At 34.9% G+C, this 270608-nt stretch overlaps 1 protein-coding gene across 3 annotated transcripts; it reads left to right on the forward strand.

The window, feature by feature from the left end:
• The first annotated feature begins 15418 nt into the window (after positions 1–15418).
• Positions 15419–220762, forward strand: KLHL1 (kelch like family member 1). 3 transcript variants are annotated; one of them, XM_051780456.1, is made up of 12 exons: positions 19928–20021; positions 69573–69677; positions 76211–76393; positions 88538–88674; positions 104737–104933; positions 139936–140148; positions 162369–162555; positions 183084–183308; positions 197818–197980; positions 213056–213268; positions 217202–217373; positions 218395–220762. In XM_051780456.1, the coding sequence occupies exons 3-12, from the start codon at positions 76251–76253 to the stop codon at positions 218452–218454; spliced, it is 1710 nt and encodes a 569-aa protein (XP_051636416.1). In that variant the 5' UTR covers positions 19928–20021; positions 69573–69677; positions 76211–76250; the 3' UTR covers positions 218455–220762. The 3 variants fall into 3 exon arrangements, with proteins under 3 accessions (XP_051636415.1, XP_051636414.1, XP_051636416.1); XM_051780454.1 differs by lacking the exon at positions 69573–69677 and having other exon boundaries at positions 15422–20021; XM_051780455.1 differs by lacking the exons at positions 69573–69677; positions 183084–183308 and having other exon boundaries at positions 15419–20021.
• The last annotated feature ends 49846 nt before the right edge of the window (positions 220763–270608 follow it).

Genomic DNA, 270608 nt, shown 5'->3' on the forward strand with positions numbered 1-270608 from the left:
ATTGCCTGAAATCAAAAGGGTTGTGGGAGAAGCTCTGGCACATGCATAAATAAACAAATACAAAACACCTCACACAATGAATCACAATAATTTCTTTCAAAAACACATGATATTTTGTCTAAATATCTACTGGATATAGGATATCTGGATTGCAGAGTAAACCTTGATAATTTTTAAATATATCCTTATGAGTAGACAGAGAACTACATTTTTATAACTCTTATACCAAATAAATTAAGATGCTACAAAGGAAAGAATGAATTGATATGTAGATAGATAAAATCATTCAGTAACTTATTGATGCTTTCCTCTTTTTATCAAGACAAAGAAATACTTTTAATCTTGCTTTTCAAACTGCAGCTTTATTCCACAGTAACCTATAGACTGGAAGACAGCGCACATGCAAAAGAAATAAACAACACAAACCAACAACAACAACAAAACAAACAAAGCCAAGAAAACACAAAACCAACTCAGAAAGAAAAAGTAGGTTTAAATCTGCAAAGAGAGGAAGAAATCCGAATCTACATCAACTATATCCTATAAGCTTCTATCTGAAATGGAAACAAAACTCTACTTGCCATTCTTTGTATCCTGAGAAGAAGGACTGTTAATCATGCCTGGAGAAAACAGCCTCCTTGGGGATTGGTATTGTCTGAAGAGTAATGGCAATGAGCAGGTATTTCTCACTACTGGCTAACTACTAGCTCATCATTCAGCACTCTAGTCTTCTAGTCAGTCTCAAATATATCAATTTGTTTAGGAAGCTAATAGTCTACCAAAAGTGACTGGGATGTCAGTATACAATGAACACATCAGAAAAATAAACTTAAAAATGAGGTACTGCAACAATATACTGCAGTGTCTAAATTCCTTTCCCGATCTAGACTCATATTAATTTCATACAACATTTACACTGTTTGTTTTTATTTGTTAATGGAGTATGTTAATCATACTGGAAACATGTTTATTATAGCTATACTTTGTGAATAGTATTTTTTACTGTTTCAAAATGAGCTATTCAAAAAAAAGGATATTGAAAGCAATTATGTGAAACAATAAATTCTGGAACTACAATAGAAGAGATTTTGCTTTTAACATAATTGAACTAATTTATGTTATGAAATTGGATTGACATATTTTGGAGTACACAACCGTAATTGCTTCTGCAAAAGTAAACAAACAAACAAACAAACCAAACAATCAATCAAAAATAACTCCTAATCTACCCAAGCAGTCTGGTGAAAGAGAGAAGAGAGACCTAACAAATATGACAACTGAATGAGAACAAGAAAAGGGATTTGAGCTCTTAGAGAACTCAGAAAGCAGTCCTGAGTTCTCTGGACTATACAACTCTGGATCAATTATCTTTGAGAATCATAATGAGAAATGTTTGTATGACAGAAAAATATATTATTAATATTATATATTATATTATTAATTCAAATTTCTACACAGGTAAAGTAAATATTGAGTCAGTTCAAATAATTTTTAAAAAATAGAATTGTGTGCTTTTTTATGATTCTGGGTCATCTTATTAAATACCAGGCTAACATATTGCAAACCATTATCCTCTGTTTTTAATGAAAAAGAAATCCTGTAAAATACTTCTGAAATCTTATGCCTAGATTTTTTAAATGAAGGTTAAACAATACACTTCAAATTAAATCAAAATAGGAGGAAGAGACATTCTATAAATCTTCATCAGTTAACTCATGCCCAAGTCTAACAAAAGACATATATTTTGTGAAAAAGTTTCTTCTCTCTCTCTCATGTCTTTGGACTACTCCATTTCTTCCACTTTCTTCCATCACATTGCCAGAATACTATTCCCAGAAACTGCATGAAGGTCATAAAGAACCTTTAGAGCAAGAGAAGAAACAGAACAATTGCTAAATCAAGTGTAGGTTTATTTTTGTTGTTGTTGTTGTTGTTTTGATTTGCTTTTAATTTCCCTTTTCAACTATTTCTGTAATTGGTTTTCAGTCTTATAGGGCTCTTCCTACTTAATTTCACTTGGCCAAAACTAGTCCATACATGATGCTCTGTGGGGTACATTACCAAGTTAGATTTCTATCCATCTAGATAGCTTTCTATCAAGAAGAAATAATATGACATGGAAGTCTAATGATATTGGTCTGTGCTTCAATAATTTCTGTTGGACATAAATTTCACTGAATTTTAAAGTAAGTGTATCTGACTTGTTTGACCAATTATTCTTTCTAGCATCTATATAAATCCAAATAGATAGATTAACAAATGACACGTAAGGAAGTACTGACAAGGGAACTCAGTGTTTGCAGTACTATGCAACTTTCAAAGGCACGTGAGACTCAGACATCGTATTTCTATCTGTCCGTACAATACACTTAGTTCAATTATGACCTAACACAACACTGAAGAATTTATATTGTGTAAACACACAAAGAGAACGCACAGGCAAATCAGAGACCTCTATAGGATTTGAATACACTATAGCAAGAATAAATTAAAACAGTACATAAAAAAAATTCCTAACAAATAGGCACTAGCTAATGAAATATGTCAAATATTTAAAAAAAAAAAGTATCAGTAGAAGACAGGCATCTTTAGGTATCTCATGCAGCTGTCACTTGAGAAGGACACAGGGACTGTGTTATATCTGCCATGCCTGCCATATAACTTTGAATGCCAAGGTAACCGGATGGTGCCAAATATTACCATTGACTATAATGTAAAGCACAGATTTAGCTTTCAAAACCACATGTAATATCTAAGTGCATTCAATTTTTAACATGTGCATTCTGGAGCTCATTCCCACCTTGCATGATGCTACACCTACTCTATTGTATGTTCTTACCAACTTCTTTCTTCTGGCCACAGAACTATCCTTTAAAATCTGCCTTAATATCTAAATGACATTTGAAAAAGGACCTGAAGACAGTAAAGGGGAACTAGAGATTATACAGACTATGCATTTGCTCTGCTTGTTAGCAGCAAACCCAAAGAATTTAACAGTGAGAAACATTCAGAGGAGAGTAAAGTTCTGGACAATATGTGTACAGAAAACCAGATCCACTGAAGTGCTACTTTCACGCTTTTAATATATACAATTATCTTTTGGAGTTTGGTGTACATATTTATAATAGTTAAATTAACAAGTATGTTTCAGCTATGTTTTCTTTCATAGAATAAATAATAAAAGGTAACATACCTAAATTAAAGATAATAATTTTAAATTCTCAACTTAAAACTCCAGCAACTGGAGCTTTTCTTTGTAGTTAAAATGAAGGACACAGAAGGAATAATCAATACCTCCGAAAGCAGAATTGACTCTGAGTGCACTTTTTTAATTAACTTCTTTAATCACAGTTTGCTCTTAATAACATTTTAACATAATGAAATCTTTTGTTTGCAGTGTTCACAAATGTAGAGATTTTTTTAATTAGTTAAAATCTTTCATTCTCCTACTTGATGACAAATCTTCATACAGAAAACATAAATACAATGGACTGCAAAATTGTCAGCCACAACTTTGTAACTAACTTTTTTTCCTTACTCGAACTTTATAAGGGTCATTTAAATGAAATCTAGAAGTCTAACAAAATCTGAAAAGAGAATTTAAATTTTTTTTCTAGTAAGAGAGATGTTAAAGTATATTTTTGCAGTATGGATAATTTTCAGTGAGAAGATAATGTCAAGGCTCACAAAGAAAAAGAAACAAGTAAAACATGACACATAATGACGATGCACTAAATATGAGAACAGTATAGAAGTAAATTTTTATTTAGGGCTAGAGCATTTGAGAAAAGGAATCAAAACCAGAAGGTTCTAATAGTTATTTGACATCTCTCAATGCCAAATACTATTAGTGGTGCTATTGGAAAAGTTAGCTGACTACAGACATGTTAGGAAGGGGGGCACAAGAGTGATGGGTACTTTTTGCTCTTGGTGCTACAATCAACCTTTTATCATTGTCATTTTGGTCACCTTAGTTACCTGTGCTAAAAGCATAATAAAAAGACTGTACTTAAAGTTTCCATAGACATGAAGATTGGCTTTAAATAGCTGTGAACTTACATAAAAGGTGGAATCTTGTTAGGGCTGGAAGACCAGGACTATGCTGCTGGCTATACCCTGCCCTGAGATAAAGTTAACTGAGCAGGACATGGCATGGCATGGGAAATGGCTGGATGTGACAGATGAGAAGCTGAAATAAATTACAAAGAGCACCACGAGGCATGGCATGGGGTGCAGAGTTGGTTAAGGCAGAATTATCCAAGAAATGATTGAACTCCACAGGTAATTGGAGGGATAACTGGGGACCTTCAGGATGGCAGTATCTCACAGGCAAGCAGTGACAAGGCAACCACATCAGCAATGACCTACAAGGCTAAGGCTACATAAGGAACAGTCAAAGAAATACTCGATTTGGATAAGGATGTAGCAAAATCAGGATCAATAAGGAAGAATTAATTGAGGTCAGTTAGGAGGAGATTGGGGCATAGAAAAGGAAGTGGCAAAAAGAGAGTCAAGATACATGAAAAGCAGTAATAAGACATGTTACTGTTGAAATTTGTGCTGTCTGGGTGTACTTTCTGGGCAGCCCTGTACTTGATCACTGTAGCCTAAATCAGGACTGTAGACAAAGCCTGTAGCTCCGAGCATAACGCAGGAGTCAGCCCTGCAGGTAAGACACCTTAGGTCAATTCTCTCCCTGGTTAACAGGAGCACACCTGGACAAGTAAATCAACAGTATCTCCAGATGATGTCTCGTTCCTGACAGCATCCACATCTTCCCATCAGCTCTAACAAGTATAAAATTTTGATACAAACATTTCCATACAATTCATGCAACTCAGATATCAGTTTTTTAGCTGCAGATGAACTTCTAAATAAGAAAAAGGCATTCACTGGAAAAGTAATATCAACATTTACTGATTTGGAGAGGTCAAAGCAAGACTTTTCTTGTTTTTTAAAATTTCTACTATTCATTGATTAGGTTTTCTCCAAGCACTTGAGTATATTCAGTGAAAAAGTAAATTTATCAAAACATAGAACATGGAATATTTCAAATTTCATGTAGTAGAGGACAGAGGAGAAAAGGGCTATGTGACCAAAGTACAGGATAATATTTAATTATTTTAAGAGATGAAGAAGGAAGAGTTAATATGCAGGCAGATTAAAAAAAAAAATGCTGTATAATCTAGTATAGTCTCAAGATAATGAATAACAGTTTTAAACATGTGGGCAAAGAACTCAGTTTTTTTCCAAGTGAGTATGAGTCATATCCATTAAAACTGTCATATTTCACCAACTCTGTCATTCAGAGATAGTTTTCAAATGTATCTTTGAAATAGACCCTTCTGTTGTCAAGATGCCATGAAAGTTACAGCCTAAACATCACTCTACAGTCAACTGCTGGAGATATGGATGAGTTCATAAATAGTGGCAGTGACTTTGGAACTCATAAGCAGACAGTGCTTCACAAACTAATTCCTCGCCTTGCAGAAGTGCCTTGCTGCAACAGTCTAGCCTACATTTCTTGACAGAAAAAAAACCATGTGGGAAAACCCAGAAACCAATAAAATCCCCATGGATTTACATGTAGATAATGGCTTCTTTTTTCCCCCCCCCAGCATATTCCATCAAATTTTGAGCTCTGCATTTGTATTTTATCAAAAGAAACATCCTAAATAGTTTATGATCCATTTAAAAAAAATACAACAGTTATATTCCACTGCAATTTGGTCAAAACCTCATGATGGGGCTTTCAGCTCTGAAACTCTTTCATGAAGATGCCTAACTCATATCTATATTGATCTACCTCAAATCCTGTAGACAACACTTTCAGTTAAATCCTTTTCTTAGCTGTATTTTATATTTCTATTCTCTTTAGGCTTTCTGGTCCATCAGGATTCTTTGTGGGTGTGAGTCCTTATTTTCAAGTATATGATATACTTAGGTACACTGCAGATGGAAGTAAGATGTTCATTTCACCTTAAAACTTATTTAATCTGGATACCAAATATAGGTACAATACTAAGGATTATAAAATTTCTTTTCTATGTCTTCACTGCTTTGCTTATCAGTTGTGTTGAAATGGAAAACATGAGGCAAATACAACATATTATTACTTTCCATACAATTTATGTTAATAAAAATGGATGCTTGGGATGTTTTCCAAGACTTGTATATTGCCAAATGCTAATAAATACTAATAAATACTAATTTAAATTTAATCAGGACAGTATTTCAGGTAAATCCCAATTAATAGGAATATTTTTTTCTATTGCCAAGAGATAAGTGGTGTTCAACAAAGTTCAAAGTATATCTAAAATTCAAATTTGATTTTGATGCACATTTCACTAAATAAGTATTAGGAGGTATATGAGCCAGTTTATTCAAGAATGGCATACAGTCTACTTAGCAATTAATTAATGATTAAATGTTAGGTGCTTTGTGAGTCAGAACACCTGTAATTCCAAATTCCTTGGTGGTAATATCAGTGGACAGCTATCTTTAAAGGTACAAAGATAAATATTCACAAAGAAAAAAAAATATATTTAACACTGAGGAAGTTATTTCCATTTTAAGCTTTAGAAGACGAGTTATTTCTTTCAAAAATTAGAAATTATACTAATGTTAAGAATCTGAAGACAAATTTAAGATACATATTGAACCTGAAATCCACATAGAATCATAGAATAGTTTGAGTTGGAAGGAACTTTAAGACCATCTAGATCTTACCTGCCTGCCATGGGCAGGCAACCTTTCACTAAACCAAGTTGCTCAGAGCCCCATCAAACCTGGCCTTGAACACTTCCAAGGATGGAGCATCCACATCATCTCTGGGCAACCTGTTCCTGTGCCTCACCACCCTCATATTTGAGGTGGGGTCTCATCAGAGTAGAATCACCTTCCTCAACCTGTTGGCCACCTGCTGCTTTTGATGCAGTCCAGGATGCAATTGCCTTTCTGCACTACAAGAGCACATTGCTGGGTCATGTCCAGCCTCTCATCCACCAGCACCCCCAAGTCCTTCCTGGCAGGGCTGCTCTTGGTCTGTTCATCCCCCAGCCTGGATTGATACTGGAGGCTGCCTGAACCCAGGAGCAGCACCTTGCACTTGGCCTTGTTGAACTGCAAGAAATTCCCAAAGGCCCCCTTCTTGGGCCTGTCCAGGTCTCTCTGGATGGTATCCCATCCTTCAGGTGGGTCAACCACACTCAGTTTGGTGTCATCTGCAAACTTGCCGAGGGTGAACTTGATCTCACTGTCTGTGTTGTTGATGAAGATATTAAATAACACTGGTCCCACTACGGACTCCTGAGGGACACCACTCATCACTAACAGTCCACCCATCAAATCCATTTAGAGAGAAGGGTGTTGTGGGGGACTGTGTCAAAGGCTTTAAAGAAGTCCAGACAAATGACATCTGCAGCACTTCCCTTGTCCACTCTACTATAGAATGCCCTAGCTTGGTTAAACAGGGCTTGCCCTTGGTGATGTCAAGGGCATGTTTTATTGGACTTGAATGTGTTCTCTCTAAATGTTTTAATTACTTTAGCTGGTAATTATTATAATTTTACTAAAATAAAAGTGATGCTCCCTATGGAAATGTACACACAACAAATTACAGTTCAGTAGTGTAACCCTTGATCAACAGGTTCTCCTGTTTGTAATCTAGAGCTTAGTTTCCTGTAGCACAGCTGTGTGACTTTAGCACCATTTTGCTGAGAAATTTATTTTAATTTTGAGAAAGTAAGTGGTCTAAAGTCATTAAAAAGTGTGGGGGAGACAGAGGTATTGGTGTTGAGACAGTGACAATCATCAGCAGGGCAGAGATTCAGTAAGAAAAATGCTGACATCATAAAGCATAAAAAAATTCAACAACAGCAAGAAGAACAAGGAGGCTTTTCCACATCTGACTACTAACTGACTCTAACTCCTCAGAGATCAGTATTAGAGGTAGTGAGCATATTAATGCTTTGCATAGCAGTTTCCTGGTTGCAGCCATCTACCACATGTATTAGCCAACAAAAAAAATTGATTTTCACTGCTAATTTGTTCAAATCTTACTGACAATATTTTCCTTTTTAATAAAAGAAGCTCAAATGAAATGACCCAGAAAAGAAGGGTTACCCTTGGTACAGTAAGGCCAACAAAGCCTTCTCAATATTTATGCTAAGAACAACTGAAAGCAATCTACAAACAAGCATGAAAACTGATTAAGATGTTCTATTTGTGATAATTGCAGTTTAAGATAATTTCAACTACAGAAAATATTTTGATTGAAGTATTATTACAATGTGATTTGGCACTGAAAAGAGTTTTAAGTTCTTGAATATAGGTTAGTGTCATGGTAACAGATTTTAATTTGGAGTAATTTTGAGTATGCTTCTGTTTTGTTTTAGATCTGCAGTTTGTTTAGATGTATCCTAAAGGAATTTAAAATTAAATCATACTGGTATAATTGATTTTATTTGAATTGTGGCTTTATATCTCACTAAACTACATTTCATAAACTTAATTGCTACTGTGTTATGAAGAAAAGACAAAACAAATTTACTAAATACAACTCACTAGCGCTTTCTAAAGAATACTATGTATCTTTCTGCGGCTTTCTTACTTGTAAGGGTCAAAAATGTTGGTTTTTTTTATTTTTTAAATTACTCAGAATGTCTATAGTATACTCAATGTCAATCACAATACTGTTAAAATAGGGATATCTGAGTGTGGTTACTTTTCATTCACTTTCCCTTTTCACACTCATATATGTCAGCATTATGTATTGACATTGAGGTATTGCAAAAATACATACTGATAGCCTAGGCAAAGTTTGCACAGTAACCCCCTCACCGTTTTTCACTTATTCACATAAATTCATATACTAATATGGTTTAAAAGAATAGTGTCTCTTCAAATAGATAAAACAGAAATTTCTTTGCAGCCATCTCTATCCATTTCTGTCTGTCATTCATATGACTGTAGACCATATCTTTCTATGAGGACAATCAGTCCTCATAGAAAGTCCAAAGTAATACTAAGAAAAAGATAAAAAGAGCACCCAGACTTCCAGGATAAATAAATGAGTTATGAGCTAACAAAATATAACTTCAAAACCTTTTCTCCAAATTTAAAATTTTATTCAGATTTTGTACACTGTAAACATTAAACTCAGAATACTACCTAAAACAATACCTTGAACATTATCAGAGACTCATGTAGCATTAAATCTACATGAGAGCAATATGAACAAAATAATTAAGTTGTTTTCATAGTAAGCAAAACAGCTGAGGAATGTAAATTTTAAAATTAAGAAAAAAATACCTTGATTAAAGTTAAACATTGAAACTCTAAGAAAACAATGCCACTGTTCACCCAAAAATTATTCTGTTGTTTTGAAATGAATGCAAAGCAAAAAAACCAACCCCCAAAACCAAACATGTTTTGTTCTAGCAAAGTCAGCAATACTGCTTAAGTAATCATATTTGTCTGTGAATTTTTAGAATTTTAACATCAAGTAAAATAGATTAGAACTGCCTGTTATTTCTTCTACCTAATTACTTTCAGTGTACAACTGAACAAAAGTATTATCCTTCAGTTACATGAAATGAAAAAAAAATAAAATCATAGAGTGGAAACTTTGGATACAATTACTCTACCTCTGACACGTGCACTTTAGATGTTTCACTAACAGCTCCTCACTTTTGTCTCCTATCACAATTAACATTGATAAGATTGGTTAACATCACCTCAGACAAATGTCTGAGATAGCTACCCTTTGGAGATGCCATCTTCCTCCCACTCATTATGAAGAAAACTCATAGTGATCAGTACAGGTGCGATCAGAATGTTACCAACTGCATAGCTGAACAATAATAAAGAAGAAAAGCCCTTCCTTACGGAAAAGTCAGGGGGCTCAATTACACTCATGGATAAAAGAGAACAATCGAAAGGGTTTTACTCCTGAATGTTTGAAATGCTTCACTGCTAAATTACTACTGGGTCCTTTTTGCACAACTGTCACTAGTTATCCCCAAGACTAATCTGTCATTAAAATGGTTAAGCAGCCTTTTTTCCATTTAGTCACTGGGTTAGTATTCATTTCCTTGCCTTCAGTAAGTTAAAAGGATAGGCAAGAAAGAGCTGAGTCATTACTTAAGGGGCACCAAACACTACTAATTCTAGGAAGGATGAAGTGTTTACACTTCTCTTGCTTTAGTTTTCATTAAGGAGGTTATGGATTAATGGACATCACACCAAGACAGAATAAGTAAAAAAGTCACCTAGATATAGGTCTCACGAAATTTCATCAAGTTGATGAAATTTTCTGCAGAGGACCTAGAAAAATGGCTGAGGAAATCTCATGTTAGCATTACATTTGAAAACACAAGGAGAATAAATGAAGAATATGCTAGAACAAAGATACGGAAAATCAAAAGATGTTTATTGTCAGCCAATAAATTACACCATAACAAATTTCATTCAACCAGGTACCTCATCTCATTAGTATGTTTGAAATATTAAGGTATGTCAGATAGTGCCTGGTACTATTTTCTTAAATGACCTAGAAAATTACACCCAAGAAAAATCTGCTGCAAGGAGAGTATATAAATGGTTGGAAAACTGTACTCTGCTGCTATTCATTGCACACAGAAGCACAAGAAAAAATGTTGAGTATGTTTACATATGTATTTGTCTTCACTACTGTTCAATACATTTATCATTTCATAACAGAAAATACAGTGCACCATTCAATTTGCAGATCACTTCAGACTGGACTAGGCTTTGGAGACCACATTAAAATTCGAACAGTCTCGAGAAACTGAAGTTGTTTATCTTCCAAAAAAACTGCAAACCGAATGGTTGCTGACAGTAATGCACTTTTAGCTTAAAAGAATATGACAGATTGTTGTTGCCTTCACTTGAAAACTACATCCTGATAGTCGAATGAATATTTGGGGCAAATAAGAAAATTGTCCAAAAGTTTACCATAATGATTCTATCAACCTGTGTTATAGATTAGGACTGTATTTTCTTTAGTCCCCTCCTTTAGATCATCAAAATTAATAAGCTTTCTCTTTTCAGGTTTTGTAGGTAGCAGTACTTTGTACTGCTCATATAACTCCTACTGGACAGGTAACACGTGTTCTGGCCATCACAGCATTCTAATTACTGACCTTCTTTGTTAATTATGCCTCCTTATGAGTTATATGCTGCAGCAATCCAACTGCAAAACACAAGTTATACCAAAAAACCGAAAATTATTTCAGTCATTACTTATACACCTGCAGCTACAAATGAAGTATTGTGTCTCAATTTAATTCTAAATTAATCTATATGGAATCTTATGTAACTGCTAAAACATACTGGAATAGATTGGGAAAAAATATAGACTTCCCATCACAAGCATTTTTTACAAAAACAGAAAAATATGTCAGCTATAATTAATTCAATTTTGAGGAGAAAAATTTGGATTAAATTTTTTTTTAGTCAATCTCTACTTTTTAGATTCTAACTACGCAGTGAAATTTATGCCTAGGCTTTTCTTGACAAAGTGACTATGTCAAAACATGAAGTTAGAACATACTTGCTAGAAGTTATGGTCTTAGGACACTGAAATCTACGACATTCTACCACCATAAAAAACTGTGGCCAAGGGATTAAAAATACAGTATAGTTTTTTATGTAAAATCAGAGAAAACACAGCAAGAAAACAATTCTGCAAACAAAAATAATTATAAATATGTGAAACCTCATATATATAGTAATATAAAACATTTTTACTGCTTAATTAATTCTGTGTGAATGAGAGAAATTTTTAGATTATTTGATTTTATCTTGGCTCAGCTTAATTACAGAATTTTGTTTATACTTTTCAATGGCAAAGAAAAAATACAAGTTCATTTTTAACATTAATAGAAGTTTATTGCTCTTCTGTACTTCAAAATATTTTACTTTAATTGCAGGCTGCAAGAGGAAAATGTTCATTCAGAAATACATATAACAATAATGCTGTTGGATGGTAGTATTTTTCTCTTCACTTTATTTCTGAAATAGCAAAAACTTTAATATAAAATTATATGATGATTACCCTTGATATTACAAATGTTACTCTGAGCAACTACATTATATTCATCTATGCATTCCTCAAATTAAAACTGTCTATATATATACATATAATGTAGTGCAGTTGGTATTTACTAGTCCGTATTTATCTTTCTACTCAGATTACAAAGATTGCAATTTAGATGGTAAATAATATTATCAGAGAAAATTCTTTAAAATCATCCAATATCCTGTTATTTAGACAAAGCATTTTGCTATTTAAAGTTAAATTTTATAGGGATATGAAGTTTTCCTATAAAATAAAACAATGAAGAAAATAATATCAGGTTCATAAAAAAAGGAAAATTTCTTTTAAAACAACCTACCCACAGAGGAACATCACAAAATATCTCCTAAAAGTTCTTCAAGGGTGAAATCCCTAGTTGTTGTTTTTTTTTTTAACTTCAAAAGAAACCGTAAGATGAAATATAAGCATCATAAGGTCATCTCTAGAACAGTAAACAAAATCTCCCCGTGCCTGTTCTCTGCTCTGTTCAGCCTCTGGGACTGAGGCCAAATGGCATGGCACAATTTGCCTCCATATGGCTAAATGCTTCTATTCTCCAAAATGCTGGCTATATCCAAAGTGCCTATTGAATATGTTTCCTAACTCTGAATGAGTTTGTGACATGTTAGTCTGTGCAATCCAAAACCATTTCAAGACTGTGATGCCTTATCGGTATTGACCATCTTATGCCAGCTACATTGGCTCTGTTTAATTTAATTAAGTCTACTATAATTTACTACTACATGTGTAGTGGTAAAATCCTAGCAATTTCTTTTTTATATAGCCTGTTTTGCTAACCATCACTGTCTCTATTACTGTGATTTCCTAACTTGAAGGAAGTTTTTAATTCAGATTGAAAAACAAACATTGAATAAAATATCAGCAGGAAACTGCATATTTTTTGAACCGAACATGAAAGAAAATCAGTTCTAAGAAGATTCTGAGTCACAAAAAAATGACAGCAACTATTATTGAACCCAGCTAAGAAAAAACACCCTATTTTCTTTGCATCACCAGAATTTCCACAGAGATTGATGTCATTCATAGAAGCACTGTTAAAAGTGTTGGTTCTAGATCAAAGGAAAACAACATAGTGAGTTTAATAAGAAATTCTACCACTTGAAATAGATAGTGATAGCGTCTATGTGAATGAACATGTGGTACAGATGAGTGGCTTTCAAATGCTAAGGTCTCAGGATATTATGTGGAGTACAGCATAGGAGGAGAAAGGTCTGCCAAACCTGTACGAGATGGATTTCAGCTGTTTCTCTTGACCATAACATGTGAGAGAAGACGTGGCACTTTTTTTCAAATAAGGCTGATCTATGGACAACTTGGGAATTGCAGGTAATAACTATGTATTTCTCAAGAGAACTGACAACTGTTATAAATAGCCAAAGTTTTTGAAAAAACTATTTCTCTGGTGGTATAATTTCATGTTTCGCAGAATCATAGAATATGCTGAGTTGGAAGGGACCCACAAGAATCGTCAAGACCAACTCCTAGCCCTGCACTGGACCATCCCCAAGAGTCACACCAGGTGCCTGAGAGCATCATCCAAGCACTTCTTGAACTCTGTCAGGCTTGCTGCTGTGACCACTGCCCTGGGTAGCCTGTTCCAGAACCCACCCACCCTCTGGGTAAAGAACCTTTTTCTAACCTAAACCTCCCCTGACACAACTTCAGGTCATTCCCTCAGGTCCTGTCACTGGTCACCACAGAGGAGAAATCAGTGCGGGTCCCTCTTCTTTCCCACACAAAGGAGTTGTAGACTTTGATAAGGTCTCTTCTCAGTCTCCTCTTCTCCAGGCTGAACAAAATTGCTCACCCACCACATGGTGTGTTTATCCAGTTGTGTGCTGCATAGACATTTCTCTAGCCTTAGTTTATTTGTGAATCTTTATTCATAACAAATAATGTAGCATTTATACTTCTTAATTGAAATTTCCTGACCATTTAAAAACTCCTTTAAGGTGTGTTTATAGAACGGGTTGTGATCATAATGAAATGGATTAAGAAATGACCATCCCCCAGGCTAATATAAGTGACTGTGCTATTCTAGGCTCCTGTAACAGAGAGTAAAATGTATCTGTTCAAGTCACCACTAGGGGCAACTCATATATCATTACTTTACCCAGCATTACTAAGGAGGCATTCAACAACAACTATGGAGAAGTAATTTTTGTTACCAGCTGAAATAAATGTAGCTGGTTATGTCACCACATTTTCAGAAACCTAGCCTTGCTGTGCTAGCTCACTTTTAATTTTAAGAAATAACATCATTTAACCTTTTAACTTATCAAAGGCAAAATCATTCTCAAAAGTTCAATTTCAGTTGAAAACTCACTACAAAAAACCATACATAAGCACTGACAGGTGAATCAGGTCCAATTTACTGTTTGCCTGGTTTTGTTATTCCTTTCTTGCCATTAGAAAACAATCACAGTCAATAAGTGTGGGTATATTTATAGTATTTTAAATATGTTATTATGGGAGTAAAATCAGTTTAACGAGTTGAAACTCCCTGACTCACAGCAATGCCACAGCATTATATGTATACATTATAAGCAACATAACTGTTTAATTTCCCCCTACCACCATCTATTCCCAGTGTTTCTCAGTTTATTTATCAAAACAGAATATATCTACGTCATAAAGCTTGTTCAAAGGCTTTGTATATACCAAAAGTTTAAAGTATAATTCTAAAGCATTATTTGTTTATCATTTAGCACACTGACACTTTCTGCACTAAGTTTTGAGGTCAATGGATGTCCAGTCCCATCAATTTATTTCTCTACTTACTTTAGCTTAAGTATTCTGTAGTTCTTTTTAATATCTTTTAAGCAGATCTTTTAAGTTTCTTGTAGTTCTTTTAAGCATCTTTTAAACACCCTCCGATTCTAGCTTCTGAATGTATAAATAATCACCCCAAAAATAAGCATCTTTATAGCTGAAGTGCATGTTCATTCATTCGTGTGAGAATTCCCACATTCAAGTAACAACTGTTTTAGAACCGTTTTAAAATCATTCATTCTACTACCATCTTTATCCAAAACTCAGTGCTGTCTCATTTTTTGTGTTCTCATCCAAACGTAGTGTCTTCTGGATTAAAAATACATAACAGAATAAAATTCAGTAACAAAACCACCCCTTATCCTTTTAATTTGCTGAGAGGTATAACCTCTTATTGATAACTATTGTTCCACAGTAAGCACAAATGCTCATCACCCTCAGACTCGCTGTATATCTTTTGACTTTATTAATATGTAGATTCACATAGACCAGGACTACTTGGGTTTCTTTGCATGATGGTTCCTCTGTCGCTTGTTTTATCAATCAATAGCTGCAACTACGACTTAACCTTATTCCTGATCCACCAGTTCTCCTTAGGGTACAACATGTAAACAGCTTGATGTAAAACATTTGTCTAAAAATAAACAGTACTCCAAAGTTTTGCAATGGAAAGGAGGAAAAAAGAGGGTTAATAAAATCTGACTAGTTTGGATATATACTTCAAGGTTCTTCTCTTTGCAAGTTCTCCTTACTATTTAAAGATTTACTAAAGGATATATACCCCTAGGCCATTTTTCCTACAAAACATGAGCATGAGACTTCCTTAGGGACATGACTATGTGAATTTATTTCATTTGAAGAGCATTAGAAAGACAAAAAAACAAAGAGAAAGTGTCGGGAATCTGACTCATAACGGGGACATAAAGATTAACCACTTTCACCTGTTTGCCTGACTAACAGAAGAAGAAAAAAGAGCCATGAATACTTTCGAGCAAAGTCTGTAAAGTTATTCAATATTTGAGTGGCAATGAGTAATCTGGGGAAATTACATCAGGTGAGGAAGTTCAGAAATATGCTATTTAATAACCAAAAATAAAATGTGATACACAGTGCGCAACCAACAGACACGACAAAGTTTACCTATGATTATTATCATTTCGGCTGTAGTTCATGGAAAATATAAGGTATGGATGGAAGGCTGTTTGTTAGACATCAAAGTATTTCCCTTTGACAGCTTGAAAGACACTTGTAATTTCATAGTTTTGTTCATATGTTTATGTCAACCCCATATGAGTAGACTAAGACATAGCCCACCAGTAAAATAATTATTTTATTTAATTCCTATGAGTAAAGTCCCTAGAATTCCAGTAGAGAACCATTTTTTCTTCTCCTGGATGGAGAAGCAAGTCTAGACAATGTACAAAGTTAACCTTTTTATGAACAAGAAGTTTCAATTAAAACTCAAAGACATTTTGTGTTCTTCTTATCATGCAATAATCTAGAATATGTTCTTTGCCTCACTGACATATATCAAAAGTGCCCACAAGGAAACATGAAGATAAGAAGCTGTGAGAGCCTAACTAAATCAAACTGTTTAATTCTTTTACTTCAAGCTCAGGAAACCAATTTATTAATTAACTATATATACTGACAACGGCTACTTCTTCGGTGTAGCTTTTTTTAGGGGTAACTTTTGTTTACTGTACATTGACAAAATAATTATGAATGTGATAAGAACTAAGATAATCAAGACAGTTTTCCAGATTTCATTTTATAATACTGAAGTGTTCATACACCTTCATGCAGGAAAAATCCATGTATAGATAGCAAATATGTATATCTCTTACTGCAAAAAATATTTATGTACTACAATAAGAAAGGATCAAGTAATGTTAAAAAGTACGTCAATGACTACACAATATATTTAAGAACTGAGATTTTAATTATTAAAAAGAATTCAAGACTTTATTTCAGTGACCGACATAACTGAAATAAAAACATATGAGTAGCAAATAACCTAAAGTATTCTTTACCTTTCTTCCTCATAATTGCTTGATAGGTTGTACTGGATGGAAAGGTGATAAAAAACCTGAATCAATTTCTTGGGTGATACTTGTCCTATGTAGTTACTGAGTGACCTCTGAAGTAGGTTTTGTTGGAATGTACTTTCATTTATATCTATCTATGTAGCTGAAGAAAAGATAGAGCATCTAAACTATCAATTGTTCACATCAAATGATCAATTTAAATATTAATGCAGATTTTAAAATTACTAAGATTTATAATATGGCAAGGAAATGATGCAATTTTCTTCAAATTAGGTTATATACCTAATTTGTCTTAATCAATCAAGAGGTATTAAATGAAGAAGAGATAGCATACTGTCTATGTATTCATTGATTAAAACTATTTTATATGTACATATCCTCATCTTTTAGAGCTTGTAACTAGACATTAAGCAGCCAGTATTCACTATTAATGATTTCATATATATTGCCATAAGAGATGCATTTCTAGAGTCTCAGAAACGATGGAAGTTTCATCTGTCCTATTCTACATGAAGATTCTTAGGCTTTTCTTCCTGCTGCCCTTCTCAGCTGATCAGTTCCTGGATAAAAATGAGTTGTCTCTTCTGTTTGCTTTAGAATGGTTTTTGTCTTTTTTTATCACTGAATACTGAGAGCAAAGTTGAGGCACCAAAGAGTTTTCAGTCCAGCTGTTGTGGAATAAATCAATATTTAAAATGCACAGTAGTGTTTTTTTTTCCTTTGAAAGTAGGACTTGGTGCCCTGAATTCTTGTAGTGTTAAAGCCAGAACTTTATCAACGTTGAACACAAACCCTAATATTAGTTTATACTCAGAAGCACTATTTCACAGAAAAACTAAACAAAACAGTAATATACTTCACTCATAAAGTAAATATAACAGTAATAAAATTGTTAATTAATGTTTGAGTTTTCTGTTTCTCTGGAGAAATTTTCAAGCTTGAGGGAAATGATTCCTACAATCTTGTTTCTTGATTTCACAAAGAGTTAGTATACCAAACTTTTGATAGCTCATGACTACATGGGTAAAGCTGGCCAATGCAAACATTACTGGGGGAAAATACAATCTTTCTCATCATTTTCCTAGGGATAAATCTTCTTCTAAAATATTACTTTCTAAGGTACAGGTGATTTGCAGGTATTCTGTTTAGTGCCAACATTTCATGCATGGGGATTCATGAGCTAGCCATGATACGTAGTTTTGCCCCCATATCCCTCTCCCACACTTCAGCATAAAGGTTTTAATTCGGTAATTATGTCCCAGATGCAGTGTACTGTGACACCCCTCCCAAGTGGGCAGATGTTCCTAAGCAGATTTTTTTCTGTCGAGAAAGGAACCTCCCTTGGGTTTAGCACTGTCAGACTGCATTAAAAGCAGATATAAAAGGTAAGAAGCAGATGTGTAGTGCTATTTCTGCTTGACACACTGTCCCTCTAGCCAATGTTTTCTACTGGTACAGCAACACTAAGCCAACAGGCTAATGAACGGAGCCTGCAGAATAAATCGTTAACCTGTAACCTTATCCAGTCTGCATGCAGTCTATTACGTCTCTACTCCTATGATTCGCATTTTTGCATTTACTGCTGCTGATCCATTTGTCGTTTCACTTTGTTTTGCTCCCAGTAATACAGAGTGATCTCAGAACCAAAATACCAAGGTGAAGAGACCTGCACCGGAGAGAGGAGAAGGAGACTGTGAGGGATAGTTCGTGACCTGCCGACTTACTTGCACGAGGAAGCATGAAGCATCTCTTTTCCTCTCTGCCTCTTCACACTGATGGCCCCAGCGCACAACTGCGTCACATGCAGGGGAGGGGGCGGCTTGGTGAGAGGAGCCGAGATAGACAGAAATTTGTACATACTGAGGACCTTGACAGCCTCACGGGCGGGATTTTTTTTTTTCTTCCCTCCTACGTAGTGTATATAAAAGAGCCCCGATTTCTCCCTGTGCCAGCTCTCAGGCTTTGCCATCCCAGATAACGGCAGGCATGGGACTCCCCAGAGAAATGGGATGGGAAGGTGGGAGGTAAAGAGAGGCTTCCAAGTGACTTTTTCCTCTCTGGCTGCACTCGGTCACGGAGATCTCGGAGACTGAGGAAGTGCCACCTGCCTCCCGCTGTTGCTGCCGCCGCCGCCGCTCCTCTCCGGGCTGTAGCTCGCTCTCCCGTTAATCAGACTAGAGCGCTGTCGCAGCCTCCCTCACCCACACTTCCCTCGCAAGTGCCCGTCTCCCCTGAGAGGTGTCTCTCATGTCTGCCTCTTTCTCCTCCCCTTTCCACTGATCTCTGTGCAATTCTCGTCAGCTCTGGACATCTCTCCCTCTCTCTCTTTCTCCCTTCCCTGCTGGGTGTCACTACCTCCTCTCGGCTCTATCCATCCATCCTCCCTCTCTCTCTGTACGGGTGTGTGCGCGCATCTCTCTCCTCCCGGCGGCTGCCACCCCTCGCCCTACAAGCGCAGCGCTGCCCGGAGGAGCCGTCGCCGCCGCCGCAGCCGGGAGCGGGGCCGCCCCGCCATCCCGCCACCGCCGCCGCCTGGCCCTGCTTGGCCGCCGTGAGTCCCGCCTCAGCCCGCGCCCGTCCCCCGCCCGCCGCGGCACCATGTCCGGCTCCGGCAGGAAAGACTTCGACGTGAAGCACATCCTGCGCCTCCGCTGGAAACTGTTCAGCCACCCCTCGCCGGCGGGAGGCCCGGCGGGGGGCGGCTGCTTGCCGCCCGACAGCAGCTTCGAGCACTGGGGACCGAGCCAGAGCCGGCTGCTGAAGAGCCAGGAGAGAGGCAACGGCGTCTTCTGGAAGAAATCCGCCTCCTCCTCCTCGGCGGCCACCACGGCCAGCCCGCCCAACGGGACTCTGCTGCCCGCCGGCGGCCGGCCGGCCACGGGGCACGGGCCGGGACCGCCGCCGCCTCGCACCGTCTTCTACGTGGAGTCCCTGGAGGAGGAGGAGGCGGAGGCGGTGCCCGGCGGGATGGAGGTGGCCTGCGAGCCCGAGAAGCCCCTGGTGCCGCCGGAGCGCGAGGAGGCACCGGGGGGCTGCGCGGATGGAGGCGGCCGAGCAACAGGTGACGGATGCGGACACAGGTAGGACCGCGGCGGCTCCAGCGCCACCTGCGCGGTCGGTCCGCGGGGGGTCATCGCCCTCCGGCCGTGGGGGCGGGCCCGCGGCCGCGGGGGCATTGACGGGGCGGGGGCGCGGTCGGGCCGGGGTGCCGGCGTTGGTGCGGAGGGTGCGGGGAGGTTGGGGGGCGGAAGGGAAGTTCCTCCGTTTGAACTGGCAGGGTTTAGGGCTGGACGGGCGCCCTGCGGCGCGGGAAGGGCAGCTGGGGGGCTGCCCGAAGGTCCCGGGAGAGACCGGCCAGCCTCATGGCCAAGGTGCCGCGGTCCAGGGATGCTGTCCCTGGCCTTGCCCCTGCCCCGGCTTGCGACTGCCCCTGACCTGCCCCTGTCTCCGTCCCGGCTCCTGGGCTGTCCCTGCCCGCGAGGTGGCCCGAGAGCCTCTCAAAGCCGGCGCCCCGCGCTGGGGATCGTCGCTACTCAACTTTCTCAGAAGTTCATTAAAAGGCTAGCGGGGAGGTGATATTGTTCAGAGTATTGGGGGATGCCAGATGAAAGCTCAGAAGTAAAAACGTTCACTTTCCTGGAACTCGGTGACTAAACCGTGTTACAGCCTACATCAGAGAAAAATAAGAATTAGTTTTACGAATCATCAACCGAGTGACACCTGAGAAGATGTAAGAGCAAGCAAGACACATACAGATTCTTGTGTTTCATACGAATCTGTTAATGTTGAATTGCTTTTCTTTGTCAATCCTGCCCTCCTCGCCCCCAGCTGAAAAAGAAATTAAAATCATTAGAAGAAGGAAATGTAGCTAACATAGAGTTTTCAGAAACACTCTGATTCAGATAGTCCTGAGGGTAAAATGATTCATTACTTCAACTCTGCTTGCCCCCACTTCCCCATGGTTAAAATTGCTTCAATTTAATTTCCCTTGACTTTTTTTTCTTTTAAACTATAGAAAAAAAATGTACAGTTCTGTTTCTAAACAGAATTGAAGAAAAGTTATTTGTATTCTTCATATTGAAAGTAAAACATAAAGTATTAAATTTATTAGATGGAGAGACAGCACTGTGCATATGTTTGGATTAATACGGTTGTAGATAAATGTACATCTACATGTAAATTTGAGTATTTTAAGCTTTTTCAGAGACCTTCCAAAGCATATATTCTCTCCTTGAATCTCTTTATTGTTTTGTTAGTTAGCATAGTTTATTTCATAGGAGCTACCTAACTTAAACATGTGGAATAGCTGATAAGTGACTTAGGGTATATTTTTAAAGGAAAAGCAATACTGAAGTTTTTATGAACATTGAAAATTATTTTGAGCAACAAGAAGGATTCAATACAAATTGTTATCGAGATACACTATAAAGACATTAAAAAAAAAATCCCTAAAATATCCCTTCAAGATTTTTGAACTGAATAGAAGAGGTTAAAACCTAGTACAAATATAATTTCATTATATGGACTTTATATCAGGTGTGTCACTGATCTGAGAATCTGTAGACATCTGCATACTGGCAGAAGCTTACTGAGTTTTGATGGCACTACTTGATTTGTCAATAAAAGTTGACTTGCTAGCATGTGTGTACTCTGTGACGATATGTATCTGATTATTGCTCTTACTGCTTTTGATTTTAATAATCAATTTATTCCATGTTCTTCATTCATTGCTACTGAAACAACACGTCTAGACATCATAGTTCTTTTGAAGGAACATGCTAAAATTTGTTCAGATTTAAAATAACTAAGTCAGGAGAGACAATTTTGTTGTTAATGAAAGTGCCTCCTTTCAAGATACGGAAATGTTTAGGATAGTTTTAGAGTCTAAGGCTTGCTTTTCTGTTTCTCCATTTCTGTACAAACTTTGAATGCTGTGACAAGAAGTAGTCAGGTGCTGCAAAAGCAGTGCTGTGCTTGAAAGTTCTGTGGGCCAACAATTTTCTACTGCCCTTCAGGTTATGTCTCACTCCTTCTGTAGAGATTAGTCTTTTTATCAATGGTGCCAACTTCTTTATTTCACTGTGACTATAGAACATGTAAACTACTGTTCAGTCCTGGATGAAAGATACTATCATATACATAAACAGATGAGTAGGCATATACCTGGATTTTTGGCACAGAGAGTGTAAAATTGATAACTCCTAAATTTCCATAGTATTTTGTCCTGCACATATTTAACAACTACTTTAATATTTTGGGACTGTTTGGAAAACAATATTTTTGTTATGTGAAAATGTTGAGAATTCAACATTTGATTATGATCCAATATAGACCATGTCGACATTATTTCAGATGTTGTGAATAGGAGGTCTCTGGGCAATATTAGCTAGGTTCCCAGTGGTAGGTCAACCTGAGGAGCAGGTTGACAAATTGGCTTTGATTTTATGCTTACGATTAATAATTTTTTTGTTATATCTACTATTGATATGTATGCACAGGAGAAAACTACTTTTTTTTTTTGTTTTATTGTCTACTTGGGATCTTGATATCCTTCTACCCCAAAAGAGTTTTGGTTGTTTTTTTGCTTGTCTGTTTTGTTTCTGTTTATTTTTGTTCTGTTTTGGTTTCTCTTTAATGTTTTGTTTGTTTGTTTTTATTTTTCCCAGCTGCTCCCCTCAGCTTGAATTTTGTACTGGAATCCTTTTTCAGCTCATCTTATGTGCAGAATTCCTGGTTTGTGCGGGTTTTTTGCATTTTTAGTTATTGTTTTCACATTTAAGTTAAACACTAAGCTGAATGATCTTGAAATCTTAATTTTAATTTTAATATTCTATTAGATATTGTGGGATTTATTTAATGAGAGGTTGTGGCTGCATAATAATAAGCACATTCTACTTTATTGATTTGGAGTTTTTGCATGCTTCTGAAGAACATCCTATCATGTCAATTGTGCAGGTACATATATGCTTAAGGTTATGTGGATAGTCCCATTGGCATTAAGAAGACTGAAGGGTTAGACCATGCACATTACAAAGTACTTTCCTAATTGTTCTATATTCCATATTGTATCCATAAAAACAAAAAAAATATTTTAGAGTTAGCAATTAGTGTTTAAACACTGTTTGATTGTTTGAAATTGCTTGAAAACATGCATATCAAATTCGTTAGAGGTGGTCTGAGAAAATTGTCAATAGCTGCAGTGGATAATTAAACAGATTCTGTTTTGATCTTCATTTTCTAAGACAAAGCTGTTAGGAAAAAAATCTGTAAAATGAATTTATAATTAAGACTTATAAATCATCCACAAAATGCTTGTAAAACACCTGTTTGAAGATTTGCTATATAGCCATCAGCTATCCTCTCAGTTTATAATGGAGACCTTACATGATCACAATAGCTTTTTTTACGTGACGTGTCAATTAACCCTCAACATGAATGGTATTCACCTAATAAGCAAAGAGTCAGTATTTTAATCCCTCCCTCCTCAGTGAATGGTAGCATGTTTTGCTTGATTTACATTGTCCAAATCCTGTGAAGATGTAATTACTCAGGAGCCCTCAGCACTGTTCACCACTACACTCAGTATGTGCTTCACAGACTACTAACAGGTTTATCTTTACAACAGCCCTATTTTACAATAGGGGGTAAACCAGAAAGAGAGATAAAAGTAAGAAAGAATTAATTGACTGGTTTCAGAGCATATAGCATTTTTCTTCTACTGCTTTCTATGTTCTCTGTTGTACCCATAAATTATGAGCCCTTCTGCAAACCAGTCCCAGACTCCTCTGGTTGTGTGCAGAAAGAATGGGGAACATGGGATTCAATTAACATTTTCTTTAAGAGACAGCTCCAAGAGGGGTGTGCTAAGATATGCTTAAGCCACATAAAGCAAGTACTGACGATGCAGAATTCTTTCATAAAACATACAAGAATTTGAAAGTACAGCTTCTGAAAGAAGATGGCAAATCCTTCCACCATTAGCAACCGTAAAGGAAGAAGTGAAAGGGCTGAGTACTGTGCCCTCCTCACACACCAGAGTCTCATACTCAAATTTTGCTTCACTAGAAAAAATCATGAGGAAAGCATCTTACACTGTTTCTCTTGAGTTTGTCACCGTGAAGTAAAAAATTCAGTATTAGTGGGAATCCAGAAGGTTAATAAGTGAGGGCATGATTTTGTAATTCAAACATTAACTGAGAAATTTAGTTTACAAGTCTCCATGGTCAAAACTATTTATTTAAATTAGTCATTATTTGATAAGAAATAATAACGATCAGGGTAGAGTCAGAAACATAAAAATTTGCATGTGTAAAATATAGTATCAAAGCTTTTGTATAAGCAGTTCTTTTGTATCTTTCTGTTCTGAGAGCACAAATCCTGTTTTGATGGTTTCTGCCCATTAGTCTTTCCCACTTTCATGTCTTCCTTCTTTTCTCCTAGCAACCTACAACTTTGTGGTTAGCATACTGCTGTACAAAGTTACGAATTTGAAACCTGTCAGGATAAGCAACAATCTCAATGCAGCTTTCTAATTTAATGAGAAAATATTTTGGTCAATTCAGAAAATGTAGATAAAATTATCATCAAAATTTGCAACTTAAGTACTTAATGTACTGTTGCATATGTATCTAGACTCAAGAGAGGGTTTCGGTCTCTGGTTTCTAAGTAAGTGGGGCTTCCCATTTACAGCTTTGATCTTGGTACCTGAGCTTACAAAAAGAGAGGAATCAAGATACTTTCCTTATGTCTTAATCTATCCTGTGAGCTCTCACATATTTAAATATTTTCACCAATGATCATGGCTATGGCCTTTCTGAGGTGCTATCCAAATTGGAACCATGGCTTCTGCTGTGATAGCCAGATCCTAAAATTAAGTACTAAAGAAGTAAAATTTATAGCTGCTTATGCTTTCCATTGACTTGGCTATTTCATATAGAAGGCTTTGTAAAGAATGTAATTTAATGCTCAGGGTGGAATATAGATCACACAACTCCACATTTCTAGGTTATGGAATCAGAAGAGAATAATTAATTTCTTTTTTGACTTGATTATGAAACTTTTAACAATGGTTATATAACTTTTGTGCTTTTATATTTTTAACTTTCACAACAAAAGAGGCAAGGTTCCTACATGACACAGGCCACAGACCTGTCTCCTCCGAAGTTCTTGTTCATTCTCAGAGGATCTGTGATCTGTGCATGGGATGCAAAATAATATGGTCATAAAAATAGTGCAAGATCACATAGCTAGAGACTGTATATATATATGTGGATGGCATTAACTAAATTACAAGGAAAATCTAGGTCTAGAATTTCCTCGCTGTAAAGTCTGGCTTTGCTACTCCGAGAACAACATTTCTAAATCTGGGTGTTTAGCGCCTTTGTTTGTTGTTTTATTTGGGTTTTTTTTTCTAACAAAAGAACCAGAAGAACACACAAGTAACTTTATGCACTGTCATTTCTTTTGTCCACCACGTGGATGCAGGACTGAAACGTGAGGATTCACTGTATACCCCATTGCCACTTAACTGATAGAATAATTGATAGCAATTTTTATGTGGACAATTACAGTGATGATTGCATTCTCTCTCTGAAGAAAGACTAAGGAATTCAACAGCTGAAGGGATGGCAAGTCTTCAGAGTCTTCTGCTGCATTTGGGATTCTAGTGACAAGCAATGAGTCATATATTTTCTACTTAGTGTTACCAAACTTTCTTTTGTTACATCCTCTTTACGCTCTTTTTGTATTGAGTTTGTGTCCTCCTTCTGGATCTTATTGTAGCTTTTTTTTCTCCTTTCCATAGTCTCAGAGGATTCCTGACTGCCTTATTCAAATTCTGGGTACCTCACCCAGTGTTACTCGATTTTACTGACTTCTCTTACTATCTGCCTTGTTGATTTACTCAGTAGGTTATTTACTGTCCATTCCTTCCCATATCGTGTCCTAGATCCTACCAAAAATAAAGTCAAATTTCTCCTAGTTCATTAACAGCTTCTTGGACTGCTCATTCTGTTTCTATTTCCTAATCTTTGAATTTCACTATCATTTACACCTTCCTGTAGCTCCTTTGTCAGTTTTAACAGAATGACCTCAGCTCCCAGTTTTACTTTGTTCTCTGACCTGTTTCATCAGCTGCTGCCAAGTTGATGGTACTATTTGCTATATTTAATGGGTCAGCAAGACACTAGTATGAGTAATTTGTTCAGTCCTTGATGGGGATTTATCTCATCTCCTTTCTTTCTTAGATGCAGAATAAGGTGAATTATCTTCCAGGCGTGCCTATTTTTCTTCATTGAGTGTAACAGTAATCTAAAGTGGCTAGTTGAGGTTTAAATGTTCAATTTAAATGTTTAATATTCGATTAAACTTGAGAAAATGAACATCATTTGAAGTCTACATTGCAAATTTAAACCGTTCTAAAAGGGTAGAATAAAAGGATAGCATTAATTGAGTCTTGGTACATTTTCATAGTGTAGTAAAGGTCATATCTATCTTAGTAAAGATCATATCTATTATCTCAGTAAAAGTATGGATGCTGCTCCAGAACATGGGCCCATTAAATGCACTAGAAAGCAAGACTTGACAGGTTTTTTGGTTGTTGTTATCCGTGTACTTTAAACATTGACAAAAACAATGTTTTTTTTTCTTCTGGACTTATTTTCAGAAATACTTACACTGTTTTGCAGTAGTATTTCCAAAAAATTCAACATGAAGAAAAGATTTGGCAGTGGAAATATCAGCTGCACAGAGAGTGATTAGATCAGTAAAATACCTCTAAAAGTATGGTTCTCTTAAGGGTTACATCAAAGACCATTAGAAAAGGGAAATGCTGTTCGTCCTTTTCATAGTAAAAGTGAAAGCAAGTAGAGAGAAGAATAGCTATCTTTGGAAAATCCAATTGATACTATATCTTTATAGATAAGCCTCCAAAAATACTGTCGGCTTGAATATATTTTTTTTCCCCCCCCTCGATAAAACCAGTTCTGGAATAATAATACTAGGGACATATGTAGGTCTATATGTGCACAAATAAATATGTATTATCTGCATTTCTCTCTTTATATAAGCATCATTGTATATATATATATATATATATATATAAAGTGCATATATGTATATAATATTTATACACAGATACATACTTTTAATCTGTAGATTTCTACACAGTTATAATAAATCCTGTATAATATTTTTGAGAGCAGTGATGGTGGAGTCATGGTCCCTGGAGGTGTTTAAGGAAAGAACAGCTGTGCCACTTGGTGCTATGGTCTAATTGACAAGGTGGAGTTAGGTCATAGGTTGGACTCAGAGGTCTTTCCCAACCTAGTTGACTCTGTGATTCTGTGAAGTTCACTTAAATATTATACATGGAGAAAAGTTATAGCATGTTGTTGGAATTAACATGAATTCTTATGTTAAATTCATAAGAATGGTGCTGATACATGTAGGTTAACATATTCTTTGCAGTGATCATTGCTTTCTAGCAGCTACTTCTTATCCTTGTGACAAGTATTTTTTTTATATCCTGTTGCAAGTGGTTTAAGAGTTTACTCTTTCTTTTTATATCTCAAGCTTGCATTTTTTAGGTGAAAACTGCTCCTTAAATATTATTCTATGATGTTTCGGCAGAATTTCCTAGTGAAAAAGTTTCCTGGTGTTATTTGAACAATTTTTTTAGAATACAGGATTAATGACCTAAAATAAACTATTTACACTAGGGAAATAACTAGGTGTTATTAAAAGTTTCATAAAGGAAATTTATCCTGTAAAAAGTTGAGAACTGCTGCAACTTCCACAGAAAGATAAGTAACTGTGTAGTCATCCCTAGTAATATGGATAAAAGATCCCCATAATCCCCAAAACTAAACTTTACCAAAAATATAATTTCAGCAGTACCTAAAATTTCTGATTTTTATTTCAAAAAATTATAACTTAATGATAATTTAAGACAAACACAAATCTAAAATATTATTATTTTTTGGTAACAGTTTTACTAAAGCTCATAATTTTGTTTAGATGTTTTCCATTGGTATTTTAAATATTTTATTTCAAAATTTTTGAAAATGTTAATTTTAACTGTAATAATAAGTTAAAACATTATTATAATTTACACTCTGAAAATACTCTTTTAACTTATTACAAAATAAGTGAAAACATTTTGCTGCATAATAAACAAAACAAAGTAAGTTTCTCCAAAATTCATGTTAAAATTTACCTGGAAGTTTCAATACGTATTTTAGGTTTATATCAAGTTGTTCACTCCATATCTCCTATTTACAAATGAAGTCTGGAATTGAAGTACTAGCAATGGTGAGGATTACTGTAAGTTTAGACCATTGTAATCATACCTCCTACTTCTTCACTCTTCAGTCCTTTACTGCATATTTCATTGCCAGATTTTGGCTGTCACAAACACCTTTTCTTGCAGTTAGGGTCCAGAATCCATTCTTTCACTCACCTAGGCACATCTCGTCTCTAGATTTCCATTTTGACTGAATTTTCATCTGTTCTACTTGACCCATGAAAGATATAAATTTTAATTAATGAAATAAAATGGAAAATAAAGGATGAGGGTGAGTAATTAATTCTCAGAAACAAACCGACAGAAAAACATAGAGAGAATTAAGACTTGGTTCAATGTGGTATGTGTTCCAAAGTTTGCACTGATTTGCTTCAACTTATTATGTTAAAATTTAATGTTAGAAGTGAAACATGTAAGATTAGATCTGGTTGAAAATAGGAGATTTTATATTTTGGCCTTTACCATTATCTCAAAATAAATTTGAAGGAGAGAAATGTCTTTTTCAAAACTTAGAAATTGTTTTTTGAATCTGAACTAACACTCTCTGTCAAACTGAATTGATTGTCTGAGTTTAATAAGTCACTGATGTTCTTATTGTCTAATAAAGGCTTAATTCATGGAATGCATAACCTACCATTCTTTCTTTTTCTAACTATATCAGTCAGGTTTTCTGGTTTACTATGTCTTATCAACATTAAAATATTCAACCTTTTGTAACATGTTTATTTGTCTGTCATGGGTTTTTTCCTCCCTCTCACTCTAACCATATGGAAAAAGCGTCATTGTTTTGACCTTGGTATCTTTTTGCTGCTATTTAGTGTTGCTTTGTGCAAAACTCATAGAGGAACACAAAACCAAATCAAATAAGGGATCACAAAAGATCCTTTCATCATGCACGCCCTCTTTGCAGAATGTAGTCCTAGCCCTATTTGGGCTCTTAATTCTTTCTAGTGATTCTTCAGTGGTGTGATTCATACCTATAAATAGAATGTAGAAATATGTAAAGAGACTTTCTGTTCTTAGATAGACTTCTGACTGCCTATGGAGATCTAAGTTCTTTTTATATTCTAGACCAGTCAGGTGCATCACTAACCAGCTTTCAGACTGATCTGGTTCACCACTTTTTCTCATATTCCTTGTTATTTCTCTACTTACAAATTGGAATCTGTAAAATTAGTATAAATCCATCCACTACTAATCTCCACATGCATTGCTATATTTTTATTCATGCAATCAAATTATGATAGTTTGCGAATGTCTGAAAGACTATTTTTACAAAATTATTTATACTGTAGAATTTTATAGTACTAATCATGCTAAATGTAAACCTTCTGTATGTAGTGTCTCGTGGCTCTGTTTATGCAAGCTGAATTATCTTCTGCCGGTTGTTTTGTCATAATTTTCATTATTAACTTGTCCACAAAGATAACCTACTTTTTTATCAATTATTTGAAGTTCAGAACAAAAATACCCCAAAACAAATACCACCTCCACTCCAAAGTAGCAATAGTAAGGACAACTCCAAAATATATGAGAAATTGAAAATAGAGAGGGAGAGAAGAGAAGGAAGGGGAGAAAGAAAGTAAACAATATGAAATAAACAAAAGAAAGTAAACAATATGAAATAAACAACCCAATATTTTCAGCTAGTGAGAACAATTTTTTTTGTCTTCTGTTGATAGACAATGAGAACTTCAAACTACTGTACTATTCAAAAAAAATTTTTAATGGAAAAAGCTTCAATAAATTATTGTTAATCAACAATGCCTTCACCAACATATTTGATGAATTAATCCTCCTGAATTAAGTTTTTGTATATCTTGACCCTCTTATTTTAATTTGAAGATTAATGACTTTTTTTGGAAAATATAATAGTTTTTGAGAGGATTGAAATGTAGATGAAAGTGAATGCTTCTGTATACTGTTCGTCTGGTATGGAAATGGAATTTATGAAAACTGCTATGAAAGGGATTGAAGAAGAAAGCCTCGTTCACATGCAAAATTGAGAACAGGAGTTGTATCAGTTGGAATGCGTCATATGTTTCTTTTACCCCCAGTACTTTCATTCTAGTCAATAAGGACTAAAGAATGAAATAAGGCATATGCTTTGTAAAAATAAAGATGAAAAAAGTCTTAGATGATTCACCCATATGTTACAGAAGGTAATTAGAATGCACAATAATCTTGGGGAAAAAAAATCCTCTGGAAAAATGAATATGGAATAGTATAACTTGATATCCTGTCATAAGAATAATCAGCAAAGGTATCAAGTAGGATCAAATGTCTAGATAGCATTCTGCAGAAGTGTTACGCTTAGTACAAAGCAAGTAAAATATGAATGAACTATTCCATACTGCTACTAAAATTTAATCACAGGAGTAGGTGAACAGATACATAGCCTACAAAACAAGATTCCTATTCTCTATTCAGTTTTGGCAGAGCCTCAGCTTCATTATATTGTCTAGGACAATCAAGAAACATATGGATTGTTTCAAGAAATTCTGAGTAAAAAAAATCACTATCATTTTAGGAAACATGTTGTACCAAGAAAAGATTGTCATAGGAAAGAAACTTTATTTTATTTTACAAATACTGATATACAGGAACAGATTTCCTGGGAGGGGTATGGACTATTTGATATCTGGGATTATGAGAATAAGCTAGTCAAATATCTGTCAACCCTAACATGTTTAAACATGACAATCCTTTTGCCTTGAAGAAAGAAGCACATCAAATAGTCTCTCACAAAGTGTCAGTCAGTATCTTTCTGTGAAAAGGTTGCCCATGTGCATGCTGACAAAGATTAAAAAAATATCTAACCTTTCATATGGCATGAAAAATTTTTAAAACAATCTTTGAATATATCTATTAGAATTTAAGTATCTCCTCTCTTTACATTTTATGGCTTCATCTTGCTCTTCCATTGGAGTACTGTGGTGTGCCAGATCTCATGACTATTCATAAACAAAATCAGTCCCCATCATGTTAGGCATTTAACATAATGCACATATTCCTATCTTAAAAAGCTTAGCATTTAAAGAAATTATGCTAATTGAAAGTAAATGCCAATACTATTACTTGTGGGGGTTTTGTTTTTGGTGGTGGGGTTTTTGGGGGATTTGTTTGTTTATTTTTATTTGTTTCTTTTGTTTTTAAAGACAGAAGCAAAATAACTGAGTTACATGGGCAAATTTATAAACTGAAACTGGCTATTTCGAATCTGAGTCCTTAAAGGCATGACCCTATATCTTCATCAAATAACTGTTAGAGTAAAATATATTTATCCATAGTGCTCATAAAAAAAATGAAGTTTAAGTGCATAATGAAAACTCGTGTGTTTAGTTCCTCAAACTCTTTCTAATTTTGTAAAATTTAGTGTGTTCCTTTTTGTGCACAAACTTCATTGTTATGTCCCCAGTTATCCCACTAAGTGTCATATTTCTCATTACATTATCTTAAAAAGATTGTGGAAATACAATGAAGTTTGTTGCTTCCAGATAGTGAATAAGATACAAAATAAAGACTTAAAAGTAGTTGTGTATAGTTTCCTAATAGCACTAAGTAATCTCTTGTGCCATCTCTCTCACCACCATGTAAGTTGTCAGGTTGATTTCTCTTCAGGTGATACTGTTTTCGTGACAGGCTTCAAACATTACTAAAACTGAGAGTTGAAATAAGATCTTTTTATGTACTAGACAATCCTCATAAGAAGAGAGCACACAGCATTGAGAGTGTAACTCACAGGATCAAACCTGGTTGTCTAATCAAGGAAATTGCTGTCTGAAATGTCCTGCTTCCTTTATAGTGGTGATTGGGAATTATGTAGCAAAAAGGAGGCGGAGAGTAATTAAGAAAGGAAGGAATGTACCTTGCTTTATGAACTCTGATCCAAGAAGCTCACTTCAGAAGGAGAAAATCATTGGAAGGTTTCTTTCCAAATTTCGGTGATTAAGAACTCATACAGATGTTTCTTAAGTCTTTGGTTTGGTGTTGAAATTAATTCCTTTGTGCCTGACAAGAACATTTGGAAAGTTTCAGTCCAAAAAAATCAAGATACAGAAAACTGAAAAATAGTGAGTTTAATTGCTCTCAAAAATAGAACTTGGAAAGAACTTCTTTTTTTTTTTTTTTCTCCTGCAGTCTAAGTGTTCTATTACAACAGAGATGTATCTAGGCATATGTTATTTTGCAAGGTGAAGTCAAATAACTTCTCTCTTCCCTTTTCATGTAGTCTAAACAGAGCCACTCTGTAATTCCTACAGATTACTGTACTGTAGGAAAAGCTCATTATACTTCAGGATTTGTATTTTGTTTTGCTTTTATATTAGCATATGAAAACAGCAGTTGAAAAAACAAACCCATCCAACAGATGGCTTGTGCATTCTGCTACAAGCAGATGATAGGTTCTCTGTCTAGTTTATGCAGATAACATTGTCTGCTAAAAGTTTTGAGGAAAGTACTATTATGGAAGCAAAATGTCAATATATCTTTTCTCTTTTTTACATTAAATGATGCAAGAATCTCCAACATATGCACAATTGTATGTTTCTGTATATATAAATCTAGATAGACAAACATGAAACAATAATAATTTCTGGAAGTGTTGCTGCCTCTCTTTTCAAATGTCATGTTTTGATTATATGTCGCAAACTTTGCTGTTGGGGCCACAACACTGTAATAAAACTTATATGTCTGCATGTTTGAGCATATTGAAATGACAAGTAGATGGGTCTGACTTTCCTCACTGATTTGTACATACTTTTTAAAAAATATTTTTCATTATTTATTGCAATTTTTTCATGGAAAACCCCTATGAATAATTATATTGCCTTTTTTACCTTTCAATAAAAACACCACATTGGAGGAGACTCTGGTGGAGCTCAGAAAAGTACAGTTCCCCTTTGAGTGCAGGTGAAATTTAATTTTTCTAAGATTCTTTACTGTTACCATAACAGGCAATCCTTCTGTCAGAAATTGAATTCCAGCATCATATCAGAGTAAACAGCAGTTGTAATTACTCCTTAACCACTTTTGTAGAGATTTTTCTCTTCAGGAACAGAACACTGTCTGAAAACATATGTTAAAAAATGCACCAAACTTCTTGTCATGTACAGTAAACAAGTTTCAGACTATCAAAACTCAGTCTAAAGTTGATCTAACTTAAAGATTATTGATTTCTCAAGAACAGATGTTGTTCCTGATGACTATTTCTGTAAATGTGTTGCATGCCTTGTCTTTGCTGTACAGTATTTCAGAAAATTTTGTAAGGTTATGTGCATTTTTGCCATAACCTTTGTTTCCCAATCCTTGATTTGCTTTATCTCATGCTAATTCATGTAATAATGTCTGATTTTTAAGTTTTTTAAATGAGTCCTTGCAGCAAATTTCTTTAGTCTTGTTTGAAAACTAATGAAAACCAAAATGTGTTAAAAGTAGTAAAAAGTAATCCTAGTGTATACAATTTGATCATTCTGTTCTAATTCAATGTGCTATGGGTCATTCAAAAAACGTCTGAAGTTTCCTTTCTGTACACAAAGCAGAGATAAACATCAATTTTCCATGAAAATATCTTTTGTAAGAAAATAATGTTTTATTAAAAAATAGTGAAAAGAAGTGATTCCACTGCTGCCATTTACTGATTTAAAATTAATAATTAAGATTTTCAAAAGTACTGAAGCATCCTCTACGGCATATGAACAAAATCCTACAGTCTCATTTTAAAAAAAAAGTGTGTTTCATAGAACATAATTAGATAGTTAAAAGGCCTGAAGAGGGTTACAAAAACTAGTACTAAGTGATTCAAATGAATGTGTTGATTTGAGCTGAGTAGGACTTTTTATTTAGCAATTTGTAAACTTGTTCATGAAATCATTCAGGTTCTGACTGCATTATTAGAACTTTGGAAAATTATTACAGAATCACAGAATATGCTGAGTTGGAAGGGACCCACAAGGATCATGGTGTCCAACTCCTGGCTCTGCACAGGGCCATCCCCAAGAGTCACACCAGATGCCCAAAAGTATCATCCAAACACTTCTTGAACTCTGTCAGGCTTGGTGCTGTGACCACTTCCCTGGGGAACCTGTTCCAGCACCCAACCCTCCTCTAGGTAAAGAAACACTGTTTTGTTAAATGTTTAATAGGGGCAAAAAAGCAGTATTATTCTTCTGCTAAACTTTTTGTTACATGCTGTGTATTGTCCCTGCTCTATGACCTTTTAAAATGGCATTTAATTTTAAATCTCTAAATTGCATTAGAAATTAATTTCTGAGATTAAAACAGCAATACTTAGAACGACAATAAATAGTAAATTTAGGAAAAATAGCATGCAAGCAAGAGGAAGACTACTAGATTTTTAATAAACCTCTTCAGACTACTGTAACTTTTCTTACTATTACTTTTGTGTATTGGATTATCAGGCCCCAAATGATTCAACAACTTTTCCAAATTTTCTGTGCTAAACCTGCAGGCAGTTGATTCCTTATGCATTCCCCATTAAACTGTATTTATCTCAACCCACAAGTTTTCTACATTTTGTGCTTCTGATTCTCTCCCTGATCCTGCTGCTAGGGGAGTGAGCGAGTTGCTGCGTGGGGCTTGGTTGGTGGCTGAGTTTAAAACATGACAATGTAAAAAAAAAAATTATTTGTTAGGATAAGTATCCAAAACAATATGTTCACACAAGTTTTGTAAATCATTTTTGAAAATGACAACCTATATACCCCCACTAAAGTAATTTGTGGAAGGATAACAAAAGTCTCTGAAGAGATAACAGGAAATCTTGTTCTAATTTGACACAAAGAAGAAAAATTTTGTTTTTAAGGAATCAAGCCTCACTAGTTCTGGAATTATTTGTTTGATTTTATTACATTTTTATGTTTCATGTATGCAGGAGAATTTTAACTTCTAATTAAAATGTTAACAGTCAAGTAATGCTTAAAAACTAACTTCCTGCTGTTGATTGTTGGAACTCTAATAGTTTAATTTGTAATAGACCATAAATTACTGTATAATGGGTTTTTTTATCTGAAAGAATAGATTTGAGAAAATATAAAACAAAACAAATGGAAAAGATAGTTGTGAGAAGAATGTGAACTGCTACTGTCATCATGGCAGTTTAATTCATTTTGCTTTATAGCTACATCAGTTTAGGAGCATTTGCAGGGAGAGTTATTGTATGTCAGAAGAGAAACAGTAATATTTTAAGATAGGTCAACTTTTTAACTTGCTACCATGTGCTCATATCCAAAGACTAAAAGCTGTAAATCTTAAGAGTTTCACTTTATTCAATAAAATAGAAAAATGAAAGATGTTAGTTGTCTTATAGTATCCAATATTCTTGATATACATCTAGGTTAGAATCCACAGACCTGAAAAGCTATCTGAAAGAAGCTGTGCTTGGAAGGGATTCACTTTGTTCCAAGACTTGGTCTGGAATGAAACCTGAATTGTCCACAGTTGTTTATTATTTTGTTGCTTAGAAGATTTTCAAGTATGAAGCAGAATATTCATTTTGGTAAAAGAAACTGAAACTTCAGTAATGTGTAAAGAAAAGGCATTTTGAGGTTCTCATGCTACAAGGGAAGCAAGATCAGAATTCTTGAGTGAGATCTTCATTGAGGCAGAGTATCTCAATTCATTTTAGCCATTTACATTTAGATTACCAATTTCAGCATGTCTTCCTATGCTCTATAGTCAATGAAGAGAAATACGTGCTTGAAGCCATGGCTCAGCTAGCATATATCAGATGGCTACAGTAGTATGGATTGGATCGTCCTTAAGAAGTGCTTAGATTTCTCTGCTGCCCATTCTGTGTTTCCATAAAGATTCTCTATGAATAGAAAAATGGAGACTACACTGGGGCAAGGCAGATTCTGAATTCTGCCCTTCTAATTTGCTTTCATTACCGAGAAGGAAGCCCAAGCCTCATCATCTTATCTGAAATGATAGAAGGAATGAATTAAAAGAAAATAAACATTCTTTTAAAGGTAGAAGAATAATTTTTAGCTGTCTTTCATATATAGGTGGTGTTACTTCAAATTACAACTACTACTACATAAAAGAACACATTGGAATAAAAATGTAACTCAGAAAGTTCTATGCAGAAGATAGAAAACAAGAATTAAACAGTACATATAAAGAAAATTATATAAGCTACTTTACAATGAAAATTCTATACAGTAAAAAAACTTATATGAAATGAAAATTTCAGAAGCTAAATACAATTTTTAAAGCTACTCTTGCAATTGGAAGTGTTATTTGCAGTCCAATGCACATTTTTTTACCTATGGAGAAGTAAAAAAACCTCAAAAGTTTTTAACATTGCAGCATTGCTGAAACATCTACATTCATGAATTTGAATTATTTTTAAGTGTGCTTAAGAGCTGGATTAAGAATTTCATATAGAGATACTGTTTAGAGATACTGGACAAACATTTCTGAGTTCAAACAGAACGTATTCGGATTGAGGCCCAACCTTAGAGGGCCTAAAGCTATTGACAGTTCTGCTACCAGTATTGACTAAAATGCATTTCATCTCTTGTGACCAGTAGTGCCTAATAAAATTTTGAGATTGACCAAGTCTAACTAATTGAAAGTTTTGAAAGAAAGTTTGTAAAAATTTCATTTCATTGGAACTCAAAAGTTTTTTTCTTTTTTCTTCCTCTTATTCATTGACCAGAAATAAATTTATCATAAATAAATGAGAGAAAAAAAAAAGCATCAGAAAAGCATCCCTGTAAAGCACTAAAGCAATAAAATGTGTATTTCTTTCCTTTCTGGTAAATACACTTACTCTCTTTTAAACAGAACTTATCACAAGCTCAACTCTTGTCTTAATATTTTATAACCTTAAACCTTATAAAACTTTAACTCTGATATAAAAGTTTAATACATGGCAGAGGATAGTTGCTGAATAAGAATGTTTTGAAAGGAGTTCTTTAGCACAAAGAAAAAAGCACTGAAGTAATTTGTGAATATTTCATGTTATAAGAACCAGCTTCAATGTCAACCTTCATTTTTTTGACAAAAAAATACCATGAAAAGGTTAGTTCTAACCTTTGGAAAAGGTTACTTCAGTAATACCAAGCAGGGAAGCATATGAAATGTTTGCAAGCCTTTGTGTTTTTAGTTTGCATGTTTCTGATGTCAATTAAAAATATCATCCCTCAGGGATAAGTGCATTTCGGAATAAGCATCGTTAAAACCTTTATCCTCCAGAAAGTATTTTAAAGGAAAACAAATAGGGGAAAAACGATTAATATGTATTTCAGACTGAAGTCTGCAAACCCCGTTTTATTGTGGGAGTTAAGTAGTAGCAGTTCAACTAGTTTTCAGTTAATTCTGACTGACTATACCATTTTGCTTGGCTTCAGTGGTCCCACTAAAAATAAAACCCAAAGTCATGAATGAAAACAACAAATTTTACATCCACTTAGAGAATCATGCCTGAGACCAAGAGTATTTGATCACAGCTGGATGAGGTAATCCATTTATGCCAAGTTCTGCCAGCTGCAAGTAGGCTGCTTAAAGCTGTGTTTGGTCGTCCTATATTAAAAATTTCCTGCTCAGCTAGTGTGATTGATGGCTATCCAATGTTTTTGTGTCCAGTCCTCAACTCAGAAATAGCTTCAAGGTCTGAAATGAGGAACATTTTGTTTTGGTCTGTCATTTCTTTGCTTCCTGTCCATGCCCAGTTTCTCTGTAGTTTACAGCACTGTCATATGCAGGTCACCTTACCTTACAAGGTGTGGCAAGCATCAATGTAAAGGAGAGTTGTATTCCGAATAAAGGAAACATCTTCACAAATGATCTTCCCTTCTTCTTTCCTTTCTCTCTCCCTTTTTTCTCCCTTTTTTCTTCTCATTCCACAGCACTGAGCTGCATTGCTGTCATAGCCTTGTGAAAATAGTACTTTATAAACTGCAAACATAATAAAATTGCTGGTCATGACAAATGTCTGAAGTCAGTCTTTCCTATTAAGTCGATGTAATGGCTGCAGTATGTACTGTGCTGTACTGAGGAATAAGACTATAGCTTTTGCAAGAGCTATACTACCAGTTTTTCCCACAAGTAAATCAGACAACGACAAATTTTCTTCTTCTTTAGGAGTATTCATAAAGTCTCTACTGTGCATTTTTATGGAGGTAGAATTTGCCCAGATTGCTGGAACTTTGCACAGATTCTGTGTACTAGTTTTTCTGTTATTAAGGTCTGTTTCTAATTTCATTGCATACAAATATTCCTGGTGACTTGGAGAAAGTTTGATTCAATAAAATGATATAAAACTGCCTCTTTATTTTGCATCTGTAAAGTGTGGAGTTGGAGGACATTACCAATAACTGACTTACTAAAGGAATACACAATACAGGAAAGACAGAAGGAGGGGTAAGATGCTCCCAAGGTCTGTTCTGCGTCATCTTAAATCTATGGCATGTGGTTCAGTAGATGATTATATTTGTATATTGTGGATAATTATAAAATTATCCACAATGAATCCAGAGTTTTCTTCTAAGTGGTAATAGCCAATTTTTAGTCAATTTAGAACGTATTATTTCCCATGCTTGGTGATTCTTCCCTACTCTCTTTGATTCTGCATTTATCAACACTGAATTTAATCTACTTTTGATAACATTCAAATTTATTACTCTATCATTCAGAAGCATGAGATCTTTCTTATACTGCTATGATCAGGTTAGATTTGATTATCATTAATAATTTAAATAAAATATTTTTCATACTCATTTTTCTTGGGTAAATAATTAACAACAAACCCAGCACACAGGTCAGAGATGCCTCTGTGGAGATCTCTTCATTATGAAAAATGACCATACATTTCAATCCTTTTCCATTCCAATCTTTCAGCTGATTAATAATTTATTAAAGATCTTCCTCTTCTTTTAAAACAGAATGGGTTCTTTCAGAGGCTCTGAGGGGAGAACTTAACAAAAGTATTTTTGAAAACAAAGTGCATATCTTATATCATATTCACGTAGTTCGTGATCCCTTTACATTACTAAAACTTGTAATCTCTGATTTCCTCCATAGAAGCCAGTTTGAGACTTCCAGATCTAACTTATGTGTTCATTTGCCTATGAATCATGTTCTTATTTTGTTTTTATGCCAAGTTCCTTTAACGGAGGTAAGACAATGACTAGTCCTCTTTTTAAAGTTGATGTTACACCTGTAGCTTCTGTCCATTGTTCTCATACCAAAGGTGATTTAAGTTACATCTTATACCAAAGCAGATTGCTGTATATTTCATAGAAAATTAGTGGATGAATACAAAATTATCTAGGAAATTTATTGTTTTCTATTTCAAAAATTTATTCCAGCACATTTTCTGTTAGCAATTTCATTTTGTGACTACCTGTCAGATTTTGTTTCCAGTGAAAAGAAGACATCTAGTCAGAGAACTTACATGTGTACCTCTGTGACTTAATTCTGTTGTAAATAGAAAATGAGATAGAATAGATAAAAAAACAAAACAAACCCAAACCGAATGAAACATGGAATTTTCCCATATTTTTTAAACCTTGATAAATGGCATATTTTTATGCAGTTTCTTTCCAGATATGATACATTCTTTCAGTCTGTGGTACTACAATATTTCTGCTATCAATTTCTTGTTCTTTGCTAGAACTATCATCTTTATTTCAAGGGAATCTCAAAAAAATGGAACAGGCTTCCAAGCACACAAAACTAAAAGATTATTCTTTTTTAAAACCTTCATTCTGTCAGGCTTTTTTAACATGCATCAAAAAATACCACTTCATAATAATAATAGAAAAATAGAATGGGAAGGAAGTTTTTTTTTCATTTTTTGCCATCATAGTCAGTATACAAGGCAAAGTGAGAGTTATGATAAAAACTTAATTTTTAGTAAGAAAATCCAAAGACTCATTTTTTTTAGAAATGCATACTTATGGAATTAATTATATTTACTTTCTGTTATCAGATGGCTAGAAGTGACTGTTAAAATCTCAACAAATACCCTTCTGCCTTTGTAAGTACAAGGAGATAATGTGCCATCTCAAACATAGATCATTTGATGCTCAGTGAAGCTCATTTAAGCTACGAAAGTTTTACCATTTATTTAGAAAAAGGAAAGGATTATCTTCCTCATAATTTTACATTACTTCTACAAAACAAAGTATCTTTTGGGAAGGAAGAGAAGAAGGGAGGAAAACAGGAGTAATTTAAATGCCATTTAAATGATCTCAGTATTTGATTATCCTCCACATGAAAGGTCTACTGAAGTATACTGTCTCTGAAGATAAAGACCAAAGTTCAGGAGACAGTCCAAGCCCAGGACATGAGTCAGAAAATAAGCATGCCTGTTACTGAGTAGGTTGATTGTCTAAACTCTCTGGGTTTGGGGATTTTTTTTTTATTTATTTTTTTTTTTAATTTCTAAATTACTCGGCAGAATAAAATCTGCTTTAATGCCAGAATTCTGATAAATACTACTATTGAACTACATTGCCTCTTGAGTATTCTGGAAGCTTCTAATTTTTCTTAAAAATGAAGAAAAGTAGTACAAGAAAGAGTTTCTCACTTTGAAGATATCACTTCAACTAGTTTGTTTATTAATCTTTCAATGTCTATTTTTGTACAATAACTGATAAATAATTGCAGAAATACAAGAACTTGCAATATGATGATCAGTTAAACTGATAATGAATTCTGCGCCCAAGATTTTCTTGTGATAATTTTAGCCAAATTAAACTTAAAAATAAATCTTCAATAAAAAGCAATCACCTACATTGGAATTTTATTTCTCATTTTAGGAAAGCTTGAATGTATCTCTGAATTACTTGTGAAAGATTGTCTTTATTCTTGAAAGGGTTTTTTTAATATTATTTGTGCTGACTAGAGGATTATAAAGGTCTTCATAAACATAATAGACTGGATTAAAAGCATAGTTGGGAATTATATAATCACATCTCATTTCTTGCTCACTTCTAAATACACCTGCTAGGAAAAATTCAGAGTAACTTAAAGCATGTGGCTAACATGAAGCACAGGCAATCTCATTAATATAAATGTTTTTTTAGGTTAGTTATATACATATATGTGTGTATACATATATACATTTACATATATATATGTATGGCCAAATTATACCTTTTTGTTATGTGGGAGCTCTGTATGGGAAATAGGCTTGGATGTTGTTACAGTAAACATTCACATCTGCCCACCACTGATCATCTCTCCACTGGAATGGAGGGCTGGAAGACTGCTGAAGAGGATGTTGAATAACCCCGTCTGGTCCTGTGGAGAATACCTGAAAGTGCGAACACATGCATGACCCACTAACTTGAAAAAAATGAATCAGTTATAGTAAAAAATATTTTTGAAAACTATGCAATAAAATAATACTGTTCTATAACTGATATAAAGACTCCTACATTCAATGCAAAAAAGTCCCACAAGCCTTGTAAAGTTTTGAATTAAGAATTCATCTCTAAAATAGAGTATATGTGTTGTTATTTAAAAGTAAATGTAATATATTAAAAGTTTGTTTAAAAAGAGTGAGATATATATATACATAAAATATGAGATAATATTCTGTTTCTTTTTTTCTTGTTATGTAGTACTTGTTTTACTAATATATCAAAATACTTAAAATATTTATATCAATAATATAAAATCTGTGGCACTTTTAATAATTCTTATTTAAATTAATTAATAAATTAGAATATATGGAAATAACATGCCAATTGTTATGACTCTCAAAAAGATATTATTTTATGAATTTATGCCAGCCAAGCAATGCTATTAAGAGTACCATCTTGACTTCAATCTAAGAAACACTATGTTACCTCTACAATAGTTCTAATTTTTATTTTTTAAAAAATTATATTATTTATACTATATTAACTGGAGAAATCTACTGCCACTTTTAAGAAAACAAAGGTGGAATGGAGATCCGTGGCTGTACCCAGGAGAACAGTGCTCTATGTGAAACAGTGTTTTGACTGATGTAGATCTCAAGGGTCAAGGGTATATTTATTCCCACCCAAATATTCAATGATTTCTCAGCCTACTCACTGTTTCTTAGCTTAAAAGCATGTGAATTGTTCATAGTGACTTGAACAATATTAATTTGGACAAGTCTGCACCACACTGCTCTGCACTGCATAACCAAACACACTTCGGATTGCTGAAGTGGATATAATTGGACTTTGTTTCTCAACATGTTTAAAAAAAGGACAATAACTTTTCTAATTGTCTGTAGTCTGGAGATGTTCATGTGTTTTGGACAGGCTCAGAAGCTGCAAGTAAAACCCACATTTCTTCTCTCTCCTAAAGAATATTTGCTTGGTATTAATATTAACTACATATACCTTTCAAATCCATCACTGAAAATAAATCAGAAACCAGAAAAGTGCTCTATTTACCTCTTTCTGAAATCTGTGTCTACATCTAGGAAATATCTTCCGGAAAACTTAATGTTTAAGTCCCACCAATTTAAATAAGAATATATTTGCTTTCCTTAATAAGATCTTAAATTAATAGTATCTTCATTTTGGTTTCTCTTCAGTACACAGGAAAAAACTAACACCTATCCATGATTTCTTCTAAATGAGATTCTTACAAAGTAGCAGTAACGTTTTTATTTTTGCAACTAAAGTAGCAAGTAAAATTTTACTTGCAACTTCTGACTGCTGAACCAAACAGTATTCAAAAAGCCAGTCATCTTCCTTCATGAAAGCTCTATAGAACAGTAGTGTAAAAAAGGGAACAAATAATTGATAGTTTAACTTTTTTTAATAGATACTAATGTTCAGAATGCTCTCTAAACAAAATAAGGATTCATTGGAGAGGCCTCATGAATATACAGGTTGGAGTCCTTATTCTAAAAACGACTAAGCTATTAAAAGTTACCAGTAGTTTTCAGTGTTGTCAATGAGTAAGATAAAATGTTTGTGTGAGTTTGAGGACCAAAAGCATGGTTGATGTTCCTTATTCTGCTAAACAGGGAAATGAAGGCAAAAGATTTTTCCCTCCCATGTGTCTTCCCGCTGTGTTCACAAAGGAGCCTTCGCAAAGGCTCTTAGCCTTGACTAAGCACACACCTAGCTTTAGGCATCTAATTGAGGCATAAAAGTGAGTAATACGAGAACTGCCTGTAATGGTAGTAGAAAAATGAAAAGTATTCCAGGTAATCTAGTGCATTTGATGTCCATTAGAAGCAGCTAACTCAGTGCGATAAGTTAAGCCTTTCCCCATTAGCACCTTTAGCTTTGTGACTTCTTGAAAGAAGGGCAAGAGAAAAGTAGGGGAGCATATGGTAGCATTATAAAAGAGTCAACCTCCATTTATGGAGGTCGGGGAAGACTGAGAAGTTGCTCCCAGCAGACACTTCTTAGTTTATTCACTCTAAGCAATTGCTCTCAGATCCATATTAGGCCATGAAATGTGGAGTTTGACATTAGGGAAACACACTTGCATAGTTCCATGAGTCCAAGATTAACCTAGAAAATTAGATTTGCTGTAGTAATAAATATCTTGTAGGCCTCTCTTGTCATCTTCCCTTTGTTCTGCCTTCAGATGAACCTATGAATACTAAAGGAAGATGCAAGTAGAATTCAATATCAGGCAAATTAAATGACATTTGGAAAGAGCTTTATTTTTATTCTGGACAAAAATCCAAATAGCTATGGATTTTTAAGTTCTAATTTAAGAACATAAGTCTACTAACCTTTAATGAGACTGTTACTGTAACTGACTGTTGAGATTTCAAATACTCTTTTGAAAAATGTGTGAGGTTTAAGAAACTCAGGAACGATCATGTATTTTTCTAATAATTAAACTGAACAAATTTGGTGTGTCAGCCACATTTAACTGTGTGTCACACACGAGCATACATAAAGTGTTCCAAGGATTGACGCTCTAAAAAGGTATTTTTGGATATGTACTAAAATGTTGCATTGGTTATTTCTTGTATAAACACAGACTGGCAAAAAAAAAAGTATTTTTAAAGCAAAGAGCAGGTCTGTGGAAACTTAAATGTTACTGAGCTAATAAATCTAAACTAAGTGAATCTAAACTGCCACATATTGGAAATCCTTGAACAAGAGCTATCCATTAGTGTCTTAAAATTTCCTATTCATGGGTTGAGGCAAATGAACTCTCCCTTCCCTTCTACTGTTTTGTTTGCCTTAAGGATTGTTGATTGATCTATCAATCCACAAGTATTGCAGATACCTCCTTAGAATGAAATTTGTAAGTAAGCTTGTTATCCTTCATCATTAAATGAGAATTGCACACTGTTGTACTTAGCCAGCTAAATGTCAACATGATTCGTTGGTAAGGCATTGATCCATCTAAGTCTCTTCCAGCATCTCTACTAAGAGACTTTAAAAATAACGTCACTAATATTTCATTCAACAGCACAAACTTTTATTGCTGTTCTTTCATTTCATGTGATTTTTTTTAAGCAAGAGAATCTGCTTTACCATTCTGATACAGAGATTATACTTTAGAAATCCTCATTTATGTATCACTCCCATGAAATGATGAATGGGGAATCATAATATTGTCATGTGCTTGTTATATAAGACAGCCGTGTCAGCGTCTACCAACTATATACAAATAACTGTTGAGGATGACAGTTGTGGTACTCCCACTTAGCAGCTTTGGTGGGACCCTCTCAGCTTTAGCAGAATGTCTTAAAGAACATTTGTGAGATGTGAGCAGTTAGGAGAATATTTACCCACTGACTACCCTATATATATGGCTTTTTGAACCCTATACTCAGCAGTTTCCTTAGTTGATGAAATGGGGAATTCCCTTTTTCGGGCTTTACAGAAATCCAAATCTCAAGCTTATATTTAATTATTTATAACTCCTATTGCATAGCCGAGTGCATGTACTGATCTACTTCAATGCTGTTGGGTTTTGTTAATTCTATTAAATGTATAATTAAGAGTGAGCTGTAGCAATGTAACTATTAAACTCAAGAAATGTAAAAAAAAAAAAATTTTTTTCATTTAACAGTCAAAACAATACCTGCTGGAGTTCCTTCTTTATGCAATTTTAATTCTTACTACTGGCTTTTCAGGAGCAGACTTTAAACTGGGGTTTGTTTTACTTTACTTCAGTTCCTGTAATGTATACATTTGAATGTGGTCGAGCAATTGAAGCACATGTTATTAGAAGAGAAACCAAATAAGGTGTCCAGAGAGCTGGTCATCTCATCACTAAAGTGAATGCCTGTAAATGTCCAGATGAATACCTCTCTAGGCTCCAATAACAGCTTAGTTCAGTTCCTCATGCATAGATATCTAATGTCATATGGCATGCCCTAAGATGTCTAAGATATGTTCCATGGGGTTGACAGATGCTACGCTGGATCTAGATAAAACCAGGCTTTATATAATGCCATCTGAAGACTGGACAAGATACTTGAGAGCATCTTAATAAAGAATACCATAGAGTGATACCTTTATGTTCAAGGCATAAAGACTTTTGTCAATTACGACTAATTTTAAATGTACAGATATATCTTGTGTTTACTTGGTGAACGTAGACTGTGCTGTAATTTGGTTTTGTCTACTGTAATTTCCTTTTTAGAAAAAAACTCCACAGTTATGGGCCATGTTATATTATGATTTATGCACACATAGCAGAACTATAGTAATGAAAGTCCATGCTAATTACCAGTGTTAGGTACAATGTTTCAACAGAGAAAGACAAGTTGTTAATGGTGATGGTGAGAAAAAAAAATCCTGAAAATATTTAAGATTCAAATAACACACCTATTTCCATTTCTCATGTTCTTGCCTATCTTCTGAAATGTAGAGTAGATAAATGAATTAATGTTTTCTGTGGTTCTTTACATGTTCTAAGTTCTTCATCTTAAATTGGTTACTGCAATCAGACTGAAGTAATTCATTCTATATATTCGTTTAAGATGCTTTGAGATTGCAAATCTAAGAAACAATTTTCGTAGGATCCTTTCACTTTCAAGAGACACTGTACAAAGGTTTATTTAATGAGATATTCATTGAAAGGAGTACTGCCTCTTGAAGGGAGTACTGCCTCTTGAAAGGAAAACTGCCTCTTTGAGAGTTTGAAAGCAGTGAAGAAGTGATAGATTTATAACAGTTAAATCAAGAAGGGACCATTACATTGGATTAAGACACATAGAACACATACACAGAATTTCATTCGGGTACCTTTATGCTCAATAAATGAACACTGATCTTATAAGATTGGGATCAAGAGATAAAACCTATCCTCCTATCACCAGTATTTGAAGAATAAATCATGTCTAACCAATCTCTTTGTTAGATTTACTTTCCCAATGAATTAAAACCCAGGAAAGATTTTGGTACTTAAGCAATACTGATAAATGAACTAATGATATATGATGGAGGTATAATCAGCCTCTGTAAGTGTTCAGCTGCTTAAAATCAATCATAGAATAGTTTCTTAAAGGCTTGTTGTAAGTTGAAAGGACATTTATTACAGTTATGTCCTGAAGCCAGTTTGATTCACTTACTTGAATAGTAAAATTTAAAAAAAAAAAAAAAAAGCATACAAACTGCAGGTGAAAGTCAAAAGTGATTACAAAAATGATTGTAAATATAAGTCTGATCTCCCATTGATTTTGAACCATTTGGAAGGAAAAAGGAAAAAAAAATTGAAATCTTGATGTTGAAACACAAGGCTCAGACACTCAAGCAAATTACCCATGGGTACTGCTTTAATAATCACAGATGTTTATATCCCACAGCAAATGCGAGGTAATTTGAATTAACTTATTTCTCTTGTAACAAAGGGTAAGCTATTTCAGATATCTGGTTTCTGTGGTTAAGAATAGAATTTTTGGTCAGCTGATGTGTACTGTCTTTTGGGAACCTGTTTAGCTAGAGAGAGAAACACTTATGATATCTCTGAATCTCATTCACTGAAAAGTTTTGAGTTTTGAGAATTAGGCAGACATCTTTCAGTAATTGTCTATATGTGCTTAATTCTTACTAGGCAGATGGGTAAATAATTTTTCTAGATTTATTTAATTTTAATATTTACATCACTCTTAGCCTTCTTACTCCAGCTGCAGGAGGCATTGTGGTTGCAGACTTTGCAGCCTGCTGGGGGAATGAAGCCACCCTGACATCTGCTGGAAAAGCAGCACAGTGAGCTTTAGGCAGTCCAAGAGACTCCTGGAATGCATGGAGGATAACTTCTTAAGCCAGGTAGACAGCTCTGCCAGGGAAGATGCAATACTGGACCTGATGGTCACCATTGCAATTGCACTAATCAGTGATGTGAAGAATGGAGACAGCCTGGACTGCAGTGTTCATACACTGGTGGAGTTTGGAGTCTTAAGGGATATGGGTCATGCAAAGAGCAAAGTCAAGACTCTTAGGAAAGCAAACTTCCATCTATTCAAGGAGTTAATCAATAGGACCCCTTGGGAAAGTGTCTTCAGGGGCAAGGGAACAGAACAGACCTGCCAGATCTTCAAGGACACTTTCTATGGAGCCTGAGTGTGGGATCCTCAGGCACAAGAAATTGGGCAAGGAAAGCAAGAGACTGTCATGGCTGAATCAAAATCTGCTGGTAAACTAGGGGGCAAGAAGCAAATGCACAGGCAGTGAAATCAGGGAAGAGTATAGGGATGTTGCTTGGTTGTGCAGGGATGGAGTCAGGAAGATAAGGCCCAGCTGGGGCTGAACTTGTCAAGGGATTCAAAGAATAATAAGAAGGGCTTTTACAGATATGTCAACCAGAAAAGGAAGACTGGAGAAAGCATACCCATCCTGATAAACAAGGCTGGCAAACTGGTAACAACTCAACAACTTTTTTGCCTAAATCCTCACTGGCAACATCTTTTCCCACACCTCTCATGTGGATTAATAGCAGGATGGGGACTGGGGGAGCAAAGTCCCTCACACTGTAAGAGAAGATCAGGTTTGTGAACAGTTGAGGAACATAAACATAGTAAGTGTATGATGAGATGCATCCCAGAGTCCTGAGGGAATTGGCTGATGTAGTTGCCAAGCACCATAATATTCAAAAAGTCATGCCAGTCAGGTGAAATTTCCAGGAACAAGTGAAACATTGCATCTCTTAAACAGGGTAGAACAGAAGAGTCTAGGAACTGCTGAGCTATCAGCCTCACCTTTGTGCCTGGAAAAATCATGGAACAGATCCTCCTAGAAGCTATGCTAAGGGACATGGAGGACAAGACAGCCAGCATGACTTCACCAAGGGCAAGTCCTCCCTGACCAACCTAGTGGTCTTCTATGATGGAGTCACTACATCAGTGGACACAGGAAGAGCTGTGGATGTGATTTATGTGGAATTGGCTGTCAGGCTTTTGACACGGTCCCCCATAACATCCTTCTCTCTGAATTGGAGAAATATGGATTTGATGTGTGGACCATTTGGTGAATGAGGAATTGGTTGGATGATCAAATCCAGAGGGTGGTGGTCAGCAGCTCAGTGTCCAGATGGACATACTGACAACTGATGTCCTCTGGGGGTCCGTACTGGAACCAGTACTGTTTAATATCTTCATCAACAACAGTGAGCTTAAGTGTGCCTTCAGCAAGGTTGGTGGTGCAGTTAACATGCGTGAGGGTTGGGATGCCATCCAGAGGAACCTGGACAAGCTTGAGAAGTAGGAATGGGAATCTCATGAAGTTCAACAAGGTCAAGTGCAAGGTGCTGCAGCTGGGTCAGGGCACCCCTGGTATCAATAGAGGCTGGGGGCTGAACAGATCAAGTTTGAAATCATTTGGTCGTTGCTAAAATTCATGGGGGAACAAACATATCCAGAAAGTTGTCTCGATCTCACACTTGAAATAGTCATGATGGTAGCTTCTGAGATTTGCTATGGTTTTGGCACTTAGGCTATCTCAGGAGAACAGCAGGTCACCAAGCTGTCACCACACTGCTCGAGAAGTTGTGACTGGATCTGTTTCTATACTTTCACCTTGACTCCATTTTTGGTAACTAGTGTCTCACTAATTAAGGGATGGGATGAATGGAGATGGCAGTATGAATTAGGACAGCTCTTTGTTTTGTTATCAGTAAAATGACACTGAATGATTGTCGTTGGCTTTTCTGGCTCAAGATGCTTTTCAGCTGTACTAACATTTATATATTATGTATTCACATCTTTCAAATGCTAATAGAAAGGAATATTCAAACAATCCCCTAATAAGCATATTGTTTCTCCCTTCTAAGTTAGGATTAGATACAGTTGTAGCTAGACTGCCTAGACCTTTACATTGTCAGTGCGAGGATTTGGGGAAATAAGCAGCAGGAAGAAGAAAACTAATATATCTTCATAATATCTTTTAGGAAGAAAAGCAAATGGAAGAATTATTTACAGTTTAGCTCCTCATCTGCTATATCAGAATCATATATCTTCCCAGTACAGTTAGTATAATGAACATTTCTCACGTTCCTTGCTTGGCCAAATGCATCCAAATGATTAGCACTTGTAGTGTTCACCAGAACCCCTCTGACTCACCCTGAAAATGCTCCCTCCCACCCTCATGTAATTTACAGTCACAAAGTTCACCAGGAAGACCAGGAATATGAGTGTCACCCCTGTCACCCGTTTTCTGAATTTGTCAGACTACTTAGTGTGCAGTTAAACTAATCTGCCTAAGTGACATCTGTGTACAAATACTGTCTTGATACCAATGCTGTTTGAGAGATATAAAGTCCTCAGCTTCCTCCAGCAAGCTGATGCCAGGTCTCCTAAGCAAGCTGCTATGACTCATTTACTCTACCCTCACCTTCCATTAGCCTTGACGACCTGCTGTCCAAGGACATTGCGAGTGGTGTATTTCTAAAGTGGTCCCTCCTAGTGCACAGCTAATGTGCGTATATGTTTCCTTAGTAATCTCAGGTCAATTTAGAATTGTTCTGCTTGCTGATAGTATCATTGCACAAAGAAATGGGCTTCAGCAATACCATGTGTGAGAAAATAAGGAAACAAGATTGGCAAAACAAATTAGTATCTTACTGTAGCTTCTTTTGGGATCACAATAGCAGCCTCCCTCTGTTCCATGTCTTTTCTCATCTCTACACCCCAAGTCACATTACATGCTAGTTTAGTTGTTTGGTGCTGTGAACATTTCACAAGAATTTATCCACAGCTGTCAAACTCACAGCTATCATTATTTTTATTAGTCATCTTCCCTTCTAAAAAGTCAGCATCTTTCCCACAGCCTCACCTTTCTCCCTGCCTGACTGTCTACTTCTCAGGATTGCAAGCTGGTATTCAGTTGTTGTCTTCAGTAACACTGGGTTTCTATGTGCATTTGCCATTAACTGCACTGAAAGGAGCAAGAGCTCACCCTACTGAGCAGGACTCCAGACGCTGGAACCAGTTAGGAAAGGAAGAAGTGATAGAAAAATATGTGGTATTGTTATTGTCAAGCTAAAATACTTCCACACAGAAGCTCAAGAAGGAAAAGTGAATTCTTCCTCAACATTTTTACAGTCCTAAGGTTACCCTTAAAATTCTACCCTCTCTTCCAATTTAATGTGCAGTTCTGCACATATGCATACATATATGTGTACACAGAAGTGTGATGCAGAGATATTCTTGCAGTGCAAGTGGAGTGCAAACCATCTTGGCAAAAATTACTATCTACATCTGCATGAGGTCTGTACTGTTATGAATTATTTCTAAAGAAAGAAAAAATAAACCTATAGAATTAGATTTTTTTCTTTAGGAGTTCAGAGCACTCTGACAAAGCTATTTACCATAAAGTGAAAAACCTCTGCTGCAATTCTGACAGTAAATTTATTTCTCTGCTCCTATGCTCTCTCATTCTGTAAAGCGAGTGAGGATGGAACTTATTTATCAAGAACATACTGAATTTTTGTAGTTACCTTTTCTTATTCATTTATATTTTTCAGCTATGTTAACATCAGAGTGTTCTTATTTGTGGTGCTTTTTTTAATCCACATCTCTGAAATCTTTGCAAAAAGCAATCCTTTAATAAGCATATAGGTTTTCTCCTTTTTAGGATACAGCTAGATACTAAGTAAACAATCAATCTGTGGATCAAGTGTTTTGTCAGTTCAGCGTATTTTCACAGGAATCAGCATGATTCCTACCATAACTGTAGTTAATAACAAGTACCTTAAAGTCCTTGCTTTTATTGTTATTTTGGCCACTGGTAAGCATGCTATTGCAACTATTAACCGTGGCCAAATCTATCAGAAGGAAAAGACAGTCTATATAGTTTTATGTAGTCAGCAATGAACTTCACAGAAGCTTAAACTTTTTTTTTTCTGAAAAAAATCAATTGCAGTTGAGCAACCCTGTATTTTTGCTGTTGCTGTTGTTAGATCTATGCTGAATAACGATCATAAGTTAAGAATGCAGATATCAACCAGGAACTCAGTTTCATGTAGTATAAATGCAGTTTTGCTTTAAAATAGGTTATAATTTTATAATTAGATCCTATTAACGAATGTACATAGTAATAAGTAATTTATGCTACTGCTTGTCATCATCAAACTCATTACTTGCAGAGTCTTTCATCCCTCTCCCTAACCAGAAATATGAAAAATTCTCCCAAAAGGCCCTCTTCATATATATTCCCTTTCCAAGCCCCACCACTGAAACTTTCCTACAGAAAAGTAATGAGATTAAGCTTACAGGACACGATGAAAACAAGTTCTGGAGAGCAAGCTCCAGTTTTCAATTGCCATTTCATCCAAAGTAGTAATTTCTCAGGGTCAAAACATAATTTAGGTGTATGAAGTTCCCTGTGAAATAGCAATAGAGAACAGGGGAGAGTACAATGGGAAGAAAAAAAATAACCTGTATTGAAAATTTTTATAGAACTGCCTTTTAACTCAAACAGGTTCTAGCCAACAGGTTATCTTAAAATTTTACCTTACTTAACTTTGAGAAGGGTCTTCATGAAACGTCTTACTGTGAAAGTGTATCTCATATTTTTGGGAGAAGGGAAATCAGGGACTGCTACCATAGGAAGGTGAATAGTGAGCAGAGGGAGACAGCTGATGTATTGTACAGCCCTACAGCATCTGAACACAGCAGATGGAGCCCAGGGCTGTTAACTGGGAGCCAGAGCCAGGATGCTTCCAGGGGATCAAGAATATAAGGAGATAAGGCCAGAGACAGGACTAGAGATAAGGCTACCATATAGACAGTAGTGGAGTTTTACTTTTAAAACAATTAAATTTCCTCTTTCACTCTTTTAAAATAAGAATTATATTCCCACAAGCCTGCAATATCAGCAATAGCTCAGGAAACAAATCAAGCCTATATGACCACCAGCCTCTGTAGACATTAAAAGGAAGAGTGTTGCCTTCCAGTTTCAATTCCCCTGTGGAAATGGTATTGAAGTGCTTGTGGGGCCTTCAATTTATATATAGTTAGAGACACTAGAAAACTGCAGTCAGGACTGTAGGCATATAAAGGACATTAAATATATCCATGAAGAATTCTGAGCAGGACTAAGAAAACAAGAATACATTCTTTTAAATATTGGGAAGAAACATACTTTGCTAATGTCAGAACTTGATAGGCAGGGCATACTGAAAATACAAGAGTCTTATGCCTTATATGTGGTGCATTTATAATTTTCCATTCACTGAAATGCTATCTGATTCGGTTTTAATTTGTGAGATGTTAGTAATGAACTATTAAATGTAAATAATAGCAGACATAATAACAATAGGTCTAATGTGTAACTACATCTAACAAGGTGTAGTAACAACTAAAAGTGAACTCCTTGATCAAATCTTTGAGCTAGTCTTGAAAAAAAAAAAAAGAATGTCGGAGAATATCTAGCGGTCTAAGGAAAAGTTTGTTTCTTCTAATGTTCAAAAAGGCCAACTACATGTTATAGGCGAAATAGTCTCATGTTAATCCTAGGAAGATAATAGGGAAGTTGATATGGTAAACACTACAAAAGAATTGATTAAAAACAAAAGAGCTTCATGGAGTATAAGTTTTATCAAATGAATTCATTATGTTTGTTCAAAGCAAGAGATGGGTACAATCTAGAAACACTGGTATATTTTGACGCTGGAAAGGTTTTATATTAGTCTTTCATAAGATTCTAATTCAAAAGAAGAGTTGGGTTTTTGTGGGTTTTTTGGGGTTTTGGTTTTTTTACCAGGCTTGCATTGAGTTAATTAATTTTCACTGCTCTAGACTTCATGCTGTCAAATATGCATAAATATAAAATTGGTCTTAAAATATATTAATTTATTGATTTAATTTTTAAATGTTTCTTAAATTATGGAATCTTACATAATAATTACAAAGTAATACAGTTAGCATCAGTGCTAGTAATGGGATAACCCAAAGAGAATCTTTTGAATACAAGCTATTACAAGGTATACAGGCATATCTGCTAAGAATATAAAATATATTCATAAGATAGGAAATAGCATCCTAAAAGATAAAAATAATTTAAAGAGAGGATCAACAAATTTTTTTGAAAAGAAGAAGAAAGATTAAGTAAGAAAATACATGGCAATGATGAAATCATCACAAGAACTACACATTCTATGCTGGTTTGCACTTTGAAGAAAGTATGATCTGAAAACAAAACTAAGAAAAAAACTATAAGGAAAAAAATAGAATGATCTGGTAATTAAGCTTTAGAGAAAGTTAATAAGAAGGGCAATGTGTAATATGTACACTGGAAGACTGTTTGGGTTTCAGAACTGATATTTGAATTGTCTTGTAAATCCTGAATCCTTTCTGAGCAAGCAAAATATATAGGAATATTATTCACTTGAAGCATATGTGTGTTTCTACTAAAGTCAATTACATTCTTCTGTGTGTTTTTCTAGTTGACTGTAGGGAATTCCATACTAGGTTTCTGCATCATGCCCTTCTGCATCATGTAATGTGTTTACATATGTCTTCATCTGTGCTGGGACTGTTGCTACCTCTGTTGCTGTCAGGCATATTGGTAAATATGCATTTAATGACAGCCTACTGTACCTTTGACTTGGTTAAAGTGTTTCTTCTGGGGATATTAGTAACAGTTTGGACTCTTGAACGCATTCAAGGTGGCATAACCAAGGAGGCTGGTCTGAATGAGCCCCTGAGAAATGTGAATGTTAGATAAAACGATGTGGATTATTAAATGTTTGGAGATAATAGTATTTTTTTTATTTATTCTTTTTGCATATTGTGGCAATCTCTAATCCAATAAATGTATTAAGTGAAGGAGGAAACAATGTGAAAAGAACACATGCTTTTTTTGAACCTTCCATCCCCCCAACTCTCCACCCTCCCAAACACTGTTGTCCTACAGTCTTGTTTTAAAGAAAGCCAGGATTTTCTTTTATAGAATCGCTTAAATAACATAATTAGGCTGACTGGTAGAGGTATGAGCTCTAAGATTTATTAATATTATCTAGTTCTGTCTTTTCTCCAGAAAAACAAAATGTGGAAAGGGAAGGAAGAAAAAATAGAGGACAGTTTATGCTTATCTCTGATTCTTATTACACATTACTGGGAGACCATAATTCTAATGAAAAGCATGGGTTCCAAGCCACTTTAAAGGTTTTACTTCAGTGATTCATGAAAAATATTTAGCTAGGCTTACTTATTCTTACTTGGTTACAGTTAACTTTGTGAAATACAAGATTTACATGATAAGAAAGGATAGTTCTGTCATTGAAACATTATATTAATACATAGGAGATTTAAGTTCAGGTTTTGGTTTTACTTCAAGCTTTCAATGTAATTCTGTGGACAAGTCACTCAATCTCAAGGTTTCCACATGATCTGTAATATAAAGATATTCTCATTTTTCTTTTTATTATGTTTGAAGGATGGTATTATTCTATCACCAAGTACTATTATGCTCTTCAAGAATAGTTTTTTATGTACCAAATAGGGCAAAAGATGTAATTCTATATCTTTGTAAACTCTTTACGTTTTGGTAAGCTGCACTATTACTTTAAAAATACGGGAGACAAAAAAATTACTGGAAAAGGATAGTTGTGTAAGAAGCAAGGAAATCTGATAGATTCTTTTCATATCAGAGGATTTCGGCTATGATGATCTGTTAGAACTTGTTTTAAAGAGAGGGAGAACTTGAATCCATAGGTTCATAGAATCATGGAATCATAAAATGGTTTAGGTTGGAAGGGACCTTAAAGGTCATCTAGTTCCAACTCCCCTGCCATGGGCAGGGACACCTTCTACAATATCAGATTGCTCAGAGCCCCATCCAACCTGGCCTTGAACACTTCAGGGATGGGGCATCCACAGCTTCTCTGGACAAAATGGTAACACTGTGATTTCTATGGAGTACCAGTGAAAATGTTAACTATTCTGATAAAAGACTTAACACTGAGAATATTAAGTAATTGTGCAGCCAAAACCATTTTCTCACCATACAGTTATCAGTTTAAATTACATTTGGTAATTTTTTACATATTTGATTTTGTCATTACTCTTTATGACATATAAAAAAATCAGCAAAATGAAATTTTCAAATGTGACAGAATAAAAGCCTGATACAAATGAAAATAAAGTCTGTGATTAAACATAATTTAAAGGGTACACTATCATAATTTTTAGCTGCTTTACATTGGCCTGATTCTTGGCTGTGCATTTTGTGAATTTTTCTGATTAATGTTTGCACCAAAAAAACCAAGCAAGTAAAGAAAAAGGCTATTTCCTTGCTTATATTAGAGAAGAGACCTACCAAAAGGTACTGGAAGGATATTGGCAGTAGGGTAGATTCTTGAGGAATAAATCTACTTGGATTAGAGAGATGTTTGCAAACGTTGACTGCTTATAACTCCTTTTCATCATCTAATTTTTTTTTTCCTTTGTTAAAGGATTTTCTGTGTTAAAAAGATAAAAGACTGGTTCTGTTTTATCGTTTTGGTTACAAAACTGTTTTTTAATGTAAAAAGACACATTTCAATCAATGGGGGAACATGCTCCTCCAAAGAGCAGTGTTTAGCTCAATCTGATGAAGAGTGGTTCATAAAGATATGGAGTCAGACATTCATAGAGATCATGAAGAGAGGAGATGCAGCTCTGCTAAAGCATGCCATTCAACATTTATGCCAAAGCATAATTGTATATTTAGAGTATCCAATTAGGTGTTAAAACAGTACTTTAGATTATTTGCATTCTGCCAAGGAATCTTAAGATTTTGGAATGGTTAATTCTAAACGGTAAGCAAGCAATGTGAGGTAGTTTTAAAAAAATAAAAGGGAATAATAGTGAGATGATTCAGCTGGGATGAAAAGTGAATACTAAAGAGATATCTGTAGAAGGGCAAATAGCTCTTAAGAAAAATAATTGGGGGGAAAAGTGATTATGGTTAAAAGAAATAATATATTTAAATATGTGCGGTATATTAAACAATAAGTGTGTTTTCCCAATATTTGTAAAAGTAGTGGGATTAATTGTTTCCGTCAAAGATGTGCTTGCTATTGACAAGATGGTACAGAACAGCTTAAAGAGCTTTAAGAGATTAATTATGTATATGAGTTTGAATCCTTTAGAATACACAGATCCTCAATACATGTGAAATCTGTGCTCAGAACAAACATATTTTAAAAACACATAAAAAACTTGGGGAAATTAACCCAGTCAACTGATGTTTAAGTCTTTATTTCTACAAGGCTTAAAAGTAGTGCAGGGAGGCTGGGGAAGGCAAACACTGTTTCAGGTCCTTGGTCTTGAAATGAAGCATCCCAAAATGAAATGTTATTGTAATTAATTTTTTTTTCTGCCAACATTAAGCTTGGCATTGTATACTTTAAAGTCTCAAGACAAATTATAAAGGCAGAGTTGAGAAAATTCACTGTAGTAACAATTTCAATAAGAATCCTTCAACAGTATGTTTAGGAAGGAGAATTTCTGTTGACTTAAGACAATCAAGTGATTATGGTTTGGAAATATATAGCGAGCAAATGTGATATGAAGTCCACTAAAATAGGCTTTGTGCTCTTTGTCCATTTATAAAGTAGGAGAATTATGAATGGACAGCAATATAAGATCATTCCACAGAACAGATACTGTTGGATTTTTGTTGAGATAAATATAATATCACTTATGCATAATATTACATTTCAAGCTTAGGAACAAGCCAGTGATGGAAATTCCTTCTACGTGATCTTCTCTAAAGCCATAAGTAACACATTTCAGTTACATGGTGTAACATAGTCAATAGTCAAAGTCAATGGCCAGTGATGGCTAGAGAGGACTTCCAGTTCAGAATAGTGTGTAATCAAACCAATAAAAAGCTTTTGTGGTCTGGACAGCTGTAGGTACAGAACCCAGGGTTGTGGGCACAAGACCCAGATCTCCCACTGTCTGAACAGATACCTCTTACCCAGAACCACTAAGGACTGTTACTCTTAACAGTTGGACTCAACAATCTTAAATGTCTTTTCCAACCTATGTGATTCTGTGATTCTTCCCAAAGGCAAGTAGATGAATAAGTCTGGAATGGTTATGTGTCTCTTCATCACTGTTTTATATTAGTGTTAGTCTGCAATCATGAGGCAGTCTCCCTTATGCTGTATGCCTTTTCCAGTCTTACAACTGTAACACTCCAGTTTTAAGCCTCACGCTTAATTGGGAATATTACTTACATTTGAGACTTTTAAGTTTGCTTACCAAACTTTTGAAAAGCCTTTAGTTTGTTATACCTCGAATTCGTATCTGGAGAAAACGCTGCTGTGTTTCCTCTAAAAAAATTTCTTTTGATTTAGTGAGAAAATGAGATATTTTGGCAAAAGATTTTACAGGGATAACCTATAACTAATGCAGAAATATTTCCCCAAAAACCCAGCAAAAAGACCCAGTTCACAAAAGCACCCATCACAAAGCAATCAGTTTTAGTAAAACACAACTTACTAGTCTTAAGTTACCCACAAGAGAAAGAAAAGAGTAAAGCAAGAAAAGAGAGATTGAGAAAAGAAAGAAGTAAAGAAATAAAGAGAGGAGGAAAATTAGGTGCACATATTAATTTCATTTCTGGAATTAATAGGCATTCTGTTTGGCATCTCATTATAATGAATTCTAATTTAAGCTTATATCCCATGGATTTTGTTCTCCCTGCAGCAGATTTTACCTGGCATTATTTTCTTCACAGCTGTAGCCCTCTTTAACCAACCAAGGATGAACTGATGAAAGGTTACAGTATGTGCTATCTTGGTTCTTAAAATCTGCTAGGTCTCTAGTTTTACAGGTGAATCAGCCTGTTTTGTTGCACACATTTGCAAAATTTATGTAATAGGCAAGTATCTGCTAAAACAGTGTTTCCAGGAATAAAGAGAAAGGGTAAATTTATGTTTGTTTCAGGCATTGACAGGGCATGGCAATAAACACCTGTTAAGATCATTAGGGGTCATTTGATATAACATGTTTCATCTGTGAATTACTATCCATTTAGGCAGCATAATAGAGCTTGATGAGGAGGTTGTATTTGCTTTGTTTCTGTGTCTCCTAGGTTTAAAGGGTTTAAAGCTCTAAACTAGAGTATAATAATTTGGAGTTAGGAATTTAGCAATGAGAACTGAAATTGAATTAAGGTAAAACGTTAATCATAAAATATAACATAAATATACTCTTTGACTGCATTTGGTTCCAGCAGTAGAATAGTTGATGGTTTGGTGTGTAAACGTAAGTACTATACCATGATTCATAACTGTATGTTATCAAAACAGCATTAGGACAATAAGAACATTCTCATGCTAGGCAGGTTTGGGGTTGTTGTTTTGTTTTTATTTTTTTTTTTAATGGAAAGGATAAGGGTTAGATTTCAATTGAGTTTTTTAATTGGTTTTTTCCACTTAACAACAGTAGCTTGTATTTCCTTTGTTTTGCTTTTTAACTATAAAAGCTACTAGCAATTGAATACACATCCATTTTGTCTGAGAGTAAAAATGCTTTGTGTATAATTGTTTTTTCATGCCAAAACCTTTAAATAGATTAAGTAACTGTATCATCCTTCTAAAATTAAGTAAAATGGCTTTCCAAGGATACAAAGTTAATTAATTTTAAAAGAAAAATGTACTTGATAGTAGTACAAAACCTTATGTACCCCAAAAGTTATCCTGCTAGATTTGCAATTCTGGCACATTGGAAATTTTTTTGTGTGTTGATATTGCAGTTATGCAAAAATCTATTTGAAGTCTGCCCTTTCAAAATTATTCCACAAATCTAGATGCAAAATATACCTGTGCTAATGAGTAAGTGCTGACAGGGAAAAGTGGATGTTGGACTGCAAAGGAAAACCTTACTAGATGGATTAACATTATGATTTCTGTTAAGATAGGAGTACTTCCTTTCCCTTTGCTAATTATTGTAGCATTCTCTTTTTCCCTTTCCTTCTTGGAGCACCTCCCTGGGAAAAGAAAGACAGTGTGCTTGTAAAGAATTTTGAACACCTCAAGTGTCTGACCATTTTTACCTATGACAAAGTAAATAAAATAATCTAAATCTTTTAATTATTTAAATGCTTTGATTTTTTAAATATTATTTTCTATACATTGTTTGTATTATTGTTCTTTAACTTAGTTCCTTGGTTTAATGTACTTAAGCTGTTTGCTTGTGGGCTTTGAAGCTAGTTTGTCTGTAACTCAGAATAATCTACCTGTATGTTTGAACACATGGACTTTCAAGAATACACAACACGACAAATGAGACAAATCCTTTTCCTTTCTGTAAAAGATCCTCCAAGAACTTTCAAAATACAATCCACCCAGTCAATATACCAAACACTGTTGCTTCTCACCTCAAGCCATGCTGAAATACAAAAAAGGAATCAACTCAGTGGTCTTAAGTGCCTTTTCCAACCTAAGTGGTTTTATGACTCTATGTTTCAACTATTGCAAAGCTTTGCAAAACATGATAAATATATTATTCCAAATAAAATTAACACATATCGAAGTTTTAATATAATTATTAAATTCAGCAAAAATTGTGGTAAGAGAACAATGGTGTAATTGAAAGAAATGCCATTAATTTATCTTTAATTGTTTTTAATTTTATTTTTTTTTACGAAAGCATCACATACTTGTTAGCTATTTGTTTTTGGGATCTTTCATTTAAAATGTTACTTGAAAATTATGTTAAAATATAAAGGCCAATTCAGTAGATACCTTTTTGTTTTCTGTGTGATCTGTGATGAACTTAGGATTCATTGGGGATTAATAGCATCTGGCTATGTCTGTACTGTAAACAATACAGACCAAGGCACAAACTCAAGCAGCCTCCTATCACCTATGCCATTTAACTGCAGGCAAATTTCATGATGTAGGTTTGTCCCAGTGTCTGGGCAGGATCTAAAAAATAGCACAGCCCAGGGATAGTTCCTGATAGGGAAAATCAGCATGCTTTGGGGCAGGAAGATTTTAGCACAATGGGTATTAGCTATGCCAAGGACAGGTTCTGATATAGTTTTTTTTTACTAGTATGGATGAAGCTATTGAAATGTGTTACATTTGGTTGCCTACATTAGGTTATTTACATAAACCACGGCGTTTTGCTAAACTACAAACACGATCTGGTTAATTCTGGCATTTATTGCTTCATTTTTTCTTGGCCAGGTAGTAGATTTTTGGAAATACCACTTCATATGCTGATGACACAATTTCTCCATTGCTAAAATATAGTTAATAATGCCAGCATTCTTTTAAGAACAGTATTGGTGACTGTGCAGAATATATCTAGATAATATTTGAGTTTAATGGAAATATTAGACTGGTAAATGTAAATTAGTATAAAGGATCATATAAAGTCATGCTGTGCTACATTGGTGTTAACCTTTTAATCCGTTTTAGTTTCATGTGTAAGAAAACTAAAGCAGTCATTTGCTTTATTTATATGACCTTCCTAAATGTATCACATATGAAAATACATTGTAAGAAATTATTTTTTTCATTTTTCAGTAATAGGTGAACAAAAATCTCTTGTTGAGAATAGCTTGACATAAAATCCAATCTAGATAATGCTACCATGAGTTCATTAGCTGAACTCTGCTGAACTAATGTACAGTGGATTACTGGTATCTTGTGACAACAAATGTCTTAACCATGCAATCCTTGAGACCCCTAATAGATCTTGAACTGTACCAGGAATTCAATAGACAAATGATGCAGTTTGCAATGCAGTCAGGTCACAATGCATCCTTGGAAGTTTTTTCTTTCCTTTTAAAGCATTGTTAAGAATAGTTTATTACAGCTCTCCAGTCTAGAGGAGGTCAAAAAGCTCTGATTATCAGCTGTGGTTGTAATTATTGTGCAAAATGCATGTGAAATAGATGAACTTCACAGTGAATCACTTGAAGCTTCACAGATTATCACTGGCCTTACTAAATTTCTCCTGCATGTGTAACTCAATAATACTGCTAGCACTATTAACAGTACTTGATAAAATTTTGCTTTCATTCCTTCTTTTTAATTGCACTGATAATTTTTGGTGTTAAATTAAAAATTAACATAATAATGTGCAATGGCAATGACAATTAAAAACCAAAAAGTGATATGCAAAAATTCTTACTGAGCAAATTGTATATGTCTGTCTGTCTGTATATGTTCATATGTACATACATGCAAATGTATATGTAAATATGAAAACTCACACATACCAAATATATATGTATTATGCACAAAAATATATAAACAGACATTTTTACAATTTATATAAAATTAAGAACAAATTCCTAATAGATTAGAGTCAAAGGAGAACCCAGAGGAGAAAACGTTTAAGCACACCAGACACACCAAGGTCTGCTTTCTCTTCATTCAATGTTTTTCTCAAGCATGGAAAATGAAGGTAAAAGATTAGGTTTCTACTTTTCTTTTAAGAAAATGGAACCTGGAGTTTTCATGTCTCAAGACACCACCAAAGGACTGTAAGAACAGTCTTAGTGCTGTATTTGTAAGTTTTCCTCTACTGCTTGAGGAGCCTTATATGATGCTTTATATGAAGAAATCTGGCTTAGCCTGAGGATTACTCATTATTTCCTAAGGGAGAAGCACATTTTTGTGGTCCTTTATCCACTAATAGCTGTTGACATATTTTTCAGTAACTTTTTTATGTGTCTTACATTAAGACTCTTTGGACTGGTGAACTGAAACAAGTTTCTTTGTGTATGAGAGAGAGGGGGTCTGTACCAGCAACTGGAGTGGCCTGTGACCTTGGTATGTCCAGCTGCCATCAACTGGGTAGAATGGGGTGTCTGAGCCCAGCTGCTGGAGACATCCACCTTGTCATCCAAGTTGGTGCCTTGTCAGTGGTGGTGTTTTAAATAGGAAAGGTCTGTCCAGAAAGAATGAGTAGTATTTTGCAATCTGTTGCAATTACATGCTATGATTGAGAGATTTCATATCATAAATGCTAAATGAATCTCTCTTTTTGACAGCAAGAAGAAAGAATTATGCCAAGCACACAGGAAGAGTTTCAATGGAATATGAATCTTGGAAATCTGTGCCTGTCAATAGCATAATGCATATTTGACAGATTACCAAATACAACAGATGAGAAACCCCAAAATTAGCATGCATGCACATATCAACATTTTAAATTGAATCATATCAAAACTTGGCAGAACAAAATCATTAGCAGGTATAGTTCATTAATAAAAGTCAGTTTCATACATAACTGTACCTAATTTCATGATATATAGTATGCAATGATTGCGGTCATCCAACAAAGTTTTATTGATAGCTGCTTTAATATGGTCACACACAGCCTACAGAAGAGATATATATGTTCGTTACCCTGTTTACTAGTGATAATTAATATTCAGATTGTCAAAACAATTTGGAAATAGAGACATTGTATTCCACTGTAACATAAATCAAAAAGTACAGGTGTGCTGCTTTAGTCTTTCATCAGTGAGAAGTTAAAGATCTTCATCTACTAAAAAAAAATGGGTCTAGTTTAGAATTTACTGATGTGGGGTAAAGTTTCTTGACTTTTGATTGAAAATACCAGTGTTTTATTCATAAGCCGTGAAAGAAATGCAGAATCAAGTAATTATCGTTAACATTGCTTCTTATTGAAAGAAAATATTGAATAGCATAAAGTGGTAGACAATTTATCTTCCCTTTAGAATAAGATTGGTGGAAACCTTTGTGTTTGTTTTACAGCACTCCTAATGAAAGCTGGGACTTGCTTATAGGGATTGATTTATCTGCTAAGTTTGGGTATGTAAGTTGCTCAGGTGTAGAAAGCAAGCTGACAATAAAACTCTTATAGCCTAAAGACATCTCTGGCCAAGAGACTCAGCTATAACGTTGCCTAATTGTTACATTTTGCCCTTAAGCATGTGTAGGATAGTTTGGTGTACTCCATTTATAAAACTGTTTTATGGAATTTGGATTTTTAAGTGACAGCTAAAAGAAATGAATTCCACAATTAGGTCTCTGTAATTATACATTGTGTAAACTACTCATCTCAGGCAGCGATTTCAATAGTGAAAAATTGTTGCACCTATATCATTCTTAGAGATAGGCTAGTAATTATGGCATTAATGCCTTCTCTTTTGTCTTACAGCTGCCAAAAATATAGAAACATTCAGTCATGACTGGGAATGGCTTTTCAGCAAAATAATCTCAACCAAATAAATTTGTGTGACAGCGGATAATGCTTGCAATAGCTAATGAATATTAGGTGTTGAATCGAATAAGTAATGAACATACCAGGGCAGTGCACGGGGCTAGAAAGGCATCTATACAAATCATAGAGCTATTTAAACTGTTTCAGGTGAAAGCAGTTACCTGTAGTTGGGGTTCGTTTTTTTAATCTTTTTTTTCGCCTTTTTTAAATTTTATTTTATTTTTTTAGCTAATGGCAGGTTTTCCTGCTAATTTACTTCTTTTCTCTCCCTCAAACTTCTGATAAGGAGGAGTATTCTGGCAGCAAAAATGGTAGCAACAAACCCTGAGGAGATAAACTTGCCATGTCACTTTTACTGATGTGAGATTACCCTAGAGCTATTCAAATTTAAGACCAGAAGTGAACAGTCCCAATGACCTTACAGGTTAAAAGATTTCTCAAAGATACCCTATGCTAACACGCTCATCTGGGCTCTGTATGAAACATGATGAGGCCAGAGATGCAATAGGACTGGTTTTGTTTCGCCAGTGTGAATTCACTGTTATAAATCCAGTTTTATAGTATTATTATTTCTGAAGCTTGACTGGTATTAAAGTGATTGAAGAAAAATCTTAGTTGAGCCTCTGTATTGCTGTTCTATAGATTACTATGTTTGACTTGTTGAAAAAACAAATTTTGTGTAGTTCTATGTATCTTGCAAATGTGGAACAACATTTTTTCACTTTTTGAATATTTAATTTGTTTTAATTTGTTTAATTTGGTTTAATTTGACAATTTTGAAGGTGTACTAGAAAACACAAGTGAAGACAGTATATATGTATATAACTCCTATTTGAACTGATGTAGTAAAAAAAATTCTAAATATGAATGCAAAAGACCGTGGTACCTACTTGGAGACATTCTTCATGATTTTTGGCTGTTTAAGCCCAAAAGGATGTTGGTTTTAGCTTGCTCATGTCTGAGACATAGAAGACCGTAGTTTACAGTAGGCAGGATTTTCTATACCTTCTGATTCATGTGAAGGAACACCACTAAATACATTTTTAGCACTTTATTTGTCTAAGCAAGATTACTTTCCTCAAAATAGACTTTAAAATGTCATTTACTACTGAATTTGGGTAATGTCTACATTTTAGTTTAAAAAATAATCTAAGTTGCCTTTAATACTTTTATTTATTTATTTTTAAGGCACCCAGATGTTTGCTATGGTATTTGCATTTAATCTAAAGAATGACAAAGAAATCAATGAAAAATTTTCTTTCTTTTTAATCTGGTGTGCAGATGTAAACAGTGTTACAGATATTTTTAAAGTAGGTTGATGAAAAGTACATTTCTAGTCTCTATTTCTATGTTAATCTTCCAATTTCCATTGAATATTAGATTGATCAAGAAAGACTAATTAGTCATAGTATTCAAATATAATTTATAATAATATTATAATAGAATATAATTAATATATTTTGATATCTGGTATTGTGATGAAGAGAACATTCATGACTTAAAATTGTACAAGATATAATTGCTCATTTTCGGATATTTTTCTTCTAACAAGTTATATAACTAGAGAAATAGGTAAAGATATATTCTACAATCAGTGGTCATTTTTAAATATCTTTCCAGAGAAATTGAGTTTGATGGGTATCATGTTATTTGTGTTGAATTAATAACCCATGATAAAACAATGTAATTGATTCCTGAGAGGTCTAAAAAGTTTGAGAAATTGTTCAGCATTTCACTTTGATAATCATCTTGATGCTGTTTGATAGCTTTTTAAACATTTCAAGGGTTCTTAAAGATGTAATATTTTTAATCCATTTCTTTTAATCCATATGAACTTCAATCTTTTGTCTTTTCAATTATAGTTGAACTAGAATTTCGTTTCTATCCCAAAATTAAAGAAATAAGTAAGTATAAAAAAAATCTACTAATCTCAGGTCTTAACTACTATTAACTATAGCTACAGTATTCTATGTACACTGAGTTTGTCAGATAGTCAGGAAATGGAAGGCTCTGCAAATTTGTCCATATCCACTGAAATTAGCTTGACATTTGAAGACACATTTAGAAAGCAAAAACAAGCACATGCAATAAAAAAAATCAAGTAGACTTCAGGTTTGACTAGACAGGCACTTTTTGAGATGCAAACAGTGACAATATAGATTAGCCTGGTATATAATGAATTTGACTAAAATAAATCTTATTCTAGTAATTAATTCTTAATTTTGAAGTGGTGTGGTGTTCACTGAATCTAGTTGGAAGTGCACGCTTAAAATTTTACAGACCTGAGAAATTAAAGGATTACATATTTTGTTAGAGAAGCAGGTACTTTTAAAATATTTAACAAATTTATGAATAATCCATATGGATTAAAGATAAAATATAGCCAAGTAATCATTGCTAGCTGTTTTAAAGGTGTCCCGAGACAGTAAGAGAATTTATGGAATTTATGTCCAGTCATCAAAGATATGCAAAAGATGTGAATAGCTTTTATCTCTATATATATGACCTGCAGTTTGTTCCTCTTGTTCTCTATCTAAATAAAAAGTGGAAAAGAAAAAGAAAGAGAATGGCCTCAAAAAAAATTGCTGTGATACAATAACCTAAGAAAAAAATCAGAAACATAAGGAGAAATCAGTGTTGTTACAAAATATTCCTGAGCATCCCTCTTCACCTACACCGGTGTTGCATTAAATTGAATGTAGATAGAAGCATAGGTCAGAAATGTAGACATTCCTTTTATCATCCCTGGAGCTCAGCTTCCAAAGGAGACTGTTGCTGCCGTGTTAAGTACTGACATGCCTAACACTGAGTTCCTACAATTAAAAAAGATACTAAGGTTCGTTAGAGGTTTAATGCAAAAGGTTAAGTACCACAAAGCAGAGATGCATCAGACTGAGAGTCCTCATAAACTAGCCAGTTTAGGGCAGGTGAGGAGAAGAAATACCTTTCTTTAAATCTTACTTTTTTTCATATGTGCTTCTGGAAGTATCTTCATCTTTTTTGGAGTAGCAGGCAAGACTGTCTCATATCTGTATCTCTTTAAAGAAGTTAAACATTCACATCTGTTTTAATACCTTTGTGTATGCCCTGTGCAAAATACCTGATCACAAAGGTCTGACTTCTCTGTGTTGTTTGCAGTTAATTATGTGGTTAGGGCACTCATGCTCTGCTCTTGATTATTCCTCCAGTGAAAGGTCTTACCTAATTTGGTAGTCTGCTGACTAGCCTGTGAAGTGAAGGGAGTGAAAGTGTTTCATCTACTTCATCTTTCAAGAAAAAATAAAAGGCAGAGGGGTACAAAGAAATAACTTTCCTTTAATGGACCAAAAAAAAATCTGAATTCCAGGTTTTGTTTTTATGTTTGTGTCATGCTTTGGATAAAAAATGTAAAACATCTTCAAATCACAAATAGTAACATGGAAAAGATAGATAGAATAGATAGTAGATAGAGAATAGATAGTAGATAGTGGGGTTTTTTTTCTATTTTATAACATAAGCACTAAGTATACCACAGGCTGTCCTGTAATTCTCTGTAACTGTACATAATATTGAGGCTTTGACTGGAGGTTCCATACCTACAAGTTTGCAAATTAAGGTCAGTATTTAACTTGGATATGTGTGTACCTACCTTTTTGTTTAATTCAGTCTAGCATATCACTCTTGTTACCTGATTTCAGCCTCTGTAGATAGTAATTTTACAAATACTGTGTTAGACAAAAGTAATATTAATGGCTATTAATATGCATACATATGAAAAATTCATTAGACCTTTTTCATATTGATAATAGGATGAAGAGCATGGCTTGGGTATGTGCTGGGTTAATGAGTGGTGGCTGTTATGGAACATGTAGTCCTTAATTGCTTGCAAGATAAGTTCCTAAGGTTGTAGTGATCCTGCAGTGTAGAAGCTGAAACCATCAAATTTGTCTTAGACAGGATTCACCAAATTGTCAATCTTAATTGCTGTTTTTGGGATTAGCAAATGAATTGACACTTTAAAACAGCAGGGCATAATAACCTACAGTTTATTTCAGACATATCTTTCTGATATGCAGATTTGCAGATGCAGGCAGGCATGTCAGGGCCGTGAAATTCGTGAATGTCACCAAAAGATGTATGACACTCAATAGATCTGTAATGAATAGCAGGAAGACATTGTATGCTGCTTGCCACTGAATGCTGTGCAAGCTCCCTAAAAGCTTGTCTTGCAGCAGGACGCGGGTTGAATCATTCACACAGTTTACTGAAGGGCAGGGGTGCATGCATGTGTGTTGTGATCTCCCACCTCACCAAGTGTAGTATTTGAACCAGAATTCTAACCCAGGAATTTTAAAGATTCAGCTTACTGTGGTCTTTGACATGATTTCCGTTGCAGTCATAATGTGTTTCAAGCTCTAACATGCTACCTATGCTGTGGAATATCAGCATGTAATAGAACAGCGCAGTGAAATTTTATGCATACTAAACACAATATTCATGAAATACTTGCTTGTCTTTTTTTGAATGCCATCACCATCACTCACCTTTATGATTTCTGTTTACATAAAGTCCCTATATCATAAAGTAAATGCTGGAAGAAAATGTCTCCTAATAAAAGAGAGATCTGCATTCTTGTATGTATTTGTGTACACGCTCTGAATGAGTAACTACATCAGCTAATTTACTTAGTTTATCCATACAGATAGGGCCATTTGTCAAGACAAAATAGTTAACACATGACACAGGCACCTCTCTTAGGCATAATTCAAGCCATCTATTCAGAAAATAGAGCACTGTTACAGAAGGAAGTGCAAACATCTGGGAAGTGGTCAGCTGGTGCTGGGATGGAAAAGCCTGTGTACTGTCACACAATGGGAAACATGCCCTATAGCTTTTCTCTTCCCTCTTTTTCTTTTTTTTTTGTGTGGTTTTTTGGGGGTTTTGTTTTTGTTTTTTGTTTGTTTGTTTTGGTTTTTTTTGTTTTCTTTGTTTGGTTGGGGTTTTTTTCTCCTTCTCTCTCTTAACCATCCCACTAGTAAGTCCAGCACCACTCTTTTATAATCCATGATTGCATTGTTCATAGAGTAGTACAGGACTAAGGTAGAAGAGAGCTCCTGTGTCAGTGACACTGGCATTGGTTGAATGGACTTTACGAAGTTGCATTTGTTGGAAAATTACACACTACTGATAAAGGAATTACAGCCAGAGCTTTCTGAAATATGTGGGACTTTTCCCTCCATGGTATATTAGAACTTTCCTGTATGGTGTTGGCTTCATCAGTTTCTGAATGTACAATCTTTAATGTCTGTATTTGTAAAAATCTCATTTTGTGTGGAAGTATGTGCATAAACGATGGGTGGTGATAAAACCATAAGTTATTTTATGTGCATCACTTCTGCATTAAAATACTATGTGATCTCTATTGATAGATCTGTCAACTGCTTATTGTACCTAAGTCTGAAACCATCCTCCAATTGTTCTGCCTAAGTCAGAGTTCAGAATTCCACTGTTCTATGTTTTTATCATGTATCCATATAGTATAGGAAGTAAAATATTTAACATTATTTTAATGATGGAGATCAGCAAATCAAGTCAATACATTTATCATAATAATTTTATAAATTGAAAAAATAAAAGTGTCAGTGATTGTTATTTGTATGGCTGTTAAATGCTGTTAAGTCCCTATTATGAAAGACAGTTAATGTCTTTTAATTTTTAGTCTTTTGCCTTGATGTTCTTTCATATTCTATCCACTTATTTGACTTACAGAATCACAGAATAGATATGATTGGAAGGGACCTCTGGAGATCATCTAGTCCGACCCTCCTACCAAGGCAGGGTCACCTAGAGCAGGTGACACAGGAACGTATCCAGGTGGGTTTTGAATGTCTCCAGAGAGCAAGACCCCATGACCTCCTGGGGCAGCCTGTTCCATTGCTCTGCCACCTTCAGTGTAGAGAAGTTCTTTCTCATGTTGAAAGAGGTGAAACTTCTTGTGTTTTAGTTTATGGCCATTGCTTCTTGTCCTGTCACTGGGCACCACTGAAGTGAGTCTGGTACCATCCTCTTGGCACTTGCCTTTGAGATATTTATATGTGTTGATGAGATCCCCTCTCAGTCTTCATTTCTCTAGACTAAACAGACCCTTCTCCTTCCATCTCTCCTTATAAGAGAGATACTCCAGACCCCCGGTCATCTATGTGGCCCTCCACTGGACCCTCTCGAGTAACTGCTTGTCTTTCTTGTACTGAGGAGCCCAGAACTAGACACAGACTTTAAGTCACACTCAGTGAAACTCTGAATATTATCTATGACTGAGTGAATTTGAATAATGATAAAAAATCAGTGAATAAAGATTATAATATAAGAATCATTCTGAAATGCTCAGCAGAATTCTTCATTTATAAAATTCATCAAAGTCCATTCCCGTTAATTTTAATACTGCTGTTTTTTTCACTGTGAAATAGTGTTAGTCAGCCATCAATTTAGCAGTTTCTAAAAACAAATACTTTCAGTTGTAACCAGATTCATCAGAACCTTATTTGTATTTTTGAGAAGCACATCTGATGCCAGACACATGACCTGAGTCTCTTTGTAGTTCTTGAACGATAGTATTTGTGGCTGCTCACATTTTTTTTTGCCTCTACAAGGGGTACAAATACAGATTATGCATCACAGTGTTCATTCACACTCATCTTCAGGCTCAAACTCAGTCCATTTTTTTATAACTGAATTATAAAGTTCCAGCATGGTGTTTGTCACCTGGTAAAAGGTGGCATTGGGGAATAAGGGAATTATTTAAATTATATAGGAGAACTATTTTGTCATCTTATATTTGACCACTTAAGTAATTCACAAAGACTCAGTGCAGTTCATTGTCTGGAATAAGCTGTTATAACAACTGGGCATCAAGGAAACTGAAAGTCTATACTTTGTGTGAGTGTGAAGTCTGTGTCTGCCAGCACCACTCAGTGCACAGTGGTGTTCAATATATTGTCATAAATTTCTCAAGCTCTCATTTCCACTAGGGCAGCTACTTCTTGATGTTCTTCCTGTACCTGTCTACTTGTGGCTGCTTCTCAGCCAGAGGAATGAGTAGTCATCACGAACACCTTACCTCTGCAAAAAGACAAGGAAATACATCTCCAACCTGTTGCATTTAACTACTTAGACCAGTAGTATTATCCTCCTGTACAAGAGTCTTTGTCTCAGACTTCTGAGATGATAACTTCCACTGTCTTCACTAAAATATGACCCAGCAGCTCTGCTTTCCTTCCCTCATGTCATTAATAACAGTAATAAATTCTAGAAAAAAATGGGGGAAGACTGAGGGAAGGGGCAGCATTTGTCATGAACGTAACTGAACTCTGTAAGTAGTTGCTTTCAGAAAATGAGATTTTTTTTTTTAGTAATTGTCCATTAATTGAATTAATTTTATTTAATCTTTTAAAAGTTTTTACAACAACAAAGTCAAAACCAAGACATTTTTAAAAGAACTGAAATCTAAAAAACCCAAGTATTTTGGGAGACTAGGAAATCTTTATCTATGTTGGTTTATCACACTGACAATAGAGAGGTCAGTGCTTGGAGCTTAGGTTTGGTCATTATCTGGTGAAGGGTCATAGATAAGAAAAAATCCGAGTGTATTTTGAACTCAACCAAAACACATACCTTGATTTGTGTATTATTAGTAACCTGGAAAAATCATACTGCAAACAAACTCTTCCTTCTCTAACTGTACTGCCTTTTTGTTGAACTGCCTTGTTGAGCCTTTTTTTTTCCTGTCAGCAACTAAACAAGGCATATATTTCTTCTCTATAGAAGCAGTTTGGGGTAGTGCAGTTGTCCCTTCTCATTGTCCTTTCTGTGTTTCTGAAGGGCTGCTTGAACAATTTGTCTGAAATCACACAATAAACTGGTAGCTAATATTTTGTTTCTCAGGGTTGGTAATATTCTTAAGTTGTACAGAAACACAGAACAACAGAGGATTCACATGTATTTTTCCTAGGCATACAGATGACCTAGTGACTGAATTTTGCCTTATGGTGTCCAAAGAATGAGTTACATTACAATTATCTTGATCCAGAAATTGCCTTTAGGAGGAAACATCATTGTAAAGGATACATTATGCAGATTTATCTATAGAACAAGAACAACGGGTTTATAATGTGCACTGGACTCCATTTTTTCTTTTACATGGAAAAAGAATCCCTGAGACAGCAGCAATGCATCTCCAAGCTAACCTGGTATAACTAAAAAGTCCTATTTGATATTCCCATTATATTTTTATCTGGCACTTCTACCTGCTGAAATTCTAGGCAGAGCCTGTAGTTGCAGATATCACTGCAGGTAACAGAGTGAAAAACGTAGCTTTTGTTCATGAACAGAATTTTAGCCTTCCTGTTACTGTAAGGAAACTTTTTTTTTTTTTTGCAAGTGATCACTAATGAGAGCCATGACTTTTGACAGTTCATCTTAGTTTGGTAATTGCAATTCCTCAGGCTATTGATTTCTAAGCATTCAATAAGCAATTTTTAGAGAAAGAATTGTGTGGATTTTGTTCACTCATATATGGAATATTTCTTCTGGCTTTGCAAGTTACAAATAGCAAAGTAATTTTCACTGAAGAACTGGTTATGTTTTTTTTCTTGACTATGTGTTTTGGATATGTGCCCAGTAATATACACTAAATTACATTGAACAGGTTTTGAATAAGTTTGCGTCATCAATCCTGCATAAGTGAAAACTGAAAAAAAAAATTGAAATAACAGCAGGATTTGATATTCCAGTAACAATGAAATGATATGATATTTTCTGATTAAAAAGTTCTTCATTTTTGGCCAGGACCTTCAGTGAAATGAAGGATGTGTTCTGATAGAGTATTTAATATACCTAAGTACTCTGTAAAGTACTTTGCTATATACAGTGATATGAATCTGTTGTTTTCTTCACCTCTATGAATATAATTTCCAGAATGGAAACATTTCTAAACCTAAGCCTCTGGTTACTCAGAGAAATGTAGTATAGTTTCAAATCATATTTCATACTACTTTTTTTTTTTTTCCTTTGATTTATTCAGGATATGGTTTAACTACTGGTGTTTGTGTTGCTGTTTTCAAATGTTTGCAGCTTAAGTGTGACAGTTTTACTAACTACTTAACAAGACCGATACAGGTAGCTAAATTTGTATGTAAGGTCCTCTTTTTTTCTTGGCATTTTCTCTGTAACTCTGTAGCGTCACTATAAGATAAAGGTTTTCATTTCTTTATTTTTGTTCAAATCAATGTGCTTTTTCTAGTAAAAGAGGAGCACTGTGGACTCAGATGTTATAGATTCTCTAAGTTTTTATTTCTATTTACACTATTTTAAGATCTGTAGAGGCTAAAAGACTGGATTTTCTCAGCACCTTGGGACTCTTTTTAAAACATTTCTCTTTTGAGGGCAAAAAGTTGTTCTTAACATTGAAAATTAGTCTATACAAACTTGCTAAGGTGAATTGTTTCCTTTTTTTTTTTTTAAAGACTCAGGGAATTTTCAGTCAAATTTGTGTCAGGAGTTGCTGCTGAATGCAATCAACAAGCATCTCACTGCATGTGTGGTCCAGTTTCCCTGCACCTAGGCAAAAACAATATATGCAAAAAGAAAATGTGATTTTCATATCTCTAATTGGCCCTAAGTGCCTATACATGCCTTTCACAAACTGGTAGAAAGTAAATGGTATTTGCTTTAAATAATTCCTACTTGAACAAGGTGCTATCTACATTTAAAGCATTGATTATGCAGACAGAACTTTTGTAATAAACAGAGTTAGCTCCTGAATAGATAAGTAGCAGGCTTTTAATCTGGACTTTCTGAGAAAATAAATAAAAGATTAATTTATTGTTTTCTACTAAGCTTATTGGTTCCTATTTTTCAGGATAATAATTTAAAATATGCTGAGCCTTTGGGGGCTTGCTTTTGAGCAGTCATTTACTGACTTGCTAAGTGACAGATATACTGAGTTAGACAGTAGAAAGTCTTGTTTATAAATGGCAAACAGGAAAGAGGGCAAAATTTGTGGCAAACACTAAATTCAAGAGCAAAATAGACTAAGCTCATTGCAACCCAATCTTACTTCATAAGACTAGGATAAATTCAATCAGGGTACTTCTTTTTTTTCTGACCTGGAAAAGACAGGATTTTGAATAGCCAAAAAGAGTCAGGACTAGCATCCTATCTGTTCAAATGTAAACTGACTTATACTTGCTTTCTGAATTAACAAACAATATGAACCTGTTAAATCTGCTCATTCCTGTTATTTTCCTTTCTCAAAATTGCTGTTGTTGTCACTTCTAGATTCCCCAGGGGAGAGGAAGAAATGTGTCTGTTTAACCCCAGCAACCTCATTTATTAGGAACTGATTTATTTCTTGTAATTTACTTGTCGTTCTAATTCTTCAGCAACAAAACTAAAGTTTGAGTAGGGCTACAATCAAAGTGAAGAGAAAGAAAGAAGGAAGAAAGGAAGGAAAGAAAGACAGACAGAAAGAAAGAAAGAAAAAGAGAGAAGGGAGGAAAAAGAAAGAAAGAAAGAAAAGAGGAAGAGAAAAGAAGTCGAAATACCTACCCACTACCCATTCTAATGAGCTTAGCTCTATCATTAGAGGTTTTTTTGGGAAAGCATTTGTTGATCAACCAAATATGTGAGAATAAATTTCGATTTCTGATCAACATGTGTGGCACTCCAGATTAGATAGGAACGCATAAACAGATTATGCCACTCACAGAATCAATGTTTGTTTGATCCGTTAGGAGGAGATATCTGGCACAAAGCACTTAACAGCATAACAAGATTAACTATAACAGAATTAAGGAAATGTTTCTTTCTAAATCACCACTTCATAGCCGTGTCTGTTGAGGAATCAGGTTTAATAACATTTTACCAGTTCAGTTTCCTATAGACAGGCTCACACATAACCTTTACAGCATAAAAATTAATTTAAACCAATTGATGACTTTTCAGGATCTGACTTAATGTTATGAAAGTGAATTTACTTCTTTTAAATGAAGTTTAAATAAAGTGAAATTACTTAATTTTAAATGATAACTCATTATGTTGAATTAGTACCTGTATATGACACTTAATAGCTGGTGGGATGAGATCCTAGCGTAACTGTGTCGGTTCGCTGTGAAATTATCTGCATACCACCTTCAATTATGGAGGCTTCCAGATGCTTTAAAGGAATGCTGTGAAGCCTAGAGATTACTGTGACAGAAAGATGGAGTAGCTTTTCCTCCTTAAACCTATTGACCCTCATACAATGACTGTAGGAGTGGAACACTTTTGGACAAAAAATAATTCAAAAGTAAATCACAAGCATATCTCAACATTTTTTTTAACTTTTTTTTTTTTTTTTATAACTGCATTTGATTTTAATAGCTGACTTTTAAGAATTAATTTTTTTTCCAGCACCAGGAGTTTAGACTGCATTTTCTTATAGGTCTTTAAATATCATTCTGCAAATATAGTACTTACTGAATTCAAACCTTATGTAATGAAACTGTTGTATTATTACTATAAATAATCAACATTTCTTATGTGCTCCTTAATATTTATCTTTCAATAGAATATATATAGAATGAGTTTGGTTTGAATTAATTTATAATATTGTTTCATATGTTGGACTAAAATATGTTTTCTATTGCTCTTCTATTGATTATGTAAACTCTTTTCTATATATCTAGTTGAAGAAAAAAATAATCAGCTTCATCTGTGAAATCCTTAATTTTCAGCACTACAAGTTACACATCTATATATATATATATATATAAAAAAAAAATCTTACATCATAAATTTGAAACTATCTCATTGCTTATTTTTAAAAGTTGTTGTGAATAATTTGGAAATCCACTATTAGCTAGACCTGACACTCTTTCTTATTTTTCACTACAACACTGCACTGAGTAACTTTGAACTATGAATAGGTGGCTATATAATGAAAAAAAAATTACATTTTCTCCTGTTTTTCTTTTCTTTTCTTATTTTTTTTTCTAATATAGACTTCATTATTTTTGCATGCTAAATTTACTTTCTATAATGAGCCTTTCGATTGAAAAGTAGCTATGTCATTTATTGTTGTGGAAATAATCACAATTCTTTACAAATTAAATCAATTAGAATTTTATTTTTCTTTCCCATGGGATGTAAAATGAATGTGAATTTGAGAAAGTAAACTAGAGTAGGCCCTCTTAGAAACAGTGGAAAGATAGGATTGCTTTTTTCGTTTCCCTCCCAGTGCAGTAAGATTTTTGTACTTCTAGCGATGAGAACAGGGAAAGGATGCACTGATTACTTGTATCAGGTTGTAGAAGCCTGTGATGAAGCCTGGTAACATCTTATCAACGTGGAGTTTCTCTTGTGGTTTACAGACTGTCAGGAGCCAGCCACTCCTTGCCACCCCACTGTGACATGGATTCGTGTAGCTCCGAGGAATTCTACCAGGCTGTTCACCATGCAGAGCAAACCTTCAGAAAGATGGAGAGCTACTTGAAGCAACAGCAGCTCTGTGACGTTATCCTGATTGCTGGGGACCGCAAGATACCTGCGCATAGGTAGGTAATAAGCATAAAATATGGAAGTTACAAAAGTAAATGTTTTGGGTATGTGTATTTATTAGAACAGTGTTTTCTGTTACCCCTCATACCTGCTTCTGTCTTGCTTTAGACATAGCTATAAGGGCTGCAAAAGGTGTATTTGAAGGTTGGGGTTTTGAAGGTGAGGGTTTTTTGTACGTATTCCAAACGTTCAAGTAGCACTCAACTAGCAGACTGATTGTGAGTGTGACAAACAATTCTCTCTACTGTGATTCTGTTCATATGTGAGGAGAATGGAAATTTCTGAAATGAAATGCTGTATAGGTACACTGAACACTGTGTAATTTCTAGTTTAAGATCCTGATACTCTGATAAGTCTGTTGTACAGAGTTTCTCAGACACTTATAGAGGAATACTGAAGGCTTTCTCCTATGATCTGTACTTTTCAATGAACGTTTGGAATATGTACAAAATGTATTTACTTTTAATGATAATTATTGATATAAAAATATAATAACATTATCATTTATAAAATTCTATACGATTATCTGGTATTAAAACAAGCCAGTATATATGAAACTATGCTTGGTTTTAGATAAAAATTAGAGTTTAAAATGGTTACTCTTCACTGAGATTTTGGTCTTAGCAATAGGTTTTGATTTAACAAATGCAAATAAAAATCAAATCCTAGAGTTTAGATTAAAATACAGAGAATAATTCAGAATTTTCAGGTGAACAAGTAGTTTTGCATCTGAACTGTGCATAAAGTTGCAAACCAAGGGTGATCTATTTCCTACTTGTGTCCTGATTTCTCTGCTGAGTTACCAGATTCAGAGCAGGGCTATGGTTTCCCAGCAGAAAATCAGAAAAACAGCCAATGGATTCCTGAACTTATAAATTAATTTTGTGGTGTAGAGGGATACTATGAGATCATCTTGGCAACTTGGACCTTACGAAGTTGCTTTTACCCTAAGTGAATAAAGACACGGAGACTATTCCTGTTTAACAAAAAACGTTGGATATTTTATGTTGCCATAACAGTAAGTAAAAAAAAAAAAAGGTGCAATATGCAAGACTGGAAAGCCAAAGTTATTGTCCAAATGGTAAAAAGTAAAGCAAGACAGAAACCATTAAAATATTCAAATTACCCCAATAATTGTAATAAATGGAAGCATAACTCCACTTAACAAGCAGTAACAGATTGATCTAGGTAGTTTGCAGCACACATGGAATGGAGTCCCCTTCAGATTAGTATCTGTAATAGATATAGAAATATTTCTCTTCTTCTTTCAGCAATTTTCATTCTTAAGACTTTGTTTCTAGTCTTCTATCTTCTAAGAGCTGCAATTTCTCCTGTTCCTCCCTTACCTGCGTGTATTCAGATTTCCGTTAGGTCCTTAGTAATTTCTACCCAGCGACCTGGCACCTGATCCAGCTTCTGTGTTCCAGGCCTTTTGCCACTGTTAAATGTATTATGCATCTAGCACCTTATGCACCCCTGGTAGCTGTGGTCTGGTACTATTTTCATCTAAATCGCCAAGATCTTTCCTTTATGGGTATATCAAGTACAGATGTAATAACATTAAACTTTAGTCCTTCTATCCATCTGCATTTATATTGTTCCTACAACAGCTACAAGATTTGCCTTAAGGTGCCTACCATCACAAAGAAAACTGTAGGAATAATAACCTAAGGCCTTCTAATTTGTGTCCAGTTTTACATTCCTGTATATTACTGAAATAAATCTTTTTTTTTTCCAGAAATAATGGGAGTTTTATTGTTCCTTCTTAGCAGTTACCAGTCCAGTTTTTGCTTTTCACATTTTTCAACACATATAAGGTGAAAAAGTAGAGCAAAATAAATGACTGAATCTACATTCTTAAAATGACACAAAAATACTTATTAGATACATATAAACATTCCATAATTGGTATCATTCACCCTATTGAATATGGACGGTACAAAATATACATTTTTTACCAGTATACTTTTTGCCCATTTTAGTTATTTTGGTAACCTGCATAGTTTGTAGAGTAGGAAACAGAGGAAAATGTAAGTTGTTTGGTTTTTTTTAGTTAGTTTAGTTCAGTTACCCCACTATTTTTAATACAGATGTTCATATTTGTATGCCCACCTTTCAGCAGTAATTTAATTTCACATTTGTCATTTCAATTCTACAGTATATGTAAATCAGTCTTGAGCTGGAAAAATACCCTAATAACAAGACTGAACATGAAATAATAGCCAGAGTCTTATTTAGATTTTCTAATAAACCTTCAGAGACCTTTACATTTATTTTTCTGCTTCTCAGTGGTCTGCAGCTGAAAGTCCAAATCTCAAAGAACTGGAAAAGTCAACTGTTAAATTTTGTAGAGCTGATAAGGCAAGATAAAATGAGATGAAGGGTATTCTGAATTTTCTTTCCGTTTTTATTTTTAACAGTGTTTATTCTATGTTGTTTTAGACACATGGCTGGACAAGCACAGGGAACTGCTTATTTTTACTGTGGCTGTTAAAAAGCTAGAAATTACAGATTCAACCTTCCCTGCTCAAAGCAGGATCAACTACAAGGTTAGATTAGACCATTGAGGTCATACCTGGTTAGTTTTTAATATCATCACTTGCAGAGGTTACTCTCTTCTTAGCTTGTTCCAGTTTTTTATTATTCTCACTGTTTTTAGTGATCCAGCACGTGGTGTCTAGGCAAATTTACTCCATGATCTCGGTGAGGCAAACCAGTCTATAGGTGTCTACATCTTTCTTCTTGAGGATGGACATGGAAATTGACTTTTCCAGTCAATCTCAAACCTACAATTATCTGATCCATTAAAGAAAAGAGAGAGTGGCCTTTCAGTGACATTGTAGATCTTCCTCTAGCATTGTGCCTTCAACTTATCCTCTCTGCTCCGAGGACTTATATATGTCCAATTCATTTAACTGCAGCCTAAGGACATCTTCCTGTGTTGTGAGTTACACCCTCCACAGAACCTACCACTGGGAGATTTTTTCGTTTTCCTTTTTCACCTACTCTCTTTTTGCATTTGACTTTCATCAGGAGTCACTTCAGAAGTCCAGGCTTGTAATTTGCTCTTCATTTTACAAACTTTTCTTAGGATCCATTGTCTAAAATTTCATTGTCTCATGGTCACTGCAGCCAAGTTTGCCAACATATTTCACAGGTGCTTTCTTTTCTCTCTCCAGATCTGTCAGGAGCAGATCCAGTAAAGTACCTCCTCTAATTAAAGAGATCCAGTAAAGTACCCCCTCTAATTAAAGATTTTGCGATTTAGGCTAGATAATACATACTTTGCATTCCTTAGAACATATAAAAAGCCTGCTTGCAGAGGACAATGCAAAACCAGTATTTGTGGAGTTTTTAACTGTGATACTTATCATAAAATCATTGAATTAACCGGGTTGGAAAGGACCTCTGAGATCATCAAATCCAACCCTTGATCCAACACTGCCGTGGTTACTAGACCATGGCACTAAGTGCCACATCCAGTCTCCTCTTAAAAACCTCCAGGGACGAAGAATCCACCACTTCCCTGGACAGCCCATTCCAATGTCTGATTACCCTCTCTGTAAAGAATTTCTTCTTAATATCTAACCTAAACCTCCCCTGGCACAGCTTAGAGACCATGCCCTCTTGTTTTACTGACAGCTGCCTGGGAGAAGAGACCAACCCCCACCTGGCTTCAACCTCCTTTCAGGTAATTGTAGAGAGTGATGAGGTCTCCCCTGAGCCTCCTCTTCTCCAGGCTGAACAGCCCCAGCTCCCTCAGCCTCTCCTCATAGGACTTGTGCTTGAGTCCCTTCACCAGCCTTGTTGCTTTTCTCTGGACCTGCTCCAGCACCTCAATATCCTTCCTGAACTGAGGGGCCTAGAACTGGACACAGTACTCCAGGTGTGGCCTCACCAGCGCTGAGTCCAGGGCAAGAATCACTTCCCTGGTCCTGCTGGCCACCCTTTTCCTGATCCAGGCCAGGGTGCCACTGGCCTTCTTGGCCACCTGGGCACACTGCTGGCTCATGTTCAGCTTCCTGTGGATCCAAACTCCCAGGTCCCTTTCTGCCTGGCTGCTCTCCAGCCACTCTGTCCCCAGCCTGTAGCACTGCCTGGGGTTGTTGTGGCCAAAGTGGAGGACCTGGCACTTGGCCTTGTTGAACCTCATCCCATTGGAATCAGACCATCTTTCCCGCTTGTCCAGGTCCCTCTGAAGAGCCCTCCTGCCTTCCAGCAGATACCTCCCCCTAACGTGGTGTCATCTGCAAATTTGCTAATGGTGAATTCAATCCCCTCATCTAGATCATCAGTGAAGATATTAAACAGAACTGGGCCCAACACTGATCCCTGTGGGACACCACTAGTGACTGACCACCAACTGGATTTTTATTTCTCAGAAAATAAATAGGAGAAAGTCAAATTATATAGTACAGCTGCGTTTTATTGTTTGGGTGTCTCAAACAGTTTTAATGTGCTTTTTGTTAGCTCCTGAACATTACATTTGTCTAATCTAATATTCCATTAAACAGGTTGCAGATGTAATATTTTGCATGAAGGAATAGCAAAAGGAAGAACAAAAGAACCATGTGTTGTAATAATGAACAAGCAACCAAAAAGGGTACTGAGAAAGTAGGAAGACCTTTTAATAGGTATTTCAGAGGGAAAAGTAGCTGACATTTAAATAAATTTCAAAAATTAAATAAACCTCATCTTTTTTTGTTATATTGCTATAACATGTATAAATAACAATTAAATATAAAAATGTAAATACCTTAAAGGGAGAAAGAATGCTAAAATAGTAATTTTCCTTCATTTAAGCTGTTGTACTATTAGCACTCCATCCTAATATATTAGGATGAACATGAACATGGAGTTTCTAGTTTCTCCACTCATTCTGGAGATACATGTATATATATTTTTCTCATTTTCTGTGACTGTCATTTATAATATAATATTTAAATCAATTATTGAAACACTTATATTAAAGCTAGAAAAAATAAATAATTATTAACTAGAGACTGATGTAACTCACCGATACCAATGTTCTTTGGCATCTCTCTTTCTCTCAACCTAGAGAACTGTCCTTGAGGGACATCCCAACCCAAGGGAGGAATCTCCACTAATACACCCCAAGAAGGGCTATGTTACAAGAACCTGGCAGTATGGAAGTCCACTTTATACCTTTACAGTATAAAGTGATTGACTGACTCTGGTGGTTGCCTCAACATCCGGATGTTAATTCAGGATGTTAATTCAGGATTGAAGCCAGACTGGTTTCAACATTGCCAAGCCTGGGGATTAGAGCCACCTCAGCCCACCACTGATACATTTGCAAATAGGGCATTGTCTTGTTCACATTTGGGGGAGGGGAATATCCTGCTACAATGAGAAATCTGAGTTCTTATGCATTTTTGTTCTTTCTGATATTCAAGATAAGGGCTAAGAGGGGCTCTTACCGTGGCAGAAAAGGTAGTACAGAATTATTAGACAATTGTCACTTACATGTGAAACAAAGAAATACTTTAGTAAGGCTACAACTGGTTGGATGAAAAGTGAAGAACTTTCAATACAAATTTAAAATTTTCATTACAAATATGGAAACAAGTTCAACTGGAGCTTTTTTTTTTGGATGCTCAGTTCTAAAATAATACATCTTTTATTTACTATCACCCTGATAAATTTAATAAAACTCTTTCAACAAACTGCGATTAGTTTTGTCTTTTTCATTTCTCTGAGTAGTGGTACCAACTGTTTCAATTTTGAATGCTACTATTAGAGACAAAGTTTAAAAAAGTATCATTATAATGAGATAAATTAATGGAGAAAGTTAGACTGAAAGGCAAGGAGAAAAGATAAAGAAGCAGGAAGAGAAGGAAGGACAGTTTAGAGGCAGGAAGTGAAAGAAGAAAAATGCACATTGTCCTAACTGTTGATTTGTTTTCTGGCAATAGTAGCAGATGCACGTGGAAAGCACACAATAAAAGCAGTACAGCCAGTTCACTCCGAGATATCTGTAATTAAGATTTGAGGAACTTCCCACATCAAACATTGCATCTGAAATGTGTTGTTTAATACAACCTACTGTCCATGAGTTTAAAAACAGTTTATTCAAGTAATATGGTTGAAACAGAACAACAACAGCAGCAAAGATTCCTCCTACTGGAGGGAAAGCAGCAAGGCACTTTAGATAAGCCTTTAATGTTAACCTTGATTGATAATCTTGATGTGGGGATTTGGGTTGGTGGCAAGTTGGATATGAGTCAGCAGTGCCCTGGCAACAAAGGGCCAGCTGTTGGGGGTGCATAAGACTGGTGCCAGCCAGTCAAGGGGGGTTATTGTCCTGCTCTACTCTGTGTTGGTGAGGCCTCAGCTCCAGTACAGTTTTGGGAACCATGGTACAGGGACATCACACTGTTAGAGTATGTCCAGAGGAGGACGACTTACAAAGAGCAGCTGATGTCACTTGGTTTGTTCAGCCTGGAGAAAAGAAGGCTGAGTGGTGACCTCATCATAGTCTACAGCTTCCTTAAGGGGAGAGGGAGCAGAGGGGGAGATGCTGATCTCCTCTCTGGTAACCAGTGACAGAACATGAGGAAATGGAATGAATCTGAGTCAGAGGAAGTTCAGATTGGACATTACAAAAAGGTTCTTCATCAGGAAGATGGTGAGTTACTCCACCAGGCTTCTCAGGGAAGTGGAAAGAGTTCAAGGAGCATCTGGATCATATGCTTAGTCCTATGGTTTATTTTTGTTTTAGTTTTAGGTAGTCCTGCAAGGAGCCTTATGGGTCCTTTCCAACTTGAGATATTTTATGATAGTATTAAACCAGAGTACTAATGGTATTACTTTATGGAGTGGAGGCAAGTGCAGTGACTGAAATGAACTTTGAAGGGTGAAAGAAACAAGGATGAGATGTCTGAAAAAAAAAGTAAAAAAGAAATGTTCAGCTGCCTAATCTCTCCTGAGGTGCTTTGAGTGCCCTGTCTGGCTTCCATCATGTAGTTCAGAGGGAGACAGGGTTTTTATAGGTCAGCGCCAGCCTATGTTGATGAATTAGGTACTTTGAATTATCTGAAACTGGTCTGACATCAATGTTTAGGGGATTGATTCCCCTTCCAAATTGATTGTTAAAAGAAAATAAAATGAGGGAGAGGCTAAATGATACAGAATATGAAAATAAAACAAACTAATTCAGATATATGACAGATTGACAAAGAAGGCCATATAAGAAGTACTTGGATCAGGAAGATGTGACAACCCACCATCAAAAAAGGGACTGAAAATCACACACAAGGATTTGACCAAACCACATTCTATGGAGGAATAGGTTGTGAAGATAAAATAATATTGATGCTCTATTGTGTAATTTTGTAAAAAGGAGTTCTAAAATAAAATGATGACAAATGGACTTTAAAAAATCTAGATACTTAAGCAGTCACTTATTCTAATAAATTCACAGATCATTCTCTATACTTCCATCAAACCTAACATTTATGTTTCTGAGATTTCTGCTGATAGTTCAAAGGAGATAAAACTGGACTTTTCCTTCTCCCGCAAGCTTTTTCCCCTTTTTCCTTGTGGAGTTACAGTGAATAAAGGAAATCATAAAGCCCACATATTGAGTATCACAGTTGATTGTGTCATCTTTCTACAATCAAATATGTATGCTATGTCTGAATTGTGTGGGTATTCTTCTGGAGAAAACCACTGAGCTCTGTTTTGTATTTGCATCATAATGGATCCTCATCAGCTCTTATCTTCATCCCTGTGACATTTTGCTTGTCTTGCCCATTCCCAAATGTTGAGAAGTTAACGGCATAGAGTTCCAAATACTGGCTGCAGTTGCAGGTATCTTTAAAATTGACATAGGACCGCAAACACACTGGCAAAGTGTTTTGGACAATGGACTTTGTTGTCAAATCTGGCAAATGTGATATGTGCATTACTTACAGTTTCTGAAGAAAACTAAAACTCTGGTCGACATTGTGTATTTGTTGGAAGTGTTGATATTGGATTTGTGTAACGTTCCTAAAAACATTGAGACAATATGAGAATATAATGGAATGTAACTTTGCGTTTCAGTTTGTAGAATAGAAGAGATAGACGCACTTACTGTATTTACACTTTAGTTTCTGGAAACAGTGAAAGAATTAAAAGAAGATGAATTAAAGAAAGAAGAGAATGTAAACTCGAAAGGCATGGTCCTCAGGGAAAAGAGGGAACATCACTTAATGTAGATTACTGGTGTCACTTGTAGCTATGTGTTGTATAAAAAATTAAAATGGAAGGAAGCTGTTTAAATAAAAAGAAAAAGTAAACTTTCTTGCTTCAGGCTTAATCAATTCTCTTCAAAATTCAATCTACCTCTCTAGTTGACTTCCTTGGAGATATTATTATTATTATTATTATTATTATTATTATTATTATTATTATTATTATTATTATTATTATTGTTATTATTATTATTATTATTATTATTTAGTTGTTCTTTAAAAATTCCCTTTATGAATAGGCTAGTTTATAAAAGTTATTGTGATGGTCTTGGGGAAGAAAGTTTATCACATAGTTCTCTTCCATTCTCTCAAAAATGAGGTAAGCACACAGAACACAATGTCAATATCAACAGTTATGATGAAAAGTATGAGAAAATTCTCATTAATTTAACTGTTACATACTCATTGCTTCTTTACCCAGTAAATGTGGATTTCTGATATGATAATGAGCTAATCTGATGTTCCTGAATTATAAGCAAGATGATTGCACTATGATAATGGTTCTGAGTGGATACTAAATCCCAAACTTATTCTAAGATTGCCTCCTGTTTGTTAACTGCATAGGAACACCTTCTGTTTAGAAAAATTTTGGAAAAAAATAACAATATTGAGAATTTTACCGCATGACATTTTAATTTTCACTTTCTTTTTGACGGATACAATTGTGAAGTATGCATATATATATCTATGGACTCACATATATGCATTCATAAATTATTTTTTTTTGAATATGCGTTTTTAGCTCTGAATTCTAAAGAAAATTTAATTTTCAATGAATGGTGGAATACTTCACAGAAAACATGTTTTTGAAAAGTCAGTTGGATGCATGTTACTATTAATGCATATTACTTAATGGTGCTTTTGTGTACCGTTCAGATGACTACTGTCTACTCTCTTTTTTTCCTGAAATTATTTCAAGGGCATGCATGGATACATCTTAGTATAGGTTCTGCAAACCTTAAAATTTATGAAACCATGGAGCCTTATCTATACATACAGAAGATGTTTGTCTGCTGCAAGAAGAGCTGTAAAGCAGATATCAGTAAAGAACTATCAGTAGAGCTTTATTATTATTAGTAAAGACACACAGTGTCAGCTGGTGTCCCCTGCAGAGCAGCAAATCACATCTTAAACCAGTGAGTCATGGAATCAATGATCAGTTATATTGATTGCTATAAAACAAACCAGAAATATATCTGGCTGAACTTAGTTGTAAAGGCAGAAAAGTCCCTTAATCTGGAGAAAAGCTTTCTGGGTCCACAAATTCATTTAAGCCACGAGTTACCTGCTATGAGTTTCAAGGATGAAAGTTTATTATGTATTCTCTCTACCAGATCAGCAGTTAAAAAAGGTGACATCCTGAGACGGCTGACCTTTATTGATGAATAGGTCAACATGCCTTTAAACCAAGATTTAGGAATGTTTGGAGCCTTCTGATCTACAAAAAGCAGCAGATCATTACAAATTCATTGATCTCTTTGATTTCCCACTTTTCATCTTCTATCTCAACACTGGAACACAATTAAGTTTTACAAAAGGTGTCACCTTTCAGAATTAAGTGTAATTAGCAAGTTCCTCTCACTTTAGTTCAACTTTTGGAGCGCTTCCCAAGGTAAAAGTTAGTGTCTTGAAATCAGTTAACCGTTTCGTTGCAGTTATATTGATGAAGAAGCTGGTTCCTTATTTCTGTTAACTATTGATTAACATAAAGTACTTAAAAAAAAAGAATCCTTGTACATCAAGCTGCTACATCACAGAGCCTTTCTACTGAGTTAAGCCATCTTCTTTAATAGGTGATGCAAACTTCTAAGTAAAATGGGTAATGCTGAGGACCTGACATCTGTATTATTTCTTTTTCGTCTTTTTTTTTTTCACTTTGGACTGGATCTTGTCTGGTCCTGTAGACTGAATTCTCCTTCGCAACTGAAATCCGTTAGATGACTTCTTTGACTTTCCTCACACAAATTATGGAAAACCACACATTTTTGTATAAGTTTCTGAAAGAGATGTAAGCCTTCTGTTATTTATTTTCTGTTCTCCCTCTGTTGTTTGGTTTGGGTTTTTTTATATTTGACAATAAGATTATGTAATAAATAATTCATGAACATAAATGATGTAAATTGAAATACAAGTTACTACTGATTGAAAATATTTCCATGAATCATTAACTGGTGTATTAAAAGTTCATTTGTCCATTACTTTTGATGCAGCAAATGGTTTTGGCTTTGCTTCTAGCAAGTGACAAAGTTGAAGACTCCTAGTTGAATTTGAATGATGGTTAGTAAATCTGAAGCAACAGCTTAAGCAAAATGGTCTCAAATGGAAATCTCAATCACATACCTAAATTACATCTTTGCTGGCTGTGAGAGATTTTATTTCATAGAACATCATCGATATTTCATTTTTTTCTTTTCTATTTTTTTATTTTATTAAAGCATCTATTAAAAGTAAAGTCACTTATTTATAAGTGTTCAAAGATTATTTGAAGAAGGAATTTAAAGATAATAAATAAATAAATATTTAATTAAAATAAAATGGCAATAACAAATAAACAAATAGAAGTAAATGTTCCTCAGTGATGAAAAAACAGTGATGAAAAAATAGGAGCTTCTGGTGGCAGCACCAATGTATGGGGTTTTAGCAATTACATAAATATAAATGTGAACTGTTTATGAATTAGGATGTTTACTTCTAAAATTCATGATTGCTAGAGTTGAGAACAACACAAAAATTGATAAAACTACTATACCTAATTAGTCATTTCCTATCATTAGAGCCAAAGTAAAAGCCTTATATATGTCTTCAAGCTGCCATACTTGCAGGTAAAATATAGTAGCTTAAAGCACTGTAAAATTATTAAGCCAATTCAAACTTTCATACTTTTCTTTGCTGTTGGAATGAGCTAAGAGAGCAAAAGGAATCAATTACTGTGCTGGCTGATAAACATTAACTCATTTATCTTTACTATTTCTTTTATTTTTATTTATAATTTATTTCCCTTGAACAAAATAGTTAACAATATACTAAAGGTTAAGTATTTTTCTTGGTTTCCAAGTTCTCCAGTTGTGATTCCTATGTCTTTTATTGTGTTTATATATTATAGTTTCAAATTAATCCAGAAATGTGACCATCTTTTATGGAAGCATGTGGTACACTATTTATAGCTGTACCACATTTCTGTCTCAAGATCATCTGGGAATATTCACTCCTAACAAGATCAGAATTTCACTGTAGATGGTATTTAGAAGAATTCCTAAGCTTAAAGCCCCAGTAATTACAATCATACCTGATACTTCCTGTGTTTTGATTTATCTGAATCAGATCCTTAAAGAGCAAGCCATGCACATTTTGTAGGTATTTTGAAATTATTTTCCTTGGAAATGTTTCTTAACAAAAACATTGCATGACACAATGATTCTGTTTTCTTTTTAGTGAATAACCTGTTAAGCTACCAGTAGTTTTATTGAAGATTGATAGATTGTCTGAAGTCACATGCTGGTTTTGAAGTTTTTAAAAATAAGCCTTTAAGAACAATGAAGAGTACCTCTGGAGTATGAAATGTATTGGTTTTGATACTGAGAGGTTATCTTGTTAACATTTGGGTTATCTGCATGATTGGAAGATTATCAGAAAGACTGAACACTAATTTCTATGTTGGTTTTATAGTCATATGCTAAAGTGCCACTTGGTTTATATCACAGGAGGCAAAACCAGATTAGAATGAAATGTCATGCTGTATTTCACTGCCTATATGCATTAATAATATTGCTCCTGGTAATTTATAACTATTCTGAAAATATGTTTTTTAAAAAGTTTACATATATATGAAATTTCTAATACATATATCAATGCAAATTATACCAGTTTCTAACTTTTTTGCAGACTTGTCCTCAGTTCTGTCTCTGACTATTTTGCTGCCATGTTTACAAGTGATGTTTGTGAAGCCAAGCAAGAAGAGATCAAAATGGAAGGCATAGACCCCAATGCACTGTGGGATCTTGTTCAGTTTGCATATACAGGTATTGTACTGCATACATTATCTTAATCATCCAAAATGCTTATTTATCATTTCTAGGGCTGAATTCAGATTATCTCTTATCTCCAAGTTGTTAAATATATCAGACTTGGCAAATGCAATTGGACAGTCAAGAAAATTATATCTTTTTCTTGGTTTTCAAATACTTAATACTTGCCTCATATGCACATAATTCAGATTACATAAGATCACTGAAGGAACTACTGTATTTTTTTAAGAATAGCCCTAGATTGCTGTCTTAATAAAATTTCAATTTAAACAATTGCATAAATCTTTTAAAATTTAAAATAATAAAATGTTTTAAAAGGTTTTATTAGGAGCTGGATATTGTCACTTTCATTTCCTGTTATAGGGTACTACTCTGTTGTATAATGTAAACTTATGAATAACAGACAACTCAGAGTTAATAACTCATATCCTTCTTCTGAATAGCTTTTACATTTTACTGCATTATAGATTTGGGCAACTTGTTATGCACAATGTAACTGAAGTGCATTAATAAGAACACTAATGTTACAAAATAAAGCAATTAGAAAAGAGGAAATGCCAATAAGAATTGTCTTTCCTTGACTTGAATCATATAAATATAAAATAGATGTTGTTTTCTGTTTGTTTCCTAAAAGACATCCTTATATTGTTTAAATTAACAGTATTTTATCATGATGATTCTGTTGTATATTTGATTTAGCTTCAATCTTAAATGGATACCCCAATCCCTGCAGTTTTAGTTTTCTATAAATACACATATAATAATTTAATCACAAGTTGCTGTTTGCTTTGATATATTTAATCAGGATGTGTGCTGTGTTTTCCATGACATAATAGCTTTACCATCCTAATGGGAAACAGAAACTGCAAATAAATACAATTTAAGTTAAAAATGCTCTTTTTGAGAATAACGTTTGACAAATACATGTTCTAGGAATGTCCGACAACATTTTATGTAGTACTCTACGTGTTCAAAGGTTAGTGCCTATTCCCTTCAGTTATAGTTTTGCCATTCAGGAATGTACATCATCCAGAGGGTTTCAAGCTAGGGATCCATGAAATGAAGAACATGTAAGTAGTTCTTAGGAAGCATAAGAAGGATACAATCTGATTCCTTGGTACGAGGCTAAAATCTATGGTAGAAGAATACTGGGGCAAAATCAAGAATACTTTGGCACAGAATAGAGAAAGACCTTACTGGTAATGTTAAATCATTCTGTAAGATGAAGGTAAAAGAAAGAGGAGGCAAGAGAAAGATGAGGGACAGTGTTGTTCCCCTGGGAACTGTGGAAATACTCGAGTACTGCATGATTCTTGCACCTCAGTTTTCACTGAAAGATCTAATGGAAACATACAGCACAGTTGTTATTGACAACAAAAGACAGCACATAAGTTTAGATTAAGAAAAGAAGGAGAGAAAGAAGAGAGAAAGAATAAAAAATTTAACCATTTTCAATATGACTGAAGCTATCAGAACTTTATGGTTATCTCTGAGAACTTTGGAGACTGGATGAGGCAATGAAAAAGTAGAAAAAGTGAACTCCTGCTTTCTACAAAAGATAAAGATTTTCAACCACTTTACACTCCTTGATTTATCTATGCTTTGTGATGTACTCTATTTTTTGAGGTGAATAACATGGAATTTTCTTTTTGGTGTTAGGTAAATAAGGATCAGCCTTCACAAATGGATGAAAAGAGAACTCCTCAGCTAGCATACTTCCTGTTTTCTAATTTGCCTCATGTGAATTTGTGTCTGCAATATTCTTTCATTTATACAGTCACACAAAGTCCAAACTGTGAGAAATGGCAACCTTACGTGCTATTGTAACATCACTTTGAAGAATTAGAAACTTAAGGTGATAACCAAGGTGTCTAATTTCTGTCACTTGTAATGGTAATACACTATTATCCTTTTTTTTCCTAACCTCTTTTAGAGACCAAATAAGACTCAAAAAATATATTCATAAGTTTACACTTGCAAATTTCACAAACACTTTCTGACAATAGAAGCGTGATGAGACTGAGGAAATGTGAAACTATTTTACATGTTAAAAGAGTACATTTATTGGATGCCATGGACCATTCCGGTTTTGATTACTCGGTCTTGCATTTCTATTCCATTGGGTTCTTTGTCCTGACTTATTCTGATTTATCCTTATTTATTCTTAGCTTGTGTCCTTATCTCTTGAAATTCATGTTGGTTTATTTCTTTCCCTATTCCTTTTCTCTGCATCAGATGTCTTAGCAGGCACCTAAATTTCCTAGCTACAATTACGCTAGTAAATTAAACAGTACTAGGGAACATTTGAAGGCACTGGAACACAATTATCTATATTGATCCTGGCAGTTTTAGCCAAATCCATCTAGCAATCTCTCTAACAAATGTTGGCTACAGCTTGGATACACAGGCTTATCATTAATGCTCATCAGAGCCTTGAAAAAGTGCTATGGAGAATTCAGTGATAACTCACATGATTAGGTAATTCCTAGAAAATGGTCCCAAACTTATTCAGTTTATTGAAACTAAATAAAGTTTTTGCTTCTCAGTTAATCATTCTATTTCCCCTTGACCTTGCGAGATCAAAATCATATTTTTTTCCTTCCCTTTCATTTCCATTGTTTCTCATGATTTATCTGGCTTCACAGTTTCTTATCTCTTTTCTTACCCTCTGATTTCTTATTTACCACCAGTCTAGTTCATGTCCTCTTTTCCTTTGAGTCAGTTCACTTTCCTTGTGCTGCGTGGGTGTGTACAAGGGTAACATTGAAAAGCTAAGAAAATAGCCACTGTTCTGATACCCAGTAGCAGCCAACAGAAATTCTCTTTTAGCCTCTGTAACCTGGAGCATAGATTTCTCTAGACATAGACAGAATATTTGGAGAATCTGGCTGCCAAATTCCATTTACTGACTGCACAATTTGTGAAAAAGTTTTCAACTACTCATGTCGGTGACCAATTTAGCTCTTTATTCTTTTACCTCAGGCACAGCAAACTATTTTGACAAATGAGAAGTTATTCACTCTTCTATTTTCTTTTTCCTGCCACTTCCTCCTTAGCTCAAGAAGATTAAAAAACAAGAACAAAAAAAAAAGGATTTCACATATAGTTGCTACTGTTATAGAGAAGTTTTTCCCTGAGGACAACTGAACATTTCAGAAAAAATACAGCTGAACATGGGCTTGCTTGCAAAAATTTAGAAGTTAAGAGTATTACAATTCAAATGTGTTGAGATGCGATTTTAAAAAAGGGAACCATTTCCACATTTAATGAACTGTAATTCAGTCAGGTTTATATTTTTTTTAGAATCTAGTGAAATTACTTCATTTTTAATTAGGAGTTCAAGAAGGATAAAATATACATATCTATGAAAAGTATCATTATAGATAGAAATATCCTGAACTGATATCAGACCTTTCAGCAATATAATCAAATACTGTTGCAAAATATCAGAATTAAAGTTCAGCAAAAGGGAGGTTTTGTACATCAGAGACCTGAGGAAAGATAGGTATATTGTTCTGAAATGAGAGTTGTTAACATCTGCTATGTCCATCATGAGTTAATTCCCCATTGTGGTGAGTTTACCTTTGCTGGACACCAGGGTTCTACCAAAGCTGTACTATCACTCCCCTCTTCAACTGGGGAGAGAAAATATGAGGAAAGACTCATGGGTTGAGATAAGGACAGGGGAAGATCGTTCACCAATTACCATCACAGTCAAAACAGTCCTGACTTGGAAAAATTAATTTATTGCAAATCAAATCAAAGTGGGAAAATAAGAAATAAGAAAAAAATCTTAAAATACCTTACCCCACCCCTCCCATCTTCCCAGGCTCAACTTCACTCCCCATTTTCTCTACCTCCTCCCCTTCGGTGGCACACTGGGGACAGGGAATGGGGGTTGCGATCAGTTCATCACACACTGCCACTCCTTAGTCCTCAAGGAGAGGACTCCTCACACTCTTCTCCTGTGCCCAGCATAGTGTTCTTCCCACAAGAGAAAGTCCTCCATGAACTTCTGCAATGTGATTCCTTCCCATGGGCTACAGTTCTTCACGAGCTGCTCTGATGTGGGTTCCTCCCATAGGGTGCAGTCCTTCAGGAGCAGGCTGATCCAGCATGGATCCCCCTGTGGGTTCACAGGTCCTACCAGGAAACCTGCTCCAGTGCAGCCTCCCTGTCTTCACAGGTCCACAGGTCCTGCCAGGAGCCTGCTTCAGCACAGGCTTCCCATGGGGTCACAGCCTCCTTTAGGAATCCACCTGCTCCAGTGTGGGGTCCTCCACGGGCTGCAGGTGGATGGATATCTGCTCCCGCCTTGATATCTGCCTCCATGGGCTGCAAGGGCACAACCTGCCTCACTATGATCTTCACCCTGGGCTCCACTGTAATCTCTGCTCTGATGCTTGCTGCACCTCCTCCCCCTCCTACATGTCATTGGTGTATGCAGGGCTGTTTCACATGTTCTCATTCCTCTTTTCTCTTGCTGAAATTTTCTTCTGCACAATAACTGTTTTTTCCTTCTTATATATATTATCCCAGAGGTGCTACCACCATCACTGTTGGGCTCGGCCTTGGCCAGCACAAAGTGAGCCCAACACGAAGTTTGCATTGACTCTGTCAGACATGGGGGAGACTTCCAGGAGCTCCTCAGAGAAACCACCCCTGTAGCTCCCTCACCACTACCTAAAACCTCGCCACACAAACCTAATAAACCCTACAAAGTAAAGACTACATTTATTTTCAAGATGTCCTATTTTTTATGATAATTTGGTGCATGTTTATTATTAAGAGCAATCTCTTGTATCGATATTGAGCCTTTACAAAGTCTTAACAAGTAAAGAAATAACTAAATAATATCTCAATGGGAGACCAAGTAGGTAGGTAGCAACTTCGGCAAATTTAATTTAGGAAAAAAAAACAAACAAAACCTATCACATAAAAGGGTGTATATTGTCTCTTTGCCAATTATTTGAAGTCAGGATATTACTTACTTTGCAAATGAAAACAAACTTCAGGAAGAGCTTGCCATCTTTTAGAAATCATTATATTAAATAAAGCCAGTCATTTTTTGAGGCTATTTATAGGAGTAAAGTTGGATGAATGGTTAAAGAAGATACAATGGGGACTTTTTTGTCTGTTTTTCTTTTTTGTTTTTTTTGCTTACTTGAATTCTTTTCCCACTCTTTTACTTCTTTTAAAATAGGTAGTATTTTTTGCACCTTTTCCCTTCTTTTTTTCTGGTTAAAGAAAATACTACTCTGTTAAATAAAGGAGACACAGTACTTACATTATGGAAGACTTTATACAATGGTAAATTGTCTTTCTTGTATCTCTTAAATACGTAGATGACAGAGTCATGACACACTGAAGCTGGACTGTGTTCAGTCATGTGTAAGCAAATAGACTTCTAAATAATTGGCAAGATAGAGTTACATGGTGACCAGCAGAGCATAAAGTCCTGTATAGCCTTCATAAGAGCTGCTCCTGAGTGAAGGCAGCTGCCCATCTAAGAGTAGTAATAGGAAGATAGAAAATTAGACTGCCAAAAGCACTGATTTAAAGATAATAAAAGGTGTTGAAGTTTCTGTGAAGATTCAACACGACTAATTATATAAAGTTAATGCGATAGAGGTACCTATAAAACACAATTTGATTAAAGATTAAAATGTGTTAATGTACTGAAAACTATGTTAGATCAACTTTGAGGTTCTTTTGGTGGTTTTATTTTTATAGACAACTTTTTTTAAAAAATAATAAGATAGTGACTGCATATTGTTTTGTCTGAAATAAGCACAAGGTTGTCTAACGACATAAGCTAAATTTTAGTGTAATTACCACTTGTATAATTCAAATTATATATATGATGTAAATTTGTTAGAAAAACACTCCATCAAAGTTATGTACTTCTTGTAGTTTACATAGGTCCACAACGGTAAATCGAAACTCATTTCCCACTGCTTTTTTGTGAAGGATATATTTGAGTAGTAAAAAGATATGCAACTTCATTAATCTCCCCACACTTTACTGCATTTTGTTGGTTTATTCAAATTGACAAAGTATGTTTTGTCTGTGATATTGTCTATGATTTGTCTGTGAATTATGACTTAATGGGAAAGAAAACTTCCTCCTTTGCATGCCTGCTGCTTGTGAGCCAGCTGAGGAAATCTGAAGCTGACACTTACGTACAATGACTCTGCGGAAAGAGCGTTTCATTTCTCAAGCAACAAGATGATTAACAGCAAAAATTCTAGGATTGAGTATACTGGCTTAGTGTCATGGGGCACAGGGATAGGTTTTCTTTGATCTTTTTGGAGTTCAGTATAAGCAGTAATACAGAAGAGTGTTTCTTTACCTGATTTTCTTAAGTAATGCTGCTTTCTTGGTCTTAAAACTTGGGTTTTCATCATGTGCAATCTTGCTCAAATAGTTCAGATAGGAGTGGAACTAGAGATTGATATTCTAGTGTTTTGCTGCTACTGGTAACTCTGGGAGCCTTCCTTTGAAGTTACGACAGAGCTGTGAGGTTACTATAGATCTCCTCATACTGTATCAGGATATCTAATTAGCATGCATTCCCAACTGTGATCAGAAAGGTAGACTGGTGCTTTCATACTATTACTGAAACTGAAAAAGCAAAAACTATTTAACTAATAGAGAACTAAAAATCTTTGATTTATTGATGCATATATGAAAAAAGAAAAAAAAAGAGAATATATCATACATGGAAAGGGTTCAAACCCTGCTGAATAGCTTTTAATTAGATTTTATTTGGGGGATTCTTTAATTAAAGTACTGTCAAGTGTTTTTGTCAGTGTTATAGCTAATAACACACAGGGCATACAGCAGGGGTGTGGCAAGAAAATGCCTGTAAGCACAAAGACCTTTAAGTTCCTGCAGAACAGAAACTGTATTATTTAAACATCCCGGGGAGGTTTGTTTCTTAGGTTTGGTTTAGGGATTTTTTTTTTAATTCCTGAACTCAGTTGTCTGTATGAATAAACAGTGAGAACAACTCTTAGCATACTTTTGGCTTGTACCAGTTAATAGTGTCATAGAGTGCAGAGGTTATCGCAGCCACAGGATTGTTCTGCAATGTGCTGTTTGAATGGGACAACTGTGGTTTGAAGGATGACAGCGTTTGGTGTATAACTGAGGCCATTTCATTCCCATTAGTCTCAGTCCCAGAAAAGCTTAACTTGATAGGTATAACATAAGGCTTATGCTAAGACAAACAATCCCTGGCTTTTAGGTGCTGGTAACCTGTTTGCAGTGCTTCAGGCTACTCCTCTCTAGTAGATACTGATCACGTTGAGAATTGGAGTGACCCCTGATACTGTGTATGCTGTGAAGGTCCCTGCCTCTACCTCTATGACATGTTGAGTTTGTTCAACAGTTATTTGTTCTGTACCATCATGTTAGAGATGCCTGTGAACATGGACCATGTCTAAAGAGCGCTTTTTGCAGGAGACTATTACCTGTTGCTGTCCCACTACATTTGCTCTGCCATGTACTTGATGGTTGACTTTGCACTTTCAGAGAATAAGCCCTTAAATTTCCATTCATTTCAGATGGGAGATCATTCGTTCCAGGAACTCTGGGATGGGTGATAAAAGGACAAATTAAGGTAATTGGATTGATCTGGAAGACTTTAGCCATTGTGTAATGGAGAGCACAGAAAAATGGTCATGAATCATATTAGATGCTGGTAGACCTTGAATAAACTTAATTTCTGGATATGGATGATCCGCTGTAAAGTTCTCTTCTAGAAGCAGATACTTGTTATAAACTCCTTTTCAGGAGTCAATAAAGAGGGAGTTGCAAAGAGAGCTATCCAAAGAAGGCTTTTTTATCAGGTTTGCTCCAATTTGGGAAGTAGGAAGTGGTAGTAATCTCATGATCTTTAGAGCCATCATTCAGATATATGTCATGGATGTTCTGCATTGACTACCCTTCCAAGTTCATATGTACCTTTGTTCCAGTTGCATTTCTTACTAGTGCTAGAGCAATTTACAAGATTGACGTTTTCAAATAGTTTCCTCATAAAAATCTTATTTATGCATCAGCAAAGCCTTATTGCAACACCAAGGATTATTCCTGAATTGAACTCTCATCTATACTGTCTATGTATACAGTGCCAGAATCTTTCAAAGTTTCTCAACATAACTGTAGGACTAGATTGTCATCTTCTTTCATCTATGGATGTCAGGCTACTTGGAATTAAATACCTTACTTCACTGAATGTCTTTCTGATACTAAAACAAACTGTGGACTTTCATGTAATTCAGTTCTGTAGGAAAAAACTTCATAGACACATTTGTCTTAAAGAACTGCAGAAACTGACTGACTGCTTCCTTTTTTTTTTTTTTTTTTTTTTGAGCAGTCCCTACTCTGAGGATCTCGTTTTCACCTGGAGCAGTTGTTTTCCATTCCTGTCACTGAAACACCAAGTCCTTGCTCTTTTCTGAAGTTATGCACTAAAACAAATTGTTATTGTTCCTCTTTTTACCCAGGATACTTCATTAAGGGATAGAACTGGCAATTATGTGTTAGGAACCAGCTGTTCTCTCATTCTTTTGGCAATGTATATGAGAATTGCTTGGAAAAGAGCTCTGAACTGGATATCCATAAATTTTAAGTATTCAGAATGATCTTGAATATTATGGGGAGATAGCTAGTGACTGTGTGTCCTCGTACTGTGGTGCAATCTGCTACTCCTGAGAAGTCAGTAAGAGTAAATTCAGGGAAGCAGTGAATATGGAGGGGGAGGACAGATAACTGAGTGCACTGCAGGGTGCATTTTAAAGCTGTCCCTTGCTAGGTTCAAAGTTCTCAATCTCTAAAGAGAGATTAAAACAAGTACTGAACGTTAAATACAGGACCTGAGCGTTCCTTTGAGTGGAGTGCCATCCTTCTGTGTTGTCATCTGGCACATGCTAGGCTGTTACCTAAATAGCATCACTGAAGTGATCAGACAGGCTGCTGTAGCATGTTATGCCTCTTTAACATGCTTCTCTCTGGAGGTCCTGCAGTGGAGATGTGTACCTGTATCCACTCTGTTGAGCTCAGCTGCCTAGCTGTGTGTCCACAGTTCCAAAAGAAAGCAAAAGAAATCTTTGCAAAAAAAAGAAAATTGCAATGGTTGTTTTTTAAAGAGGTCCTCACATTTCAGGTGTTTTTCTACTCCTGTCTCTGCATTGTAAAACACCTTCACTCCCTTTCTATTCCATGCCCATCTGACAGCATCTGTGCTGAAATGTACCCACAAAACAGGACGTGACTGTAGTACTCAACTTCTTCCAGAAGTGCAATCCAGTCCAAAGCAACGCATTAGGCTGTAAGGTGGAGACATAAGCAAAAATCTTTTCTTGGCAATTGGTGCCTTCATTTCTGTAACATTTTGTTCTCTAAGTGTGGATTCAAACTGCTCTTTGCTACCATAGCACAAGCTGCCAAATCATCACCTAAGACGTTAAGAAGCTTATTCTGGCAGAGGTGAGTGTTCCTGCTTCTGAGCTGGCTTCAGATCTGCAGAATAAAATACTTCTCCTTCAAACCTGAAAGCTGAGCTCCTTTGTCCTTGAGACATTTTTTCCTTTTTTTAAATTTTTTTTTTTCTACCAGAGGTCAAGGCTTGATTGTGTTCACTGTAATAGAAAGGCTATATCTCTCTAAGATATACCCAGTATTTGGTACAATTCTTTTGGAATGAAACTTGCCCCACTTCTCAAGATGAAGTTTGCTTATGTTTACAAAAGTAAATTCCTGGAATGGTTTTCAATGTGTGCTGCATGATGAGCTGGACCTATATTCTGGAAGCAAACAGAAGTATTGAAGTCCATTGCTTAAAAACACTTAAAGGAAGCTAAGGCCTTATGTATGAAATGAGCTTTTGGGAATACTTCTTCTCATCTCTCAGCCTATTTTGTGTATGAGTACAAGATTTGTGCTGTTTGAAATTTAGTTAGTAAATGCTGTTTAGATTTGTGTATTTTTTGAGGTAACTCTTATATTGTTTTTTTCCTTTGTTTGTTTTAACATGTGAATTTGTATTCCTCTATTTTTATATAAAATTAAGCTTAAAATTTCCAAATACGACTGTGTAATAGTTGAATTATTATATTACTAATATAATGACCATCTACGCAAGTACAGACTAGTAATATTTAGCACATAATCCCAGCAATGTTATTCATATTTTAACGAGTTTTCTATAACCAATGGAAAAACATATCTTCAGTCTCAGAGTGCTAACATACCTTTCTTCACAGTTGTCAAAAAGGTTTTATGAATATTAGACTCACAGCTAAATGATTTATTGTTTTTACTCATGTATATCTTACAGGTCACTAAGTTAAACTATAGAAAGTGAGATAAGGCACGTGAATGGCAGTTCCTTCATAAGGAGAAAATAACATCTTAATGTTTCTCTCTAAAAAGCTGATGTATATAAGTCAGCGGACAAATTTTCTTTGAAAACATGACATTTTAGTTATAAAACAGAGGTGTTGTGGTTTGTTGGGTTTTGGTGGTTTTTTTTTTCACAGACCAGGAGATGAAAAGGTAACACATCATGGATTTTTTTTTTGTAATTTACTTTTCTAATCTTTAGCCAGACATTTGCAAGAAGTTTCTTGCTCAGGGTGAATTTTTATTTGTTAATACCATTTCCTTATCGCTCTGCAATGTTGTAAATTTCCATGCCATTTAAATACAGTGGACTTTGGCAGTACTGATGAATGATCATGTGATTAGGCCACTTTAGTCCACTTGCTTAAAGATATAACATGATTAAGGTGTAAATAATTATACAGTATTTTAAAAGAGTGATTCTATTCAATTTATAATAATTCCCATATTACTGTGATGGAGGCTTTTTAATTTTTGTCAACCTGCATATATTTATGGCTCTGGAATAACTGATGAAATTGTTTTATACGTAATAATGCAAAAATATAAATTTAAAATTCATTTTATATTACAGATTTCATAATTTTGAAGTCATGCTTGGTAGTGAGGAGACTACCAAATAATAACATAGCTGGCAATATAATCGACCATTTAATCATAGTCGAAATTATATATCTGAATCAAGTGAATGCTTTTCTGAGCATGTAGTGACAGGACAAACACTTCAAACTGAAGCAGAGCAGGTTTAGATCAGATAACAGGAAGAAATTCTTTACTATGAGGTTGTTGAGGCACTGGAACAGGTTGCCCCATCCCTGGCAGTGTTCAAGTCCAGGCTGGATGGGGCTCTGAACAACTTGGTCTGGTGAAAGGTGTCCCTGCCTATGGCAAGGGGGCTGGAACTAGATGATCTGCAAGGTCACTTTCAACCCATCCCATTCTATGATTCTAAATAAACACAATCAGCCTATCTTCCTCACTTGCAACTGATGAATGTGGTCTGCAGCAAGTAATTAATAGAAAATAAAAAAAGTTTGATCAGGAGAAACCTCTGCAAAGCGAATATATTGTGTCCTGTTTTCTGTTCTGAAAACAACTTCACCTTTATGAAAAGTATGGAAAATGATACAATGTAGAACTTACCTTTCAAGGCATAGGTCAAAATCAAAACCTTAACATTGCCTTTAGAAATCACCTGGAGACTAAAAGATGTTCTGCTAAGGGAAAATACTTTTTGTAGCATTCTTCACTGACTGATATTCAAGAATAGACATAAGAGGTGATTTTACACACTATGTCATTACCAGGAGTTGACAGTAACAGAGAGAACTGATCAAACCAAGGAGCATTTCATCACCTGAAACCTGATGATTTTGATGATTCAGCTATTGTGTTTGGGAGCAGATGCCCTGAGTTCATATCAACAAATATAAATATCAGCAGCGTCTCAGTAAGTCAAATGAAGGTGCTCTTTTTGTAGCTGAAAACAAGAAATAGCCATTCAGAGTGATTCATCTCATTCTGAAGTACACGACTAAAACAGGACAGGTGAAACACCTCATATTTCTCTCCGTGGACTGTAAAAGGAGTGATTAGCTCAGGTGGCTACCTGACAAGAACCTAAGACTTGGAAAGATTAATGATAAGCAATGGCAGAAAGGCCTATTGTAGCAATATGAAGTATATTACCTTTTTTTATAAACTTTTTCAAGTGTTCACTGGCATTTGATGCTTCTTCAAAAAAGTTATTTCTTGTAGTCATAATTGTAAGCAATTTATCTACTATGCAAAATCTGAATAAATATTATCTTGATACCATTTACTGCCTTTATTTTTAAAAAAATGACACCTAATAGAGAAGCTGCATTCCTACAACTGGTTAGCCTATGGAAATAATTCCATTCAGCAGCACTTCAGAACTGCAACACAGTTGATCAAGACACATGAAATAGAAAGGTAAAATTTTAAATATCTGATTACAAAGAATTAGTTCTAGCCTTTGTTTCTAATTCCTTGACACTTCCAATGACTTCACTGTTACACCCTTACTCACAGGTATCTTAAGAATGTTGAATAGTCTTGCTATGAATGGATGTGTGTAATTACAAGAGAGAAAAAAAATTACTGTGCACATGAGGTAAAATGATATTATGATGTGTGAAAAATTTGGATGAAAATTTGTTGCTTATGCACAGAGCAAATGAGCAATACCTACTGAGTGGTCCCACCACAGGTCCCACCTATTGGTCAATAGCTGTGAAACACTGACCTTATTAACATCATCCAAGGGTGGTCAGATATGCAGTGATTCCTTAGAAATAAAAAAGAGTTCTATAGTGTAGTCAATTGTGTAGAAGATAGAATAAAAGCAAAATAAAAATTAAAAAAAAAATACCAAAACTGTCCCTGAACTTGGGAAAAGTTTTAACAAAAGAATAAGAATATCAGGGAATTTTTTTATATTATCTCTGCTTCACATTTGGTAATGAGGTAATAAAATTTATGCATTCATTATGAGAATGCATGCTAGAGACAGGCATTTTAATTTCTGCGTAAGGAATGCACACAAAATTTGTCACAAATAAATCTATAATTTAGAATAACAATTAGAATACATAAAAGTTCTTTTGATTGTTTTTTCCTCATATTTTTTTCATCTTAATTAATTTAATACAAAAGAAGATTTAAAACTCTGGTTAACTTGTTTTTCCCAGACTGACACACTTGTGTAAGCTACTTATTGCATAAAAATATGAGGGGGAGGTGAATTGAAGAAGCAATAGTATTAATGCCCCCTTGAATATCCTATTAATCATTTTTAAATAGATACTTGCATCTTCTAATTGCCAGTATGAAACTGTCTGAAGATTGTATATTCAGAGCTTCCTAACAACTTTCTTTTTTCAAACTCTGACCATACTAAACACTTGATATCCCAGAGCAATTTGCATAAAAATGTCATAGCATTCTTCTGAAAAAGTGAATACAGCCCTTGTGAAAAAATTTATGAAGGTGTCTTGATGCTTAAAAAAGAAGATAAAAGACTTGGAAAATATTTAGATGGATTAAAAACTTATCTATGATTGAAGCCTAAAGAATGAAGAACAATAAACTCTTTAACTCATATTGAGTGTACTTTTCTTGCTCTTATCATAGTAAATAGTAAGCAGTAAATTAGTATTTCTGAATTTATTTAAAAATAAGTCAAACTATAATATATTTATATACCTAGATACCCCAGAAGCCATTTTATATTTACATCCTCTATTAATGTGTAAGGCAGAAATGTGTTTACACTCTTTCATAAAAATGTGAAGGATCTTCTTCAAAATAACCATGTTGGTTGCATAAGGAAATATGTAATTTATAGAACAGATAATGATTTTTATTGATTTAAACTTAGTTTAATTCTACTATTTCCCAACTAGTAGCCTACCAGGACTAGTCTACCTTAAAGTTAACAGAAAGTATCTTCAATTTGAAAACAAATAGATTGATGTGGCTTCAACTGATTCCTTTGTGCTCTTCTCCTAAGGGTAGCTACATTCAGTGATAAAAAGCCGAACTATGGTAGCTATACCATTACCTTTCCTCAAAATGATGGTCATTCTTTCAATACTTACATCACTTTGCAAATGATATCTGGATCGGTTTTATAGGGCCAGAGACTTTACTGAGCTCATTGTTGAAAAATAAATAACACATAAGTAAAGGAGATCGAGGACTCCTTTTTTTTTAATTTTTTTTTTCCATTTCTCAGTCCATCTCCTTTTCACAGGTGTTTTGCAAATTTTTAATTTTCTGCCTTCTGGTACCAGGGTGATAATTTTTAACATGAAAACAACTATCTTCTGATATATTCCACTTGACACAATGAAACCATCTTCAAGATAATAGATTGTATGTTGAGCTAGTCATTACCTGCAAGCATGTAGCAAATGTGGGAATGTCATTGCTAAATTGATTGGAGGTCACCCAAGAATCTGCTGCTGAGTGTGCTTTCTGACCACATTGCATAAAGGTGTGGTGGACAGAAATTCTGAGAAACTGCCAGATAACATAAAGAGAAGCTCACGTGACATTAATAGAAGCATAAAAATAAGCAGAGGAAAACCACTGAAATCAGGCTGTGCACTTGATCCAATGCAAAGGATTGCAAAAGGATGTATTATCACTACATCCAGTAAAATATAAGTTCAGTTTCCATCATGTATTAAAAGCTCCAGATAAAGTGAAAGTAGAAAAGATCAGATGTGTAGTGTTAATGTTACTGTATTTTGGGTTTGGTATTGCAATATAAAGCAGCTTTTCAATGGCATACTGTTGTGAAGTTGGTGGCTTTAGAACTCCTTAGTGCCATGAGATAGAACTGTTAAGATTTGTAGGTGGGGTTTTTTTTATGTGACAACAGATACAAAGTTTGTGTGGAGAGAAAAAAAGGAGTTTATCTGAGTGTTGAACTATATCACTTTGAAGAGAAAGATCTATATACACTTAATCCTCTTATAGTTTGAGATGATTTTCCAAGTACAGCAAAATAAAATCAGAAGTGTTGTTTACAATTTATAATTGCAGTTTTTTATTTTCCTATACTTTTTTTTCCCAGTTCCACAAGTCATCCTTGTAATCTTTAATTTATGATTTCTTAAGTTGTTAATGCAAGAGATTTATAAGATACTAATGAAAAAAAAAATAAAAATTTTGGTTGGGAGGGAGCACTATAACAAGAATTACATATTTCTCAATAAAAAATAATTTTTAAAGGTTTATTTTATTCTATTTTACCTTTTATTTGTTAAAAAGTGCATCAGTCTGCAAGGTAAAGGTACTGACAAGTCAGTACAGAATTAAGTACAATATAAGTATGATTTAATGGAAGATAAGTATTAGGCATGCATATATGTACTTTTCACTAATATAAAATATTTTAGAAGAACGATATGCTATGAGAAGCCTGCCATATGTTTCTCAGATAAAATTAACCCCAAAGTCACATTACAAATGAGCAACACCAAGTTGGAAGATTGTAAGCCTTATTTGAAGATATGTGGTCACAGCACCAAGCCTGACAGAGTTCAAGAAGCATTTGAATGATACTCTTGGGCACATGGTTTGAGTCCTGGGGATGGTCCTGTGCAGGGCTAAGGGTTGGACTCAATGATCCTTGTGGGTCCCTTCCAAATCAGCAGATTCTGTGATTTATGGGTTTATTCATACTATACTAGGAAGTTATTTCATTCTTTTCAGGGAAGTAAATTATTTTGAAGTTTGCTCTGTGCCACTGAACATAATACAAGTTTTATCACCAACTTCAGTGGAAAAAAAAAAGAAAAGAAACACAACAAAAAAAACATCCACAACCCGGTTGATATTCCTAAGTCTTCTCTTCCATTCCACACTCTACAGTCTCTCTTTGTATGCCTATTATATAGTTGAATTAATAGAAGTTTAAAAAGAAATGTTTTTAATACTGTAATGTTCAGGTCCCTGAGATGTTCAGTCAGGGAGACTAATCCTTCTTTTCTTCACTTTTTCTGTAGATTTATTTATATAGAACTATGATTATTTTTAAAAATATCTTTTGAATACTGCATGTTTTGTAAATACCAAGTAAATAAGTTTGCATGTGTTACCAACCCTTTTTTTTAGGCTGCCTGGAACTGAAAGAAGATACCATTGAAAATCTTCTAGCAGCTGCCTGCCTCCTCCAGCTTCCTCAAGTAGTAGAAGTTTGCTGCCATTTTCTAATGAAGCTTTTGCACCCATCCAACTGTTTGGGAATACGAGCATTTGCTGATGCACAAGGATGCACAGAGCTTATGAAGGTGGCTCACAACTACACCATGGTAAGACAGTTTTGGAGTATCTAAATTATAATCTTGTGAATACTATATATCCTCTATAAGTAAAAATACCTTTTTTGGTTTTGGCTTGAAATTATTCTGTACTTCCATGGAACTTTATTCATAAGTGGTCCTTTTGAAACCATAGAAATGGTGATTCCTATGAAGGTTAATTCTGATAACTTCTAGAGAAGTTCTCATAACTTCACTTCCTAGTGAAGAATTAACCTTCTATGATGGATGCACTGTCTGCTAGGTCAGAACAGCATATGTCTTATTTAGATGCATGATCACATACAGGTAAGAATAGTAAGAGTGTATGTAAATCATGAGAATACTTTTTAATCCCTTTCTTTTAGTTTAGCTTTAGGAAAGCTTTGTAATTGTCATTGTAATGCATAGGAACAATATCAAGAGAAGTTTTGTTGGGTCGTGGGGTTTTTTTAATCAAGGATTATCCCTCCATTTAGTCATCTGTGAAGTAGATTAAGACAAAGAGTTCTAGAAATAAGGAATTTTATCTGATCATAGTTAAAATTTTTCAAGTTTTATCTGACGGTGCAGGTATGGTATTAATACTAAAAATTAATCAGAATCAGTGAAGCAAAATATGCTACTTATTCAGAAATTAAATCATATTGGTAGTCATTTGATTCTTCATACTTTGACAAAATTAAAAACATCTGGCTCATGAAATTAAACTTGCAGAAATAGTCGATTATTTATCATTTCTGAGAAATAATGGTCCCTTAAGGTCTATACTGAAGTTATTATTGAAGTAATAGAGCACATTTCATTGAATCTACTTCTCTTGTTCAGCAGTTATGTCCTTATTTTTTTTATTCTTTACAATAGCTAATAACATGTTGTATTTCACAGATTTAACTGTGTTTTTCTTACCACTGCAGTTCAGGTAGTTATACCCATCTTGCACTTCTTGAGCTTAGTTCTATGGTTTCTTTGTATTTATTAATTTAAATTGTAGCTTTCCAGATCCAAGCTAGTCAGTTTAACCTTCATCTGTCAGTGGAGAGAAATAAGCTGTCAGAGCAGCATTCATCTGATCTACTTTGGAATGAGATTGCATTAGAATTGAACAGATACATTTTGAAAGAATTCAATCTTTTTATAATTTTTTTATATTTATAGATTACTTTCATATTTTCAGATTTATTTTGGTTTTTTGTGAGTGAAAAACGGTATAATGAAAAATATAAAAAATAGACAAAAAATTGATTAAAAAAAATCTTGTTATTCTTTAAAACAACTTACTGAAATATTTTTTGGGTGAATGAAATTACTCATTATAATACATTTGAAGACTTGTGACTAATACATATCTGACATATCACAAGGTCCACAAAGATCTGTGCCCATTTCTGAGATATTAGGTATATAATCTATTATTCTTTTTAATACTCAGATCTAAAATCTGAATTATGTGTAATGGGAAAATCATCAACAAAAGATGGCAGATCCAAAATGATGTCAGTTGTAATTAATAAGCACACTGTGATTTAATTGCAATGGCATTTGCAAGCATGCACAATAGTCATATGTTCTCTTTGCATGAAAAACAAATACATCTAATCAGCAGTGAAATTACAATATTTTTTTTCTGATTCAATGAAAACATGACTCTAACAGATAAGCTTCATGGTGCATGACATTTTCATAGGCATCGTGTTACTTCATTTAGGTGTGAGTCAGCTCACATCTATTTGACTTACTGTTTTGTGCTAGAGGGTGCAGAAGACCAGTTGGGAGTGGGGAAAGAGTGCCTTACTGCCTGTCTTGAGTAGGGCACTCTCAGTCGGGGGAATCTACATATGAGAAAAGTGGTTTCCTGCATAGCCAGGAAAAACTTCAACAGTGCAGGGAAGATACCTTGGAACAGCAGAATTTTGGATGTGAAGAAAGGATAGGAAAGTGATGAGCACAGGCAAAGAGCAGATGCATCATCTCTGTGACAGAAACCATTATTTTTTCCTTCAGGCTCCAGGAGATTAGCGTGGACTGTGATTAGAGCAAACATTAAGCAGGGAAAGAGGAAGTTTGTTAGCAAACTCCTCCAGTCTTATGCAAAGGATTTGAGGGGAAACCCTCTTTAAAAACAGGATGGAAAAATCACATTTCTTTTTTAAAAAGTTCTTGTTCTTTCAAAAGAACTTTAAGGCCCTTTCTTTAAAGCTTTTAAGGATGCTTTCTTTAAGAGTTGCAAGTGATGTATCTCAAATTCTTGTTCTGTGAATCCTCTTCCAAGGTGTCATGACAAAAACCTGCTGTGAATAGGAAGTAATAGTACTTCCTTAACTGGCATACTGTGAATTGTTTGCTTGTAAAAATTTACCATGCAAGCAGAGTAACATATTCATGAATGCAGCTTTCAAAGTTTCAGGGTTTCAGTTTTCAAAAGAGAAAATAATTTTTGTCTTTGAAAATGTGAAACATGAAACGAGTGAATTGAATTTTTCTTGGCTTACTGTCTTAAATATTTACTTAAAGTATGTATCATATTAATTGTGGAATTGCTAGGAAATTAACATCTCTGATGTCAAAAGCACTTAGTGGGAGAAAACTTGGATGAAGGGGGAGCTCTGACAGCATTTGAGAGAACTCTAACAGCTTTTGAACAGTAAAATAATACTATGATTATAAATGCATTAGAAAGATTAAGTTACTTTCAGGATATTTAGCACTGTATTACCAAAATATTTTAATAATATATCAGTTCATTTAATAGGGATTTATAACTGACTGACTGAATTGTCAGTTCTAGAATGCTAATCTTCATGACTTTTTTTAATAGAGTACAAATAACAAAGCTAAATGGAGTAGATATAAGGGTCCCCAAAGTAAAGAAAAATGAGGGTAATGACTGAAATTGTCTGCTTTTCGTTTTGCTCTTTACATCTACTAATACATTAAGTTTTGACCCCACTGTATGTCTCTTCAACATTGTAGCCAAGAACTGTCAAAACCAAAAATAATACTCTTTATTCAACTAACCTTAATTTATTTCTATACAAATAGGCCTGACCAGAAATAAAAGTGCTGTACTATAATGTTTTTTGAGATAAAAACACTCAAAGAAATAAAAGTTCTACACTGGTGGGAAATGGAGAGCAAGACAAAGTTTTTCAAATAATCTTGCAAAAATAGATTTATAGGTGTAGCTTATGCAATCAAATGTGTAGTAATTTTAATATATGACTCAAATCTCATCTTTGAATAATTTTGCTTCATAGTTAATTACATAGCTGAAAATAAATTCATTGATTCATTAAAAAAAGAAGCAATAAAACTATAGCTCTGTTATTGCATTGTACCTGGCAAATGTCTTACAGCTTTTCTCCACCGGTTCCTTTTAAGTAGAAAGTCATTCACAGTTGTATTCACAACAGCATTTTAATGAAAATCAATATATTTTCATGGAAATGGTTTGCTTCATTGAATCTCCATAAATGTTTTAATTTTCATTTTTCAAAAGAAATTTCCTTACCTAGTGTCCAGCTTGATATAAATTCTAAATTACACTGTTGTTCATTAAACAGAAAAAAGAAATTATATGCATATATATATATATATATAGTCAACTTGCTTTGTGCATTCGCATAACTTGTTACAAGGGCAAGACATTTGAGCTTGGAAATTTCTTTATATTGAAGAAGAAATAGCTTCTAAGGAGCAGATAACTGAAATTAAGAATCCTGTTGACTTCAGGAGATATATCCTTTCCAACACTTGTTTTCTGTTGTATTGAATAGCTTCGATTTCCTTCAACCATGAAATCTGTGGAAGCAATGAATACAAATTTTTGTTTTCATAGTTGTCAGAGGTATGTCGAGAACTAATTCAAATGTGACAATTTTTTTTCAAAATGTAGTCATTGCTCAGCATGCAGAAAGTATCTAATGGAAGTAAAAATTGTTCACTGTACAGTTATATGTCCCTTCCCATGAGCAGAGTTATAATATCCCTGGTATTTACTGGGATATTTAGATTCAGTATCAAATATCAAATTATTATTTTGAAATTCAAAATCTAAGAGAGGAATATAAGAATAGCAGTGAAGGAAAATCAGATAACATTTGAAAAATCTTTAGAAAATACACTTGCCATATAGCAAATTATGAGGTTGGTGGAAGAAAAGAGGAAGGTAGACTTCATAAAAAGTTAGTGAACAATTAAAGTTGGAGATTGCATTCTCTGTGCTTTTTAGAAATGGAACTTAGATAGCAATGTTTCAAATGAAAACATTAGGAGGAAGAAGTTAATAAGACCAAAAATGTAAATTTTCATTGATTTCTTTTTTAGGCACATCAGATTTAATGTAGTTTGTTTTATTTCTGAGGTATGAAATCATCCTGCCAGTGTTTTATTGTGTGATTTTTAATTTTCTTTTTTTTTTTTATTTTTAATGAATCTGCTAATTTAAATGGCAACAAATATCCATGTCTCTTGATTCAAGATTTCTGTACTTCTTAATTACAATCTGGGTTGTTACTAGCTTGTCAGTTTCTGAAAACTTTCAATCTACATCTCCATATGTCTGATAAGTTTAATTTTCTAATTTACTGCCAGTTACATGATAATAGAGTGAATTGCATGTGTGATGTCTTTTTTTTATTAAAAAAGGCAGCAAAATAGAACATATCAATTAGTTAAAGCAAATGATTTTTTTCTGGCAAGCATTTTTAGTGACAGATCTTTATTCTTCTAGTTAAAAGGGGTTTCATATATAGGTAGTGCTTAGAAATGGAGAGTGTTACATTCCAAGATATGGTACCCGTTTCTTCATCTCATTATTATGCCATTTGATTGGAGCCTGATTGCTTCCAACAGAAACTTGAGATACTTCATAGATAGAACTATTAAATCTGTCAGTGCTTCACCTCTCAGGAAACTTCACTTAAACCTCAGTGATCATTTTGCATCTTGAAACTGCAGTTTGAGAGTTGAAATGATAGAGCTTGTTCTACATTTTTATTTCATCATATTTCAAGACGAATTACTAAACATAAACTTGTAAAATCTTCGAATTACTTTGATGCACTGAGCAGGAGAATGGCCATAAGTAAAAATTTCTGAATGATCTGAAGAACATAAATGAGTAAAGTGATCGATGTGTCTGTAACCCAATCATAATGTTAGCAATATAAAGGACCCTAACATATATTACAGTTCCAAGCCTGGGAGATGCAGAATGTTTGCAAATGGTAGAAGGTGTTTAGCTTCTCACAGATGCAGTTCTGTGCTTCACACTGCAAGGGTCATTAGTCCTAGCACAGCGAAACATTATTCAAACCTAATTATAAGCACTTAAGTAATCTCAGTGACATGTACTGACTCTATATGGACTCTTTAACTTGCTGAGAATCCCGATTATACTGCAGATGGAGCAACTGTTTCATTTATGTGAAGCGTATGCCTTATGCAAATTTTGTAATGATCTTTTATGGTGAAGAGCTTCAGTGATCATGTTATTAGTTATGTTTATTATCTAAGTTACAAAATTTCATGGTTAAAGCTTGGTGGGGTGAGTGGGTAAGGAGGGATATATAAAACCTTTACTATCCAGTTGCATTAACAATAGCTCATCCTGAGTATTTTGAAATATTGCAATGTTACTCCATATTCAAATTAAGGAAAATATTATTGAGATACTGATAGATGGTGATAACAGTCATTGAGTTGTGGTTGCACATTCAGACATCGGGGTTTATTTCAGTATTAATATGACTTTAACTAAGGTCAGATAGCAAGTGAGGCAAGAAAACTCCCTTTAACAGTTCTTCAGTGTCATGGTAAGACTGGTATTCTCCAATTTTTTAGTGTTCCCACCATGTGCTGCTCGCTCACTCCCCCTTTGTCCTCCCCCTCCCCCTGTGGTGGGCTGGAGAGGAGAATTGGAAACAGAAAAGGTAAAGATCGTGGATTAAGAACAATTTGCTGCAAATGGCAATGAAATAAGACAATGAACAGAGGTAAATGATTCACGTGCTCACCACGGGAAAAACCTCAACAATACCTGACCCCTCCCACCACCATGCTACCCAATACAGAAGGGAATTCTTCCTAAGTCCCCAGAAAATGACTTGAGGTGTTATAGAATACCCTCAGGGTCCTAACCACATGCCCTCTTCTGGCTACTGCAAAAATTAACCCTGTCCTGGCCAGAACTAGGACATTTAGCATATGATGCTTAACTTTTTATGTACAAGGTCATCAGTTGGCTTTCCACACCAGATGCTACTCAATAGACACTGATCAGATAACAGCTTTATTAACTTCATATTGTACTTTCTTTTGACCACTTTGACCTCCTTATCATCACATTGGTAACATATGGATAAATATATAATGAGATGCATGGAAGGCTGACTGGATAGACAGACTCAGAGACTCGCGATCTATAGTAAAAAGTCCAGCCAGTAAATAGTGATGTTCCTCACAAATTATTTCTGGGTCCAGTACTGTCTAACAACTTTAATAATTATCTAGATAATAGGATGGAGTTCTCAGCAAATTTGCAGATGTCATGAAACTGGTAGGGAGAGACTATCAATATGTTTGAAGACAAGGCTGCTTTTTAGAAAGCATGCTGGAGCAATGGGCTGAAAGCATAAAATCATAGAATCATTAAAGTTGGAAATGACCTCCATGGAAATGACCTCCGGTCAAATCCAGGCTTTGACTGAATACCACCATACCAACTAAACCATATCACAAAGTGACAATGTACTTCTTTTTTGACACTTCCAGGGACAGTGACTCCACCAGTTCATTGAGGAGCCTGTTCCAATGCTTCACCAGTGAAGAAATTTTTCCTAATATCCAACCTGAACCTTGAGGCTGTTTCCCTCCTCTTGTCCTATTGCTAGTTGCCTGGGAGAAGCTGCCAAACCCCACCTCAACACAAGCTCCTTTCAGGTAGTTGCAGAGAGGAATAATGTCTCCCCTGAGCTTCCTTTTCACCAGTCTAAACCTCTCTCCAGAGCTTTCTTCCCCTTCTACACTCCTGCCCAACTTTTTGTTGCCTGCAAACTGACTGAGGTTGCACTTAATTTCCATGTCCAGATCATTAATAAAGGTATTAAACAGGACTGGTCCCATAACTGAGAAATATTGTGAAGTTCACCAAAGGGAAATGCAAAGTCCTGCCATCTGGGGACAAGTAACCCGTTGCATTGGTACAGGCTGGGGAGCAACTGTTGAAGAAGCAGCTCTGCAGAAAAGGACACCAAGTTGAATGTAAGCCAGCAATGTACCATGGCAACGAGAAGGCCATCAGCATCCTGGGGTGTATTAGTGAGAATGAAAAAATTGAAGAAGGTGATCCTTCCCTGTTTGGCACCCATGAGACCAAATACAAAGTGCTGTGTCTCCTTTGGTGTTCCTTAGTACAACAGAGACATGGATATACTGGAGTTAGTCCAGTGGAGGTCAGCATGCTAATTGGATGCTGGAACACATAGCACCTGAGTGAAGTCTGGGGAAGCTGGGCCGATGAACCTGGGAGGAGATGTTACTCTTCTCTGCATCTACATGACTGGGGGATACAGACAAGAAGGTGCCACACTGTTGTTGGAGGTGGAGATTGATAGGCAACAGACACATATTAGACTACAGAAAATCCCAACTGGACTTTAAGATTTTTTTAAAAAACAATTGGAGTAGTTAAATGCTAGGAAAACAACAACCAGTTGAATTTTTGGGATCTGTTCTTGACTGAATATGTTGCTGAGTACCCTGACCTAGTTGAAACATGTACAGGGAGTATGACTAGATGAGGTCACTTTGAACTAAAATTATTCTATGAGGCTTTGATATATATTTCCTGTACATTTTCAGTGGTCTTAGGAATGAACTATGTATCCACGGATGACATGAAACAAAAGTTCAGATATTTTTTATTTTTTTAGTTTTACATTTCAAGCACTGTGAAACAGATGGGTTTACCAGAGCTAGCATTTAATTGGCTTTTATTAGCAATAAGCTATTGGTAGCATGTTAGCAACAAGTTAACAGTAACACATTGAAATTTTAAAACATTCAGCAATTTTCTTATGCTCATGGCAGTAGCTTGAAGTAAAAAGTTTAATTATATCTCTACTTAAAATGACTCCTAGATCTACATAGAATGATAATTCAAGAAAACAGATCCCTATTTAACCATTTAAATTCTGATTTTTAAAGTTGTTATTTTGACACTCCAACTGCTTGTGTTTTTTTGTTTGTTTGTTTGTTTTTGGGGGGGGGGTTGTTTGTTTTTTGGGGGATTTTGGTTTTGGTTGGTTGGTTGCTTTTGGAGGGGTTTTTTGTATGATCCTTTCCCTCTCTGGCATCCCTTGACAAGTAAAATTAAGTTGAAAATACTCCAAAGAAACCAGAATAATTGAAATAAATGATGTTACCAGAGATACAGAGATTAAAAAGAAAAGCATTTTGGAACTGACTGTATAAATTATGCCTGATGGGGAAGTATATTTTTTGAGGTTTAAAACTTTCTGGTTTGCCTTTTAAAAGCCATACTAGTGATACCCGAAAGTGAATATCTTCAACACTGCAAACACAAACAAAAGTCCTAAAATGCTTGTAACTTTCAAACAAACCACAAAATTTGATCTTTACATACAAAACTAAACTTAGACTAGGATATTTCTCTCCATAGGATGACTTTCTTAAAATATTTCAGGGTTTTTTTTTTAAAATCATGACATTTAACTATTATGAGTATTATTATGACCCTTATTACCTATGTCTTTTTCTTTTTTTCTTCTTCTTTTCTTCTTTAAGAAGAAATTTTTCTTCACAGATCACTTTTCTCACTCAGTATTTTTAAGATTCTTGTTTGAAAGTAATAATCAGCACTTGGTGCTTTTTTTTAAGTTCTCCTTAGTACAGCTGTGACATAGCACATTACAGTACCACTCCATCAAGACACAGTAGGAGAAGAGGAATGTAAGAGCATTTCAAGAACTAGTATATGGACAGCAAGATAATTAATAGAAAGTAGAAAAGACAACTGCTGATAGTAAAATGCTGTGAAATCTACAGGAAAATAGTTAAGCAAATAGTCTATAGTAAATTAATCACAATTTGATGGCTTCTTAATCATCAGGAATTTAAATTTGATTACCTAAATGCCACATTAAAAAGGTTCATATGGCAGAATGTTGTATTAATCCTAGAGAGTGCTGGTCTGAAAAGTAGCACTCTCAGATGAACAATCTTTTTACATGATTCACAAGACTCAACAGTTCCTGTGGTTTTAATCTGTTTTTCAAGTTTTTTCTAGTTCCAGAAACCTAAATATTCACCAGCAATGTTAATATCCCATCAAATTAATATTTTCTATACTTCAGAGTGCTATCAGAAGTAGAATTGTGTATTAAGGGTGCTCTGATACGTCTCTTCTTCATCATATGGTTATTGTTTGTCTTTGAGGTCAGCAGATGTACATCTCAATCTCTCAAGTGAAGAATATATCAATTCATAAATTCTGCTTCATCTCACTGAACTGTAGGCAACAATAAATTACTGCCTTTAATAGGTTGCTCAGGACAAGCAAACTCTTAACCTAACAAACATTGGTGAATACCTAAAATCAGCATGAATCTCTCAGTACATACAGAACTTCAAACATCATATTGAAAAAGCCTCCAAAGACAGTGAATTTTGGAGGATTTTCTTGGCATTTGTGGAAAACAATGAAGATGAGAATCAAGGCAGCTGAATTTTGTAGCTGTAAATTCAAACCTTTGAGTCTGCATACTAGTGTAACATCAAATACCTGAATTTTTTGCATGTCCCAGTACTGGGGATAAACTTTCTTTCTTTGTTTTCATGAAAGAGCATCCAAGTGTGGATAAATACAAAACCCCTCAAGAGTACTTAGATTGTGTATGTAGAAAATTAGAAGTTGAGGGCTGAATTCTCTGAAAATGTAGTATGTATTGAAGTTCCAATTCAGGGGTACCAAGAAAGCATGACATAACCTGTGAGTGTGTTTTCTGTCTGCTATTCCCAATACTTTAGGATTGAGAAGAGGTACTTTAGGGTTGAAAGGTCCCTAGTGATTTCTGTGGGCTTCTCCAGTAACAAAGAATATAGCCTAACTGGAATATATAGCTGGCGGGAGGGGAAAAAGAGATAACATTGGACAGGATGATTGAACTCATACTATCATGGGGAACTCTGTTAGGAAAAACAGAGGAAGGGAAGATACAGGAATGAGACATGGTAGAAAAGTGAATCTTAGGCTAGGATTGAGAAAGTAAACAGAAGAGTATATGGCCAGTAGAAATCTTACTCTGTAGAAACTCCATCTCCAAGATTCTTGTCCCTAGTCATTGCTCTGCTTTCTGAAATCATCAGGGGCTCATATTCTTAAAATGGCTTAAGAATATTCAGTCTGATCTTATCTGGCAATAATGTTTTCAGTATAAAGCAGGGCAGGTAGCTCATTTCTCTGTTGACTAAGTCATAAAGAATTTGGTGTCATTCAGAAGTGAAGACAATGGAATCTCAAAGAATAGTATCTTTTTTGATATGCCAGTACTGGGAGGAAAAAAAGTTCACAATAGAGGTTAGCCCTACTCTTTCCTGAAGCTGTATGAGAAATTGAAACTTTACAGTGTTCTGTCCATGTGCAGGGACCCTTCAATACAATAATGACAGATGTTAGAGAGTCATAATGCAGAGATACTGGGAAAAAACATCATGTACAAGTATTTCTTCCTAAGTGGACCCAGGGGGACAGAAGAGTGCATGTTCTGACTTACACCGTCTATATTAAAAAAAATATTCATTGTTAATAGACAAGACTTTAGTCTTTCCATTTCATTGACATGTTACTCCATCCTGAGCCTTAAAATATGCTGACTCACATTTAGAACACTTTTTGTGATATTGCAAACTTTCAAAAAGTTTTTCTGTCATGGGAACATCACAACCTTGTGCTAATAAGGAGTTGGGTGACTGGATATAATGAGCTGAGTTGGGTGACTGGATATAATGATGTGTGGCTGACAATACAAAGCAAAGATGGACTGTGGTAAGCCTTGGTACAGCAAGGAAGAGAAAAACAAAGCCTGAAGCTGACAGAAAGTTACATCATATCATAATGGACTGATTTTATTGGTGGCCTGTGTGACAGCTCCTCAGTAATAGAGATTGGGACCAGAAGGGCAGAGGAATGCGTGTATTGTTGTGCAGGCATCCAGCACTGAGCTGCAGAAAGTGTTGCATTTCCCGAGGCTCCACTGTGCCAACTCACATTTAGGGCCAGCTTCAGTAACTGGAAGTGTGTGTGGGTTGTACGCGTGGGAGCATGAAGTTTTTCCTGACACAGCTTACCCACTGGTTTGGTTCAGTTATTAAATTGAACTTTGCAGCATTACACTGTCTGGTGCTCTTTCTCCCTGCCTCCTCCTCATTGTCAACTGTTCATCATGTATTTCTTTCTTGACACCAAGAAATAACATATCGTCTCATGTTGACTGGAAATCATCCGTACGAGAAATAATTTTTTTTTCCTTTATGGAAATATTTAATGTAAACCTGTCACATTTTTATAACTCATTTAGACTTGAAGGTGTTAAAGACATCTGTATTAGGGAGAGATTCGAACATACTGAATCTTGAAAACCATGACACCGTTGCAAGCTCAACAAAACTGATATTTATTACCAAGAGGAGGAAGGAGGAGAGAAATAAGCCCCCAGCACGACCTCCCCAGTCACCCAGCTGTTGCCCATAAAGTTATTTTACCGACCTAGCATGCCTATAGCAGAAGCTACATCCTTGGAGAGTCAGTAAGTTCACAAACTGGCAGGTGTCCCTGCCAAAAGGCAACGTTGTCCTTGTTGTGAAGCTAGCTCTCTTCCAGGAAAACACTGTCTGCTTTTATACAATCAATGAACACCTCTGCCCAGGGAGGTGTAGCCAGTACCGCCCCACCAGAGGTTCTCAGTCCCACCCTCTTGGTTATGTAAGTTCATCCCTTCAGCGCATGCGTGGGAACTTTGGAAATCCCCTAACGCACACACAGTGTGCTTTGGGGGTCTTTTCTAATTGAGTGGGTCGAGCCTTCCTCCCCTCCTCTTCGATTTCTCCTTCAAATGCCCTTGGCAGACAATGAACCAATAGTAGAACACCAATTAAAATAGTTTATACAGAAGTTCTCCCTCCAAGGACGAATTCACTGTTTTATCAGTGAACGTGGCAGGGAGAATATAAACTACAACAGGTGGCTGGGGCCAAACACAGACTAAAAGTAGCAGCATAAATTCACCCTGCTACAGACATCGTAACAGATGATAGCTACAAAAGAGGACAATATAATATAAAAAATTAAAATATTCTGAATCATGTCCTTTTATATAAAAATAAAAAAAGTACATTTAAATTGTTGTAGAAATGCTCATCAGCTACATTGGATCTGCTTTTGTCATGTAATCTTTTCTGAAAAAAAAAACAATAAAACTATACAGCACCAATATGGTGTGCTTTTTATATGATCAACATCTAAAATGCATGAGGCTAGACCAAGAAATATAGCTATATCTAATGAATTATGTAATTTCATTTTTTACATCTTGCTGTCTTTCACAATATGATTAACTTCTTTCACTTTTCTCTCCTCTTTCTTCTCCCTTCCTCCGTCTCTTCTAGTCTCTCTCCTCCTGCTTCCGCCTTCCCTATGTCCCTTTCCCCTCCTTCCCTCTTTCTCTTCTTGCTTTCCTGCTTTCACACTCTCCCTTCTTGCTACCTGCTTTCCTTCCTTCTTTCCTTTCCTCCTTCCCTTCTCTTTGATTTCCACTCTTTACCATCTTTCCATATGTGCTGTAGGGATATTTCACTTCTTGGTCACTTAAAGTAGACACACACCTTAATAGTTGTCTGTAGCAATTCTGTGCTACATAGTGACTATGTAATGGAAAACTTAAAATTAAGCTGGAAAGGCAGCAAATATAAAGAAATCAAAAAAGGATTACCAGAAATGACAACAAATGTTAGCTTCGCTCTCCAGGTATGCTGCTCATTCATTGAATCCTCTCCTTTTCTTCTGCTCTTTATGGTACGTTTTAATTGCCTCCATAAATTTAATGACTATTCCAGATGAAATCAGAGGGATTTTTCAGGTATCACTCAAGACTAATGATGGTTTCTTTGGAGATTTTCTGGGCAAGTATTGATCTTCATCATTTGCAACTTTTAAACTTAAAAACAAATAGTATTATAACCAAGTGTTAAGTTACTGGATATCCCCATTATATAATAATTATACTATAATGATATATTTTTGTAATATATTGAAGGTGTATATATATTATATATTGTATATTAAATATACATTATGGTATATATAATATATATTATATATATATCAATATATTATATTGATATATAATTATGTACTTATATGATATATAAGCTATATTATATATAGTTATAATGTTCAATCTAATGTAATTATAAAGGCCTTGATGCTGTGTAAGCACTGCTCAGCAGTAACGAAAACATCCCTGTGTTATCAATGTTGTTTTCAGCATAAATCCAAAAAATAGTCCCATACGAGCTACTGTGAAGAAATATAGCTCTATCCCTGACAAAATCAGTGCAGCCAAGAAGTTGGTTTCTAACTGTAAATGAGAAATTGGTTGACCTCAACACTTAAAAACATTCGTAAAAACATTTCTCAAATTTTCTGAAAATGTAACCAATGCTGACGTGGAATGAAAGCAGTAGTTATTTCTGTTGCAAGTATCAAAATTTTCTAGGGTATGGCAAATTTCTGTCAGTTAGAGATAGCTGGCATTCCCCTAGGTAGAGAAGACTTTTTTCAATTAACAGTTACAGCTGATCCCCATTCCTATATCTGGAGATTCTGTCTTTTTTTATGATCAGACTTGTCTTATCACTTTATGATCCTCTTTATATGCAACCCCACTTTTGTAACATCCAGTGTACTTCCAGCCTAGCGGAAAAGAACAACTATTCTTTAGAATAAGATGAACAACTCAAAAATTAAAAGAAAGAAAAGAAGGAAGGAAAGAAGGGAAGAAGGAAAAACGTGTTTATTTGAGTGATTCCTTTAAACTTCTAAACTTTTGAAATTGCATTTCCAAAAGCCTGTCTGAAGATGACTGCTTCTGAATTACTTCAGAAACTAAAACATGCTTCAAAATAAGAAGAATCAGTTTCTTCTTAGAAGGAAATAGCCTTACTTGATTTTGCAATCATTATTGCATCTAGTACTTTAAAAGGTATTTAGAGTAGCAAAAAAATAATCTAGCTTAAACTGAAATAATTTTGTTAGAGTCATTAAAGCTAATGCTCAGTTATACCAGCTGGCAAACACATATACTTGTAGAATCTCCCTGTTAAGATTGTTTCAACTTTTTTCAGGAGTATTGTATATTCCTTCTTGATTCTTCTTATATTTTATCTTTATTTGTAACCCCTGAAATTATTTGTTCAAAATGGTGCCATATTAACATCACATTTGATGTTAATCTGTTTAGCTAGCGTGCTTTACAGGTTAGAGCACATTAGTGTAATCTGAGTGTCTTCCTTAAGGAAAACATTACCAAGAACTAGATATAGAGAATTGTTTGGACATTTCTTGGGGCTTTTATGTGGGATAAAATAGTTTGGGAAATCTGTCACTTAGCACTGATAGTGCTAAAAAAAAAGACTTGTAAGGATATTCTGTAGCACTGAAGTGCCCATAATAAAAGACTGGCAGTTGACTCAAGGCTAAATATGGTTTTCTTCAGTAATTACTCAAAAATACTCATGCTACCGAAAATTAGACTCAATATCAAATAGCTGCATTTCATTCTCCTCTATACCAGTGTTCTGGAACACTGAAATTTTCAACTTCAGTATGAATCTGTAGTTACCAAGCTCTCATTTTCTTGACATAAACTTGACTAAAAATTTTAGTGTTCAACAATAAAGTGTAAGTATTTAATTTTTTTTTCTAAGTGTTTGTGTTTGTTGTCAATATTTCTATTTCATTCATATAACTCCCTCTGGTGGATTATTTAAAATATGAACATGCAATCTCTAAAGAATGTGGCTCTAGAGGCTCATTTTAGGGCTTTCAGTACTAAGAATATTTCAGTTAGCATTTTATATTTTATATTTTACATAGATATTATTTATCTTGATAGCAGTTGTGTTACTTACCTTCAAAGTAATTCTCAGAGTCCATCTAAGTTTTTTTGCCCATCTGTAATGTTGGTATCCTCTACCATGCAAAGGAGAGTTTATTAAAAAAAAACAAACAACACAAAACACAACAACAACAACAAAAAAACCCAAACCCAAACAAAACCCAGTTCTAATAAATTGAACGATCTAAAGTTTATCAGTAATACCGGGATTGGCAGGGCAGTCATGAGAAACACCAACCATGGGGAACTACCTGCACTGGTTGCTTAACATTAACATTATTTTTTAATATGCCCACAAGTGAGTTAGTTGTATATCCTAGAGTAAAAAGATGAAAATGAAGAGTCTGAATTTGAAATGAAACTCTGAGCAAGAAGGACCAAGAGAAGAATGCTACGGCCCAGGAAACTGTAATGAACAAGCTGCTGTAGTGATATGTAATTATTTATGTACTCATGTTAAGACAGAGCAGTTAACTAGATGAGTTTTTAGTTCATATGTGAAACTTAATTTTTTTCAGGTAGCAACAAGCTGATTATCATGCACATCATCCACAGGTATGAGAAGATATGGCTTATTCATTAAAGAAAGGAAGTGAAAAGTAGCAGTGGTAAATGGAGTGGCAGTCAGGAAAATAATAAGGTTCTGATAGACTGAAAAGGGAAGAATATTAAAATAGAGAAAAGTGTCTGATAGAGACCAGCAGAACTAGATTTGTAAATAGATGCTGTTGTCTTTCAAGTTGTAAAAGTGAGAGATATTATGAGGGATTGTCATTATGGAAGATTTGAAGATGTAAAAATGTAGTAAGTAAATATTTCTAATAAAAGTAGGGGCTAGTAATTTCTGGATGCCAGGTTTCTTTACTAAACAGTTACTAAACCAAAATAAATTCATGATGTCATGACTTCAGAGTATCATTGAAACACTGGTTGTCAAAAATAAAACTGATTCATGTGATGATGAGCAAACTTTACTTAAAATGAAGGATAAAGAAACCATGGGTAGCACTTAACAATCTTGATTGCAAAAGCTAAAACAGTTATTATAATAAGTTAGTCAACTTCACCAAATAGATTAAGAACTAAGATATTGAGGAGATATAGATCTTTAAAATCAAATGTATAAAATAAACTTAGGTGTAGGACTACCTAGATTTTGTATTTCTAAAAAGAGGAAAAAAGCTTTTAGAGAGGATCCTCACCAAATAAATAACTGGCTCAAACACAAACCCACAAAAACAACTTAGAAATGAGATAAGAAAATACATGTAATGGAAAAAAATCAGTGTAGAAAAAATAAAAATCAGTAAATACAGATATGCAGTGGGAAGCAGCAAGAGTAGATTTAAATTATTTTGAACAAATACAAAAAAAAGACCCACAACAACTTAGAGGGTTTTAATTGCTAAATCTAGAGAATAACAGTGTTAATTGCAGTGCAATAGTGAGGGTATTTACCAATAATTATGTAAACATCATGAAACTTAACAGAAACCTGAACTTACTTTTAATAGTTACACTGATTTCAAACATGTAGACCATAGCAGGATATGCTAAAAAGAATACTGAAATTCTTGAAAGGAAATTTATCACAATTAAGATGAAGGTAAAACTCAGAGTCCAAAATTTATGTTACTGATACACGTGCATGTATATATCTTTGCAAATATATATATATCTTCAGATGTCATATACATATATGGAATAGATAAACCCTCTTCTGTGTCAGTGTGGTACTGTGACAAAAGAAGGGCTTATCTTTGGATGCAACAGTGGATTTTTGCATATTTTGTGTAATCCTCATGTTACCATTTCTAAATAGCACTTGACATTTGGAAGATGTGAAAAAGGGAGACATTGGATTATAGGACAAGAGAAAATGTCTTGCAATAAATACTTTAGAGTGCTCAGGCTGTTTCAGCTTATTAAAAAGAAGAGAAGACAAGGTACTTGATGACAGTGTATCTCCACGGGGAGAAACTACTGTGAACTAAAGAGCTCTTTAATCTAGTTGAGAAACCTTCACAAGAGCCAATTCAGTTTAGATGGATTGGAAATAAGGTACACTTTTCCATCAACAAGATTGCTTAAACACTGGAACAAACTGGGATAGCTACGAAGAAAAGCATTGAATTCTCCGTCTCTAGATATTGTCATCTCAGGATTGAATACATTTGAATAAAATTTAGGTAAAGCAGAAATTATCCCGTCAGAGGGTAATTGGTGAACTGTATATGCAGAATATATTTTATATATATAAAAATTAGATTGATGATCTAACTAGTCTTCTTGGCTTTAATTCTAAATATCTATGTCATGCTAGTCTGTTTTTTTCCTTGTTAGTGCTTGATATGTCCTGTTAAAAAGGTGCAACTGAGGAGCAGGCTGCCATTTTGTTAAGTCATGAATACTGAAAACTGAGTGAAGTGGAACTGTGTGGGACAAAGGCTAAATTCTGCTTAACAGGTAACTCAACAGGGGGAACATTTTGGAGTTTAGGGTGTCATTAGAGAAATTTTGCTAAACGAGGAATCCACAGTATCAGGAAGGATAGGAAATTTCTTTGCTCAGGAGGAAGCAGATAGTCAGCTGTTTTGCTTTTATTAATGTCTTTATAATAGTCTATCTGGAGCTGAAAAGCACTGTAGAAAATGAGACATTAGACCAGCAAAATGAACTCCTATCAAACTCAAGTCATCTTTCTGAACCTTCTCTCATCAGTGCATTTCCAACAATGTGTTATTTTTTACTTTTTACATCTATGTTAGAATTCTGTAGTCTTCCCTGCTTGCAATGAGTCACCTAGACAAGGCTGCCCAAGAAATTAATCTGACGTTTTATAAAATAGATCCTATCAAAAAGACATGATATTAAAAATCAAAATATTTTTCACCTATATTAAATGTGTTAATTTGAGGTCCTGTTAATTCTGGCATGTTCTTTTACACTTCCTATGATTTAAATTTATCCTTCTAAATACAGGGTTTCACAGGCACACTGTACCTTTTGACATAAGTACAGGTGTTCTTATGTACTGATGATTAATAGAATTGCAGAGAATCTTTTCCATTTGTGAAACTGAGGTACATGTGGGCCTTTTATGTATCACTTTCTATTGCAACTAAGGAGTTGATATATGATTTCTGTTTAAGGTTGTTAACTTAAAAAAAAATTGAAGTTATTTAAATTAGCAGAATATATTTGGTTAAATCTGCAGTTTCTCAAAACCAAATTGTGTCAGTGGCAGTCATGGTTTAGTATAACCTAGTGCAAAGGTCTTAAATAGGTCTAGACTTGTCAGGGTTTTTTATTGTTGTCAGAGCAACATTTTGTGCTTAACAGCAATATAATTTTTCAGAAGGTCAGTGCTGTGCACTGCTAATACAAATAAAAGAAACATTCCCCCCTTCAAACACTTTCAGCAGTTATATCTAGCCAGTGTAGCTGCTGTTGCAATAGGGTTAAACAAAGTATAGAAAAGCTTTATGATGCTGCTATTACAGTCAGGCAGGTAAGGAAATTGCTTTTTCCCAAAATACAAAGGTTAATGAGAATTAATAGTTTCACTTGTGTTTCATTAAAGACTTTCCTACAGGTAGTATAGTCTAATTCCCTACTTCTGTATCCTACACAGAATTAGATTTTTAAGACTTTTAGTTAAAGGTCCAAAACTGTTGTTCACACAATTATATCCATTCCATTTTCTTAATTTTTCAGTCTGTGCCAAAAAGGTGCTGATACCTCATTCTCCCCCCATATATTTAATTTATATGGAAAACCTCTTAGTTGGCATACAATAATATTGTAGTTTGCTATGAATAAATCCAAGCTAAGTCAAAGCTCAGGTGTTTTATGTTGTTTATTGTTGGGTTTTCTGTAGTTTTTTGGGGGGAGAGTTGTTTGTTCTTTCTTTGCTTTCACCTGGAGTGCTCTGAATTTTCTGGAATGCTTCCAAAGGTTAATCAGTGTTCCTGTTTCACATGTTGGCAAAATATACCAGTTTTGATTTAACAAAAAGATATTATACAGGTCTTTATGTTGTCAAATGGAGAGTAGCACACAGTCTACAGACTGTCTGAATGACATGCAGCCCAAGTCAATACTATCAGTTTTTAACTGTTTAGTCTCTCTACTGAAATTATTAAAAGATTTTCTTCTGATGAAGTTTTGTGCTGCATCTGTATAAATACTAACCATATACTCAATTGCATTAGCCAACAGACTGAAGGAAATTATTATTCCCCTCTACCCACGATTCATGATGCCTTAACTGGAATGCATTTTCCAGCTGGTGTCCTTTCAATTGATGAGCAAATTGAACCAGCTATGAAGCTGAAACAGGAAGCACATAATATATGAAGAGAACCTGAGGGGACATTCATGAAGAAAAGAAAGCTAAGGGAGACAGTATTTTCAGTTTCCTATCAGGGGTTGTAGAAAGAGATGATCATTCTTTTCTTGAAGATGCACAATGAGAGGACATCGGGCACCTGCCCCAAGTTGCAGTTTTCAAGTGAAAAACACTTCTTCACAGTAAGAGTAGTACTCATTGTAGCAGTTTTCTCTGAGAGTCTGTGCAATCTCTGTGCTTGGAAATATTCCAAGCTAGACTCATCAAGGCTGTGAGCATCCTGTTTCGTCAGTCAACCTGATGCATGAAGTCTAAATTTGCTACATTCCACTGCTGTACAATCAAGGGAAAATGTAATAGTCACATAATATTCAGATGTAATTATTTGTGACATTCTGCAATTTTCAATTTTCTGTAGAATTTTCATGAGCTAGAGCTATCATTCAGATCAGATTCAAAACCCTGTGGTGGAATGTCTTCAGTATATGTTTATACATATTCATGCACATATACACATGCACCTGTGTATGTCTATATACATTTGTAGCATTATTGACCAAGTTCCAGTTACAAAAAACACCATTTAATCAATAATACCTGTAATTTTGGACTTGCTGTTCATGTCACTGAAATGAAGATAATTAAAAAGAAATGTGGAAATTCTTGTAACTTATGACTGAATAGTATCCTCTAGACAGGTGACTTTATATACTAAGCATATTCTGCAGATGAACTTATGTTCAGAGAAATAAAAAAAGGAAGTTTTTTTTATATCTATGGCTCAAAAAGCCAAAACTCTCAACCTAGGAGTGTAACTGTAAATTCTACTGCATTACTATGGTACAGCTCTGTAATGGGCTTACTGTGGAGTTAATAAGTAGAGTTTCACACAGAAATCAAACTACATATTTAGAAGTTAACAACTTGTACATGCAATCTCTCCGCGTAAAAGAAAACTGTCAAAACTGTGAAAATCACTAGCTATTATGAAACATCTGCTTCTACTTGGAATTGGACCTCTGACAAGGTTGTATTCAACCACAATCAATTTTCCATTATTCTTTTACTTTTCAAAAACACTGAACATACTGATCATCTTGATTCTAAACATGAGCCATGTACTGACACACAGAGCCAGAACTAAAAGTATTGCTAAACTTCTCTGCTGTAGTTTTGAGGATCAGTATTTTAGAGACATACAAACTTTTTCTTTAAGCCAGTTTAATTCAGCTGTAAAACCTACAAAAGGTTCATTCTGATGGTTGTTAAGCTGCTTTGCTTAGGTTTAGACGAAAATCTGAGGTAGAGTTCTGAAATTCCTCGGGGAGTTTAAACTTTATGTTAATTAGAATTTGATTATAATTTTTGAAAGGTATGATATAAGAATTTATTCAGAAGTACACCTGAGAGTTTTCTTATTTGTAGTGACTCTTCAAAACATATTGCCATGACTTTCTCATGAAAGTTGTTGTCACAATTTGCATCCACAGAAAGGATTTTGCAAGTCTCTTTTTAAACACTTGTGTTTTTCTTATTACAAATTTCATACATATCAGCATAGATCAATGAATTCTGCAGAATAAGTTCCTGAATTAAAATACACTTCTTTTTTTTTTTACTTTTTGGTAGCTAAATTGCCTTTGAATATGTACTAAACATATATTCTCAACAGTCTTAGCACTCTTAATATGTTATATACATCAGGACCTCTGAGATGTATTGCAACTGACTTATTTATTGGTATATATTGACTTATTTACTCGGTAAATACCTATTCCTTTTAAGAAGTGATATCCAGAATATATTTTGGAATTGCATTACATAATTCAGTATCTCTGTCAAGTACCTGCTGGGAAAATTAAGTATATGAAAATATAGATACTTTGACTTTTTTTCATTCAGGATGTCCCTGTACAATGTGCAGAATAATATCTACTGCTGTCTGATTTTATGTTTAACTAAAACTGAGAGGGGACAAGAGCAGCCAGAGTTTATCAACACTTTCAGCTTTTCATTAAAATTCAATGTTAACTGAAAATTTCCTTATTTAAAATAAGATTGTATTTACTAAGTACTTTCTCAGTAAGAAGAATTAAAAACTTGTGCTTGGGAGAAAGCAACAAGTATGAAATATCAGTGTTTATTTTACCTTTATCTTATTCTTGCTCCTATTTCTACTCTTCCTGTATTTCTTTTGTAAGCGAAGCAGTATACATAACATGGTATGTTGCAATGGATATTACTTCCAAGCCTGAGCCTTGCTTCCTAGCTCAGAGAGACTTTTTTCTTAGTGTTGCTCACAAGATAAAAATGTGCTGTTAGGTTATAGTATGTGTATATCCTGTGTTCATGTGCTGAGGCAAATTAGCAAATTTAAGTTGAAATGCAAATACCCCAAAGTTATTTGGAGGAGGGATTGCTCTGTGATGCAAAGATGGGAAAGCACAGAACTCAAAGGCATATAGCACAAGTGCATCACATTTAGTTCATTGAGTGGACCCCGTTTAGTCTAATTACTAATCTGTTCTGCACTCTCCATGCCACTGTCTCCTGTCCATAGGAATTAACGCAGTTAAACCTGAATCTTTTTTGATCCTCTTTTTTTGTTGTTGTTCACTGACTTAATAGGGCTGCCATTAGAAAGGGTTTTAAATCCAATGATGACACATGATCTAAGATTTGAAAATTTTAATATCCCATCTGTTGTCTTGATTGAATAGTCAGTCCAGTATCTGGCAAAAATGTTGATGAACAGAAATATGTTCAAAATCATCTTTACAGGGAGTGCACTAAATAATGTCTTGTTCATGAACACTTAGAATATTTTCTTGGGAACTGATGAAGTTAATTCATTCAAAATGAGGTTTGTCTTATGGCCTAAAATTTCTCAGGTACATATTTGAATTATTAAACTGTTTGAAACACAGACATCATACTACTGGTGCCCCATATTTTGTGACTTCTCTTCCACAGAAGATTTGTACTCCAAGGTCCACAGAGCCATACACCAATAAGCTTGATTTCCAAATAAATTGATTATAATAAAGGAGAACAAGTATAAAGATGGATTAAAAAAATGGAAAAGAAGTGAAAGAAATTTTGGTAAGACAAACCCCATATTGCAATTCTATTTTGTGCTGTGTACTTGCATTTAGAAAAGTCCTTTGATAAGTCTGATTAGCAACTCTTAAAGAAACATGTGATCAACAATTAGGGAAAAAAGGATGAAAATGAATATACAGATGTCACAGTGTAAAAAGTTACCAATAATAATCAAAAGGGATGTATGATGTGAATCACTCAATTGAACATTCTAATGAATTGTATGGAAAAAGAGCAAATTATGAAATCAAATGGCCTTATGGACAGTAAAAATTACTAAGGATAGTAAAAGCCACAGACTGTCTCTAAGAAGTTGCACAAAGGTCTTGTAATTGTAAGCATATAATGCAAAATAAAATCAAATAGCAATAAGTTAAAAATAATGGAGCTGGAGAAATCATCTGTATACATTTAATGATGAGATCTCAACTGACTATCTTTATCAGAGAGGGAAAAAATACAAGCAACTTTTATTTATCGAGTTCTGCTCTCTGCTTATGAGAATGTTTGCTGAGCACACAGAGTGGTTGCAAAAGAAGTGGAGCTCTGAGGAGCATTAGAAAAGGAACAGAAGATAAAACAGGAAACACAAAGTCTTACTGTGCTCCAAGTCTTACTGTGCTCCACAAATCTTACTGTGGTTTTTGTTTGCACCTTTCATACTGCATGTAGCTCTAGTTATCTAATCTCACAAAGAATATATGGAAATTAAAAATCACTGAAAAAAGGATCAGTGATGACTGCACCTAAGTGGATGTGTGAGTATGTTCTACAGAGTAATCTGAAGTCAGAATCTTTTGCCGTCCAGTTCAAATAAAAATCGTGCAGCTTAGGTTTTCCTTTTCATGGGAAGAAGCTTGCGAGGTGAGGCTGGTAAGATTGGAGTAATCCAATCTCTCCTTGGATTACTGTGAGTAAAGACATGTTGGAATGGCACTTCCATAGCATTCTGTTTAGTTGTAGCTAAGGATAATCATGGAATAATAATCAAAAATGTGAGGAAGACCCCTCATAAGAAAAGAGATGTTTTGGTGTTGGGGGGGGTGTTGGGTTTTTTGGTGGTGGGGGAGTTATAACTGCTGGAGAAGCTGTAATGGACACTTCAGACATGAATGGCATGAAAAGAGAAAATAGGATATTATTTTCCTCAATTCAAGAACTGAGCTTCATCAAATCTATTTCAGCAACAGATTTAAAAGTAAAAAAAAAAGAAAAGGAAATATTTGCCTTTTACAGGCATGTGCTTAAACTCTGTAGTGGACTGCAAGGGATTCTAGGAAGACAAAACCTAAATAGATTCAAACTGCTGTTAAATAAATTGAAGAGAAGTCCAAAAAGGTCTTCTAAACATCTCATACAGAAAATCCCTAAAATCACAAATTCCAAAATCTGTGATGCACAGACAAGATAGAACATTCACCATTTAAACTTCCTCTAATCATTGTCAAAATTATATCTGGTCACTGGTCACAGATGCATCTCTTCTTGCTCTAAACCCATACAGCTCGTTTTATGTCCCATGAACGCTTAAGCACTGAGTATCACCTAGATACCTAAATTCTGTGCAAGACTTTATCAGCTATCAATAAGCTTATCTCAATAAATACCATATTTTTAAATGCCATGAGTACCATCTAAAGCATAAGGGAATCAGGAGTTCCATTCCTAAAAGTTGAGCAAATCCCCATGTTATTTCAAATTCTTCATTTTAAAGAAAGAATGTTTATATCTCCATTCTACTGTGTTAGGCAACATAATTTCAGGTGTAAATGTCATCTACTAGTGTTCTGTTTATTTCTAGAAAAAAATTATATCTTTATTTTTGCCAGGTCCTGCACCTGGGTCACAACAATCTCATTCAGCAGTCTTGAGAAAGAGCGGCTGGAAAGCTGCCTGCCAAAAAAGGACCTGTGGATGCTGGTCAACAGCTGCTGAATATGAGCCAGTAGTGTGCCCAGGTGCGCATGCCATGTGCATGATGCAGTGGCATTCTGACCTGTATCAGAAATAGTAGTGCCAGCGGGACTAGGGCAGTGATTGTCCCCCTATACTCAGCATGGGTGAGGCCATATTCGAATACTGTGTTCAGTTTTGGGGCCCTCAATACAAAATCACTGAAGTGCTGAGATGTGTCCAGAGAAAGGCAACAAAGCTGGTGAAGCATCAGGAGCACAGATCTTGCGAGGAGCATGTGAGAAAAATAGGGTTATTTAGCCTGGAAAAAAAGAGGCTCAGGGAGGACCTTATCGCAATCTACAACTACCTGAAAGGAGGTTGCTGTGGGAGGGGATCCGTCTCTTTCCAAGGTAAAAAGGGACGGGACAAGAGGAAATGGCCTCAAGTTGCACAAGGGAAGGTTTAGATTAAATATTACAAAAAATTTCTTCACTGAAAGAGCAGTCAAGTATTGAAATAAGCTGCCCAGGTGTGGCAGAATCATCATCCCTGAAAGTGTTCAAAAGATGTGTGGATGTGGCACTTGGACATATGGTTTAGTGGTAACAGTTGGACTCAATGATTTTAGAGGTTCTTTCCAACCTTAGCAGTTCTGTATTTCTATGAACTTGAACACAAGCTAATGAAAAAGACCATCAAAACAACCAACAACGAGACACAACTATGAAGTTCTCTTTACTTCCTTCTCCTTCCTAATAAAGAATTTATCCTAAGAAATGAATGCATATCACAGTTAGTTGCAGCATAAGATTGTTTGATGTTAACATAAAGTCTTGGAGAGAATAAAACAAAGTGTCCGTTCCTTCCAAATTTCTAATTTCCAAAGCACCAATAAAACAAGACTAACTGTCAGTTTAATCAGTACTATGTGCAGGATGACAGATGTTTTACAATTTCATTTCAATCTGAAATTTGGCTTTTGAGATTTACATAGTAGGTTAATATATTTTCATCATTAATTTAATAGTTTTTAAAGTATTTTATCAAACAACTTAATGTGACAAATCTTCAGCAACCTTGTATCTTGACAACCACTTAAAAGCTAAATACAGCGGTTCTTTTAGATTATAATATATATAATTAATTTATTATATATTATTAATATATAATATATATATAATATATAATATATATTATATATAATATAATATAATATATAATATATAATAATTTATTATATATTATTAATATATATCATTATTTTCTTGAAAAGAGTGTAGAAACCACCATTGTTAATGATCAGACACCTTTGTGTGAATCATTCTATTTTGTGAAATACTGTGGAATATATTTCAGTCATCTAGGAGAGGACCTATTTCAATTGACTTCATACCCTAACTGCTCCTTTAGCATTAATATGGATTTAATAACATGCTTGAAGTTTTTAAGTGCTGTCAGAAAGTAATAACCATACGAGTTTCTTCAAATTTACTTATAGAGTGGAAGTTTATGGAAGTCCCCTTTCAATTGAGAGGTGGTCCTTTCCCACAATTCTTCCCGTATTTTAATGTTTGTCTAATTTGAAATATATTCTCTTCTTTCATAGTAATTAAAATTCTCAGGAATGTTTCAGTTTGTGCTGGATGTTGGGTGGAAGGTGGATCAGAGTTTGACAATGAAAAACACAGTGTGTGAGACAATGATTCAGGCATATAACTCGGGCATTTCCTGAACTTTGTATTTTCCATATTATGGGCTTTTTTTTTTCTGTAATGCTCTCGGAAGGTATATGCTTTTTCAATACAGTGATTTGCTATAATTTAGTCAGAAATGCTAAAATGTTCTTATGTCCCTGCTATGATACTTTAAATATTTGATTTCAGTTGAAATGAATACTGAATCTGAAATAGTAATATAAACTACCATTTTTAAACACTTCCCTCAAACAAAACTAACTAAAACATTCTCCAGCAACAGCATACATGATGTGACACAACATGCATATGCTTTGAGATGCATAATGAAGATAAAAGAAACAGTGGTTTTGCAAATCTTTTTAGTGTGGAGAGTGATAGAGCAATGCATTTTTCCTTTATGATCTTGCAATTCCCTGTGGCTGCATTTTGATTTTAATGGCTAAGTAGGCTGAGGATAGGTTAGTGAATGATTATGAGATTACCAGTATATATTAGGTGTTATGAAAAGAAAAAGTGTTAATGATTAAATATCTTGCTTTCACTCCTGATCATTACAATCTGGTGTTATAGGACACAGTACTGTGAATGAATTGTAAAAGCAAGGCCATAACCACTCAGCCTTTTTGAGTTATTAAAGATCCAAGAGATCATTTTGAGTTTTTAAGTTTTGGTGCTAATGGGCTCATTAATCAGAGTGAGAAATTTATAATAGGAATCAGTATGTATGAGTAGAAAATGGACAAATTCAAACGGGATATTAGACACACGTTTTAATGTTCAGATTGATTACTTCTGAAAGCTACTGTGAAAGAGGCAAATTATCCATCTCCAGATGTCTTTGAGATGATGCCTTTATAGGAAGCAATCTTCAGTGAATCAGATGTTATTAGGTTCAACAGAAGGGTAACTGGGTTGAAACAAAACTGAAAGGGATTCCAAGGCAGTTTCTTGCTCAGGGAAACACAAAGCTGGGAGAAATGACTGATACCCCAGGGTGCTGTGCAGCCCTTCAGAAGGACCTTAAAGGTTGGAGAGATGAATAGGGAGGAACTGTCTGAAATTCAATGAAGGCAAATATAGGGTCCTACACCTGGGGAGTAATAACCACATGCACCAGTACAGGCTCGGGGCTGACCTGCTGGAAAGCAGCTCTGCGGAGAAGGACCTGGGGGTCCTGGTGGACAACAGCTCTCCATGAGCCAGCAGTGTGCCCTGGTGGCCAAGAAGGCCAACAGAATCTTGGGATGCATTAGGAAGGGCATTACCAGCAGGTCAAGGGAGGCGATCCTGCCCCTCTGCTCAGCCCTAGTGAGGCCACATCTGGAGTACTTTGTCTAGTTCTGGGCTCCCCAGTAAAAGAGGGACATGAAACTCCTGGAGTGGGTCCAGCAGAGGGCTATGGAGATGATTAAAGGACTGAAACATCCTCTTATGAGGAAAGGCTGAGGGAGATGGGACTGTTCAACCTCAAGAAGAGGTGACTGAGAGGGGAACACATCAATGTATAAGTATGCAAACGAAGAGTGTCAAGGGAATGGAGCCAGGCTGTTCTTGGTGGTGCCAAACAATAGGACAAGAGGCAATGGGCCTTTTTCATCAGAAATTGATGAAAAAAAGTTCCCCCTGAATATGAGGAAGAACTTTATTGTGTGGGTGACCGCGCATTGGAGCAGACTGCCCAGAGATGTTGTAGAGTCTCCCTCACTGGAGATATTAGTGAACCATATGGACACAATTATGTGCAATGTGCTCTAGGATAACCCTGCTACCGTGCTTGAGCAGGGACGGTGGTCTAGGTGATCCTTTCGACCTTACCCATTCTGTGTTTCTGTGAAGCCACCTCGTGTAATCGCTTTTGTAAACTGCATCCTAATTTATTACACTGGTTCTAATCAACCTGTTCCTGTCCTATCCACTGGAAATCTGTTCTGGAGCGTAGTGCTTTAATAGCAAGATTACTTTTTTTTGTGATTTCCAGTTTTCTGTTAATCAAATTTGAGTTAGATGAGATTCCTGATAAACTTGTTACCCTCCATTTTTCTTATTTTTCTTTTCTATACCTGTAATCAATGTTACCAAGTGCTCCATTAGGATATAAAAGTATATGATCATTTACATAAACCAAAATTATCATAACTCCAACAGTTTTCAACATTATTGTCATACTGAGTCCAAACCACAGCACTGCACCAGCTACTAAGAAGGAAATGAGCTCTATCACAGCTGAAAGCAGTACGGTAGGGAAGAAAGAAAAGTCATTCTAGGAGAGTAAGAAAGTGAGATTGCCATGATGAATACTTCCCTGGAGTGTTATAATTTAAACCTGGAAAATTGTCCTTCTGCTATCTACATGAGAAGGGTTGCATTCCTGCTGTGTAAACAGCACGATTTAAAATGCAGGGGGAAGCTCATATTTTCCATACTTGGGAAGTGCTGAGGGTAAATCTTATACAAGTAACAGCAAAACAAGACAATCACCAGAGTCAGTAAAAGTGTGTATTCACACTATACAATACTACACCATTTTGACAGTTTGCACTGTGACTCTATATTTTTACTACTTTTAGCCTTTTCAGTCCAAAATGCATCTGGATGATTCACAGTGAGTATCTGTTTTGCTATTTCCTTGAAATTGTGCTGAAAACCCTTCCAGTGGCAAATATATCAGTCTGGGCCTATTCAAGTGACAGAAGACAAACATTCCAGTTTTTTTAGGTCCCAAAGTGTGCTCCCTCATTCTATTAACTTTATTTTGGGAAGGTAAATAATAATTAAAAAAGACACTCCTCTCTCCCCGCCCTCCCCCCCCCAAAAAAAGTGGAATAATGAACAACAAGAAAATTGTTTTCCAGGCTGCTAGAGGTCTATTTTTCCTAGATACCATGCCAGGAAGAAAATGTTATGCATGCACTGAGGCTTAACACTGAGAAGTTCCAGGATTCGTAGGATACAGGGTCTTCCAGAGCAGTGTTGGAAGATTGTTTTAATCAGGGCAAGCAAGATGTCCTCATCCATCTTGCAAGTTGTATATTTTTTGTGTACAGGTTTAGGCTTCTTGAATCTTCTTAGATGTGAAAAAGAGTGTGCAGGATGTGTAAGACAAGATCCTTCAGGAATAGAGGAAACAAAAATTAATCATACTGACTGCTTGAAAGTTTTAGCCAGTTTATTGTGATAAACTGGCATATCAGCAAATATCTATGAACAACTGATTCGGAACTACACTTAGATCATGAAATCCCACAATACCACATTGAATTAGACTACAGTATGGCTAATTCTGTGGCCTTGTATCCTAAGAGCAAATTATTTTTATTTTTAAAAATTAATTTAAAAGTTACAAGTAAAATATTTAGATTGTGGAAGTGTAACTTAGTTATCTAGAAGTCTCTATTAAGATTTCAATATGCTGTGTGAGCTGGTGTCCATAGCCACAGGCTCTTCTATCCTCAACCTGCTATCTGCTCTCCCCAAAAAGCAGCACTTCCTGGTCTCTCTTCCCACTGACAAAGTTCAGAGGAGCATACACATATACATATGATTTCTTTCCACTATCTTTTGAACACTCTAGCCTTTATATCCCTTCTGTAATGGTGACATCGGGCTGGCATCTGATGCTGGAAGAAACATATAGCTCTTTGGATTACGTAGGTCAGATGGAACTCACTCTCAGATAACATCTGAGATTTGCCTAGAGATTCAGGTTCCTAGATAGAATCTGGGATTTGGCTAGAGAACCAGACCATAAGCATATTAATAAATACTGGTCCTTTGTCTAATTGGAGTTCAGGAACCTGAAAAGCCCATTCTCCTTAGGAAAGAAGTTACACAATAGGACAGGAGGTGTAGTCTTGTGTGATACACAGTAGATATGGAAAACTGAGCATAAAAACAAGAGGATTGAATTCAATGTAACACACTGAAAAAGTTTGAGACTTGACCAAAATCAAAATTTGCTTCTATGTCTTTAGAACTTTAGGAAGTATACCATATGATTTAGATTGGAAATCAGAGTCACTATTTATTAATTTATTTAAATGTTCTCATGAAAACTTAGTGTCTAAACTAAAAGCTGTTTGGGTTTAAAATATTTATGAACATTAGTTATGTACTAATTAAGTGAAAGCCTAGTATCTGGATATCTTTTTTTTTCAGCATTAGTTTATGTGGTTTTCATTTTTGTATTGGTAAGGCCACAGCATCAAAATCACAAAAATGTAAAATATTTTAAATAAGACCCTTGCATCCAGAACAAAAAAAACAACTAAGCATTTTACTTCCATGGCAACTCTGATGTAACAGGTTCTAAATAGCACTCTCAGAACATGACATTGTTTTTCAACATATGAAATTATTTAATATTTTTCAGGTTCTTCCTTACAACTGATACATGCTGATTAGTGAAATCAATGACGTAAACATCAATGAGAACTAACTTTTGCAAGATAATTTAATTCCATGTGAAATAGTGATCATTACAAGTCAAGATTAAAAGAAAACAACCCTAATTCATTTGTATTAGTGACATTTTTATAAAGATACATGCTATTAAATTTCATTTGGTAATAGTTTATTATGTTCCTATGATGCACAATCTATTAGATACTCAACTGCTTGCTTATCTACCTTTAAATATAGATATGTTTTGTTTATGTAGCTTTACTGTTCTAATACTTCATAGTCATTTAATTCTAACCCTGTGTACAACTGAAAAGGTTTAAAAGTGAAACAGCTCAATCATGGAAATGCTATAACCCCAAAGCAATGGTTATTGCATTGTCATTTTTGTGAAAGTGGAAGAGCGATCAAGTGACACATAACTTTCTTCAAGCAGGTTCAGCGACTTTCATACTTTCTATTGTAAGTTACCTTTTCTGAATTAAAACCAAAAATCCACTACTCCATTTAATTAAAACATTACAACTTTTGCTGAAGAGAAAGGCTAAGTGAATGACTCATGCAGAAGAGGCATTAGTTACAGCCTAGTTGATCTTATGAGATTTATGGGTCAGTGAAGACCAGATCTACAAAGCTTCTTGAGTATCAGAGTCAAAAATTACAGGTCCTGAAAACTCGTCCCACACTGTCACATAACCTAGGGCATACTTTAACATTTAGCACCCTTACTCTTGTAATTATTTATCAGCCCATGAGGACTTAAGCATTCCTGAAAGCATTTCACTAGAGCAGGATGAGAGGAAATGGCCTCAAGTTGTGTCACAGGAGGTTGACATTGGATATTAGGAAAAATTTCTTTACTGAAAGAATGATCAAGCATTGGAACAGTCTACCCAGGAAAGTGGTGGAATAACCATCCCTGGAAGTGTTCAAAAAACATCTAAATGTGGTACTTAGGGACATGGTTTAGTCGTGAAGATGGCTGTGTTAGGTTAATAGTTGAACTCAATGATCCTAGGTCTTTTCTAGCCTTAATGACTGTATGATTCTATAACTGTGCAGCTCAATTCCTATCTTGCACCATAATTAAGATTTATTTAATTTATCCTGAAAATTGTAATGAGTAGACCACAGACATCTGTTGAATCCTGTTCCCTAAAGTGCAAAAATGAAGACTAGTCACATTAAAAAAAAAAAAGGTGGATATTTTTCCACAATAAGCATAGGAGAAATTATTTCTGTTATTATAAAACAGCAAGGCATTGAAATATGCTTTGCTGCTCCAAAAGAAATTAACCTCAAGAAATTAAAGTGTTATCTAGCAAGTTTTAAGCATTCAGTAGTCAATTTAGGAAATGCTAAGGACTTAAAGGAGAGAGTTTTTAGCTCTGAAGATCAAGAACCGGGATTTTATTGCTGCTATTTACGTATTTTATATATATATATATATATATGAATATACCATATACATGTGTGTACATATATATATATATATATATATATATATATATATATATATATACACGGAAGTTATATGATTATGTAAAGAATTTTTATTAAATGTAATTTTCTACAATACTCATTCCTAAGTAATATGAAATTAGAGTAAGTCCACATCTTTGGAAGAAGAGATTTGAGCTTGCATATTTTGTCTAAAAACTTTATTAATTCTACTTTCAGTCAATGGTCAATTAGTACAGAGACTGGAATAAGTTATTTTTAAGCATATATACAAATAAAAATGATAAAAAATCTTAATAAAATCTAAAATTATTATTCTGAAGTTAGAGCTCCTTCTTTGAGTGTTATTAAAGTTGTGTGAGTTCTTTAAGTTTGTTTCACCATCACAATGCTTCTCTATGATATTAGGTCTTTGTGTTAATATGCTATTGCAAAGTTTGATGTTGGTTCCTATTAAGAAGTAGAGTAATATTTTTTTCATAATGAAATTTAATGTCAGTTTAACCAGGTTTAATTAAACTTTGGCTTATAAATCATTTTTTTGAGAAGTGCAATGAAATTTTCTGAGTTTTATGGCTTTTTAATTAAAATTAATTAAGCCAACTTGTGGTTAAGTGCCTGCAAACTAGTTCCCTTACATTTCCAAGCTATTGCGCAATGTTCTAGTCACACAATTTATCAGGAGTTAGTGGATTAAAACACCATTAAATAAAAATCTATTTTTTTAGGGACATATTGACGTTTAATCAAATAATTTAAAAAAGAACTGACTCATGTTTTAACCCAATTATCTCTTACGTTAAGATAATTTAAGAGCGTGGTTAATAACAGTCCATGACCACATGAACACCTTTGATTGTCTTTGTGTCAGCATCCTACTTTGCGTATATATGTAAAGTTAAAAAGTAACTCATTGAAAGTTATATTTTACATATGAAAGTATTTACATTCGTAGTAATAAGCATAATTTTCGGCTTTATCTAATTTATTCTATCTGCACTTATGTGTTTCATCTGTAATTACATTACATATTTCAAAGAACTTCTGTCTGTCATGATTTTGTCATGTCTATGTCTTCATTATTAATCTCTGCTACCTTATGTAAAATAATATGCAGTTAATTTTTAATAAATTCGTTTAAGCAGTAAATTTCAAAAAATATGAAGTTGGAGAATCGAAATAGGAATTTCCTTCTATCGCATGGGATGGAGGAGGACAGCATGTGACACACTAGAGCCAGAGTATAATTCTGATCTTATAAATCTTGCACCTTTTTTTCCTGCATTTGTTATAATGGCCCAGACCCAAACAAGCAATTACAGACAGCATCGATTTGGATTTTTATATGCTAAGAACTGAATCAAGCGGGTGTAGCAGTCGAAGTATCCACTTCCCTGAGTTTTGATGTTCTTACACTTCATGACTGAAGTTTTGGCATTCCTTCCCTGCTTCTTGTCTTACTCTCACAAAGTCTATCCAAAATAGCATGAAATTCATTATTATCTTTTATCTGTTAGATGCTATAACTTACTGCTCCTTTTATTACTTTTTGATTTTTTTTGGTTTATATAAAAAATAAGGGTTTTTTTTCATGTACCTCCAGTCTACAACTACTTCACATTCATCTCAAAATTGTCTATGAATCAAGAATTTTTAATTTCTCCACGGAGATTAGGCACTTTAAAAAAAAATGTTTGGAGAAAATACCCTGCAAAACTGTGATTCTATTTTGTCCTGTTAATGTAGAGTACGTAGTTCAGAGAGTGCTTAATTCAATCCTTAGGATTCAGTCAACCAATTGAATTTTTTTTGTTTAGTTTATAAGTTTTATGTAACTTATATAGTTTATTTTTTTTTCTATCAACCAAGAAAAGGTTAATTTTTTGCAGTAGCCTGGAGGGTGCATAGCTAAGGAACAATGGTTATTCTGTACCACCTCAGGTCATTGCTGGGGGCAGGGCAAAGGGAAGGGGTTCCATCAGTCACGTGAATGAGGTGGAGGGAGCTGTCCAGTATTGTCTATTGTCGGGGGGGGGGGGGGGGGGGGGGGGGGGGGGGGAGGGGGGAGGGGGGAAGTTCCTTTCTTGTATCCTCTCTCATTAGTATTGTTGCTGTCACTGTTCATTTTCTTACCTCATTGCTGATTCCAGTAAATTGTTCTTATTTCAACCCCTGAACTTCGCCTTTTGTACCTCCAGCTCTCCTCTTCAGCCTGCCCCAAGGAGCGGGGAGAGGGGAAAGGCAGGGGAGTGAGAGAGCAGCAAGTGGTTTGGAGAGTCTTGATGGGAGCACTGAACTGCTGAGTACCATTTCTAAACCATGATGGTATTATAAATTTTAATACTGTGAGACCTTAGTTGTTGTATACATTTTGAATGTTAACTGGATGTTAACAATCTGTTCTAAACAAGTTCAAGAAATAATGCTAAGTTCAGGTGTTGATCTTCCTCTCAGCCTTGTCATGTATATAAACTGACATCATCTGGATATTGATAATATAACTGTATATGACTGACAAGTTTTTTAAGAAATAGATCAGACAGTGAAAAAACACAGGAAAATGTAGTATGTCCATATAAAGATTTACAATATATTGAATATGTTGAATTACAACTGAGTTTATAAAAATTTCAAACAATAGCCTTTACTAGTTCTGACAATTCTTAATTACAATATTACCATATAGTCTTCATATTTTTCTCTGAATATATTTATATATGAATTGCGACTACAGCTGTTGAACTCATCCATGGTTTGTTTTTTTCATGAGCTGTAAGAATATGGCACAGCATACCCATGTTCATGTATGGCAGATACAGGCTAATTCCATGGTCTTATTAGCTTTAGCATCTGTTTTTTCTTTTCTGAAATATTACTGAATTACTGAATCTGAACTACTTTCTTCTTCTCAGGAGAATATAATGGAAGTTATAAGAAATCAAGAATTTTTACTTCTACCAGCTGAAGAGCTGCATAAACTTCTTGCTAGTGATGATGTGAATGTTCCTGATGAAGAGACCATTTTCCATGCCTTAATGATGTGGGTGAAGTATGATATGCAGAGGCGATGCAACGACCTAAGTATGCTACTTGCTTATATCAGATTACCACTCCTTCCACCTCAGGTACTTTTTACAGTTATGTAATAATAATAATAAAACCAACATTGTTATTGTGTTATTGTGAAAACTGGCATCAGTTTTTGTAATCTGCAATACTCTAATACTCTGTGTGTTTAAGAGAAAACCTGTTCAGAATTAGAAAAAATTATTGATAACCCTTAACCCGGAGTGATCTCAGTAAATTTGAGGAATGGACCAACAGATATGCAAGAAGGGCAGAACTGTGAAACTGAAGAGGAGCAACAGCAGATTTCATAGCATGCTAAGAATGATAGACAGAATAGCAAATATTCTCAGAAAAAAAACAACCAAACAAAAAAAAATAATCAAACACATGGGGCTTATGATGGATACCAGGCTGAGTATGAGTCAACAGTATGAATGAGGAAAACTGTATATTGTTCTACAGCAGGAAAAATTCTGTCAGCAAACCATATGAAGTTATTATTCACATAATACCTGGTGCTGCTAAGTCTGCACCTGAAATATTGTTTCCAGTTTTGCACTCCACAATTCAGAAGGCATAGGAACAAATTGGAAAAGGTCCAGAGATGGGCTACCAAGATGGTATATCAGCTAGGAAAGGAGAAGCTGAAGAAATGGTCTGGTGAAGGGGAGGCTAAATGATGACCAAATAGCAACTTAAGACTTGAAGGGAAGGTCATGGAACCAAATCTTGAGAGCACCACAAAATGTAAGAAGAGGCAAACAGCCCAACTTGTAGCATGGACAGTTCAGGTTGGACATTGGCTTAAGGGGAATCACTTGGAATGCAGTGAACAAATGAAGATGTTTTTTCAAAGTCTAAGTGATCTTCTTCATTGAAGGTTTTCCTGAATTCCTAAATCCAGTATTGGCACTAGCCCTGATTTGAGTGAGAAGTTTATCTAGTTGGCCACTGAGGTCCTTTAGATCTCCCTTCCTATGAATGCTTCCATGAATCTGTGATTCAGGTTTTGTATCTATGTATGTGTGTAAGGTATGTAATGGTCTCATTCTTATCTAGGTTCCCTTTCTCATGAAAGGCTGGACCAGAAGATCTTTCAGTCACTTCCAATCTGTGCTGTTTTGTAGTTCTATGATTCTATGGTTCTGTGGTTTCACGTTATATAAAGTATCTGTTGAAACAACTTAGAGGCGAGATTTCAAACTGCTTTTATATTCATAAGCTTTAAACCTGCTACAGATTCTAAATATATGACTCACAAATTTAGCTGCGTTCATCCAATCAATAGGGATTTTACTACATCTAGACATGCCTTACTTTGCTTACCCCTGAACTGCTATTTGCATGTAAACCAGTGATCCCAAAATTACCAAGATGAGTGTTTTAGCTTTTTATCCATAATGTTAAAGGCAATTGCCTGTATAATTGTTGTTTCACATGATTGACACTTACCTATACACTCCTAAAACAGTTGTGTTAACTTAACCTGAAAATTAATTCCATTGTGTATCTTTCAGAAAATTTCTCTATCATTTTCATTGCACTGAGAAATAACTGAAGAGCTCTCTGGAAAGAAGCCAGGTCAAAATTAGCAGCTAATGATTGAACCTTTGAGAAAAAAAAAATTGAGTTCCTTACTTTTGAATTCACTAAAAAAGATGAAGTCATAGTCTACAAGTATTATTAACAGTTTGGAAAGATTGTACTGAGATCCTCTTAAAATGAATGTTTAAATTTATAGCCTGAGTTTTCATGATACCTCATTTCAGTCTCCAGGTGCTGTAATTATGTTGGCAATGTAGTCAGACTTAAGTAGTACGATATCAAACAATGTAATTCATAATTCAATAACAGAATTATCAGAAGCTAAGCAGTATTAACATGTTAAAAGGAAAGTATCATGAAGATGAAAATGAAATAATAGAACCTGACGCGTTACTATAGAACTTTTTTACTCCTTTCATTTACCTGAAACAATCTGCTAAACTTAAACAGTTTATGTTTCTTCATTCAAGTCAAACTAAGAAAGATTGGTGGCTTGACCAATATAAGAAATCATTTCACATTTAGTCACTTCCTTTCAATAGGCATTGCAGATATTTTGTGTTGGTCCATACAGAAAACATATCTTAATTTATGCTTATTTCACTTTCCTTGACTTACTGACACTAGTTTGTCTAATGCAGCTCAAGATGTCACCTGTCTTCTTTGAGACACGGGCACAGTGCTGGCTCCTGTTCTGACAAGCTACTTTCCAGCTGGGTGTCCCCCAGCCTATATTAGTGCATGAATGTACATACATATACACATGGACATAAACATATACATTTATTTCATTCTTTTATAGTAGAATGTTCTTATAATCCTTTTCCTTAAATATGAAATTCCACAGTTGTGGACAGATATATTCATTAAGGTCTGATTAGAATAGCTAAAGGTGTTCCCACCTAGCTCCCTGATGCCATGTGATATAGTGATTACTGTCCCCACACCTCAGGGAGCAAAACAGTTCATTTAAACCCTCACTAATTCTACACAGACAAAAGTCTAACCCTGTCTGCACTTGAAGCTAAAACATTAACTTCTGACCATGAACGCAAAGAGTATAGAGAAGTTTATATCTATTGAGCTGTATTTTCCTTATCTTTCTCTCTACCTTTTCCAAAACAGAATAGTTTCTTCTGTGTTTGTATTTCCTATTCCCTGACTCAAGCTGTATCTGGAAACATTCAGTGCAATTCATCAGCATGTTTGAGCCTCTGCCTATTTTGATTACTAAGGATGTAATCACATTTATTAAGATGAAAAGCTGGTTTCTGCTGTTTGCCTATACACAGTGTGATGTATCTGTTAATGTTGAGCCTACAGCATGAGCCAAAAATGTATGCATCTTCTATTGGGCAAAACATTATTTCATGGTGTTTTTTAAGAGTGTAAGAAGTTGCTAATGACACTTGGGCTGCTGAAGGAATTTACAAGCAAAAGTTAGAAGTTAACATATGATACAGAGTACCTAGAATAGCATGACAGTAAAGAGTGAGGATGTTACACTTTAGGTTTCAGTGTTTCTCAGCAAAGATGTGCATGATATAAAGACCACAAATATTTCCTTGTAGAAATGTTTGAGTTAAAGATAACTTGTACTCCACCAGAGTGCTATGTTTATAATGGCCATTCTTTGCAACTGTTTGTAACAGCAGATCACTGGTTAACTGGGAAACTTTAAAATAGCATAAGGTAAAGCATAGGTGTTACTGCCTTTTCCTCTGCAACACTTTAAATGATATCACTTTCAGAGGCTTTGCGAATCACATCAGTAGAATAATGCATAGTCTTTGAGTACTGTGACTGTGACTCAGATTCAGTAAATCTAATATAGGCATCTAAATTAGATTTCTTGCCCAGGAGCAGAAACAATGCAGTCCTTATAAAATGAAGTACTTAAATGCCCTGTAACTCACTGGAGAGAAAGTGAATGGGTCCACATGGGTCCTGTTCTTATTTATACAGAGATGCTGTAGGTAACCTGTAGGAAATGCTAAGCCTCTAAATCCCCTTAGAATGCACACATTACATCTGACTGTACATGAATTTAAAAGTGTATATGAATTTGCATGTACTAATGGTGTAGAAGCCCTTTAAATCCTAGCTTGGATAACTGACATTATGAGGCAAACTTATAAATTCCTTCTCCAGCTCAGGTAGCATTTGGCAAAGAGGTACTGCCAAAAAAAAAAGCAAATTAACCAGGCAGTTGTCATCGAACTCTGACCTCTTCAATATATATTGAGCTAGATGAAACAACTGAAAGTTCCTTTGCTTAGCAAAAATGGAGGGAATCATTCTATGTCAATCAATCTTTAAATTTCTTCTTCAGAGCAGTGTGATTGATAATACGAAATGAGAAGCTTTTTCTAGAAGCTCTAACCACCTCTAGCATCACTAAAGAAGTGCAGCTTATAAGAATTTGCACCTGACTAGAGTTCTAAGCTTTTTAGAGTTCTTCCCTACTGGTCTGAGGTAAATGCGAAGTATGTGCGTATATTCAGTCACACTCTACAACATTTTGTGAATTCTTTCAATCATTTCTGGATGAACTACATACCAGGAGATTATAACTTGAATCTGAAAAGACTAAAGGTATGATACAGCTTCTTATTCACCTTTGTGTTTCCACATCAGCTGGATTCCTAACCTCCCACTATAGGCAATGAAGATCTAGTGCACTTTCCAACACATAGGAACAAACCTGTGTGCTGATTTAAGAGGTTCCATGATCATGTTTTCTGGGTCCCAGCAGATTATCTGGAAGCATTCCTTCATAAATCCAGTGCCATGTTTATTGGCCCTGTGTGGGTTCTTAGATGCCATGTGGCATGTCAAATGGTGCTAAATGCTTAGTTTTGTGCAAGTGGATTAAGCAATTACTCAATTTGAATGTCAGCCTCTATCAGAATAATATAAATTTGGGAATGTGAGGAAGTTTGACAGTATTTTTAAAGTAATATATATGTTTATTTAAATAAAATAAAAATTAATTAAATTCTCAGTCCATAAAAATGACATTTCAGAGAAGCTTCTAGGATGATCTCCATATTCCTCTATTAACTTATCATTGTAGGGGAAATTTAGGCCCAAAATTTCTGTTGCCTATGAAGTGACAATTAGTTGAGTATGGTCAATACAAACAAGTTAATCTGTTATTTCTCTACTTTTCTTAGATAGATCATACAGTAAAGCTAATTTATTCACTTTTTTTGTAGCAGCTTCTCTGCCTGTGGATGTAGCTTGTCAGAGGATACTTTACCTGAACAAAGATATGATAGTTCAGTGCAGTGTGCAAATACAATCCAAAGGGGTTTGTTTTGTTGTTTGTTTTTTTTATCTTCTAGCTAATTCTAAAATTGTCCAGAAGTCTTGTCAATATGGCTAGCGTTTGTTGTGTAGATAAGTGACATGTGAGCATTTGTAAACAGTGAAAATGATAACCATTCAAGACAGTTATGTGTGATATTCATTTCCAAATGCATTTGTCTATCAGTAAAGCTTAGTGAATACCAGTAAATATCAGTAAAGTATCACTAAATGCTTTGAAGCTGTCACGGGGTGCTGTTCAAATAAAAAGTTGTGACAACATAATTCTATAATACCATTTATCTGACACACAGGCAACTTACCTGACTTTTTATTGAGTGTCTCATGATATACTGGGCATATGGTTTGCTGCTAAATATTTTTGGGGTATTTTTATATAGTGGAAGAATGTATTTTCACTAGTAAATCACTATTGGAAGTGATCATAAAATACTTGTGGAATGATAATGATGCATAAAAAATACAAACCTTGTCTCTCTTTAATTGTGCCTCCACAGGTCATGCAAATATAACTTATTGAATGTAGTGAAGGCAAAGATCAATCGTTGCTCTCAACAATTGTTAACAATGGGTAACTTTAAAAGCATAAACCATTATTGTTGTTGATTTCGTTGAAATCTGTTATTTTAAGCAAAGAAGGAAAGAAAAAGGGAGGTCTAAGACATGGGTTGGACTTACCCTCCATAATATTATGTCTCTTTTTTGCACTGTAGTGCTGTGTTTTGCATTCTTCCTTCTCCCTTAAATTGATGCAGCATAATAGGAAAGCACAGAATAAGAAACATTTTCTTTTCTATTTCTAGTTGAGCCATCAACATTTTGGAGATTATGTATGTCCTTAAAGAATTCTTCATATTGGTAACATTTAAACTTGAAATACTATCTGGAAAAGGTGCTTAAACAGACAGTTCCCCTTCTTTGTGAGTTTTTCCTGTCCATCCTTTTTGCCTACTCCTAGGACGTGAAGATTATGTTTGAATAAGGAGAACATCATTTATGGGGGGAAAAAGCTTCTTTTATGTTTTATTTCTTTGTATTTATTCTCTTATAAGAGTTTTATGAAAGTAACATGAATTTTGGTAAATTACAGCTAGCTGCAGATAATAGGTAATTGCAGTTAAAAATAAAAAGCCAGTAATTTCCAGTAATTTTTAAATGTAGACTATTAGTTTCTATCGGCTGAATAACATTTGTGTTCTATTTGTTAGCATCTTTCATGCTTTTACCTAATCTTCTATTTGATTTATCACTTTCAGAGAAAAAAAATAGAATTTTATTCAGAAGCGCTTCAAATAAAGACATCTACCTTTAAACCAAAGGAGACCAGACAATAAAAACATTTTGTCAAAGACCTTGTCTTTGTTGGTTGGGGCATTTTTTATATTTTCTCTTTTTTTTAATGTGATTTTCTTTTTGTTCAACTTCCTTTTGAATGCAATTTGACCACTAGAACTTTTCTTATTTCTTAAGAAGTATTTTAACACTAATGCAAAATGTATATTGTTCTCAGAATTATGATCTTAATTTTTTATCTCGAGAAGTAGAGAAGAAAGAATTCCAAGGTACTCTAAGACATATTCATCCCACCTAACTTTATCTAAACAAATACTAAATAATTAATAAATAAAAACTAAATAAATAATTACTACATAATTACTTTAAGAAGGGACTGTTTTCCTAAACTGAATAACATTTGAATCATTAATACATCAGGATGATAAGTAAATTGGTCAACTTAGTACAAGTTTCAAAGATAGACCCAGTAGTACTGGTAGTTCAACAAAAGTCAGTATGCGTGACAAAAAAATATGGGCATATTAAGAAATTAAGTTAAAGTTTGAACAGCGTCATAGAAGAAGACAAGGGTCCACTTATGGAAAATAATACTGAAGATTTTAATAAATGGTCTCCATAAATCATAAGCTTTGGGGAAGAGTTAATGTGAAAGTGATTTCAACACCACAGTTTAATTACTTGCTACAGATGCTACCAATGAATATTCCAATTTCATTGCTTAGTTTATTCAAGGGGGGTGGTGAAGTCAGCTTCTTCATTTCTGTATCAAATGTACAGCCTCAGAGAATGTGTGTGTAAATGGTTGCTTGTTTCTCTAATATATTTATTAGGGTAATGTAATGACAGGTTAAGAAAAACAAATTTCAACTATGCTGTATTCTTTTTGGTCTGGGTTGGGTTTTGTACTCTGATGTGAGGGGAGAATAGGGAGGACTCAGGATTATAACTGAAGGGTAGAAAGCAAGTTTAAAATTTCTTTTGAATATGAAGTTATAATGTGTGTGCAAAAAGGAGAAATTGCAAATCAATTAAATACTGACAAATTTCTTCTGGCAGTGACTATGATCACCAAAACTTAGTAGATGTAAGAATTCAGTTTTTAGACAGAAAACCCAATTAATTTTTTTTTCAAAATCCCAGTCCAAGACCATTCACTATTACTGCCATGTGACTGATCTATTTGCCATATATTATCACCTGCATGCATACACAGATCACAGACTTGCAGTCACAATAAAAAAAGTCTGAGGTGTCTAAGCAGTAAATCCTAATGTAGATTTTCGTAATAGAAATGATTAAGCCGTATGTTGCAAGGAGGAACTGGTCTAGAGTTTCTTAAAGATGCTTAAGTCTGATGCATCTTATTGCTGGGAAGAAAGTAATCTTACTATGAGAATATAGAAATCTGAGGGATTTAGTATAGCCTTTCTTCTTGCATTAGTTGAGCAGCTGGCTTGACTAACACCTTATGAATAATTTAGTCCAGAAGCAACAAAAATGCTGAATTTCATGTACTGAATATTTGTGTTACTACAGAAAAGTGCCTGGAAATCTCTGAGATAAAACAACTTTACTGAAACCATTAATTAAGCATGAATAACAAAAAAAGAATTCCAAAGAGATCCAGAATGTTCAATGAGCTGAAAGAAGATGATAGAAAACAAAGCAAAATAAGACATGCTAAATTTGGGAAGTTATTAATTGCAGATATTTTTCATTATTTTATTTCTAAGACAATATATGGAAATGGTTGTTTTAAAAGCAAGTAAAAACTCAAAATTATAAATTAGATATAAAGTTTTTAAAAAATTTCAATTTAAGGCCCCTCATTGCAAGTTAGGTGAGTAAAGCAGATGATTATGTTGGATTTAGCTCAATTCATTCAACTCCTAGCAAAACAAAAAAGGTCTTTAAGTAATATTGCTAAGGTTCATATGGACAAAATGAGTTTAGAAATGGAGTTTGAACTTTAGCTCCATACATGATCAATTTGAGACCTTGTGGTCTCTATGTTTAAGGGTCCCAAAAAAGTTAACAACTTTTCTATTAATTTTTTAAAATTAAAGACAAGAGTGAAGGAATGTTTAAGTATTTTCATTTACTTTAGGTAAAAATCTATTTGTAAATCCAGATTTGTATAAGAATGACACTGTTGGTAATACCTTAATATATCCTCAAAGTGCAAAAATTGGTGGAAAATTATTTTATGACTGCTATACATTATACTTTCAAAATATAGTAATTTAAAAGAAAAAGTTAAAAGAATTTGTAAATATATTTGTCGTAAATTCATAATTATATGATTCTTGAAGTGGTACGTTCTGTTATGCAAAGTTAAGTTAATTTTGTGTGTACAAAGCTGGCCCAATTTTCAAATTCATATATAATTTCCAATGTATTTTTGAGAACTATTCTAAATCTTAATTTGAATTTTTAAAGTTTTTTAATTTATTCTTGTTCTCTGATTATAAATCTTAAATATACTAATAATGTATGCTTAATCAATAGTCCCAAATACTTTCTCACACAAACAGTGCCAACATGCTGTTGTTGTCTTTCCTATTTTCTTAGGATTTTTTCATGAATGCTTCATTTTGTATGTATAAAATTAAAATTTGTTTTGTATTTTTCTTTATTTGAAAATATTACTGATGACTGAAATATCTTACTGATTTTACTTGAAATACTTAATAGTATTACTAGTGGAAACCATTTAAATTTCTAATGCAGGAATGTAAATTAATATCATGCATTGTCAAGAAAGGTATAATGGTCTCTTAACTTAAATCTGTTCCTTTCAAGAATAGATGTTAAGCAGAAAATTTACTTAATGTTACAAGAGCAAATATTAAAGTGATATTGAAAGAAGACATATTTTAATTCCATTCCCTAGTACCTTTCTGTAATTAATTTCATAATTATCTTTTATTTTTATCTTGAACAAAGGAAGAAAATTAATTTAGAGCTAACCCATAGTATTGGAGAATTCTGGATTCTGATATAATTTTATCCACCTTTACAAGCATGTAAGCCCCTTCACACAAAAACTATGCAGTATGGAGGTTTAAGATTTGAAAAGCGGGTGTTGTGGTTTAACCCTAGCCAGCACTCAGCCCTACACAGCTGCTTGCTCACCCCCTGCCCCTAGTGGGGTGAGGGAGAGAATCAGAAAGAAAAGTAAACATGAGAAAAATCATGGGTTGAGATAAAGACAGTTAATAAGTGAAGCAAAAGCTGTGTGCATAAGCAGTACAAGGAATTGAACACCAAGCAGGTGTTCAGCCATCTACAGGAAACAGGAAGGGTGATTTGGAAAAACCAACGCCATCACTCTGAATGTCCCCCCATTCTCCTTCTTCTCACAGCTTTTTATGCTGAGCAAGACACCATATGGTATGGAATATCCCTTTGGTCAGTTCACATCAGCTGTCCTGGCTGTGTCCTCTCCCAGCTTCTTGTGCACTCCCAGCCTCTTTGCTGGTGGGGTGGGGTGAGAGGCAGAAAAGGGCTTGACTATGTGTAAGCACTGCTCTGCAACAGCTAAAACAACCTTGTGTTATCAACCCTGTTTTCAGCACAAATCCAAAACTCAGGCCCATACTAGCTACTGTGAAGAAATATAACTCTATCCCAGTCAAAACCAGCAAACTGGTCAGAAAACAGACTGTCAATTTTCAACTGAAATAAGAAAAATAATAAAAAGTATGAAGAAATGGGATATATTTTCTGCAGATAAAAAAAAAGCCCTTTAATTCAGAAGATACGATATTGAATGCCTAATCATGTATCTTTTTAAACCCCACAGAGAGTGTTTGAATGTAAGCCTTTGTTTCTGTATGTATGTCAGGGAGTCAAATAATTAAACTGAATCTGCTTGTAATGCCTCATAGGTAATCACCAAAAATGTGAAAAACTTATATGGCCTCTTGAAAAATTTGTGAAGACTAACTGGTAATTGGTTAACTAAAAATTACTTGATGTAGCATACTTCCCAGTAATAAGCACTAAGTGTGAGTTTTCTCTGTCCATATTGTATTCATTTTCAGAATTTTCAGTATGATTTTCCTACCATACTTTGTGACACTATGTAGATAAAATGATTTAGGATAAAACTTGATATAGTCAGCTTTGGGAATCAACTCAAATGTGTTAAATCTAGATTCAAAAGACTCTGCATCAAAAATAAAATTTATTTGAACCCACCCTTTAATGTGTTCCTGAAAAAAGGCAACACCCTTTTTTCGCGGTGTTTCTCAACCTTATGGGACCTTCATTTAAAACAAAAAACCAAACCACACCGAAACAAACAAAAAAAAAAACCAAAACACACCAAACAAACACAAAACCAAACCAAAACAAAACCAAAACAGAACAAAAAAAAAATGAGAAAAACCAGGAAAAAAAAAGAAAAAGTAAGCTTACATCACTTCTAGGGGGAAAAAAGTGCTTTATTACCTAGATGGTGAAAAGGAACATTCTTTTCTACCTGTTTTAACAAGATTTATAATGATATAAAATCACAGTTTAAGTGAAACCTATTATTCCCAATTTAAACCTAGTTAGTGAGATTAGCATTTAAATTATCTGTCATCAATTTTATTTCAGTTTTTAGTAGTGGCTGATGTCTATTCAATTCCTGTAGACTAAACTAAAGATATTATTCATGTCAACCAAGATTTTAATCTGAGAAAGCATAGATATATTCATTCAGGAAGAATCTTGAATTATTGATTCATGACCAAATTTATTCATACAGAAGTTGATCTGCTTGGTATGCTGTTGATAATAGTAGCTCAGTATACTGTTGTTTCTACTTATAAACCCTACATTAATTGGGTTATTATAAAGTTTGTTTTCAAGATGTTCTTGGAAAAAGAAATAACAAAACTATTTACAATCACTACATAATTGCCCTGAAAAACATACATCTCCAAAATCAATTTACTATGAAACATGTAAATGGCAGTTGTTGATCTATTACCAGTTGCAGAACAGTTCCGCTCTCTCAAGGAATTCTGCATAATTTTTTAAAAAAATCATAGAGTTACAGCATGGTTTCAATTGGATGTGACCTTAAATATCATCTACTTTCAACTCCCCTGCCATGGGCAGAGATGTCACCAGCTAGACCAGGTTGCTCAAAGTCCCATCCAGCCTGACCCTGAACACTGCCAGGGATGACCTGTTCCAGTGTCTCACAATGAAACAAAAAAAATTAAATTACTTAACTCTCTATTATCTTTATCCCATAAGTTCAAAACTTTTTAAGTAAGAAACTTAAACATTATTAAACAATAGTCTTTATAACAAGATCATTTTTATCCAATAGAAGTAGCTCAGAATTTATTTGTTTCATAAAAAAAGAAGTAGCACTTTGTGGGGGATTTTTTTTTCCTTCATGTTTGCAGTGGAGCACAAATAACCTAACTGATATTTCTTAAAATGGGTATATTTATATTTAGTTCTAATCAGAATAGCAATTAATTAAGTTGAAATCTTCAGTTACAATAGTATTACAGGCATTTCTTGCAATTGTATTACAGACAGAAAACACAAAGTGTCAAAAATTTATTCCTTTCATCACATTAGGCAACTGAAATGCTTGCATTCATATGCCAACATTATGATGTAGGAATAATGACCTCTACCAGCTTTAGACAGATAAAAAATTCTTCTAATTGGAGCTCTGTCCATAGAAACACAGTGTTTCCTAACAGCTAGAGCAGCGTAAGCATGGTAGGACTTTGAAAGTATAACTAATCTTATAGAAAGTTTCAAATTAGTAGTTTTATACTTTCCAGAAATTCCTATGAACCCTTTATTTGCTTTTCATTTTAATCTGTACAAAGAGCAATCATGACCTTACCTTTCAGAAGTCTCTATCCTTTCCTGGTAGCTGCATTACTGTGATCATCAACAGTAACCAGCCATAACAAATCTGTACATGGAACAAGACTCATAAAAGGACAATGATGGCTAATCAAATATCTCTCTTGAAAACTATTCAATGTGTAAACTTTCAGATTTTTCTTTCATATGGTAATGTGTTTCTCTGACTCAAGGTTGTCAAATGACTTCAGATGTGTTTTGGATCAAGAAAGAGACTTATGGGCTTTGTTAAATGAAATGTGCCATAAAAATCCACATTTCATTAATTCACAATTCATTTAAAGGACTTTAAACTTTTTGTTCTTCTCTTACAATTATTAATGCTATTAAGATAATTCTAATCCTCTGTTCCACATGACATTGGCATGTAAGTTTCCAAGGGCACGGGACTCTTTAAGGTTTTTCACAGGGAGAATGCATCTAGATACTGGGATGGTTTTTAGAGAACTGAAAGATGCTTTCTGTCTGTGATAAAATTAGTGATTGGGTATGAAATTTAATACTAATCAGGGTATGGAATAATTATATGTTCTTAAGGACTATTCAAGACTATAAATCATAATAGATACAATGGGGAGATAGAGACCACATAACGCGTAATTTGCAATGATGCTGTCCCTCTTTTGGCAGCAATTATCTGTTGGATTACAGATTAAAAATTTTACATGTGCTTATTCTTTAACTTTGGCATGCAGGGAGTACTTTCTCAGTTTATTTTATTGCCCTGATATCTGTCCTGGAGGAAATACCCATGTTTTTCATTTAGTGGTAGGAATCCAATGGTGTTTCATCATCTCCCCTTTTGGATAATTACTGTGTCTGAGGCACATACCAGGGTGGTGGAATTTGAGGTTTAGTTCATCCTGACTGAGTGAATATTGTCACACCTCGCACTTTTCACAAAGTAGAAAGCTCTATCTAAATAACCACGAATCGTTCAGTGTCTCTTCAGAAGTATGAGGTTACTATGAAAGTTTTTCTCTAGTAGTGGCTAAATTTCATCCTACATGACACATACTCAACAGGGTAGAAAAGGACCCATCCTATTTCTCAGGTGATCGGTTATGTAGAATAAGTGAGATTTTGCTTAATATCATTCGAATCAACTATTCAAATCACCTCAATAACTGGAAATCACTTTCATAACAGCAGGCTGGAGGAGATCTGTCAGGAAGCAGTAAATGCAGAGATGCTCCCCAAGGAAGGAAGGTGGGAGCTGAGAATAACAGCAAGGCAGGCAGCAATCAGTGAAGTCTCATGGTGCACCCACTGTCAGTCAGCGTACCAAAACTCCTTCTTTTGAGCTCATTAGACTTGACTTTCGTTTTGGCAGTACTTGAGTACTTTACACTCCAGATCTCCAACTGACTATGCTTCACTGAGTTGAAACATGCCAGATCTCTGCAGCATGGAGTTGAAAGTAATTTGGAAGTACATCTGAGAAAGCACTTGTTCAGGGTTTTAGCTAGGAAAAATGAGAAACACGATGACACAAAGTTACAAAAAATTCTCAGGATGTTGCTAGTCTGAGAAGTTCTAGCAACGCTAAAATTAACTATGCTGGAGTAGCATTGATATGAATCTTCTGAGAAGTGACAGCTCTGTGAATTTCCACATGTTACAAAACCCAGCAATCTTCATTTAATGTTAGATACAATTCTCTTTTAATGAAGCATGTCATAGCCATGGAAAAGCTAGCTGAATATAATATAGTTTTCAGGGAAGTATCCTTATTAACTGAATTTCCTGATCAAATGCATCCTGATTTAATAAAAATATATTGATTATCCTGACATAATAAGGAAAGATAACTATGGAGTAGAAAAAAATTGAAGCAGATTATTGAAATTTAGACAACATGACACAATTAGCTTTATATGGCTTCTGGTTTCTAAATAGTAGCTTCAGTTTCAGTTTCTTCTTTTTTCCCCTCACTCACAGGTTTAGCCTTAAGGAGATTCAAAAATACAGTGTTTATCAAAAGTCAGCCCATGTGCTAAAAAAAGTGAGTAGGAGGGATAAATCAATATTTTTCTTAAAATTATTGTTCCCATATCTTTACAGTCGGGAAAAGACATTGGAATAGTATGTTTTGCATTACACGGTTGATTCTTTTTTTTTTTACTGTTATTTTTATAGTAAGTTAGAGTAGGCTTTTTGACAAAAAAAATAAAGAAAAAGGTTTTTATGATTTGGACACTGAGTATATATTTTTTTTAGGGAAATGAACACAGGTTTCTGTCTGCTTGAATTGATTTTTTTTTCCCTTTCTAAGGTGAATTTCTAATTGGAAAGAAAAAGATATGCAGCTTTCATTTGTACTTGGTGCATGAAATCTCAGGATTTTGGGACAGAACGGTGTTTATGGATTATTAATTCTTTATTTGAAACACCTGGCAACTCAGTTGAAAGATCTCAGAAATAAATATTTGCTTTAAGAGCCTAGGCACAGATTGGAATCTCTGAATAAAGAAGTAGTAGTCTAACAAGAAATCACGAATATTATTGTTGGACTTTGATCCTCACTGATATAATAAGCCTGCCATAAAGACCCTTGACATCAATTCCATTAATTCCATTAAGCATTAGAAAGTATATATAACTTAATATTACCTCAAATTTGTGCAGAGAAAACTGATAATTTGATTTCTTAGCTCTCTTGTGCCTGTATTCTGCTAAGTTAATGTTGACAGAGTATACTGTTCAGTTCAGTAGTCCTAAATGTACATTAAATCATCTTGCAAGAGAAGGCATGATCCTGCTTAAACTCTGAATATGGTTTGTCTTCAGGTCTTTGATTTTTTAGTCTACTGACAGCCTGCTGAACACTTTAGAGGAAAAAAAAATCTCGAAAAGGAAATGTAAAAAATCTTAACAGTATGAAATAAAAATTAAGCTAGTGTTCTGAAAAATGCTCAACACCATTGCTTATTAGCATACTTTAATATTCCTATTTAGTAACATTAATTGCATCCTAATCAGGCACACACAAACACACAGAAACCCTTATTGCACAATCATAGAATCATAGAATGGGTTGGATTGGAAGGGGATCTTGAAGATTATCTAGTTCCAACCCCTCTGCCAAGGGCAGGGATACCTTCCACTAGATCGGGTTGCTCAGAGCCCCATCTAACCTGGCCTTGAATATCTCCAGGGATTGGGCATCCACAACTTCCCTGGGCAACCTGTTTGTGTGCCTTGTCACCCTCACAGTAAAGATGTTTTTTCTCATACCTAATCTAAATCTGCTCTCCTTCAATTTGAACCCATCCCCCCTTGTCCTGTCACTATAGTGCTTGTAAATAGTCTTGCCTCATCTTTCCTGTAAGTTCTCTTCAGGTACTGGAAGGCCACAATTAGGTCATCCTGAAGCTTTCTCTTTTCCAGGTTGAACAATCCCAGATTTCTGCCATTCCTCATAGGAGAGGTGCTCCATCATTCTGATCATCTTCATGGTCCCCTCTGGACTCACAAAGGTCCATGTTCTCCTGTGCTGGGGACCCCAGAGCTGGATGCAGTGCTCCAGGTGGGGTCTCTTCAGAGCAGAGTAGAGGGGCAGAATCACCTCCCATGACCTGCCGGCCACACTGCTTTTCATGCAACCCATGATACGACTGGCTTTCTGAGCTGCAAATGCAGATTGCTGGGTCATGTCCAGCCTCTCATCCATCAGCACCTCCAAGTCCTTCCTGGCAGGGCTGCTCTTGATCTGTTCATCCTCCAACCTGGATTGATACCTGGGGTTGCCTCAACCCAGATGCAGCACCTTGCACTTGGTCTAATTAAACTGCATGAGATTCCCATGTGCCCACTTCTTGAGCTTGCCTAGGTCCCTCTTCATGTGTGCCATCCCATCCTTCAGGTGTGCCAACCCCACCACTCAGTTTGGTGTCATCTGCAAACTTGTTGATGGTGCACTCAATCCCTCTGTCTATGTCATTAATGAAGGTATTAAATAATACTGATCCCAGTCCGGACCCTTGAGGGACACCACTTATCACTGATGCCCACTGGGACTCTGAACCTTTGACATCTACTCTCTGGAAGCAACCATCCAAACATTTCCTAATCCACCTAACAGTCCACACATCAAAACCATCACTCCAATTTGAAGAGAAGGATGTTTTGGGGAACCATATCAAAGGCTTTACAGAAGTCCATATAAATGACATCTGTAGGTCTTCCCTTATCCACTGATGTAGTTACTCCATCAAGGAAGGCCAATGGGTTGGTCATACAGGATTTTCCCTTGCTGAATCTCTGCTGGATGTCTCAAATCACCTTCCTGTTCTCCATGTGCCTTAGCATAGTTTCTAGGAGAATCTGTTTCAGGCACAGAGATGAGACTGACAGGTTTAGTTCCCAGTGTCATCCTTTCTTCCCATTTTAAAGATGTTTCCCTTTTTCCAGTCCCCTGGGACTTCCCCTGACTGCCATGACTTTTCAAATATCGCAGAAAGTAGCTTGGCAACTACATCAGCCAGTTTCTTCAGGACTCTGGGATGCATTTTGTTGGGTCTGATAGACTTGTTCACATTCAGGTTCCTCAGGTGGTCATGAACCTGATCTTTGCTTAAAATGGCAGAGATTTTGCTCCCCCAATCCTCATCTCACTGTCCATCCACTTGAGAGGCATGGGAAGAGAGGTTGCCATTCATGACTGAGACTGTTAACTACCTCAACCTTCTCCTCGACTGCTGTTACCTGTTCACCTTCTAGCAAACAAAATGCTTGCTTTTAATTTCTTGATAATCAGAAGTTTTGCAGCCCTTCCATTGATATAATGCGTGACAAGATTATTAGGGTACACTCACTGAAAGTTGTTAAAAATCATAGCCTAAATACCTTCCTGAGAATTGTGTTTTCCTCTACATGCTAGGGAAGGTTAATAAATCTGAAAATTAATTGGACTCTAACCATAGACTCTATTTTCTTGATACTCAATTTAGATTAAGAAATACTGAAAAAAAATCCAGTGATTATTCTACTATTCTTGTACTGACTCTAGCTCATTAGAATTAAGTGTAAAAGCATATAGAAATTCTATTTTTGTATAATACCATTACAGTCTGTGTGAAAACACTGACATGCTATGAGAGAAGAGAATAGAATCTTGATATTTAATATCATGAAATTAGATATGAAGATCACTTATGTTAGATCAGAGACATTTTAAAGCACTTATTGATAAAATTTTAGGTGACTACCTTTTTGATTAAGAATAGCAGACTCTGGGAGATGGCCACTTTCCTGTAAAAAAAAAAAAGTTAATATAAAAGTTTAAGAATATTTTCAAGTATAATTTATTTTATGTGCAATTTATTTACAAACATTTATATCAAGCTATTAACCTCAACCATGTGTAGTGACCCCTCTTAAAAATATTGCCATCCAGGAACACAAATGTCTCTGCCTCTTTTTTTGGAATGTGTCTATTTATGTTCTGTCTGTGCCTCATACTGTTTTAATAAAATTCTTGACAACCCAGCGCCCTGAGCCTTCAACCTCAAAGCATTTATATTACAGATGGAAGTACATATTGTTTTAATCTGACCACAGTATTAAAGCCTCTTCAGTGACTTTGCTTTCCAAAAGCGGCTTTTTCTTGTTAAAATTATCCGAAATCTAGATGCAGGCAGGTGTGTTTCTAAGGAGTAAGACTACAACAGATGATAATTTTGTATATGATATTGACTCCCTCTTAGTGAATTTCTGTCGTCAAGAGAATATGGCCTTGGAATATATAGATCAGTAGAAACAAATTAGTTTAAAAGATACATACATGTTAGGAAGAAGCCAGAATGGAAGTTGTGACAAATTTAAAGGAGCAGCGGATCAAATTTCACATCTTTTCTGTAACACTTCTCTGAGACTGAATTCATATTAGTCAATCTCAATATTTTTCTTGTTTTTCCAGTCAGTGCTGCTATTTCAAACATTTTTTTTTAGTTTCTTAATACAGTAGTCATGCACATTTGTAAAAATGAATATGACAGATACAGTTGTTTTATGAGAAAAAAATAGCAAATACAGTTTTGGAGAACAAATATATGGAGGGATTTATATATATATCTCATTTTCCATGTAAGTAAGAAAAGTGCTTGGTTCACCAGACATAGAAAGTTGATATGACAGTTTTCAAAAATCTAATCTACCTAAATGAAAGAAAGCATATGAGCCATTCATTATTGATTGGGAGAAAAAACTTCAACCTCATGCCTTCATTTATTGATACATTAATCCAGGTTTGGTACTTTGACAGCAATTTATTCAGAAATCCTGAAAGATATTTGAATTCCTCAAAATAAATTGATATTTTCAATGCCTTTGTATCTCATCTGTCTCTTTCTTTCTTGAATTTCTTTTTACTTTCATGATCATGGGATCATTTGTAGTTGGTGCATAATCTATTTGAAAACATGGACCACATTCAAAGATGTTTTCTGAAAATATTATTATCAGAGAACATAACTGTCTTTTACTTTCATATATTCATTCTTTTAATATTCTTGTATCTTAACTGATAAAACAACACCATAGGTTTAGTGACCAAAAAAAAAATTTGTTTGGTTTAGCCTTCTTAATTATACATTTGTGAGATAGCATATATTTATTGGAGCATTTAGTTTTGTATCTAAGGACAAAAAATGAATATTAGGATTACTCCAGTGAAGACATTTAAGTTTAATATTTATGCAGTCCTTGTGCAAACTAATGATTTGCAAACCCATGGTTTCCTTTGTATTACCTGTTCCCTCTGTGAGAGAGTAGAATAGAACAGAATAAAATAGAATAGTTCAGCTGGAGGTGACCTACAAATATTCTCTCGTCCAACTGACTGACCACTTCAGGGCTGACCAAAAGTTAAAGCAAGTTATTAAAGGCATTGTTCAAATACCTCTTAAGCACTGGCATGCCTGGGGCATGCACCAGCTCTCTAGGTGTAAATAAATGCTTCCTAATGTAAATTCTACTGTTTTCTATGAACCAAGGGGCTTTGTGTATTGCTATGCTAAATTATCACACTTTTGTTCTTATTCCTCCTCCCTAAAACTAATTCAATTACTTTGTGGTGAGGTCTCTTTGTACCTTTTTGCATTGTCTTCTACTTTCTCTTTTCCTCTCCCATTTTTTTTTATACCCCAACTTTTTTTCTCTTTTATTATATGGATATGTGGATATTTTATGGTACCAGATATTCGGGAAGTTGGGCAGAATGAAACATGATGCATACTGTCATCTGAAATGTGCCAGAGGTTTTCAATACACAATAGATGGCTTAAAACTACAAATCTTGTTAATTAGATGTTAATGCTTTAATAATGTCAACTGTATTTCATCAGTTTTTTGCCTGGAATGTCATTGAACATTGGTGTGACTCAAACCATCCACAAGTTTTCTCACCCATGAGTAACCCATGGAGGACACCTCATAGTCTTGGTAATTTGGACAGCCAGCTTTAATTAAATGGAAAACATTTTTAAAAAATCCTTTAATATCTTCAACTACAACTTGTGGAATTTGTATTAGAACATAAAAGAATGAACTACCCAGTCTCCCACTGTAATACATATTCTCATCAAATTAAATGAGAGTTAGTTCTGCAATTTAATAATAGAATCAAACTTTTGGATACAAGAAATTTCACTGACTTCCCCAAGACCTACAAAAACTCAAGATGTGAGTAGAATTTAAATCCCTAGAATTTAAACACTTCAGAATTCCTAATAACTTTTGCATTTTTACAGTTTTAATGTAGATAAATTTAATATAATCTACCTGGAGAACAAACAATAATTGAAAAAAAAACCAAACAAGAAAAAAAAGCCAAACATTAAGTTCAAATTTAAAACCATAGATTCTGGATTGACCACTTTCATTCAGGAGTAAAATTTTGGGTCTCTAAAATAGGAATTTCTGGAAAAGTCAGCTTCTGACTTTGTAGTCAGTAGATCTGCAGTGGTCAAAAATTCAGAATCAAAAGTTGCAAGTTGTTAGAAAAGAAAAAGTAAAAGATAACAAAACAGAGCACATCATTTTACCACCACAATAATTCATGGTTAATAACGTGTGCGGTTCTGATCCCTTCACAAAAAGAATCCAACAAAACTGAAAGGTTCAGAAAAAGTCAACAAAGGTGATAAAAGATATAAATCTTCTTTCATCTAAGTAATGACTGAGAAAGCTGAGGCTTCTTGGTCTAGAAAATACTTGACTAAAAGAAAATACAACAGAAGTCTAGAATATTCTAAGAAACTTGGTACATCAGTAATTCATTTTCTCTTTCAACAGAAGAATTAGGGGGTACTGAAAGAAAGAAATGTATGAAACAAATCAAGTGAAAGCAAACAAAGCAACCAGAGCCAGGTTTGAAACAAAAGGAGGGAGGTAAACCTTCATATACAGTGAGTAATAGGCTGGGTACATTGTGGATGCAACAAATTTATGTGAGTTAAAAGGAAGATTGAACTACTTAATGGAAGATAAGGTCCCTGAGAATTACAAATTGCATGGAAAAGACATCCACCTCAGAATGTACCTGATCTGAAAGTCGGACATTAGGTGAATATTAAAGGGAGTTACTGTATATTTGAAAATAATTTCATGGTTTGCTCCCTAGACATTGACATATGGCCACAGTTGGAGACATCTTTTATCTGGGCTAGATGAGCCTCTCTGTTCACTTCTTTTAACATATTTATTTAAGCATATCTATTAAGCAATTTAAGTATATTTATAATCTGTTAGGTCGTCAGCCATGAAAAAGAGTTCTGGATCACCAGTTGAGATACTGTAGCCTGCATTGCCTTTCTTTGAACCTGAATAGACTCATCTCATCATAGACACTCAAAATCAGAAGCAGGACACAACTGTCTACATGTGCAAGCTATTAATACTTAGATGTCACAAAAAAAATCTGCTAAAGGCTAACAGATTGACAAAGGACATTCATACATTCTTCAGCAGCCATTGAAGCCCAGATGAAATAGCTGAGAGTTCTTACAAGCAGTCTAACTTCCTGTTTTTAGGCAACTGCAATACAGTTTGCATATGTTTGCATATATGTGTCCGGGTGGAGATACTTCCTCAAACTTCTGGAACTAAATTCTCCTGCTTCCTGGCCTTCAGCGGCTTCTCTGAAAATTTTTTGGTCTCCCAGTCATATATTCTAGGAAATCTAAAAATTTACCAGACTGTACAGATATACTGTCATATGCAGTTAAAACCTGCTCTAATATGATGGTCAGCGGAATGTAGGGATCAGCATGTAGATGTAATACTCAACTGCCTAAATATAAATATTGAGAGTTTGACTGAATTTGAATGCCCTAGTGTATCTGGCAGATATGGCCCAAAATCTTCATGAGCACTGCACTCTTCTGACCTGACATCAATGAGATCACAGAATCATTCAGGTAGCAGTAGAGGTCAGGAGGTCTGTAGTCCAACAGATCAAAGACAGGTCAACTGCGAGATTAGCCCAGGTTACTTAGTTCAGTGGGATCTTGAAAACTTATGGGGTGATTTATTACTTCTCAAAAGCTGGTAGATTTGTACATACAGACAGATGAATCCAACACTTAACATTTACAGCTTGCAACCTTCTTCTTTGGAAATGTAATATAACAGTCTTTCAACTGTATGCACTAAGCATTTGAGTTTGTAACTATTGATTACATTTTTAAGCCAATTGTAAAAAGTTACATTTTCTGCATTATTAGTCCTTTATTTTGCTAATAATACGGTAAAACAACAGATTCAAAACTTGCACAAGCAAGTTCTTTCATTGGGTTGTTGTTGATGTTTTGTTTTGTTATTGTTGTTCTTGTTGGGGTTGTTTTGGTTTGGTTTTAGAAATAAAGGATGTTCCTGCAAAGAGATGCTTTCTGGGTCCTTTCAGTGTCACTTTGGAAACCATTAAAAAAAAGTCAGCCTACAAGAGAGCAGTTAGATGTCTTCAATGCCTTCAGTAAGAGATTAGTAAGATTGTAGTCTTAACGGCTGGCGAAACAGTGATCTTAAAGTCTTTTAAAAATCAATTAACTATTTACTTTTCTGCCCCTGGTGCAAAAAAAAAACCCCAGCCCTGCAAACCCGTGTATTCTACAATGAAGTGATATACTTACAACATCCATTTTATCTTCTCTCATTGCATGGTATTGCTTTTCTAGGAATTTCTAGCATTTTTGATTCACCTTCATGTCATTCACAGATATTGGCAGACCTGGAAAACCATGTGCTTTTTAAGGATGACCTAGAATGTCAGAAGCTTATTCTGGAAGCCATGAAATATCATCTTTTACCAGAGAGAAGAACTCTCATGCAAAGTCCAAGAACTAAACCTAGAAAGTCTACAGTTGGGACACTTTATGCTGTTGGAGGAATGGATAACAACAAAGGTATTAAAGGATATTTATTGCTTTATAAAAGTTATACCTTGTATTTTCTTTATCAGCAAATGGTGAAATAACTTTCTATTCCAGGATTGATGTGGGGATGTCTAATCAGTCAAGAAATGCTGCCAAGACTTTAGGTCTAATAAAAATCTACTGATATTTAAGGAAAAGAATAATAATGTTAGTGAAAAGAAACTGAGGTTTTAATTCAGTCTTTGTTAAAAATTATTATAATTTTCAGAAAGAAATTTAACAAAAAAAAATTTACTTAAGTTAATTTACCTTAGTTTTAGATTTCTAGAAATTATGTTTGCTCAATAATGACTCAAATGCTTCTTTCATTCTTTTTTAACCAATGAACAAAGGCAGTTTGATATGCAGTATCATTGATGTGCAGGTATTCCATCCTTAAATAGTTGTCTAAAATATTATGGATGATTCATGGTCTTCTAATGCAGAAATTTGTCAGTCCTTTAGAGAGAAAACCTAGATAACTAGCTTAAACTAGATTACTACTTTGTCAACAGATAATGGAAGATGAAATTATCCCCATTTTTCTGTGAGGAAAAGTAGAAGGCAGTTGAAATTTTATTTAAGTATTTTGTTGTTATTTGTTGGGATTAAGAATTACAATTATGTACTTTCATTTCTGCTAAGAAGTCTAATCCACTGATTTCTTGAATGAATTAAATAAAATATTTGAACTTAAAGCTAGCTGTGTTATAAGCCTACATACTCAAAAAAGGTTTTTATTATATTTTTGGTGATATTCACTGACAACTCCACAGTATCTTAAATTTTAATGTCCGTATTTAGACTGAAGATTATGCCTTCAGAAACACTAGTTCTCATATAAAATAAACTGTACTTAAAAAAAGTATAAAATGATATCTTCAGGATTTTACAACTCTGTGTCTAGGGTATAGTTATTGCAGTTGTTTCACTAAATAGGTTTGACCCTATCATATGCAAAATTACATGGCATGCTTTTCCCATAAAGTTACACCAATGAGAATGATGTATGACATTTGTGCATGTGTGAAAAATAAATGGGCAGCATCAAGAGAAGTGTGACAAGCAGGTCAAGGAAGATTAATGCTAACAGTTTCTGTTAGATATCAGAAAAAGGTTTTTCACAGGTGGTGGTTGGGCACTGGAACAGGATCCCTAAGGATCCCTAGTGTTCCTGTGGTGACAGGGCAGTGGTCACAGCACCAAGACTGTCACAGTTCAAGAAGAATTTGGACAATGCTATCTGGCACCTGGTGTGACTCTTGTGGATGGTCCTACCCAGGGCCAGGAGTTGGACTTGATGATCCTGATGGGTCCCTTCCAACTCAACATATTCTGTAATTCTGTGATTTTTTTAAAGTCCCTTCAAACCCAAATTGTTCTATGTTTCTATGATAATAAGAAAATGTTGATGAAAGAATCAATATACATATATTCTTTTTGTAACTGTAGATTATTTTTGTCCATTTAGCATTTATAAGCATTTGTATAGCCAAATGTGAGGCATGGATGTGCACAGAACGTTGTCTTTGGATCATAAAATAACTAAAATACAAATGTCCTCTTACTTAGAACAAGTTACTTTGAACACAAGTATTCATTGTGGGTAGCAAATAAACCCAATTTGGATGCAGCAGTATCTATTCTCGTTTACTATAAATGTCTGTTCCTCAATCGAAATGTAGAAATATTCAGGAAAAGAGCGCAGAGTGTAGCACCACTGCAGCATCGACACACAGCCTATTTTGCAGTTTCAGGTCAGGCAGAAGCAGTTTTTTTCTGTAGCAGCAGAAGAGGACACAGAGCAACAGAGGTTCAGCCCTCTGTTGGTGAAAACTCTGACTGAAGATAACCAGGACTTTTATACGTTTACAGCAGATACAAACTGCTTTGAGAGGGGGTCTGTTATGGCAGAGCAGCATGTGCACAGTAGGAGCCTTTGTTACAGCTGATGTAATATGTATTCCCAGTAACTCAGGTTCTGCAGCTGTGCAGTCTCAGCTTGCATCTGTTCAGCTCATCCCTCTTGTGACTCTTGACTGGCTTTTATGTCCAGTGAGTCTTGTTTCCACATGTCAGTTCAGGAGACCTGTTTGCTTGTTTTGAAGAATCACTGAGTTCATAAAGCAAGCCTGAATATTTGGGCTGTGAGATGATGCTGATACTGTATAATCTCTCCTCAATAATTAATAATTTATTTTTCCCCCCACAACTCTCTTCACTGAAATGCTGACTTGGATGGTTGCAACTCAAAATGATGTATTTTTAATGCTTCCTAGTGTTTGCTACCAAATATGAAACAGTTACACATAAGATCTGGATGAGCTAATCAAATTAGCAATTTATTAAATAACATATAAAATAGTGGGAAAGTACAAATATTATGAAAGTATTTAAAGGTTATGTGGCACATCACATAAAAAGCAGCCTAGCATGCTAAGTTTGTTTTAAAATCTCATCTATAGTTATCTTCCTTTCCATAAAAAAAAGTGATAATTAAAATCCAGGAAATAGCAACTGGAATTTTGCCTGATGTGAAAAGTTAATGCAACATAGTTCTAAATGGATAAAATTGAAAGGATCAAAGTTGGATAATTTTGTAATTTTAATTTCATAATTGTACAAAACCTCATTCAAATCTCTGTTTCTACAGACCTTTGGTTATTCATTAATTTAATTTCAGAGGTGCATGTAAGAAACACACTTTCCCTATATGTTTGCATTACTGAAATGAGATGTATTGATAGATTGGGGGTATATGCTTCTGACAATGTTCCATTCACTTTACCCATTAATATTGTCACACTGACTTCTCTAATTTGGATTATCAGGATTTAATCATCTAATAGCATACGAAAGCTAAGTCCACATATAAAGGAGGACAATAGACTGAAATGAGTAATTGCAAGAAGTGGACGTTTACCAATTTTAAAGAATGATTAAACACTGACTTCCTGCAGCCATCTTGGAATCCTAAATGCAGAGAAAAAACCATGTGATAGAACATGATGTATATGGTCTATGTTAGATGGTGCTATGGAAAATTATGAGCAGGCAAATATACTTGTATTTTACTTGAAGGAAAATATACCAAGAGGAGATTGGTATCAATAATCAAGCAGTCTTACACTGGTGTCAGAATTCTGATTGATGTCTCATGAAGTGTCCTAACCTAGCTGACTCACTAGCTAGCAGTTAGAACAATAAGGGAAAAGTTAGAATAGTAAGGGACAAATGTCTTTCTTGTTTCCAGAAAGACATTTCTCGCAGCAGACTTCACTTAAACCTTATTTATTTTACTTTTATATTTTTCATTCTCATACAGGCATATTTTTTAAATACTGAAAGAAATGTTGGAAAACCTATTGTAAATACTGTAAAGAAATGCAAAAATATGGAGAGGTCATGTTTTTCATCTTAGTAATTCTTGCTTTTTGAGATATGTGTCTGAGATATCTGTAACTTGAAAAGCTATCTGCCTCTTTCCTCTTCAGTTTAGTGAAAATTTGTAAAAACAAAAAAAAGAAAGAAAGTTAAATGCATCAAAATTGTTCTATGGCATTTTGCAAGTGGTAGAAATTACTACAAACCACTTTGTTTTCACATACATAAAACATTTGACGACATTCATTATCTATCCATTTGATGCACATAACTATCTTGAGCAAGCATCTTATCTTCATCTTACTTGCATTTTCATTCAAAATATACAGCGTACAGTAAATGAGTTTAATTTTCAGAATGTGAGTGCTTATAGTCCTGTATTTGTATAATACACAAAAAAAACCCTACTCAAGATAGAGTATTTTTCTTTAAAGAAATAATTCCAATGTGTTTATGACTTTCTATTTTTCCCTGGTGTGCTTTTGGAAAGGTTTTATATAAGTGTGTATATATATATATATATATGTATGTATGTATGTATGTATATATATATGTATGTATATATTTATAAAATCACACATATAAATTATTGAGGTCTTCTCTTAGAAGTTTGAGGGTGTAGCATAGTTAAATACCTCAAACTTTCTGTTGTACTTCACTCTTTCCTTAATCCAGCATGCAAATGAATTCATGGTTGGGACTTCCTGCATTTAATGGTACATAGTGCTCATAATATATTGCTAATATTTTATTGTTATTACTATTAAGAACTTGGTATATTTTCTTATTCCTGTTTGTATATTAGAATGCAAGAAATAGTCTAATGCTTACAAACTTCTCAGGAAAGTTGGAACATCTCCTGGATCCAGCTGTCCTGACCCAGGACCCTCCTGTCCAGCTGCTGGAGCCCAGCATGGTGCTCTTGGAAAACCAGGATCTCTGCTCCGTCTGAAGGATGCTTCTGCCATTTTCCCATTGGCAGGTTCAACCAGTAGTGAAGTTGAGTGTGTGTGCCACAGACAGGCACAGACACAAAAATACACAGAGGACACAGATAGGCTGGTCACACAGATGGTCACAGACAAAGTGCTGCTCTCAGCAGCCCCCACATTTAGGACTCACACCAGACACATTCTCCCTCCTCTTTTTGGGCTGACAGAGGCTTCTGCACACCACACTCTCCAGGTTCACAAGCACACACACATTTGTGGATCCCCTGAGCACTAACATGGCTCTGCTGCACTCCTCACTCATGCTTGTGTCCCAAAATAGCTGGTTTTCATGAGGAGGCCCCCAGTGGCTGGAGGTTAAAGACCTCACTGCTCCCAGTAACTGGCACCACAGACCAGACTCCAGGAGCAGCTCTTGTCAAGCGGGAACATAAACACGTTGTCATTACTTATGGTATAAGTAGATGTTCACAGAAGAACTGACAAATGAGAAATTGATGGTCCCTTTTGCAATCCTACTCCTTTTATTGATAACATCACATATCTGTCCTCACCATTCCTCTGTATGAGTTTCTTCTGCCTTTAGTGCCAGTTTGTTTTCACCTGTGTTTTTGATGAGGACATTTGCTATGTTAAAGGATTATGTAGTTATAGCCTTGAAATACCTCAGGAGGACAATAAGCCAAAATAAATTATGCCTCTGAACTTCGAAGCAGCTGTCTGCATACTGCTTTTATTTAGATACAGTTTTTCTCTGAAATCTTGTCTGCTCTATTTTAACAGTTCTGACTCAGCCCAAAAACTCCAGTGATTTCAAGTATTAGAAGTGAGTAATTTTACTGAGATAGATGGTTGTAATATGAAAGAGCAGGGTCCTGGAGTTGATTAGCCTGCAGAATAGGAGGCTCAGGAGAGACCTTTTGCACTCTCTACAACTTGTAGCAAGGTGGGGGTCAGTCTCTTTTCCAAAGTAACAAGTGATAGGATGAGAGCGAATGACTGCAAATTGCATCAGGGAAGGTTTAGATTGGATATTAGGAAAAAGTTCTTCACTGAAAGAGTTGTCAATCCTTGGAACAGGCTGCCCAGGGAAGTGGTTGAGTCCCCATCCCTGGAGGTATTTAAAAGGTGTATAGATGTGGCACAGAGGCACATGGTTTAGCGGTGACCTCAGTAGCTAGGTTAAAGGTTGGACTCAATCGTAAAGTTCTTTTTCAACTAAAATGATTCTATGGTTCTGTGTTTACTAATTTCCATGTAATATATTTCAGTATTCTTTCTTATAGTTTCTGGAGTTCATTTTTCCAAAAAATTTACACATTTAAGTGTGGGGTTTTTTTAAACATAAAATGTATGTTGTTATAATCCTTTTTTTCTCAGACATTTAATAGGTAGCAATGGTAAATAATTACAGCATAATTTACCTTAATTGTAAAATGAACTAATAAACAAGTAACATTCCATTAGCTTTAGGTCAACACTGTGTACCAATGACCAACTCTGTTTTCCTTTTTCACACCTTCTGGAAGACTAAATAGGAAAAGAATAATGGAGTATATAAACAAGAACAGCAAAACAGAGAAATGTCTCTCATTGGAGTCATTAAGACAGCATAGTAATGAGGTTGTCATCGTGGTGAGTTTTCTTGAGAAAATTAGAAAGCCAAAGTGAGAGTCAGGCAGGCTATGCAGAATGGATAACAGAATTTTCAGTCTCTGTATTGCAAATGTGCATTGAAACTTACTTATCCTTTTAGATTTCTTAAATGAAACAGACATAAGTTACCTGCTTGAAAATAAAAAAATAGAAATTCACTACTTTTTAAGACCGAAAACAAGACATTTTCCCAAATTTTGGGAAAATTATTTTTATCTACTGCAGAAATTCATATCTTCAGTTACTTTAATATAGCCCAAGAGTTCATCATTGGATATATGTTTGATAAACTGCAAAGAGAGTATGATTTTTAGTTTGATTCGATGAAACCAAAATGAACTGTTTCAAGAAATATATGCATATGATGTATTTAGCTAACAACAAAACATTCTGGGGAGAGAAAGATAATTAATGAAATAAATAATAATAAAATGAAATAATAATAATGAAATAATAATAATGAAATAATAATAATAATGAAATAATAATAATGAAATAATTAATACTTAATGAACCTCAGGAAGTTCAACATGGGGAAGTGCAAAGTCCTGCATCTCAAGAGGAACAACCCCTGGAACCAGTATAATCTGAGGGCCACCCAGCTGGAAAGCAGCTTGGCAGGAAACAACCTGGGGTCATTTTACCCCTATACCAAACATCTGCATAATCATTGTTCAGATATATGGAAATGCCAAAATTACACATGTAGATTTGATCCCTGAAAGCAGATCTAGGGAGCAGAGGAAACTGTACAGAGCAGCCACCCTTTCTGTCTCACTGTCCTAAATTCTGCTATCGAAGAGTCAAGCTAATGATCAAAATTGTCCTTTCTGGCTTGAAAACAGGAGACACATAGCTTGTGGACATTGGAGAGATAAGATCACAGCATGTTCTCTGTGCTAGGCTCTTAAAATCGTTCTTCACCAGATTTTCTTTCTTTAGTTTTGCATTTTTATTCCAATTCAGGTTTAAATACTCCTCTATTCCTTCTCTTTTCAGTCATTAACATTGCTTACATTTTCCACACTCTACTCAGATCTGGAAATACTGATGAATCCTTTAATAACATCTCGGATAGATGATGAAAGGACTGGAGCATCTCTCCTATGAAGAAAGGCTGAGAAATCTGTGACTGTTTAGCCCAGAGAAAAGAATGTGAACCAGATGACCTCCAGAGGTCCCTTCAACCTCAACTGTTCTGTGATTCTGTACCATGTTAGTATAATTGTAGAGTAAAAGTAGAGCTTGGTTAATTACTTCAGCAGAGGAATATAAAATACACTGGCTAATCACTAATGAGATAATTAAATCTATAAATCACACTAAAATTCTCTCCTAATCCAGTTCTTATAAGTATTAACATGATTATTTCCTTCTTTTCACTGCTGTGATTTTCAATATGTTCCAGAACATTCAGTCTCGTAGGCCAACTAGCAGTCAAAGCACTTCTGAATAGAAAAAATAATCCAGATTTTAACACCATCTGGTATTTTTTTACTACTTATTTTATATCATCTAATTTCTGGCACTTTTTTTATCGTAGTTATCTTCTGAAACTGCTGATTCAGTTATGGTTTGAAATAAAGTGAAGATCCTGAAGTGATCTATTCTGAAGCCTACATGGCTTCAAATATAAGAGAAGAGCCAAAATTATCACACACAAGATAAATTTCACCTTGGCCATCTGGTATTCACTATTGTTGATAGAAACTATGGGGTCAAGCAGACAGTACCAGAAGCTGCTGGGTGTATTTGGGAGATTATTCTCCCAAGAACACGCCTCTGTTCTTCCTCATTGCTTCCCTGCTACTTACTCTATTGTCTGACATTTCCAGTGCAGATATTTTATCACTGATTAAAGTGCACAGAAAAAAAAAGGAAACCTTGTGTGCAATTTGGAGAAGAAACATACCTGGCAGACGGATGATTTAGAGAACTTCTATACTATCAGAAACATTATGTATCTTGTTCTCAAGACAATTCACTTCTGGAACCACTCTCAATACCCAGTGTGGTAGACTAGCATAGTGCATGATATGAATCATTAATAAAAGGAACTTTTGTAACTTTTAGACTAGATTAAAACATAAACCATGAATGTTTTATGTAATAAAACATAGCACTATATTATAAAACAAAACACCCAACAATAAAGACATTGCCTAAAATCACTGTGGAAAAGCTGTCATTTCTGATACTCAAAAATATAAACGTTGGTGGAAAAAACTTGTGTTGGTTTTAGAGAACTCTGATCATATAGAATAACTGAATATTCCCAAGGGTTTTCTGATTTTTTTTTCATATCACTTTATGGCAAATCCTTGTGACATTTTAATGTTATTTTCACTGAGAAAAAAGCAATATTCCTTTTTTGTACATGTTATAGTTTTTTGAAGAGTTTAAAGGAATTTTTTGCAGTCTGACTACAGAGTAGTGAACTGCTACCCTGTGTTACCATTTTCTCTATAGCTCTTTCATTACCAAAATATTCTTCTTGGTATCTACATCAGTAACCTGCTTAGGTCACATATGTTCCACCTGAGTAACTGTCTTTTCAGTTCAAAATGTAATGTTGCAGATCACTAGATCAAGGTCATCATTTTGCATCTACTCACAGCAACATCTCTAAATCTTGAACAAAATTATCAGAGCACCAGTCAGCAACAGTTTTAGCAATAGCATAATCAGCAGAAAGTCTAACGGGGAAAAAAAAGTAGAAATGTTTTTATGATAAATGTAGAATTCCTACCGTTCTTTATGGGTTTAAATACCAAATCATTCTAATAGAAAGGAAAAAATATAAGGTACCTTTATGGTGGAAATGTCTACATTGAATAAAAAGGTGAGGTTGGGACAAGGGGAGATATTTAGGATTTTCATCTGCTTATGAAGCGATTTTCACTTTTTTTTTTAATATGCTGCTAACTATATAAAAATTTACATGAAATTACATTTAAAAATGTATTCTATTATAGTTTCCTTCACTTGTGTATCACTACTGTTTTTTGAGTTGTCTAATGGTTAGAAAAGAAATACATGACTTATTAGACTGTCTTTAAGATACTGGACATGAAACTGTAAAGATTAAACAAAAACAAATACACAGAATATTGAGGATTTTACAGTAAAAGTACTACACACCCAGGCAATTCCTCTCTACATACACAGATGCACAATCCCCTATTTTTCAGATGGACAGAGCTCTAAAACAGAGTTATTTCAGTGTGTAGCATTGAAGACAGAGTATATGAAAAAGACATAGAGAGGTGAAACAGAATTAATTTAATATCTATTGGTGTGATTAAAAAAAGCGCGTAGTAAATTTAAAACCTATGCCATGACTATGGCAGCACAAATGATTTCCAGTAAGAAATAAGGATATTTCTTGATGTTCTGGATACATTTCAACATTTTTTTTTCTAACCTAAATTCTACTTATGATCCAATTGGGTATTGGATGAGATTAGTTCTGTGTATTGTGCATACTTTCATAGGCATTATAAACCCTGATTAATCAAGGTCTATGAAGTAATGAGAGACTTACAGAGAAAGAAAACTTTAGAAAATAAATACCGTAGATGATCAGAGTAGTGTTGCATGAATGTTCAACTGCTGCTGACAACCCCTCTGTGTGTGCAGCAGGGGTGAATGTGATCCTACCGTGCCATGTTTCTGTGAAACAATAAAGTACTAGATCTCACAGTTTTACCTTTATGTACAGAACAGTACTCTATTGCACAATATAAATTTCTATTTTTTTGCTTTAATTACAATTTGTAAACTTATTTATGACTTTTTTTCATGAAGCCTTTCAAGTGATATTCTAATTATCTTCTATTGCACTTCATCTTTTTCTAAAATAAGCAATTTTTGCTTATCACTGGAACCAGCATCTGACTGAGTGACTCCACTGTACCACAGCATGGTGGTTTAAAAACTCTAGATACTGATCTCACCTTAGAAGTGGTGAAAATGAATGGGGATAAGGTTCCATCCCTCTCTCTGCTAGTTGCATATGTCCAGGGATACTCTGTAGTCCTTCCAGATCCGGTGGCAAAGAGCGACTCATTGTCCTGCGATGTAATTCTTGATTATATATGCACTTTTTCAGAGTTAATGAAATAATGTGAGGACTGTGTCACAGACAACTAGAATGGTGTTTGTATATCAGGGTATGGATGCTTAAAAAGTGTAAAGGTGCTTAACCTTAGAAAACCTGCTGAAATCCTTATCAGCACTGCAGGATGGATGAAATCAAATGTGCTGCATTCTCATCCAGTCTGCCATTGTGGATTGGACCCTGAAGTGAATGCTGCATACAAATATTTCTTCCGTTTTTATTTTACTGCTCCCACTAGAACCTAGTAAGGCACAAATACATGTGAAATATAAACATTCAGGGTCAGGGAACAAGCTGGGGGCCATGCTATTTGGCAGAACAGATGCTTCTTAGTTTGTTATTTGCACCTGGCTGAAAACTTTGGAGGTAGACACAAGGGCAATGCAAGCAATCATATAGGAATTGCAGGATAAACATTCTCCCTATACCCTCCCTGCTCCAGAATATCAAAAATTCCTTTGTGAAATAAATAAACAAATTAAAGATACAAAAGTGATGTTTTTAGAATGGATCCTGTAAATTCAATTCTTCACAGACATGGTTGGATTCAAACCTTTCCTGCTCAGGAGCAAACAACAGAAAGACATGCTAAGATAAGCCTAAGAACAGTCCTATTTGTGTCTTATTCTGTTCCCTGCAACATCCTGTCTTTATGTCAGTACAAAATTCCTTATTGCATTTTTAAATTATGTCAATCTTGGACTTAACATTACAATGTGTTCTCTTCATGAACTAGCTACAATCTTTCCTCTCAAACCTGTGTTTCTAAATCTCCTATGTATTATCTCACATATTTTGTCCCTCAGTTACTTCCATTCCTTTGCATGTTTCTCTTCTCTGACTTTCTCCCTCCAAACTATTCTAAAAAATTGCAAGTAATGTTTGAGTAGGGTGAAGTGGTGCTGTTATTTTAGAGAGTGTAGATAAAGAACTTCAGAAGCAAAATAATTGTCTGCCAAGTTCCTTTTTTTCCTGTCTTTTATTTTCCTTCCCCCACAAAGAGTCTGGGGCAATTGCAAAGGCTGCTGTAAAAGGCAAAATATTTAGGGCAGAGTATGTAAAGAAAAAGATTAGAAAAGAGGTGAGATAGACATGTGCAACATATGGTTATATAGTTTTGGGACCGGTAATTATTCAAACCACAGGGATTTGCATAATTAAAAAATTATGATACAGTTGCGGGTCTGTAGTTTATAGAAAATCTCTCTCTACAGGCTGTGATAATTTTAAGTAATGTTTGTGTTAAATTCAAGGCCATATTTCCTTATAGCAGGAGTAGAACCATCAGTAAGTTGGAAGTAAAATAACTGCAAAATATTAACAAGTAAATTTGAAAATATGACTCACACTCTGTACGTTGTATACTTACTTTAAAATTTAGGAGTTATTTAGTCAGTACTCAGACAGCAGGGTTACTATTTTAAGAACAACAGCTTTTCAGGACAGAAATTTTATGTTCAATTTCTTTATAAAACACTTTCCAAATGCTTTATTAGGTTCTGGGAATGAACAGTCCCTTGGCCCCTGGCTGCATTGGTGAACGGATACTACAGTGCATATATACAGTCTATAGTCGGGAACATTTTACTTTTCTAAACTGAATAAATATACCTCCTTAAAATTTACATATTTTGAATACACATCTTTATATTTTTCTGATTTTTCAAGGAAAGTGCACAGGCATAATTATAGCACAGGAAGAGGGAACAGGCTATGATAGCAGACAGGCAAGGACCATGGCAAAGAAACATTTTATTGTCACTGTATGTGTTTCAAACAATAAAATGAAAATCTACAAGTGCTAATAATAAAATCAGTTATAATAATAAAATAAGTTAGATAAGTTGTAATTATAAAATAAGTTATGAATACTGAAAGAAACTTTAAGGAACATAAAACAATGATACTGCATTAAAATGTTGTCTAATAATTTGTACTTAAAGAGCATTTAATCTTATTATTCACATTAACTAAAATGAATCAGAATTCTAGGAAAAAAAAGTGTTCTATTGTTCCTGAAATATGTTGTATATGGGAAACCAAGTTATACCTGAAAGTTGAAGACAGAAAATAGTTCTTGTGTCCTAAAACTTTTGTTTTCAAAGTATTTATTGTTGAAAACTATTTTAAAGTGTCAGCATTGTTTTATCTATATTCTCATAGAAAACAAATATAATAGAAAAATTGCCTGCAGGCCCTTCCTTTGTCTTGAATTGCCATAGCCTGCATTACCAAAACCTATATGGTGTCTCCCCTTTCATTCTGCTATATGAAATACTAACAACTGACATAAGAACTAGAATATGGTTCATCTAAATTTTAGTGTTTACATTATACATGTCTACACCTAAACTATACAGTCAATGCTGAGTATAGTCAATACTGATGCAGATAGTACACTCGGTCTAGTCAAGACCAGCATTTACTACACAGGAGAGATGTACAGAATCCACTAGCAGCACTGACCATCACTACCCTGGGAGCTTATACAAATAGCTCAAATTGCAGATACTTACATTTTCATGTTTAAAGCTGTGTCCATCCCCTCTCCTGATAGAATGAACTGAATCCATTCCAGTTATCGAAACCAGTCAGGAAATTGAACAAAGGAAGAAATTGCGTCTGTTCAGAAAATACTGTAGCACTGTGTCTGTAGTGAAATATCATCACTCTATTATTATTGTTTAAATTTATCTTTTACCTGTCTCTGTTTTCATTCCTACTCTGTGAAACTTTTTGTCTGCTGCCATCATCATATTCTTCCCACCATCTTACTTTCATCTTACTATCTGCTTTTATCCTTTTTCTTTCATATTTTCCCAGTTATTTTACTTCTACCTACTTAAATTTCATGAATAAATATATGACCATAGACTGAAAAAATATTTGATGCTATCACATTATTTATTTCTATATGCCTTACTTCTCTTCTTCTGCCTATGTCTGGTTTTTAGTCTGTAATATATAAAGTTGATTTTTACTTTCATTTTTCCAGTACCTAGCATAGTGGGACATATTTGTGAATGGTTCTTTACCTGCCACCATATGATTAATAATGTAGATTTTTCTGGTCCAGAAATCTACAGCCTATTTAAATGAGAAATTTATTTGTTTTATTTAGCTATATCAAAGGTAATAAATTTACAACTATTTATAGTTCTAAATGTACCAATACATTGTTATTAATACAGTAAAATCACATCAACATTGCAGTAAATTCAACAATAAACTCTTCACTAATCATTTCCATTTCCATTTGAACACATTTTCTCTTACATGTAGTGTTAAATCAATTTATTTCTGTTTCTTCTTTCTACTTCTTTTTTCCCCATACTTCTAACAGTTTTTTGTGGTATCTGAGAAAATCATAGCTCCGTGAACCTGTGGAACAGAGGCTTAATCTGCTATCATAGGGCATCCAACAGAACTGTCATTGTAATGTGTGCTTAAGTTATTTAACTCTACCATGAAAAGACTCCTATGAGATCATGAATAGATGGATAGATAAATAGAAAGAGATATATGTATAATGTTACTGTGAAAAGTCTACAGGGAAAACAAAATTATAAAATTTTACAATTATAGACACTATAGACAAGTCAAAACATTTATGGTCTCTGCTTCAGTAATGTTTCCCATTTCCTGCTTTCTTTCTGATACCATGCTAGTTTAATGACGGACTTGCTTATTTATTCTTTTTCCAGTCATGTAAAGATGGTCTAAAATTACATCAGCTTTCTACTGATAAGAAGAGAGATAAAATATCAATAAGAGATTGAAGTATATAAAAAATTTGAGTATTAATTACTTATTGATTACTTTCTGTAAAGATAGATGTACACCATAATCACTTTGACCTGCATAATTCCATAATACCCATAATATCAATGGCTGCCTAAAGTCAGTAGGTGTCCTTTATTGAAAATATGTATGGAAAAATGTCTTTCACAGCAAAATGATGCACTACCTATCGAAGTTCATATTTCTTACATTGTTTTTACTCACATAAATACATTTGCAATCTATGATTCCTGTCCCACTACACTAAGTAAAATCTAATCTTTTATGAACATCTATTATTATATTATTACCTAAAAGTTATTATGAAAACAAGTTACACTGTCATTCGTGATGAGAAAGACCATGACTTGGCACTTTATTGTATATTTAAGAATGCATTTATGACTAGTATACTTTCCTGGAGCTTTGTGCAGTGAGCTTTTGTTACAGTTTTCTGCATTTTGAGAGTCAATTGAATTGATAACTTGCTCCTTTAATCCTGTTCATCTTGTTTCAATAACTCTAGTTACTCCAGTATCTCAGGGACTAGACACAAACACCCACTATCAATTTTGGCAGAAAAAAATCGTAATCAGGAATTGCTTTTGTGACATTCTTTTGTAGGAACTCTTATACTCCCTGATATATTATTTAATTTCTCTATCTCTAAAATAGAGACTTAAAGATAGACACTATATTCTACTTTCCCAGGCAGGTTCTGCTTAACTAACCTGATCTTCTATGACAAGGTGACCCACTTAGTGGATGAAGGAAAGGCTATATAAGTTGTCTGCTTGAAATTTAGTAAAACCTTTGACACCATTTCCCACAGCATTCTCCCGGATAAACGGGGTGCTCATAGCCTGGATGTATGTACTCTTATCTGGGTAAAAACCATCAAGATGTCCAAGCTGAAAGAGAGATGGTAAATGGATTTAAATCCTATTGGCAGCCACTCACAAGTGGTGTGGTCAGGACAGTGCCATTTAATATCTTTACTTGTGATCTGGATGAAGCGATCTAGTGCACCTTCAGGCAGTTTGCAGATGACATCAAGTTGGTGGGAGTGTTGATCTGCTGCAGCGTAGGAAAGCTCTGCAGAGGGATCTTGGGTAGACTGTCTGGATTGGCAGAGACCAGTTGTATGAGTTTCAATAAGCTGAAGTACTAGGTCTTGCACTTGGGTCACAACAACCCCATGCAGCACTACAGGCTTGCGGTAGAGTGGCTTGAAAACTGCCTGGTGGAAAAGGACCTGGGGGTGTTGATTTACAGACAGCAGAATATGAGCTATCAGTGTGCCCAGGTGACCAAGGAGGCCAATGACATCTTTTCTTGTATCAGAAATATTCTTGCCAGCAGGACTAGGGAAGTGATTGTTCCACTGTGCTCAGCACTGGTGAACCACACCTCAGGTGCTGTGTTCAGTTCTGTGCCTCTCACTACTAGAAAGACATTGAGGTGCTGGAATGCTCCCAGAGAAGGGCAGCAGAGCTAATGGAAGGTCTGTAGCACAAGTCTTATGAGGAGTGGTTGAGGGAGCTGGTGTTTAGCCTGGAGAAGAGGAGGCTCAGGGGGGACCCTCAACTACGTGAAAAGAGGTTGTAGCAAGGTGGGTGTCAATCTCTCCTGTCAAGTAACAAGTGACAGGAAATGTTCTCACTAGAAGAGGTTTATATTGGATATGAGGAAAAGCTTCTTCGCTGAAGATGTTATCAGGCAGTGGAATTGCCCAGGGAAGTGACAGACTCCCCATCCCTAGAGGTATTTAAAAGATGTGTAGATGTGGCACTTGGGGATGTGGTTTAGTGGTTGACTTGGCAGTGCTGGGTTACTGGTTGGATGTGATTCTGTGATCCACTTAGACTCCTTGGTGCAACTTTGGTCCATTTCTATATGTCCTAACAGTGGATACTGGGAAGAAAAGCTTTGCACCTCCCTCTCCACTTCAACTCCTCAGGAAGCTGTAGAGAACAATGAATTAACCTCTCAGCCTCCTTTTCCAAATTAGACAACCCCTAAAGACTCCAGCCTCTTCTCACAGGACAGTCCTTACAGCCCTTTCACCAGCTTTTCTGCCCTTCTCTGGATGCATTCAAGGAGCTCCACATCCTTCTGAAGTTGTGGTGCCCAGAACTGCACACAGTACTTCACATGAGGCCACACCAGTGATGAATACAGTGGGTTATCACTTCTTATGATCAGCTGACTGTGCTGTCTTTGGTGCACCCACCCCTGGATAATTCAGAGCTTCTGCTTTCATTTTTTTCAGAGCAAATAAATTAGTTTTAATATTTGTGATGTCAACATTTGGAAATGTAAGGATACTTTCTTTCTGAAAGTATTATATTCAAATATATTCAAACCATAAAATATATGATAAATGAAAAATCAATATTCTAATATGTTATTGATTTTATATATCCAAAGGACCTGATTCTTAAAGAGCTAAACTAATTTGTCTATTATAATCCTGTTGGAATTAATCAAGGTTTTGACTCCTATTCTAGGTGCAGAATATCCTTTTACTTGCAAGATCAAAACAGTTGAGCTAAACAAAAGAATCTATTACTTTGTCAGAAATACCCTATTTTCTTCCTAGGTAGAAGTTTATTCCCTTTTATAATCTAAGTTGTCCTATTACTTGTCCATTTGTATGTGAATGAAGAAGTTCTCAATAATCTGCAATTAAAGTTACCCTAAAATCTCTGTTGATGATATCTTTCAGCGGTTCCACCACCTTTTTGTTGAAAGATTTTTCCTGTTTAATTCCAGCAGAGCCATTGCAATCAAAATATTTTAAAACAGAACAGCACTAAGACAAAACAGGTTTTTTTGTTCAATTACATATTTGTTGGTTTGGGTTTTTTTCCATTACAAGTACCTAATCAGAAAGAATTATCTGAATGTCATTAAACCAAATGCAATACTATGTCTTAAATTAGGAATATCTTAATGTTAATTAAAAAACTATATTTTTGTGTTCTTAGAACCTATTAAATTGGAGAGAGCGCATTAAAAACAGTACTGATGTCTGATATGTGGGGTAAATTTTCCTCCCTTCAATTTAAACAGAGGACTTCATGTAGTTGGGAGTGAAAGCTGGCAGGAATTGTTAAGATTTTAGTTCATAAATATGCATATTTTTTCCTGGATAGTTGTTCATATAAATAATATATAAATAATATATAAATAACAAGAAATTCAAATAAATATGGGACATAGCAGGAGATGGAGAGGATTGCAACGGTCTTTTATTCATATAGTATTTGATTCACTATCTTAAGTGAAAGTGTTTCTTATATGAGGTTTTATCTTGTTGAAAGTTTTGAACGGATCATGCCTAGGAAAAGAAACTGATGGCTACAATCTCCACCCCAGATCATGCAATCAGATTGCAAAGGGCTTCATGAGGTCTCTAGTCCAACTTGCTTCTCAAAGCAGGGTCAGCTATGAGATCTAACCAGACTCATTTGGGTCTTGAAAGCCTTGAAGGATGAAGCCCCAATGTCTATGGATGAACTGTTCAATTTGTTTGACTATCTTCCTGATGAGGACATAGCACCGTTTTTAAAAATTTATTTGCTTGTATTTGTTTGTTTAGGCAGGCTCATATCCAGCTGTATACTGAGACTGCTCCATGACAGGACTGATGTATCAACAGAATAGATGTTGGTTCATTTTGTGGTTGGGGCTATAAGCAGAGGTTACATCTGCTTCTCCATTTGCTGCAGGAACAGGGGAGAGACTGTAGATGTTTTCTACATAGCTATTTAGCGTTGAGGCTCTGTTGTGTAGAGCTTCAGCTGGTGGATTAGTTGAGATGAGATTTTACTCATTTTACAAGTTGCAGGATGATAACCCATGCTGAGAGTCATGGGTGATGAGATTTTTAACTTGGCTCAGTGTTTTTTGAAAAAAGTCTGGAGAATGGAAGACTGGTGTGAAATTAGGAGGCTGGCCTGACTAGAATGATGACAGATACTAAAAAGCTATAGTGACAAATGATAGGAAATTCTAAGGCCTAGAGTTCTTCCTATAGGAACTGTCATCAAATAGTGTTATAAAGATGTCGCTTCCACCTTCTTCTTCATGTGATCTTGGCATCCATAGAGAGTCTATGGGCATACCTGTGCTGAGACAGAACTGACTGGCCTGCATGAAATAGAATTCAGCCAAAAAAAGACAAACTATGCTTTTATGCCCATCAACAAGATAGCTATATTCTTTTAGCTGATTCTATCATCTCTTCTTCATCCATGAGCTGATTTTATCTAAGGACTATGGTAATTTAAGAGATCTTTTTTTTTTTTTGTCTGAAATGCAGTCTAGAATGTATTATATTCGTGTTCCTGACACTAAAGATGATTTTATAGGACTGAAACCTATTTCACTTTGTGTTGTTGTTTTTGTTATTATTATTGTTGCTGTTGTTGTTATTGTATCATCCACATTCTTATCATCGTTACAGATTAGCAAGGTACCTTATTGGATAAACAGAGTTCAAGCACTCCAGAAACTCCTTGATTAGGTGCTCAATATGTAATTTAAGAAAACTTTGTCTCAACTCAGACTTAGCCAATATTAGAAAATATATAGCTGAGCATAATTCAAAGACTCTATTTGTTATGTAAGCACTATTTTCTGAAATCAGAATGGCAAAACTTTTAAACTGTACTCTTTACCATTTGAGTAGACAGTATTTCTTGCTTTATGGTGAACTTGCCACCAGCTGCTGCACGAGAGGAGCCCCAAAGAGAAGATACAAGGACTCCCTGAAACAACATCTCAGCCTTGGCCATATTGACCACCATAACTGGTCTACTCTGGCCTCCAATCGGGAGGTCTGGAGACACACCACCTATAACACTGCTGATGCTTTTGAGAAAGCACGCAGGATCACTCTTGAGGAGAAAAGACAATGCAGAAAGAATCGTGTCTTGCAGAATTTACCACCTAAGGAGTCTTTCTGCTGTGCCTTTTGCAACCAGACATGTCTATCTCGTATTGGCCTTTTTAGCCACCAGCGTGTTTGTAACAAATGTGGGTAGAGCCCTCCCCAAATCTTCATTCGCGAAGCCCAGCCATGAATGAAAGACAGTATTACGGAACTCATGTGCTACAGTTCTAGCTTTTAGCATGAATATATTCCACATATAAAAAATTTTCAGCAGTACAACTTTATTAATATGCATCATTATAATATGCCCTGCAGCACCACCAAAAACCTGTATCAAATAATCTGTATATTTTCTTCTTTCAAACCTGAGGATTTATGCATTTACAACTCAATTTTAAACTAGAGTCAAAAAGAGAAATAAATATGTCTCTTTGAATCAAATGCAAAATTTACTTCATATATCTTATGGCTTCATAAAACTAGAAAGGGATTTAATCCAGTTGTTTTGTTGTATTGTACATTATTGCTGCTCTGCTACACTTAGATACTAATTGAATTTAAATTATGTCTTTTTTAGTTCAATTAACAAAGCTATTGCTTTCATGATGTTTGTTTGCACTCAGTTCATTGCTCTTTTGTTCCAAAGAATGAATGAATCCTGAAATAATTAATTCCCATGGAATTCTAACCTTTTATTATAATCCAAATAGCTAGTTGGTAAAGCTTAATAATTATGTTGATTTTTTTCTGTAGGATATTTAAGCTTTGGAAGCACCATTATGTGTACCATTAAGTTAAAACACCAGTTACATTTCAGATGTATTATCAAGTCACCCTCTTAAGGATTAATTTAAATTCATCTATTATTTAGGTATTTGTAGTTCTGTTTTAAATTTTTCTACTGTCATACTACAATAAATGGAATGCATGACTGACATTCTGGAATCTAGTTAAGTTAATTATTCTTCCTTTATCCCTCTTTTTTTGTTAATAAACTCTTCATTTCTTATAACATCGTTGTGATATCTTGCATATTACGTGCGAGTTAGTTTAAACAGTGGAGGCTTCTTAATGACATTTTCATTACTAAATGGTAAGTTATATTACGCATAATGGTCTTTATAGTTTTTTAATTAATCTTCGAAAGTAATTCAAATTACTAAACTCAGAAGGAAATAGTTTTGACTGGATATGGAAACATTCTTGAAATATTTTGCTTCAGATTGTAAGTATAGCATTCTCTACTTCCAGCAGAAGCATGTCTGAAAGAAACCCTACACAAGTATCTAAAATAAGAACAAAAACATGAATGCAAATTAAAATACTACTTCTAATCTTAGATGACAATATACATTGTATGGAAGATTGGAATCAAGTGTAAAAACATTAGTATTTTATATAATTATTTCACTGAACTTTAAAAAATCATAAAGTTAGAGCATAGTGTTATTTGAAGTTGTAATATTTTGTTTCTATAGCAGCCATTTAGATTTTCTTTTTTTTCATGCTACTTGAAGAGGTAAGAAAGGTAATCTATCACACACACATGCACATATTTGAGGGACTACTTTATTTAAAAAAAAAAATTTCAAGATGTACGTCTAATCAGAAAATATTATCAAAGTTTTAACACTTTTAGGGAAAAAAAAGAGAATAAAAAGAGAAACATTGCCTTTTTAAATACATTTTTATACATAATTCTATTATTATTATTATTCTATCTCATCAGGTGCTACGACTATTGAAAAGTATGATCTCAGAACAAATATATGGATTCAGGCTGGAGTAATGAATGGCAGGAGGCTTCAGTTTGGTGTTGCTGTCATCGATGACAAGCTGTTTGTCATTGGAGGCCGGGATGGCTTAAAGACATTAAACACTGTTGAATGTTACAATCCAAAGACCAAGGCTTGGACTGTGTTACCACCTATGTCGACACATAGGCATGGCTTAGGTAAGAAAAACATTATTTTTAAATGATACCTCAGTTTTCAGTTATGTAATTTGCAGTGAAAAACTGAAAACTCAGTACACTTAAGCTGTCGTAGCATTCTGACCAGTAATAATAACTTCTTGTTAGATCACTATGTATATTGAAGGTTAAAGTAAATTTTTATTATTTGACAAAATAATACTGGAAAAAGAAACCCCAAACCAAAAAATAAATGGCAGAGGAACGCTGAAACTTACATAAATTAGTGAGAAAATTCAGATCTGTATGCATTGATTTTGAAAAAGGGCATTTTTAATTTTTCAAGCAGTCAAGGGACTATTTTAATCAGAATTATGTGTTTACATTTATCTATTATGATAGGATATAAAGGTTATAAAGACTGTCAATGAGGGACTGATATGCTTTTCAAAGTATTTATAGCAATAACTTCATCACGGCTGAAAGGATATTTTTTCCTCAAGTGTTTTCAGATAAGTTGGGTTTTGTTTTGGTTTGATTTTATGATAGTATTATCAATGCCATTGTCATCATTAATCAAACCACACTGTATTCCTCTTCCCTATTGTTTTTTTAAATTAAATAAAATACAGTTCTTCTGCTTCCTTGAAAAAAAAAAGAGTCCTTCTATTATATATCTCATATATATTTATGGTAGGAAAAAAGCTCTAGTTTATTCAATTACATAATTAATTTTGTGAAGTTTCAGAAATAGTATAGTGATGAGATTTTCATGCTTAAATAAAGGAGTTTAGAATCTGTAAGTCATACTACGTATACTGGAATACCCACCAGAATATAAATTTATAAGGTATGGAAAACCGAACTCCTCATTATGTGTTCTACTAAAATCACTTGGTGTGATAGAGTTATTACAACATGATGAAAAGTAGAAATGGGAAAGAAGTGTTGGGAGGAAAGGGTAAAAAGAGGATGAATGGTGACAAGGATGGTAGATTTGCTCAGGTGACCTTGCAGCTGGGAATGCCAAGGCCTGGAGAATAACAGTTGGGGAAACCCCATATATCATGCCTAGTGCTGTTTATCCTCTGTTTTGAGAAGCAGAATTTATGTGTAGAGATAATGTAGGTGTTTGGGGAGACTTGGAGGCACTCTCATGGACATACTTGAGCTCCTTCTTTTGGGAGAGAGATCAAAGCTCAGAGATCATAAAAAGCACAGGGGAGATCACAACACAGTGGTAAACTACATGTGTGCGTATCCTTGATAAATGGGTGCCAACAGCAGGCTGGCTGCCCACCAGGATAGCCTGAGCCTGACGGTGCCTGTATTCTCACTGGTGTGTCTCTGCCTGGCTGTTACTTTGGGGTCATCTGGTTAGGGAGGAAATGAAATAGGTTTACTCTTTGCATTTCAGCTGTGGTTTTGTGGTTATTCTGGCTGCCTGCCTGTGTCAACTCACACAACAGGCTATGTTATCTTGTCCATTCCCCTGAGTTACAACTAACAGCAAGTCCTTTAATGTACTGTTGGGTCAATATTGCAGAAAATGAACATGCTTTCCTGCCCCTCCAGTCACAGCATTGGACACATGTAATGCATACATACTGCTGCTGTTAAACAAGTCTTAACATATAAAACAGTGATGGGAATCTATATCAGATGGCATCATGACACTAAACAGCTCTGTGATTTAGAATTGTTTCCTAAGTTTAAATTTAATTATAAATTAGAAAGCACATGAGAAAATACATAAATTACATGCAGAAATATATGTAATATCTCTTTTACCAGTGTTCCAAAATTTTACAGAATCTGTTATTAGTTTCAGTACTGTTCCCAAAGGTAGTAAAAATACAATAACTTCAGCTAAAACACAGGAAAGTATTATTAAAACATTATGGAATTCTTGATAGAGAAAAAACTTTTCCCAGTGACAAAAGAAATGGATCCATGATCAAAAACCCTTGACGATCAGTTAAAAAAACAATTTTGGACCAATCATTTTACAGATGCTTTTGGTCAATAGATTTAAAAAATACCATTATAATTTAAGTCGAGGACAGTTGAGGTTATGACGAGAAAAACTGGTACACTTTCTATAGGAAAAAAAAGGAACAGCTGAGGCATTTGACCACTGAAGGGTTTTTTTTGTTTTCTGTGGAATCACTTTTGAATTTTTCTGTTGAAGAAATTCTGGCTTTTTGTAAACAATATCTAAAATGAGGAAAGAAACGTAAAATGAGGAAAGAAACATAAACTGAGGTGATTAAATGCAGTTGTTTGGGAAGCATTAGAGATGTGCTCTCTATTTGGAATTGTGTAAGAATCATGATATATTCTTCCTGAGAAGCTTAGTTAATAGAATTTAATTGCTTTTTTTATTGCAACTTTTTTCAAAATATCCCATACAGTTATTAGTTCAGTAATACCCTTTGTAATAAGAAATTAGTCTGAAGTAATAAATCTTTTTTGTTAGTTTTCTAAACTATGTGCTATGTTATATCCATGTAGTGGTAATGCTAGAGCAGTTTGAATTGGTTTGTATACAGGATTAGAAATAAGCACCCATCCTTTTCATGAATGTCTTTTTGTTGACATAGCAAAAAATTTTCAGATGTAGCCCATTGTAACTGAAGTCACAACCAGGTAATACAATTCACTTTATCCTGTCTTCATATAATCTTCAACAGATCCATGTATATATAAGTTAATATATGTAGAAATGAGGAAATAAAAACTGTCAGGTCTTGTAGTGAAAGTACATAGTGTAGGAAGTCATATGTTAGGCAGTTTCAAAACTGCCATTGAAAGATGAGGGAAAGCTCTGGTAATGATAGTGTTTGCAATAAGTCATGCTTAACTACAAAAAAGAAAGGGCAGACTGTGAGATGCAAAATTATTATTTAAAATAATAGTGATTATAATATCCCTGTTGAGTAATCCATAAACCAGAACGGAATATGAAAGAGCAATAAGACACCAGAAAGGCAGTGAAAGGCAGAAATGAAATGTAAAACTGATTATGGTTTATAAATTCAGCAATTTTGTGAAGCAATTCTGCATCCAGTTTCTTCGCTGAACTTAATAGTCTACACAGAGGAGAAGAGAGAAAGGAAACCAGTGATAGCCTAATTAAAATTTTAGATATCAAATCCAGTGAAACCAAGATTTAAAAAAAAACCAAGCAAACAAAAGATTGATACTGAGTTTGTCTTTCCAAAATAAATGATTTCGTGCCAAGCTAAAGTCTGAAAATAAGCTATAAATCTTTTGGTTCAGAAGGAGAATATTAGTACCAATATTATGTTTATAATCTAAAATGTAATTCCTAAATCATCATAAAAAGAATCATATTTGGACAGTGTAGTTCCATTTAGATTTTTTTTATAGGAACATATAAGAACATTGCAAACTAGAACCTTAGAGACAAAATTTGGGTACCACAGCTTAAATTACTTTTTATCAGCTGTACTTAGCAGTGGAAAGCTCTTTTTTTTTTATTTCAGGGAAAATTAAAGCTAGCATAAGCTAGCTTTATGCTGTTATACAGACATTAAGAATCTGAATTTGTACAGAAACAGACTCAAAGCAATGACAGTTTCCAGTAGTTCAAATTTGGTCATTAAGGCCATTGACTCTCAAATGTCATTTTCCACTTTTTTATTTAGAAGTGAGTTTTGCCTCTAACGTGGGTGAACAGAGCAAATACACTAAACATAGTTGCAGCATCTTAATGAATGTTTTAATTTTTTCTTTAAAACACAGAAGAAAACACTCATAAATAATTTCCTCTTAACCAAATGAGACAAAATATTCTCAGCCAGCTCAATGTAGTCCTGTGTAGTTGCAAATGTTTAGGTATACCCTAAAGAAAAATAATATATGTATTCACAAAAGAATTAATAAGTCTTGCTTTCCAGTCAGTAATCCACTTCTAAGAAACAAAGCTGAGAAGCTTTTTTCAAATAAATATAGAATTTTGCAATTGGATTTAATGTAAGGACATATAGAATCAGCCTATTGCTAGCCTTGTGTTGCTCTTTATTCAGCCTGAAGTGCTAATTTGGACATATTGAATTTCACCTTCAGATGAATGGAGGAGTTTTCCATTAAATAGGAGTAGAATAAAAGCTTCAGAGTTAACCTACAAAAGAAAGGCACTCTTTTGAAAAATAGGAATATTTTCTTAATAGGAATACTTCTTAATAGGAATACTTCTTAATAGGAATACTTTTAATAGGAAATACTTCTTAATAGGAATACTTTTAATTTTTTCTATCATAGCTGAGTATAAGAAAAATTGGAGTATTATAATTAAACACAAATATAAATAATTTTCAGTCTAGGTACATTAGGTAGATTGCATTTTCCACTTCTTCACAGGTGATTTAGCCAAGAATGCTCTACTGAAAAATATAATTTTAAAAGCCAGTTGTATCTGTGGTAATGCAAATATAACTTAGATTCCAGTTGCACTTGAAGTTAGAAAACCAAAGAAGTTGTATTGAGTGTGTACGTATAACTTGAGAGACGTCAAAAATATATGATCTTGAAAAACTGTTTAAGACACAAAACTAAAACAAAAATTATAGTAAATTTGTAGGAAAACTTCTATTTAAAAAAAACTAACATAGTAATGAAGAACATAATATCTTAAAGGGCTAGTAGGTAGTATCAATGAAACTGCTTACCAGTTTAGTAATTTCTGGTAGAATTATTCCTTCATAAAGCAATAAATTGAAAAAATATTATATATAATAAAGTTTCTATATATAAATATTGTCATGAAGCAAATATTTTTAATCCCTTTGCTTTCCATTGATGACATAAAGAAAGTAATTTTCAACAATAAATTTGTAACATTTCAACAGCTTTTTAAAATGAGCCTTCAGTGCAATACCAGAAAAAGTATCAGATACTAACCTTGATAGATCTATAATAGCAAAACAATATATGATTATATTGAAACAAGTAAAGGAGAAAACAAATCTAACACAAATTTATAATGAACAGGTCATTACAATGAAAATTATGAGGATTAAATATGCAGTTTATGGAGCCAATAAAGTCTACTTTACTTTATGCCAGATAAACTTTATTTGTAAACAAAGCCTTTAAAGAATGAGTGTTACTAAGAGATTTTTTAAAATACTTTGACCAGGAAAATATATGCCAAAGGATTTATGAGCACAGTTGATCAGGTACACAGTAAAGTAGCAAAACCACTAAACGTACAGGCTGTCTGAGTTTTACCTTTTTCATGAAATATTATAAAACATAGATTATTGTTTGTTGAACACTGAAATCTGATGATGAATGATACTGCTCTTTAGACCTAGTTTGAAGGATGATTTTCAAGTCAATGAGAGTTGAACTTTCATCTTCCATTTTAAAAACATTTGTCGTAGCAGTTAAGCAATTGTGTTATTTTAGATAGTGCTTAAGCCCCAATAAATACATGCTTGTGTATGGAGTTCCAATCTATGTGAAAGGTGTGGTAGAAACCGTTAAAGTATACTGGGAATATAAATAAAAGTTTGGTACAACCTTAACACTCCCATCCGTGATAACTGTAAAATAAGCTATAAAAATGAAGAAGATAAAAAGAATCTTTGTTCTTCTTTCTCCACTAAGTTGCAGAATAGCTTTTTCTTTTTATGTACCACTATTGTTACCAAGGAGGCAAAAATGACAAATTACATCTTCCATCAACATAGAAAAGAAAATAAGTAGGGTTTTCTTCTGCATTTGGATATATTTTTTCTTTTGGAGTTTTACAGCAAACTAAATCTAAATTTCATGTATGTTTTGTGTATGTAAAAGAAACCAGACTGTGGAGATTAAAAAGAACAGACAGATCCATGAGAATCTGAGATTCCATTCTGGACATCAGGGCAGATATGAACCTGCAGTGTCCTTATGAACTGGAGGCCAGAGATGAAAGGCAGGAAGAAAGAAATGTCAGTAAAATGAAGACAATTGAATTAGCATTGAAACCAACAGATTAGCTCATACCCTATTGGTATGATAAAACTGTAATTATTTATGATTAATTAATTTCCCAGAAGTGCTGTAAGCAGAGCAACTATTTATACATAAAAGAATTCTTGAAAGATATAATCATATTTTTTGCTGAATGTTTGTTACAGTGCAAATCAGCTAAAACATTGGATAAAGGAAACTTTTCCTGTTACTAGTTATTAAAGCATATTGAACACTGGAAATATTATACCACTTCATACTACCACACATATAATACTGAACAAATTCTACTGCACTGGGCAATGATATTCCGTATTTCCAGATGTATGCGGCAGTATTTAGATACTCTGAGGAAATGACCATGATTGTTCAATTGAAGCTTAAATCAACAGAGCTGTCACGGATGCATCCTCTACATGTCAAATCTGCAGCATACTCTGCTAGTGCAGGAAATCTGAGGTGCTTTTGGACCTTCATATATTGGCAATCATAAACAATACTTTCCATCATGAAGATCACATTCATATATTGATTATGTGCTTCAAGAGTAGAAAGAAAAATTTTCGCTGCTTTGTTACTTGTGCAACACGAAGAAACAGTTTCCATGTTGTTGTGATTTAACCCCAGCCAGCAATTTAGCCCCACAGAGCTGCTGGCTCTCTGGCCCCTGGTGGAGTGGGGAGAGAAGCAGAAGTACAAAAAATGAACTTCTGGGATGGGATAAAGGCAATTTAATAGGTAAAGCAAAAGCTGCACATGCAAGGAAAGCAAAACAAGTAATTCTTTCAGCACCTATCATCACCTGAGCATTAAGTAGAATAGTTTTTCAACAGATCACAGAGTGCTCTGACATAGCTTATTGTTTACCCTTTCAGAAGCAGGTCTTAAGAGATTAGTTTGAGAAGCTTTCTTTTATGCAATATTGATTAGTAATGTGTACCTCTATGTAGTTAAATTATTGTTATTTTTAATGTGAAAATCTCAGGAGAAATATGTCATTCTGGCTGCTTTCACTATGTATTGACATAAGGCCTGAGTGTTTAAAAGTATTTTTTCTGCAATATTGATTTGCATGTATATTAGATTTTTGCTTTGGATTTACTTCCTAATCATGGGGAGCATTACAGAGATTTTTTTTTCTGAATTATTATGTATATTTTTATTGTACTTTACACCTTCAGTAAGTAGTAGATCATGACCCAATCCACTAAAGAGTTACAAATCATAACAACAACACTTATAATAATTTCTGGGTCACGTTCTCAGGATAATAGTGTGGCAGTGTTAAGAATCTAGTGTCTTGTCTAAAAAACTGAATGTAATGCAAGAGTACACAAGCAGATCTTTACTTCTATAAATTTGTATTATATTAATATGTTAGTATAATATCTTTGGCGCAAGAGAGCAGTGATATTTCTATAATTCTTTAAATCAGCCTCAATACTTGCTTGTGAATAAACATAGGAATAGGTATTTTCAACAATGAGTCACTGAATATTCACTAAGGAAGGTAGGAGGTCTAATTCTCCAGTTAATCACCCACTTAATTCCCAGCTTGGCCTATGGCAGTCTTATATGCAGCATCTGAAGAATGATAATTGTATTTCACACCCAGTTAATATTATGGTTGTGAGAACTAAATACGAGGTTTAATTCATTGATGCATAATTTAAAACAAATTAGACTTTACTTTCTCTGACACCACAACTGTGGAAGAAAAGTGGTTTAAGACTTAAAGGGCAAGAACAGAGTAAGGAAAAGCAGCAATGTTAGTTACAATTAATACAGAATTGTCTAATTATGCTTCTGTGGATGTGGGTAAGAAAGGAGATTGTTAGAAATGTACTCCTACTTGTAAACTAAATAAATGCAGAGCTTAAAAGTGTATTATTCAATCAAGTTTAATATTTGGATAACAAATCACTGATTGTCTTCTCACCTTCAATGTCATGATATAGTGTCTGTCTGTGATGCTTTTTCAAATTTCAATATGTGAAATTAGATCCATTAGGCACATAAGGAAATGCAGAGTTAAAAATATAATAGGCAGTGTTCCTTTATTTTGTAACATCAGAGAAAAGCAATTTAAAAATCCAAATCCAGTTTTTAAGTATAAATAATGGGAACTGTACAGATCTCAGCACCTAATTAAACATAATAGGGGTTTTGCTGAATAGCTTTGTGAAGGCAAGCAAAAGTAAAATGCCTGCCATTGCACACTGGACAATATTAATTTTTTAGATCTCAGTTTAAAAATTACACTGTTTGCTTTCGTAGATTCCTAAGTCTAAATACTTAGAGGAATTATTTTTAAGGTACTTATGTTTGTTTGCTTCTGTTTTAGTTCAAGAATCTACCAGTTTCTGAATTATTGTTTTCTACAAATTAGAGAAGTAAGATCTGATTCCACCAGTTTCCAGTTTCTTTGTTCAGATATATAATAACCTTGATTATTTTTAATGTAATTCTCTTACAATAAAATACTCCCTTTCTGAATGTATTATTGCTTTTCTCAGAAAACAACAGAGCACTAGCATTGTGTGAAACATTAAATCCAAGAGGATTTCTTCTTTCCTTGTGCCTTAAACTAGTTCTGCCAAATTATTGAAGATGAGGTACAGGAAGAAAAGCTGTGAGGGCCTCGTGTCCTTCCTCTTCTCATAGCAAACTGTCCTGGAAGAACTAATAGTACTATTCTTGTGTGCAATTTGCTTAATGACAATCAGACTTCAAGTGTCAGCTGAAAATTATTATTTTCTCATTGAGGAAACAGGAAAAGTCTGTTCTATATATTTTAATAAAAACATCTACATTCTGAGTGTAAATCTAGGTGAATGTTTATTATCTAGTGGAACTAGATGACAGAAAACAACAAAATTATGTACTCTGGTGTCAATTTACTGTAGGACACATACTGAACGTTAAAACCTGTTTCATGAAGTCAAAATGAACTCTCATCTTCTAACACACTGTTCAGTATCTTGACTGCAAAAAGGTGAAAAATCATATCTCAAGAGACCATGCAGAAATTGGCTGCACCATTTAGAAAAAATAAAAAGTATATAGAGTTCAGTCCCTTTGCTCTTAAAGGAGTAGGAATTATACAGTGTGCTAATAGGATTGGAACTCTGACATTTCAACAGAAACTATTTTAAATAAATTTAATTTTTTTTCCTATTAAAACAAACGACCTGGAACATTCAGAAAAGTGAATGACCTTGTTTCATCAATTTTACTGGAAAATATTTTGCTTTGTGATCTTGGCAGAATGTATCCCTTAAGATTTTCATTGTGGTATTTCCATTTGCAGTTACCATGGACTGTTCAGTAACTTCAGTACAGGTTGACACAGGGGTGAGATGTACTGGAATCCATCCATTCTGTATGATAGGGAGGCTAAAAGCAACACCTTTGGACTGCCCTTTAATTTGTATATACAATATAAAAATCATGTAGAAGTTCTGGCATCTAAACTTTAAACGAATTCAAATGCTTGAATTCAATACTTGAATATATGACACAATCCACTGTAATATAAAATGTGTATTTAATTATTTTCTTGGGGGAGTTGATTACATTATTTTTACTACTCATTAAATTTTTTTGAAACATATGGTGCAAGCACTGCCTAATGGTGAAAGAAAATACTTCTTCATTGCTTAGAGCTTTTCAAACTTGGTTTCTTAGAAAGCATAAGAATTAGACAGTGGGGCTTCATAGGTAGGTGGCTTTGAGCACAGGTAATAGAAGCAGGCAAGAGATGCAACAGTTTGTACATCAGCTGCCACAAAATGGAGCCAAAACTACTGAGGGCAATATATTGGGTTCTGCAATGGCCGCTCTGGGAAATATGTCTCTGGAGAAAAGAGGGACCCAGAAGAGCTGACAGATTTTCCAAGGATCACTTGCTTTAATCTATCTTGATGTGCAGAAAATCAATCAAGAAAGTAGGAGGATGTATTGAGAGCTTCTGATTAAAGTCAAACTGAAAGAGTAGCGTGCAAGTGGTGGAAAATGCACAAGTGACCCAGGAGAAATACAGAGGTGCTGGAGGGATCATCTTAGGAAAGGCAAAGCTCATTTTGAGTTGAATCTGATGGGTGACTTGAAGGGCAACAAGAAAGGCTTTCTCGGGTCTTTAAACAGCAAAAGGAAGACTCAGGGAAAATGTGAACTTTTTTTTCCTGGTTGGGGCAGGTGACCTGGTGAGAAAGACCACAAAAAAAGGATGAAGTACTCAATGCCTTCTTTGCCTCAGTCTTTAAGACTGACTTTGAGAGTCCTAGGTCCCTGAAACCAAAGAAGGAAATCTGGAACAAGGATGACTTACCCTCAGTGGGGGAGGAAAAATTTAAGGAATATTTAAGCAAGCTGACCATGGAACCTGAAAACATGCACCTACAAGTGTGGAGAGAGCTTGCTGATGTAATGGTGAGGCCAGTGTCAATTATCTTTGAAAGGTCCCGATGATCTGGTTCCTTAAGACTAGAAGAAAACAAATGCTACACCTATTGTCAAAAAGGGCAAAAAGAGTCTGCAAAGTTACAAGTCAGTCAGCCTCACCATGATCCCTGAGAAGGTGATAGAGTAAATAATACTGGAACAGTTTTGGTTCATATTAAGTTGACTGGGAATATAAATTTATAGAAGAAAAGTCATTCCTGACCAACTTGACTAGATGAACAGTCAAGGTGAAAGAGCTGTAATCAGCAGCACAAAGTCCAGATAAAAGCCACTAGTGATGTTTCCCAATGCCCAGTGTGCTCATCATCTTCAGTGGTGACCTGGATGATGGGAAATAGTGCATGCTCAGCAATTTAGCTGATGGCAAAAACAGTGAGGAGTGGTTGATGGTTCTGCTGCCATCAGATAGAACACAACGGGCTGGAAAATGAGCTGATAGAAATTGTCAGGCATCACAGAAACTAGTATATTCCTAAATTCATAATTTAAAAAAATCCTTGCCATCATTGGTTAAACTACAAAATTCCCATGCTTAATTTAACAGGTTACCAACTCCAGTCACTAGCTTTTGTTATTCCTCTTACAGTTAGACTCTTAATCATACAATCTGTTCTTTATGTGGATACTTATATACCGTGATTAGATTACTACTTGGAAAAAATTATCTTGGTATACTCTACATTTCTTACAGAATTTCTGGCAGATTTTCCTGATTTTTAGTGGTACTTTTTCAATTCCCTCGGAAGTTGTTTTGTACTATTTACCTTCTTTACACATACTACATCCACACCCACTAGTTCTCATGGATGTACCATAAGAGGAACTCCCTACCAGCTATGTCTACATGTCTCTCAATCTGTTCCAGTTTGTATTTATGCTTTTCAGATATCTACAAATATCAAAATTAAAAAAAAAAAAAAGAGAGAGAACTTAAAATAGGTGCAATACTACTTTCATGGAATGCAGCATTGTGTGTTTCTTTTATTTACTTGTGAGAAAACTGGACTTGCACTATTGAATTTACATAATCTGAAATGATGATTTTCCCTTACATATACAGCCGTAACTATACCAAAACAAAATTAATTCAATATTGCAGAATGCATTTGTCCAGTATTTTAAAGTTTAGTGAGCCAGAAGTGGTCCAGCTCTTAAGGAGCAAGTGTAAGGATGTCAGTGCATTTGGTATTCTGTAAAGAAGAGACTTTAAATGTGTGACCTCACAGCACATTAATATAACGCTGTAGTCAGCAGCATGGAAGACTAGTTTTGTACAGAAGACTTTCTGTCTTTTTCATGTATGGAAAAAATTATTTTCCTATACCTTTGCCAATAAGTTTTCCTGTTATAGAAGAAATGCAAACAGGCAAGCTCAAACAGGGATTGCTGTCTTGAATACCTTAAAATTCTCCAAGCAAAATAAGCTTCTAGGTTTCCTTATTGGTGTATCTGTGACTATATTCCCAGCTTTTGGACACTTTTCTAACTGCAGCATTTCTTTGTGTCAATGTAAGATTAATTTGTGTGGAAATGGAATTGAACATCATGATAACAAAGTGTGTAGAGGTTATTCAGTAAGATCTGACAAGTTCAGAGATCACCAATAAACTAAGCCAGTTGAATTCACAACATAGCACCATTTGCTACATGCAAAATCATTGGGGAAAAATCAGAAGGAAATGTGCATCTCACAGGGTTCTACATGCATTATATAAACTCAGAAAAGTTCTCATTAGAAGAGCAGAGAAACCAGTGTAGACTATTTTCTGTATAAAGCCCAGTTAAAGAGTATGACAATAAATGGAGAGAGAAAATAACATTATATTAATGCCATGAGCTTATCAATTTTCATGTCATTAAAAAAAAAAGGGAGTGATAAAAATCCATGAAAAGGCAGGAAGAATGGTATTTTGATTATGGGGAAAGCAAATTTCCTTCCAGACAGTGACTGAAATAATTGTGATGCCTTAATTTACAGCAAGAAAAAGATGAGAATTAAACTCAAGTATGAGGTACTTGACAAAAAGTATGAAACTGTGAATAAGATAAAAAGAATAAGTTGAAAACAACTCTTTATATCTTAATTGAAGTACAAATAAGCTATTTGAGGAATGAAAGCTGGAAATTTCAAAATGTCGAGATGTGTTTTGACATGCATCATAGTTTCCCTGTGAAAATCACTGCATAATAATAAAATTCTACTTATTTTTTTAGGTGAGAGAGGGTTTGTGCATTTATCTAGACAGCAATTATGTATGTGAGTACCTGTATAGAAACATTCAGGCACCTAAACTTTCTTTGAATATGACTCATTTTTATCCCAATAAGAATTTGATTTTCTATTTAACTTTGCATTAAATTAAGAGCATATAGATGAAAAGCTAAATAGTACAGTGTTGTTATAATAAACCATAGCAAATACTTTTTTGACAATGTAAATCAGTTTGTTTGGGATTTAAGAGTATTTAAAAATATTAGATATTAGAATAGGCAAAAAGCCCCACTCGCAAACTACTGTGTCGTACAGCCTACTATGCCCTAATTTTTGTGTGAACACTGACACATCTTCCTACATGTTGTTACTGGTTGCATTCTGAGATAAGTCATTGAGATCTATATGTCATGACTTCAATTTAATATCCTCTTTAATATTCTGGAAAAATTATAACTAGAAGATCTAATTGAATAGAAAGCATTCATAAGCAAGACAATAAAAAAACATTGGAGAATGAGTTGGCCGAATGAGAATGAGTTTCTACAGAAAAAGATGAGGCTCAGACTTCATAAGCAGAAAAAGTTTTGTAAGGGTTAGTAGGGCTTTCTAGTTATTTTCTTTCTAAGTTAAAAAATACCAACAAACCAAAACCAACACCCAAAGTGCAGGAACACTTTCTGTGAACACTGAGAGGAAACATATTCAAACTCATTGATAAATATAATTTTAAAGTCAAATAATCTTTTAACGAGTGACTTTTCTGAAATAGAACAACATGTTTTTACACAGAAAGTGGAAACTTTACATTATTTTAAACTAAAAATGGACTTTTCTGCAAGAAAAAAATAAACCAGTTCTCTGAAACTTTAATGGTCTACTGTTTTCTGACTTTCTGATGAGTTCAAATCATGTGAAATGGAGTGGGGGGTAAAAAAAGATATTGACTTAGGAATAGAATTGTACTTAGCCTGAGATTTTTCAGAATGATGCTCATTTGGGGTGATGGATTCATAGAATGGAATTACTGAGCTCACTTTCTTGTAACAAACGGTACTTAGCTCTAACTTATCTTCCAGAAACTTCTAAGCTTGACTGAAGATACAGTGAGAGAATTGATCAATTCCTTTAACTGGGTTATTAAAACCCCTCATAGTTAAAAATCTGTTTCTTATTTAAATATTTCCTTTTTAAACTTTCATGCTTTACATTTTGTTTTACTTTTCTTCAATACATAAAAGAATCCTTACATATACAACATTGTTTTCCTGTGAAGGTATCTGGCTATTTCTTCTTTTGATAGGGTAAAACTGATGAAGCAGCTAAATTTCTCACTCTAAGTTACTTGCTCAAGACTTTAAATGTATTTTTTTTTATTCTGTACGGATCCATCAAGCTTTTTGCTAGTGAAAAGTTGTGTATTTTCTTTTACATAATTGACAAAAATGCTAAAAAAAAAAAAAATCAGACTTCTTTCCCTTTCCTGTGGAACCCACCAATACCCCTTAGGTTGACAATAATTTGAGATCCATCAGCTATCCAGTCCATACTTTTTGTGCTTTACTGCTATTCTGAAGAGCTAATTCATAATCAGAATGTTATAAGATACTAAGTCAAACTGTTTGCAGAAATCTAAGAAGCAAACACTCTTCTCAAAGAATGAAATTAAGTTTGTGTAACAAGACCTGTTTTTCATAGAAATGTGTGGAGTGGCATTATTTTATTCTTGTTTGTTAATCCTTAATTAATCAAATCTCAAATTGGTGCTTCCATTTTTACTTTTAATATACAAGTTCATTTGTTGGTTTTGTTTTGGAAAACTTTTTTAATTTTTACTACTGATAGAGAAAGCATACTTTTATGTTCTCTCACTCTCTCTTCCATTTTTAGGAGTTACAGTGCTTGAAGGGCCTATTTATGCGGTGGGAGGACATGATGGTTGGAGTTATTTGAACACAGTTGAGAGGTGGGATCCTCAAAGTCAGCAGTGGACATTTGTGGCAAGTATGTCAATTGCCAGAAGCACTGTTGGAGTAGCAGCATTAAATGGCAAGTGAGTAGGGTATGCTTACACAATTGAAACACTTTTCATAGAGGGATGAATAACTCTGATACACAGTAGTAACTAATTTTTAGCATAGTGAAATTCAGGGTGTCTTTTGAAATAAATGTAGTCACATTTGGGCACACCCTCCTATATCTCATGGTTCGTATGTTGATTTGAAATAAGTATTATTTTATGCATATTCTATATTGGTTTTGTGTAATATTCTTATCAATGCTTAAGAATATAGAAATTTCAGTTTGTATAGTATAAAACAATTCAGGACAAATTGTAGTTGACTCATCTGACTTTTATGTGTTGTATATGCCAATTCCAGTTAACCGAGTTTATCTAATTGTCCTAATTCCAACCACAAAAGGGTTAATTTTTGCAGTAGCCAGGAGACATCGTGGCCAGGACCCAGAGGTTATTCTATACCACCTCACTCTTTGCCGGGGTGGGGAAAAGGGACTAATTTCTGGGGAGAAGGGGTTCTTTCCAGTTGTGGTAGCATAGCACTGGTCCTGAGCCGGAGGGAGTGGTTGGGGGTAGAGTGGCTGTGGTTGGGTGTTGTCTATTGTTGGAGGTTTCCACAGTGAGCAGTAACATTTCTTTTCTTGTACCTTCTGCCGTTGGTATTGTAGCTGTCACTGTTCCTTGTCTTATTTCATTGGTCTTTCCATAAATTGTTCTTATATCAAGCTGTGATCTTCGCCATTTGTGCCTCCAATTCTCCTTTCCAGCCACTCACAGGGGGGAGACATAGGGGACTGTGGGAAGCAAGTGAGCAGCAGCATGGTTTGGAGTTTCAGTGGGGACACTTAATTGGGGAGTACCATTCCTAAGCCATGATACTAATGCAGTCATGTACACAGTGATAAGATTTGTTGTAAATGCATTTTGTACCTTGCTTCAGCAGGACATTGACCCATGAAACCTTATTTGTCTGAAGGCGACTACACTCACCCACAAGTAATGTCATGGTTTGACCAGTTCCCCCCTCCGTGGAGCTGGAAGATGGCTAGAGGCGGGGTACTAAGATCCTGCACCCTAGAGAAGAGAGAGAGATATTTTCCAGCTACGGCAAATCAGAGCTGTAATCCTGAGAGTAAAGGAGAGACTTCTTCTTCTCCTCCTGGACTTTATGTGGGAGGAGGGGTGATTTTTGTAAATACATGATTTTATTATCATAGGAGAATCAGTTAGGATTGTTGTATATATTACTTTATAGTTTTTATTCTGTTAGCAATAAATTTTGATATAATTTCCTCCATTTTGCAGGAGAAGGGGTAGGGGGAAAGGGAGGCTTTTCACTGGGTCTTGGGGACTTAGCGAGGAACCAAATCAAAACTAAGACAAGTAAACAGAAATTTTGTTCTTGTCAAAACAGACTACCTCAAACCTATAATTCTAATCATGTTCATATTCTAAATTTCTCTTTTATAACTTTCACTTTTTAGGTTTTAATGTGGCACTTATTAAAACTCATTTTATAGTAACATGATATTATGTATTCCTTGTTACTTACAACTTTTAAAGTACTTACTTTTAGCTAAAAAATTATGGTATGAACTGAAATAATTTATAGGTGGGGAAGAATTCATCACACCTAACTTCAGATATTTTTCTTTAGACATCTACTACTGTTCCAATCATACTAAGCTTCCTCTATGGTCAATGAAAGAAATAGAAACTTTTAGGATATTGTTTGTCTTACCTATTTTAGACATCTATGTTCAGACAGTATGAATTGTGCTCTGTAAGTGCCCATTTTTCTCAAGTAACTATACAGGAAACCTAAGGACTCTGTCTCAGAGCTTGACTTCCAAGGTTTTGATATTTAAGCAGGAAAGGTGTGTCCCACTATAGAAAACTGAACATAATAGGGGGCAGTCAGTAAAGAATCCCTGGAAAATAGTGGGAGCAATGGAATAAAAATTTTGGAATATTGTTTTCCTCACACTTTATTGCTACTGAAAAAAAAGGAAGAGAGGATGTGAAACAGCTGCAGTTGTGGAATAGAATGAAACATTAAAAAAAATTAATAAAAGTTTGGATAAAAAGTATATAGGGATAAAAAAAGGACTTATTAAGGGTATTGTGTTTCATGATAGACTGTGCTATTGAATAATTCAGGAACCCACTGAATTTTGCCCACCCCATTTCTTCCAGCTGAAAATCACTCAGTTTTGATTATACAGTTGTAAAAATCTCTTAGAAATCCTTTTTACTAGATTTTGCTTATCACACCTAAGATACAGGCCTGATATTAATGGGCTGAATTGATTTCTGGGATTGTCAGACTCTTCCCACTGACTGTAAATCACTGAATATAATAAAAATCAAACAAGAAGCTTAATTTAGCCTTTAAACAACTATCTTACATTAGGAAATTGTGTACCTTTCTGTAGCAACAACAGGAGACCTGACAGAGTATCCATAATTCCATCATTATAACAATATACAGGTTGCTTTTTTTAAATTTATCTCAAATTAATTAAAACTACTGGCTTTAAAGGTCTTAGTTCATTTTGTGAGTTTGTCATATTGCAGTTATGTTCTATTAGCATAATGACTCCAATTAAATAGGTTTTATTGGATGCATTCATTATTAATATTTTATTATTTAATTCATGGTATGAATCAGTGATGATCTCTCGGATGATCCACCTCTCATCCATGGCACTACGAGTTAGTTTTGTGTTGTGAAATCATTTGAAAACCAATGAAGCTTAATTGTCATTGCTTTGTCTTATTAAGTCAAACTGGCATTGAAATGTTCCAGAGTTGATCAAATGGACAAAGCTGCTTTAATAACCCTGTTATTCTAAAAGAATCTGGTTTCAATAGTCCATAAGCCATGAAGCAAACCAGCAGAAACAAGATCTAAACAAATAACCCCTCAAATATTGATCTAAAATCATGAAGATCTGCATATAATTATGTATATATATTCTGGGTATATTTCTTTTGCACAACTGAACATATATCTAATGCTTCCCAGTTTTAGGATACTCAATTGAATTTTGCATTACTTATATCACATTTAAAATTAAAAGAAATGTTATCTGTGTCCCAGAAAAGTAGAATGGACATCACTGAAAACTGAAAAACAGTGGTGTCACTGAAACAAATAGAAATATATTATTGATTTATTTTTTTTTAATCTGAATAACCGTCTTCAAAAAATATTCCATTTTCCAAGAACTGATACTTGAAAACATATGTAAGAACCAGATCTTTCAACTTCCTGGTGCTATTCTTACTACACTGCTGTTCCACACAACTGACATATGCTGCATTCCTCAGGATATTGGAAAGGGATATCTCAATGAGCAACAAGATGTTGAATTTATCATTCAGCAAGGGAGAAACTATTTTGATATGGAAGTCCTGAGGAGTTTTTTTCCTGGTTATTCCCTATGTTTCCTTTCTTCTGCACTGAATTAAATAATTATGAAATGCATTCAACATTTTTAAATTTAAACTGAAAATTTTATATCAAAATCTTTCCTAAAAATTGAAAAGGTTTGTGTCACCATGTGCATCATAATCTAATCTGAAAAATCTTTAATTATTGAAGCCATAAAATTCTGTTGAATTTCTTGGAAATTCAGAAAAATAAGTATCTGAAGTATGTTTTTTTAAACTTAGTCCATTTCACAAGGTTCTTTTGTATAATCATGTTACATTATTACATTTTTAAGTTGCAGTACTGTTTCACCCATAAGGCCTTAATGGAATATCTTCCTGTTCAAGCACAAAGGTCACCTGGTTTGTTAACTTCAGATTTCCCAGAGGAATAGGATACAGTAGTCACTATCCATCAATAAGGAACACAGGCAATATTCATTTTCTTAAATGTGATCCTACACGTAGGGAGCTGCTAGAACAACTAATAAAAGTGATATGTGGTTTTCTAGATAAAAGAAAGACACATGTCAGATTTATTTTACCACAGTTTCAACAAAGCAGTTTATCTGGTGTTACATGGGAAATAAATAGTTACAGGGATTTGAAGAAGAAAAGAACTTCTAGTTGTATGCAACACATTTACCCCTGGAATTCTTTAAAGATTTGCCTTGGGATAAAAGAGTGTAACAGCAAGAGTACTTTAGTTAAATTATCATTAGACCATTCAAAGTGTCACCAAAGGGAACAATATCATGTGGGTCACGTTGGGCTATTCTACAGAAGTATTTGGATAACCCTAAGAAGCAACACAAATAGGATGTTTAACAGTATATATGTGAATTGACAGGTCTTGTGTTTGAAGAAATTTAATGTGAAAGTGAAAGAAGCCCAGTACCTTGTAAGCACAGAGAAAGAACAGTAGAAGAAAGAAATCTGTGGACAAAGAAAAGGAAATGCTACTGAAGAATACATAAACTGTTGCTAATAATGGAAATACTTAAGTTATTTGGATTACTGTGTGGAAATCTGGTCATGCATATTGAAGGAAGTTTAACTGAAAGTGCAAATGCTATATAGGGTGTACCATGACTATCAAGAATGCCTGTCATACCAAAGAAAAGCAACAAAACTATTACAGTTGGCAAAGGAATAGATGCATAAAAATAGCTAAAATTCGGGTGGGAAAGTAGAGATGGAATGAAAATAATACAGAGACAACAAGAACATGTACACAAAACTCTCTTCAGTTCTAAATGCATGTTTATTGGTTAACAGAAAGGGTTATGTATTTTCATGCAACACCAAGAAGGAGAATTTTCCTTTTCAGTAACATTGTTGTTTTCCCAAATCAGCAATTGGTTCTGTGTACCACTAACAATGTGTAGTGAGGCTTTGGAGATTCCATCACCTTCATCCTCATGTGTTTCTTATAATCAAACAGTACATATATAAATATAATTATTTATTGTTAATTTGATGTCTTTATCAAATTTTAACACCTGGTAGGTGTTGTAGGACTTGCCACCGTAGAATATCATGGGATGAAACATGGTCCTGATCTGGAAACAGCACCATCCTTTCCACCTTGTTAACAACCTGTTGCACAGACTGGAAGAGAAAGAGTGCATGAACTTTGTCAGATCAGCAATAAATATGAAATATTATTATATATATTATATATAATATAATTATATAAATATGCAATAAGTAAAAAAAAAAAGAAATGCAAAATTGAGATTTACACTTTGAAAAAACTGTGAAGATGCTGTTTTTTATATGCAGATAACAAGTCAAAAGTTGGGATGATTTATTTGAATTGTTCTTTGGGGCTGACATAAGTGGTGTATAACTAGTATGCAATGTATACTATGTAAGACTACTATTCTACAGTTTTCAGCAGATAATAATGAAGCAATAGTACTGTTCTACACTGTAAGTTAGAAGCAAGTATGAGTATGAAAAGTATGAAAAATTCCTATCTTTTCCAGAAGCTTTTAAAAATTGTCACGTACTATTTCAAGAATATGTCGTAATTTCTTACTTTTTAAACTAGAGAAAAAAAAATCTAGTTGACACTTTCAATCCAATAGGTACTAATCCTTAAAATGTAGTTGCCTCCAAGACTACCATGGCTATTTATTAGCCTTCTATAAACTCTCTAATACACAAAGCATACATTCCCTAAAAACACTAAACCTTTACACTAGTCTAATTTAATTTAATTTCAGAACATGTTTTATGCTAATAATGTAACTCTAAGTAAAAATGAAATTAATTTTAGACACTTTCCTCAGGAATATATACACCTCGAAGACATGCTGTGTATCATACAGATTTGTGTTATTCCAACTATTTTTGTGACACTGCAATAACTGAAATTTTTCTAGATTGTCCCATTATATGGCCATAAAAACTGCATTACAAAAAACATTCCTAAATTTCTGCTTCTGTGTTCTAAATTATCAAGATTCTTTTGAAGCAATTGTAGCTTTCTTGGCAAAAAGTCTGGCCCTTTACCTTTGATCTTCTTAACAAATATCAATAAATCTGTGTTAAAAAAGGATGAAATAGTCAGCTGTTGATCTGATCTGCAGGTTGACTGTAAATGATAGAACATCACAGCAGTACCTTAAGTGTCAAAAATAATGACTGTGACACACACTGGCAAACAGTTCGATCTCATGGTAACATCTTGTGGAATTCAGGCGAAGGGGGTCCTGCCCTTTATTGATTGCCACATCCTCAAAGATGTGCTATAGTAAACTTGATATTTCCACCTACTGCTGTTGTTTTTATTAGATATCACACACTATTGTTCTATGATAGATGACAAAAAGCAAGGAGTTGTTTAATCTTAACTTTTAAAAATAGAACTGTTTCAAGTACTCTTTCAAATAATGTTTTACTCTTATTTGAGAAAAAGAAAAGTTTTACAAGTACTCAATGTGTCTGAAGAACAGTGAAAGAGCAAGGAGAAATGCTGCAAGAGAATATTATTCCTCATAAATATCTATCTGACATATCTGATTCTTTCAAGAAAGAGGAATCAATGTATTTTTATTATTATCATTAGTATTAGTATTTCTATTACAGTTATTTTTATAGTCACCTTCTGCATTTAGGCACTGTACAATGAGAGAACGAGAAAGGGGATGCTGTGAACTTGCAGTTGCTTTTAAATTATTATGGTGGGTTAGTCTTGGCTAACAGTCAAATGCCTACCCACTTCCCACTCCTCTCCTTCTTTAGACAGGGGGAGAAAATAGGCTGAGAAAACCCATGGGTTAAGATAAAGACAACAAGATCACTTACCAGTTACTGTCACGGGCAAAACACACTTGTCATGGTGAAAATTAATGCAATTTATTACTAATTAAAATAGATTCTGGCTAGTGAGGAGTAAAAACAAATTTTAAAATACCATTTTTCTTCATCACTGTCCCAGACTCAACTTACGTCTTATATAGTCCTATAGCCCCACTCCTGACTGGTGCAGGGGAATGGGGAATGGGGGTTGTGGTCAGCCCATAACTGCCCCTATCTGCCACTACTTCTTCCTCATGCATTTCCCTTGCTCCATCATGGGCTCTCCATGGGCTGCAGTTCTTTGGGAAATAAGCTGCTACTCCGATGTGATGTCCTCCACTGGCTGCACTGCCTGTGACTGGTGATTATTTTAAGCAGGGAAATGCTATAGGCAGGATGCATAAACTGACCCAGAGATATTTTCTTTTATAGGAACAAAACCCTAAACATAGGTCCTCTTAATCCAATCCAACATCTTTAAAACTGGAGTTGTTTGGAAAGCCTCATCTTTCCCCATCAATTATGTTTCCATCCTTTTTTGTATTTACCTTAGTGATATGTTTTCATATTGTTTTTTTCATATTTTTGTTGAAAGACAGTCCAACATTAAAAAAAGTTATTTTGTGGTTACGTCCTTTATGAAATTATTTATTATCAATTGGTAGTGTCAAATTTTGTCTCTTGCTTAACTACAGCAGATAGAATTCAGAATGGCTTCTACATTCTATTAATTCTATTTAAATATTCATAGAAATTGAACATACTAATGATATTTTTTTTATAAAAATGCATCTGTATATACATATTTACTATTTTTCCCTTCATACCCATGCAAATTCATTTGTTGCATTTTCAACTTCACTTGTGAGGTGGAGAGACTTTAATAACTATCTAGCTTTGGGCATTTTTTTAATATTTGTTTATTTATATTCATTACATTCATTCACTTCCATCAGTTTTGCAATAATTGGATTCCTTTAGTAATGGATTTTCCTTAATTGGATTATTGTTTCAGCAGTGCTTTTCCAGCCATTTTTCTGTTTTGTTTTGAATGGGAAACAGAAAGATGGCCAATAGAGATGTTGGCATATGTGAAGTGGAATGTTTTGTTTTCAGGTCACTTAATGAGAAAAGCTGGAATGAAACTTGTGTTATTTAGATCAGTATTGTGCCTATGGTAAATAGCAGTTGCTTTAGTTTAATATATCCTTTATGATTATTATGCACTCTTATGAAGTGACTCTCAGAAAATTTAGGTTGCTGAACCTTCATTTTTAAGAGAAATGGCAAAATTCAAACCAAATTAGTGCGTGCACAGGAAAAGTTCTCAAAATTGTCTTGTAGTTAGTCACCCACCAAGAATATGTTTGCTGTGTACTGACCTTGGAGAGGCAAAGGTTAATAATTCCACAAAGTCCTTAATAGCATTCAGTGTTTGGCACAAGAGAATTAGCAATGTATTACATTCATATAACCACTTACAAAACTTGATTGCGTGGCTGATTATAACCTCCTCCAGGAGTTCTGCTTCTTTGCCTTTCATGCATCATATAATAAACTATCTGTGGTATTTTCTCTTAGCAGAATCATTAAGGCTTATTACTAAATCAAAGTGCTTGTCCAATCTTTTGTGCTTTTGCACACGAATTCATATGTCCTACACAGGGGTCCCATGCAGCTCAGTGAATGTACAATTCAATTCAAAGTGCAACATATTCTCCCCTTTTCAAGCAAGATTTAACTTGGTATTTTACATTCAGCCTGTACCATAGGAAGTAACCTACAGAGGTTTACTTCTTTCCATGTGGTTAGGCTAGCCCTAAGAAGATACAAGTTAGATAAGTACATGTGACCCTTACAAGAGGACAATGAAAACTCATGACACGATACAGTAAACCCACTATTCTTTCAACAGTCCAAGGCAGACACATACGCACCTAGGATGCATTGTTCTTTAGAACCTAAGTGATTGTTAGGAGACATGGCAGGTGCTAAAGACATTGCTGAACTGCAGGGTGGGAATTTGATCAGCCTTTTTTCCTCGTGATATACTGTGTCCAAACTCCCACGTGCTCAGACCACATTTCTGTTTTAAATGTTTACTGCGCATCTACATCTTTTAGTGTGCGTGCTCCCGGTATGCACTTCTCTTCATCCATTACCCATACAACAAAACTTTTGGACTAGCTGGCTGTTCATTGTTATGCAGCTAGCATGACTGTCATTCGCTATAAGGTCTGTCATTCAGTTTTTGTAATAAGAAACATTTTGTCTATACTACATAGTTCTTTTTTTTCTGTAAGTTTTGTGATGAACAACAAATTCTACATAGATAATGCATATGATATAGTATGTAAGCATTAATTTGGACATATATGGGTACCTCAGACCAAGCAAACGTAGTTAGTTAACTCACTCAGTCCTAATACCTGGCAGGAAAAGGCAGTAGGGTCACTCCATCTAACTTAAGCTTTTAAATGTAATGTATGCACCAATCTAGACAGCGGGAGGCAATGTGGATAATGCCTAGAAAAATTCACAGCCTATTTTTTAATTGTGCAGCTTCCAAAATTAAGCACAGACTTTTAAAAAGCATTCAGACATCTCTTGTGGCTACAAAAGGTGTTAGCATCCTATATTCTGGATTATTCTGAAAGTCTGGTTTTTCATTATTATCTTTTAGTGGGAGATGAAGTATATACACATATGCAGTCATATGTGTATTTTCATGTGTATGCACATACTTCCTTATTTCCACATATGTTTAAAATATAAATCTTACAGAAATTAAAGAAATCTAGATATCTAATTTAATACTCAACTAGATATCTTTATGGGCAACAGCCCTTACAGCTGTCAAATATCTGCTGTACTCAGCAGAACAGAATACCATACCATCTCCACTCTTAACTTTTTATTTTTTTCCAGTTTGAAGCTTGATTACCTTCTTAATGACTAATATTGGGGTAAAATGAAATTCCTTTTGACTCAGTAGACCAACTGCAGCTGAATCTTACATTAGTGGTTGAATTCGCTGAACTGAGAAGGATTTGTTCATTGTGAAGGTCACAGACTAAATGATCTAAGACTTTTTTGCGAGTCATCCATATAATTGCAATGCATGGATAATTTTCATACTTCAGTAACAACTAGGGAACTGGATCAATATTAATTAAAAGAGGTATTATTAAGCTATAAATGTGATTTTTAAAGCTGAAGCAACACTTCAAAATTTCATACCAAACTACCAAGATAAGAAAGTATGACTGAAACCATTATATTTCCCATCTGTGCAGTTTTTTTCTCATGGTTTTTGTTGCTTGAGGTTTTCTTTGCTCTTGTACCTTATTAGTGATTCAGTTATTCTTTTACTAATCCATTTGAACTAAGAAAAATACCTTAACTGGCATACTAATCACAGTTATGTAAGGACAAAAATGTATGTTTCAAACTGTGAGCTTTCTGCCCACAATATTCTCACTGACTACAAGCAAATAGTTTTATATCAATATTTTATGAATTACATGGATATTTTGCCTGATGCTAAAATACAGCAGTGCTTTTCCCTGTCAGAAAATTCATACTATCACATGTCTGCTTCCATAACAGACCCCTACATCATGTACCTAACTATAGAGTATCTCAGATTTATTTTAGGAAGTAATTAGCTACTAGTAATGAATTTTATAAAACTCTTTTACCTTAGGAAAAATAACAAACATATTTCAGAGTCTAACTCACAAGTTATCAGCCTTAGAATTTTTCTGTTGAAAGTTTTAAAATCTTTTCTCTGTTCTTACTATGTTTTACTGTAAATGTACTTTGACCTATAAATAAATTTATAACTTAATTTAAATCCTGAGAAGTTATTTCAGGTTCTTTTATGACCATTTTGATGCTGCTGATATTTTATGAATATGCTGTTTATTAACTGCTGCTTTTGATTAAACCCTTTTTTCAGAAAGGCAATTATTCTTCATACCACTATAGGGAAAATTAGACAAATGTTGAAGTTATTCTTCCTTAACTGTAGAAACTACAAAAAGATGTAGATATTATTTTTAATATTTTAGTCAAAATCATGCAACAGATGGATACTGAGACAGAGTAAAATGCAACAACTCTATGGGCTATTATTAAACTCACAAAGAAAATTAGTATCATAAACACAGCTCAGGCTAACACAAAGTAATTCTGTGGATTTAATAAAAAATTCTTATTTACTGATAGATTCACTGTCTGTTTTTTTAATAAACAAGAGAGCAAATAAAGGGCCTTATGCACATCCTGTAGTAAATGATTAATTTACAAAGTCTGTTTTGCCTTACCTATCCTATAGCCTGATAAAGTCAACAATGTTTTTTAACTGGTGGAATCTGCATTCTGTCAATGGTCTTGAAGAGATAATGTAGCCCATATAAGTCCAATTACAATTAAAATTGCTTGGAAGAGGTTCTTTCTACTAGGAAACAACAATTTCTAGTGTAGGAAATCAAGCTTTATCATAACAATACTATCCATGGAAAGAGTGTTTTCCTCTCAATATTTTATATCGTAGCATCATAGAATGGCTTGGGTTCGAAGGACCTCAAAGATCATTTAGTTCCAACTGCCCTGCCATGGGCAGAAATACCAGCTGCTAGATCGGGTTGCTCGGGACTCCCATCCAACGTGTCAGTAGTTAATTTTATTGCACTTATTTTATTCCCTTTTTTTTTTGGTCCAACTCTATATATTTTTACTTCACTACTGCATTACAAATACATGAAATGCCCTTCCAAATTTACGCACAAAAATAAGACTTCATTAATGCTTTCCATTTAGAAAATTGTCATATTTTCAACTTTTGCAAGTGAACTACATTGTCTTAACCAAAGCAACATGGATAGATACCTTTCCTCTCCTACAGTCTGATTCATAGATCAGGTATGGACTGATTCAGCAATACAGTAGCCCAGCATTTCTGAAAAATATTACAGTGCCTTCACTTCTACAAGCAGATATCTTTTGTGGCACAGTAATTCTCTGCTGCTCTTTCAGAGACACTGAAAGGCCAGAAAAGGGTACAAAAGGGCCTAAGCAAAAGGCTGGATAGGGTCTTTGGTATCCACAGTGAAAGAATTTTGAAAAGCAAAACCTCATTAAGAAATGCAGCAAGGGTATGATTCAACTGTTTTCAGCCATACCACCTCACATCAAAGACAGTCTGGTCTTTTGAGGCTGGCTTGTCAAACTGAATTTAAAATTGGCTCTTCTGAGTAGTTATCAAAGGTTTGTAATGGCTGAACTGAGATAAATGCTTTTGATCCAGCTGGTCATGATTTCTCCTAGTGTTTCCTGCTTTGAAACCTCTACTGCATTTTGCTAGCCAATTATACATATAGTTATATATATACAAATGTTCATGAATCTCTTTCCATCTTAGTACAAGAAGTGACAAAACCCTGAAAAGACAAATTTCCAGCTCAGAGGAGGCTGAGCTTGGTCCAATTTTATATCTATGCACAGTGTCTGAATCAGCTGAAATGTAGAACACTTGGAAATAGAAATCCATAACATCTTCACAGGCAGAACTTTTACTGTGGAAATAAATTGCTCAGTACTGAATGCTTTCTTTTCTGTGTTCATCTTCCTCTCTAAACAGTGATATATCATTATTATTATTATTATTTTTATAATTTCAACAGTTTTGATGGGATACACAATGAAAAGCAATTCAACTAATTCCTTTGTGACATAAAAAATTGTTTTTATTTTTATAAACTATTCCTTGCTGAGATAGAAACAGTCAAACTCTAAAGTGACAATTCTAAAACCTGGTTTGGAAATTAATTTTGTTCTGAATAGCATAGAGCATTTTAAGAAAAGCTAGTCTTTTCTAGAAAAGACCACCACTAGTGGTCCCAGTCACTGACTGAAACTTTTATCAGCTACTTGAGAACAACATTTGCTATCTTTTTACCAGCAACTCTGGAATGCTTTCAGCCATATTTTATTAGCAATAGAGGAATGAGAAAGTGTACTTCACAATCAGCATGGAAATATCAGCTTATAGATTTATTTCAATTGAAAGACAATGGAATAAATGAGAACTTTTCTTGCCAGAAGAAATAAGTAAAGTGGCGGGTATTTAGACTGGGGAAACACAAGATTATTTGCACTGAAGCCTGCAGAAGTGTTGCTGCTTTACATTTTTAAAAATTATGTACAGTTGTTTAGGTGTCCAAATATTTACTTAGAAATCTATTTGAAAATCTCGGGTTTGTTAACCATGGTTTGTTTATATTTTTAGGTATCAATTCACCTATCTACATGTAATTGTGTACTGCCATTTAAATTGCTTCAGGGTAGCCTACTTGATCTCCAGCAGTCATGCAGGTTTCTCCTTTGTGCTATTTACCATACCTCTCAGCTCACAGGGAATGTCACCATACCTTATATGTCACAAATAAAATTTTATCACTGTGGGTCGCTGAACCGAGTCAGATCTTTGAAGATAAAGATAACATCCTTGCAGACACATACACATAAATGCTTATATTTACGTTTATATGAATGTAAATGTTTTTGATCACATATTTAAATTTTTTTTTAGTGCTGCTCTGTGTTTCTTATTTTCAGCTGAAGGGCAAAAATATGGTTGTGGTTGGTGAACAAAATTGTTCTTTAGGCTCAGCTGCTCTGAGCACAACAGCAATTTAGACACTGTAGACACCCACAGGTTAACACCTACATATGGGTTTCTTAATAATGATTTCATCTGTAGATATCCAGTAATTGTAAAGAAAGTTAAATGTATTAGGACTAGATCCAAAGAAATAGTTGCAAAAAAAAAATGTACTAAAAAAAATGTGCTTGCTTTAGTATCTCTCATAGAGGAGTATGGATTCTCCTGCGTACTTCAGCCAGAGCACAAGTATGTCTATCAGAAAGAACTGACATGTTCTCATGCTTCAGTGACATATTTATAATAGTATGGTACTTCCTTATTTATCAGCATCCATACCAATGAAATGTAATGGTAAATGCACATTTAAATAGCTCTGAATTCATGGAGTGCTTAGGACAGTAAAAGCTTCCAAATGAGTAATTGCTGCACACAGACAGCTTTCACAACCTAAATTGCTTAGTGGCTGGACTTTAAAATAGCGTGTGTTTTTATTAGTTAATCTCCAGGCACTGTAGGAAAGGCAAAAACGTACAACAGTATTCATATAAGAAATGAATGCAGTACAGTATTAGTGGGAAAGAACAATCAGAACTGTTTCCTCCTGGGAACCGTTATAAAAAGTAGACTGTAACAAGTTTCTTGCCTGAAGATAGTTACAAACACAACATATTTTTTGTTAGACCACATTTTTGTAATTTCAAGTTTAAAATACTTTTCAGAAGTTTTCCATGACTTTCCAACTTATCCTCACAATATATTCTGATGAAGAAAATATACAGTGCCTGGGGGGTTATAATTTTCTTACTTGCAGGTAGATACTGTTAGTGTGGGCAAGACTTTTCTTCAATATAAGCAAGATTCTTGAAACTGAGTTAGCTCTCTTTTAAAAATCCATGTCTAAAACAAAATGTCATACTCCTATCTGCAACACATTTCATATTTGATATCTACTATATTGTATGTGTAAATTCATTCTGACCATGAGCTTGATAGATTCTTTTGTGGAATTTGTCAAATATCAGTTTGAAGACTGACTACAATTTTCCATATCATTTGTATTTTAGCATACCGAGTGCCTCTTTTTTTTTTCTTTTGTCAAGAAAGGCAGAGTAGAAGCTTGTTCTTCTAATTGTTCTGATTCTAACATTGAACGTATTCAGTATTGTAGTACTATATAAGATAAATTTTAAAATACAGAACAGCAGTTGACAGGGTGTTTCCTACTAGTTTGATGCACAATAAAAACACAGAGAAACTATAATAAATGGATAGCATATTTTTTATGTTGTCTGGATTACCAATTGTAAATTAGCACTTCCACTTTCATCTCACAGATGATAAGCTTAGGCAGCAACCCTGCTTACATGATTTATAAATCTATAGAGATATATCTGCATGTCACTTGTGGCACCCTTGACTGTGTATGCAGTAATGGAAGAATGAAAATATCCATTACAGAAAGAAATATCTTCCTTTCTATTCAGGTGGGCAAAGAACTAAGTAGCATGTGAGTTTTTTAATAATATCAAAAACATCTATTTGCTCACTATATAAAAATCAAATTATTTAAAAATATATTTTTTCTTTTTTCTGTTGGCTGATGTCAGATAAAAAAAACACATACTCCTTGTTTTTATTTCTGCAGTTCTGAGCACTTGTTTTATTAACATTCTTATTTGTGTGGACTTTCTTAGGTTATATTCAGTTGGAGGCCGGGATGGAAGCTCGTGTTTGAGTTCAATGGAATATTATGATCCTCACACAAATAAATGGAACATGTGTGCTCCTATGTGTAAGAGAAGAGGAGGTGTAGGAGTGGCTACATGTGATGGGTTTCTTTATGCTGTGGGAGGCCATGACGCTCCTGCTTCTAACCATTGTTCTCGACTGCTTGACTATGTAGAAAGGTATTCAATTATACATGCATTTTTTTAAATAGAAAATAATGTCTGGTAGCATAATTTTCTTATATTTGTGATGGTAAAGTTAAACAGACTTTCTTGAAAAATTCTGTAAGGGTCTGTAAAAGATAATTTCTTTGAAATTTATTGTCCTTCCTTTTTATTCACAGTACTATTATATATTATCATGAACACGAAAGTCCACTCTTTTCACATAGCATTTAAGTAATCTGTTCTTTTAAGGCACTATATTACACATTGCAGAATTATAAACTAAACTTTGTAGAGATCAAATTTTTTCCTTGAAATAATTTTGTTTAGAATTTTTGTTTAAATTGTGTTTAGAAATATTTTTTAAATCTAAAAACATAGCTAAGCAAAGAAGAAATAAACAATTGCTTAAGTGATGGATATTCATAGTACAATATATTGTTTCCTTTAGCAACATTGCCACTTTCTAATGTGTTGATATAGGCCTTATACACTGTATTTACAGTACTCTGAGTTTTGCAAGTAGATATTCTACAAAGTCAAGAATATCTAGTAGGGCACTATAACACAGTGGAAGTGATTATGGCATTCCATTTAAAGGTATTCTTCAAATGTTTCATGAAGGTTTTTTCTGTTTCTGTATGTTATAAAATAGAATAAGGAAAACACACTCTCCAAATATGTACAGGTTACAAAAGTTAAAGTAGATATGTTTGAGTGGATGGTTTATCTTAATGCACAAGTAAGACTGGTACTGGGAGAGATTTATCTATTTATTTATTTTCCGAAGGAGTTAAACTTTAGTTCAATGTCACTTATTGCTTCTGCTGAATCTGGATTGGCATTCAATATTTAACCAAAAAATTATAAGTTAAAACGTACTCCTTATGTTATCCATATGATTTTGATGAATCTTAGACACGTTGCCATCTCTACTGTATATGTAAGAAAAGATCATAGGCTGCCAAATACTTTACTTTCCACTTCCAGCAGATGGACAGTTAATAAGAGAAATCCCATGATGCCTGTACTCTATGGACTGTCTTTGTGGACTTTCATTTATAAGGAACAATAATGAGCATTTTCAGTGAAATAAATTTATATTAAGACTACTAGTGACAATAGTATGAGATCTTTTCAACTACTCTGCTTATTGGAGTTCTTCTTTCATTTTTCTTTCTCTGAGAATAAAACCCTTCTGGTATTGAAGATGAACCATCCCATCACATTTGTCTTTCTCAGGGGAGACTGTAACAATGAGCTAAACCACATATCCTTATGCTGTGTTATGTACTGGTATTGGAATGACATTATACTGTGTTCTTCGTCTAGGTATTTTTCCACTGATAGAAAAAAATGTGGATAATGTACTTCATGAATAGTAAGCTTCGAGACTAAAAGTTGGGACCAACAACTCATAAGATTATTGGCTTATGTAGAGTGGATGTGAATTAACTGGTGTACTCCACTAAAATGGGAAAAAACTCTCCTGGCCCTTCCAGTGGTTGATTAGTTTATAAGATGGCTGGGATGTTATTTTGTGTGTCTGGTTTTTCATTCAAAAATTATACATAATTTTCAAAAAAATAAAAACTTCTCAATAACTTAGGAAAACAAAGATTAGTGATTACAGTAAGGTTTTTTTTTATATCTTTCTGAAAGTTTTACTTTCTGTGAATATCTAAGACATGTTTTTTAACTAAGTTTCTTCTTCAGTCATTCTGTCATTCTGATACAGGCTGATAGGATGTGCATTATTCAAACACAATTTGCTCCTGGAAGACTGTCAAGCCAGACATAATACTTTAAAATTTATCTTTGAGATTATGCAAATATAGTGACAACAGATATATGGTTTTTAAATGCTATTGCTAAAATTCTGCTCAATAGTAATTAGGACTTCCAGATTAATCTCTTCTATGGACAACACAATTTTAAAGGATTTCCTATGGATTCAAGCATTCTGATATAAAATAAGAGTTATGTTTTTCTCCTCTTCACAAGCTGGTAAATGTTCTATTCCTTTTTAAAGGTAAAACAACTAATTCCTTTTTAAGAATTATACAATTTTTGACATATTTTGGCATATTTCATAAAGTAGCTTCCTTTTTCAAATGTTACTCAAAACTTGATGGATGCTAAAAACATAAACATTTCATCTATAGTTTTTCCCCTTCATCTCACCTTGATTTCAAAATTGATTTCTTTCCACATTTCCACTGGTGACTTTCACTGAATGGGAAATAGTTTCAGCTAGAGGCATAGGATGCTGTTGTTGAAAAGCTCAGAGTCTTTGAAAAAAATCCATTCAAATTTTCTTTTTCTTTTGCTTGTTACATATTCAAGTAATGTTTGAAAGTATTTTCCTCTGAAGTTATGAAAGACATTTATAATATATCTAGATATTTAACTTCAAACTTCTTAAGTAAGGCTAGAAAAATGAAAAATTTTGAATAATAAAATTAGTAAAAGTAAGAAAATTAGAAATGAAAATAAAAACATACAATATGATCAGGGTTACAGATAATTCTTTTATTGTCCAATTTAGAGGTTGTATTTATGAACCAAAGGGCTGTTACAAGCAAAGCACTGTAACATTGCTGTTGCAATACTTTGCTTGTACTAAAAAAAAACAAAACATAAAATTTTTCATTGTTCAAATATGTGGGACTTCAAATAGTATCCCTACTAGTTGCTTAATGCAAATGTCACAGACTGAAATAGTAACAGGTGCTAGAATTTTCCTTTTTTTTCTAAAACTTATGTATTTACAGCTAATAATTAACTGTATTTACAGTTAATAATCTTAACTCCTAGTTAATAAAGTTTAGACTATAGGAAAATATATCGAAAGAACTTACCTCTCCCCCCAAAAAGCTAACTTACAGCTAATATTGTCTCATAGAGTTGAAGGAGGAAGTGGCTCGATACCTAATTTTATGTAACAATATAGTAGGTAGAGGCCTGTAAATAAAGAAAATGTTAGCCATTATAGAGGAGTTACTTCATTATTATTTTAGAGAAATCACCATGCTCAAAGTGTGACCTACCTTACACTTTTAAGCAACTTAATAAAGTCGGGCAAAGGATTTGTATTTTCTCCGCTGATAATCAAGTGATTCTACCAGGTGGTAGAGATAGTTAATGACAGATTAAATTAATTCTATCATACTATGATACGGTATTCTATTTTAATAATATTTGACATCTAAAAATGAGGTATCTAGTTTAACCTAATACTCCAGACATCCATAGTAACAAACTCTCAAAAGATATTTTATTGCTGCTTTATGGATGTCCAAAACAGATACAATGGAATGCCTTCTGAAATGAAATAATTTTACATTGTTAATGAGTATCTAAATTAATACCTAGGTTCAATGTTTAATTTTTAAAGGAATTTTTCCCTCTGTTTTAAAAATTCAGTGGTGATTGTGCCTTAAAAACAGTATTACTTTCCTTACTTGAGCAAATAGTGGGAGGAAAATGTAAGTCCTATGCAGTTAAGCATATTCCCTGAATACCTGGGAAGGTTTTCTGGCTGTGAACATTGTATAGTATAATTTCAGAAATTAAAATATAGTAAAATTTAATTTTAGAAATAATGTTTTTAATATGATACAAGAAATATCCTACTTAAAATGTATACATAAATATATGCATACATCCAGATATTGATCATATATCTTTCTCAAATCTCTTTATGACACATTATCCTACAAATACCTTAGTTTATTCTAGAAGATTAGCTGAGCAAAAGTTTCTAATCAACATTTGGGAACACAATAAATCTGTATCATTTCTTTGCTGTTAGAAAGAGTATTTTTGAATAGGATGCTAAAAGATGGTTTTTTCCCCAGGAAAAAAAGGTCTATATTCAAGTAAAAATCACCATATATTGACACTTATCTTCTCCTTGCACATCCAGTTTCCTTTCTCTTTTCTCAGATATGATCCAAAAACTGATACATGGACAATGGTAGCTCCACTAAGTATGCCTCGAGATGCTGTTGGTGTCTGTCTCCTTGGTGACAAATTATATGCAGTAGGTGGCTATGATGGTCAAACATACCTGAACACTATGGAAGCATATGACCCTCAAACTAATGAGTGGACACAGGTAATCATAAAGTCTATTTTTTATATTACGCTATATAAATATTATATATTATATACTATTATGTTGATACCTTTCAGACAAAATTCTTGTTCTGATCAATTTCCATATTAAATTAATTTTTTCATCTTTCTTCATGCAGAAGTAATATCATAAAGAATATCAAAACGGTTCTAGAATTTTAATTGGTAACCAGTATGTCCTGAAGATCCTTCATATGAAAATATGAATTTCATTCTTCTAATGAAATTAGGAGAATTTCATTCTTCTAATATCATTTCATTCTTCTATTCTATTTTCTTCTGTTTGACAGATATTTTGAAATGCTGAACCATATGTATGTCTTTAATTTTGAACCATAAAAGAATTAATAGATATAATAGAAATAGTAATATATGCAAGAAGCTGGGGGCAAGTGATTTGGTTGTAGAAGGAATATACTTTATGCCACAGTTTGCTGGAAAGATTTTAATTCATTGCATAGACTTTAAAAGAAACAAAAAATTATTTCAACACTTTTTGTTATTAGTCCTGCTGCAGACTTGCTGAAAAAGTAATTTTTTCCACCATTGTAGATGTTTACATCTGAATTAGTCATCCTAAGTTCTCTTTAAAGTTAATGAAGAAAAGTGCATGCTTTGAAAGCATGATCTTATCCTAAATAAGCATTTAAAATAGGTGTGATATATTATACTCAAGAATACTTTTTTTTTTTTGAAGTTGTAAAAGGAAGCTTCTGTTGAGAAGCTTAAATGTAGACATACACATAGAAATCCCTTGCATATCAACAGTTCACAAAATTAATGACAGCTCTAAAATTAATTCCTCTTTCTTCTGTTCTCACACTTGTCAGATGAAAGATATCAGGTAGGAGTAAGTAATTTTAAAACTACAATACTAGAGTAGCGTGGTTTGTATTTATTTTTAGTGGTTTTGAGCATTTTAGAATAATGTTGACACAGCACTTTGGCAATTATTGCATGGCTTGTTCCTGTTCAGTTAATTTCTATCTGTTTTTCTGCAGATGGCATCCTTAAATATTGGAAGAGCTGGCGCCTGTGTTGTAGTCATCAAACAACCATGACTTTGTCAGCACTGCTTAGGATTTTACTGACTGTGAAATGATTATTTTTCTATGAGACAAAGAGAATGATAATTTCACAAGAACAAGGATTTACACAGTGAATACTCTGTTGATCAGAAACTTGAAGTCTGAAAGTGAGAAAGATTAAGTATTTATGTCCTATAAAATCGTAAAAACTGTTCACAGTCAGTGGACAAGAAAAAAAAAAACCAGAGTGTGTAGGCGTAAATATGTGAATGTGGAGTAGTAAGCTCAAGTTCTCATGAATGTGTCCTGGAGAACTGGATTACCAAGGTAAAGCTCTATACAAGAAGCAGAAAGGAACATGAAAACAGTTTTTGTGGCTGCGAGAGAACTGCAGAAACATTGAAGTACATTTAATAAATTTGAAACTGTGGTTTTTGAAAAAGAAAAGTTGATAGTAATATAATTTTTTTCTGTCCACAACCCTCAAGTGGGTTGTGGCCTTCTCATTTAAATGGGCAATTTGATTCTTACTGAAGGGAAGAGGTCAAATGGTCTGGATATTCATAATGGCTGAGCTGTCACTCTACAGTAGGAATAAAAACAAAACTAAAAGTAAACTTGTTTTGTATCTTCAGATTGTACCTCCTTGCCAGTTTTAACACGTCTTATAAATTAATCTATTGAATGGGAAGACTGTGTGTTTAATCAAATAATACATAAAGCAATCCTGTGGCTGCACTGGGGCTTTGTTGCAAATATTGGAGTCAAAAGAACAGTTTCCTAATTCTTTCTTAGTCTTATATTCAGTTTAAGCATGTGGGCTCTACTCTCTTTTTTTAATGCATTCTACTGCATGTTAGAAGCTCATGACAAGCTGGAAAATTGATATTGTTCTTTCAGTGCATCATGTATCAGATGAACCCTGACCAGAACAGTCTATAGAACCTCCTCTAATATTTCAAGAGGGAGAAAAGTCCTACATTTTAGTTCTTTCTAATGCTCGCAAATTTTGCCTAACTAGAGCTGGCAATTTATGACTTTCCACTTATGACTGAGAATAACTGAGAATAACTCCAAGTAGGCAATTCAGAATAAATGCAAGTGAAATAAGGAAAAATATACCATTTGATCTAATAAAGTTCATATGGTAAATATACTAGTGCCATCTGTACTTCCCTTTAGAGTTGATAATTTCTGCCAGTAATGATACTTTGAGCTTTTGCTTTGTGAGTGGATTTAACGCTGATGCTTTCCGTCTGCTCAGCTGAATCAGTTAGAACCTAAGGCCACTAATGGAATATGAAATTCTGCTATTCAGGGAGGTACAGTTTCTGGGAACAATTCTAGCAAGTATACTTCTTTAAAGCCCTGCTGATCCCTTAGGAAACATTTCATGGTCCAAAAGCAGAAACCTCACAATCCTCTGTCACTAGCAATTTTGAGAAGTAATTCTGGTTGCACTAAAACCAGTTTTCCAATGGAAACCTTTGAAGCCACTTGAGATGAAAAATTACATACAGCTTCCAGCTTGGGACATTTTATTTGAAGATATGTCTTTCTGCCTAACAGCATCAACATGCATGGAGATCGTTACTGCTGCAAACTGAACCTCAGTTCTGAAGCCTAACTATACTGTATTAAATCTTTTAAATACCTCTCTGTACTAATTTGAAATCAACCAAAAAATCTTCACATTGGTTTTCTACAGCCACTTGGTTTTTGAATTGCAATTAGTCTTCCACAGGCAAGCATGTCCGTTTTTCTCCAACCACGAGAAGCTGTTGAATAAAAGATGTTACCTCTCTAAAGATTTTGCTTCACATAAACACAAACTTCTAAGACCAAATGAAAAAGATTCTAGCATTATAATTGTAATATTAAGTATAGACATTGGCATTTGGTTCTACACAGATACCTAAGGAACTTAGAAACTGAATTTTAATTCTATTCCCAGAACTTTCTTTTGATTACATTATGTCCATACACAATAGAAATATGATTGTTCTACCTATATATTGATCTTCAAAATTGGATTATTTCTATTGATTGTATTCTGTGGCAGATTTGTTTTCTGTGCCTTGTTCATTCTTATCCTCAATTTGTCTTCTATTTTATTTTTGATTCTCGATTTCCTTTTACATTTTTTCCATTTGTCTTTATTTTGCCAAAATGGAACATGATTCTCATGTGAAATTTTTCAGACTATTCCACTTCTCTAATGCTGAAAGAATAAAATTTTTATTTGTTTTATTTAGGTTATGTAAAATCTAGCCACAATAAGAGCCAAATTTGGCTTTCATATTCTTTTTATGCAACTACATCAATATGCTCTGGAGTCTCTTCTAGAAGAGACTCTTCTGGAGTCTCTTCTAGAAGAGACTCTTCTAGAGTCTCTTCTAGTGGATAATTTTTTATTAATTTTTTTTCTTACCATTATGTTTTACCTTTATTTTCACAGGGAATGCATTTAAATTGAAGTAGTCTATAACTGTAGTCTTGGTTTCTGTGATTCATTAAGACCTGTTTTTTATTTATGAGACTTAAAATGACTTCTGATACACTGAATTGTGCTAAACAATATTACATTTACAGGAAAAGCTGTTGTCTTTTCAAAAAACAGATAACCTCATTGTTAGTGATCTAGCATGGTTTCTTTTCTCTCACATAATTTTGAAATCATACTTGAAAATTGATTTAAAAGTATGAAAATCAGAGTGGAATCAGAACTGCAACAAATATTAGTTTCAGTGAAATCAATAACTGAATTCCTCAAAATGCTGCTTTTAAATTTTATAGTTTAATAGTCTAAGTATGGTCTCAAATGTTAGCTTTTTCTCTATATTTCCAACTTTTTTATTCAAGAGCATCAACCAGCTTTATTAGAAAGTCCTTCCCCCCAGGTGGGGCTTTTGGTGTACCAGTGGCTAATAGCCATTCTGGGGCTGGACTAGAGGCTCCAGGTGGTGGGGTGTGGAGTAGTGCACTGGCCCACCTTGGCTGAACTTGTCCTGCTCCCCCCACCCCCAACTTTAGTCATTTTGAACCAGTAATCATTTTCTCCAGTCTCTCACAGAAGGGACCTTAAAATCATCTAGTTCCAATCCCTCTGTCATAGGCAGGGAAACCTTTTACTAGGACATGTTGCTCAAAGCCCCATCCAGCCTGGCCTTGAACACTTCCAGGTATGGGGCACCCACAACTTCTCTAGGCAACATGTTCCAGTGCCTCACCAAGCTCACAGTAAAGAATTTCTTCTAATATTTAATCTAAACCTACTCTCTTTCATTTCAAAGCCATTACATGCCCTTGCAAAACACCCCTTTCCAGTTTTATTGAGGCACTTAGAGGGCTGCTTTAACATATCTCTGAGACATCTCCAGGCTGAACACTCCAACTCTCTAGCCAGTTTTCATAGCAGAAGTGCTCCAGCCCTCTGGTTATCTACATGGCCCTCCTCTAGATTTACTTGAATGGATCCAGGTCCTTCTAATGCTGCTGGCCCCAGAGCTGTACACAGTACTCTAGGTGGTGTCTCACGAGAGCAGAGGGGAATAATCACTCCTTAGACGTGCTGGCCCCTCTTCTGATGCAACCCAGGATACAGCTGGCTTTTTGAGCTGCAAGCACATGTTGCCAGCTCATGTTGAGCTTCTCATCCAATAACACCCACAAATTTTTCTCCTCATTGCTACTCTCAATCCATTCTCTACCCAGCCTGTATTTGTGCTTGGGATTGTCCCAGCCCAGATACAGGACCTTGCACTTGGCCTTGTTGAACTTGGTGAGGTTCATATGGACCCACCTCTCAAACCTTACAAGATCCCTCTCTAGGCTCCAAGTCTCTCTTTCTGCCTCTGTCATTGAACTGGTAGTAGTGAGATAGATTGAGATTTTGCCCCCTGCCCCCCAGAAACTTTAGTTTAAAGTTCTTTCATTCATGACCAAATTTTCTTCTTGGAGTGCTTACAGAAGCAATACCTAAAAGACAAAATAAGTGCCTTCCCCAGAAGAGGAAATTCTTATAACGGTGGCAGTGCTTTTAATATTTATTAATAAAATTACTAAAGAAATCATAGAAAAAATTACATTTTTGCAGGGCTTTAATTAGTTATTTAACTAAAAAAAATCAAGAAAAATACCATAGAACATCATGTCTCTGTTTTTCAAATTAATTAATATTTCTGATTTAATTCCTTTCAAAATGCTAGATAGTTAAACTTCAAAAATTATTCTCTAGACAATGCTTGAGGTTGTATAAATATGGAATATAATTCAAGTTGAAATCAATAGAAAAAATAATCAAGAAAAATAGGTAATTTTTTTCAGGTGACGCTTTTGATCTGTTTCTACAAATATTGTAGTGTTAAAAGATCCATCTTGCAAAATAAATACTAACCTTGTGATGCTCTGTTCCTTCTGGAACTGTTGGTTACTTTGCAGTTTTGGACCCTTCCTTTTAGTTATTTTTTGCATTTACTTTTCATTATTGACAATGATGGATGCTAGAAATATAATCCCCATTAGAAAATATCTACATAGAAAAATGTCATTTACTAGCTAGCACTTTATTATTGACATTATGTGATCCAGTTTTATTGAGAAGTTTTGCATTGAAATCAGTCACAAATAAGACAATAAAAAGATCTGTAGGTAAGAATGTTGTTGCTTTGGCTTTAATTACAACTGTTCAATATGTATTTTTATACATGTTCTTGCAATCAAAATACTAATATTGTTTATAACCAAAAGTAAATTTTAAAAAATCCTTTTACATATAGAACAGTCTTTTATTCATATGAAACTGGTCAAATTATTACGGCAATTTTAGGATGCTTTCAGGGAGTTGCCTGTCTCATAATTTTACTCCATTAGGCTAACATTCATTGATGTAAGGGAATGATTTTGGCATAGACAAAGGATCTTTTCCTTGAGTAACATTCTCTTCTACAGAAAATTGCCATCAGTTGACCATTATTTTAAATCTACATATGTTAAAATATATCTAGAAAGCTCTATATATTATCCAGATAACTTTTATATATTTAGAAGGCCCAAATAAATTCCCCTAAATATATTTGCCAATGACTTAAACACTTTTAAATTACTTCAATAAAAATAACCCACAAATGAATTTGAAGTTATGCAAGTTTTAATGGCTCAGACCTTGATGTCCATGAGCAAACACTAGAAATACCATGCATTGTGATTATAAATGTAATACAGTTTTTCCACAACAGAATTCACATCTTGGAAGACTTCCTTATTACTGTACTCACAGTGAGCCGGGCAAAACAAAATGTGACCTATTATCTGTGACTTTGCCCTAGGTATTTCATGAGGAATAAGTAGAGAAGGCATTTCTGAAAAGACTTTAAAAAACTTTTGTAACTTTTATCAGTAGCAATATTAGATTACATGAATAATCTTGTAATATTCTTCAGCATTATTCTAAATCTAGTGTAAAGCTGCTCAGGTTGATATAACCTTGCATTTCATTCCAAATTCCCTTATATTTCTGCTTCATAGTACATTGGGGATGTATGCTTATGGACACAGAGAGACTGCTCAAAATCATTAAATCGGCAAAAGTTTGATTTCCATGTGTAGGACTTCAGCTGTTGAAAATTAAACCATAAGGAAAAATACTAGCACAGGTAAGAATTGTAGTGGCAGGGAACAATACAACCTCAAATCACTGGCTATCCACAGCTTCACCTTGGGGAATCTGTAGAGCTACCAAATCCATCACCCTCTAAGGATTACAAAAGTAGTCAAAGCTGAGGTATAAGCACCTTAAGCTTCCGTAGCCCCATATTTTCCCAGATTTCCTATGATCACATGATACTTAAAAATGCATAAAACTTACACTAATAATAATAAATCTTCCCTTGCAGAAGTCTAGTACTCCTCAGAATTAGGTCTGTGAACCAGGTTCATGTTCAGTCTTCTTCACTTGGAAGGCTAGGTGGGCGTGTTAAGTCTGGTATCTTTACTAAACTGTTTCTGATGTAGCTAACAAAAGTCACTGAAGAGGGCTACCTCTGATGGTCTCCAGGAAGAAATATTGTTCCAAAGGTGAGATATTTCAATTAAATGGATGAGCATTCAGTTTAATCGCCCCCACATAAGTGTCTAATACCATCTGAGATGCCCAAAATTATCTGAGTCATCCACATTGGGCTGGTAAGTATGGCACGGATGAAATTATGAAGGGATAACAGAAGTTCAAAGAGGAAGCTGTGAAGTATCCCAGATGATACTAGATACTTTTTTGTAGATGAATGATTTTGAGTGCAATTCTGTAAAGATTTGGGTGGCATATTTCAGTCACATAGTGGGAAATCTCACATGTAGACATAGTGTGGAAAAAGACAACCTTTGGGTTGGGGTTCTGGGTTTTTTCTTGTTTCTACATCTGTATATTTTCCAGGACATCAGTTAATTTAAAATGGTCATTTGTTCCATTTCAAAGGAAAAAGAAAGAAGACTTGCAATAGCAGCATGAATGAATAAATATCCATTTCATAATATAGAGTATATAGGTATCTACTATGTAAATGTCCACATTAGAATTATACATCAAAAGCTTTTCCTTATCACTAGAATAGAAAAATCAGTATTTCCAGGACATGATTCATCTCATTCTAAAGGTGAAATAAATCACACTTTAAAAGTGTGTTTCTCTCTATTGACTGCAAAAGTCCCTAAAATTCCTAGTTCAGACAGAAATAAGTTGGTTAAGATGAATCTCTAAACTCTGATGAATGCCTAGAAGGAACTGGCCACACAAACATTTATTTCCAATAACTATGACAGAAATTTAATTTAGAATATAACTGCAAGACTCAACTGTGCACTGAACAAAACCAATATCCCTGTTCTGAAATCCCTGTTATAGTAATTTTGAGCACCCAGATGACATACAAAAGAAGTTAAATATAGTTCTTTGTTAACATAGGAGAGAAAGTATTTAGAAAATCGTAGCTACAGGCCCTGGTTACCTAAGGTTTAGATATCCTAGATGTCAGGGATAAGGGAGCAATTTAATACTGTAAGCTGCAAAACATGTCTATATAATTAAAATTTAGAAGCCTTCAGAACATAAAAGAGAATTATTTAAAAGCATAGGATTGCTGTAATCAATGGGCATCAGTTATTCCAGGCCCTTGGGTAGGAAGAGAAAAACTGGAGAAAAGAAGACACCTCCCACCAGGTGGGTCATCTCATCCAAATACAGGCATACAAATAGATCACCTTCTTGAAATGCATGGTTTTCCTCTTTGATTTATAAAGGTGCTTATGAGACTACCCCAGATTTAGGCATCTAAATTAATAGAAATTCTAACAATGAATTGTAGAAAAATGTCAATAGTATGATCCGTCCGAAACTGTAAATCTGGTTGACTTTCTTACAGATTTATCACAAATAGTTTATACCATGCTGCATATTCACTGACAGCTCTATAAACAATTAAAGAGATATATTTTTTTAATTAAATGCAACTTTTGAAATAACAGATCTATTGTACAGCTATTGTAGGTAAATTTATTTGGTGGTTTTTTGCAACTTCATAATCTCTTTGTGCAGTTCTGAACAACCAATGGATTAATTGTTCATTTCATTACAAATTGTGAATGTTTAGCACCTTTTAAAATCACAAACCATTTTCTTTGCTCTTTAAAATCAGATGTTTATTTTTTATTCCATTTTGAAAAATTGTGGCTATATTTTATATGACATATTTATGTAACACATGTTTATGTGTCTGGAAACTTGCAGAAAAATACAAGTCAGCATTCTGCTGGAATGAGATTACAGAACACATAATCTTTTACAAATGCATTTTTTATGTCAGGAAACTAACATATCTTTGGTTATATTTAATTGACTTTAGGGAACTGGCTCAGAGTCATTAAAAAATATATAAAGAAAAAGAAACTAAACTTTTCACTGATTTTACTTGCTTGACTGCTGTCTTTCTCTTCTTCCCTCCTAAAGAGCAACCACGAAAAAAAGCAACCAAATAAATGCACAGATAAGTTGTCTGTCCTTCTAATTTCAGTGTCCATTCATTAACTCATACTGTCATAAATTCTAATTAATTGTAAAATTAGAATTAGACAGAGGAAAAGCTGCAACCAAAATGGCACAGAAGTAACTGTTACACAGAATTTCTTAACTGGGGGGGTGAGAGGTGGAAAAATAATAATTTTTCTAGAGTGGTCTAATCAACACACTGTCAGCAGATTTATGCTAATGGATGACTCATTCCTTAACTGAAAAGCTTCTGCCTTTACCTTGCATACCAAAAGATCTTGTATCAGATTATGGCTGCTTGCTCTGCATAAGAGACTGGAAACTGAGGGCTGAGTCTTCACTGCAAGTGGGACATAGTTAAAGCAGTAATGATGTGGTAACAGCATGTCATAAATATGAACTTTCCAGTGCCATCGTTTGAAAGTGCAGCTGTGTCGAATTGGTCCAGTCAGGAGTTCTGAAGTTTTAGTTGAAAACAAAATTAGTATTTAAGAAGTATCTTAGGATGTTGAGGTATGAGTATATTTAGTATGGCAAGGAACTACAGAGCAAAGTAAGTGTACAGTTGTTTGGAATCTAAGATAATATATACAGCAGGAAAATATATAAATATTGTTGTAAATACATTCAATTAAGCTGTCCTCAGTTTTGCAATATTTGCAGAGCAGTTTACTGAATGTTATGCTTTTACTGTGATTCTGTTATACCTTGGACATGTGTGTATAGAATGCAATTGAAGACAATAGAGCACAATATTAAACTCGTAACCTGACTTTGTTCGACACAATTTGCTTCACAGTTTGAATCTTGAAAATATCACTGTACAAAAATAAATATGCCTGGTTTTATGTGTTGCAGAGGTGATTCTTTTATGTGGATATGGTGACACAATTAGGGGTTTAGCTTGCATATTTTAAACTTGCCCATACACAATTTTCCCAAAAGGCAAGAATCTTAAGACTCTCATAAATATTAATATTTGTCATTTTTTCTTTTCTAAAGTCAGACAATAAAGACTATAATGGAATGACAAATAATATCATCAACAATTCAGACTTTCAAGGTTTTTTGATCTCCTTTTATAGGAAACATAATGAAAGAACTTATTTCCCTCAAAAATTAAAAAGTCTACATAGAGAAATACGTAGTTCAGGATTTAATTAGAGTAAGAGACATGAATTGCAAGTGAGTCTGGGTGCTGTTTAATATGATGATCAATAAAAAAATAAATTCCTAATGGAAAGAAATATACCTATTCAGGCAAAACAACTATCTTGAATCACACACATTTGGAATGCTTTAGTACCTAAAATGTTAACCTGGGATATAAAATAAATCTGTGTTATAAGACCTATGAGTAATTCATATTTCTTGAGCCCACCTGTACATTCGTCTTACAGTGAGATGCAGCTGCACTCTATCGTATGGTTAGACAGTTAAGATTGACTGAGATTCAATCTATTAGTTTCCTAAGTTTTTTTCTATGACCTGTGAGAATCATGTATTCCTTGTTCTTAAAATCCATTCTCTCTCTCTGCGAGTATGTAGGGATCATACTGTATACTTAACACACACAGGATTTATGAGAAGATACACTAAAATGGGCTGAGGAAGATATGAGAGGGATGCATGACAGGTTGAAGGTTCTTCCGAAGTCAAATTTGAATAGAGACTCTTGAAACATGAAGAATGCATGTACTAGAGTTTTCATTAAGTAATTTCAAACTCCTTAGAGAGACAAATATTTTAGACATGAGTGCATCAATAAGCACGAATTTTGAATAACTGATATCAGACTTTCTGCAGTGGACAGATTAAATGCAGATACTTTGCTGAGAAAATATTTTTCTTTGCATTTATCTAGTGTATTTTAGATGAGGGCTGAAGTGTCAAAATTCTCCTTTATAAGATATGTTAGAAAATATTTAAGCAAAAAATTCTCTTTGTGTTCAGCTGAGTTTAACTTTTGATACAATGGACCTTTGCCATATAAATTACTTTTCTCATGGTCTCAACATTTCTCTTGAGTAATATACAGTCAAACAGTGGTAATTGTTTCTGATTCAAAGTAATGAAAAGGAAGTTGCCAAAAGTGGCCTTAAGTTATATTCTACATAGTGTTAATTCGTGTAATTTTTGATCTACCAGTAAAGTACATGGTCAAACCTGTCCGACATGCTAACATAACTCACTAAAAGAAATACAATGAAGTTTGAGCCCTGATCACTGTATTTCAGATCATAAATAAGGTCATATAACAAGGGTCTTAGAATCAAAAAACATGCTATTATAGGAGGAGAGGTTTTATTTATTAAACAGACATATTGAATTATTTAATAGTTTCTTGTGCAGGATTCAGTTTTAAATCCTCATATGAAAATGTAAGACCTGGGAAGAAATTACATCTCTGCCTTTTTACTACTTACTCTTTTATGCTTCTTCCCCACCTTTTTTCATCCATGTTTCATCCTACTCTCACCTACAGCTTTCTGTCCCAATCATATGATCATTTTCTTCCTTCTAATAAGTGACACTTGTTTCTATTTCCCTTCTTTTCCCAATTTTCTTCTTATTGTTGCATTCTACCAAATCTCTGGAAACCTAATTTTTCTTACTGATTCTTTATATCATGGATTGCAATATCTCCTTCATGCCACATTTAGCTGGAGCCCATAGTTTTTCTTCTTCCTCTCAGTATATTTCCTTCAGCTTCCTCTTGTTTGTGTTCATATACATCATCAAAAAGTTCTGCTTACATTGTATTGGAAAGTGTTATATTACAGCCATTTATCCTTTTGAAGTCTTTCTTTGTGTCCTATTATAAGCATTACATTTAATGTTATGAAGATTTTTTTATTAGTAGTCTTGACACACAAAAAAGAAAATAAACACTAATTATACAATCATAAAGGCTTTTTTTTCTTCACACTGTCCGGATGTGAATGACCCATGCTGCACAACACACTGCACCATTTCTCTGTCATAAAATTTCTGTGTAAAAAACAAACAGTTATTACTATATCTGTGTGTTTTCCTCTGATCATCTTGTTCAATGAAGTATTATTTCCTGCTGAATCAGTTGCAAGGGGATGGACAGGAGGATTCAGAATCCACAAGGGATCATTGTTAAATGCAGTGAAATTAAGAATGAGACAGACTAGGACCACTAGCTGCAAAGTGAAGTCAGGAAAAATTGGTAAACAATAAATATAAAATAATTATCTACATGATCATACTAGTCAAGTAAAAAATACATTTTTAGTAGTTAAAAAAATGTAGACAGCAAGTGAGGTGTTTCAGTAGGAGAAGAGTAAATTATGGAACTATTTTTTAACTAGAATGCTTAGAAGTTAACTGAAAAATTGATTAATAGACTCAAAAGGATATAAAACATACATTATTCCTGCCTCAGATCATCTTACTCATGCTACCACATTTTGACCAGGCCCTCAATTGTCCTGAGAGGACTCCTTGCACTTTGCAAATTTGAAAAATAAATTATGGAAATAGGAGGCACCTAAAGCTGGTGTCAGTCTTTACAAATTACAAATGTAACTGAAGAATTTCAATATAATAACACCTTTTCTTGTAACCTCCACAAAGTTCTATGTTGTCCTCTTTTCACAACAACCTATTATTTCTGCTTGAAAAAAAGAAGAAAGAAACCACAATTTTTTTCCACAATTTCCTTCGGCCTAAGGACTGAAAAAAGTATTACTTTGTGAATTCATGATAGTCTCTCTGACCTCATGTTTGAGTTTTGCATTTGCTACACTCATCAACCTTGCACCTGGTACCCAAACTATGATGAGGCGATTTCATAGAACACAATCTCCACACTGCTGCAAATGTGTCATCAAGCATCAAGGAATGATGTTTGATCTTCTGTACATGAAAATGAGCTGGATATGATAAGTCTGATCATAATCTTTTCAATAAATATGCTTACGTAAAAAATCATAAGACCACAGTATGAGCTCGTATTTTCAGAATTTCAAGACCAGTTTCTTAAACTGAATAGTAAAATGTCAGACAGGGATATATGTTGTACTACTACAGTAGAGAAAAAGTCAAACCTCTCATATTTTTGGCCTGAGAGTGAGTCTGATGGATCAAACAGAAGTCTTGGTATTAGCACAGTTACTAGATACTTTTGTGGAAACCGTAGGTTACCTCAGAAAACCAAAATTCTATCTGTATGACATTTTCTTAAGACTGTCTGAGTCTTCCTTGAAACACTGTGTTGATTACAGACAGTAAAGGAATCATTATAGGAGTAACAGTGAGCTATAAGGCAATGTGGTGATTTAAAATATATTTTTAAACAAATTAATTCTTTTTTTTTAGACCATTTAGAAATGTTGGCCATGGGATACTGCTTTTTACAGACTAAAAAAAATGTTCAAGGAATAACTATAATAAATTAAGTACTTAAAAATGTAAATTAAAATTCATATGGTATGTGTGCTTACCATTTATAAAGTTCTACACTGAGAGTCCTATTGAAGAAGAAGAAGAAAAATGAGAATACCAAAAAATTAACTGCTATTGTTTTATTCAATGACTATCTTTCCTTCCACTCCTTAAACAACTTTCAGTAGATCACCCCTTTTCACAGCCCTTCTCAGTCCTTCTCAGTTCATTGTCTCTGTCTTTCTCTCTCTTAGGTTTTCAGTCTTCCATTCTTTCAGTCCCTCCTTACCACTAAAGGGAAAGTTACTGTATTCAAATTCCTTCTACTAATATTCTTCTCTGAAACTCCATGTTCCAGAATAACCCTCCCTTCTTTTCCTGTTCTTTTCTCTAGTGTTTCACTTTAACTCTCTTCAGTCATATTTTAGTTCATCAATTTTAAAGCATGGAGGGAAACTATTCTTCAAAGCAAACTACATTTTTAGGCTGAAAAGGAAGAAAGAGTACTAATATTTTATAGGATCTAGCCATGTCTGAAAGCTGTCTGAGGGTGATTTTTTGTGTTAGGTGAACTAATTTAGATAATTAGGGAAAGAGGAATAATGGTAGAATTCTTTCTTTCTCTTTACTGTTCATAAAGGGAGTCTAATTAAAGAAGCAGCACAGGTGTGATGAAGGCAACTAAATTTTAGTGAGATGAAGACTGCATGAATGTCAACTTTTATCCTAAGTTTCAAATTTAAAAACAACATAGTGGCTATCTTTAATAATTTAATCTCTTAAATTTGACAGCAGATCTCTTGACTCAGAGCAGCTTCTGATTTCAGTCATTTACAGTAATGAAAACTGACAGTCATAAAATTAGTCTCCAGAAATGTTCGTACAGTAAGATAATGACAACTGGAAATTTACGTGCAATGATTTGTAAACTCATCTTCCTATGATTTATACCCAGTATCGCTCTGTCCTTGATATTACTTCCTTTTCCAAGCAATGAATGGCTCAGCTGCTCCACTTGGAGGGCAAATGTTCCTGATGAAAAATTTTTCATAATAACAAAGTTTATTACATGAGAATTGAGTATTTTACATAGTAAATTACATTTCCATAGCAGGGACATTGTCTTTTATCTCTCTGTTACAGAAGGGATGAAGAAAGTTCCTTTTTCTTTTTGTAAGAGAGGCATAAAAAGTCAGACTTCTTTATGAAGAAAATCTGCATTGGCAGAGACAGTCATGCAAGGAACAAAACTGAATCTCATTGGGAAGAGGAAGGAAATTATTATGTCTAGGACTTGCAAGTAAAAACTTAGAAGATGTATGAGATCCACATAGGTTCTGAAGAATCAGGATACTATTGTTTTACTCCAGGAAGAAGTCAATGATTGTAAACTAAAAGTTTTCAGTTTAAAAGCTTTGTCTCTCTTTGGAATTTCAGTTTAGATTATGTTTATCACAGTTTAAGTTTTCACAAGGAGAATTAAGATGACAACCAGCAGGGGAGAAGTTAAAGCATGGCTACCCATCCACAATAGACAGATGAGAAATTTCTTATGTGAAGGTGTCTGAAAAGCACCTGTGATACTGTAACAGCCTCAGGCATTCTCCCCACTGCTGTAATATTACAGAGGCTCACAAGACCAGAACACCAAAAATTCTGTGCAACACAGTGACGGAGCCTCTCCTGGCTGTTTCTTCAGTAAAACCTTGAAATATTAGTCAGATAAACACTCTCTGAAAAGGTTAAGAGGTCAGAACAGGTGTTACTTTGGATTATTTTTGGTTTGCTAACATCCCTGAAAACAAGCCTAACAGCAAAATATTGAAATAAAAATAAGTAAAGAAGCAATTTGCAGAATTCAAATGCAGATGGTATAAATAATTTTCTAAGATGAATGTAAAGGTATATGAGAAAAAGAACATGCTTAAATTTACCTATACTTTGGATTGATCCAAGTATTGCAGATTTCATAAATATTTTTCCATAGCTAAATTGTGGTGAGAGAAGACCTACTTTTACAGTCAAGATTTAGAAAATATTTAAATGCAATTTTTGTAGGTGTTTGTTTGTTTTGTATAGAACTACTCTTTATACACATAGATAAATAAGAATATGGATGATACTCATTTCACATTGCTGGTTGAAACTTGAATAGCTGTAGATGTACTTCCAAGGTAGTCCCACATGACTACTTATGTCACTTTTGAGGGTTACCATGCTCTCCAAATTTCAGAGTCTCCAAAATCACAATTAAGAAGGTAAATCACATTTGTCATCATCTGCAGGGGTTTTTTGTTGTTGTTCCTCTCTAATATCCTGAGATAGGATGTTGTATCTGTATCAAACATTATCTGAAGATCGATGAACTCAGGAACAGCACACGAAAAATGAAAAACTTCCTAATGTCAGATAGGAATACTATAGTTCTGTGTGACTCAGAGAAAAGTGTATTGTGATAATTACACTGAAGAGTGCCTACATGTCTTTCAAAAGTTGCATTGAAATAAGGCAACTGCTAGAGTAATATACTTCTCAACATTAATACTTGATCTGTAGTTATGATGTTTATTTTGTGAATTTCTCTGTCCCTTCTGAATGTAATTATTCTTAGTAAATGCTTGGAAAGAACTACACTCCATAGGAGAATAGCTTGCAAATAAATCATGTTTTCAAAATAAAAAACAGTGAAACCAGTGCAACTTGAGTCAGAGAGTGCCTTGCAGCTCTGTCTTCATCTCATTTCATTTGCTGCCACATAAATTTTCTTAATTTTACATTTTATTACCTTTGTCCTTCATAACCTTTATTTCTGGAAAGAAGTACATTCTCCATTAATAAGGAGTAAAAATGGAATACAGTCCCTGTGAGTTCCTGATCATCCTGGGCATAGCCCTACATATAAATATGGATTTAATACTGCTGCAGTTCACTGAACATTTGAAAAGATAAATGTTCCCTACATAGACTACTGCAACGACTTTGACATTGCTGGACATACATTTCCCCAGTAGTGACATTCACTGAGGAGACAAAAGAAGGATTAAACATTATAATTGTACTTTGACAAGAACATATGACTTCTGGGATTGATTAATACTCCTGCAGTGGATTTTACTACTATGTCTGACAATACTGCCTCATGAACTTTTATTCTGGGTGCCTTTTTCTTTTGCAGAAAAATGATGCATGAATTGCTCTGAACAAACATTTATCTCTATTCCAAGGAAAATATATTGCAATTTCATGAAAGATTATCCAGAGTTTTTCACTGCTCAGTAGAATTTGGTCATCTCATCTGACCTTACAGCAGGTCATAGATTCTTACCTTTTACCCTGGGTAATCTCATCTTCTGCCTATAATCTTGGATAACTGAAATTAAGGAGTTTGGTTTTTTCCTGTTGTGTAAATCTGAATTGCAGAAATACATTATAGACTCCATTTAGATGGTTCGCCAACCTACAGGTAAGCCAAGTTTTTCTGGGCATAATAATTATCTTTCTTCCAAACCCTCCCAGGTGGTCATATTCATATCTTCCAGAATAGCAACACTGCCTTCAGTGATCTGCCTTGAGTGATTTCTACTGGATCCTTATTTGCCTTTGAAACAGAACTGTTTAGATTCTTTCTTAGAGAAGTATGGCAAGATTATAAAAAATGCTTTAAAACAACTTGAACAAAACCCAAACAAACAGCAAAGCAAAATACAATAAAAACAAATAAAAACCCCCAACCCTTCCTCCCCCCCAAAAAAACCCCAAACAAACACAGTAGAAAGTCTATAAAACATTCTCTTTCCGCTATATTGTGGGAAAGCAAATCACAGTTTCCAGACTAGCTTTGTGCTTAAGGTTAGTCTCTCAGCAGCTCCCTCAATGAAAACTGACTCTACACAATTCCACTTCGCGTAGATAGTTTCCTTTGAAACTATCTTCTGTTTGTTGTGACTTCTTTTCGAAAGCCCAATTGTCTGCTCTCTTCTTTTTCACCAGTGTCTTAATCTGTGTATGATGGGCAAACTCTTTCTTCTATGCTACAGTATCACCATTTCTTCTTTCACTGTGCCAGGAAATACCTTTTCCCCAAGCATCTTAAAACAGCCATAGAAGTTCATCAGGTTCCCTCTGAAACCCAGGAGTTCCACCTGACCTTCTCTTCTTTCCTTAAGGGAATACAGTACAACACAAGGAGAGTAAATAAACTGTCATATTGATACTGCAAGAGTGCTGGTCTCTCCAAAAAAGGTGCATATAGGAGTAGCACTAGAAATCCTGATTGACAGCTTTTGAACTTCATGGAAGTAAATAATACATATTTTATCTCAGTAAAATAGTATTATTAGTAATTTGTGTATCTTCATATATTGAATGGTACACACAGGTAATAGTGAACATCTTGAAAGTTGCATCTCTATCTCCAATTAAGTTCAGATTGATCTCACCCACTCATTTTTATCTTGCTCTGAATTTCAACTGAATTTGCGGGAAACCTGGTTGTATTATTTAAGTAGTGAATTTAATTGGGATAAATTTTTGGTTTATTTTACCAATTCAACACTTTCTTGTGTAACCATACAACTATGTCCCATTGTAAAAGCCATACAAGAGTATTTCATAAACTTTGTTGCAGATTAAATAGTGTGCCAGGATAAAAGAAAATAATAAATATGCCCAATGAGACTAGTACACTGTTTAAATTGCTAGATATTAAGCCTTAAAAAATAAAAAAGTACTAGACAAGCACTCTACATTTTTTACTGATTATGATTTTTTTGTTCTGCATATATATGCAGTATTGCATTTTAAATGCAAAATTTAAAAATTTCCTTTAGCAACATGAGGATTTCAAACTATTGAAAATTGGGGCAATTCTTAAAACATCAGCACTTATCTGATATTTCCTAATAAAACCCACTGACTTTATATGAGCAGTTTTAAGTAAATCCCTGGATAAACCTTACCCTCCACTCTAAAACACTACATGAAGGAATGGTATTCAGCATTGGTGTGGCCTCCTCTGCAGTACTGTGTGCAGCTCTGGGCCCTACAGTTTAGAAGGACGTGATAGTCCTTGAATGTATCTAGAGGGCAACAAAGTTTGTGAAAGTCATGTCCTGTGACGAGTGGCTGTGGACTTTTGTCTAGTTTGGAGAACAAGAGGTTGAGGGGCAACCTCATTACTCTGCAGTTTCCTGAGGAGGGGAAGTGGAGAAGGGAGGTGCTGATCCCTCCTCCCTGGTATCAAGTGATAGTATGTGGGGAATGGGTCAAAACTGAACCGTGGAAGGCTTAGATGGGACATTAGGAAGCATTTCTTTACTAAGAGGGTGGTCAAACACTGAAACACGGTTTCTAGAGAGGTGGTCAATGCCCCAAGACTGTCAGTGTTTAAGACACATTTGGACATGCCCTTATGTCTTGCTTTAACCTGTCAGGCAGCTAAAGAGGTGTTAATTCCTCTATCCCGGTAGGATGGGGGAGACAATTGCGAAAAACAGTCAAAACTTATGGGTTGAGACAAAGACAGTTTAATAGGACAGAAAAGAAAAGAAAAATAATAACAATGATAAAAGAGTATACAAAATCGAGTTATGCGCAATTCAATTGCTCACCACCTGCTGACTGAAGCCAGCCAGGCCCTGAGCAACAGGCTTCCACTCTCCACCTAACTCTCCCCCAAAGTTTGTATACTGGACATACTTCATATGATATGGAAAACCTCTTTGGCCAATTCGGGTCAGCTTCTAGTGCAGCCTCCTTACTGGCAGGGCAGTATATTAGGAACTGAGAAGTTCTTGACTTGGTATAAACACGGTCCAGCAAATTAAACATCAGTGTGTTATCAACATTATTCTCATCCTGAATATAAACGACAGCTACTAAGAAGAAAATTACCTCAGCTTGAAGTATAGAAAAACCTTCTGGAAGATTTATTAAGAGGAGATGAAGGTTTGGTGTTCTTTTGGTTAGGAGAGCTTTCCTACCTGAAAAGAGCCACCTTTCCCAGAGACAGTTTTTTGTCCTCCTGCATTCCAGTGGAGATAACTCCCAGGTACCAGAGAAGATAAATGTTTGAAGGCCCCGCAGCAGGGGGCTGAGGGTGATAAAAGGCCTGAGAAGAACAAAGAGGTGTGTCCTTCCTAGGCCCAGTGCAGCTTGTGAGAAAATATTAAGTGTTCTTGGCTTTGGAAATAAATTCTCCTAAATTCTTCCACTGCCTGGTATTTTGGGGGTACCTGTGCATAATCTTCCTTTATACCAGCTGAAACCAGGACATGTTAATAACATGCTTTAATTTGATCAGCCCTGAATTGTTCAGGCAGTTGTAATAAATGTTCATTACAGGTCACTTTCAACTGAAATATTCTAGTCTAGTCTAGTTCAGTCTAGTCTAAATATGGCACTAGATTTCTCAACTACTTTTCTTGAGTCATCAATGGACTGCACTGGTGTTTGGGTTTCTTTTCTTGAAGGTTGTCCTTGAGGAGTAAACAAGGTTGTTGTCAATGGAATTCTGATGTTAATTTTTACCAGGACCTGTAGTTACAAGCCAAGGGGCAGTGGTTTTAAATTAAGAGAGGGTAGGTTTAGACTGAACATAAGGAAGAATCTGGAACAGGTCACTCAGAGAAGATGTGGATGCCACATCCCTGGCAGTGTTGAAAATCAGGTTGGATGAGGCCTTGAGTAACTTGATCTAGTGAAAGATGTCCTCAGTTGTGGCAGGGGGTTTAAGACTATATGATCTTTGAGGTCCCTTCTGACCCAAGCCATTCTGTGATTCCACGATTCCACAATTCCATGATTCCATGATCACTTGTCTCTGACTCATGCTGGAAATGAACCATCTATGCTTATTTACAAAGAGAATTACAAATAAATGTTTGCACAAAATTTTCTCTTTTTATGTTTCCGTAATTTTGTGGCAGATATTTATGAAGAAAAAGATATTTTGATGGATTTTTGGATATTTGTTGGTCTTCCTCTTCTTCATAGCATTATAAGTATTACAAAATCTTTCTAAAGGATCTTGCAAATTGTCATAAAATTAAGAATTTCTTAATTATATTTCTGAAAATATCACTTTTCTGTCACTTTAGCTGTTTGAAGTTATTCAAACTCTCATTAATCAAACACACACATACACACACACACAAAATCATCATTACAGAATGCAATTTGAATAGTCTCAAGATTTCCCAATAGATGGTGAATCAAAGCTTTCAGACATAACTGGAAAAGAAATCTCTGATCACAGAGGAATACACCCACACCCATGCCTCAGGTCTGTTTGAAGGAGATACTTTGAGAGTCATAGACTAAAAGAAAAAAAAAATCATTTCAGCTGTGCAACTTCAAAGTTTCTCTAACATAAATCAGTTCTTCACAAATACTAAAGACCCAAATGGCAGAAAATGCCTTTTGGCAGGGAAAATTTATCTCCACCTTGACAGATGGAAGTAAAAATAATAAAGTTTTACTTGTTAAGCAGTGATATTATGGTGGTGCCCCCATGGACAGACTGATACTATATTAAAAATAAATTATTTATATTAAAGCAGTATATATGGCAGATTTTTTTTGTTTTGTTTTGTTTTGTTTTTGTGGGGTTTTTTTGTTCTTTTTTTTTTTTAATGTGAAAATTTGACTAAATGACAGACGTATATGTGTAAGCACTCACCATATATACATCACTCAGGCCACAGTTAGCTCTTAGGATGTACTTATGTGATTACGTACATCAGTGATACACGTTGTTATTTAGCAATCCAATATTGTTAAGACAATTTCTAACATGTTCTAAGTCTACTTAAAACTGAAAACCTGCTGCATAATTCAATTTATTATGAATCATTTGTATTTAGACACCTTATTTCTCCATCTGTGGGGATTGTAGGAAATAAGAAATCCAGCAAGAAAGTAAGCCTTTTTTCTGAAGCAAAGCTCAATGAGATTAAGAAAGGGAGCAACTGAATTGAAAGGAAGTCAGATATTTTCTTCAGGTGATACCAGGACATAAGTCTTCAGCAATGCCCCAGCAACACTCAAGACCACCAGCATCTTGAGCTACATAAGGACAAGCATTACCTGCAGGATGAATGAGGTAATCCTTTGGCCTTGGTGAGACACAGCTGGTGCCCTGGGTCCAGGTCTGTGCACCCCAGTGCAAGGGAGACATGGACATACTGGAGCAGATTCAGTGGAGGGACACTAAGATCATTAAGGACTGGAGCATTTGTCACCTGAAGGGAGGCTGAGCAAGCTGAAACTGTTTCTCCCAGAGAAGAGAGGGTTCAGGGGATCTTATCAATATGTATGAACAGTTAGTGGAAGGGTCTAAAGAAGGCAGAGCAAAGCTGTCCTCAATGGTGTCCAGCAACAGGACAAAAAAACAAAGGAAATATAATGAAATATAAAAAATTCCACCTAAAGATTCCACTTGAACATAAGAAAAAAAATTTTTGATGAAAGGATAGTCAAACATTGGAACAGGCTGCCCAGTGAAGTTGTGTATGTCTAAGTTGTCAGAGATAATATTTTGCTACCTTACTGATTTGTATTCTCTCTTCCTTTGCCCACATATGCAGCAAGCCACTCTAGGTATTTCTTAATCGATTTTCCCCAGCATAGTGATCTTTCTTTTCTGTAAGAGACATTGAGATCTGAATTCCTACCAATCCCTGCTGTAACTTCTGAAAGCCACAGTATGGAGGCACTCACTACTAATCACAAATGCACTGAAAAAAATATTCTGCTTCTATCAAGTCTCACCCAAATTGAGTGGAAATACCTGAATTAAATCTTTCTGCAGCTCATTTTTTACTATGTAAAAATAAGAATAATGTTATTACAGGATGACACATGAGTGTTGTTAAGATATGTTAATAGATTCTAATCACAGATTCTAATTCAGAGCAAAATTTGCAATTTAGTTTTTTGAACAATTTCCATGGAAAATTTGGACTGAAAATGTTATATGAAATTACGCTAAACACTAATCAGTGTGACAAAAAGAAAATAATGAATAGTTCATTTTGAAGCCACACTACCCTTTCATCTGCTGTGAATGTGTTGGGAGCTGTCTGAAGAAATATAGCCAATTAAGTAAGTAAAGACTGCATTTTAATGCAAAAGCAAAAGGATACTAAAACAGTGAATTAAAATTTCACAAGCTTTCACATTTAACATTAATTTTGGTATTTCATATCTATTAAGCTCTTGACCCTATGAAGTAATTTAATGTTTGTTTAAGATGTTTCTAAAATGCTTATACAATCTGCAATAAACTTACTTCCTTATGTTACTTTTGGTATTTTATAAACATTTCCAGACATGAGAGGGTTTCTATTTCTTGCTTTATTATCAGCCTGATTTTTTTTTCCTTATCTCTTTTTTCTTTAGGGGTGGTATTTTTTTTTTTTAATTGGCAATTTTTGTTTGTTTGTTTCCTTGCTTGTTTTGCCTAAAATATGTATCATGCATATCTCAGGATGGTTCTTCTCTAATCTATTCATCTTCTTTGCATCTGCAGTAAACTGAAAATGCACATAAGCAGACTATCACATATAAAAAATAGGTTTTATTTTCTCAACTACTTCATTTTATAAAGTAACTGGAAAACCAAAATACTAATATTTTTAATAGGAAAATATTTAATAACTTTGGAAATAGAGTGTTTAAATTAAAAAAATCTCTTCTTACTGCTGTTAGAATTCATTTCTATGACTAAATACTTTTGATCAGGATTTTATCTTCATTTAATAATGGAAATTCTTTCCTTTTTGAAATAACAGTAATAATAGATGTTATCATTACTTTTCTTAAATTGCAAAGAGTAACCATAGAAATAGTAGGTAAATCTTTATATATGTATAGAAATACAGACATACACAAACCATACATGTATGATTTATATCATGTTTTTTAAAATGCTTAGTAGATTGTAAAACTCCAATATTGTTTTCTTCATTGCTTGTGTGGAAATTATCAGTCTTTCAGGAAAAGTTAGTGATGCGTGCAGCAAGAAAGACAGAGGATAGAAGAGACTTATTGTACTAGCCATATTAAAGAGTGGTGTAAAGGATTTGCTATCTCATTTCATACCTGTCTGCAGTGGTTTACAAACTTGGGATTGTGGACACTATTAATGACTTCTAAAGGGCCAGTGAATGTTATTGAGAAAGGCAGGTCTGCAAGAGGCAGGCTCAATTCTACAAGGTCTGAATTCCCACTGGTTTTTGGAGGGGTTTGTTTGGGGGTTTTTTGGTTGTTGTTTATCTGTTTGTTTTTTAATGGATTTGCAAAATAAGATTACCTTAAAGTGAAGAATTTGGCATACTTTCAATATGTATGGTCCCTCCGGACATTTTTTCATTTCATCTCATTGATATATATTTATTGATGTTATTTTTAATTTAAAAGTCACTAAGACAGTGAAGTCCATCAAAGCATCAAAGCTCAGCAGGTTTCACTGTTATAAGTGAAAGTTTTCTTCTTCATCTCATCAGAATTTATCTGTAAAAGTAGTGGTTGAACAACCTTAACAAAATATATTCCAATCCAAGCCTCAGTAGGTTAAGCTTTTATTTCTTATATCACTTCAGCTTACTATATCTAGGCAAACATTCTGCAAACCATTTTAATTAAATGTAATGATGTACATTTCATTGCATTATTTTAAATTATGTGGATTTAAATATCATATTTCATAAGGTAATATCTTGAAAAGCTACTATTTTTTCTTCCTAGTACTTTAAACTAAAACAGAATATAACATTCTATCCTGTATATCCTGCTTTGCAAAATAGGGCATTTTTCAAGTTGTTTTACCGCATTCCAGACAGAGCATCCTACTATACCCATCACAGACTAATTATACTGAAGCATATTTTTCAGGAAAAAATGCAATATATGAAAAATTTCTTTGTGGTAAGACATGTTTACTTGATGTAGTGTTAGTGAATCACAAACTGCTGAATACTTAAAAGTGGATTCGTGTAGTTTTGAGATAGACACAAATATGACCCAAAGTTCTCTTGTTTCTACTATTACATGCCATGAAGTAGTTTTTTGATCTAGTATTTCTGTTTATATCATAAAGTAAATATTTCTGTATTGAAATATAATTCTGTAATAACAGAGATTGCACTTTAAGTACATATATATCTTTGTGTACATATCTATAAACCCAACATTTCAATAATGTAAAGAAAATCCTCACACAAGACATACCTTCACTCATTTTTTTCTCAACTATTTTTATCTTTCTATTTTCTTTTATAAAATTGAACACTCTTTCACAACTCTTCACCTTGCAAAAAATTGCCCCAAAACTAAGTAAAAAAACCTATCCCTTGTGATCAGTTTTTCAACAGTTTCCAGTTCTTCAGCAGCCTCAGTCAATTAAACCTTCATTCCTAGCTAAATTTGCATTAAAATCAAGTTGAAAATATAGCCAGCTTAAGCCCTTTAAAAAGATATTTTGTATTTCATGCAAGGGTGAGTATTTACTACACATTTAAAACATTTAGCATGAAGTTTGGTGCAAAGAAACTAAACTGACAATATTTTCTTCTATTCTATACCACATAGAAATATTTTAGATTGCATAATGATATGATAATTAACATGGGATATTATGATTTCTCTGCTACTTATTGGAGCCTAAATGTTAACAGACTGAACGCAAAATGCAGTATTTCTGTGTCTGAATTGACTCTTTTTCTTTGTTCCAAGAACACTCAGTTTTGTACAATCGTGCTGTATCATTTTGTTGAAAAGAATCAGTTCAGAGGGGATCTCTACAGAAACTGGCAGTAGCACTAGAGAAGGGAACCTAGGCTTATTTTGAAGAGTTATCTAATCCAAACAGAAGACAATATAAGCTGCAAAAAGAGTGGTGCTGTGTTCATAAGCTTGCCTCAGGCAAACCAAATGTTCAGTTCACATTTACTCCTTATTTGCCACAGAAAGGAACTATAAAAGCTAGGGGAAAAAAAGTCTTTGATCATATTTTATTCCTATGGGACCTCCCTGTATCTAAAGTAGCATGATCTCTACTATTTGTGATGGGAAGAGTGATCTCTTGAAAGTATCAAGTCTGTTCAAACACCCTGAAGTGAAATTTTGGAATACAGTACTTTTGAAGACACATCTCCATTGGAAAACCGATCCTCCAGAGTACAGCTAAGATTTAGCTATCCTTTTGTTTAGGCAGCTAGCTTTAATATACTTCATCTGCTACTAGAGGGGGGCAAAACATGCTTTTACTAACAATGTGTCTTTGGAAGTTTTCTTCTTGATTCTTGGGAGGAGTTAGAAACAGCTAACCCTTAACAGGGATCTGTTAGATTGATTGAAGTACAGATCAGCTAGGAAAAAAACCCAACATTATCAATAAAAAACTTCTTTTCTTTGACCCCTCAAAAGCAAGGCACAAAATAAAAAAGTTGCATGATTTCAAACACGCAATAAATGGACATGGATTATTTGTGCAGTTAACCTTACTGCGATTTTCCCCATAATGTTTGCAGTGCAGGCAGAGAAGGAGCTCAAATGCAGTCTTCATTTAACCTCTTCTGCTACCCATTCTGTCAGTGAAACAGCAGGTAGCAAGTGAAACAGAAAGGGGAGGAAAAAGGACATGACAGGTGAAGACAATATTGTTAGGGGCAGCATGACTGTATAGCTATTGAATGAAAACATGAAAGGATGAATTGTAATAAAATTGCATATTGCCACAAACAAGAATTCCTACATCCCTAGATTCTCTAGTAACTCTGGATACAAGGCAGGCTGTAGCTGAGCAGCTCAGAGAATATGCTCAGATTTCACCACCCAGACCAATGTTGACATCATGACCAAGTCTGAATAGTAAATAGGGCAGCCAAGTGGACCTCTAGTGAGATACTTGTATCTACAGCAAGTTCCCTCTAGCAACTGACAGGCCTGGCTATATTTATGGCCCTGACCACGTAGAGAATTAGTAGAATTCGGAACCATTTGAGGAACTTTTCTGAGAAGAAATTTTTCTTCCTGTCCTGAAACTGTAGCGTCTGAGTTATCTGAGAACCCATAGCTGCCCAGTTCAGAGACCAGGAGTCTAAGGGCTGGATACTGGAGGGACAGACCAGAGTTCCCAGCCAGACAGTAACAGGACACATGCTTGTGTATGTGCCTTAGGAAGTGCTGAGTTCTGCTCTGACTAGGCAGCAAGTAAGAGCAAGGTCAGGCCATTTCTGTTGTTCACACTGAGGTCAGCGATGTTCAGGCATAATGCGCTACCAGTACTGCTATTTATTACTCTAGGGCTGAGATGTGTGTGCATGTATGTGTGTGGTAGCACACATACAGGTCCTGCAGTCCGTTGGATTCAGTCAGACCTTAAGGATTTACACAAACGTTAGTCTCTGCATCTGCATACTTAGGCCAATGAGTCAGAAGTGATGCCATGATAGTTAAAAACAGCTACTGCAATCCACAGAGAAAAGCAAGGCATTTAGATAGCATCTGGAAAGTATTTTAATAGAGTAAAAGAACCATAAATTAAGAATAAACAATGTTTTTTGAGTCAGTAATGTCTTTCCTTCAACAGATGAACATACTTAACTCACCAACTGTAGCAGTGCAAAAGAAATCTTGTGACAAAACACTTTCATTGGATTAATATGCGATATAGTAACTATAGATGTTACCATTTCCACTGGATGTCCATTTTTCATTTACAGTAACAAAATACAGAAGTGCATTACGTAGAAATATAGTCTGGAAAACCAAATTTTCCTGTGAAAATAGTGTGCTTAATTGCTATAATAGCTTTTATATTTTCAATGTTTTGGTAGGATCATGTGTCAAGATTTTCTATAATTATTCTTCAAGTTTTCAAACATAGAAACTACTTTAGACAAGGCTCACTAGTGATAAACTCTAATCCAAACATATTAAATATTTTGGTTTGTTATTAAGCTAGGTAATATTAACCTCATTTACTAGATGAATTTAGAAATGAAATTTATTGCTATTGGTTTTTCATGTCAAGCATGATTAATTCTCTCACAGAAATAATTAGTTATTTCCATTTCTGTAGAGGTGTAACATGCAGAATATACTCAGCTCGTTTTAATTCAGTTTTAATTCTCTATTTCAAGAAGCCTCTCAAATTAAGATAACAGAATATCTTAACAGACAAAATCCATCTGGGCTAATATGTATTTGGAAGTGGTGTATTTTAAGATTGCAATATTCCTTCTAGATGATGAGCTGTTGCTGCTGCTGGCACCTGGATTATGAGGTAAAATGGCAAATCCAGAAAAAGTACATATGGCACAATGTCAAATACATATATGCAAATTTTTATTTTTTTTATTATAAAAGATTTTTTTATGTCCAAATAATAGAATTCCATTAAAAAATAATAGTTTTAAAACACAGAACATTAGTAGGTATTGATATTAAATGAAATGTCAGAAAAATTAAACAAAATATATTTTCTTTATAATTAGATGCTCAGAATCTTAGCAACTGCATCAAACATTTTTTTAGTCACTAGGCAATGCCTACTGAAACTCTGTAAATACACTTTTTTTTCATCACTAGCTTTGGCTAGTTTATATCAAGAGTCTTTTGTATTAGATTTATTTTGCTTGCTGGGTTGCTTGCTTGCTTGCTTCTAACAGCATACTTTAATAGCGTACTTTAGGTTTTGGAGAGACAGATGTCATAAGATCAGGCCTGTTCAGTAAATGAAAAAAAATCTTGCACTTCTGTTTCTTTCAAATTCACTACCTTTGTACTTTGACAGGAAAAATGACAACCTTGGAGCAATTTGAGGATTCTGGATATATATCTTGTAATACCATAAACTTGTAAAATATGAGTATTTGACTGCAATTCAGATGCTAGATATTTCACAGCTCAGTTTTTAATGACATAAGGTTAGGTGCTAAATTTCCAAAGAAATCCATGGGGATTTATTGGTATTATTACTGGATTTGAAAGCAAGTCAAAGGCTTAAGCCCTATGTACTCCTCTGTTTAAAAATAATAAAATAAATCTATAGAATTCCGAACAAAGAACTGGATATGCATGTAACAAATTTTAACCTTGAAAGAAAATAGAACAAGCCTGTCATCTTATGCTTGTGTTATTTTAACAGTATATCTGGTTTAATCTGGTCACCATAAAATGAGCTGGACAGAGCTGACAGCTTTTTAAGGAGTGCAAGGGCTCATGAAAGAAACTGGGTAGGGATGAAAGGTGACCAACATGGCTGAGTAAGAACCTCTTGGTCAAACTAAGGTGGAAGAAGGAAATGTACAGGGATATATGTTCTGGGAAGAATATGGGGACACTTCCCAGATATATAGAGATGGGATTAGGAAAGCTGAGGCACCGATGGAGTTGAATTTCACAAGGGATGCAAAGAATAATAAGGGCTTCTACAGGTACATCGGTCAGAAAGGGAAGATTAAAAAAAATGTACTCCCCCCAGTAAGTAAGGTGGGAGAACAAGTGACAACCAACATGGAGAGGGCTGAGGTATTCAACAGTTTTTTGCCCCAATTTTCAATGGTAATCTCTTTCCCCATAACTCTCAAGTCCCTGAACCCCAAGGCAAGGATAGTGGGAATGAAGTCTCTCCCACCATAAGTGAAGAACAAGCTCGAGACCACCCGAGGAATCTGAACATATATAAGTCCATGGGACCCAACGAGATGCATCCCAGGGTCCTGAGGGAATTGGCTGATGCAGCTGCTAAGTCACTCCATCTTAGCATGTCACACCAATAAGGTAGTCACCAGTAAGCGGGACAAAAAGGAAACATCACAACCATTTTTAAAAAACATAAAAAGGAGGCCTCTGGGAACTATTGACTGGTCAACCACCCCTCTGTACCCATTAAGGTCAGGGAACAGATCTTGCTGGAAGAAATTTGAAAACATAAGAGAGGCAGGGAGGTGATAAGAAATAGGCAACATGGTTTCACAAAGGGCAGTTTGTGCCTGAGTCATCTAGTGGCCTTCTAGATGGAGTGACTTCATCAGTGGACAAGGATTAACTACAGATGTCTTCTCTCTGGACTTCTGTAAGGCCTGTGACAGGGTCTCCAAAAATATTCTTGCCACTAAGTTGGAGAGATATAGTTTTGATGGATAGACTTTTAGATGGATAAGAAATTGGACAGGTGGCTGTGTGCAAACTGTTATAGTGAATTGCTCAATGTCCAAGTGGAAACCAGTAATGAGTGGTGTTCCTCAAGGGTCCATACTGGGACGAGTACTGTTTAATGTTTTCATCAATGACATAGATAGATGTCATAGATGGGATTGAGCATATCCTCAGCAAGTTTGTGGATGACACCAAGCTCAGCGGTGCAGTGGATTCATTAGAGGGACGGGATGCCATCTACAGGGACCTTGACAGGCTTGAGAAATGGGCCCATGTGAATCTCATTAAATTTAACTAGGTAAAGTATAAGGTTCTACACCTGGGTCAGGACAATTCTCAGTGTCTGTACAGACTGGAGGATGAATAGGGTAGTCCTGGAGAGAAGGACTTGAGGATAGTGTGAATGAAAAATTGGACAATAGTCAGCAATGTGTGTTTGCAGCCCAGAGAGCCAATTGTATTCTGGGCTGCATAAAATGAAGCGTGGCCAACAGATCAAGGGAGGTCTTATGGAGGACTCCACGGTCATAAGACCCTATCTGAATATAAAATATAAAAGGGACTTGTAAGAAAGATGAAAAGAGATCTTTTACCAGTCTGTAGTGAAAGGAGAAGGAGCAATGGATTTAAAATGAAAGAAGGTAGGTTTAGATTGGACATAAGGAATAAATTTTATATGACAAGGGTGGTGAAACACTGGAAAAGGTTTTCCAGAGAAGTTGTTGATGCTCCATCCCTGGAAGTGTTCAAGGCCAGGTTGGGCAGGGTTTTGAGCAACCTGGCCTAGTTGAAGATGTTCCTGCCTATGGCAGGGGTGTAGGAACTAGATGATCTTTATGGTGCCTTCCAACCCAAACCATTTTATGATTCTATGGTATAATAATAATAATAGTTATGGACTCTAAAATTAAAAGGTTGAGGGTAATTTTTCTTCAGTCATTGGGGGAAAAGATCCTTAAAAAATGTGTCAAAAGATATTTAGAAATGGAAGCATTGTTGTTTTGCTGGGGTTTTTTTGGCAACATATTTTCAATCCCTATAAGAAGGTGAGATTCCCCTCTGTTAAAGAAATTTCTTTGCACTAGGTTTCCTGAAGCAGAGTCTCAGACGTGTGATTCCAGAAAATAAAACTTAATATTTGAGTGGTGCAGAAATAGGAACAGCTTGAACTGGATGCCTTCAGAGAGGGACTGGGAACGAGGAAATCCCTGGACCTTTACACTCTCACCAGCTGATCCTCACACACTCTTCCTGCACCTTACATGTGATTCTTGGTCCATTGGTGAGTGTTGGGCTGTGGTCTTCTTTGTTCCTTAGTGATTCTTTCTGTGTCCTGGCAGATGTGTTTCTTATCTGGACAGGCTGAGGTTCTGCTCACAGTCATGGCTTCTTTATCTCCTTGTTTATATTAGACTCAGGACTTCCCTTTATGTAACATCTCAAGATAAATTGGCGGGAGTTGGGAGCTCCCTGCCTAAGCCTTCAGTGACTTTACCATCATGTGCCAAGTAAACCTACTCAGACAAAAGGGTACAGTGAAAAGAATTTAGTTAGCTAAAATAAATTTACAGGTCCTCTGTCCACACCCTTCCTGTGCGAGTTAGGGGTGCTCTGTTTTTAAGTGCACCCCTGCTGCTCTCATCACCTTTCTGATGCATACACTGGCTCATGTTTCCACACTCGAAGTGCGGTCCCTGCAGTATCACCCTGAGTACTGCTCCCTGCAGTGCTGCTACACCCCTTGCCAGAGCACAGCTGCTCCCACTGCCCCGTGTCTGCTCTGTCCTCTATGGGAGAGGGTTGGGGCACTGCGGGGTGACTCCCAGCATGCTCAAGACAGGTTTGACTGCTGCTGCTTCCCTTATAGTGTCTCTGACCTTGCATTTCTCTTCAAGTTTCCTCCTTCTTTGTTTGAAAATCTCTTAGTAATTCCCAGTTACGGTTTAATCCAGTGGATTGGTCACCTTTCTTTTTCACATGTAAAAGCCTGTCTTTGGGCAGACACTCTCAAGAGAGTTTTGGTTGTTTAATTCACACCCTGTTCTGTTACCCTTATTTCTACCTCAAGAACCTTGCCAGTTATGGGCCATCTGAGCTTCCCTAGAAATGCTGTTCTATACTGCAGTGATGCCAAGGGGATTGTATAAAAAAGTATTTTTCAGCCTTGTTAAAAGGTCATTTAACATTTTGGAAAATCTTTTCCATAAGATGACCAGAACATGGATAGGCTTAATTTGAAGCAATATTTTTCAGAAGCAATATTTCAGTAATGTCTGTGAGAAATATTTTTTGGAAATCATTTGAACTTCATTTTCACTGAAGGTTGAATATAAAAAATACCTTTAATAAAGAAAATATTTTCTGTAGTGGTTGTACTTCATACAGACAATTCTTCATACCTGAAAAAGTAAATTAAAAAAGTTTCTTATTTCACTTCTTCATAATACCAGAAGATTCAGCAATCTAGCAGTCCTAGAAATCTTCTTCACTGATCATGAGATTTTCTGGTATGAAGGAAATCTTAATCTTTTGAGGAACTCTGAGAGCTTTTATCAATTCATTTCTGAGTTATAGGACTAATTCTGAAATGTATATTCAAACCATTCAACAAGTGAAACATGTGTTGAATGATAATTCCTTCCAAGGTTGCTCTCAGTGCTGGAAAGGGATGTAATCATACTTTATTTGCCAGCATAAAGTTAATATCTTCCTCCCCTCTGAGTGATGAACCTAAAATGTCAGGGAAAGTGTTGCCATTTCTTATCCCACAGTTCTGTTGTAGAAGGGGATAAGCACCCAGAACTCCTGTATATTTCAATACAGTATAATACATTAAGTTTAATTACTGTTTAATATTATATGATTTTTCTTAGGCAGTGTTTCCTCCTGAGGTATTTTCCCTGATTTCCTCTTTCTTCAGCAAAAGCAAATGTGCAACAGCTGTAGGGCTTTGGCTAGCATTACTAAATGAAAAATCACCTGCATTACTCTCACTCCAAATCATTTTCTAACTTTCCCTTGAATATACCCATGCAACAGACATCAGTACTTTCAGTTCAAATTAATACCTCTTCTCATTATTCACACCTCTTTTACTCCTCCCTTTTGTATAAGCAGTCACTATTAAGTCTGTTTTGCAAATGAAAGTATCTTTTTAATGAAGTACCACTAATAGAATATGACTCGTATTTTAAAGTTAGTAGAAAATCTTTTCTTTTACACTTACTTTATAATTTAGTGCCTGTCACTGACTTGTGTTAGAGATTATAAGGTTCATACCATCTAATTTTTAATCATGCAGTTGTAACATACTGACACCTCTGTTGCTAATTCTCTTTCACTCTATTAGCTACATAGGGAATTAAGAACTAATTTCCAAGTCTCAATCACATCTCAGTTACACGTTTTAAGTACCCAAAGCAGATAGTGTGAATAACCCCTTCAGTTACCTGTTTCTGCTGCCACTCAAAATATCAGCTATCATAGGCTGACATTTGGCTTTAGTAGAGAGGGGGCTATGGAGGAGGCTTCTGTGAGATGTCTGACAGAGCCAATGCCAGCTGGTTCCAAGACAGACCTGCCACTGGCCAAGGCCAAGCCTATCAGCAATGGTGGTAGCACTTCTGGGATAAGGTATTCAAGAGCATGGAAAAAAAATGTGCAATTGCAGCCAGAGGGAGGACTGAAAATATACAAGAGAAGCAGCCCAGCAGGCACCAAGGTCAGTGAAGAAGGAGAGGGAGGAGGTGCTCCAGGCATCAGAGGTTCCCCTGCAGCCCATGGAGGGGGGAGACCATGGTTAGGCAGGTTATCCCCCTGCTGCACATGGAGGTGCATGATGGAGCAGAGATCCACCTGCTGCCTATGATGGATCCCAACTCAGAGAGAGTTGATACCTGAGTGAGGCTGTCCTTATCTCGAACCACAAATGTTTAATTGTATTTTTTCTCCCCTGTCCAGATGAGGAGGGGAGGGACTTTGGTGGTACCCCATCATTCAGCCAAGGAGAACCCACCACAATGATGATATAATACTGGTACTATGGGAGACATAATGTAATCGGATAACTAACAGAAATCAGTTATGGATTCTGCTTTCAAAGGGTTAATCCCAAATAGAAAATAATCCTTCTATTTGAAGAAAAATATTCTTTCACCTATTTTGCCCTCCATGTAAGTGCCATTGAACAAACTTTTACAAGTTGCTACACGCTAGCATCCAAGTAACTGGACTCTGGTCATTGCCATGTCCCAAGCAAGCAAACAAACACTGTTCACTCAGGCTTAGATCTTCTGCGTTAGTACACTGACAGAACAGGGGAACATTTCAGGGAAATGTAATTTAGTCATATATATTTTGGGTGAAAGGGGAACAAACCTTAGATGGTTTTGGATTGGAACAACTAACACTCTCCCTGACACTTGGTATATCTTAGGAGCTGCTATGGGCCAGGATCATCTTCTATATTCAGTTTGGATTTGCCAATTTGTTCCTGAGGTGAAGATAGTTTAATAGAACAGATATGGGCTGTTGGCCCCAGTGCTAGAAAAAATCTGGGCATATTTAACTTACTGACAGACGAAGTGCTAATTTAGATGGACTAAATCACCCTCTGGAGGTCTTATCTCTCTCATAACCTCATTATAAATGTATACATGGAACACAGCTGAATAATATGACATTTTTTGATTCTATGAATATCATAAAACCAAATAAAGAATCACATAGTAAAAAGCAGAAAGATTGTGTGAAAGAGAAGAGAGAGAAAAGCTTGGTGGAAGGTCAAAGATGCAGAAGCCAAAAATGGTAGAAAGGTTAGTATAGGTCACCTATAATTGTCCAATTCAGTTCAGGACTAGCCTGTATCAATATAATAAACTTACCAAAGATTGGCAACCTATATTTGCAGAAACAATTGGAGCTTGAAGTTGCATTATACTCAACACAGAGTATAATGCGTATGCCTCACCCAGGCATTCCAGAGTGAGGAATCATGAGATAAGTAGCACTCTGAAATTTAGAATTATAGAATCTTTTGGATTGGAAAAAACCATCTAAGATCATTGAGATGGACCATTAACCTAGCACTACCATGTTCACCACTAAATCATGTGGCCACGTTTGACATCCACACATGTTCTGAATAGTTCCCAGGATGATGATTCCAGTAGCTAGCCTTGGCCCATCAATCCAGCCTGTCCAGATCCCTCTGTAGAGTTTTCATACCTTCCAGCAGATCAATACTCCTGCCCAACTTGGTGTCATCTGCAAACTTACTAAGAGTGCACTTGGTCCAGGTCATCAATAAAGATATTAAACAGGACAGGCCCCAATACTGAACCCTGGGGAAAACCATTAGTGACTGGCTGCCAACTGGATGTGTCTCCAGTCACCACCACTCTGCATCCAGCCATCCAGCCAGTTTTTTACCCATCGAACAGTACATCCCTCTACACCATAGTAAGCCAGTTTCTCCAGGAGAATGCTGTTGGAAACAGTATCAACTGCCTTGATAAAGTCTAGTTGGACACTGAAGTCACTAAACTCTTTAACATTAGTAACATTAAGGAGTATTTATGGAGAACTAGCTTAACAGAAACACTTAAAAGTAGAGATTTGTTTATTTTTTTCTAGTTTTCAGATGATAAGTGATATAAAACCCTGTGTAGGATTTAGACTATGTCACAGAAATGTCATCATTTTCTGTATTTTTCATTTTAGTGAATGTAGGTTCCATATATAAGTCATTTTAGGTTCAATGCTCTTCCACATCTTCATAAATGTCTTGGATGCAGAACTTGAAGGTATATATACTAAGTACGTTCGCCGATAGCTGCTTGGGGAGGGCTGAGCATCAATCAGCAGGCCGTGAACAACTGTATTGTACATCGTTTGTCTTCCTCAGGTTTTATTCATCTCCTGTTCCTTTTCATTACTATTATTATTGTTGCTGCTGTTGTTGTTATTTTTATTATCATCATTAGTGTTGTTATTATTTTTGTTTGTCTGTTTCAATTATTGAACTGTTCTTATCTCAACCCAAGACTTACCTTTTATCTGATTCTCCACCCCGACCATGGAGGGGGTGGGAAGTGAGTGAGGGGCTGCACGGTATTTATTTGCCAGATGGGGTTAAATCACCACACATATATCCTTGTAGTCCTTTCGATAATTATTTCTTTTTCCTTAGCTAAAGAAAAAGATGAAAACAAAATGTTCTCAACTGTTCAGGACTGGAACATTTATGACCAAAAAGGGAAGTGAAGAACGATATCAAACTTCTGAAGTTTAATTTTAGCTTTTATGAAATTCCATCTAACACCTCTTTCCCCAGACAACAGCAATTTTGCAGGAACAAGTTCAGATATTGCTTTCTTCTTAGTGGAACAACAGTCTTATGAGAACTGCTGTGCATATGAAATTTAATGTGAAGTGTTATCTTGGTTGACATTCTTAAACAGAAAAATGAAAGGTGTTTAAAGATGATGGCAAACTGTATCTTCAAACAAAAAAGATGATCTGCCTAGAACATCAGTGAAGCTTATTAGAAGAGCTTTTTGAAAAACAACACTGCCAGAAGAAGTGGATGCCAGCTGTTTTGTGAGTTAGATATTTGATAACTCCAAAGTGTGATACCTTTAAATCAATCAGTTATAAGTAGACTTGAACAGAGAATGGTTGTCCATGCTGAGAGAATTTTTTGCAGTTTGGAAAAAAAAGTATTTTTATTGAAAAAATTAAGATGTTTCAAAGCATTGTCATGTAGCAGAAATAATAGACTTGGTATTTAGACCCATGTTTGAATCACGGCTCTTAGCGAGGCAAACCGCGTTTCTAAAGGTGAGTTTACTATATCATAAACAGCATAGCTGTGTGTTACTGGTTATTCCAGTTTCTCCGTATGGTTGGTTTTAAACAGTAACAATGTCATATGTTTAGTAATGTTTTACCTGAAAAAGTTTAAGTACAGCTGATATGTTTGGGAAAAGCAGGGATGATTTATTCAAAATTTAAGAAACAATCCAACAAAGAAAATAACCCAAAACCAGAAAAACACATCTTTTCTCCCCGAAAAAGGGCTTTTGAAAGAAGTACTTTGCTTAAGTAATAAGTGTTAGATTTTACACAAAATAACCACTTTTTGGAGAAATCTACTGATATTAGAACCAGTTTTTGTCATGTGGCTTTACCTCGTACAACGTTTAAATGAACTTTGTCTCTAAAGGCTAAATCATAATTATGAATTGAGAGCTACAGAAATGTTTACTGACTATGTACATGTTCAAACTCCTTTTGAATGCAAAGTCAAAGATCATATCAGTACCGAAACCTGTTTAAACTAACTTTATTCTAAAGAGGATATTCAAATTATTTGATGCAGCTGACGGGCAATTTAAACAATAGTTCCTTTCTGTTTTCAGCTGCTTATCTACAATATGTTAGACATCACGTTATTTCCAGCTCATTTACCTGACCAAACTACACAGAGAATCTTAAGGTTAATTAAGGTCAGTTGTCCTTAAATGGCTTTTAAGCAGGATCAAAAATTTGTAATAGAAGGGCCAAAAACCCTAGGAGCTGTAATCATCTGAAAGGGGAAAGTATTTGAAACAAGAAGAATTGTATACTGAGAGGGAAGGATATAACACAAAAAGATAAAAGTATTTCCAGAGGCAGAAAGAGATGGCATATGAATGTGAACTATATAGATTAAAATTATTTCACTGTGTGGAAGTCCTACAAGCAACTGTGGACACCCAGGTGATACTGTGAGCGGATATTAGTGCTTCCATAAGTCACAATAATAAGGCATGTTAAGTTATTGAGTAGGTACCACTTGTGTAACAAGGCTGACATAAGAGGTTCACAGTGTAGCCTTTGGTATGTTGCTATATAGTTGTTGAAGATATAACTTTTATTAGATAAAGCAAAACTAGGTGGTGTTATGGAAAAAAAATAGAAAAAAAATTTAGTTGGTAGATGAAATGTACTTGAAAAGTCAAAGTTGTGTACATCAGAAATTACATCATAAATTACATACTTTTTTATTTATCTGAGGCCAGTTCTGCTAAATGGCTTTATCAATGATCTGGACAAGGTGATTGAGCACTCCCTTAGTAAGTTATTTTGCAGTTGACACCAAGCTGGGCGGGAGTGTTGATCTGCTGGAGGGTAGAAAGGCTCTGCAGAGGGATTTGGACAGACTGGATCAATGGGCTGAGACCAACTGTATGAGGTTCAATAAGACAAAGTGCCGGGTCCTGAACTTGAGTCACAACAACCCCGGGCAACAGTACAGGCAGGGGAAAGAGTGCCTGGAAAGCTGCCCAGAGGTAAAGAACCTGGGGGTTCTGGTCAAGAAGGCCAATGGCATCCTGGCCTTTATCAGCAATAATATGACAAGCAGGACAAGGGCAATGATAGTTCCTCTGTATTTGGCACTGGTGAGGACGCAGCCTGAATTCTGTGTTCAGTTTTTGAGCCCCTCACTACAAAAAAGACACTGAGTCACTGAAGTGTGCCCAGAGAAGGGTAACAGAGCTGGTGAAGTGTTTGGAGCACAAGTTTTATGAAGAGCAGCTGAGGGAGCTGGGGTTGTTTAGCCTGGAGAAAAGGAGGCTCAGGAGGGACCTTATTGCTCTATATAACTCCCTGAAAGGAGGTTGAAGAAAATTTGGGTTCCGTCTCTTCCCTCAAATGATAGGAAAAAAGGAAACAGCCTCAAGTTGTACCAAGAAAGATTTAGATTGTATTTTAGGAAAACTCTCTTCACTGAAAGGGTTGTCAAAAATTGGAACAGGTTGCCCAGGGAGGGGGTGGAGTCACCATCCTTGGAGTATTTCAAAGATGTGTAGATGTGGCACTTAGGGACATGGTTAGTGGTGGACTTGCACTGGGTTAATGGTTGGACTCAATGATCTTGGAGATATTTTTCAACCTAAATCCTTCTATGATTATATAATTCTATATTGGAGAACCAAAGTTGTTGCCTAGCAACTTGCAGCAAGAACTAGGAGTGATCCACCAGCTAGCAAAGATTAACCTCTCTGGAAGACACTGTCTACTTCACGAAACCCATCAGTCCCAGCCCAAAGTGGAGCATCATGACTAACATTGAGGACATGACTGTGGAGGACCTCTAAGACCTAGTTCCCAGGATCAAATTCTCATGGCTGAAGCTGCCTGATGTACTCATGTTCTCTGATTCTGCAAGGAAAGGAGAACTGCAGCAAAGCCTTCATGCTGTAAGATCACAGAATATTCTGAGTTTGAAGGTACAAGGATCATCAAGTCCAGCTCTTGAGTAAATGGCCTGTAGGGTGATTGAACCCACAATCTTGGCATTACTAGCACTATGCTCTAATCAACTGAGTTAATCTCAGGGTTAACTAGAGACAACCACTTTTCTGAAAGTTTGTAGTGTTATTTACATTATTAATCACGTGTCACAGTGGTAATAAGTAGGCAAAGTCCTTCACATAGATCCAGTTATTGCATAGCAGTGTGTTTAGTTTGTTCTGACCTGAAGTACAAGTACAGAGGTAGAGCATGTGTTTTGAATTATTACTGAGAGATAATCATATTATGATAGTATGGTCATACCTTCTAACTGTTACAGTTCTGTATGTATTGCCTCCATATTTTATTTTTTTCCTAAATAACACATTACACATAACAAAAAGGTGGTAAATATTTAGTCATTTGGTTTATTTATATTTATTCCCACTCCTCAGGAAAAAAAGTATCTTTGAAGCAATTTTTTGATGTGGATACTGTAAAAAATGTTGAAAAATAATATCTAGATTGTGGGCTATGACTATACTATCTAATGTTTGAACTTTGATGTTTGTACAAGCCTAAAGTACTTTGCATAAAACTTCCTTAATTTACACTCTTTGTCTGATTTATAAGGTTTTGTCTTAAAGAATATGAAATTAGGCCAGTGCTACTTATCAAATATATAATCGAATATGAATATTCTAATTGCATTTATAAGTGGATGAAATGATTATTCACAATAAGACAGCAATTATAATCAAACACTGGTTTTTACTACACAAGGGAAAGGTCTTCATAATGTTAAGTATCAATTCAAATAGAAATAATGTAATATCAAATAAATTATACTTCATGGGCACTTGATGATTCACCTTTAGAAGATAATAGAAAATTCAATTATACCTGGAGAGCACTCAGAGTATATTAACTTTGAATTTTTTTCAACAGCGAAGAGGAAAAATTACTTAGGCAAAGATGGGGTTTCACTCATCTAAATGTATTTAGCAAAAAAAAAAAAATAAATAAAGAGTTCTGTCTCTGAATAGGAAAAAAGAACTACTAAAAATTCCTGTCCCTGATTAAACAGTCCTTGCATTTCTGGGTTTGAAGTAGGTAACTAACCTTTAAACAGTGTCTAAATGAATTCCTTTTTGAGGATATGCAAGAAACTTCCAAAGTTTTGGTAATACACCAGGACTTCTTCAAAGAGAAGCAGCCAGTAAACAACAAGACCATGACTAGAGAATTCTTTCTGCATTACCCACCTGGTGTTCTTATCCTAGGAAAAATGACATCACCCACTAAAGATGGTGGAAAGGGAGAGCATATGTGTCTGTGCAAGAATGCACATGAAGACCTGATTATCTTTCAGCGCTGTCACAAAGACTAAACATAAAATTTGCCAGGGTGACACTGTATGGCAACCTTTCTTGGAGAGTGATGTCCAAGGTGACCTCCTCAGGACCCTTCAGCCCTCTTGTACAACCCCCAGTGCTGAGAGCACCAGCCATATAATCTCTAAGGAAAAGTACTTGGAATGCTCATGTGCAAACTGGTTTCCATATAACTAAAGTATTTAAAAGCATCACTTTTGGAATCTTCATCTGTATGTCCAGAAAAAAGGACTGATCTATCAGCAGTCTAGAGCAAGATCCTCAGACCTGTACCCAAAGCTGAGCTAAAGAACTGGGCAATGATATAATGACTGTGTGTTACATGCTACGTTTCTTTTCTGTGAATCTGTTACTGTTACCATTTCTCTACCTTTGAGAGAAAAAACCTGTTCTACCCCGGCAAGCAGAAAATTCAACAACAGATTAAAACATAATCAGAAATGAGGATACTGAAGAAACCTCTAGGTTAAGCAGGTTAAGTAGTTTGTGCTGAAGTCATTGCAACATCCCTTCTGCCTCTTTAAACTGCCTCAAGTGAGCATTTCTCTGGGCATTTTATTAACAGATTCTTATGTCCCTTGGGCACAATAAGGTCTTGAACAAAATATTCATCATCCATGCCATGAAGGAGCATCAGTGAATCCTCAATCATGGAAAAACTAGAAAATGCACTGAATGGGGAAAAAGCAGTACAATGATAAATCTACAAAATCTTACAAGGCAGTCCCCATTCCACAACCAGCCTAAAAACTCCAATATATTTGATTTCAGGAATGCAACATAATGAAAAGATCACATTAAAATAAGAACACACTCATTTTCAGGTTTTTTGCTTGGTTTTTTGCTTGGAAGACAAATCATACTAAAAATATTACCCTGTATTTCCATTCAGGATGCCCCAGATCCACCTTCACAGAGAATGTCTACTGGAAAGAAGCTCTTGCCTGTGCACACATATTTTGCAGTCAGAAAAGCAGGATATTGTGCAAAGTGGGAATTTTCTGCAAAATATTGAGAAAATAAAGTACTGAAGCATACAGAGCGTAGTGTGAAGAGAACTTAACATTTAAGCCCACAAGGAAGGGGAAGTCCAAGAAGTCATGAAGAATCAGAGACATGATAAATGCTGTGTTAAAATAAAATGAATACACAAGGGGCAAATCAAGAAAAAAAATGTCGCATATCTGATTCTTTATTTTTTTAGCTGTTATTGACTGATACACGAATTGATGAACTGTTGTGAGATATGCCCTTTCCTTTTTAATTGAAAAAAAGTTAGTAGACTTACCTAGTAGAAAGCAAAAAAAGTGACATAACTTTCTCATAGTGAAAGGTAGATAGTAATTTTATAATCAAATACAATTTACTTTTAAGGATAAAATAAATATTTTTAAAACTTAGCCATTAGGTCTGTTTTACTATGGCCCTTTCATCATTTAAGATATCTCCTTCTTTTTCCAGTAAATAATAAGTATTCTTATACTGAAAGTTGAGTAAATTTTTAAGCATTTTTTGTGATTATTCCCTGATCATAGAATAATTTGCATGAGCATGTCCTAAAATTCAAAATGGAACTCTGCTTTTATGAAAAGTTCACTGCAAGTAAGAAGACTTACTGTTTTATCCATCTATCTGTTCATCTATGTTCATGACAGGTGAATGGCATAGGAGTCTTTAATCTAGCCTAGGTCATCAGGTAAATTGTTCTTCATCACATAACAATCTGTTTATTTTCATGGACATTCAACATATTCTATGAAAAGAAAGTCTTTCTGCAGTTCAGGGAACATTTTGGGCCAAATGACCTCAACAGTTCTCATTAGTGAGAATAAAGATCAATTATCCTACAGCACAGACACAACACTTTTAAAAAGATACCTAACAGAAGGTGAAATTGTGCCCTTTTGAAGCATAATATAAAAGAGAGGCAGAGGTCTGACTTATTTTTCTCTTTTCCTTCATTAATATGCTTTTCTAATTTTTCAACTTCTTTGTTAAGTGTAGCTATTTCTGCATTTGTTTCTATGTGCATTTACCCAATAACTCCCAATGTGTTATGCCTCTGGATCTTTAAGAAGGCTATGGTACATACAGGCTACAATTTAAAATAAGTCTAGACAGACAACAGTTTGATCAGTAGAGTCTTTCTCTTCCAAATTGTGTTAAATTACTGTTGTCTTAACGGTTTGAAGAATTCCCTATAGTGCTTATTTCACTGAAGAGCTTTCGGAAATAGCTTTAGCCTCCTTTTATAAAATGTGCAGGTCGCTGTCTTTTCCAGCTGAATTGCCACAGCTCATGGCTTTTCTTTCGCTCATACCTTTCTAGGATAATATTAACCTATTTTGAAGACTTTTGAAAAGTAGCGACAAACTGTCAAAATCACAGAAACATCTTTAGTAGATTCAAATCTGTACACAAATTTCATTAAAATAAACAGGACAAATGTCTATTTTAACTTTGATGAATTATGAGTAAAAAAAAAATACATTAAAAGAAAATACTGCATATGCATACCAATCCAATTGTTTCTCCCAGGAGGAAACCAGCACTTACTATATGGCTTCCACTATGGCATCACACAAATCATAGAATCATAGAATCAGCCACATTGGAAAGAACCTCTGAGATCATCAAGTCCAACCCTTGATTCACTACCACCGTGGTTACTAGACCATGGCACTAAGTGTCATATCCAGTCTCATCTTAAAAACCTCCAGGGACAGAGAATCTACCACTTCCCTGGGCAACCCATTCCAATACCTGATTACCCTCTCTGTAAAAAATTTCTTTGTAATATCTAACCTAAACCTTCCCTGGCACAGCTTAGAGACCATGCCCTCTTGTCTTACTGACAGCTGCCTGGGAGAAGAGACCAACCCCCACCTGGCTACAACCTCCTTTCAGGGAGTTGTAAGAGAGTGAGGAGGTCTCCCCTGAGACTCCTCCAGGCTGAACAACTCCAGCTCCCTCAGCCTCTCCTCATAGGACTTGTGCTCCAGTCCCTTCACCAGCCTTGTTGCTCTTCTCTGGACCTGCTCCAGTACCTCAATATCCTTCCTGAACTGAGGGGTCCAGTTGAAGCATTTAAGTCTTGATCCAGTGCCTCATGTAGTTAAACGTTGGTAATTCAATTAATTCAATTTCTGTTATAAAAATCCATTTCACTTGACCCTAACTGTCTAACCTAGGATACAAAATTAAAATAAGTAAGAAGTAAATAGGAAGGTAAGTTCTTACATTAAACGCCATCAAAGACACGTGCTTCTTCCCTTTGACTATATTGGTAAGTTAAGCATTTTTTAAAACTTTTTAAACTTTTTCTAAAGGTCTGTACTTAAATTAGTCCTACTGTATTCCACCCAACTTTTGGAGGACATTTCATGGATTTTCTAATCTTTTCTTGTATTTCTATTCTCACGTAAAAGTGTCACATAAGTATGAAAAAAACTTCAATTTTGTGGGACTAGGTAAGTTCCCTTTTTTGCAGCTAAAGTTGAAAATGTAACATGAACAGAAGGTATAAACATTTACCAGCTTCTGTAAACAAACTTGAAAACTACCTGAGTCATATGCATGTCTCCAAAAGAATTTTCAGATCATATTCATAGCTAATGAATAAACAAGAAATGGGCTAAATCCCCAAATAAAGCTCTTATGTTTCTGCAAATAATGTCAAAACTCTCATTGCCATTAACAGAATCAGGAATTCAATTCCAACTAAGAACATTGTTTATGACATCTTTATGTGAATTATCTGTGCTACATAATAATGTTGTATTAGAAAAAGAGTCAGTGCCTTGTAATGTAAATCCATTAATCTGCTGGAATAGCACAATAATTCACTTAAATAGTCTGACTAAAATTGCACTTCTCTAAAAAAATAAAATTACTTCATTGTGATATTTTACTCCTTTTAAAGTTTAATATAGTATTTTGGACTAGACAGGGATAGATTTACAATATACAAATAACAATTTTTAATACTATGAATACATATATATAAAAATAAAAATCCTCCATTTTTGCTTTTAAAAACTCTTAGAAATAATTGTAATGTAATGCCTATGTGGGGTTGGATTCTGAAATATGAAACATTTGACTTTTCTTCCTTTCTCTTCACACATAACTAAAAATATTGCTAAATTATCATTTATGTATATATCAACAAAAGGAGTTAGTATGGACTTAATCATACATGCAAACTTGTGCATGCATATGTAAGAAAGTAATGAATAAATCATTACATAAAAGCTCATATTGAGATTAGTAAACAAAATAGCGTGTATATGTAAGCTTTCTTCAGAAGATGCTGATGCTATTCTATGTCAAGAGAGAATAAAGTCAATAGAATAAATGTGCTGTCATTGGTTCTAAAGAGACATTCTAGAGAGTGGAAAAGGAAACAAACAAACAAAAACCAAACCAAAAAAAAAAAAAAAAAAAAAAAAAGAAAAAAAAAGTTGAGATTTTCCTGATTTAAAACTGAACACAAGCTTATAGTTTTGAGCTCTATCTAACAAAAACACACATGAATGTCACTGATAACAAAATAAAAAGAATGCTTGCAAATTATTAACTTCAATTTCCATTACAGTGAACATTTTCCATATAAAATAGGCTGTTTTCCAGAGAATGGCAGCTAAGGTGCATAACAGTCCTTTAAACTCTGTATATATGCATCCCACATGCATCATAGATTCAATGAAAAGGCAGGTTTTTTCATATATGACAATGTAGTTGCTTTTTATATTCTTCACTTTTCTTATTTCTACTGACACAGAAGAAGAAGAAAAGTAAGTTTTAAAAGAACTATTTTAAAAACCTATTACCAAAAAAAAAAAAGGTGAAAATCAATGGTTCCCTCCATAAAAGTCATGCAGGCAAACAGAAAACTAGAATACTTCGTGAGTGACTGTACATTAGATGGCAAAAATCAATAGTTTCTGTAAAGAAGGTATCCTTAGGGATAGAAAGCTTCAAGGTATGAATAGAATAGTAGCTTCAGTGCTTGGCATCTGCAGAAGTGATAATACGGTTTCTAATCCCTGCCCAAGAGTAGGTAAAAGAATACAGTGTTTCAAAGTTTTAATGATCCAGGGTGAATTTATTATGCTATCTTTCCTGTTGAGCTGCTTGAGCCCTAGTTTACCTGAGGGACATGTTGAAAGACCAATCAAATAATTCAGAAAACCTAGCAGCTCAGCCAGCAATGTCGGAACAATGTTGGAATGATGTTTACCCTTCCTTTTGAATCCCTTAATGTCTGCTGAAATCTCAAATACTTACCTCAGACAGCAGCTTAATATTTAGTAGTAAAGTTTTTGTAAACAGTTTTTGTAAATCTGTTTTGTGCATTAAGTTCACCTTGAGGCACAAACAAACACAGGGCTTCAGGTGCCTGGGAATAAGTGTTGACACTGCCTTATAGTGTCCTGACTCCACATCTTCATTATCCATTTCTCTTTTCCATGTTCCAGATTCCATAAAAGAAAAACTAGAATTGCAAAGTAATGGTGTGTCCCAGTTAATAATATCATATCTGCTTACAGGGAACTAGGGGGTGATAACTTTAGATATATATTCACCATCAAATTACTTGTTTGCAATTGTCTTTTGTGTTGATGTCAATCCAGCATCCATACTGCATCCATGCTAGTTTGCTGTCAGACAAAATGAATCTCCAGAAGATGACTTTGAAGACATTTCACACCAAAAATTATTCTCTAAAATAAGCAGAAAGAAGTTCAACCTGGTGTAGGCTCTTTCTCCTCTACGATATTATTTATTATTTCCTAGAAATACATTAAGAAAAGAAATGGACTTACATTAAGAAACTACCCCAGAATATTAAATATATTCTTTGCCCCTCAAGCAATAGCACTGTGCAGAAAGAAGGTAAGGAAGAACAGAAGGGAAGAGTAAGAAAGGAAGAAAGAGTAACAAGCAGTCAGATGAAAAAAGAAAAAAAGACAAGAAAGATTGAAAGAAAAACAGATGGAGAGCAAGAAAGATGGAAAGAAAAATGGATGGATAGAAAGACAGGCAGATGAGCAAACGGAGAGGAAGTAGGAAGGCAGGAAGGGAGGGAAGAAATGTGTTGTGTTATTTCAGACATTTTAAACTGAGGAAGTTATGCCTTTGAGTCCCAGGAATGCCATGAGGCTGAAAGAACTCAAGACCAAATGTTTGGGAGTTTGATCTTCTGACTTTAGAGATTAAACCTGAGAAATGTGTCTGGAAACCATTCTGATCTGCCAGGGATGTGTCTGTGAGGGGAGAGTGTGCCCCTTGGGTTCATTTAATTTATCAGTACAGATGTAGCTATAGTGAATATTGCATAGGGATACTTTTAATATCCAAAACCATTTAAAGAGATTATTTCAACAAATTAACTTAAGCAAGGTTTCCCTTAGAGATGTACAGATTGCTACTCCTTATCCATAATAGTAGCGAAGACAGAGATGACAGTCTTTGAGGGGAGTAAGTTATCTCTCCTTCAGATGTTCTAACCCCAGTGTGGGGAGACAATGTTCTATCACCAAATGTAAAGTAAACTTCTGTCAAGTCCATTAGATATACAGAGGTGATATCTGTTCAACCTGACTCTTTCATCACAATAAAATGAGGATTATTGAAGAAGATCCTTACATCTCCAAGAGGCTCCCTGCTGAGGAGGAGCTGCAGGTGTCAAGCAGCATGGTTAAGAGTTCCAAAGCTTTTTATGTTTCAACTGTTTTTTTTTCTTCCATCACTGTAAGTCATTTCATACTATCCATTTCATTATGATGCTTAGCAAAAAAAACCCAGATTTGACACACTGCAAGTAAATAAATTATATATAATCTAATCATATAATAAGAAAATCCAGAAAGATCTCAGGGTTGCACTGTAATGGTTGAATGAGTCAGATTTGTCATGTATTTGACATTTTCCTTTTTGATTTAATTCATATAAACTTATTGCTACAATCTAACATTTTCATATAATTTAGCATACACGATAACTCTCAGTCCTTATCTAGTGTTCTTGTCATGTCAAAAAATGTACACAAAAGAACCAGATAAGCAAATATTGATGTATACCTTCCAATTATTCTGAGGGCTGTATTGGGTACTTCTTATGTGCAGTGCTATTTTGCAGGTGTTATCTACAACAAGCAGGCTGATCTAAAATTTAAAAAAAGAAAAAAAAGGCATTATAATTTTCACATTTATCAGGCTGAGGTATGGTTTTCATTTGGAAAGAAAATCTGACTATGTTTAAACACTACATTTACTGCCATGTCTTTCTGAGGTGCTTATTTCTCTATTTTCAAAATACATTTGGCAATATTACTAGCACTGTAATTGATTAAGTGACTGCAAGGCATGGTGAATGTTTATCATTCTTTTAGGGAGAGCTTTCAGAAGTTTTCCTGCTGTACTCCTCCCGCTGTGCTGAATAATAATTTGACTTTGCAAAATGAAGGCGATAATGATGAATCTTTTTTAAATTCCTCGTGGCTGTTTATTTAAGCAAACCCCATGGTTATTTAAAATTTTAATATTGTATTGCCAGAAGAAATAGTGACATAATTAAAACACTAAATTATGTCTAACCTTGCAATGTAAAAGTTGCTAAAATTCTCACAACATGTTCAAAAGCAAATGTTATTTCATAATATAAGGAAGCATTTTTTGTTGCATTTTCTTAACACAATTCATAAATTAGCAGTTTTGCTTTCTGTAATCATGAGTTTTAATCTCAGAAATACAACTGTTTTCAAACATAAATTATGATACATACCAGTCAGGATACTTTAATACCATACTTTCATATGGTGAAACTTAAAGATTGGAAAAGTACGGGAAAACATAACATAACACAGTGTGCTGGTTTAAAAGTTAACCAGCAGGGGAAATAAACTCAACTCAAAAGAGAGATTATAAATCAGAATAACAATTTAATAAAATAATACAATAAGTACGATTATACAGACAAACAATTGGTCTTAACCCACAAAACCCAAATGTATAACCCAGCACCCTGGGGCATGAACAAAGTGGTGTTCCTTGGGCCCCCCCTGAGTCCAAAGTAAAGGGAGAGGGGAAAAACCTGCTGGTGGGAGAGCTGTTGCAGTCTGGTCAAAAGTGGTGATTGCAGTCCAGTTAAGGGTGATGAGCTGCAGTCTGGTTGAGAGCGGTGAGCTGCAGTCTTCCTCTGGATCCCACGAGTGGTAAAAAGGTTCCAAAACTCCAAGTTTATATATTCTCCAGTTCAGGCAGGAATGCTCAGTCCTTCCCTCAGAGCGGGGAATTCCATAAAAGGGTATGAGGACAGGAACATCTTCCTATCTCGCAGGCCTCTAGTGACAACAGTTTCTGGGAAATGGCATGGAAGGCCATAGAATACACAGTCCTGGGCTACAACCATCCAGTGATGAATTGGTCCCAGCTGTTCCAACTAGGACACATAGTAAAAATAATAGTATTCTAAATAATTTAACCAAAATTTTATATTACTTCATAGTGTTTAAAGGAAAGAGCATATCTTTATTTCTTAGTACTTGAATATTTCATAAAAGAAATTTTTAAAAATCTGTGTTTCTATAACATCAGATAACGCGAATTTGTAGTCTGCTCTTGGGTCCTCATCTGATCAGCTGCAGTGTATGCCTATTTATTCCAAGGCTGTCTCCTTACTCATGAAACACATTACCTTGAAGACACAACACAATTGCTGTTCTCAGAAAAATTCATTCCCTTGGCATCTTTCATGTAAACAAAATGGATAAATTAGTTCCATATTATTCCCTTTACCCTGCAGATTAGCAAACTATGTAACCATAAGAACCACTACATGCACTCAAGTGCCATCTCAGGGTGGAAGGAAGGGAGACTGGGGGAGAATTAGGGAGGGAGGGAGGGAGGGAGGAGAGAGGGAAGGATGAAAGAGGGAAGGAGGGGGGAGGGTGGGATTAAGGGATTAAGGAAATGAGGGAAAGAGGTGGGAAGGGAGGGAGAGAGGGAGGAGGGGAGGAGGGAAGGAGTGAGGGAGGGAGAGACTAAGAGAGGGAGAGATTAAGGGATTAAGGGAGGGAGGGTGGGATTAAGGGGGCAGGGAGGGTCAATTAAGGGAGGAGCAAAGCCATTTGGAGTCCACTCGTAGAAGACACACAATACAGTTGACTCAGGGCTTCACAAGGGACTTGCACCTCTTTGTGGGAGAGTGAACACCAGACCATCTTCTGAGGAAGGTAGGAAGTAGGGACTATGTTATCACAACATAATCGTTACAGCAAAATGGAGCAGAGAGGTTCTGAGTCCTGCTTAACTTAAAGGAATTTAATCTGTGGAACCTTCTTTCTGAAATAGCCACTGAGCTATGGAAAGGTCTAGCATGGAGCAACTGCTGAACTCTATTTGAAATTGGGGCACTGTCCAGCAAGGAGTGCAAGACTCTTCAGGACGAAGACTAAGTGGAGAGGTACACACCCTCCTTTTTAACAGAGGAATGTGTCTCAGAATGGAAAGTCTTGGTTCTTGTCCATGTGCTGGAAAGCGCTTCACAACACTTGCCTGAGAAGCCATTGAATAAAATGTCTCTGCAGTACTGGAAACAAGACAGAGAACTCCTTTCCCAAGAGGATATTTAAACTTTTCATTGGAAAAGATTTAAACTTGTCATTGGATATATTTTGTCAGCAATGATTTTATTACTTGGTGGCTATTAATCATGTGCCTTACTGTGGGCATTCCTATTTCAAGTCATTATCCTTATATTTTCTGGTAAAAATGTAGTAGATCTGTAAGAGTGACTGTTCCCTGATGTTGAGAAAGCCGCGGTATCATAACACTTGAGAAGCCTTGCACTAATGTAATCAACTACATGACAGCCATATTTGAAATATTGTGGGCATGTATAATGCCTCACAATAGAAAACAAACTACTGGTAGCACTACTGTGTTCTGGCTCTAATCCAGTATTTGGTGAGTTTTTTGTGTGAAACTACTTAATGCTACAAACCCTTCTTCTACTTGAAGGTCTCTTCCTTCAGACTTAGTGGCACTTATGTGTTGCCACATAACATTTTGATGTCAGGTTTGCATCTTAGCAAAATGGCAACTACATCTTTTCTTTTTTTAATTATCTCTTTGATATGAAAGACAATGTTTGCCACTAATTTTACATCCAGTTTCCCATAAACTTTTGCTGTGTTAAGCAAAGCCCTGGGAAATGTGAGCCCATTTATTTTGAAGTTCTTTAGTGTGATACTGACTACAAAGCCAATAGCCATCTTAAGTGCATTGCTCACTTTGATCTATCATCTTCTTCAAGAATGAAGAATTTATCTCTAAAGGACACAGTCCCATCTAGAAGGACTGTATGGGATTCAACCCTGAGTGGATATAAATGCAGATTAAATTGGGAGTAAAATGTTGACAAGTTTGCAGGAGAAACATGGAAAGAACGAACCTTTTGCAGAGGTAGGAATGTGAGTTTCCTAAGGAACTTTTAAGATCCTTGTAAATTATTATCTAGACACAGCTGAGAATAGCAGTTCCTGATGAAGTCTCCTAGTTCTTAAATATCTGAAGTGAGTGCAGTAGAGGCTTTGCAAATGACTATTCTGCAAATAGTTTCCCAAACATTTTGCTTGATGGGAAAATAAAAGCTCTTCTACATTGGTCAAACTTGTACAGTGATATCATGCATTACATTTGTACTTAGTAGCAAAGACGGTATTCTCCCCTAAGTAAGCACTGTGCATAATAAAGCTTCTTTAAAGCAGGGAACGCAATTTCTTGGTGTTGACTGCACACCTACAGAACTATATGCCTAGTGCTTACACTAATAGGGAACATCTTAGGAAGAGAGAAACTAAAGCTAAACCCCAGGATTTCTAGTGCAGCCTGCGGACAGAGTAATTGAGGTCCCAGGTAATCAACAGAATTATGTCATATCCCCTGTGAATGTTTCCTGTTCATAGCAAGGAGCTTCTATTCTAACATGCTAAAATCTTTTGTCCTACCACTGGAAGATTCAGCAGGGGTTTCTTGAGGGTAAATAAATTATCATGCCCTTCTTCCAGATTAGGGCTAGACTGATGTACTGTATAATGTTGAGTAAATCAGGAGTAGCCAGGAATAGAAAGAATGCTTCATTATTTTACAACCCAGAGAAATCATTACATGTGAAACTAAGATTCCTGTAACCACGCAAGCCACTCCTGAAATTCCTTCATGAAGGTGGAGGGGGTACCCAGCAAGAAAATTTTCCCTTGCTACTTTCTCCAAAATCTTTCTGTATGGGAGGAAGACCATCTATGGTTTCAGGGAATGGAGTGAGCCTTACACTGAATTTTTCTTCCTTCCTTTATCTTCTCAGCATAAGATGCAACCACATTCTCTCTCCTTTGAATGACTGTTCAGGCGTAACTAATTTCCAGGGTACCTTAGTGATTCTGTATTTGGGATTTTACGATGATTCTCTTCTATTTTCTGGGGAAGGTAAAGTCCAGGATATGAAGTTAGCTCTTCCTTAGTTATCACGAAGGTTAGGAAGGCACTGGCAAGGATGTGAAAGACAAATATCATACATGTAGACAAAATGGCAAGTAACATCTCCACTATGCAGTAGGATCTGAAAAATCACAGCATTCTTTATACTTTGTTTAATACTTAAAAATGAATGAGTCTATTAAGTTGTCTAGCTGTATTTATTCATTTTGGTAAACAGACTTTTTCAGTAATTCATTCATTTTATAAGTGAACTGAAAAGGTCCAGATTTCTGCTGCCATGGAGTCACTATATGCAGATATGAGTGTGGGTGTAAGAATTTTGGAGGTATCATGGAAGTTGAGGCAATGTATGAGAACATGAATAATGAATGCAGCAGTTGCTTAAAACTAATATTGTGCAGTCAACCACTCTTTTTTTTTCTAGCTTTCTAGCAAATACAGGAATAAAATTGCTTGCTGTCTCCTTTATGAGAATAATTGGTCCTTCCTGTAGTCCCATTGCAGTATCATGCAGAAAACTGGTTTTTTTCTTCTGTTACTGTTCTTATGGAGCTTATAATTGAGAAAATAAACTGTCAAGAATAGTAAAATTAGACATAACATCAGAAAACATTTTTGCAAGACCAGAATTTTACTGTTTGATGAAAAAACAGTAAAGGTTGTTCTAACCTCATCTGCGCTTAAGCAAGCGGGACTGGAAAAATTCTCTCTTAAATCAGGGAAATACCTCATTATGTAGCTTGGGAATTGAACAGCTCGATGAACAGTATAAAGAAAAGTAGATTAAAAAATACCCAGGAAAATGGAGGCTAGTTAGCTCTTTCTTTTCTAGCACACCCCTCTCAGCTATGATCTCGCAACTGTTACTTAAGCTTGGTCATATGAAAATGCCATTTCTTTTCCCAGTAAGAAACTAAAGTTTGTTTATAGCTTCTCCCCTGAGGGCTTGTGTGCTCAAGACTCCCCTATGTGCCGTTGGCTAATGCAACAAGCAGGTCGTAGGAGCATCCGATTCTTAACCTCTAAATCCCTATCCCACAGAGGTAGATAACTCATGGTTCAACTGGCAGGGTGCAGCCTTCAACAATGTTGGAACACTACTTTAATTCATGCCCCTTGAGCTATTACAGACATGCCACTACAGCCCTAAGAAACATACATGTATCATAAATAAGGTTAAATGTTATTTTAAGTAATAAACACTGAGATACAGAAGCTTCATTGCAGCTTTCTGTCTTCGCCTGTCTCTTCATTTCAACTATTTTTAGTTTACAGTCATCATTATGACTGTGAACTCAAGGAACACTTGGACAATAGGTACATAAATAATTATGGATAGGTCTCCAGAGCCTTAAACATTAGCAGAGAATTCAAGTTAAATACTGTCTGGGACTA

This window comes from Manacus candei, unplaced genomic scaffold, assembly GCF_025592945.1.
Source record: "Manacus candei isolate 608988 ecotype Guabito, Panama unplaced genomic scaffold, ASM2559294v1 h1tg000014l, whole genome shotgun sequence".
Classification (NCBI taxonomy): domain Eukaryota; kingdom Metazoa; phylum Chordata; class Aves; order Passeriformes; family Pipridae; genus Manacus; species Manacus candei.

Bases quoted from the DNA above. Each gene is read 5' to 3' on its own strand.
- KLHL1 (XM_051780454.1), top strand. From the start codon at position 19,540: ATGTCCGGCTCCGGCAGGAAAGACTTCGACGTGAAGCACATCCTGCGC. The intron at 20,022-76,210 runs GTAGGACCGCGG...TGTGGTTTACAG, and splicing joins GGTGACGGATGCGGACACAG to ACTGTCAGGAGCCAGCCACT. The intron at 217,374-218,394 runs GTAATCATAAAG...GTTTTTCTGCAG, and splicing joins AAACTAATGAGTGGACACAG to ATGGCATCCTTAAATATTGG.